We start from the raw sequence: 237930 nt of genomic DNA on the forward strand, positions 1-237930 counted from the left end.
ATTCTCTCTTTCTTTCTCTCTCTCGGAGGACCTGAGCCCTAGGACCGTGCCCCAGGACTACCTGACATGATGGCTCCTTGCTGTCCCCAGTCCACCTGACTGTGCTGCTGCTCCAGTTTCAACTGTTCTGCCTTATTATTATTCGACCATGCTGGTCATTTATGAACATTTGAACATCTTGGTCATGTTCTGTTATAATCTCTACCCGGCACAGCCAGAAGAGGACTGGCCACCCCACATAGCCCGGTTCCTCTCTAGGTTTCTTCCTAGGTTTTGGCCTTTCTAGGGAGTTTTTCCTAGCCACCGTGCTTTTACACCTGCATTGTTTGCTGTTTGGGGTTTTAGGCTGGGTTTCTGTACAGCACTTTGAGATATCAGCTGATGTACGAAGGGCTATATAAATACATTTGATTTGATTTGATTTGATTTTGATTTGACATGTAGAACTGCTCTGCCACCAACATGTCAGTCCTATATATGACATGTAGAGCTGCTCTGTCATCAGCATGAGGTCGTTGTGCAGTCCTATATGACATGTAGAGCTGCTCTGTCATCAGCATGAGGTCGTTGTGCAGTCCTATATATGACATGTAGAACTGCTCTGTCATCAGCATGAGGTCGTTGTGCAGTCCTATATATGACATGTAGAACTGCTCTGCCACCAACATGAGGTCGTTGTGCAGTCCTATATATGACATGTAGAGCTGCTCTGTCATCAGCATGAGGTCGTTGTGCAGTCCTATATATGACATGTAGAGCTGCTCTGTCATCAGCATGACGTGGTTGTGCAGTCCTATATATGACATGTAGAGCTGCTCTGTCATCAGCATGAGGTCGTTGTGCAGTCCTATATATGACATGTAGAGCTGCTCTGTCATCAGCATGAGGTCGTTGTGCAGTCCTATATATTATATGACATGTAGAGCTGCTCTGTCATCAACATGAGGTTGTTGTGCAGTCCTATATATGACATGTAGAGCTGCTCTGTCATCAGCATGAGGTCGTTGTGCAGTCCTATATATGACATGTAGAACTGCTCTGCCATCAACATGAGGTCGTTGTGCAGTCCTATATATTATATGACATGTAGAGCTGCTCTGTCATCAACATGAGGTCGTTGTGCAGTCCTATATATGACATGTAGAGCTGCTCTGTCATCAGCATGAGGTCGTTGTGCAGTCCTATATATGACATGTAGAGCTGCTCTGTCATCAGCATGAGGTCGTTGTGCAGTCCTATATATGACATGTAGAGCTGCTCTGTCATCAGCATGAGGTCGTTGTGCAGTCCTATATATGACATGTAGAACTGCCCTGCCATCAACATGAGGTCGTTGTGCAGTCCTATATATGACATGTAGAGCTGCTCTGTCATCAGCATGAGGTCGTTGTGCAGTCCTATATATTATATGACATGTAGAGCTGCTCTGTCATCAACATGAGGTCGTTGTGCAGTCCTATATATGACATGTAGAGCTGCTCTGTCATCAGCATGAGGTCGTTGTGCAGTCCTATATATGACATGTAGAGCTGCTCTGCCATCAACATGAGGTCGTTGTGCAGTCCTATATATGACATGTAGAACTGCTCTGTCATCAGCATGACGTCGTTGTGCAGTCCTATATATGACATGTAGAACTGCTCTGTCATCAGCATGACGTCGTTGTGCAGTCCTATATATGACATGTAGAACTGCTCTGTCATCAGCATGACGTCGTTGTGCAGTCCTATATATGACATGTAGAACTGCTCTGTCATCAACATGAGGTCGTTGTGCAGTCCTATATATGACATGTAGAACTGCTCTGTCATCAACATGAGGTCGTTGTGCAGTCCTATATATGACATGTAGAACTGCTCTGCCATCAACATGAGGTCGTTGTGCAGTCCTATATATGACATGTAGAACTGCTCTGCCACCAGCATGAGGTCGTTATGTAGTCCTATATATGACATGTAGAGCTGCTCTGTCATCAGCATGAGGTCGTTGTGCAGTCCTATATATGACATGTAGAGCTGCTCTGTCATCAGCATGAGGTCATTGTGCAGTCCTATATATGACATGTAGAGCTGCTCTGTCATCAGCATGAGGTCGTTGTGCAGTCCTATATATGACATGTAGAACTGCTCTGTCATCAGCATGACGTCGTTGTGCAGTCCTATATATGACATGTATAATTCACAAATAGATACAGATAGTATATTGTACTTCAATTGTGCTGTATTACTGTATTACTGTATATTCCGCATACATATCTTGTGATTTTGACATTGTGATTTTCAGACTTGCATTTACAATAGTTGCTGTATTGTTGTGAATGAAATGCCGTAACAAAAGTAAAGAACAAGTACATATAAATCGGTTTTCCCTACGGAATGTTTGCATGATTGATGACACTATGGACCTGTTTACATTAGGCTGTACTCTCTGACCAGCCTCTTCCATTGGTTCAAGACATGGTCCACAATTGTGGCTCTGATTTCACCAGGGACTCTTATTCTTTGCCTTCTACCTCTTCCTCTATTATGTCTTCCACTGACATCACCACCACGCATTCTTACTCATCTTCTTATTTCTCTTCCACCAGCATGTAGCTGCTGTTCAGGGTAGTGATGTTCCTCCATCTTCAAAAATGGTAGTGATTGTGCTGTGGGCAAGTTCCATATATAGTTGAAGTTGGAGGTTTGCATACACCTTAGCCAAATACATTTCAAATCCTTTTTTCACAATTCCTGACACTTAATTCTAGTTTAAAAAATCCCTGTTTTAAGATGCCATAGATGAAGTCTGGGTGATTCACATGGTCTATTGATGGGTCACTGCGTAGAATGAACTTCACTACATCCTTTGCTCAAGGCTTCCGATTTGAACTCCTCTCCAAGGTAAACAATCAGCAGGCATGGACATGATCGTACTGGAGCTCATGCAATCTTACATTTATTTGTATTTTTCTTGGACAGACAATTGCACACACCACAGTTTTAGTTGACTTATGGCTTCTCTCACACTATTCATTCAATCAGCAAGAAACAGCCTGTTATATTATTCTTGTTTGGATCATATAGTATTTTTTCTTTTATAATTGCATACCAGCTCCATATAAAATGATCAAATACAAATGTACAATAACAATTACATGGAACAAATACAAATGATCCATAGAAAACACATTAAGACTTATGGCTTCTTTCAAACAACTACAACATAAAATGTTTTTTTTTTAAACCTACAAAAATGTTGAACCTTTTAGGTTTGGACGGTGCGTACATGTTGAAAATAAACTAGCTAACAGTGTACATAACAGGAAGAGAGCTAGCATAGCTAACAAGTTAGCATAAACCCCTGTTAAAACAACCAAAATACAATTCGAATTATGACAAGGCACATGTCATTACATTGTACATTATTCAGACAACAGCTTTGTGACAGTTTGGATGTAATTATATGAAATGAAAGTGCCTTTAACTGGGAAAGGAGTGGAGAAGCAAGAACCATAAATTCCATCAGCATTAAAATGTAAGAGGAAAAGATGGCGTCAGAGCAGAAGGCAGACGTTTATCGTGCCCCCAACCGATTGTGTTTATTTCTCCGTTTATCTGCGTTGTTTGTAACTTATTTTTTAAAACTCTTTTTGTACATAATGTTGCCGCTACCGTCTTTTATGAACGAAAATAACTTCTAGACATCAGGACTGTGATTACTCACCATGGACAAGCAGAATCCTTTTTCTTCTTTCACGACTCTGACGAGCACGAGGTGGAGGATATACGGCTCCCTCGGGAACAGGCCCTGACCCCAGTGATCTGCGTGAAGAGGAGGAGGAGGATATACAGCTCCCTCGGGAACAGGCCCTGACCCCAGTGATCTGCGTGAAGAGGAGGAGGAGGATATACAGCTCCCTCGGGAACAGGCCCTGACCCCAGTGATCTGCTTGAAGAGGAGGAGGAGGATATACGGCTCCCTCGGGAACAGGCCCTGACCCCAGTGATCTGCGTGAAGAGGAGGAGGAGGATATACAGCTCCCTCGGGAACAGGCCCTGACCCCAGTGATCTGCTTGAAGAGGAGGAGGAGGATATACAGCTCCCTCGGGAACAGGCCCTGACCCCAGTGATCTGCTTGAAGAGGAGGAGGAGGATATACAGCTCCCTCGGGAACAGGCCCTGACCCCAGTGATCTGCGTGAAGAGGAGGAGGAGGATATACAGCTCCCTCGGGAACAGGCCCTGACCCCAGTGATCTGCGTGAAGAGGAGGAGGAGGATATACAGCTCCCTCGGGAACAGGCCCTGACCCCAGTGATCTGCGTGAAGAGGAGGAGGAGGATATACGGCTCCCTCGGGAACAGGCCCTGACCCCAGTGATCTGCGTGAAGAGGAGGAGGAGGATATACGGCTCCCTCGGGAACAGGCCCTGACCCCAGTGATCTGCGTGAAGAGGAGGAGGAGGATATACGGCTCCCTCGGGAACAGGCCCTGACCCCAGTGATCTGCGTGAAGAGGAGGAGGAGGATATACGGCTCCCTCGGGAACAGGCCCTGACCCCAGTGATCTGCGTGAAGAGGAGGAGGAGGATATACGGCTCCCTCGGGAACAGGCCCTGACCCCAGTGATCTGCTTGAAGAGGAGGAGGAGGATATACAGCTCCCTCGGGAACAGGCCCTGACCCCAGTGATCTGCGTGAAGAGGAGGAGGAGGATATACAGCTCCCTCGGGAACAGGCCCTGACCCCAGTGATCTGCTTGAAGAGGAGGAGGAGAAAGAGAGGCCGGAGAGCGGGCTGCCTTCTGAGGAGTCGGAGGCGATCAAATAAACCCCCACTTTCCTCAATTCTGCTAGCAAACATGCAATCTTTGGACAATAAAATGGACCAGTTACTGGGAAGATTAAACTACAAACGGGACATTAAAAACGAACACCTTATGCTTCACGGAGTCATGGCTGAACAACGACAATATCAACATACAGCTGGCTGGTTATACAATGTACCGGCAGGATAGAATAGCGACGTTTGGTAAGACACGGGGTGGCAGTCTATGTAGTTTTGTAAACAACTGCTGGTGCACGATATCTAAGGAAGTCTCGAGCTATTTCTCACCTGAGGTAGAGTTTATCATGATAAGCTGCAGACCACACTACCTACCTGGAGAGTTTTCATCTATATTCCTTACAGCTGTTTACATACCACCACAGTCAGAGGCTGGCACTAAGACAGCATTGAATGAGCTGTATTCCGCCATAAGCAAACAAGAAAATGCTCACCAGACTTCCTAGTAGTCGGGGACTTTAATGCAGGGAAACTTAGAAATTTGGTAATCTGATTTATCAGCATGTTAAATGTGCAACCAGAGAGAAAATAACTCTGGACCACCTATACTCCACAGAGATAAATACAAAGCTCTCCCCGCCCTACATTTGGCAAATCTAACCATAATTCCATCCTCCTGATTCCTGCTTACAAAAATTAAAGCAGGAAGCACCAGTGACTAGATCAATAAAAAAGTGGTGAGATGAAGCAGGTGCTAAGCTACAGGACTGTTTTGCTAGCACAGACTGGAAAATGTTCCGGGATTCCTCCAATAGTATTGAGGAGTACGCCACATCTGTCATTGGCTTCATCAATAAGTGCATCGATGACGTCATCCCCACAGTGACCGTACGTACATGCCCCAACCAGAAGCCATGGATTACAGGCAGTATCCGCACTGAACTAAAGGCTAGAGCCGCTAGAGCCGCCGCTTTCAAGGAGCAGGACTCTAACCCGGAAGCTTATAAGAAATCCCGCTATGCCCTCCGACGGCACAATCAAACAGGCAAAGCGTCAATAGAGGACTAAGATTGAATCATACTACACTGGCGCCGATGCTCGTCGGATGTGGCAGGGCTTACAAACCATTACAGACTATAAAGGGAAGCACAGCCGAGAGCTGCCCAGTGATACGAGGGTTACCAAACGATCTAAACTACTTCTATGCTCGCTTTGAGGCAAATAACACTGAAACATGCATGAGAGAACCAGCTATACCGGAAGACAGTGTGATCACGCTCTCCACAGCCGATGTGAGTAAGACCTTTAGACAGGTCAACATTCACAAGGCCGCAGGTCCAGATGGATTACCAGGACGTGTACTGCAAGCATGCGCTGACCAGATAGCAAGTGTCTTCACTGACATTTTTAACCTCTCCCTGTCCGAGTCTGTAATACCAACATGTTTTAAGCAGACCATCATAGTGTTCTTTGGCACAGGCACTAAGGCCACCTGCCTAAATGACTACCAACCTGTAGCACTCACATCTGTAGCCATGAAGTGCTTTGAAAGGCTGGTCATGGCTCACTTCAACACCATCATCACATAATCAAATCAAATGTATTTATATAGCCCTTCGTACATCAGCTGATATCTCAAAGTGCTGTACAGAAACCCAGCCTAAAACCCCAAACAGCAAGCAATGCAGGTGTAGAAGCACGGAAACCCTAGACCCATTCCAATTTGCATACCACCCCAAGAGATCCACAGATGATGAAGTCTCTATTGTACTCCACACTGCCCTTTCCCACCTGGACAAAAGGAACACCTATGTGAGAATGCTATTCATTGACTACAGCTCAGCGTTCTACATCACAGTGCCCCCAATGCTCATCAACAAGCTAAGGACCCTGGGACTAAACACCAACAGTGGTAAATCTGATCACTGACAACAACAAGACTCCCTTGTTCACTCATGACTGCACGGCCAGGCACGACTCCAACACCATCATTAAGTTTGCTTATGACACAACAGTGGTAGGCCTGACCATCGACGAGACCCATCAGGGGTGTGTGCTCAGTCCCCTCCTGTACTGCCTGTTCACTCATGACTGCATGGTCAGGCACGACTCCAACACCATCATTAAGTTTTCCGATGACGCAACAGTGGTAGGCCTGATCACTGAAAATGACGAGACAGCCTACAGGGAGGAGGTCAGAGACCTGGTCGTGTGGTGCCAGGACAACAACCTCTCCCTCAACGTGATCAAGACAAAGGAGATGATTGTGGACTACAGGAAAAAGAGGACCGAGCACACCCCCATTCTTCTCGACGGGGCTGCAGTGAAGCAGGTTGAGAGCTTCAAGTTCCTTGGTGTCCACATCACCAACAAACTAACATGATTCAAGCACACAATGACAGTCGTGAAGCGGGCACAACAAAACCTATTCCCCCTCAAGATTTGGCATGGGTCCTCAGATCCTCAAAAGGTTCTACAGCTGCACCATCTGGTTGCATCACTGCTTGGTATGGCAACTGCTCGGCCTCTGACCACAAGGCACTACAGAGGATAGTGCAAACGGCCCAGTACATCACTGGGGCCAAGCTTCCTGCCATCCAGGACCTCAATACCAGGCGGTGTCAGAGGAAGGCAAATTGTCTAAGACTCCAGCCATCCTAGTCATAGATTGTTCTCTCTGCTACCACACAGCAAGCGGTACCAGAGCGCAATGTCTAGGTCCAAGAGGCTACTAAAACATCTTGTACCCCCAAGCAATAAGACTCCTGAACATCTTGTCAAATGGCTACCCAGACTGTTTGCATTGACCACCCCTCCCCTCTCCACACCACTGCCACTCTGTGGTCATCTATGCATAGTCACTTTAATTAACTCTACCCACATGTACAAACTACCTTAACTAACCTGTGCCCCCACACATTGACTCTGTACCGGCACCCCCCCTGTATATATTGTTATTTTTTACTGCTGCTTTTTAATTACTTGTTACTTTTATCTCTTATTCTTAGAAACTGCACTGTTGGTTAATAATAACATTTGATTTGATTTGAAAATGGTGTGCAAAAATAAAACCGCTAGAATGCAATACCATCAACCAACCACACGATGTCAGTCAAGTACCATAAATTAAACCTGTCAATTGGCATAATTGAAACTAAGACATGTTGAAACCTGAACTCAATAACATGAATTCAATGCTGATGGAACCAATTTTGGCAAAATTCACAAATAAAACAGGATATATTTTCTTACTCTGTTACATATGCACTATTATAACCTGGGTGGTTTGAGCCCTGAATGCTGATTGGCTGACAGCCGTGATATATTAAGCAATAAGGCCCGAGGAGGTGTGATATATGGCCAATATACCATGGCTAAGGGGTGTTCTTACGCACGACGCAACGCGGAGTGCCTGGATACAGCCCTTAGCCGTGGTATATTTGCCATAAACCACACCCCCCCGGGCCTTACTGCTTAAGTATACCACAGGTATGACAAAACATGTATTTTTACTGCTCTAATTAAGTTGGTAACCAGTTTATAATAGTAACAAGGCACCGCGGGGGTTTGTGGTATATGTCCAATATACCATGGTAAGAACAGCACTTAGCGGCGGTGTATTGGCCATATACCACACCCCCTCGGGCCTTATTGCTTAAGTGTAAAACTGATGTTACAGTCAAAAAGAAGCATAACCTATGAAGGTGCTATGATGACGTTCTGTGGTCAGATCCATGGCACTTGTTGCAAGAAGGGTGTCCTGGCAACATTCCCAACTCAACCCATCATATAGGGTGCATGATACATTTTAATACATGCAAATATATATACACTACCGTTCAAAAGTTTGGAGTCACTTAGAAATGTCCTTGTTTTTGAAAGAAAAGCAAAAAAATTGTCCATTAAAATAACATCTAACTGATCAGAAATACAGTGTACAGTGTACAGACATTGTTACTTTTGTAAATGACTATTGTAGCTGGAAACGGCTGATTTTTAATGGAATATCTACATAGGCGCACAGAGGACCATTATCAGCAACCATCACTCCTGTGTTCCAATGGCAAGTTGTGTTAGATAATCCAAGTTGATCATTTTAAAAGGCTAATTGATCATTAGAAAAACCCTTTTGCAATTATGTTAGCACAACTGAAACTGTGGTTCTGATTAAATAAGCAATAAAAATTGCCTTCTTTAGACTAGTTGAGTGTCTGGAGCATCAGCATTCGTGGGTTCGATTACAGGCTCATGTAGATATTCAATTAAAAATCAGATGTTTCCAGCTACAAGTCATTTACAACATTAACAATGACTACACTGTATTTCTGATCAATTTGATGTTATTTTAATGGACACATTGTGCTTTTCTTTCAAAAACAAGGACATTTTTAAGTGACCCCAAACTTTTGAACGGTAGTGTATATACACACTGAACAAAGAAGTTTGGAACCACCAAGACTCTTCCTTGAGCTGGCCGCCTGGCCAAACTGAGCAATCGGTGGAGAAAGGCCTTGGTCAGGGAGGTGACCAAGAACCTGATGGAGAACCTTCCAGAAGGAAAACCATCTCTACACCACTCCATCAATCAGGCCTTTATGGTACAGTAAGTGGCCAGACGGAAGCCACTCCTCAGTAAAAGGCATGATAACCCGTATGGAGTTTGCCAAAAGGCAACTAAAGGACTCTCAGACCATGAGAAACAAGATTCTCTGGTTTGATGAAACCAAGATTTAACTCTTTGGCCTGAATGCCAAGTGTCACGTCTGAAGGAAACCTGGCACCATCCCTACGGTGAAACATGGTGGTGGCAGCATCATGCTGTGGGGAGGTTAATCCGCGGCATGGACTGGGAGACTAGTCGGGATCGAGGGAAAGATAAATAGAGCAAAGTACTGAGAGATCCTTGATGAAAACCTGATCCAGAGCGCTCAGGACCTCAGACTGGGGCGAAGGTTCACCTTCCAACAGGACAACAACCATAAGGACACAGCCAAGACAACACAGGAGTGGCCCAGCCAGAGCCCATAGCACTCGCTCTCTCACAGTTATTATATGTCAATCACTACTACACAACATTATAACAATTGGTAAAAGATGGGTGTCAACAGAAGTTGTGTAGTGTGGTCAGGTACTTTATTTTTCTGCAACATTAATTTGTTGAGTATATAAAAATGTTACCTGATATAAAAGACGTAGTCAGATTTTTTTAGGCCAAATAAAATGCCTTTTTTAATTTTTTTAACTGTAGTCCTGCTATTGAGATGCACCATGCCAGAACCCTTAACAGTATAACTATTTTGTCTTCAATCCAGACATTCAGATATTGTTAAGACAAATAAATCAGCCAAATTAAGAAGATGAAATTAGGTAATTGGCTGGTGGACATCCTTTACCCCCATCCTGCTTGCCTCCCCTTCTCTTGTCAGTAACCATGTCTGTCACCACTGAGCCCACCTACAGTTTCTCCATCCCCTACAAAAGCATACAAACAAGCCAGCAGTGATGTGCAGACAGCTCATAAAATCACAGGGTTTGTCGTTTTAAGATTCTAATCTCTTATGGAAGGATACACGTCACGTCCTCTCTCCTCGTCTCCCTCTCAAAACCTATTGGAGGTCAGAGGGTAGGGACCTCTGTTCTCTCATCCAATTAGTTTTGAGCAGGGGACCTGAGGAGTATACAATAGAGTCCTTCCCTAGGTCTCTGGTTTCATACAGGTAATTGGCAAAAATAAATGCAAACACTTGAGTAAATGAGGGATACAAAGCATATTGAAAGCAGGTGCTTCCACACAGGTGTGGTTCCAGAGTTAAAAAGCAATTAACATCGCATCATGTTTAGGGTCAAGTATAAAAATGCTGGGCAGGACATTAATTTGCCCATTATTTTGGCTACTATGTCTAAGCCCCAATAGGATGACAATGCCCCCACCCACAGGGCACAAGTGGTCACTAAATGGTTTGATGACAATGAAAACGATGTAAACCATATGCCATGGCCATCTCATGTACCAAATCTCAACCCAATTTAACACTTGAGAGATTCTGGAGTGTTGCGTGAGATAGCGTTTTCCTCCACCATCAACAAATAAAACAAATGATGGAATTTCATATGGCATCTCTCCAATAGGTCCAGACACGTGTAGAATATATGCCAAGGTGCATTGAAACTCTTCTGGCCCAACACCCCAAATAAGACACTTTATGTTGGCGTTTCCTTTATTTTGGCAGTTACCTGTACATACCACCTTAATGGATACGTGTGGCATACAGACACGAACTCAAAAGGTATTAGACATTGGCCCTCTCCTCAGGCTCCAGTTTGGCTAGTCAGAGCATCTAATGATAGTAATGAAGGTAGAGACTGGTCTTCTCTCATAATCAACCCGCTGCCTGTGGCTTGCCATCACAGACAGTCTATTCTCCGGCTCCATCCTCAAAAGGACAGAGAAACTCAATGGGGCGTCTTGCTCCTCTTCCAGCAACTGCCGCGTGTCAAAGGCACTGGCAAACTGGTCCGTACGCTCCTGGTAGGTGAAATCCAGCTGTAGCCTTAGGTCCCTGGTGTCATTCCCTGCTGGCAGCTTAAAGGTGGCTTGGACAAAGACCACATACCAGCCTGCCATGGTCACCTGGATGTGAGTCCTATTCTTGGTCAGGAACATACTGCCAATCTCCTTCCCCTCCTCCTCCCACTCCAGCTCACCAAAGATCTGTTTGGTCTGTTTGGTGGGGTGAGAGGCTGTTGGGAACCAAACAATAGAGACAGCAAGGTCAACAAACGGAAGTAAAACAATTACTAAAACAATCAAATGGTCTGGGTCAAACAACAACATCCAAGGTAAGTAGAAAAGGGTAAGTAAAGAACATCTGTATTTATATTTTCCTTTTTTAGTTAGTTATGAACTGACGCAGTAGGCCTATGAACAATGCAAAGTAATGGCTGGGTCACCTTTAAGGAACAAACTGGAATTGGAGGAAGGACTTCTGAGAAATTTCCCCAAGTCTGTGGGACATGGAAGACGGTTTTTGTTTACATTTTTCACAACAACAAAAGACACAAACATGCTCACTCAAAATATATTGTTCTTCTAATGCCAATGAAGCTTCATCAAGCTTGCAAAGTATGGGTCATTCCCTAAACTTGAATACTGCAAACAGGTGCATTCACAACATCTCACACAATAATCAATTGTCACACCCCCACAGTATGATGTAAATATACGCAATCACGCACACACACAAACACTTCCTGCCTTAGTGTGGGGGTGCAGTTTCCTGTAACTCCAGGCTCAGTAATAAACATGTTGAGTGTCAGAGAGGAATGCTGTAGCATTGTTTTGACAAGAAAATATCTGTGCCTTCAAACAAAAATGGTTGTCTTTTTAAATGGCTGTATATATGTCTAACTTTCATTTCCATCCACAGAATGAAGCTTACCATGAATTAGACCTCCACCAGCTCCTGACGGTGATTCAACCGGCTAAAATTAAAAATAGGAAAACCAATTTAACATCCTCTCATGTACTGTTACACCTGAAATAATATAACAATTATAACCTAAATAGGAAAACATGTTGATGGAATATATTGTAGACAATTCTTAATGTTTTCCATTATTTATTTTAAGTGTAAAGTTTGAATCAAACTAATCTTTTGATCTAGCTGTTTTGGCAAATAGGCTGTATAGAACCCTAATCATTTTAACAGATCTGTGCTCAAATACAGCTTTGTATGTCTTGAGTCTGACTCTGGGCTTTGTGATGTTAAAAATTGTTCTCACCTCAAAGCCCAGTCAGGCTTAAGACATGCAGTAACAAAGCTATTTTCTTTTCAGACTGAGCAAAAACAGTAAACTATCTCGCACGAGAGAAGTAACTACATAGAGTAGATACTGTAAGAATTATAACCCACTGTCCTCTAATTGAAAATTAATTCAAATAAATATCCGTTCCATGTTGGAAGTATATGGTCTGTACAGCATTACTCAGCATATAATTTACCTTAGCAGAATAAATCCAGATCAAACACGCTGCATTGACAATCAATGCTGCAAGGACAACCCCGGCAAGTCGAAAGCCTGTGAGACAAGTGTCTTGTGCCATCCCCTCCAGACAGGCTTTTGCAGAACTGTTGATGTGACTGGAAATGAACCAGTTGTGATCAGGTCTCTGACTTTAAGCTGCTATAGGATTTCCTATTCTGTGTTGGGGATTCCAGTAAGAGAGAGAACTGACGCATGAGGGGGGCGTGTTGCAAGTGTGATCATGTCAAATGCATTGGGGGCTGACTAGTATTTTTTTATTAATGATGTATTATTTTTTAGTCTTGCTCAATCTGGTTGGGTGGGCCTGGCAGGGTCTGTGTCCAACCAGGCCTATGCCCCTGAGTGACTCCAATGCTTCCCACATCTAAGTTGGCTGGATGTCCTTTGGGTGGTGGACCATTGTTGATACACACAGGAAACTGTTCAGCGTGAAAACCCCAGCAGTGTTGCTGTTCTTCACACAAACCAGTGTGCCTGACACCTACTACCATCCCCCGTTCAAAGACACTGAAATATTTTGTCTTGCCCATTCACCCCCTGAATGGTACACATACACAATCCATGTCTCAAGGCTTAAAAATCCTTCTTTAACCCGTCTCCTCCCCTTCATCTACACTGATTGAAGTGGATTCAACAAGTGACATCAATAAGGGATCATAGCTTTCACCTGATCAGTCTATGTCATGGAAAGAGTGATTTTAATGTTTGTATACTCTGTGCAGACCATGCCTTCAGGGTTGTTCGTGGAACATTTTTCTGGTGAACAATATTTGTTAAAGTTGCCAATGTGGTGAACCCTCCTCATCCCATCAAGAGAATAAGGTCATAACATATCAGTGTCTAAATCTATGTATGACCTGACAGGTGTGGGTGTAAGCAAACACTTGCATCGTACATGTTATTGTTGGAAGACCGTCACAATGAAGTGACTCATATTGGTCACAACAACCATGTCAACTTTCCCCTCTAGAGGGAATCTCTAAAAAGTAACCCACCATCTAAGCCCTTTCTTAAGTAACCCATCGTGGTTTTCCACTTGCTTTTTCCTTAAGTACTCTATAACAGTAGTGATGTCAATAAGCCCGTTCCTGTGATTATTTAAATAATAAACATGAATTTATAACATGCAGGAAGTTACTTAGTGGTTATGAGGCTCTAACCACACAAAACAGTAGATGGGTGGGCTTTGCCAGGAAATAAGATAATGGGGTTAAATGCATTTACACATACAGTGTATTCAGATCCCTTGACTTTTTCCACATTTTGTTACCATACAGCCTTATTCTAAAATGGATTAAGTAGTTTTTTTCCCCTCATCAATCTAAACACAATACCCCATAATGACAAGCAAAAACTGGTTGAGAAATGTTTACTAATTTATTAAAAAACTGAAATATGACATTTACATTGTCTGTAAATGTCAATGTCAATGACATGTCTGATGAAACCAAGATTGAACTATTTGGCCTGAAAAGTCAAGGGGTCTGAATACTTTCCGAAGGCACTGTGTAGCACAACCAATGACTGAAAGAATACTATAGGCTACACCAAAAGTTATAGAAAAATGTACTGTTTATTAAAGTACAACACAGGTGCACCTGAATGTCCTCAAATAAAGAGGATTGTTATTAGCACTGGGCCTTCACAGCAAGCAGTGAAAATGTTCTCATTAGCTAGGTTTCCATCCAATTGGCGACAGATTTTCATGCGAATATTGAAAAATCCACAAAAACAATATGCGCATTTTCCCACCAGAGGTGTTTTCATCAAATTGACTTGTTGCAGATGAAAGGCTGTGTGTGATGACGGATAACACACAATACCTTTTGTGAATATATTTCCATGTACCGAATAAAAAAAAAGAAGTTAAATGGGTTTCCATCACATTTTCAACTCTACTGATGGTTCTCACAAACATTTTGGCCTTATATAGAGAGTGTGTCCACCATATGCACGCTGTTGGCTAGAGCTCACATTTAGCCTACATGATCACATTATTATGAACAAAAGAGCAAAAATATATATTTGTCAAAATGGCAGCCAAGCATCGATGATCATGTCACCAGAATAAGACCCTCAATATTTATTGGAAAGAAGCATCAAGTTCATCACCTTGCACTTTCACCTCCCTGTGAAGATCATAACTTATTTCATCTGTAGCCTAATAAATGTCATGCTTTCCCAATGAGTCGTAGTGAGAGGGCCACACAACATGTAATCGTGTGACTTCAAGTTTACTTTTATATGATGGTTATTATATCAATATTTGAGCATAAAGGCGTTTTCACAGATGTTTCTCGCATAATTGATTTTACAGACACAAAAATATCCCACTTTGTCTAGCGTATTTTGTTTTGGCGACATTTGGAACATTTACAAAAACATTTTCCGTTACCATTAGGCCTGTCATTATGTTTTTTATCCAACATGTCATTTATACATAAAAGGGTTGGATGGAGACCTAGTTAATGAGTGAAAGTGATGATTCTCGGCTCCAATCAGAGTTGATTTAATAAAATAGAATGACACACCAAATGTTCCGTCCCTACAGCTCTGAATGGTTAGCCGAAACAAGACATTTTCAGGATCGTTAGCGAGTTGCAAGCCTGTGGAAGACTGTAGTATGTGGATCATGAAAAGAGTGCTGGAATCCATCCAGAAAAATGCAGTTTCACATTTCCATCTTGATATGCTGTATACACAGTTGTTTCTGCTCAACATGATTTGTTGTGGCTTTATGGTGTTTCATTTGAAAGCTTAAAAACAGAAAATGTCTATTATAAGGGGATTGAAAAAACAGGACTATAATCAAGTATGATGACGTTTGGCCAAAATGGCTGAATAGGTACAATTCTTTGCATTATCAGTATTGAACAGTATTAACAGTATTAAAAAACAGTATTAAATTAGAAAAACTATTACTCACCAATTGAAAGTCATCAACATAAGAGTATTTCTCTTCGTTATAGATGTTTTTTTTCGTCATGCATGTCAGCACAATCCAATCACAAACAACAGTCACCTTCAAAGAGTATAAACTTGCAATGAATATAAATAAACAATGGTATGCAAAGGACCATGTTCTAGGGAAACCATCTATAAACCCTGTATGAAGGGTAACATTTTACCCATTTAACATATGTATATTGTTGCCATAACGACAACACATACAGCATGTGATTGAAGTACTATATTTACCAAGCCAAGGAGGGCAAGACCAGCACCAACATTCAGCAGTGTTGGCACTATGTTAAATTTTCCAGCCTGAAGCAGAGACATTTAACCAGTTTAACTAGAATACCAGGATTTTATAACTATAACACAATTTCATTCATTATTTTATGACATTCAAATAATCATATCAAAGTTAAAAATGGCTTGGATTGTTTCTATGAAAGCTCACCTGACCAAAAACCATGACATCAAAACGTATTCCAAATCCTTTGATTAATGTCCTTGTCTCTTCATTGTTACCATTTTTGTAATATTTGGCAAATCTGTGGGAAAAGAAAGGCACAAAGAGTGTTGCCAAAAATCATCTTAAAAAAACAAATGGACATCAATATTTACACTACCTATGGTTGTAATAATTTGGGGTCAGAGATAAATCTGATAAATCTATCTATCGATGTGGTTGTAGTCAAAAAACGAAAGTTCAACCCCTATACCTGAAGTTGTATCCAGGCGCCACATTGTTCACTGGGTCCTTGTTGTCCAGGCGACGGAAGGTGTACCTAGGCACACACCAGCTGCTTGGCATGTCCAGATCACATTCCCAACGGATCTGGACACCCATAACCCCACCCTAGACAAAGACAATCAACGTAGATAAGGAGTATACAGTTGACATGGATTTTACAAATGAAAACCAGCTGAGACATAAGATGCTATGCTGCATGTTAGATAACTCGACATGCATCAAAATGCCATAAGATATATCATGACATTTTTACTAATATACACTGAGTACACCAAACAGTAGGTACACCTTCCTAATACTGATTTGCAACCCCCCCTTTTTTCCCTCAACACAGCCTGAATTCGTCGGGGCATGGACTCTACAAAAAGCATGTCGAAAGCATTCTGCAGGGATGTTGGCCCATGTTCACTCCAATGCTTCCCACAATTGTGCCAAGTTGGCTGGATGTCCTTTGGGTGTTGTACCATTCTTGACACACACGGGAAACTGTTGAGTGTGAAAAACCCAGCAGCGCTGCAGTTGTTGACAGAAACCGCCGTGCCTGGCACCTACTACCATACCCCGTTCAAAGTCACTTAAATCTTGTCTTGTCCATTCATCATATGAATGGTACACATACACAATCCATCTATCAATTATCTCAAGGCTTAAAAATCCTTCTTTAACCTTTCTCCTCTTCATCTACACTGATTGAAGTAGATTTAACAAGTGACATCAATAAGGGATCATAGCTTTCACCTGGATTCACCTGGTCAGTCTGTCATGGAAAGAGCAGGTGTTCTTAATGTTTTGTACACTCAGTGTAGACCATGCCTTTAGGGTAGTTTGCAGAAAAATATTCCTGTGAACAATATTTGTCAAAGTTGCCAATGTGGTTAACCCTCATCCCATCAAGAGAATAGGGTCATGACATATCAGGGTCTAAATCTACATATGACCTGATAGGTGTGGACGTAAGCAAACACTTGCATCGTACATGTTATGGGAAGCCGTTTTTTAGGCTGAAAGACAGTAAGTAACAATGTTCTTAATGTTTTGTCTACTCAGTGTATATCCCCATTTTACCAAATGTTAAATAACTTGGGAGTTTTTAAAAAGAAGCAGGCACTTACATGGACAGCCATGGTCTGAAAGTCCTCATTGGCCTCTGTGACCATGTCTTTGAGTCTGAAGATCGGGCAGTCTGGGTCAGTGATGCGATTGAATACACATTGTTCCAAGTAAGTCTTGTTGACATAGGGTAAGATATTCCTTCTGTATAACAGACAAAATATCATAGTTATAGTGTTACATGCAGTTGTTCTGACTGCAATTCCACATAGCTTATTACTCGATGGCCCAATGCAACAAATATTGGTATTGCTTTATTTAGATCATCTGTAGATCCTCTACAGACTATCAGCAACATTTCAACTACACTATATATACAGAAGTATGTGCACAACCCTTCAAATTAGTGGATTCGGCTATTTCAGCCACACCCGTTTATGACAGGTGTATAAAATCGAGCGCACAGCCATACAATCTCTGTTGGCATTAGAATTGCCTTACTGAAGAGCTCAGTGACTTTCAATGTGGCACAGTCATAGGATGACACCTTTCCGACAAGTCAGTTGGGCAGATTTCTACCCTGCTAGAGCTGTAAGTGCTGTTATTGTGAAGTGGAAATGCCTAGGAGCAACAAGGACCGAACAGCCGCACACAAGCGCAATGCCAAGCACCATTGGACTCTGGCGCAGTGGAAGCATGTTTTCTGGAGTGATGAATCACGCTTCACCATCTGGCAGTCTGACAGACGAATCTGGGTGTGGCGGATGCAAGGAGAACGCCATCTGCCCCAATGCATAATGGTAACTGTACAGTTGGGTGGAGGAGGAATGATGGTCTGTTTTTTTTGTGTTTTTGTTCATGGTTCGGGCTAGGCCCCTTAGTTCCAGTGAAGGGAAATCTCATCGCTACAGCATACAATGACATTCTTGACGATTCTGTGTTCCTACTTTGTGGCAACAGTTCGGGGAAGGCCCTTTCCTGTTTCAGCGTGCACATAGCAAGGTCCATACAGAAATATGTTGAGATTGGTGTGGAAGAACTTGACTGGCCTGCACAGAGCCCTGGCCTCAACCCCATTGAAAACCTTTGGGATGAATTGGAATGACTGGGGGACCAACTCATATTCATGCACAGGATTTTGGAATGAGATGTTTGACAAGCAGTGTCCACATACTTTTGGTCATGTAGTGCATCTACTTATCCTAACCCTAAACTTAACCCTTATCCTAACTTTAACCCTCACACTTATTCTAAACCTAACCATAACCGTAGCAAGCAGTTAATTATCCAGAATATGCCAATAAAGTGTGACCCAAATCTTACATGGAATTTAGCTCGTAACATATTTATCAAGTCACAGAAATGTTTAACCTTGACTTACTTATTGAAGTTGAATTTGGGGTACCGGATGCTGTTCTTTATAAGCACTGTGAAGTTCTCTGCATCTGCCAACATTGGAGGACTAAAGAAAATTATATTGTTAAATTATTAAAACATTCTAGATGGATTATGTAAAATGAAAGCAAATACAACCTTTTCCACCTTGGCACTCAATAGTTCTTACTTGGGAGGTTCCTTATCTAACTCAAGCGGGCACCAAGCCAGAACCTCACATGTCTTATCCACAGCTGAGTACTTCACACATTTCCCAGTCTGAACACCTGAGGGGAGATGGTCACTTTAAAGGAGAACGTCAGTGAAAAACAATCATGTGACTCTCATTCTACAAGTAAGTGGTAGACTGTCTTTAAATCTAATTAACACATTGAGAGCTTGGGACTATAAGGTTCTATCTGCAAAAATATGACAGATTATTGGCTTTACATTTCCAATGTTGTCAGCAATTTGTATAATGTATTATTTTGAACTTTAAATACCCCAATTTATGTTGAGTACTATATATAGTTGAATTCGGAAGTTTACATACACCTTAGCCAAATACTTTTAAACACAGTTTTTCACAATTCCTAGTAAAAAATCCCTGTCTTAGTCAGTTAGGAACACCACTTTATTTCAAGAATGTTAAATGTCAGAATAATAGTAGAGAGAATTATTTATTTCAGCTTTTGTTTCTTTCATCACATTCCCAGTGGGTCAGAAGTTTACATACACTCAATTAGTATTTGGTAGCATTGCCTTTAAATAGTTTAACTTGGGTCAAACATTTCGGGTAGCCTTCCACAAGCTTCCCAGTAAGTTGGGTGAATTTTGGCCCATTTCTCCTGACAGGTGGGTGGGATGACCGGTAATATTCTGCTTTTACAAAATTTAATGCGGTTTTCAAATGAAACACAATACCTTGCTCCAAATCAATTCTAAAAGCTTTAACAAGAGCATGGTAGTGTGTTTCATTTGAGTCAGGTTTGTATGCCTCCTTGCTCGCACATGCTTTTTCAGTTCTACCCACAAATTTTCTATGGGATTGAGGTCAGGGCTTTGTGATGGCCACTCTAATACCTTGACTTTGTTTTCCTTAGGCCATTTTGGTTGGAAAACTAGTTTTAATGACTCCAACCTAAGTGTATATAAACGTCCGACTTCAACTGTAGGTAGAGAACATTGAACAGAACAAGGCTATGTCCCCCCAGAATTGTTTAAAAAAAATGCAGATAGAACCTTACAGTGCCCCTTGACTTTTTCAACATTTTGTTGTGTTACAGACTGAATTTGAAATGGATTAAATTGAGATTTGGTGTCACTGGCCTACACACAATACCCCATAATGGCAAAGTGGAGTTATGTTTTTAGAAATGTAATTATAAATGAAAAGCTGAAGTATATTGAGTCAAAAAGTATTCAACCCCTTTGTTATGGCAAGTCTAAATAAGTTCAAGAGAAAAATGTGCTTAATAAGTCACATAATAAGTTACATGGACTCTGTGTGCAATAATAGTGTTTAATAATGATTTTTGAATGACCACCTGATCTCTGTATCCCACACATACAATTATCTGTAAGGTCCCTCAGTCGAGCAGTGAATTTCAAACCCAGATTCATCCACAAAGATCAGGGAGGTTTCCCAATGCCTAGCAAAGAAGGGCACAAGGCCAAATGTACACTGGAGTTGCTTACCAAGACATTGAATGTATGGCCTAGTTACAGTGTTGACTTAAATCAGCTTGAAAATGTATGGTAAGACTTGAAACTGTCTGTCGAGCAATGATCAACAACCAACTTGACAGAGTTTAAAGAATGTGTGCAAAGCTCTTAGAGAGACTTACCCAATAATACTTACAGTTGTAATCACTGCCAAAGGTGATTCTAACATTTATTGACTCAGTGGTGTGAATACCTATGTAAATTAGATATTTCTGTATTTCATTTTCTATAAATTAGCAAAAACGACAAACATGTTTTCACTTTGTCATTATGGGGTATTGTGTGTAGATGGGTGATTTTTTTATTTATTTAATCCATTTTGAATTCAAGCTGTAACACAACAAAATGTGAAATAAGTCAAGGGGTATGAATACTTTCTGAAGACACTGTAGTGCCAAGCTCTCAACATATGACATGGTACTGTAATGATTATTGAATGGTAATGCTCAGTTGGTAGATCATGTCACTTGCAATGCCAGGGTTGTGGGTTCGATTCCCACGGGACCAGTATGAAAAAAGTATGAACATGTATGTAGTCATTACTGTAAAGTTGCTCTGGATAAGAGCGTCTGCTAAATGACTAAAATGTCAAATGTAATGCTACCCTCTAGTGACAACACAAGGCCTTTTTCTTTTACAGAAAGCCTTATAGTCTACATCTCAAACGTAGAACAAGGATTAGATCATAATATATGATAACTCAGATATAGAAATGGATCAATGACAATTTTCCCAATGTCAAAATCTTAATATCCTTACCATTGCCTCGGGTATCACGTGAGCCAGCCTTGCAGTCCCTGTCTGAGGTGCAGTCAAAACCAGTTTTTGGGACCTGAACGCATGACAGCATGAGTGTAATTTCTTTAAGCTTGAAAATACATCTTAGACACAGTACAGAACTTCAACCTCTATGAGAACCAAAAACAGGTCCCCTAAAAATGTTGTCCAGAAATGACCTCAATGGACAGAAAGGGGTACACCTCCCTAGACCCAAGAACAAAAGCATGTTTTCCTAAAACAGGATGTGTGATTTAATGAGAGACAACATAAAGCTAATAATACATTGCTTATGTATATAAATCCTACAGCCAATTTTCTAAGAAAAATTTGACGTAAAACATTTGCAAATAGATTTTTATAGTGTATCTTTAACTTGTCTATCATGCACATGACTCGAGGGCTGGACTTCATCCAATAGAAAGCATTAGTATTGGTGTCTTTTTGTAGGCACTAATGGAGGCTTACTCGTTGGCCAAAACCTATAGATTCTGACTGGTCAGATAGCGAACAACAATGACAAGAAGCTGAGGAATCGTAGGTGGCTCGTTTCAGCTCGTGGGTATCTTATTATTAATACCATGTCTTGTTTTGATTTATGTCCAGACCCGGTGTCAGAACCAAATCAGTTGGACGGGCATTAGATTTCCAAAGGTGGGCCCGTTTCCATTTCACGGGACCTCCTATGTGTACACACACTTTTTACATGAGTGTTATCGTAAAGCCCGTAGGCAGCTCATGAGTGTTATCGTAAAGCCCGTAGGCAGCTCATGAGTGTTATAGTAAAGCCCGTAGGCAGCTCATGAGTGTTATAGTAAAGCCCGTAGGCAGCTCATGAGTGTTATCGTAAAGCCCGTAGGCAGCTCATGAGTGTTATCGTAAAGCCCGTAGGCAGCTCATGAGTGTTATCGTAAAGCCCGTAGGCAGCTCATGAGTGTTATCGTAAAGCCCGTAGGCAGCTCATGAGTGTTATCGTAAAGCCCGTAGGCAGCTCATGAGTGTTATCGTAAAGCCCGTAGGCAGCTCATGAGTGTTATCGTAAAGCCCGTAGGCAGCTCATGAGTGTTATCGTAAAGCCCGTAGGCAGCTCATGAGTGTTATCGTAAAGCCCGTAGGCAGCTCATGAGTGTTATCGTAAAGCCCGTAGGCAGCTCATGAGTGTTATCGTAAAGCCCGTAGGCAGCTCATGAGTGTTATAGTAAAGCCCGTAGGCAGCTCATGAGTGTTATAGTAAAGCCCGTAGGCAGCTCATGAGTGTTATAGTAAAGCCCGTAGGCAGCTCATGAGTGTTATAGTAAAGCCCGTAGGCAGCTCATGAGTGTTATAGTAAAGCCCGTAGGCAGCTCATGAGTGTTATAGTAAAGCCCGTAGGCAGCTCATGAGTGTTATAGTAAAGCCCGTAGGCAGCTCATGAGTGTTATCGTAAAGCCCGTAGGCAGCTCATGAGTGTTATAGTAAAGCCCGAAGGCAGCTCATTAGTGTTATAGTAAAGCCCGAAGGCAGCTCATGAGTGTTATAGTAAAGCCCGTAGGCAGCTCATGAGTGTTATAGTAAAGCCCGAAGGCAGCTCATGAGTGTTATAGTAAAGCCCGAAGGCAGCTCATGAGTGTTATAGTAAAGCCCGTAGGCAGCTCATTAGTGTTATCGTAAAGCCCGAAGGCAGCTCATGAGTGTTATAGTAAAGCCCGTAGGCAGCTCATTAGTGTTATAGTAAAGCCCGAAGGCAGCTCATGAGTGTTATAGTAAAGCCCGTAGGCAGCTCATGAGTGTTATAGTAAAGCCCGAAGGCAGCTCATGAGTGTTATCGTAAAGCCCGTAGGCAGCTCATGAGTGTTATAGTAAAGCCCGTAGGCAGCTCATGAGTGTTATCGTAAAGCCCGAAGGCAGCTCATGAGTGTTATAGTAAAGCCCGTAGGCAGCTCATGAGTGTTATAGTAAAGCCCGTAGGCAGCTCATGAGTGTTATAGTAAAGCCCGTAGGCAGCTCATGAGTGTTATAGTAAAGCCCGAAGGCAGCTCATGAGTGTTATAGTAAAGCCCGAAGGCAGCTCATGAGTGTTATAGTAAAGCCCGTAGGCAGCTCATGAGTGTTATCGTAAAGCCCGAAGGCAGCTCATGAGTGTTATAGTAAAGCCCGTAGGCAGCTCATGAGTGTTATAGTAAAGCCCGTAGGCAGCTCATGAGTGTTATAGTAAAGCCCGTAGGCAGCTCATGAGTGTTATCGTAAAGCCCGAAGGCAGCTCATGAGTGTTATAGTAAAGCCCGTAGGCAGCTCATGAGTGTTATCGTAAAGCCCGTAGGCAGCTCATGAGTGTTATAGTAAAGCCCGTAGGCAGCTCATGAGTGTTATCGTAAAGCCCGAAGGCAGCTCATGAGTGTTATAGTAAAGCCCGTAGGCAGCTCATGAGTGTTATCGTAAAGCCCGTAGGCAGCTCATGAGTGTTATCGTAAAGCCCGTAGGCAGCTCATGAGTGTTATAGTAAAGCCCGTAGGCAGCTCATGAGTGTTATCGTAAAGCCCGTAGGCAGCTCATGAGTGTTATCGTAAAGCCCGAAGGCAGCTCATGAGTGTTATAGTAAAGCCCGAAGGCAGCTCATTAGTTTTGGGTAGATGGTGGAAGAGGTTGATGAGTTCGAATTAAGCAGCGTGTTGAAAACATTTGGTAAAGACGAATGTTCTGAATGGACAACAGTAGTGTCGAAAACTGGAACAAAAAGTGAAATTGTCTAAAATGACAGTGGAGGATACATGTTGTGGAGTACAGCAGGTCAGCCACCAGGGAGAGACTTGTCGAGGCCTGGTGACAGAAGGAGTCTACATCACGAGGCGATGGCTCCCTCTGCTGGACGTGCCATGTCTCGACGGGCTCTCCGGCCAGGACTAATTGGGGCTGATTGTGGTTTGCGAGTAATCAAGGGCTGATTGCTCACCAGCTGGACGAGTCCCATAAAGCTGCCAGAAGGGCAGCACATGGGAGAAGGGACTGGGGGAAGAAAGGTTACTCCCTTAAAGTTGGGGATGGTACAAGAGATAAAAGTAGGGAGCTCAGTTTTTGTTCCCCACAGGATACAGCAAGACCCGGAGCCCAGAGAGGGTCTCATAGGGGAGACCTACTCTTTTCTTTTAATTTGTTATTCAAATAAACACCCTTGAAACCGAGCTAATCCTACTCTGTCCGTGTCTGATCTGTGTAAACGTTTTGACCAAACCCCCTGGTCTGCCACCGTGTGTAAATTATAATGAATCACTTCTTGTTGGGAAGCGGTTGTTGAGTAAGGATGCATTTGAGGAAACCCATTTGAGGTGTCATAAATGGTGAAGTATGTGCTTGGAAACATGGAGTCTGTTAGTGACCAGGAGTGGTCTTATTTTGATTCATTGTATTTCTGACGAGCAGAGGAAAATTGCAATGGGCCTCAAAAGAATCCGGACAACAGAATATTTGTGTTTTGAACTTTGGAGTAGAGCACGCGTCAAAGGACTCATCTCAGGGATGACGACGGATGTTATCGTGGAGAAATTACAAGATTATGTTAATGTTATTGCATCAAATGGTTGTTTTATGCAACCAAATAACATTTTTTAAACTCTGTGTGAACTGAGAGGAGCTTCTGAGATTTAACTCTAGCAACTGATTTATGATGGTCTTGTCCTCTCTCGGAGCCCACACTCCATAGAATGAGTTGGTGTTTATGTGCCGGGAAGTACCAGGGTGGAGATGGCTCCGGTATGGATAATGATGTTGTATTCGGCACATGTGACTAATAAGATTTGATTTGATGAGAGGAACTTTGTTTTGGGAGCCCGACCCTGGTTTCTACACAATGAGAACAGTCTTTACAGTCTGCTGTGAATTATTAGTATCTTTTATACAAATCCTATCCTTGTGACCCATTCCATACATCTGATGTTTGTCATGAACATTCAGGAAGGTGTACTTTGCTGTGAAATGCTGTGGCTCAAATCCACTCATTGGGCTCTCAACGATTCATCTAGGGGTGATTCATCTAGGGGTGATTCATCTAGGGGTGATTCATCTAGGGGTGATTCGTCTAGGGGTGATTCGTCTAGGGGTGATTCGTCGACCAGCTTCATTATTGCAATAATGAATCAATGTTATTAATACGTTTTGAATAAAGTAATATCCTGATTGGTGATCTTGTCTCTCCTCATTATTGATTAGAATGTCCACGACAGTGTTCAGGTTGAATACCTGAAGAGAATTCCTGGCGTGGTTGGTGCCCGGCGTCTGACCTGCTGGGTGAATGGAGAAAAAGGAGAAAGTCTGTCGGTCCTGTTGTTTTTTGATGAAGAGCAAATACCTACGCATGTGAAGCTTGGTTGTGTAAGATACACTGCAGTGGCTTGGGGACAAAAGCTCTTACGGCGTAAGTATCGTAAAGGAGTTGGCCATGTTTCAAGTGTGTGCAGACAAACAGAGTATACTGAAGAACGGTGTGCAGAAGGACGACAGTGTTGCAATTGTGGTGGGGATCATGATCCTGAGTTCCTGGAGTGCTTTGTAAGGGTGAAGAAAATTGAGGTGGCAAAAGTTTGACCGCTCTATCAAATCTCCTATATTTAGGTGATCAAAAGAGATGGTAGTGGATACACCTCAGCCTGTAGTAAATGTTTGCTGCCAGACAAAAGATACCCTGTGTGTTAAAAAGGTGGATTTTGTTGAGTTCATTGCCACAGTTATAAACTGTACAGCACAAGTCAAAAAAAGAAGTCGACGAAACTAGACATTATTGTGGCTGCAGAAGAAAAGTTTTTGGGACTCCGGGATTTTACATTGGAAGACTTGGAATGGGTACTGGTGCCAGAGGACCCGCCCTCCCAGGATCCCCTTGAGCCTGTGTAGGGACCAGATCTGTTTGATTTATTTTTCACAGAAAAGTTGTTTGACTATTATTTATTTTTTGGTAGTTCGAAGAAGAAGAAGCTTATTGGTTTCAAGTTTGGGGAAGCTTGCAATTTATCCTACCATTTCCACCGACCTGCGTGCCAGTTATGACTATTTATATATTTCCGTGGAATAGTTTCATTTTAATAATAAAGTTTTTGTTTCTCAAAATCATTGTCACGTGGTTAATCATAAAAATCTGAAGTAAAATTATAAAAATCTCAAATTAAACTATGGTGGGTGCACTAGACTCTGCAATATGGACACATTGATACACTGTGATCCATTGGTGGCTAAAGAAATGAGAGCATAGAACTAAAAAGATAGCCTATAGGCTAATGCAACAGTAGGCCTATAACTTCCAACATGAACTAAGTAAAATACATAGACCTAAAGCCTACAAATAAAAGAGTAGAAAATATCCTGACAAAAATTCTGGTTCTTTCAATCACATTAATCTCTCTTCTCTGCCTGTCTGCCACCTTTTCTATCTGTCTTGACTTGAACTATTGCTAGTGAAGTTCAACATTGTATCAAATTATCACAGGGTCTGGCCAGAAGCTGTCGCTAACAAACTTGCAACATATCACTAGCCTATTCCGGGCCCTCAAAGTTTCCTGTGCCAGTGAGATTTATTTTTATGACGTTTCCACTGGACATATAGGATCATCAGATCATAATATTTTGCTCTTTCACACTGAGGCTTGGTGAAAGAGCAAAATATGATGTTGGAAAAACAAATTAAATACGGAGGAACTACAGTATCATTCACAATGGATGTTAAAAAACAGACTTTGTTGACTTGTGTGAGGTGAAGAAAAAATGTGTGGTGTATGTGGTGAGTTAAGACAATCAGAAATAAGATATATGCAATGCATTCTGGAGACTCACCATGTCTTCGCCACACCCCCCTCCCCTTTTTCTTGATGCAATATTTTAAATTATACTCAAGACACGTTATCTTCACACGCTTTTCACAGACAGCCACAACTCAAATCAGCTAGACCTATTCAGCTAGACCTATTGCCCAGCGCACTCCCCAAATAGAGGCTTCCTAAACACACTTGTGATTTGAAATTATCCACAGCTATTTATTTTTTTAAAGAAGTTAATGATACTATGTGGCTAAGTCATGCTTCCTGGTGAAGTATTTTGAATGATTTTACTTAGACAAGAGTAATTATATATATATATATAATTACTCTTGTCTAAGTAAAATCATTCAAAATACTTCACCAGGAAGCATGACTTAGCCACATAGTATATATATATATATATATGTTTGGTGAAACATAACTTTACATCAGGGCAAACCAGCATCCTAACAGTGCACTGTGCACCTGCCAACTTTCTTTTCTAGAGGCTGAAACCAGAGATCTGTATATAATGATGACAAGTTCATGTCTCCGGCATTTGTTCCAAAGGAGGGAAGGCAGGCGACAAGCTTAGGTCTGCATATTATTTCCATAGAAGCCCATTGAGCTTATAAAGGACAGATTTTGGTGCGAGTGAGCCCTCTCACTTCGCCTCTTCCTCTCTGCTGAAACTATATTACTGGAGAAAGCGTCAGAGCGAGTGAAACAGCACCCCCCTATATTTAGCCCATTAATCTGATGCTGTCTGGTCAGAAATAGTATGACATGCGATACTCTTTTGTTCCAGACAGCATCAGATACATGTTCTACACATAACAAGACAGAGAGATGCTGTTTTATTCACTTGGTGCTTTAACTGAGATTGATGCGTCTTTCTGTTGGCGCACGTCTTGGCCATCATAGACTCAGTGGGTTTTGTCCAACATGTCTCCGGACCTACACTACAGGTGAAAAGTTTTAGAAACACCTACTCATTCAAGGGAATTTCTTTATTTTTACTATTTTCTACATTGTAGAATAATAGTGAAGATATAAAAACTATGAAATAACACATATGGACTCATGTAGTAACCAAAAAAAGTATTAAACAAATCAAAATATATATTTGAGATTCTTCAAATAGCCACCCTTAGATCTTATCTGTCGCGAAAAATGTCAGTTCATCACTGTGGATGGTTTGTACTCTGACAACTTGACTGTGAGTTTCAGTGTTCCTTAAGGTTCTGTTATAGGACCACTATTGTTTGTATAATATATTCTACCTCTTGGTGATGTCATTCAGAAACACAATGTCAACTTTCACTGCTATGCGGAGGACACATCTGTAAATTTCGATGAAACATGGTGAAGCCCCAAAATTGCCTACGCCGGAAGCCTGTGTTTCAGACATAAAGAAGTGGGTGCCGGCAAATATTTTACTTTTAAACTCAAAACAGAGATGCTATTTCTAGGTCCCAAGAAACAAAAATATCTGCTGTCGGATCTGAAAATTAATCTTGATGGTTTACAGTCATCTCAGATAAAAAACTGTGAAGAACCTTAGTGTTACTTTGGACCTCTCTCTTTTTATGATCATAAGCTTTACTGTCTGGTTACCCAGATAAAGCACTAAATAAACTTCAGTTAGTGCTAAACACAGCTGCTAGAATCTTGACTAGGACCCCAAAAAATTATCATATTACTCCAGTGCTAGCCTCTCTACACTGGCTTCCTGTTAAGGCTAGGGCTGATTTCAAGGTTTTACTGTTAACTTACAAAGCATTACATGGGCTTGTGCCTACAGTACCCATCTCTCCAATTTGGTGCTGCCATACATACCCAAAGGTAGACTACTGTCTCAAGATGCAGGCCTCCTTATTGTCCCTCGAATTTCTAAACAAACAGCTGGAGGCAGGGCTTTCTCCTATATAGCTACATTTTCATGGAATGGTCTGCCTATCCATGTGAGAGACGCAGACTCTGTCTTGACCTTTAAGTCTTTCCTTATATTTTGTTGTTGTGCTTTTTCTCACCAATTTCGTGATATCCAATTGGTAGTTACATTCTTGTCCCATTGCTGCAACTCCCCTACAGACTCGGGAGATGCAAAAGTCGAGAGCCATGCATCCTCCGAAACACGACCCTGCCAAGCCGCACTGCTTCTTAACACACTGCTCGCTTAACCCGGAAGCCAGCCGCATCAGGAATACATGGCCTGATGACTCCTGGTTGTGCCCAGTCCACCTGGTTGTACTGCTGCTCCAGTTTGAACAGTTCTGCCAGCGGCTATGGAACCCTGACCTGTTAACTGGACATGCTACCTTGTCCCATTAATTTCTCCCATAAGAATGGCCAACGAACCAGAGGTAGAAAATGGAAATAAAATGCAATTTTCTAGGACTAAAAGCTGTCCAGCAAAATTACAAGACAATAAAACAATATTGAGTAATGACTAGCTGCTATGAAAACCTTAGGAATGCATACTGTTAGCCAAATAGAGGCTTTCTGTTATCTAACTCACACACAAACATTTTGGCTTTAGCCATTGTCCTTGAAAATATCCATTCCGGGTGCACACAGGCATAAGCACTCAGACATTCTCACTTCCCCAAAGTCATTGGACAACTTATCCTAGATCCCCAAAGTCAATTAGAAACTACATTCTTATAGCGCATCTTTAACTTCTCTATCATGCACATGACTTGAGGGTTGGACTTCATCTAATAGAGAGCAATAGTAATGGTGTCTTCTTGTAGGCACTAAACGGAGGCTTACTCCGCTATGGCTCGTTGACCAAAGTATGTAGACGAATTGGCTGACCAACATCATGACAATGAAGGCACGAATCGATGTGGCCGGAAGGCGTGCATTGTTATGATTCTGAACGGTCACATAGCTAGCAACAATGAAAAGAAGCTGCCATGTGGGGAATAGTAGGTGGCTCGTTTCAGCTCATTGTATCTTGTTATTGATACCATGTCTTGTTTTGAGGCATTTTGACTGAAAATGCTAATATGGCTAAAATTGGCTAGCGAGCTAACCAACAACTGTAATTAAGTATTTGAGAAACAAAAAGTGCTCATTGTACAAATGTATTTAGGTTTTCAATAAACATTTGGACATGAAATATAGTTTACATGTTGTCGAAATTCTAAGCCAACCCTGTCTGTTTTGCCCCATAGTTTTGCGCGTGTCGGTTTAGTTGCTAAACAACCAACCAGTCTATTGGGAAATTAATGGGTTTTTGTAGGATTTGGGGATAGACACCGAGAATAAAGTATATGGTAAACGCAGGCTAGGAGATCTTGTATGTTTTGTTCTATGAGAGGATCTTAATCAACTAACATCGCTTTTTGTGCTTCTTTTGAAGCGTTGAATCAAAATAAGCACAAAGCACATAAAGGCTTCAAAATTCATGAAGGTCATGTTAACTGACTGACATTATCTCATAGAACAAAACATATAAGCTCTACTAAGCCTGTGTTAACCTCAGACCTTATTTTCTCTGTTTATCCCAAAACCCATTCTTTCCACATTCATTTCCCCCAAAAGAAACGGCCAACAAACCTGAGGTAGAAAATGCAAAAAAAAAGTAGAATAATTTAGGACTACAAGCTGTCGAGCTCTATTACAAGACAATAAAACAATAGTGAGTTGCAATAAAATCCTTTAGGAATGCATACTGTTAGCCAAATAGAGTCCTTCAGTTATCTAAGTCACACACACATACATTTAGGCTTCAGCCATTGTCTTTGAAAATATCCATTCTGTCTGCACACAGGCACAAGCACTCACATTCTCACTTCCCCAAAGTCATTGTACAACTTATCCTAGATGTTGTAATAAAATTGAAGTTTTAGATCAAAATGTATAAAGTAGAGCCTTTTCCATTAACGTATCTTCAGGTGGATGGGATATTCAGTATGTTAGATAGGCCGTCATTGTAAATAATAATTTGTTCTTAACTGACTTTCCTAGTTAAATAAAGGTTCAATTTTAAAAAATGTCTTACCTCTGGACAGTGCGACTGAGTTTGGTTCAGAGTGATGAGCAGGTTCGTCAACACAAAGAAAGAGTTCTCCTCCTGCCACAAATCAAAAAACTCTAATTACTTCTCTCAAACATACAATCATCATGGGTTTGGCCTATTCACATGGCTTTTGCTTGAAATAAAGTTAGTAGGACACAGTTGTTTCATCTCTGACACACATTCCATGTTTTAGTCTGAGCAGCGGTACACCACTCCCAATGGATTTTATATTTTATTTTTGTACAGGGTCACCCCAACTGACCCAAAAGCCCAAATGTGCACAAAGCTAAAGTGAAACAAGCAGGAACCATAAAACACCACTGTGCCAGTGAAGTTGAGGTCACACCCACCACGTTGGGTGGCAGTCAGCCTGGCAGCAGGTGACTGGGAGAAGTAAAGGGTCCCTGTATTTGGTGGTGGTGATTGCAATAGATCAGGCCTATACCTCATCTTCTATACGTATGGGTGATACCTGTGGTGGGATGACATAGTCTGCCACATCCCAGATTCGCAGACCCAGGTCAGAAGTGTTGGTCAGGGCGATGCCCTTCACCTTGGTCGTGACAGAGCTGAGGACTGCATCCGTGTCCTGGTAGCCTTTGTTCAGCACACAGACATACCTGCATAGGTGTGCAAGGGGGATGCAAAGAGGTGGTCAATGCATTATGGGCTTACCTTTATTCCCAGGTCCATGGGGCTTAAAAGTATAACATGGGGTGAATCACAGAGATATCATTGTATTTTTTTTATATAAAATGTATGAAAATAAGTGAAATATTGCCCAAAACATATTGTGGCTATGATGGCAGTATAGGAAGGGGTACTGACGAAACCACTTTGTTTGATTAGTAAACGTAGGTCAATGTGAAATTGTTAGAATGTCATGTGGTCTTTATGCGACACTTACCCGATCACATATGCAATCACTAAAGCCTGCGTGATTCTGTTGAGGGTTCCAACCTTGAAGCTCCGAATTACAAGAATTTTCGGTGTTGAATATTCGAAAAAACATTGACAGATGGACGCACAACATCCCCTCGTTTTCATCATGTTTGCTGCCTCCGAAAAAAGGGGATTAAAAACGCTATTTTGTATCCTCTTAAAAAACGAGATAGCCCGACCGGTTTATTAAGGATATCTTCCTTGTATGTCACGGGTTTTCGAAAAAAAAAACAGGGCAGTTTAACTTTCACGGTCGGTGCAACCAGGGATCCTTGGGACGTCCCGAACCCCAGTGAAGTTGAAATGTAAAATGGTTGAGGGTTATGCTTAGGTAGCCTAAGGGTTGTGGAAGGGTTTATGGTTAAAGTAAGGGTTTAGTCCCAAGGATCCCGGATAGCACGAACCGAACTTTAACCCCACTGTAATGTCCCTGTCTTCCGCACACGTTTAGATTGAAGCGGTTCCCTTTTTATTTCCCAATAATGAAACGAGCTACTTTGAGCTGACGCATAATTTTTCATATTTGGTACCCTTTGCCAAACTGTTGGTGGCGGTAGGCAGGGGCGCCACTTTGGTTTCAGAAGTGGGGGGCACATAACCTGGCGGGAGGTCCTCCTATCAACCTTTGGTACCCTTTGCCAAACTGTTGGTGGCGGTAGGCAGGGGCGCCACTTTGGTTTCAGAAGTGGGGGGCACATAACCTGGCGGGGGGTCCTCCTACAGAATTTTTGGGGCCACCTAAAGCTAATTTCCTGCCTTTTTACACAGGCCAATATATAGAACAAAAAGTAAGCAAAAATGCCCACAGTCATCAAGCTAGGTAGGAGATTATTAATAAATATGTTTAAGTGGTTAATAAGACTGAACTAGATCAAAGATAATTCAATAATATGTGTTGCCGTGTTGCACCTTTAACCAATAGCCTAACAAATGAACAACTCTTTTAAAAAATAATCATACTTTTGCATGTCTTTATTAAGACAACATCTATATCAAATTTGAGCCAGACCGACCAGCCAGCTCGAGCTGCCTGCACACCTGACCCCCACCAGTCTAGTCAATACCTCAACTCTCTCCCAACACAATTTCCTTCCCAGTTTACACCTTAAATGTTTTTAATTCCCAAGGGAAAGGTTTGGAAACAAAAATAAACACAAAAAAAACATACACCTAAAACATACATTATCACATTATCAAATTCTCAATATAATTCATCTCATAATAGTACTGTAGAGCCATTTTTAATTGCACACAATATTGCTGGGTCGCCCCATCCTGTCCCTAGGGGTCCACCACCCTGTAGCACCTCAACCCAACACACCTCAATCAGATTTAGGATCTTAGTGAAACATTCAATATTGGTTTTGGGTGTGTTAGGCCAAGGCCAGAGCGTCAACCCACAAGACAGCAGACCCCCAAGGCCAAGAATGAGCAGCCAAGCCTCTAGGGATTGCCTACATAGGTATCTCCCCCAATGAGGGCATGTTTTCAATACAGGTTTCTTATTCCATATAAGGCAACCAGACCCTATGAAAGTTGCCTGGTATACATTTAATATTGTAATAAATCAAATCTAGTAATAAATAGCTTGACATTGTGGGAGGAAAACCAACCTTGCAACTAATGGCAATGCATTTCTTAGCCACTATAAATAATTGGTTACACAGTTTCTTCAGATAACAGTCTCCACTATCAACAATTCCAAGTAAACTGAAACAGGGAGAAGGGATCATCTATAGACATGCTGAGATTAAAGAGCATACTCTTTGCCAGAATTCAGCCAGCCTTCACAAGAACATTAACATATGCAAATATGTCACATTTTGTGTTTTACACCTCCAGCAGAGGAATTACATTTCTGAGTGCATGTAATTCAGTTTCACTGACATATAGTACATTCTATGGATGGCCTTAAACTACATGGATTTATTTCTGAGATTATATGAACATGACTGGTGTCGTGGCTTGACTTTAAGATTAATTTGAAGACTGTTATTTATCTAATAACCTAACTATGTTTAACTGTTACCCGATTAAATTAATCATGTAACAATTAACTCATTAGGATCTAGGGCACCACGAAAGCGGTTCTAGAGTTACCATCTCCCAAATTAAATCCTGAAAGATCTTTACCTATCACATTCATAAACAGTCAACTTATTAGCAAGATAAATAAATAAATAAATACAGTATGGGAATGAGGTAGGTAGATCGATGGGCTGTTTACAGGTGCAGTGATCTGTGAGCTGCTCTGACAGCTGGCACTTAAAGCTAGTGAGGGAGATATGAGTCTCCAGCTCCAGAGATTTTTGCAATTCGCTCCAGTCATTGGCAGCAGAGAACTGGAAGGAGAGGCGGCCTAAGGAAGAATTGGTTTTGGGGGTGACCAGAGAGTTATACCTGCTGGAGTGCGTGCTACAGGTGGGTGCTGCTATGGTGATCAGCGAGCTGAGATAAGGGGGGACTTTACCTAGCAGGGTCTTGTAGATGACATGGAGCCAGTGGGTTTGGCGACGAGTATGAAGTGAGGGCCAGCCAACGAGAGCGTACAGGTCGCAATGGTGGGTAGTATATGGGGCTTTGGTGACAAAACGGATGGCACTGTGATACACTGCATCCAATTTATTGAGTAGGATATTGGAGGCTATTTTGTAAATGACATCGCCGAAGTTGAGGATCGGTAGGATGGTCAGTTTTACAACGGTATGTTTGGCAGCATGAATGAAGGAGGCTTTGTTGCGAAATAGGAAGCCAATTCTAGATTTAACTTTGGATTGGAGATGTTTGATGTGAGTCTGGAAGGAGAGTTTACAGTCTAACCAGACACCTAGGTATTTGTAGTTGTCCACATATTCTATGTCAGACCCGTCCAGAGTAAGTGATGCTGGACGGGCGGGCAGGTACAGGCAGCGAATGGTTGAAGAGCATGCATTTAGTTTTACTTGTATTTAAGAGCAGTTGGAGGCCACGGAAGGAGAGTTGTATGGCATTGAAGCTTGCCTAGAGGGTTGTTAACACAGTGTCCAAAGAAGGGACAGAAGTATACAGAATGTTGTCGTCTGTGTAGAGGTGGATCAGGAGGCTGAAGAAATTTGTCTTGTTACCAAAAACACTCACACACTTCTACAGATAAACAATCGAGAGCATCCTGTCGGGCTGTATCACCGCCTGGTACGGCAACTGCTCCGCCCACAACCGTAAGGCTCTCCAGAGGGTAGTGAGGTCTGCACAACACATCACCGGGGGCAAACTACCTGCCCTCCACCCGATGTCACAGGAAGGCCATAAAGATCATCAAGGACAACAAACACCCAAGCCACTGCCTGTTCACCCAGCTATCATCCAGAAGGTGAGGTCAGTACAGATGCACCAAAGCTGGGACCGAGAGACTGAAAAACAGCTTCTATCCCAAGGCCATCAGACTGTTAAACAGCCACCACTAACATTGAGTGGCTGATGCCAACACACGGACTCAACTCCAGCCTTCAACTATGAAAGACAAAATGAGAAAAAAAAATCCAGAAAATCACATTGTAGGACTTTTAATTAATTTATTTGCAAATTACGATGGAAAATAAGTATTTGGTCAAAAACAAAAGTTTATCTCAACACTTTGTTATATACCCTTTGTTGGCAATGACAGAGGTCAAACGTTTTCTGTAAGTCTCCACAAGGTTTTCACACACTGTTGCTGGTATTTTGGCCCATTCGCCCATGCAGATCTCCTTTTCACAGAATCGCCCACGCACCTTAACTTACAGGAAACCACATGAACTTTGATTACATTCCACACAGGGAGGGAAAGGTAGTGTTACGCAATAGCTGGATAGTGTTACGTAATAGCTAACAAAGCACTATATTGCGTGCTAGCTAGGAAAGCACTGTTGCGTTCCAGACTTCTCCAGTCATGGTATATTGTTGTGGGAGAAGAGCCAGTGCGAGGAAGTTGCAGACAGATCCATATGAATGTAGAAAGCAAAGAATGGACATACCCTATAAGGCGAGACCCAGATGCAGACACAGGAGGCAGATGGTTTGAGTCTTGATATTTATTAAACAATCCAAAAGGGGTAGGCAAGAGAATGGACGTGGCAAGGCAAAAGGTCAAAACCAGTTCAGAGTCCAGGAGGTACAGAGTGGCAGGCTTGAGGTCAGGGCAGGCAGAATGGTCAGACAGGCGGGTACGGAATCCAGAAAACAGGCAAGAGTCAAACCAGGGGGAGAAAAGAGAATAGAAGCAGGAGTACGGGAAAAACACTGGTTGACTTGAAAAGCATACAAGACAAACTGGCACAGAGAGACAGGAAACACAGAGATATATACACCAGGGATAATGTTTTATTTATTTAACTAGGAAAGTCAGTTAAGAACAAATTCTTATTTTCAATGGCAGCCTAGGAACAGTGGGTTAACTGTCTTGTTCGGGGGCAGAACAACAGATTTTTACCTTGTCAGCTTGGGGATTTGATCTTGCAACCTTTCGGTTACAAGTCCAACGCTGTAACCACTAGGCTACCTGCCACCCCATAATAAGCAACACCTGGAGGGGATGCTGGGAAACGGACCAATGAAACAAGGGGACAGTTTGCGGGACTCTAAAGAGGCAGGTCCCGTGTGGACAGACATACCCTCTATCCCCAATGCGGTAGCGGGAAGCTGGAGTCCAGCGGCAGTCCGCTGGAGTTGGTCTTGAGAAGTGCTACCCGAGCTCTTTTCCAGGTACGTTGACAGTGGGGGAGAACATCTGGGCTGAGGGTACATTGAATCCCGGTTCTTGTTCTGGGAAGAGTGGAGGTTGATACCCCGTGGAGCACTCGAAAGGTGAGAGTCCGACGCCACAATATGGGTGCAGAACACCTTCCAGAACTGAGACGAGAACTGAGGACCCCAGTCAAAAACCATAGACACCGGGAGTCCATGGATCCTGAAGACGTGCTGCACCATGAGCTGGGCCGTCTCCTTGGCAGAAGGTAGTTTGGGGAGAGGGATGAAAAGAGCGGCCTTTGAGAATCGATCCACCACTGTCAGAATGACGGTGTTGCCATCAGAAGGGGGAAGCCCGGTGACAAAATCCAGAGAGATATGAGACCAGGGACAATGAGAGACTGGTAGTGGCTGAAGGCCAGAAGGAGCTTGCCGTAGAGTCTTGTTCTGAAAACCGTGCATGCAAAGGCAGCGATGTCAGGAACCATAGTGGGCCACCAGAAAAGTTGTCAGAGGAATGCTAGGGTACGGCGGGAACCAGGATGACAGGTCAGCCTGGAGGAATGAGCCTATTCCAGAACCGGACTGAGTTAGGGACAAACAGCCAAGTTCTCAATATCCCAACCCACTGAGGCTGCAAGGCATGAGGTAGGGAGAATGGTTTCGGAGACTGAGTGTTTGTCAGAGGAACTGTATAGGTGGAAGGAGCGTCAGACTTCACATTCTTGGACCCTGGGCGGTAGGAAATGGTGTAGTTAAATATTGTAAACAGGAGAGGCCGCCAGGCCTACCTGGAGTTAATGCGCTTTGCTGAACGGAGATATTCCACATTTTTATGGTTGGTCCAGACCAGGAATGGCTGTTCTGCTCCTTCCAGCCAGTGCCTCCACTTTTCTAACGCCATCTTGACCGCCAGGAGTTCTCAGTTGCCTACATTGTAGTTCCTCTCTCCAGGATTGAGACGATGGGACAGGAAGGCAGGGTGCAGTAACCCGAATGAAACGGCGGTAGAAGTTAGCAAAACCCAAGACACGTTGCAACTGCACCCTGGACGTTGGTTGAGGCCAATCCACCACTGCTTTCACCTTTCCATGATCTATCTGGAATTTTCCCTCAGCGATGACATATCCCAGAAAGGAGATTGTAGAGTGGTGGAACTCATACTTCTCAACTTTCACAAAAATTGGTTCTCCAGGAGGAGCGGAAGGACCGGTCTGACATGAAGAACATGTTCTTGGGCAGACCGGGAAAAAAACTGGATGTCGTCAAGGTAGATGAACACAAAATGGTTTAGCATGTCCCGGAGCACATCGTTTACCAGAGCCTGGAAGACAGCTGGTTAGTCCAAACGGCATGACCTGGTACTCAATGTACGCTGGCTGTGTTGAATGCTGTCTTCCACTCATCTCCTTCACGTATCCGAACCACGTAGTCGGCATTTAGAAGGTCCAGCTTGGAAAAAATGGTGGCCCCCTGAAGAGGTTCAAAAGGAGAGGAATGGTAGGGGGTAACGATTCTTCACCGTAATGTCATTTAGACCCCGGTAGTCAATGCAATTCCCCACAAAGAAAAACCCTGCTTCGGCAGGAGATACAGACAGGCGGACAGCCCCAATTGCCAGAGACTCCTCTATGTACTCCTCCATGGCCTTGGTCTCTGGCCCAGATAGAGAATATAGCCTACCACGAGGTGGTGTAGTGCCTGGGAGGAGATCAATGGCAGAATCATTAGGACGGTGTGGGGGAAGAGAAGTAACCCATGCCTTGCTGAAGACCTCCAGGAGGTCTTGGTACTCTGTGGGGACGGCAGGGAAATCAGAGACTTGACTTAAGCCCTGAGGAGGCCGTCTCGGAGAAGGCTGCGCTGCTTTGAGGCAATGGGAATGGCAGAACGGACTCCAACCCAGGATTGAAGTTGTAGTCCAGTCAATAACGGGGTTGTGTTCTTTGAGCCAGGACAATCCCAAAACAGGAACATGGGGAGACTCAATGAGGAGAAGCTGTATAGCCTCACTGTGATTTCATGAAACCCGCAGATTAACAGGAACAGTGCTGTGGGAATGGAGCGGCCGTGCAGTGCTCTAGCGTCCATGGGATCAGAGAGGAGTTGAGTGGGGATACCTAATTCAGGAACTAGGGTAGCGTCCATAAAACTCTCATCCGCCCCAAAGTCAATGAGCACCGGAGAGATTTAGACTGGTCTCACAACAGCAGTATCACAAAAAAAGGAGTGCGGTTGATGGGATTTAGATGATTCCCAGTCTGGTATGTGTATGTGTATGTGTACCTACTACAGAAATAGGTATCAACTGGGCAGGTGGCTATATAATGTCCCGCAGCCCCACAGTACAGACAACTGTTGGAACTTAGGCTAAATTGCATAGGTTCTGGAGTATCTAACTCACCCTTCGCCGATGACTCTCGGACTTCCAGATTCCTTCGAAGGTGAGCGAGCCACTGTGGATGAACGAGTAACCTAGGCCAGACCTCTCACTCCTGCGTTCCCTTAGACGTCCATCAATTCTAAAGGTGAGGGCGATGAGGGAATCGAGGTCCACCAGTAATTCCAGAACAGTTAGCTCATCTTTTACCACCTCAGATAATCCGTGAAGAAAAGTATTGAAATGTGCAAAAGTCAACAGCGTAGTCTGCCACACTACGGGAGTCTTGACGTAATTCAAGATGTTTTCGGGACGCCTCTCTCCCAGATACCAAAGAACCGAACACCTTCGGTGTTCACCATTTCACACCATTTCCCTCATTAAAATGCAAATCAATTTATAACATTTTTGACATGCGTTTTTCTGGATTTTTTTGTTGTTATTCTGTCTCTCACTGTTCAAATAAACTGCAGCGCCAGCTGTGCCATCAGAGTCCCTGGGTTCGCGCCCAGGCTCTGTCGCACAATTGGCCTAGCGTCACCCAGGTTAGGGAGCGGTTGGTCGGTAGGGGCGTCCTTGTCTCATCGCGCACCAGCGACTCCTGTGGCGGGCTGGGCGCAGTGTGCGCTAGCCAAGGTGGCCAGGTGCACGGTGGTTCCTCCGGGGCATTGGTGCGGCTGGCTTCCGGGTTGGATGCACACTGTGTTAAGAAGCAGTGCGGCTTGGTTGGGTTGTGTATCGGAGGACGCATGATTTCAACCTTCATCTCTCCCGAGCCCGTAGGGGAGTTGTAGCGATGAGACAAGATAGTAGCTACTACAACAATTGGATACCACGAAATTGGGGAGAAAAAGGGGTAAAATTAAATAAAAAATAAATAAATTATAGACGGATAATTTCTTTGTCAGTGGGCAAACATACAAAATCAGTAGGGGATCAAATACTTTCTCCCCTCACTGTATATTTTTTGCAAACGTTAAACACAGTTTAATAAGTTATTCATTCAATCAAAAACAGTAAAAGGTTAAAACGTTTGATAAAACAGCTTTTAGAACATTAGAATAATAAGGAATGGATATAAATGTGTTGTACTAACAGGGAGTGTCTGAATTTCCATAGAGAATGTTTTATTTTGTTATTATGTTACATGGTGCACAGTGGCTGAATAACAGATCCAGCTTGATTATTTCACAGAAGACCAGCTTCACTGCACTGTCACTGGAGAATTTAGAAGAACAATCTCAAGATCTTGGGCTTGAAGACCTGCGTCTTGCTGCCGTCCATGTTCTCGACCAGCCCTCCAGGTCCTCCAGGTCCTCCAGGGCTCTATCCATCTTGTCCTTGGGGACTTCCACACCCATGATCTTTGGTATCAACAGCTGAAACACAAAGACAGCCTTTTGTCATGTACAACCCAAATGTGTTGGATTCAGAAACATGATATTATGCCATGAAAAATGAGAAGGCATGAGATCAGACAACCTCCTCTCTCAAAATTGAACATAACAAGATACTTGGACACTGAGATACAAAACAGCTCTGTATCAAACACTTATAACATTGCTTGTTGCAATGCAGAAGAAGAGTGGGATGTCAATTTCCTAACCTGTGAAAATCGAAGAGCCACATTCAATCACACTTGCTTTGGCAATGTGTACGCTGCAGTCTAACCACTGCATTTATCTGTTTAAAATAATACCATTATAATTTAACTAGGCAAGTCAGTTAAGAACAAATACTTTTTTTACAATGACCCCAGCCAAATCCGGAAGACGCAGGACCAGTTGTGCGCCGCCCTTCGGGACTCCCAAACCCAGCCGGATGTGATGCAGCCTGGATTTGAACTAGGGCCTGCAGTGACACCTCTTGCACTGAGATGCAGTGCCTTAGACCTCTGTGCCACTCGGGAGCTATTACCTGAATCAACTTGGTGCATGACTATTTGACCACAGGAAAAAGGTATGCTTAAGCTACTGAGTCAATATTGCTATCCGGGTTTACTGGATGAAGTCCAAAGTTCTTCAAAGTACAATGTGAAAACAACTCTACATTCGATCTTGTAGTAGCGTCACCTACCCTGAGCCAATACATCTTGGAGCCATGCATACGTATTCCCATGTGCTGCCAGGACAGTTCTTCATTGACATGGGTGAGCTTCTGCAGGTCGGCTGGATTCCCGTGGTCTGCGGTCTTGTGCTTCTATGCCAATTTATTGGACTGTTCTACCCATAAACCACATACCACGCCCGTCCCTGGTGCATGAGAAGAATTCCCGACCCTTCTCCCTAGAACACTCCCTGAACTCGCATGCAAACCAATGATTCATATGCCAGTCAAAGGTTTGGAGACACCTACTCATTCCCAGGTTTTTCTTTTTTTAAACTATTTTCTACATTGTAGAATAGTAGTGAAGACATCAAAACTATGAAATAACAGATATGGAATAATGTAGTAACCAAAAAAGTGTTAATCAAATCTAAATATATTTGAGATTCTTAAAAGTAGCCACCCTTTGCCTTGATGACAACTTTGTACACTCTTGGCATTCTCTCAACCAGCTTCATGAGGTAGTCACCTGGAATGCATTTCAATTAACAGGTGTGCCTTGTTAAAAGTTCATTTGTGGAATTTCTTTCCTTCTTAATGTGTTTGAGCCAATCAGTTGTGTTGTGACAAGGTAGGGGTGGTGTACAGCAAATAGCACTATTTGGTAAAAGACGAAGTCAATATTATGGCAAGAACAGCTTAAGTAAGCAAAGAAAAACAACAGACTATCATTACTTTAACACATGAAGGTCAGTCAATGCGTAAAATTTCAAAACCATCAAGCGCTATGATGAAACTGGCTCTCATGAGGACTGCCACAGGAAGGTAAGACCCAGCGTTACCTCTGCTGCAGAGGATAAATTCATTTGAGTTACCAGCCTCAGAAATTGCAGCCCAAATAAATGCTTCACAGAGTTCAAGTAACAGACACATCTCAACATCAACTGTTCAGAGGAGACTGCGTGAATCAGGCCTTCATGGTCAAATTGCTGCAAATAAACTACTACTAAAGGACACCAATAATAAGAAGAGACTTGCTTGGGCCAAGAAACACAAGCAATGCACATTAGACAGGTGGCAATCTGTCCTTTGTTCTGATGAGTTCAAATTTGAGATTTTTGGTTCCCACCACTGTGTCTTTGTGAGACGCAGAGTAGGTGAACGGATGATCTCTGCATGTGTGTTTCCCACCGTGAAGCAAGGAAGAGGAGGTGTAATGGTGTGGAGGTGCTTTGCTGGTGACACTGTCAGTGATTTATTTAGAATTCAAGGCACACTTAACCAGCATGGCTACCACAGCATTCTGCAGCGATACACCATCCCATCTGGTTTGCGCTTATTGGGACTATCATTTGTTTTTCATGACCCAACACACTTCCAGGAAGTGTAAGCGCTACTTGACCAAGAAGGAGAGTGATGGAGTGCTGCAACAAATTACCTAGCCTCCACAATCAACCGACCTCAACCCAATTGAGCCACTGGTTTGGGATGAGTTGGACCGCAGAGTGAAGGAAAAGCAGCCAACAAGTGCTCAGCATATGTGGGAGCTCCTTCAAGACTGTTGGAAAAGCATTCCAGGTGAATGCTGAGTGTGCAAAGCTGTCATCAAGGCTAAGGTTGGCAACTTTGAAAAATGCTAAATCTAAAATATATTTTGATTTGTTTAACACTTTTTTGGTTACTACATGATTCCATGTGTTATATCATAGTTTTGATGTCTTCACTATTATTCTACAATGTAGAAAATAGTAAAAAGAAAGAAAAACCTTTGTATGAGTAGGTGTGTCCAAACGTTTTACTTGTACTGTGTATACTAGATAAGTAGTTCTCAAATGGTTTTGCCTCGGGACCCAAATTGAACCAGGTTGTCTCATTTGCGATCCAATATTTGTATTGCGAAAAACAATCGGCAAAATACAATCTTGAAAATAATCTATAATGCTAATTACATGACAAAGGAACAACATTCCCACCTCTTTCATAAGAAGTTTGGAACCACCAAGACTCTTCAGTCAGGCCTTTATGGTAGAGTGGCCAGCCCGCTTGAAGTTTGCCAAAAAGGCATCTAAAGGACTCTGACCATGAGAAACAAGATTCTCTGGTCTGATGAAACCAAGATTCTCTGGCCTGAATGCCAAGTGTCATATCTGGAGGAAACCTGGCACCATCCCTACGTTGAAGCATGGTGGTGGTAGCATCATGCTGTGGGGATGTTTTTCAGCCGCAGGGACTGGGAGACTAGTTTTTATCGAGGGAAAGACGAACGGAGCAAAGTCTAGATCCTTGATGAAAACCTGATCCAGAGAGCTCAGGACCTCAGATTGGGGCAAAGGTTCACCTTCCAACAGGACAACGACCCTAAGCACACAGCCAAGAAAATGCAGGAGTGGCTTCAGGACAAGTTCTGAATGTCCTTGAGTGGCCCAGCTTGAACCCAAACAAACATCCCTGGAGAGACCTGAAAATAGCTGTGCAGCGACACTCTCCATCCAACCTGACAGAGCTTGAGAGGATCTGCAGAGAACAATAGGAGAAACTCCCCAAATACAGATGTGCCAAGCTTGTTGAGTCATACCCAAGAAGACTCGAGCCTGTAATCGCTGCCAAGAGTGCTTAAACAAAGTACTGAGTAAAGGGTCTGAATACTTATGTAAATGTGATATTTCAGTTTAATTTTTTTTATACATTTGTCAAAAATTATAAACTTTGTATCTTTTTGTTTTGTCATTATGTGGTAGTGTAGATTTATGAGGGGGAGGACGAATCAATTTTAGAATAAGACTGTAACAACAAAATGTGGAAAAAGTGAAGGGGTCTGAATACTTTTCGAATGCACTGTAGTTACAACAATGGTTAAAATAAATTACAACGATTTGGTTACCCATTTACTTGTGCTTGCCAATGTCATACAGTCTTGCTGCTTGTTGGCTACATCTGCTGGCCAAATAGGGGAGCAACAGCCTAACAGCCCACACACCTGAAGCATATTATCGTCAGGCAAGCTTTATCAAGCTGGCTCTGCTACACTACAGCAAGTGATGTGAGGATTGATACTGGAGCTCCGATTCAGATTTCAAAGCGCTATTGATCTAACACAATGTACCGATTTGAAGCTTTGTTTAACCAATCAGCTTCCAGGATTAGACCAACCCATTGTATAAATGGCAATTATAAACTGGGTGGTTCGAGCCCTGAATGCTGATTGGCTGACAGCCGTGGTATATCAGACCGTATACCATGGGTATGACAAATCAAGTATTTTTACTGCTCTAATTACGTTGGTAACTAGTTTAGAATAACAATAAGGCACATTGCGTCGTGCTTGAGAACAACCCTTAGCTGTGGTAAATTGGCCATGTAACACATCCCCTCAGGCCTTATTGCTAAATATACCAAGGCTAAGGGCTGTATCCAGGCACTCCGCATTGTGTCGTGCATAAGAACAAACCTTAGCTGTGGTATATTGGCCAGATACTGTTGTGTATTAATGTGACATACATGACGTCACCACGTCATTAAAGGAATGGAGGGTTTGATACACCGACAGTGATGAAGTAAAGACATCTTGAAGTTTACCTCTGAGTCTGGTTGATTCAATTCAGTATCACATCCAAACTTAGCACAATTCATAATTATAGGATTGAACTTATACCATGATTCAAATAATCAAAGCTTGATAAGTTGGTTATTTGAATCAGTTGTGTAGGCCTAGGGCAAAAACCAAAATGTGCACCCAGTCTCAGGACTGAGTTTAGGAAACACTGTTCTAGAGTGTGGAGTATTTAAGTGATAATGCCCTCGAAGCCGGTGTTTGGAGGAAATATTGGCACAGGTGTTGTTAGGCCCGAGATGAAGTCGAGGTCAGACAAACTGTGCCGATATATCCTCCAAACACCGGCTTCGAGGGCATTATCAGGTTTATACAACGGCTTCGAGGGCATTATCAGTTTTATACAACGGCTTCGAGGGCATTATCAGTTTTATACAACGGCTTCGAGGGCATTATCAGTTTTATACAACGGCTTCGAGGGCATTATCAGTTTTATACAACGGATTACCAACATATTCAAATAATGATTGACATATTTTCATGAAAAAATATATTTTAATGAATTCATTCATAGTATTTCATCCTTCCACAAGATAAAGTCCCAGCACAAATCTAGGGTTGCTACTCAAACTGGCTGGTCGTTCGTTCTATCGGTTCAGTTGCTAGAGACGTGACATACTGCCTGGCAATGTTCGCATCCCTTGCTTGCTAGCTACCCAACTATGGATAATTTACAGTCACGTCAAACAGTGCAACCAGAATAACAGCAAATTAGCTGCATTTGTGTTTGTTTAAGCTGTTTTCTAGTGACATTTATTTTGACACATCCATAACAATGAGCTAATGATGCACGATTTCGCACGTAGAAAATGTGCTCTCTTGTCAGGACACTGTTGTTCAGAGGAGCTAACCAACAACACAGCTAACACAATGACTTGAAGCTGAAGCTGGAAAGACAGCAAACTGGCTGCACTTTGTTTCTTTGACCTGTTTTCTATTGATAGATCTTTGTATATATCAATTGAAATGATTCTGATTTATGATTTCGACTAGCTGAGAAAAGCTGCCTGCCTGTTTGCTCATCCCGACTACCGACATGTTCATTACTATGGGACAGCTGGAGATTAGGTTTGAATATTGAAACAATTTTGCAAAAGTCAGAGAGACAGACAGCAAGGTTTATACAAATCTCCGCAGTTGAAAACGTAATGATAGTCAAAGAAATGTAAGATAATGTCTAGATGCTTTTTATCATGGAGATCAAGTTCATGGCTGGCTGGGCTGATGAGACAGTGGATTGTGCAGTCAGATGGAACAAAATCAAATCAAATCTAATTTTATTTGTCACATACACATGGTTAGCAGATGTTAGTGCGAGTGTAGCGAAATGCTTGTGCTTCTAGTTCCGACAATGCAGTAATAACCAACAAGTAATCTAACAATTCCAAAACTACTACCTTATAGACACAAGTGTAAGGGGATAAAGAATATGTACATAAAGATATATGAATGAGTGATGGTACAGAGCGGCATAGGCAAGATACAGTAGATGGTATTGAGTGCAGTATATACATATGAGATGAGTATGTAAACAAAGTGGCATAGTTAAAGTGGCTAGTGATACATGTATTACATAAGGATGCAGTAGATGATATAGAGTACAGTATATACGTATACATATGAGATGAATAATGTAGGGTATGTAAACATTATAGTAGGTAGCATTGTTTAAAGTGGCTAGTGATATATTTTACATCATTTCCCATCAATTCCCATTATTAAAGTGGCTGGAGTTGTCAGTGTGTTGGCAGCAGCCACTCAATGTTAGTGGTGGCTGTTTAACAGTCTGATGGCCTTGAGATAGAAGCTGTTTTTCAGTCTCTCGGTCCCAGCTTTGATGCACCTGTACTGACCTTGCCTTCTGGATGATAGCGGAGTGAACAGGCAGTGGCTCGGGTGGTTGCTGTCCTTGATGATCTTTATGGCCTTCCTGTGATATCGGGTGGTGTAGGTGTCCTGGAGGGCAGGTAGTTTGCCCCCGGTGATGCGTTATGCAGACCTCACTACCCTCTGGAGAGCCTTACGGTTGTGGGCGGAGCAGTTGCCGTACCAGGCGGTGATACAGCCCGACAGGATGCTCTCGATTGTGCATCTGTAGAAGTATGTGAGTGCTTTTGGTGACAAGCCAAATTTCTTCAGCCTCCTGAGGTTGAAGAGGCGCTGCTGCGCCTTCTTCACGATGCTGTCTGTGTGGGTGGACCAATTCAGTTTGTCTGTGATGTGTACGCCGAGGAACTTAAAACTTACTACCCTCTCCACTACTGTTCCATCGATGTGGATAGGGGGGGTGAGAGTAAATCGGCATTTTAACGTCATAAATTTAGCCAGTGACAACTTGCGGAATAGACACCGGGTGGAATGCATTTTTAACCAATCAGCATTCAAGATTAGACCCACTTGTTGTATAAAACCTGTTAGTTCATATGCCTTGCAACCGTGATACACAGGCATAAAGGCAGAGACAATAAGAAGAAGGCACAGAATAAATTCAACCAGACCTTTGTTTCATCACAAAACCGGAGAGCAACCTCTGCCATAATCTCCACCCGGCACAGCCAGAAGAGGACTGGCCACCCCTCATAGCCTGGTTCCTGTCTCGGTTTCTTCCTAGGTTTTGGCCTTTCTAGGGAATTTTTCCTAGCCATCGTGCTTCTACACCTGCATTGCTTGCTGTTTGGGGTTTTAGGCTGGATTTCTGTACAGCACTTTGAGATATTAGATGATATTATGCTTAGTCTAATACATTGACAACTAAAAGATACCAAAAACAATTAAGTCCAATCAACATAAGCTAAATATGATGTGGCTGTCCATGGTTCTGATTTCTGTGTGCGTGTCTGTGTGCGTTCGCGCAAGTAGAAAAAACATATTGCTATCCTCCTTTCTTTCATGTTGACGAAACGGTCTATCACACAGTCATACAGTACCTACTTTTATTTTTTGTTGTCCTCCTAGGCTACCTGGCTAAAATGCTTCCTCGCTAGCCTAACTTCCATAAATGGGCAATGTCAGCTAGTTAACATTAGCTTTCTACATCTAGCTACAGTTGAAATCAGAAGTACATATACCTTAGCCAAATACATTTAAACTCAGTTTTTCCACAATTCCTGAAATTGAATTGAAATTCCCTGTTAGGTCAGTTAGGATCACCACTTTATTTTAAGTGAAATGTGAAATGTCAGAATAATAGTAGAGAGAATGATTTATTTCAGCTTTTATTTCTTTCATCACATTCCCAGTGGGTCAGAAGTTTACATTGTTAGGTTCTTATTTTTCAGAGGAAATAACCCACGGACACTAGAGAAGCTTTAACCAAGTTGAATCATTCCCAAAGGTTCTGTACAGCTGTAATCAGACAGCAAAACATTTCAGACATCACAGTTATATACTTCCTACTTAAAAGACACTCCCTCTCTCCATCCTTAGTCTATGCCCAAGAGAAAGAAGGTAACCAGATACTAACCCTGATTACTCCCTTAAGGGGAACTGACCTCACCCCTCACCTCCTGACCTCAACCCCTCCTTCACCTAATCCACAGCTCTCCTCTCCTCCATCAAACACATTCCAAAGCCTTCTGGGTTGTTACAGACTCTTTCTATTCAAGGCTTCGTCTCTATCATTTATTTCATATTATAATGTTCAAAGTTTAGCCGATTCCAACAAGGCCAACAGTCAGTGTCCAGAATTCAGTTACTTTATAGGCCTGCAGTCAGTTTCCAGATTTCAGTTATTTTATAGGCCAGCAGTCAGTGTCCAGATTTCAGTTACTTTATAAGCCAGCAGTCAGTTTCCAGATTTCAGTTACTTTATAGGCCAGCAGTCAGTGTCCAGATTTCAGTTACTTTATAGGCCAGCAGTCAGTTTCCAGATTTCAGTTACTTTATAGGCCAGCAGTCAGTGTCCAGATTTCAGTTACTTTATAGGCCAGCAGTCAGTGTCCAGATTTCAGTTACTTTATAGGCCAGCAGTCAGTGTCCAGATTTCAGTTACTTTATAGGCCTGCAGTCAGTTTCCAGATTTCAGTTACTTTATAGGCCAGCAGTCAGTTTCCAGATTTCAGTTACTTTATAGGCCAGCAGTCAGTGTCCAGATTTCAGTTACTTTATAGGCCAGCAGTCAGTTTCCAGATTTCAGTTACTTTATAGGCCAGCAGTCAGTGTCCAGAACTGTTACTATTCAATTTAACCCATATTAATTTAAATTAGGACTATTCTGTTTATTCATGGACACAGGGATACTCTTGAATGGGATATCAAAAGTGTATGTACACAGGTTATCCCCAATAAGACCTTAAGTGGGATTTGAGCTACTATCCGGAATACTGTGCACATGTAAATGTGGTCAGTGTGAGTTGCTATGGCTGCGTTTACACAGGCAGCCCAAATCTGATTGAAAAAATCGGAATTGGGCTGTCCATAGTAATGACCATCAAGAAGAGGTATATCATTGGTAAAGATATTTTTTGTAGCTGTTAAGTTGTATGTTTTTTTTGTTTTCCAGGGGAAACTAACTTCTATTGATGTGTTTAGAGAGGCAGCCCAATTCTGATATTGTTTTCATTAATTGTTCTTTTGACCAATCAGATCAGCTCTGAAAAAGATTGATAAAATCATTTCAAATCAGGTCAAAAGACCAATTAGTGGGCAAAAATATCAGAATTGGTCTGCCTGTGTAAATGCAGCCTAACATCCCCTCCCACCATGCCAGTGATAAAGCAAAAGGGAAGGGGACTCTTGTGTGGTCTACTAAATAAAAAAAACTTGTCAGTTGGGGAAATATTTTGTGGTCCTCAAAATAAAAGTTGTGGTCTACTACATATGGAAAAACAAAGCAAATTGTTAAAAACAAAAAGATTAAGGTAATCAACACAAAATACATTGGGTTTACAATTATCGTAATGTATTTCTTTTTTATTATTTTACATTCGGCTTATTCTCCAATCTTCATGTCATTAATTACAATTGAAATGCTTTATTAGCACCCTTAAGTTTTTGACATTTGACATGAGATGGTACCAATACCAAAGGCCATGTTGGTTGCTTCAAATAAATACCTTGTTATAAAGGGCCTTGATCTAGCCAATTCTTCAATCAACTCTGTGTTGTCTGTTCACACTGCTATGCTTTATCTTGGCAAGGTCGCAGTTGCAAATGAGAACTTGTTCTCAACTAGCCTACCTGGTTAAATAAAGGTGAAATAATAATAATAATAATCCCAGTACAGTTAACCAGATAATTATGCTACAGTTTGTGTACATCTGTGATGCAACATTTTGTATCAAATGTGAATAAAATCCAGTATTGGAAGAAGGCATGATCAACATGGCAGTAGATGCTAGCCATTGCAGCACATGTGACTGCGTGGTCTTATATCCTCACCATGTAGGCACAGGTTATATTACTACAATTGAACCTAATTCCCTCCGCACTTAAGCTACAGTAGCCTACTTTAAATAGTTTTTTTCTCAATTTGTCCAGTTTTACCCATAACAGAATAGGTCCAACTATTACCCCCCAGTGCTGGCCATAATAAAAAAATTGCAGGAATAATGGCGCTTGGTTAAAGATCACAGAAGGTAGGTTGCACTATAATTGGGGAGGATGGTCTTGTGGTAATGGCTGGAGCGGAATTAGTGGAATGGTATCAAATACATCAAACACATGGTTTCCATGTGTTTGACGCCATTACATTTGCTCCGTTCCAGACATTATTATGAGCTGTCCTCCCCTCAGCAGCCTCCTGTGCAACAGATCTAGGTTCAGATTGCTCTATCCCCAATTCTAGAGGGAGTTGGCCCCTTTAACAGTGGTGAGGCGCAATTTCTACCAAGCCTTGTCCCACACTATGTGCTGAAATCAACTCTTCTATTGTTGTAATGCCACACTTTAATCCGAGATTTGACTTATACCTGAGCAACTAGTTGTGGCTAAATGTATGACACAAATATTAATTTTCACAATTTACATAAACTCCAGAATGTTATGAAGAGTGACCAGATAAATTGCAATTAATTGCAAAGTCCCTCTTTGCCATGCAAATGAACTGAATACCCAAAAAACATTTCCACTGGATTTCAGCCCTGCCACAAAATGACCAGCTGACATGTCAGTGATTCTCTCGTTAACACAGGTGTGAGTGTTGACGAGGACAAGGCTGGAGATCACTCTGTCATGCTGATTGAGTTAGAATAACAGATTGGGAGCTTCAAAAGGAGGGTGGTGCTTGGAATCATTGTTCTTCCTGTCAACCATGGTTACCTGCAAGGAAACACATGCCGTCATCCTTGCTTTGCACAAAAAGGGCTTCACAGGCAAGGATATTGCTACCAGTAAGATTGCACCTAAATCAACCATTTATCGGATCATCAAGAACTTCAAGGAGAGCGGTTCAATTGTTGTGAAGAAGGCTTCAGGGCGCCCAAGAAAGTCCAGCAAGCGCCAGGACCGTCTCCTAAAGTTGATTCAGCTGCGGGATCGGGGCACCACCAGTACAGAGATTGCTCAGGAAAGGCAACAGGTGTGAGTGCATCTGCACGCACAGTGAAGCGAAGACTTTGAGGATGGCCTGGTGTCAAGAAGGCCAGCAATGAAGCCACTTCTCTCCAGGAAAAACATCAGGGACAGACTGATATTCTGCAAAAGGTACAGGGATTGGACTGCTGAGGACTGGGGTAAAGTCATTTTCTCTGATGAATCCCCTTTCCGATTGTTTAGGGCACCCGGAAAAAAGCTTGTCCGGAGAAGACAAGGTGAGCGCTACCATCAGTCCTGTGTCATGCCAACAGTAAAGCATCCTGAGACCCTTCATGTGTGGGGTTGCTTCTCAGCCAAGGGAGTGGGCTCACTCACAATTTTGCCTAAGAACACAGCCATGAATAAAGAATGGTACCAACACATCCTCCGAGAGCAACTTCTCCCAACCATCCAGGAAGTTTGGTGACGAACAATGCCTTTTCCAGCATGATGGAGCACCTTGCCATAAGGCAAAAGTGATAACTAAGTGGCTCTGGGAACAAAACAACAATACTTTAGGTCCATGGCCAGGAAACTCCCCAGACTTTAATCCCATTTAGAACTTGTGGTCAATCCTCAAGAGGCAGGTGGACAAACAAACACCCAAATTCGGACAAACTTCAAGCATTGATTATGCAATGGGATGCCAATGGGCTGGCCCAGAAGTTAATTGACAGCATGCCAGGGCAGATTGCAGAGGTCTTGAAAAAGAAGGGTCAACACTGCAAATATTGACTCTTTGCATCAACTTCATGTAATTGTCAAAAGCCTTTCACACTTATGAAATGCTTGTAACTATACTTCAGTATTCCATAGAAACATCTGACAAAAATATCTAAACACACTAAAGCAGAAAACTTGTGGAAATTAATATTTGTGTCATTCTCAAAACTTTTGGCCACGACTGTGTGTATAAAATATCTGGCCTATGACACAGCTTGACCAACGAAGTGCCAGGGTAATTACAACACCAGCAAATAAAATGAGTGAAATTGCAGGTATGCATACTGTGGAAGGACCACCAGAGGGCAGGCTGGGCTCATGGATAGTAGCCCAACAAGGCATGGGAGACAAGGTAACTAGAGGCAATTAAGCACAGCTGACGGTACTAATGACATACTCTCCTTCCCCTATAAGAGAGAGAATGGAACCAGCAGAGAGGGGGGGAAAACTATCTCTGGAAGATGGCCACCGAGAGAGAGGAGCTATCCAGGAAGAACCACTAAGACGGTGACAATCCCGTGACTTTTTGTTGTAGTTTAAAGATAATCCTATTGTGTTCCTGTTTCATCTGGAGAAGAAGATGTATGTTTTTTTCCTTGGAAGATTTTCATTGATTATGTTGAAATGTTTTTGTTGACCAAATGCCCTCAATAGAGAACTGTGTTAAATCAAGAAAACCTATTCCTGACTCGTTTATTCCACCTTCCCGCTTTAGAGTGACACCCAATTACTTGGTCCGCTCACAATACGGATAAAATAATTAAACATGCTTAGTGGTCTACTTCGCAGATTCACAAAGAGTGAATAACAGTCTATTACTGCAATACATTAACTGTTAAATAGTCATATTTACACACATTTATTTTAATACATACATAGACTATTGAGCTACCTTTTTTCTGGGAAACTAAGACTGTATCCATAAAGATATTTGAAAGAGGCTTTGATTGTACAGAGAACATGAAACATGGTAGACTGTCCGTTCATTCACATAACACCGGCACCTGTAACATGTTATGAAAGTGTGCTGACTGGTAGAGAACCTTTGCATCCAGATGTTCTATGTGCAGTGGTAGCCTGAATCAGCAACCTAGAACTCAGTTATGCCATGATAGTTCTGCAGTGGTTTTCTTCATAGGTTCCGACCACCTTGCTCCTTCACTTGTTTCTCTGTGGCCAGATACCACTTCTTCACCTTGGTGTTTTCCATCACATCGTAAAAGGCCTCCAGGTCCTCCATGGATCGGAGGACTCCATACACCGCCTTCAGAAAGAAATAGTCATTATTTACACCGCTGATAACCTATCAAATAATTAAGTAAAGAGTTGGGTGTCTTGAAAAACTTTTAAAATAAAATGTATTTTTATTACTAAATTGAGGTCCCTTGTCAACATGTGTATTCAATTTAACATGTCAATGTAAATTGTACCCAACTGAAATGGAATTTCCTTTCAAACTGTCACAACAACCCAACAAATCTTACCAGATCAGCGAGGTTGGGTTTGTCACCACCCATGAATTTCCTCTTCCTCCCAATAGCTGTTATCCACTCATTCACAGCCATGTACAAATCTTCCCTTACATCGTCCTGTAACTTGTACCTATGTGGGGGCAGGAACAGAGGGGAAGACCAGGCACAAACTCACATTGACCAGCATACTGAAGAGAATGAAATTGAAAACATTCCATATAAAATCTAGTAATTTGCAACGATTGACAGCAATCTGAAACTCACCAGATTTTCAGGACCTTGGAGGCCCAGAACATATAGAAGGCCCCTCCATACTTGGCAAAAGGAACAGAACCAAAGTTGCCCTCACGCACTATGTGGTCATAGGTGGCCAAGGCCTCAGCGGGAGTCCTGTACACATTAGGCTTTATCCGGTTCACTAGCCAGTCATCAGCCCACTGACGCCATCGTACCTCCTCCCTGGAAAAAAGAACAGAGATTTGCCCAGTCCAAAAACTACCTCTAGCTAGCCCATACCCCCTATGAAGTTATGTAGATCTGAAAGAACTGGAATCAATTTGGAGGGTAGCTCCACCCTGTGAAATGTGACATATTTCAGCTATATTGCTTATACCCATCACTTTACAGATGTACTCTAGAACATGTAGAAAATATTGAACAAATAACAACAATCAAATTCTTAGATCAATACAACAGAGCTAACTTACTTTCTGGCATTTTTAGATGTGTACACCTCAGTGATCTTAATCTCATTCAACATCACCCAGTATTTGTTAGTGTACTCCAGAATTTCATTCCCCCAGGCATTGGTAGATGGGAGTCTCGGAAAGTACTTTACAACCTCTGACATCGTTCTTTCTCTGCAAAGTAAAAGAAAACAAGAGGTATATAAATAAGTGATATTGTAGGTTTGAAATGCAATAGGTCATTCTGCTTTTTATTTAATTACATTATTTACTTACTTGTCAATCATGCACGTCTTCATTGCACTGATAATGACAGATGAGTTGTTCAGTTGCTGTTTGACAAGCAATTAGAGAAAGATGGTTTTATTAAACAAAAGGTTTTAAAAAATTGAGTACTTGCTTGAAACACCTTTTCTTCAAGTTTGAGATCTACTCTGCTTACCACAATTTCTTTCCCCTCCACCATAAGAATGGGCACCGTTTGGTACTCCGATGACCATTTGATCTCCGTGTGCATGACAGGGTTGACTTCCACAACCTTATATGGAAAACCATAGTAGTCGAGGAATGCCCGCACTTTGCTGCAGTATGGACAGGTCTTGTACTGGTATAAGGTAAACGTTAAGTCTGTGGCAAACGTCAGGTCAGAGCCGTGGTTTGTGGGGATGCTATATTGGAGATTGGGGAGCTGTGGGTAAATATACGATTGCATACAGTGTTTATCCCAATATCATTATTTCTGATCCGTTGCAGCAAAACATGAGACATACTTTCAAAAGTACAGTGCAACTACATCAAGTTTTGTGGACATCCATGGAAAAGCTGTAGACCGTTAGAGAGAGAGTGACAGATACATCGTAATAAAGAATGCATGAGCCACAATGAATGAGGTTAAACAATACATTGCGTGACATTGAAGAGTTAAAAGTACGAAGCATAAATGGTTGAAATCCTTACATTGGGCAATTCATCCTCTGCAAAATGCTGTTGAAATGAGAATTGTATGGTTTGATACAAGCCGACTCCCCCTCCGAACAAAAAAGCAAACCCAAAGACGCGCCTGTTGGTTGCGCGCAGGGGAAGAGTGGAGATGAGTTTGGATCCAAACGTGGTGCCGCCTGTGCCATAAGCCCTGGCACTGCACCTCGACGGGAAATTAGATAGTGCAACTGCTTGGCTGATTTTGGTTATCGGAACACGCAAAACACCCCAGCCAGTCCGCCAAAAACTGTTGTAACTTGAGGCTGACATTTTTGGTTTACACAACCTGCTCCCACAATGCATCTGGTCTGACCAAAAACAGCGAAAACTTCCGTGTTCGTACACACGTGGTTAGGATGTTATATCACCGGCCACGTTCCATACCGCCTGCAATGTAGTCGTGCTGCGCAACTTATGTGTTTCCTGCCATGTTAAACTCTACTTGCGTTTGAAGAAATCTGATACACATCTGATTGGTCCTAGACCTCCACAAATGTAGGTGTAGTGTTTGACAGGGACGGCTAAATAAGATTTTACATTCTGCGCAAGGGGACTAGCCTACAATATAGGCAGTTTGGAACGCAACCACCATTATTGCGCTACAAATGACAGAAGAACATTGTTTCAGATAATGCAACAACTTAAATGTGTCATCTACAAGTAATTAAAATGTTCTGGTCTGGAGTAATGACAGCTATTTTTTAAATATTTTTACATCAGATGAATAACCTTATCAAGAGACATTAGGGCAGCAGGTAGCCTATTGGTTAGAGCGTTGTGCCAGTAACGGAAAGGTTGCGAGATCGAATCCCCGAGCTGACAAGGTAAAAATATGTCGTTCTGCCCCTGAACAAGGCAGTTAACCCACTGCTCCTAGGCCGTCACTGTAAATAATAATTTTCTTAACTGATTTGCCTAGTCAAAAACAACGTTTAAACAAGGTTAATACATCCACACACAGGGCCAGCACAAAAATGTGCATCAACCAAGGGGTACTTTTATATCATTGACATCTCAAACAGCCTGGTTTTCCTCCTCAATTGAATTGCACCCTATGGCCGGGATTCAATCCGATCAGTAAATCTGCGTTAAAGCACGCTGGTCATGTAAAGGTCATTTCAGATTTGCCAACATATGCAACGTTTACCTTGAATGCAGTCTCCCTGAATGTGGTAACATTACCTTTAAAAGTTTCATAGCCAACCATGCACAATCTGATTTAATCCAGGCCCAGTCTACTATAGACAAAGACAAAGGAGAAACACAATATAACCACTCCAACTTTATTTTTTATTAATCTGAGATGAAAGGAATAAAATCTAGAACTGATGGTGCTATTGAAAGAAAATCAAACTGTGTGAGCATTATGCACATTTTGACCGTAGGTTTCACTTGACACCTCTGTAATATATATTGTTATGGGCGTGATATAACAGATATGAAGTCATAAAATCTGACTGTAGTTTATGAAAAATAAGTTGACAGTCATGATTAGCTGGGAATTGACTACCTTACCTATAGAGGAGTTTGTGTCAGATGACATGACTGTTAATGAGATATTTAGGCCTATATTTTATAGGCCTAATATTAATATCACTATTATTATGAAGAGGCATATCTCTTCTGGAGACTTAGAACAGAGATGTCAAATAAGTGTTACCTACATTTCTTCAGATGCTCTACAATTTACAACTGAATAGTGATATTTAAAAAAAAAACTTTTGTAATATGTTCATTTAGTGCTAAAGAGCTGATGCTGCAGCCTAAAAGACCTACATAAAACAACCCATCCTCCCTTTGGTGCTATGTAACTCTGCCCATTGATTGAATATTAGAGATTCCAACATCAGTAAACTTACTACGAAGTGAGGTTTCTAACAGTATAATATATTTTCATTTTCTATAGGCCTTGCCCATTCTGGCCTCCCATTTGAAAATAAGCTCCCACCATAATTGTGAAAGAACAGTATAAATATAGTTGAACCAGGCATACAAATACAGAATCACATGAAAAAGGCTTTTAAGACAATGTACATGAAAAAGTGAATTCATTAATTTGATATCTAATGGTTCAGAAGGAAAAGTCCATGTCTGAACATGTTGGGCCTTCATGTGAAATGTAATAATTATAATACCGCTAGTCAGGGGCGCAACTTTGGTTTTCAAAGCACAATTTTTTCAAATCAAAAATCCTGAAGTTATCCAGTCGGTTAAACACTCTAAAAAGCCTACCCGACCGTTTGGAGGCGTCCGCATGGTCCTAAAGCACAGTTGCCTCGTTAGGTATCACATTCCAATGACAAAACTGGGGGTGTGAAAGTTGCGTCCCTGCCACTAGTGATCAATCAATGAACAGTCAGTCTGGTTTGGAAAGTTGTATTTTTTCTAATGACATTTAGATCGACTGACATCAAGTTTTGGACGGGGAAATGAGTGTACAGTTCTGACCAAACCAATGGATATTATCTTTTTTAAGATATATTCAAAAGGGAAGATTGTCAAAGTTGGACGTGTGAGGACAGATACTTGGTGCATGCTGTGTGTTTCCATATCATGGCATTGGTTTCTTGAATTAATGTTGCGTGAACATGCTAGTGTCTGGAGACCAAGTGTACCACTACATCACTTGACTACCGTTGTATCCAAACCATGTGCAAATGTTAGGCCAAATATGTTTTACATGGCAACTAACTCTATTGAAATAAGTAACAGGTTTTCCTAAATGTGTTAAATCAAAATATATGAAATTAGACTTTGTAGTTGAGGACATTGTATCCATATACTCCATACTGTTCAGAAATCAAATTATAATGCAAATATGACCCATGAGATTAATTACAATTTACACATGACAGACAAAATCATGTTTTTTCAAATCCACCTTCAAACGTTCCTTAAAATGTAAGAACATGGGCATATTTTTAGATTCCAAAAACCCTAACAGTAGTCCTCCCTGGTTTGTTTCTCATTTGGCTTCTTCACAGGTTATATATAGGTAACTGCCAAAATAAAGGAAACACCAACATTTGTCTTAAAGGCCCAGTGCACTCTAAAACATGATTGACCTGTATTATACACATATTTCCACACTATGAGGTTGGAATAATACTGTGAAATTGTGAAAATAATGCCCATTAAGAGCTGTTTGAAAAGAACGCCAGTTTTGGTGGGATGGAGTTTTGGCCTTCCATGGTAACATCACCATGCAGTAAATGAGTTAAATAAATTAGAAATAGTTCAAGAAATGATTTTATATTCAAATAAAAACAGCTGTATTGGAGAAATCCCCAAATCTGGTGTTTTGTTGATTGTGGTGGAAAACGCTGTCTCTGGCGCCGCTCCAGAATCTCCCATAAGTCTTCAATTGGGTTGAGATCTGGTGACCGAGACAGCTATGGCATATGGCTTACATTGTTTTCATGCCCATCAAACCATTGTGACCACTCATGTGTGTGTGTGTGTGGCTGGGGGCATTGTCATCCTGGAAGAGTCCACTCCCATCAGGATATAAATTATTCACCATAGGTTGAAGGTGATCACTCAGAATGGCTGTGTATATATTTTTGCCGTTTACCTTTCCCTCTAAAGGGTTGACAGGACCTAAGCCATGTCAGGAAAATGCACCCCACACCATAAGAGCCATCAAAACTCTAATTTACTCAAGTGCTTTCTTTATTTTGGCAGTTACCTGTATGTAAAGAATTGGGAACCAAGCCTAGATGTACAGATTAAATCATAGGAGTGTTTATAATCATATAGCATAAAAACAGACAGACCAAAACAAAGATGGGACTGACAACTCCAAATATCTACAACGAAAAACTAAATAAAGTCCTTCACCATGCCACAGGATCTAGGAAGACTTCTGCCGGGGTCATCGTCATGGTTACAGTCCACGGTTACGCTCTCAATCAGTATGGGATGTAGAGGCCTCCACAGACATAGCAACTTCACTGCGCAATAACAACTGTCCACAGATCAGTGCTGCATGGGATAAAACTAACCACCTTCCACATCTCATGGCGTCATCCATTAAGAATTTCTGTGTCAGAAATCGCTGAAAGGACCAAGGAATCTTGGAAGGATCATGATGGGCATAATGGAGCTCTCTGATGACGCTGTGTTGGAAACTCAGCTTATATAATGGAGGGCCTCTCACTAGACCCAATAGAACAGACTAAGGGGAGAGAAAGACAATAATAACCTCCGTTTTGTTTACAAAGAGGCAAACATCTCCCCAGTGTTTTGAACCTTGTTATAAACACATGCACGCACATACGTCCTTTCATACACACTCATACACACGCACTCTAGCATGCTCACACTCAGACAAGGACAAGCACGCACACAAAAAAGCAAAACAAACCAATAAGAGAACACAAATCCATTATACAAATGATGCTTATCATGTGCAACACAAATAAAACACACCAACTCCGTGCACCATATCTCAACCTCCTAATAGTGTCGCATAACAAGGTTCTGTCCAGAAAGGCTGGCCGAGAGGCAAAAAACTGTTGCTCTGCTCTACAGTAAATCGATGCACACAACTGACCCTTGTGGTGAGAAGATAGTAAACAATGGTTCCTATGAAGTTGCCTTTTTGTTTGTATAGCGGTGTTGCTCCCCTGACGTCGACCTCTGCTGATCGTTGTCTACCTCGCCGTTTCCATTGGGTCTTCTTTGAAATTCTCACACTGCTCCATCACTTTCCTGAAACAGAGGAAGGGAGGCGTCAGAATTTATTTAATTCACCCGGTTTGGGCTCCATTCTAATTCAAGTCAATAGATAAATGAAGGGGAGGGGGATTAGGGCAGTCCTCAATTTATTAACTACATTTCAATTCATTGGACTTTGGGACTGAAGAAACCTCTGGTGGCATGTCTTGTGGTGTATCCATGGGTGTCTAAGTTGTGTGCTCGTCGCTTAGACAGCTCAGTGCATTCAACATGTCAATACCTCTCACAAATGCAAGTAGTGCTGAAGTCAATCTCTCCTCTACTTTGAGCCAGGAGAGATTAACATGCATATTATTAATGTTTGCTCTCTGTGTACATCCAAGGGCCAGCCGTGCTGCCCTGTTCTGAGCCAATTTTCCTAAGTCCCTCTGTGGCACCTGACCACAAGGCTGAACAGTAGTCCAGGTGCAACAAAACTAGGGCCCGTAGGACCTGCCTTGTTGATAGTGTTGTTAAGGCAGAGCAGCGCCTCATTAGGTTTTTACCATGGCAGTTTACAATCCAAGGTTACCCCAAGCAGTTCAGTCACCTCAATTTCCACATGATTTATTGCAAGATTTAGTTGATGTTCACGGTTTAGTGAATGATTTGTCCCAAATACAATGCTTTTAGTTTTTGAAATATTTAGGACTAAATTATTCCTTGCCACGCATACTGAAATGAACTACAGCTCTTTGTTAAGTGTTGCAGTCATTTCAGTTGCTGTAGTAGCTGACGTGTATAGTTACGAGTCATCCACACACATAGACGCATGTGGTTAGTAAAGATTGAAATAAGGGGCATAGACAGCTGCCCTGGGGGATTCCTGATTCTACCTGGATTATGTTAGAGGCTTCCATTAAAGAACACCCTCTGTGTTCTGTTAGACAAGTAACTCTTTATCCACAATATAGCAGGGAGTGTAAAGTCCTAACACATACGTTTTTCCACCAGCAGACTACGATCGATAATGTCAAAAGCTGCACTTAAGTCTAACAAAACAGCCCCCAATCTTATTATCATACATTTCTCACAGCCAATCAGCAGTCATTTGTGTAAGTGCTGTACTTGTTGAATGTCCTTCCCTATAAGCATGCTAAAAAAGTCAGTCAATTTGTTTACTGTAAAATAGCATTGTATCTGGTCAAACACAATTTCCCCCAAAACTTTACTAAGGGTTGGTAACAGGCTGATTGGTCATCTATTTGAGTCAATAAAGGGGGCTTTACTATTCTTATGTAGCGGAGTGACTTTTGCTTCCCTCCAGGCCTAATAGCACATACTTTCCAGTAGGCTTAAATTGAAGCCATGCCAAATAGTGGCAATATCATCAGCTATTATCCTCAGAAATGTTCAATCCAAGTTATCAGACGACCCTTTCACCTCTTCCACACTCACTTTATGGAATTTAAAATTACAATTCTTGTCTTTCATAATTTGGTTACATATACTTGGATGTTTGTTGCTGGCATGTCATGCCTAAATTTGCTAATCTTGCCAATAAAAAAAATAATTAAAGTAGTTGGCAATATCAGTTGGTTTTGTAATGAATGAAGCATCTGAATCAATGAATGACGGAGCCGAGTTTGCCTTTTTTCTCAAAATTGAATTGAAGGTGCTCCAAAGCTTTATTTACTATCATTATTTTTCATTTATCTTTGTTTCATAGAGTAGTTTCTTCTTTTTATTCAGTTTAGTGACATGATTTCTCAATTTGCAGAACGTTTGTCAATCGGTTGTGCAGCCAGACTTAATTGCTATTCCCTTTGCCTCATCCCTCTCAACCATACATTTAAAAAGAAATCTACACCAATCCAAGGAATTTAACCGTTTTAACAGTTATCCTCTTAATGGGTGAGTGCTTATTAGTAACTGGGATAAGCAATTTCATAAATGTGTCAAGTGCAATGTATGTTTGCTCCTCATTAAACACCACAGACCAACAAATATTCTTTCCATCAACAATATAGGAATCACTACAAAAATTATTGTATGACCTCTTATGCACTATATTAGGCCCAGCCTTTGGAACTTCCTAGATATGGCCACTATATTGTGATCACTACATCCGATGGATTTGGATACTGCTTTCAAGCACATTTCTGCATCATTAGTAAAGAAGTGATCAATTACATGATGATTTCATTCCTGTGCTGTTTGTAACTACCCTGGTAGGTTGACTGATAACCTTAACCAGGTTGCAGGCACTGGTTACAGTTTGAAGCTTTTTCTTGAGTGGGCAGCTTGATGAAAGCCAGTCAATATCTAAATCACATACCGCTCTGTTGACATCACATACATTCAAGCATTTCACAAGTTATCCAGATACTGACTGTTAGCACTTGGTGGTCTATAGCAGCTTCCCACAAGAATGGGCTTTAGGTGAGGCAGATGAACCTGTAATCATATTACTTCAACAGTATTTAACATGAGATCCTCTCTAATCTTTACAGGAATGTGGTTCTGAATATAAAACAGCAACACCTCCACCACTGGCATTTCTGTATTTTCTATAAATGTTATAACCTTGTATTGCTACCACTGTATTAAAGGTATTGTCTAAGTGAGTTTCAGATAGATAGTCAGAATATGAATGTCATCTGTTACTAGCAAAGTTATTAATTTCATGAACCTTGTTCCTTAAGCTGCATAAGTTAACGTGGGCTATTTTGAGCACTTTTTTTGGATGATTGCTTATTTTCATTGCTTTACTGATCAGTTCAAAGGTTGGGTGGGTTAATAGGTCAGGTCATACCGCGCCATGTCCTTGGTCTCTTCGTGTGATGTCTGGAGCTCCAGCACCTTCTCCAAGAGAACGATCCCTCCTTCCTTGACCAGCAGAGGGCAGTACTTACTCGCTGAGGGATGAGAGGAAGAAAATAAGTGAGAATAATTTTTTACTAGAAAGCAGAGAGCTTTCCCTGATGAGCGACAAAGTGTGGGTAGTGGGCAGTATTCCCTTGAAAAACGATTACTCCAAAAGTGAATCCACAATTATGCTATTAATAATGCAACAATAAACATAAAATAAGTAACTGACCTCGGAAGTCTCTCAAATTGATACAATGTGGCAAAGACTGATCCCAACGATGACATCAATAAGCGAGTTTACCTGGCAACTTGCTGGTGTCTAAAGTGGGATTTGTCTTTGTATTGATACTCACGGTATACTGACACCAGGTTGAAGAGTGCCCACGTGGCCCAATGCTGACTGACTGGGGCGATGCTCTGGGGCAGCAGGCGCAGGATAGGCTCAAAGGATCTGAAAAGAAAAAGGGGAGGGAGTGTCAATTCAGAAAATATGAGTTCATTCAAGTGTTCATTCAGAAAACGTATACATGAAAAGTGAAATGCATTTGCATGTCTAAAAGGTTGCTTTACAAGTTCAGCTATAGTTAAATCTTTCCCTGACAATCTACTTAAATCATTTTCTGATGATATATCCAATTGTAGTTGGGATCATTTGTAACTGTCTCCAGAGACTCATCTCCATTGAGTTCTCTGTTTACCTGTAGTTGATATTCCGGCGGGAGGTGACATCCCAGCTCTGGATAGCAGCCATCATCTTGTCCATGACCGTGTCCCTCAGCGGCTCCTCCATTCCCCATGCCTCTGGCCCATCAAACACGATGTGGGACAGCACCCCACACGCATTATAGGACACCTCGATCCCATCCGCCTTGCTGTCGAGCAGGTCACTGTCACCACAGAACAGTCAGGAAAGCAGAATCCAGCTTTATTTATCCAGGTTAGTCTCAATGAAATACAATCTCTATTGCAAGACAGATCTGGGACCGTATGTATCAAGCATCTCAGAGTAGGAGTGCTGATCTAGGATCAGGTCCCCCCTGTCCATGTAATTGTATTCACTGTGATCCAAAAGGCTAAATAGATCCTAAAATCAGCACTCCTACTCTGAGACGCTTGATACGAAAGGCCCCTGGTCCAAGATGGCAGTAGGATCAGTCAATACTGCATTTAACCATTCAATACAGACAATGTACATTCTCTTGCCTGAAGACAGAGATGAACTGTGGGGTGAGGAGTTGTGGCCGCAGAGCCCTCACTTCTGCCACATTACCCAGCAGCCCCAGCATGTTACGGTGGAGCTCCTGCTTGTCTGGAAACTCCTGAGAGGCAGTGGAGGACAAAAAGGTGATACACAAGCAAGGCACTGCATGATGGGAGAAGGAATTGTATTTATTTAATTTCAGATGGAGTACATTGATTGTATGTTTTAACAAATCACTTGGTGGTTATGAAAAGGTGAGATGCCCTAGCTAACCTTCAGGCAGTCCAGGAAGAGGCTCATGCCCCTACAGTTGAGGAACATCTGACAGTTGTCTGGAGTCTCGTCAGTGATGTTCCACAGTGCGCTCCAGGAGAACTCCATTACCTGGTCACACTTTAGAAAGAGAAACAAAATTAAGTTTGCATATGTTTTTATCCAAAGTGATCTCTAGGTAGACTCATCAGTCAGTGCCATTCCAGACAGTACACTTGAATTGGCTTAACACATGCAATGTTTTCTTAAGGGTTGCATGTCAAAATACTATTAGGTCTATGCCTCATGACAATATGATTGTGATGTGGCTCAATCCAGTTCAGGTTCTGCGAGGTCATTTCAGACGAGATGTAGGAAGGAGTCTGCACTTGTGGAATGGTAGGGGTGTTAAAGAAAGAAACAAAACATGACTCACCATCCTGTCCTGTAGCTTTTTCTGTATTAGATTCAACATTGTCTGAAGAAGAAAAAAGAAATAACCCAAGAGATAACTTCACAAAACACATCAATGACCTGTGTGTGTGTGTGTGTGTGTGTGTGTGTGTGTGTGTGTGTGTGTGTGTGTGTGTGTGTGTGTGTGTGTGCGAATGCGCCAGGGTTTCCGTTAGCCGGTAATAGCCAGCTTTTGGCAGATATATATATATTTTTTAAATCAATAAAATTGCCACTGGCCAATTGTCCAGGAGAAGAAAATATCGCATTGCGAAATGCTGCTTTTTGGCCTCTTCAATTATGGAAATACCAGTCAATGTAGTGGAATTAGATTGCCGTATGTGTGCAGTATACTCATTATGCATCCTATTTGTCACACAGATACAGAGCCTTTGAGCAGAAAATCTGTCAAACAGCGCGAGAGCTGCTGCTACAGTATCTCAAACAGCAAACATAGGCAACAGAAAGTAGGCTTCATCTGCGCCTCACACACACCACTTTGCAATGAGCCAAAGGCACAAGCCTAGTCATATTAGCAACCCATGCTAGTGGTTGCATATTAGATCTCTTCTCTTTCTAAATTTCAAACTGACATTTTCATCTGTCACATGAACCCGTGTTTCACAGCTAATTGCATTATGGAACAAACATTCGCGCGTAGCCTACTGCCTTATGCACATTGCTGCGTTTAGAATGTGAAGAATTAATAGTTAATCAACATTTTAAGCTAAACATTCTGATCCGGTGCATCAGACTTTTATGTAGCCTAGGCCTACTGGTTGTATGAATTTGGGATCTATCTTCCCGTCCCAAACTTTGTTTGGAATAGGCTATTTCTTTCTCGGTAAACTAGCCAATAGAATAGGTCAACTTTTCTGCTATAGGAGATAGCAGAATGACATAGGCTAGTGATTTTTCTGTTCGTTACTCATCTTGTCGGCTGAGGAAAAGTACACGTGGACAGTTAATCTAACATACTCAAAGTGCATATCAGAATTCGGTAAGAAGGACCGCACATCGATGTATCCTCAATTTCCATGTTCTGTGAATATGAATTACCATAATATAAATGTGATTTCTGTCATTCTGAGCACTGTGGGTGGCCGACCTAATCAGGTTACACACCCAACGCATATGGGTCGGGTAAATTAAAATGCTGCCAGTCAATGTCCGGCGCCACATTTTCCTTACAGAAACCCTGGAATGTGTCTAAGTGACAAGTGTACCAATTTGTGTATACGGTTATGGCTATTAATGTGAATCTTCCCCATCTTGACAAAGCCCATCTTGTGTGCAATGTACAAGTGTGTGTTCGTTCGATTGTTTACCTATATCAAACAAAATAGCAGTCTCTCCTACCTTGACGAAGCCCATCTTGCCCACAGCTTCCTTGTGATGGTTGTCCACTTGGCAGACCAGGGCATTGCAGAGGTGCACAGCGATGCGCTGGATGGACTCGTCCTGCCGGGCCGGCTCCAGGATCTTCAGCAGCAGCAGGTTGACCCGGCCATACTGGAACTCCAGCTCCTCGGGGATGCTGAAGTTACACAGTGTCAGGCAGCAGTTCCTCTGAACCTGGGGGGAGAAAGGGGGAGGTGAGACGAGGGGGGAGAGGAAATGTGAGTGAGGAATATGGTTTAAACAAGGGAAGAGGAAAGGGGGAATGTGAGTGAGGAATATGGTTTAAACTAGGGGTGTGCCGATCTGGCCATAATCGTATTCGAAAATTGACAGTTGATAGATCAGATGATACACTTGATCTGAAAAAAGCTTTTAAAATGCCTAAATAGAGATGAGTAATGTTTTAAATGCCAAAATAGAAGTTACAAATGCAACTTACAGTCTCCCTTCACTTATTTTTATTTTATTTTATTTATTTCACCTTTATTTAACCAGGTAGGCAAGTTGAGAACAAGTTCTCATTTACAATTGCGACCTGGCCAAGATAAAGCAAAGCAGTTCGACAGATACAACGACACAGAGTTACACATGGAGTAAAACAAACATATAGTCAATAATACAGTATAAACAAGTCTATATACAATGTGAGCAAATGAGGTGAGAAGGGAGGTAAAGGCAAAAAAGGCCATGGTGGCAAAGTAAATACAATATAGCAAGTAAAACACTGGAATGGTAGTTTTGCAATGGAAGAATGTGCAAAGTAGAAATAAAAATAATGGGGTGCAAAGGAGCAAAATAAATAAATTAATTAAATACAGTTGGGAAAGTGGTAGTTGACTGGGCTAAATTATAGGTGGGCTATGTACAGGTGCAGTAATCTGTGAGCTGCTTTGACAGCTGGTGCTTAAAGCTAGAAAGGGAGATAAGTGTTTCCAGTTTCAGAGATTTTTGTAGTTCGTTCCAGTCATTGGCAGCAGAGAACTGGAAGGAGAGGCGGCCAAAGAAAGAATTGGTTTTGGGGGTGACTAGAGAGATATACCTGCTGGAGCATGTGCTACAGGTGGGAGATGCTATGGTGACCAGCGAGCTGAGATAAGGGGGGACTTTACCTAGCAGGGTCTTGTAGATGACATGGAGCCAGTGGGTTTGGCGACGAGTATGAAGCGAGGGCCAGCCAACGAGAGCGTACAGGTCGCAATGGTGGGTAGTAAATGGGGCTTTGGTGACAAAACGGATTGCACTGTGATACACTGCATCCAATTTGTTGAGTAGGGTATTGGAGGCTATTTTGTAAATGACGTCGCCAAAGTCGAGGATTGGTAGGATGGTCAGTTTTACAAGGGTATGTTTGGCAGCATGCGTGAAGGATGCTTTGTTGCGAAATAGGAAGCCAATTCTAGATTTAACTTTGGATTGGAGATGTTTGATATGGGTCTGGAAGGAGAGTTTACAGTCTAACCAGACACCTAAGTATTTGTAGTTGTCCACGTATTCTAAGTCAGAGCCGTCCAGAGTAGTGATGTTGGACAGGCGGGTAGGTGCAGGTAGCGATCGGTTGAAGAGCATGCATTTAGTTTTACTTGTATTTAAGAGCAATTGAGGCCACGGAAGGAGAGTTGTATGGCATTGAAGCTTGCCTGGAGGGTTGTTAACACAGTGTCCAAAGAAGGGCCAGAAGTATACAGAATGGTGTCGTCTGCGTAGAGGTGGATCAGAGACTCACCAGCAGCAAGAGCGACCTCATTGATGTATACAGAGAAGAGAGTCAGTCCAAGAATTTAACCCTGTGGCACCCCCATAGAGACTGCCAGAGGTCCGGACAGCAGACCCTCCGATTTGACACACTGAACTCTATCAGAGAAGTAGTTGTATAGATATATAGTAGTTATATAGCATAGACGAGTTGTCACCAAGAACGAGCATCATGTTTTTTTCCCTAAAGTCACTCTACTTGTAAGACATTATACATATTGATAGCTTGCTAGCAAAGGTCCTCGCCATTTGATTTAGTAGCAGACTAGCAGCAGGCAATACTTACCTAAATGTTGCGGATACAATAAAAAAAATTCTCCCCAATTTTGTGGTATCCAATTGTTATTTGCAGTCTTGTCCCATTGCTGCAACTACCGTACGGGACTCGGGAGAGGCGAAGGTCAAGAGCCGTGTGTCCTCTGAAACACAACCCAGCCAAGTCGCACTGCTTCTTGACACCATGCCCGACACCATAACCCGGAAGCCAGCCACACTAATGTGTCAGAGGAAACACTGTACACCTGGCTATCGTGTCAGCGTGCACTGTGCCCGGCCCGATAGAGATGGCAGCTTGGCCATCCTTAGGAAACTGTGCAGTATCTATTTTTTTATGCATTATTTCTTACATTGTTAGCCCATTGTAAACCTTAAGTGTTATTACATACAGCCGGGAAGAACTATTGGATATCAGAGAGATGTCAACTTACCAGCACAACCAGCACTACGACCAAGAATACGACTTTCCCAAACCGGATCCTTAGTCTGTACCTCCCAGGGCATTTGAACTGATTCCAGAAGCCGACCCAAAACAATGCCGTTGGAGGCGAGGGGGCCGGAGCGGTCTTCTAGTGAGGCTTCGGATGCAAGCACACCACCCACCGCTTCAGAGTATATTACTCACTAATGCCCAGTCCCTAGTTAACAAAGTTGACGAAATTAGGGCATGAGTTGCTTTCCAAAGAGTAAAATACTCAGTTTCACGGAACATGGCTAGCTGGGGACATGCTGTCAGCAAAACAAAATAGATGATCGTGGACTTCAGGAAACAGCAGAGGGAGCACCCCTTTCAACCACTCCACAAATGTCTTGTTAACCAAATGTAGTTTTGGCAAGTCAGTTAGGACATCTACTTTGTGCCTGACAAGTCATTTTTCCAAAAATTGTTTACAGACAGATTTCTGTTTTCACTTATAATTCACTAATTCATTGACATCATGGGAAATTCAAAAGAAATCAGCGAAGACCTCATAAATATATATTGTAGACCTCCACAAGTCTGGTTCATCTTTGGGAGCAAACAATAGTTTGTAGAGAGTATAAACACCATGGGACCACGCAGCCGTCATACCGTTCAGGAAGGAGACACATTCTGTCTCCTCGAGATGAATGTACTTTGGTGTGAAAAGTGCAAATCAATCCCAGAACAGCACTAAAGGACCCTGTGAAGATGCTGGAGGAAACAGATACAAAAGTATCTATATCCACAGTAAAACGAGTCCTATATTGACATAACCTGAAAGGCCGCTCAGCAAGGAAGAAGCCACTGCTCCAAAACCGCCATAAACAAACTAGACTACGGGTTGCAAGTGCACATGGGGACAAAGATCATACTTTTTGGAGAAATGTTCTCTGGTCTGATGAAACAAAAATAGAATTGTTTGGCCATAATGATCATGTTTGAAGGAAAAAAGGGGGAGGCTTGCAAGCCGAAGAACACCATCCCAACCGTGAAGCACAGAGGTGGCAGTATCATGTTGTGGGGGTGCTTTGCTGCAGGAGGGAACGGTGCACTTCACAAAATAGATGGCATCATGAAGTAGGAAAACTATGTAGATATATTGAAGCAACATCTCAAGGCATCAGTCAGGAAATTAAAGCTTGGTCGCAAATGGGTCTTCCAAATGGACAATGACCCCAAGCATACTTCCAAAGTTGTGGCAAAAGGGCTTAAGGACAACAAAGTTAAGGTATTGGAGTGACCATCACAAACCCTGACCTCAATCCTATAGAAAAATTGTGGGCAGAACTGAAAAAGCGTGTGCGAGCAAGGAGGCCTACAAACCTGACTCAGTTACAACAGCTCTGTCAGGAGGAATGGGACAAGATTCACCCAACTTTTTGTGGGAAGCATGGGGAAGGCTACCCGAAACGTTGGACCCAAGTTAAACAATTTAAAGGCAATGCTACCAAATACTAATTAAGTGTATGTAAACTTCTGACCCACTGGGAATGTGATGAAAGAAATAAAAGCTGAAATAAATAATTCTCTCTACTATTATTCTGACATTTCACATTCTTAAAATAAAGTAGTGATCCTAACTGACCTAAAACAGGGATTTTTTTACTAGGATTAAATGTCAGGAATTGTACAAAACAGTTTAAATGTATTTGGATAAGGTATATGTAAACTTCCGACTTCAACTGTATATTTGTAAATAACAGCTAGTACACGATATCTAAGGAAGTCTCAAGGTTTTGCTCGCCTGAGGTAGAGTATCTCATGATAAGCTGTAGACTACACTATCTACCTAAAGAGTTTATCTGTATTTTCTGTAGCCGTCTACATACCACCACAGACTGATGCTGGCACTAAGACCGAACTCAATGAGCTGTATTCCACCATAAGCAAACAGGAAAACACTCACCCAGAAGCGGCGCTCCTAGTGGCCAGGAACTTTAATGCAGGGAAACTTAAATCCGTCTTTCCAAATTTCTATCAGCATGTTACATGTGCAACCAGAGGGGGAAAAAAAACAACTTCTGACCACCTTTAAGCCCCACACAAAGATACATACAAAGCTCTCCATAGCCTTCCATTTGGCAAATCTGACCATAATGCTATCCTCCTGATTCCTGCTTACAAGCAAAAATTAAAGCAGGAAGCACTAGTGACTCAATCAATAAAAAAGTGGTCAGATAATAATAATAATATATGCCATTTAGCTGACGCTTTTATCCAAAGCGACTTACAGTCATGTGTGCATACATTCTACGTATGGGTGGTCCCGGGAATCGAACCCACTACCCTGGCGTTACAAGCGCCATGCTCTACCAACTGAGCCACAGAAGGACCACCACAGATGAAGCAGATGTAAGCTACAGGACTGTTTTGCTAATACAGACTGGAATATGTTTTGGGATTCCTCAGATGGTATTGAGGAGTACATCACATCAGTCATTGGCTTCATCAATAAGTGCATCGACGACGTCGTCCCCACAGTGACCGTACGTACATACCCCAACCAGAAGCCATGGATTACAGGCAACATCTGCACTGAGCTAAAGGCTAGAGCTGCCGCTTTCAATGAGTGGGACTCTAACCCGGAAGCTTATAAGAAGTCCCACTATGCCCTCAGATGAACCATCAACAGACAAACCGTCAATACAGGACTAAGATTGAATCGTACTACACCGGCTCTGATGCTCGTCGGATGTTGGAGGGCTTGCAAACCATTACCGACTACAAAGAGAAGCACAGCTGTGAGTGACGAGTCCCAGTGACACGAGTCTACCAGAATAGCTAAACTACTTCTATGCTCGATTCGAGGCAAATAACACTGAAATATGCATGATGGCAACTGCTCAGCCTCTAACCGCAAAGCAATACAGAGGGTAGTGTGTTCGACCAAGTACATCACTGGGGCCAAGCTTCCTGCCATCCAGGACCTCTATACCAGGCGGTGTCAGAGGAAGACCCTGAAAATTGTCAAAGACTCCAGCCACCCTAGTCCTAGACTATTCTCTCTGCAACCGCATGGCAAGCGGTACCGAAGCGCCAAGTCTAGGTCCAAGAGGCTTCTAAACAGCTTCTACCCCCAAGCCATAAGACTGAACATCAAATCAAATGGCCACCCAGACTATTTGCATTGCCCCCCTTTTACACCGCTGCTACTCTCTGTTATCATCTATGCATAGTCCCTTTAATAACTATACCTAGATGTACATATTACCTCAATTACCTCGACTAACCAGTGCCCCCGCTCATCGACTCTGTACCGGTACTGCTGCTCTTTAATTACTTGCTACTTTTATTTATATTTAAAATATATTTTTACTTTAAGGTCTTCCTTCACCTGTTGTATTTGGCTAATAAAATTTGTGACTAATAAATGTTGATTTGGTGGTGCAGTGCCTGAGACCACTGTGCCACGCGGGAGGCGCATGGCAGCTGAAAATAACGTATTTTCCAATCACAGATAAAAAAATACTCTGATCATAACCGTATCCAAAAAATTCCCCAAATCCTTTTTACAATACTCCTTTTGCCCGAGTATTCTGCACACCCCTGTGATTAAACTCCTTCAGACTAATTTATACCAATCCAGTCCTTTTAAATTTAGGAAGGGAATTAACTTTGCAGTTTCACTCAGGGGAGAGGCTTGACTTTACCGTGACCTCCTGGTACTGCTCCATGCCGTTGAGCACCACCTGGATGACCTGCCGGCGTAGCCTCATGCTCTGGTCGCTGCGGTACTCAGTGTTGGTCAGGTAGAAGAGGGCCGCGCTGCCCGTCACCTGGACGCTCTTTTCGTACTTATGACACTTCAGTGCAGCAATCACAAGCTGGGGGGGATCACAACAAGACAGCCAGGGGATAAACTGATAATGAACCCCTGAGAGGTAACTCGGTCAAATAGATGAAAGTACAGCTAGCTGTTTTTCAAACTTTATTGGTGTCAGAAGTGGGATCCTACAGTATTAAAATGAAAGTGACTTAACTAAAGTAACTTTCCACTTTGATGTCAATCACCCTTTCTAAAGCATTCAAGGTTACATTTTCGAACACTTTCATTTAAATCAAAAAGGTCTCTAACCTGCAGTGCCCGCAGTAGCTGGCTGCAGTGCTGTATCCTGGCGATGTCAAACAGCTGGTTGATTGCACGGTGGGCCAACTCTGGGCGGAACTCTGTGTAGGCCTCAATGGCATTCAGGACCTGGTCTTCATTCTTGGAGCCTGTGACCTAAACAGGGACACAATAGAAGTGAAGCATTAAGCACCACGACAACCAACACATACACACAGACACACACACACGAGAGACATGAAAGCTACTGGGCGTGCAGGTTTTTGGTCAACCCTATAATAACACAAGCCCAAGGCCTTAATTAGTTGATTCATTTGATGTTCGTGATGGGCTGGGGCAAAAGCCTGCATGGCCAGTAGCTCTCCAGGACGGGAGTTGGAAACCCCTGGTCTAATTTCACCTTGTACGCAGGGATGTGCGTCACATTACAAAGAGTGGTGTTATAGAGCCCCAGAAACTGCAGAGGTCTCTTCAGCTCCTGGAAAGGGTAGATGCTGCTCTTGCAGGGCTCAATGCTGAAAGACAGAGAGAGAAAGAGAACACATGAGTCTGTCATATTTACATAACATGGGATACGTACACATATTTTTAGAAAGAGAGATTACATCAACCAGTCCTACTATTTACATTGTTTAGCAAGCAAGTCAGAACGTATATCATACACAAAGGCTCACCTTGGACGTCCCATGGCCTCCTCGAGGTGTGGGACTGTGCAGTTGTCCAACATGATGTGGCCTGAGATGTCCAACGACACCAGATTGACCAGGCCCTGCACGATGGCCGTCAGGATCTTACGGGTCATTTTGAACTTGGAGGTGCGCTCTCGGGAGATATCCAGGTGCCTGGGGAACACAAAGAGAGAAGGGTACAGATCATTTTACAAGCCTACTGCACAAAGAGTGATGTTTATTTAATTTAGAGAATTCAAGTTGACAAGTTGAGTTATTAACTGAGTTATTAACAGATCAACAGTTCTTGATCAATTATTGCACAAAACAGTACATCTGTAATTATCACCTAGGCATGGTCTACTGGACTGAAAACAATTACACACACAGTATCGGGTAGCATATCTTTAACTCTCAAGTTCCTAAATAAAGCAAATTCTGATGGTTATTCCAGAAACAAGGGCCTCGAAAGAGAAACCAGTTTACTTTAACCAGTTACTGTACCAAGATTAAACCCTGCCCCTCACAGCTCACCTGAGGTGTCCCAGCTCCACCACTGTGTTGACCAGCTCCTCAGACAGGTCCACGTTGTAGAGCACCAGCGAGGCCAGCCTCTCCTTCCACTGGGCCAGGAAGGCAGCCCTGGGCAGCTGCACCCCAGACAGGTCCAGAGAGGTGAGGGCTGGCAGGGGCTTGAGCAGGGCCTCGGGGTCCACCTCCTCAGGCAGACCCCCCAGGTTGAGCAGCCGCAGCCGGTTGAAGCCCTGGAAGCTGAAGTCTGTGTCCAGCGCCTGTCTGGAGGCAGGCCGCTGCTCCTCTTCTTCCTCGTCGTCCTCATTGCACGCCAGCGGGGCGCCACCCTTGCGGTAGAAGATGTGGCTGCAGCCGAACAGGCTGAGGGAGACTAGGGTCTGGCGGAAGCTGGCCAGAGTCTTTAGGCTGCGTGCTGATAGGCTGTTGCAGTAGGTGAGGTGAAGCTCTATCAAGTCCTGGGTGAATTGTCAGTTCAAATCAAACATGTTGAATGTCAGTTTCATTGTTTAGCCTATGTGGTACTGACCTTGTATTTAGCAGATATTCTTGTGTGTTTTTTTTATCTGACCTAGTATTGAGTCTGTGCTCTTAAGTGATGCTATTCTGGACTTTCTATTTCTTAACCTTTGATACTGAACATCGCTGAGGAAGAGCTTGCTAATCAGCATTTCACTGCACTGTTTACACCTGCTGTATGCTGTGCACGTGACAAATAAACTCTGATTTGATTCCCCGAATTGGTCATGCAGAAAGGCAAGTGATCCGTTTGGTAACACTTTACCTAAAAGGTATAATACTTTAACATATAATAACAGTATATGCCACTTATTGTAAGCATTTATGTGCCTTTATAATGCCATATAATTCAGCAATAAGGCCCAATGGGGTGTGGTATATGGCCAATATACCACAGCCAAGAGCTGTTCTTACAGATGACACCACGAGAAGTGATAGGACACAGGCCTTAGAAATGGTATATTGGCCATATATTACAAACACCGGAGGTGCATTATTGCTATTATAAACTGGTTACCAACATAAAAATAAATGTTTTCTAATTACAGATGATATATGGTCAGATATACCATGGCTTTCAGCCAATCAGCATTCAGGGCTCGAACCACCCAGTTTATAATAAGGCTTATAATATTATCTATGTAGCAACATTAACTGGCTCAAAATGGCTATTTAGACAGGATCATTCATATGAGATGATAAGGCAGGTTAATACATGCTCTTGACAAGTCTTATAATAGATTATAACTACATCATAATTCATTATACCATTGGACTTGTGTGTATTCAGGAAAATACATTTGTATGGATTGTGCCTTCAATTGTTGAAGGCTCCAGTCATTTGACAGAAAAGTGTTCCAGACATTAAAAGGATACAGGCTGGTTTCGGGAGCTGTAGACATAGTCGTAGACACAGCCGTAAAATGAAAGCCTGTTTATGGGAGAGTATTAAAGGAAGAATGTAAGAGCCCTCTATCTCCTCCCCCAGGGCCAGTGTGCAGGACTAGATGGAACACATCCACAGACACACTGAACCGCTTCAATACTGGTGAAGGGCCAATTGACCTTTTATAAGTACCTGTGAGTATGTGTGTGTGCAAGTGAGACACACACACAGCATTTAGCCTAGGCAGTGTGTGTGTGCCTGCCTTCTAAAAATGTTTTAAGTGAATAGCCCATATATGGCTTGAATACATGGCCATAACCCCTACTACTATATCCCCCTCCAAGATCTGAAAGCCGCTGTTTGGTTTCATAATAATTATTATTTTTGGCGGAAATACTACTATGCCTATACAGAAGAATGGGGACAGTTTGAAATACTACTATGCCTATACAGAAGAATGGGGGCAGTTTGAAATACTACTATACATATACAGAAGACTGGGGGCAGTTTGAAATACTACTATGCCTATACAGAAGAATGGGGGCAGTTTGAAATACTACTATGCCTATACAGAAGAATGGGGACAGTTTGAAATACTACTATGCCTATACAGAAGAATGGGGACAGTTTGAAATACTACTATGCCTATACAGAAGAATGGGGACAGTTTGAAATACTACTATGCCTATACAGAAGAATGGGGACAGTTTGAAATACTACTATGCCTATACAGAAGAATGGGGACAGTTTGAAATACTACTATGCCTATACAGAAGAATGGGGACAGTTTGAAATACTACTATGCCTATACAGAAGAATGGGGGCAGTTTGAAATACTACTATGCCTATACAGAAGAATGGGGGCAGTTTGAAATACTACTATGCCTATACAGAGGAATGGGGACAGTTTGAAATACTACTATGCCTATACAGAAGAATGGGGGCAGTTTGAAATACTACTATGCCTATACAGAAGAATGGGGACAGTTTGAAATACTACTATGCCTATACAGAAGAATGGGGACAGTTTGAAATACTACTATGCCTATACAGAAGAATGGGGGCAGTTTGAAATACTACTATGCCTATACAGAAGAATGGGGGCAGTTTGAAATACTACTATGCCTATACAGAAGAATGGGGCCTATACAGAAGAATGGGGGCAGTTTGAAATACTACTATGCCTATACAGAAGAATGGGGGCAGTTTGAAATACTACTATGCCTATACAGAAGAATGGGGGCAGTTTGAAATACTACTATGCCTATACAGAAGAATGGGGGCAGTTTGAAATACTACTATGCCTATACAGAAGAATGGGGGCAGTTTGAAATACTACTATACATATACAGAAGACTGGGGGCAGTTTGAAATACTACTATACATATACAGAAGACTGGGGGCAGTTTGAAATACTACTATGCCTATACAGAAGAATGGGGGCAGTTTGAAAATGTACTAATTTACAGTGCCTTCTGAAAGTATTCAGACCCCTTGACCTTTTCCACAGTTTGTTAAGTTACATCCTTATTCTAAAATGGGTTAAATAAATTCAAATTCTCTCAGCAACCTACACACAATACCCCATAATGACAAAGCAAAAATAGGTTCAGAAATGTTGCCTAATTTATCAAAATATTATTAAAAACAGAAGTACCTTATTTACATAACTATTCAGACACTTTGCTATGAAACTCAAAATTGAGCTCAGGTGCATCCTGTTTCCATTGATCATCCTTAAGATGTTTCTACAACTTGATTGGAGTCCACCTGTGGTAAATTCAATTGATTGGAAATGATTTGGAAAGGCACACACCTGTCTATATAAGGTCCCACAGTTGATAGCGCATGTTAAAGCTTGAACCAAGCCGTGAGGTCGAAGGAATTATCCGTAGAGCTCCCAGACAGGATTGTGTCGAGGCACAGATCTGGGGAAGGGTACCAAAATATTTCTGCAGCATTGAAGGTCCCCAAGAATACAGTGGCCTCCATCATTCTTAAATGGATTAAGTTTGGAACCACCAAAACTCTTCCTAAATTGTCCGCCCGGCCAAACTGAGCAATTGGGGGAGAAGGGCCTTGGTCAGGGACCAAGAACCCGATGGTAACTCTGATATAGCTCTAGAGATCCTCTGCGGAGATGGGAGAACCTTCCAGAAGGACACTCCATCTCTGCAGCACTCCACCAATCAGACCTTTATGGTAGAGGGGCCAGACGGAAGCCACTCCTCAGTAAAAAGGCACACGACAGCTCGCTTGGAGTTTGCCAAAAGGCACCTAAAGAATCTCAGACCCAAGATTGAACTCATTGGACTGAATGCCAAGCGTCACTTCTAGAGAAACTTGGCACCATCCCTATGGTGAAGCAGGGCAGCATCATGCTGTGGGGATGTTTTTCAGCAGCAGGGACTGGGAAACTAATCAGGATTGAGAGAAAGTTGAACAGAGCAAAGTACAGAGAGATCCTTGATGAAAACCTGATCCAGAGCGCTCAGGACTTCAGACTGGGGCAAAGGTTCACCTTCCAACAGGACAATGACCCTAAGCACACAACCAAGACACTGCAGGAGTGGCTTTGGGACAAGTCTCTAAATGTCCTTGAGTGGCCCAGCCAGAGTCCGGACTTGACCCCGACCAAAAATCTCTGGAGAGACCTGAAAAGAGCTGTGCAGCGACACTCCACATCCAACCTGAGAGCTTGAGAGGATCTGCAGAGAAGAATGGGAGAAACTCCCCAAATACAGGTGTGCCAGGCTTGTACCATTATACCCACCTGCCAAAGGTGCTTCAAGTACTGAGTAAAGGGGTCTGAATACTTATGTAAAATGTGATATTTCCATTTTTTATATTTAATGAATTAGCAAAAATGTCAAAAACTGTTTTTGCTTTGTCATTATGGGGTGTGTAGATTGATGAAGAAAAAACTATTTAATACATTTTAGAATAATGCTTTAACTTAACAAAATGTGGAAAAAGTCAAGCAGTCTGAATACTTTCCTAAGGCACTGATTGGAGCTAAGATATGTGATGCATTCCTCTGGTGGGGTATACGAGGCAGACACCTGTGGTATCAATGATTAATTCTGGCCATACAGTAGCATGTGAAGTGACACGAACAAGCATGAGGCGGTTTGTGACCCAAGATCTTTCCCTTGCCTTTATTACTATGTATACTGAAGTAAAAAAAAATATTCAACATGTAAAGTGTTGGGCCCATGTTTCATGAGCTGAAATAAAAGATAGCAGAAATGATCCATACGCACAAAAAGCTTATTTCTCTCAAATTGTGCACAAATTTGTTAACATCCCTGTTAATGAGGATTTATCCGTTGCCAAGATAATCCATCCACCTGACAGGTGTGGCATATCAAGAAGCTGATTAAACCACATGGACATTACACAGGTGCACCTTGTGCTGGGGGGGAGGGCAATAAAAGGCCACTCTAAAATGTGCAGTTTTGTCACGCAACACAATGGCACAGATGTCTCATGTTGCTGGAGAGTGCAATTCACATGCTGACTGCAGGAATGTCCACCAGAGCTGTTGCCAGAGAATTTAATGTTCACTTCTCTACCATAAGCTGCCTTCAACGTTGTTGCAAAATGCATCCTACAGGTATGATTTCTGTATTTTGAAAGTTATATACCTTAAACTTGATTTCTGACAAATACAACATTTGGGGACTGTCAACAATGGACTAATGAAACAAATACCAAAAAATAGTTTTCCTTTATTTACACTTTTTTGTGTCAGTGCATCTGGATGTGGTATTGGTCCTGATTTGAAAGGAGGTATTGTCCTGAATAGAGGTATAATCATGGCTTATATCTATAGAGGTTAGCTTGGGCCTAAGGTGCTTGGAGAAACCATTCCAACGCCTTCCATGTTGTTTGTGGGACTTTATGTCCTCCAGAAAACTGCCGGCCCACCTATTTCTTGCAGGAAAAACACAAGCAAGAAGGCAGCAGGGGCACTCATGAGACTTCAAGTGATGGTGAAAACATTAATAAATCCCATCAGTGCCCCAGCTGCCTTTTCTGCCTGTGTTTTTGCTGTATGGCATTTTAGGGCACTCAGTCTACCTATAGCTTGGTCTCGGATCTGTTTGTACTGTATAGCCAACTTATATGGTCCATGTGGGCTATACCATAGATATTGTATTAAATTACTAGAGGGGCTGGGTCATAAACCCTCAAAGTTCCAGAAGGTTCAAGTCCATTTTAGTATTCTAATTCCTAATTCTATGGGCTATACAGCACAAAGAGATCTGGGATCAGACCATCTCCACTATGTCCCACCTGTTTCCCAATGGCCTCCAGGTCCCTGTCCCGCACAAGGTCCTCCCTCAGCTGCACCCTGGTGAGCCTGGTGCTGCGCGGGTCTGAGAACAGCTGGAAGAAGCCGTCCTGCGGCTCAAAGTTACTGTCCGAATGTACCAGCTCCATGTATCTGTGAAGATGGTAACATAAAAAAGCAGAGAAATCATTATTTAAGACATAAGATCAAATTGATCATTTGTCAGAACAAACAAATGGTTGGCATTTATTTCAATTTTATTTTTTTGCAAGATCCAAATCCAGGCTCACAGCTAATAAAGTGATTGATCACAAAATCACCCTTCACACCTCACAAAATAATAGCAACATTATGTGAAACATGAGGTAAACAAACAAGAAAACCATTGTGCGAAAAGTTGTGTTTAAACTACCCTGCTTACTTATTTACAAGCCACATGCTTAATTGACCATTAGAATTAAGACCTGTCCCAAATCCCAATTATACATACGTGTTGACCAGCTTGTCACAGATCTCGCTGGGCAGGAAGACATCTGAGCGCAGGCAGAGCTTGTTCCCGTCTCCCAGGTAGCACATGGTCCTCCTCAGGTTCCTCAGGCAGAAGGCCGTGGACAGCGCCATGAGGCTGTCGGGGTTGTCCCCTGCTTTGGCCGCCATGTCGGATGCTGCTTCTCCCTTCCCCTCTGTTTGACAACAGGGCAAATCGGGTGGCCTCAGGAAGTGGGTGCTGGGATGCTCTCAAAGGGTAGGCATCGGGATACACGAGGTGGTCGCAGAAGAGGCAGAGTGCTCAAAACCTCCCTAATTTAGGGTTTAGGCATACAAGAAGCTGCTGGAGACAAAGTTATTATCATGAGTCATTAGTCTACTTGACATTGCTTTGATACACATCTACAATTATACTTCATATTTAGGGAAATGGCAATAGTATAATATGTCATAGCAGTTTGTCAGCTACGTGGCCAAACTAACTGTATTTAGGACTATAAGTCAAAATGGCAAAACATGTAATGACAGGCTTCACCTCCATGACATGAATTTGATGTCAATCAATTAGCAAAGAATGTTTGCGGAAGCAAGCTTAAATATTTATGTAACTAGTTTAGCGGCTTCTGAAACATTAGTTAGCTATTTGATTTAATGAATTAGTTAGCTAACTTGCTACTAACGTTAAACACAACGACACATTGATAAAGTACAAATGATTGTCAACTAGCCGCTAACTAACTGTTGTTTTTGAGATAGCTAATTAGCTAGCCACGTTAGGTAGCTAGCTGAGTTATTACGAATTACAGATGCACCTTTTAGTGGTTAACTAGAGGTTGCTAGATCAAAAGTGTGAAGTAGTAATGTATATTTACATGGGAACTGTATGTATCATAAATGTTAAGTGTAACCTGCAACCATGACAAATAGTTATTGTGCTAACTAACTACTGTAGCTACATCAAATCCATTGCTAGCTAGCTAAGCTAACGCTAGCACGTAGTTACTGTAGCTAGCCTGCTGGCGAATATATGTTTGGTGATCTAGCTAGCTATATACACGATTTGTCAACACTGCTCATTTGCACGGTTTATCGAACACTATCATACCTTAGCTTTGCACACGGATAGTTCATTGGTTGATTGAATTAATTTATATTTTTTGAATCATTTACGTTCTCTTCTGTTTTTCGTGTTGGCCCGTGTCAACAAAACAACCTCCCTTTCCGGTTCATGTGTTGCAATTAATTGCTTCATGGGAACGGGAAGGTAATGAGAAACACAATTCTCCTTGCATTTTATGAAAGTAGCTAGCTATATGTTGTTGCATGGTCATTGTTCGTAAAATCCTCTCAACATTTGGGATAGGGAGAGTATCTATCTAACTGGTGAGTATAATGAACTTGTAACCATATCTGGCATTGAACACAAAATAAGTGCACGCACTGCACATAGGTAGTGCAAAAAGCAATTCTAATTATTATTTACATAAAATAATGCAAAGTAGTAAAATGACATGAAAATTATTATGCATACATTTGTTGACGGGGCATAACTAAAAAAATATATAGCAGAGATCATCCAACACTGGAAAGGTGATATGCTCGTGAAGTTTACAGTGTGAGTACAATCAGAAATAGCATTTCAGTCCAACTATGATTTTTTTTTACATATGTAATTGGAGCATATGAATAAGCCACATAGTCATTTGAGTAGTTTTTACTAAATGTTGTATGTTTCCCCATCGGACTATTTTTCTTGTGGCACACAGGTCTAGCTTTTGGATTCTTCCAACATGTCGAGCTCGTACCGAAGCAGGTGAGGTGTACATTTGATTTATGAATGGACAGTGGGCCATAATAACAAATTCGAGGAAATGTCATGTACGTTTTGTGTTTTTTGGCATCTCTTGTGGTGCGTTCTCTGTAGCTAATTGTTCGTGTATTATGTGGTAGACTCCAAAAGCTCTGTAGGCTCACTTTAGCCAACTGGTTAGCTAACGTTAGCTAGCTACATAGCTAACGTTAGCCCGTTGTCTCGACGAAATTGGAAGACATCTGGTATCAATATCGATGAAAGTGCTCGCTTCTGTATTGTACTACATTGCAGACAATATTACCCCCCCCCCCAATACCCTGCTTGAATGAAATAATTGTTTCGTATCTAGCTAACTATCTACTCTATGGGGATAATATTATTTTTTTGCTCAAGTGTAGACACCACTATCATGTTTGTCTATTTCAGTGACTGTAACTATTAATAGTTAGAATTCAATTTAAACTGAAGGAACCCAAAAGGGCCATTTATTTCGAGGTTTTCAATGAATTAGGTAGTGGCTCACGTTAAACTGTTGAGGAAGGACTGGGTTAAGAGAATGCAGAACTTGTACTACCTAATTCCCCAAATGCAATTATGCAACTTAGGTTACGAACATACCCACATTCTCCACTGATCAAGTTATCACGACAAAACTGAGACCACTTTAGACTAGAGACAGTCAAACCTGTGTGTTGTATTCAACTTAATGTCAGCTATTGATATTCCACAAGACAAGGAGAAATACAGAATAGCCTAATCAAGGTACAATGTTGGTATGTTGCATTACATTTGAACTATACAATGCAAATGCTGACAGGACATCCCTTTCAACCCTTGTAAGACAGGGGCAGTTCAAGCAGGACACACTAATTTACTTTATTTAAATCTATTTAGGGGCCTGCTATTTGTGGCTAAATAAAACTGTTCATATGCCTACTATGGTAACCTATTTTCTGTGATGGCTGAAATGTTGTCAAACTTTGGCTATTAATTATTAAAGCTTTCCTTGTTTTTAGGCTACTATTCACTTTTGCTTTTGGACTTTCTTGTTCCAGGAAAATAATGGATCCAATGTTATGATAATAGATCCAATGTTATGAAGGGTAGCCCACTTTAGGGTTTAATTGTAACAGCAAAGCAATTTTACCTAGTATTGAAGTTAGTGATCTGAGGTCAGGACTGGTGTCTTGTGAGGGCTGTTGCTTGATAATAAACAAATGAACTGTATTCCCGTTGAATAGCGCCCAGCAACTTTGCTGATTGTCTGCAGTTTTGGAGGGAGCCATGACAAACAGGATGTAGCTGTCCAGGAAAAAGATAAATAGCTATTACAGGAGAAAGGCATACTAGATTGATATCATAACTCTTGCTTTGGTTCTCTTCAGTAGGTTAGAACAAAATCAGAACATCACAGATATAGCTAACTATCTGATGTTGTATAGCCAACTCTGTCAGTTCTGCATGCACCTCTTTCTAAAAGCTAACACTGAGTGTTCAGCTTTAGCCAAAGCCCTGCTGTATAGCCTAAGTGTACTTCCAGCGCCGACAGAGATGGCCGCCTCGCTTCGCGTTCCTAGGAAACTATGCAGTTTTTTGTTTTTTTACGTGTTATTTCTTACATTAGTACCCCAGGTCATCTTAGGCTTCATTACATACAGTCGAGAAGAACTACTGATCATCGTCAATTCACCATCAGTACGACCAAGAATATGTTTTCCGCGACGCGGATCCTGTGTTCTGCCTTACAAACAGGTCAACGGAATTGATTCCATGCAGCGACCCCAAAAAACGACTTCGTAAAAGAGGGAAACGTAGCGGTCTTCTGGTCAGACTCCGGACACGGGCACATCGTGCACCACTTCCTAGCATTCTTCTTGCCAATGTCCAGTCTCTTGACAACAAGGTTGATGAAGTCCGAGCAAGGGTAGCATTCCAGAGGGACATCAGAGACTGTAACGTTCTCTGCTTCACGGAAACATGGCTCACTGGAGAGACGCTATCCGGGCGGTGCAGCCAACGGGTTTCTCCACGCATCGCGCCGACAGAAACAAACATCTTTCTGGTAAGAAGAGTGGCGGGGGTGTATGCCTCATGACTAACGAGACATGGTGTGATGAAAGAAACATACAGGAACTCAAATCCTTCTGTTCACCTGATTTAGAATTCCTCACAATCAAATGTAGACCGCATTATCTACCAAGAGAATTCTCTTCGATTATAATCACAGCCGTATATATCCCCCCAAGCAGACACATCGATGGCTCTGAACAAACTTTTTATTTAACTCTTTGCAAACTGGAAACCATTTATCCGGAGGCTGCATTCATTGTAGCTGGGGATTTTAACAAAGCTAATCTGAAAACAAGACTCCCTAAATTTTATCAGCATATCGATTGCGTAACCAGGGGTGGTAAAACCTTGGATCATTGTTACTCTAACTTCCGCGACGCATATAAGGCCCTGCCCCGCCCCCTTTCGGAAAAGCTGACCACGACTCCATTTTGTTGATCCCTGCCTACAGACAGAAACTTAAACAAGAGGCTCCCACGCTGAGGTCTGTCCAACGCTGGTCCGACCAAGCTGACTCCACACTCCAAGACTGCTTCCATCACGTGGACTGGGACATGTTTCGTATTGCGTCAGATAACAATATTGACGAATACGCTGATTCGGTGTGCGAGTTCATTAGAACGTGCGTTGAAGATGTCGTTCCCATAGCAACGATAAAAACATTCCCTAACCAGAAACCGTGGATTGATGGCAGCATTCTCGTGAAACTGAAAGCGCGAACCACTGCTTTTAATCAGGGCAAGGTGTCTGGTAACATGACCGAATACAAACAGTGCAGCTATTCCCTCCGCAAGGCTATCAAACAAGCTAAGCGTCAGTACAGAGACAAAGTAGAATCTCAATTCAACGGCTCAGACACAAGAGGCATGTGGCAGGGTCTACAGTCAATCACGGACTACAAGAAGAAACCCAGCCCAGTCACGGACCAAGATGTCTTGCTCCCAGGCAGACTAAATAACTTTTTTGCCCGCTTTGAGGACAATACAGTGCCACTGACACGGCCTGCAACGAAAACATGCGGTCTCTCCTTCACTGCAGCCGAGGTGAGTAAGACATTTAAACGTGTTAACCCTCGCAAGGCTGCAGGCCCAGACGGCATCCCCAGCCGCGCCCTCAGAGCATGCGCAGACCAGCTGGCCGGTGTGTTTACGGACATATTCAATCAATCCCCATACCAGTCTGCTGTTCCCACATGCTTCAAGAGGGCCACCGTTGTTCCTGTTCCCAAGAAAGCTAAGGTAACTGAGCTAAACGACTACTAGTAGCACTCACTCCCATCATCATGAAGTGCTTTGAGGGACTAGTCAAGGACCATATCACCTCCACCCTACCTGACACCCTAGACCCACTCCAATTTGCTTACCGCCCAAATAGGTCCACAGACGATGCAATCTCAACCACACTGCACACTGCCCTAACCCATCTGGACAAGAGGAATACCTACGTGAGAATGCTGTTCATCGACTACAGCTCGGCATTCAACACCATAGTACCCTCCAAGCTCGTCATCAAGCTCGAGACCCTGGGTCTCGACCCCGCCCTGTGCAACTGGGTACTGGACTTCCTGACAGGCCGCCCCCAGGTGGTGAGGGTAGGCAACAACATCTCCTCCCCGCTGATCCTCAACACGGGGGCCCCACAAGGGTGCGTTCTGAGCCCTCTCCTGTACTCCCTGTTCACCCACGACTGCATGGCCACGCACGCCTCCAACTCAATCATCAAGTTTGCGGACGACACAACAGTGGTAGGCTTGATTACCAACAACGACGAGACGGCCTACAGGGAAGAGGTGAGGGCCCTCGGAGTGTGGTGTCAGGAAAATAACCTCACACTCAACGTCAACAAAACTAAGGAGATGATTGTGGACTTCAGGAAACAGCAGAGGGAACACCCCCTATCCACATCGATGGAACAGTAGTGGAGAGGGTAGCAAGTTTTAAGTTCCTCGGCATACACATCACAGACAAACTGAATTGGTCCACTCACACAGACAGCGTCGTGAAGAAGGCGCAGCAGCGCCTCTTCAACCTCAGGAGGCTGAAGAAATTCTGCTTGTCACCAAAAGCACTCAAACTTCTACAGATGCACAATCGAGAGCATCCTGGCGGGCTGTATCACCGCCTGGTACGGCAACTGCTCCGCCCTCAACCGTAAGGCTCTCCAGAGGGTAGTGAGGTCTGCACAACGCATCACCGGGGGCAAACTACCTGCCCTCCAGGACACCTACACCACCCGATGTTACAGGAAGGCCATAAAGATCATCAAGGACATCAACCACCCGAGCCACTGCCTGTTCACCCCGCTATCATCCAGAAGGCGAGGTCAGTACAGGTGCATCAAAGCTGGGACTGAGAGACTGAAAAACAGCTTCTATATCAAGGCCATCAGACTGTTAAACAGCCACCACTAACATTGAGTGGCTGCTGCCAACACACTGACATTGACACTGACCCAACTCCAGCCACTTGAATAATGGGAATTGATGGGAAATTATGTAAATATATCACTAGCCACTTTAAACAATGCTACCGTATATAATGTTACTTACCCTACATTATTCATCTCATATGCATACGTATATACTGTACTCTATATCATCGACTGCATCCTTATGTAATACATGTATCACTAGCCACTTTGTTTACTTTGTCTACATACTCATCTCATATGTATATACTGTACTCGATACCATCTACTGTATGCTGCCCCGTACCATCACTCATTCATATATCCTTATGTACATATTCTTTATCCCCTTACACTGTGTATAAGACAGTAGTTTTGGAATTGTTAGTTAGATTACTTGTTGGTTATTACTGCATTGTCGGAACTAGAAGCACAAGCATTTCGCTACACTCGCATTAACATCTGCTAACCATGTGTATGTGACAAATAAAATTTGATTTGATTTGAGCCCTGCTGTATAGCCTAAGCACTGCTGTATAGCCTAAGCACTGCTGTATAGCCTGAGCACTGCTGTATAGCCTGAGCACTGCTGTATAGCCTGAGCACTGCTGTATAGCCTGAGCACTGCTGTATAGCCTAAGCACTGCTGTATAGCCTAAGCACTGCTGTATAGCCTAAGCACTGCTGTATAGCCTGAGCACTGCTGTATAGCCTGAGCACTGCTGTATAGCCTGAGCACTGCTGTATAGCCTAAGCACTGCTGTATAGCCTAAGCACTGCTGTATAGCCTAAGCCTTTAATACTTTTGGGATAAATCACAACAATCAATCAACCCCAATCTATTTTGATTTCCTCTGGGAGAATCAATGCTTATTTTCCTTTTAGTGATAATGTAGCCTAACCACCACACCAATGGGTACTGTGATTTGGCTCGATTGTCAACTGATCATGACAGGAGGACAGACAGGAGGACACACGTATAAACTAGTGGTGGTACTGTATATTTAATGAGTACTTCAAGTGTTACAAACCATTAAAGGGGCATTCTGCCAAAGTCCCACCATTTAATATGCTTTTTTGTACCATAAGAACAGTTGGGGCAGGTTGTGTTGGTAAATCTGCATTTCAAAGACTGTTACCTGAGCAGCTGTCTGAGGTGGAAGTTGGACAAATCAATTATGTTGTACTGGGGGTTTATGGCTATTGGTACCAAGTTAGTGGGAAGGGGCAATTGGTCAGAATCTCCTCCTTTTCTGACCACATTAATGGCCACATGAACGACTCCCCAGGGAATGTATAAGGTAAACACATGAAACTGTGCAGCCCTATGTAGATTGCATCTATCCTTCTTCTCATAGATAAATAATCATTAGTCTACCCACCTACAACACCCTCTCCTGTTTTCGGTCTGCTACATGTGCATAATCTGAACAAGGCATTATGGGACTGTGTCCCTCCTTATTCTTCATGGGAGGCATTAAGCCATGTCTGTATATTTTAAGATTTACATGAATGCAGTACACAGTATGCTTCTTACACCACAGCCTATATTTATGTTATTTTTCCCTTTCTTGTACAATTAAAGGATACAGGAATTCAAGGTGGCCTTGAGTGAAGAGAAGCTAGACTTGAATGCACTCCGGGAACTTTGCTTCAGCGGTGAGAAAAAACTTTGCTTTCATTTCTAGAATGTAATTTTTTCATGTGTTTTTACTTAGTATGTTATTATGCTCCTTATTTCACTTTATCTTGTCCTGTATTCATCTTTTTTTGTCATTCCCCCTTCTCTCCTTCACCCTCCTATCTCTCTCTCTCTCAGGTATCCCATTTGAAGGAGGCATCCGTGCACTTTGCTGGAAAGTGAGTTGCTCCACCCCTTTTAATAGACATCTGCAGTATGTAGTATTAGTTTCAGCCTGTTTTTCTAATCTTATCTGTGAGTGATTGGGATTCTTATTTCGGGTGACTTGCTTCCATGTTTCCAGGTCCTTCTAAACTACCTGCCTCTGGACCAGACGATGTGGGATTCCTTTCTCAAAAAGCAGAGGTAAAATGTCTCCAGATAGACATCAATTATTTATCAACAAGAGGAGATGTATTGAAATGGTCAGAGTAAGAAATAAGTGCACTTGCAAGACCGGTTTGAAATAGGGCTGTGCGATATGGCCCAAAACTCATATTTCCATTTTTTTTTTTTTTTTTTCAAACTTATGGAGGATTCACTAAATACAGTGTTCAGGCCCCTTCCCTTTTTCCACATTTTGTTACGTTACAGCCTTATTCTTAAATTGATTAAATAAATACAAATCCTCACCAGTCTATACAATATACCCCATAATGACAAAGCGAAAACCCTTTTTTTAAATAAAAAATAAACTTTTTTGCCAATTTATAAAAAATTGAACAGAAATACCTTATTTACATAAGTGTTCATACTCTTTGCTATGAGACTTGAAATTGAACTCAGGTGCATCCTGTTTCCATTGATCATCCTTGAGATGTTTTTACAACTTGATTGGAGTCAACCTGTGGTAAATTCAATTGATTGGACATTTTGGAAAGGCACACACCTGTCTATATAAGGTCCCACAGTTGACCGTGCATGTCAGAGCAAAATCCAAGCCATGAGGTTGAAGGAAATGTCCGGAGATCTCTGAGACGGGATTGTATCCAGGCACAGATCTGGGTAAGGGTACCAAGAAGGTCCCTAAGAACACAGTATTAAAGCGAACTGAGTAATCGGGGGAGAAGGGCCTTGGTCAGGGAGATGACCAAGAACCCGATGGTCACTCTGACAGAGCATCAGAGTTCCTCTGTGAAGATGGGAGAACCTTCCAGAAAGACAACCATCTCTGCAGCACTACACCAATTAGGCCTTTATGGTAGAGTGGCCAGACGGAAGCCACTCCTCAGTTAAAGGTAAACCAAGATTGAACTCTTTGGCCTGAATGCAAAGTGTCACGTCTGGAGGAAACTTGGCACCATCGCTACGGTGAAGCATGGGGGTGGCAGCATCATGCTGTCTGGATGTTTTTCAGCGGCAGGGACTGGGAGACTAGTCGGGATCGAGGGAAAGATAAATAGAGCAAAGTACAGAGAGATCCTTGATGAAAACCTGCTCCAGAGCACTCAGGACCTCAAACTGGGGTCAAAGGTTCACCTTCCAACAGGACAACAACCCTAAGCACACTGCCAAGACAATTTAGGAGTGGCTTTGGGACACGTCTCTGAATGTCCTTGAGTAGCCCAGAGCCCGGACTTGAACCCGATCGAACATCTCTGGAGAGACCGGAAAATACTTGTGCACCAACACTCCCCATCCAACCTGACAGAGCTTGAGAGGATCTGCAGAGAAGAATGGGACAAACTCCCCAAATACAGGTGTGCCAAGCTTTTGGTGTCGTACAAATCAAATCAAATTTTATTGGTCACATACACATGGTTAGCTGATGTTAATGCAAGTGTAGCGAAATGCTTGTGCTTCTAGTTCCGACCGTGCAGTAATATCTAACAAGTAATCTAACAATTTCATAACTACCTCATACACACAAGTGTAAAGGAATGAATAAGAATATCTACATATACATATATGGATGAGAGATTGCCGTGCGGCATAGGCAAGGTGCAATACATTATAGCATTTGGACTAGTCAGTTCTGATTGGAATGTATACATAATTAGTAATTTCAACCATAATTTCCTCTAACACTGGTGTAAATGCGTAGGTGCACAGCACAGAAGGAGCGAACGAGACGGGACCAAAAAGACTAAATCAAATTTATTTATATAGCCCTTCGTACATCGGCTGATATCTCAAAGTGCTGTACAGAAACCCAGCCTAAAACCCCAAACAGCAAGCAATGCAGGTGTAGAAGCACGGTGGCTAGGTAAAACTCCCTAGAAAGGCCAAAACCTAGGAAGAAACCTAGAGAGGAACCAGGCTATGTGGGGTGGCCAGTCCTCTTCTGGCTGTGCCGGGTGGAGATTATAACAGAACATGGCCAAGATGTTCAAATGTTCATAAATGACCAGCATGGTCGAATAATAGTAAGGCAGAACAGTTGAAACTGGAGCAGCAGCACAGTCAGGTGGACTGGGGACAGCAAGGAGTCATCATGTCAGGTCGTCCTGGGGCACAGTCCTTGGGCTCAGGTCCTCCGAGAGAGAGAAAGAAAGAGAGAATTAGAGAGAGCATATGTGGGGTGGCCAGTCCTCTTCTGGCTGTGCCGGGTGGAGATTATAACAGAACATGGCCAAGATGTTCAAATGTTCATAAATGACCAGCATGGTCAAATAATAGTAAGGCAGAACAGTTGAAACTGGAGCAGCAGCATGGCCAGGTGGACTGGGGACAGCAAGGAGTCATCATGTCAGGTACTCCTGGGGCATGGTCCTAGGGCTCAGGTCCTCCGAAAGAGCGAAAGAAAGAAGGAGAGAATTGGAGAAAACAAGCAGTCATAAACGCTCATAAAACGAAAAATACTAAACTTGATTCAGGCATTTGGAAAATCTAATTAGTTTGATATATATCGCCCAGCCCTAGTTTGAATGGTTAAAGGGAAAATGAAACCATCTCTAGATGTAGTGACTTTTGACTCAGTCCTTTGAGGCCTTTCTTATATAGAGCATGAAAACATGAACTGATCAAGACTGAGCCACTTTGTATATCCTTCCATCTCAGCATTTTAATCAATGACAGAATTATACCTTGGTAAATAACCAATTCTTGGTCAAATATATCCCCCCCTGTCTCGCTGGAGTTTACTTTGGGAATCTTTTTTTTTTTAGATTTTACCAAGCATCCCTAGACACCAGCTGATTCATAATGGAACATGGCCTATTAATATATCACACTAGAACACAACACACCCGGCTCAGGACAGCTATATCGGGTCGGCTCGACAGGAGATACGTTGGTGGCGATTCTGCTCTTCCTATTGGCTCCCTCCTTACTCAATTATTGAAATCCTTTGACTGTTTGATTCAGCCTGCCTGGAATGCTTTGAATGGCCCCATCCCGAAAGAACCCCTAGCCCCTAGTCAATTCAGAATTCGATTGGTATAAGAAATATGGCAGCATGTCCATGATGATGTCATTTTGCTGAGTCTAGTAAATTTCACTAAGTCCAATTATCGGTCAAATTGAACTCCTGAAATTAAACAATTAGGATTAGCTGACCTCCGATAGTCCCTGACTCTTGCGTTAATCCACGGGCGTCGAGATACAGTATTCTATTGTATTTAATTTTGTGCCCACAGGGAGGGTTATTCCCAGTTCCTGAAGGAGATGATTATCCAGCCCGGCATCGCTAAGGCCAACCTGGGCCTCTCCAGAGAGGACGTGACCATGGAGGACCACGTGAGTTCCTCCTCTCCCTCCTTCTTCACCCCCCAAAATAGACCAATTTCCTACTCTGATACACACCGCTGGGTTGTCTCGACGAATACGCAGGAACTTTCACCGAATTTTCCCATACATTAATTTTAATTCCGTCTTTCTAACTTTCTTTCAATCTCTCAGCCTCTCAACCCCAGCCCAGAGAGCAAGTGGAACAACTACTTCAGAGACAACGAGGTGCTGCTGCAGATTGATAAAGATGTCAGGTAGGTAGCTTGGCAACAAGCTAGGCACTTCTTTAGCTGACTGTGAAGTGAATATCTTCTTGTATTATAAGTAACTTGTCCTCCAGAGCCGGGGCGAGCATTAATGAATAGTCTATTAATGTATTCCAGTAGCCTGTCATGGAATACCATCTCTAAATAGGCAGAAGGTCAGCAGCAGTGGCTTTCTCTCATGGAAGGATGTCTTCTATTCCACAAAGGAACAAAGAGGATTATAACTATTAAGTGCTAACTAACTAATGTATTTCTGTAATGGCAGGCGTCTGTACCCAGACATGGCCTTCTTCCAGTGGCCCACAGACTACCCATGCCAGCTGATCCTGGACCCCCAGAATGACTATGAGACCCTCAGGTGCCGTGTGGAACAGACCACCCTCAAGGCCCAGACTGTGGACCGCAACCGCAGCGGGGTCACCAACGTGAGTCTGACCAACAGAGAGGGAGAGAGTGTGTATGTGTCCGTTTCATTTGGCAGGTAGCCTAGCAGTTGAGCGTTGGGCCACTAACCGAAAGGTTACTGGTTCTAATCACCGAACCGACTAGTTGAAATATCTGTCGACGTGCCCTTGAGCAAGGCACTTTACCCTAGTCGCTCTGTAGCTCAGTTGGTAGAGCATGGCGCTTGTAACGCCAGGGTAGTGGGTTCGATTCCCGGGACCACCCATACGTAGAATGTATGCACACATGACTGTAAGTCGCTTTGGATAAAAGCGTCTGCTAAATGGCATATATTATTATTATTATTAAAAGAGCGTCAGCTAAATGACTCGAATGCAAAATGTCACTTTAATAATGTTTACATACTATTTATACAGTATATCTACTGCTATTCAAAATATTTGATCATTTAAAAAAAATATTATTGTGCTTGTTTGCATTGATTAATAGGAACTAGGAACATACGCATTACACTGCAACTGACATAACACCTGCTAAACTGTATATGCATCCAAGAATATTTGATTTGTCAATGTTTCACTCCCATACGCAGCAGGGTGACCTTGTTTAGGTAACAATAGGGAAAACACTATTCAGTTGGCAGTAGTGCTGACTCTACTACCCTGTGTTATGTTCATTCCCCCACCCTACTCTTCTGCTTTAAGCAATGCGGTCACAATGCACAAGCTGTGGTGAGTATGCAAGGTCTCGGCAAGTTTGGCAAGGGGGATACTACCAAGCAGGATCAATGAGTTGTCCAGCTAACTTGCCAAAATATTCTGAAATGTTCTAATTTAAAAAAAAAAAACATTTTTAGAAAGTTGAGTTTGAAATGGGCATGGTGTAATTAACTCAAATGACACAAAACACATCTAAGTTTAGCTTTCTTAATGAATTAGAAAATCAATAGTTATTTCTGGATGTTTATTGAAGTTGATTCTGCTTTGTAGTATACCTCACCGATATTGGCTTGGTAACCCTATTAGACTTATGGGTGGATTCGGCTTGTGTCCATTTCCATTCTATAACAATTAACTAGAATTTGAATTCCAATCTTTGTGGATTCCCCTTGCCAATGCGTTTCTTCCATGGTGAGAGCTGTCATGCTGCTTTGATAACTGTTGCTTGTGGATAAGCAATATGGTAGAAATGTTGTCCATATTGCTCATACCCATCTAATCTGTTCAGATCTACACAAGTGCCTGCCTCAGGGGGTAGTGGTGGTTTTTGGACTGGGCCTAACCCCCCCCCCTCTCTCTCCTACCCATTCTTTCCTCTCTACACACCCTTTACCTCCCCCCTCTTCAGGTGAGCTCCCCGGGCAAGGCCCTCAACCTGTACCCTTCCAACGAGTATGAGGTGCTTCCCAATGGCTGTGAGGCCCACTGGGAGGTGGTGGAGCGCATCCTGTTCATTTACGCTAAGCTCAACCCGGGCATCGCCTACGTGCAGGGCATGAACGAGGTGGTGGGACCCCTCTACTACACCTTCGCTACCGACCCCAACGACAAGTGGAGAGGTGGGTGGAGGTTTCTTGGGAGCAGAGCAGAAGACGCCTGTAGTGTAGATGGACTAATAAAGTACTATTCTGTTGTATTAATGGCAAATATCAGCTCTATTTGCTGCTACTTCTCTCTGATAGTCCCATTGCAAATCAAATGTATTTATATAGCCCTTCGTAAATCAGCTGATATCTCAAAGTGCTGTACAGAAACTTTGCTGTCCCCAGTCAAGTGGACTGCGGACAGCAAGGAGTCATCATGTCAGGTAGTCCTGAGGCATGGTCCTAGGGCTCAGGTCCTCCGAGAGAGAAAGAGAGAATTAGAGAGAGCATACTTAAATTCACACAGGACACCGGATAGGACAGGAGAAGTACTCCATATATAACAAACTGACCCTAGCCCCCTGACACATAAACTACTGCAGCATAAATACTGGAGGCTGAGACAGGAGGGGTCAGGAGACACTGTGGCCCCATCCGATGACACCCCCAGACAGGGCCAAACAGGAAGGATATAACCCCACCCACTTTGCCAAAGCACAGCCCCCACACCACTAGAGGGATATCTTCAACCACCAACTTACCATCCTGAGACAAGGCCGAGTATAGCCCACAAAGATCTCCGCCACGGCACAACCCAAGGGGGGGCGCCAACCCAGACAGGAAGATCACATCAGTGACTCAACCCACTCAAGTGACGCACCCCTCCTAGGGACGGTATGAAAGAGCCCTACCTAGTAAGCCAGTGACTCAGCCCCTGTAATAGGGTTAGAGGCAGAGAATCCCAGTGGAAAGAGGGGAACCGGCCAGGCAGAGACAGCAAGGGCGGTTCCTTGCTCCAGAGCCTTTCTGTTCACCTTTACACTCCTGGGCCAGACTACACTCAATCATATGACCCACTGTGAATTTATAGCACAACTTTTGATGTTCCTTGGTTGGGGTCTGAGCAGATTATTTGTTGCAATTGCAAACGTAATAAAATGGTGGTCCTATAGTCTAGGATTATGAGGAAAAACATTAAGATCCACAACATTTATTCAATGGGACAAAACTAGGTCCAGAGTATGACTGTGACAGTGAGTAGGCCCAGAGACATGTTGGACAAAACCCACTGAGTCGATGATGGCTCCGAAAGCCTTTTGGAGTGGGTCTGTGGACTTTTCCATGTGAATATTAGTCACCAAAGATTAGAATAGTATCTGCTATGACTACAAGGAATATAGGAATTCAGGGAACTCAATGAGGAATGCTGTATATGGCCCAGGAGGTCTGTAAACAGTAGCTATAAAAAGTGATTTGAGTCGGTTGCATAGATTTCATGACTAGAAGCTCAAAAGACGAAAACTTCATTTTTTATTTTGTAAATTTAAATTTGCTATCGTAAATGTTAGCAACACCTCCGCCTTTGCGTGATGCGTGGGGGATATGGTCACTAGTGTAGCCAGGAGGTGAGGCCTCATTTAACACAGTAAATTCATCAGGCATAAGCCATGTTTCAGTCAGGCCAATCACATCAAGATTATGATCAGTGATTAGTTAATTGACTATAATTGCCTTTGGTATCATGATCTCTTTCAATTATGACAGGAATGGAGGAGGTCTTTATCCTAGTGAGATTGCTAAGGCAAACACCGCCATGTTTAGTTTTGCCCAACCTAGGTCGAGGCACAGACACGGTCTCAATGGGGATTGCACTAGTCTGCATCAGAGTGCTAATGTTCTGTGATGGAATGGGTGTTCTCTGATGGAATGGGTGTTCTGTGATGGAATGGATCAAGCTAACTGATTCAGGACTTGCCAGCTAGAGGTCAAATGAGGGACCCCCCCCCCTTCTTCCTGATCACTTCTAATTCTCAGATATTTATTTCTTGACCTCTATTTAGAAGTATTTTATCGTCTGTCATATATAGACAGACAGACACAATTGAAACTAGTTAGGGTACGATGGACTGATTGATTGACTGGTTTACTATTATTGACCGTCCAACCAATCAGAGCACGCTGAGGCGGACACCTTCTTTTGTTTCACCAACCTGATGTCGGAGAACCGGGACATGTTCATCAAGAGTCTGGACGACTCGCAGTGCGGCATCACCTACAAGATGGAGAGCGTCTACTCCATGCTCAAGGAGAAGGACATGGAGCTCTACATTAAACTGGTGAGCGAGGGACTCCTGGGCCCAGTCCCAAAGCCATCCCTATGCCCTTTTCCTGGGCCCTTGTTGACTCGTCTTCACGGCTCTGAAAGGATACAAGTTCATAGTGGTATAGGGGGGGGTTACACATTTGATCTGTTTACCTATTAATTTTCCCCATGCACCTCCTAATCAAAACCAACACTTGATTTGATGAATTCATTTAGTGGGATAATGTTATGATGTTTGTAGTTATTATGGAGGCTTGTTCAATATTTCACCCCCCTAACTCCCTTCTCTTTAACAGCAGGAGCAGAACATCAAGCCTCAGTACTTCACCTTCCGCTGGCTGACCCTGCTGCTGTCTCAGGAGTTCCTCCTGCCCGACGTCATCCGCATCTGGGACACGCTCTTTTCCGACCAGGACCGCTTCAACTTCCTCATCCTGGTCTGCTGCGCCATGCTCGTGTGAGTTCCCGTCTGTCCTCCCTAGCCACGAACCACAGCCCTCTGGGCTGGAACACCCCTACCCACAGAATGACCCCAGCCCCAATTCCCCAAGTCTGTTGAATTGAACATGGAGAAGAATGCAATGCAATTCTGGTATTCACTTGAATTTGGATGGAATTGGATAGGATTTGGGTTGACTTGGATACTAGTAAGATACGTGTCTGCATCTTACAATATGATATGCATTGTTTGTTATTTCTGTTCTGATTAGCATGCCTGTCCTGTGTGGTTTCAGACTGATTCGAGATCAGTTGCTGGCAGGCGACTTCACGATCAACATGAGACTGCTGCAGGTAAGACCATCTGAAAGGATCTTTTCAAATACAGTGTGGCCAATATAGGTAATGTCTTAGGCGACTACGGTGGTTTTACTTGATGTTTTAGCTGATTGTCTCTGGTCTTCTTCAGGACTACCCCATCTCAGATGTCCACACCATCCTGGCCAAGGCCAAGGAGCTTCAGGACGGGTCATAGCCACCCCTACCTCCCTTCTCCCTTCCTTGGTTGGGGAGGGGAGGATGCAACATGAAACTGATAACCCTGGGCACAACAAAGGAGGGAGAGGAAGACACCTGGCGCAAGGTTTGGTACAAGGTTGGTCGGAGAAACCAAACTCTGTACTTAGGCTTGTCATCTCACTCTCACGGCCTGACAGTTTTTCCACTGGGAGGGTGTGTGGCCTCAAGCTATTTATTTTTGCACTGAACACTTGAAAAACAGTGTACAAATCTGCATATATGAAGCAGAGAAACCACAGTAACGATTACAACAGAAGCATCATTATAAAGTCCGCCAGGGCTAATATCACACTCCCAGGTTTTTTTTTAGGGTGTTTCTTTTTAGTGGGTTGGGAATAACTTTTTTTTTTAACTTTCAAAGTGAAGTTTTTTTTTATCATTAAGATGAGATATAATACTACCATGTAAAGACTAACCACAACAACAGCAAAAAAAATGTTGCCACAGGGTTTGCTTTAAAGTATAGATTGTTATGACATTGGGCCTCAACGCAAGCATCCTCTCTCTCTGTTTTCATGACCGTGCTCAGATATTTACTCTACGCACATGAGCTACACGTCTGGACAGTTTATAGCTGGATGTAACCTGATTCCGTGTCTATGGAGTCGCCAATATTAATGTATGTTTGCTGTCAAACCAATGGGATGTGAAAATTGTTTTATAAATGTTTTGGTGTGTCATGTAGCAGAAGCTCTTATCCAGAGCGACTTACAGGTGCAATTAGGGTTAAGTGCCTTGCACATCGGCAGATTTATCACCTAGTCGGCTTCTGAATTCGAACCAGCGACCTTTCAGTTACTGTCCTAAAGCTCTTGACCACTAGGCTACTTGCTGTCCGACCCACTAACCTGAAATTGATACATTGATGACGATGAGAAGGTTGCTTTTGATGTGAGGGCATTACTAAGCAAACAAATCAATCCAATTAAATTGGGCATTCATTTTTTTATAATATATTTTGACCTATCTCTGGTCGCATTGAGTGGCCAGAATAAACCAGAATACATTAAACATGAATGATGTCTTGTAAATTAAGCATAACACATTTTGCTCTCCATACTGTAAGATTATTACAGAGAACAAATGATTGATAATAGTAGCTGAATATTTATCATGGATAAATGACTGACATTGAAAGGCTATGATGATAACATTTATGTATTCACATAATGGAGTTGACAGATAAGAGTTGAAAAATTACGGAGTTGATTACTTAAAATCACTATGATTGAATGTTATAGATTATTTTTGATTTTTTTTAAACGCTAACACTTACCACAAAGCTAAGACACCCTTGAAATGTATTTACCTTTTCAAACAGTAGGACCTTCATAATAATGTGATACTTTAAATTACACAGATAATGACTTGCTTTGTTTTCATCAATATTGTGAGAATGATACAACAGTTACCTTTTTACTGTTTGCATTTCAGTTTTATTAGCATTCCCTAGAAATTCCAAGTATCACCATCCCTTTCAGTGGCAAGATTGTATCAGTTTACATTCTAACACTATTTCAGTGGCAAGATGGTATCAGTCTATATTCTTTTCTTTTTACATCTTTTTCTCCCCAATTCCGTGGTCTCCAATTGTCTCATAGCTGCAACTCCCGTACAGTCTCGGGAGAGGCGAAGGTCGAGAGCCGTGCGTCCTCCGAAACACAACCCAACCAACTGCTTCTTGACACAATGCCCACTTAACCCAGAAGCCATCCACACCAATGTGTTGGAGGAAACACTGTACACCTGGCGACCGTGCACTGCGCCCGGACCGCCAAAGGAGGCGCTAGTGCGCGATGGGACAAGGGCATCCCTGGCGGCCAAACCTTCCCCTAACCTGGACGACGCTGGGCCAATTGTGCGCCACCCCATGGGTCTCCCAGGCTGCGGCCGGCTGCGACAGAGCCTGGACTCAAACCCAGAATCTCTAGTGGCATAGCTACTGTTGCACTGCGATGCAGTGTCTTAGACCACTGCGCCAGGAGGCTTCAGTCTACATTCTAACACTATTTCAGTAACAATATGGTATTAGTCTACATTCTAACACTATTTCAGTAACAAGATGGTATCTTCCTACTGAAAAATTGCCTAGACAGGAATTGGTACAAATTGACAGTCTGTGACTAGCGATGGTTCAATGTGGCTTTATTGTACTAAAGTGAGGTAGTAAGAGATACTGTGCTGAGTGTTTTGACACTGAATGAAATGGGAACACTCCTAGTTCAAACAGCTTGGCTTGGTCGATCAGTGTGTCTATAATCATGTCTTGATCTTAAAGGCCCAGTGCAGTCAAAAACTTGATTTCCCTGCGTTTTATATATATTTCCACACCAAGGTTGGATTCATATTGACATTGTGAAAATTATGATAATGCCCTTTTAGTGTAAGAGCTGTTTGAAAATACTTCCTGAAATGTCAGCTTGTTTTGGTGGGAGGGAGTTTTGGCCTTCCATGGTGACATCACCATGTGGTGAATTGGTTAATAAAGATTTCCAAACCTCTCTGCCAATAACAGCTAGTTTTCAGTTCCCCCTCCCTAGTCAGAACACTCCCTGACAGTCTTAGCCAAGTTCTTGCTTGAGAAATTGCTCTTTGCTAAGAAGCTTTTTTTTTTTTTTTTTTTTTTTTTACCATTTTCATTTAAAACAATCACAGTAAGGTTCTTAATTGTTACCTAGAAATTATTTGATACTGGTGTGGGGGGAAAAACCCAGCTGCATTGAACCTTTTAATGAATGTATATAAACAGTGACAAATACCCCATTGAAGGTTCAGTAATGACAAAGAAGGAAAGTCTTGTCTTCCTGTGATTCACAAACGTTTGTTGTCAATGATGAATGGTTTATGGTTCTAATTTTCTCGTTCTTGCTCTATCACAATTTTTTTCCTTTACTTTTTTTCCATTTTTCCATGGCTCTTGCCTTTCTCTCACCTCTTCCTCCCCTCCTTGCCCTGTGATTTTGAGGGCTTGTCCAGGATAGGGCTAGCAGCAAGACAGTAGGCCCCGTGCCACAGTCCGCCTGCCAACCGCCATGCACTGCCATTCTCCCTCTTATCATATCGCTCTGTTTCTCATCCAGCAGACATTCAATTTGTGGACCACAAACTATCTGTTTTACAGCTATATTGAGACTGTTTTAGAAAGCAGCTCACTGCCTCTGGTCTAATCTCTGCCAACCGTTTGACGGTAGACAGCAAATCCTATGTGGCAAAAAGCTACTCTAATTGTGGACTTGAGAATAGCAGGGCGAGATAGGGAGAATGCATACTCATCATGAAATATAAGAATATATTTTGTAATCCTGCATGTCGATGGCTTTTTCTGTAACATTTTTCCTTTATCCTGGCTGAACAGTCTTTTGTCGTTGTCTGTTTGTTATTCACACCACATTGTCCTTGGTGTCAGATGAATGTTTGTCATGCCACTGCTACACAGGGCAACAATGTAAATTGTCCAGTATATTGTGCTCTGATTTGACATATCCTCCATTGTCTTAAAAAATCCTTAACGTCTTTGACTATGTGGAAGGACAACATTGCATTGTTGCCAGTGGCGATTATATAAATGTGTATAGTGATTACATCAGGAATTTGACAATGCTATGTGTAGCCATATTATTCTCTAAGGGTTCTTCTTTGTGTATTTTCAGGCCCTTTTATAATAAATGCCAAGTGTGCAACAAGTACAGTTTTTACTTTACACCCTTTCCCTGTGTTGCTTTCCCTCATTTCTCCCATTCTTCTCTCTCCCTCTTTCTGTCCATCTCTCTCCCTTCCTCCCTTCTGTACAACTCTCTCTTTTCACTCTCACATTCTCCACCCCCTCAGTGCTGTGGTTTAATGTAGACCACAGAGCCCCAGCATTGTGGGGTTATTAGTAACACATGGGGGTGTTTCCTCCATCCATATTGGTTTTGTAAGGTGAGGTCACCAATGGCTCTGCATCTGAAAAGGGAGCGGAGCAAGCTGACAGAAGAAACATGTGGGGGCGTGAAGCAGTGTAAGAGAATGGGACACAGGCTCTTCGCTGCAGAGCTCTGAAGTCTGTAGACAAGGCCAGGAAGAAACGTGGGGGTGTGAAGCAGTGTAAGAGGGGAGAGAATGGGACACAGGCTCTTCGCTGCAGAGCTCTGAAGTCTGTAGACTAGGCCAGGAAGAAAAACAATATTTCGAAAAGTATTAAAATATTTATGAGGTTTATATTGGCTACACCCACCACAAAGATGGTGTCGTTGTTTAGCAGACAAGTGGGTTAAGTAAAGCAGAACAATAGTAGTCCCACCATTTTCAAAGTTGATTTTGATTTCCTTTCGCAAAATAAAATAAAGGCGTGAACTTGGTCCATCTGGTTCTTGGTAATGGGCGTCATAGTGAATTTGTAGATGACTGACAGGTCAGAGAAAGTTCAGCTTCTCTCTAAAATCCTTTACATGAGAGACGTGACTGGTAGTCAAACGGTTTCCGGTGGATAACTGTAGAAACAGTATTTTTGTTTACAGTCATTGCTTGACTGACTGGGGACAATATGGTTGCTCCTCTCATCCAACAACCATATTTATCACAGTGCATTGTGGGTAGTTGGTGACCGTGGTGAGTACAGCATGGGGTTGTAGCATGTGTCCACTTGCATGGCACAGCAATGTTTCTGATACAAAACTGCTTCCTCTCACCCCTTCTGTTTAATAGCTTGTGAAATAGGAGGGAAAAGAGAGGTGTCATGTTTAGATCGATTGTCTGTGCTTTAAGGGCTCTTAACCAAGGGAGACTTAATCCCAACTGCATCTTCCCTGGTGAACTTGAGTGATTGGCTGAGTTCCAAAGCTTCTAAATCACTTCCTTTCAATGTAATGTCTCCTCCCTCTCCTTAAAGGAAAATTCCACCCCAAAACTATCTTTTGGTATTTGTTTCATTAGTCCATTTTTGAGAATGTTCCAAAAATGTTTTGCATGTCAGCAATCAAGTTTTCAAGATGTATAACTTTCAATATACAGAAATACAGCTGGTATGATAAAAAAAATGCATCACACCGCTTTTGCAGAGGCAGCAGCTATTCATCCTGGGTCCACAAACAAACATGACAAGTAACAAAACACTGATAGACAAGGACAGTCACACAAGGGTGGGATGGTGAGAAAGCGGGTCAGAATGAATGTCTAGCAGATAAATAACATTTCTCCTAATTAATATATTTGTGTGGCGGAAAACACCAGTCTTTGGTTATTAACATCAATCTTTACTCTCTCTTTCTAATAGTTATCTTATTGCTACTATGTAACATTTGTATTGCTACCATGTTAAATATTAACCATGGGCAGCATTGGTCTAAGGGATGTTGTAAACTGAAGTAGCTTTTTCGAGCTGGGATATGAAGCGTCCACATCTGATAAGTTATTTTTCATGTGTACTCTGCTCTATGTATTTTCATCCTGAAACAGTTTAACTCTTTATGAACTGTGTGTGTTTGTTCGTATGCATAAGTGTATGCTGCGTGTGTATGCGTGTCTGTCTGTATGACACTCTTCTCTTGTTTTTTTTGCATGACTACATTTTTGTATGGGTATATACAGTATCTTAGTATTGGAGTTCTATACTGGTGTTTACAGTGTTTGCAACTGAACAATAAATATTTCAATGATGGTTTAAATTAAATAATTGTGAGATTCTGTCAATTGTATCGGACATTTTCACTATTGATGTTCTGCTTTTGACCTGTCTTGAAAAAGTATTACTTTAATTTAATTCAATCACGGCTATTTGATTCAAATACTTAGGCTATTTTGTATACATATCTGAACCTTGATGATGGGACTATGGTTGAATGATTGGTAAAAATATACAATGACTTCCAGAATTTAGAAATCCTGCCACATGGTTATGGTACATGGTTATTAAACTTGGTTTGGGACTGAGCTTTCAGCAGCTTGTTTCCATGGAAACCCCTCCCTTACTTGCACCATAGACCACTTGGTGCCCATGATTATTTTTCCTCTGTTAGCGATGATAGGTTGTTGTCAACGTTTTATAGTAGGCCCATGTTGAATGTGTCAATCTTACAAAATATCAGTGTTGTGTTTGACTTGGGAAATCCGAAATCGTAGCGGGTTACGAGGAGTCTTGTCGCATCTGCCAGACCAGGCATCACGGGAATATTCTGTATATTCTACCAGTCTCTCACACGAGCTAAACACCAAGGGCTTTAAAGAGAGGAATATAACTTTATAATTTCCGTAAAATAAATGTTAGTTATTTGACAAACATAGGGCCAGTGTGTGGCACAGTATTGTATTTGACTAAATAGCCTACATTTAATCTACGATACATTTGCACACCAGTCTAGCCTATCATATGACGTTACGAAGGCCCCATACTAGGCATTAGTTTTTAATGCCGGCTTTGAGTTTTTGGTGACAGCTACACTAGACTACAGCAGCCACCCAATATAGATTATATTCATGTTCGTAATGTAGCTATTTCAGATTGAGGTCAAATGCCCTGGCTGGCTGCGCACGCAGAATTCAGCGCGAGTGGGTCGTGAGGTTTGTCCGTATTCCCTCTGTTCTTCATCTCATCGACAACCGGCTGGCGGGGAGCGCGACTGATTATTCTGCCCGACAGGGACTACACCAAGGAACAACACTGGGACAATTTTGAGAATTAATGATTTTATGCTTGCTTCGGGGCTCAGAAATGACAATCCGCTCCGGGGCAGGGTATGCTGCGAAATTGAGGTAAAGCCCAAGACACAGGCATCCCAGCCTCGTCAATAACAGCTCGTGGGTACCGAAGCATTCCAATTTCATTTGCTAACATCGTGCGTTGTGGATGCCAGTGATTTTTCGTTTACTTGTACATGTCGTTTATTTGTACATGTCCACCTTTCTCGTTCTGTATTTAAATGCGTCTGCTTGGCTAAGACAGGACTCGCTTCTCACCATGCTATTTATGGGGTTAGTATTTTTTTCTCAACGGAACAGCCAACACCTCAGAGGCATATGAAGGAGGGATATGACAACGATTCCACACATCCCGAAGGAGTCTGCTCAGAGAAGAATATGAAAAAGCAAGACATTGGAGAGACCATCCATTTTGTGTCAGGAGAATATTTTGATGAAGGAGACACTGGGATAATTATAGAAACGGGAGCCTCTGGATATACATATATCGACATGTGCACCCAGCTCTGAAAATACATGTTGGGCTTATTAATTGTATGATTATAATGACTATAAGCTAATGGTTGGATCATATCCAAAACAAAATCATAAAATGTGATGGCATCTTGTCGGGAAAAATGCAATAGGAAAAGATGACCCAGAAATCGGAATCGCCCTGTCATCCATCTGTGCCTTCAGCATCATGTTATGAGGTGGAGTGGCTGAGAGAGAATATCAATTGAATTGTACATGGATATCGCTGATTTATAGCCCTATGCCGTTTTTTAAATTCATATTTCATAATGTAACTGACTTTTACATATTTCTTTCAAGGCCAACATTGAATTATTGTGTCTATCGGGATCGTATCCATTCCACTCGGTCTCCAAGTGTCAAATGAAATGAATCGAATTGAGAATTTAAAGGGCGCAACCTCGATATAATCAAGAGTTAATTTTCGAACCAAGCAAACATCCCGTTTCACACAGATAGTGGGGCAGGTACCAGTAACAGAAAAGTCGCTGGTTCGAATCCCCGAGGCGACTAGGTGAAACATCTGTCGATGTGCCCTTGAGCAAGGCACGTAACCTTAATTGGTCCTTTAAGTGGCTCTAAATAATAGCGTCAGATACATTACTAAAATGTAAATATAGATACAGCATATAACTGTCATTGAATATATGGCCTATCCATGCATGAAGTGAAGGCCGTTTGTTTTTTATTCTAATATTGTCCCACTGTGATCTATTTTTCTATTTTTCTCAATGTTATTTGTCCAAGCTCCGCCACACATTTCTGGATAAAAAAACGGACTGCGGGTTTATCACCCTGAATAGAAACCATATGTGGCCCACTTGATTTGAAACAAGTGTCTTTTCCATTACTGAGGATATTTTTCTTACTCGGCTATTAGTCTAACTTTCAAGTGCGATAAGCTTTTTTAATGCTTACAGTCTGATTTTTAGTGAGTGTCATCAACAGAGGTGGAATTGATGACACATCTGTACACGACTGTTGTATTCCGAGGATATTGCACTGTACAAGCCACGAGCACTAGGCTACTACAGTCACGGGGAATTCGACACGTTTCAAGTGCGCTGTCAGTGGGTTTTTGGCTGTTTCGCTCGAAATGTGGAGAGTTTTATTGTAGGAGTGCCTCACGACGCGTCGAGATTTGCCAGGAAAAGAAAAGGAAGGGGATATGAATCCAAGAAGAAGATGATGATGATGATGCTGGATACACAGGTAACAAAATACTTATAGTTTGCTTTAAATTATTTTTGGCAAAGGTGAAGTAATTCGTTTTTTTTCATCTGTTGCTCTAGTTGAAGTTATAGGGTACCCGGACAGACATTTAAAGAGACAAAGCTTGATCGCTATATATAAGCCCTATTTATTTACTTTCTCACGGTAAATGCAAAAACAGCATTCAGAATAAAAACTAAGATAAACAACCTGCTAGGACGCAGTTGCTAGAATGGTTTGGAATGAATTACCATAATAATGCACTATTCAAATAACTTCCCCAGGCAGGGGATCATCATTGTATGGTCTTTACAAAAGAGATTAGGGCCTGGCACAAGGCCATGTCTTTTGTACATCTGTCATGGCATGCAGAACGAGGGCAGTGCGGGGGACATGGGATGGTGTAGTGTACAGCACTGCCCTCCCTCCTTCCTCAACATGATGGGTCAGAAAAGCTTGTTATAAAATAGCCTAGAGTACTGTGTATGTGTGAGAGAGAGAATGTGTGTTCCCCATACTAAATCCTGAAAAACATTTCATCCTGAGATGCTCTAAAATGTTGATATGGCGTTTTTCTGTGCTTTAGCAGAAATCATCCTGTAAATGTCAGTCACACTATGTTAACAAAGCCAATGAGGGAGGTTATGGGGGTATTAAGGAAGTTATCCTCCACCACATTTCCTCTACACTAAAAAATACAAATAAAATTAAATGTTTTGTCACATACACAGGATATATGCAGTTTTACAGCCATAGTAGTATGACGCCCCTGGAACAAATTAGGGTCAAGTGCCTTTCTCAAGGTCACATTGACAGACTTTTCACCTTGTATTTGAACAAGCCAACTTTCGGTTAATGTCCCAATGCTCTAACCGCTATTTAACTTGGCAAGTCAGTTAAGAACAAATTCTTATTTACAATGATGGCCTACACCGGCCAAACCCGGACAATACTGGGCCAATTGTGTCCAGCCTTATGGGACTCCAAATCACGTCCGGTTGTGATACAGCCTGGAATCGAACCAGGGTCTGTAGTGACACCTCTAGCACTGAGATACAGTGCCTTAGACCGGTGTACCACTCGGGAGCACGTGATATGATGGAATGTCACAAAACATTTTACAAGAAGGAATCAATCCAAAGGCAACACGTGTAGGAGACGAGGAGAGGAAGTCACATAAGCGCATTAGACCCAACCTCATCATCCTCTCACACTCCATCCATGTCATATGACCTGTTGGCCACAGAGTAATACTGTTCCATTTCACCTCCTAAGGCATTCAAAATCCATTGAGATTCCGGCCCAGGAGGCTCCATTTGTTGCACGTGTTTTGGGAAGGTCCGAAGGGGTGAGCACTGGGGGGCCGTGGGGGGCCGTCGTTGGTTTGTTTGTTGGTCCGACTCTGGGGGTCGCAGAAGGAGTAGGTGGTTGTGCTGTTCCCTTACTGCAGAGTTCTCCAACTCCAGGCCTGGAGCGGCACTACCACACCAGTTCCACAAGTTTGGTGATATGAAACAATTTACAACATGTACCTACGATGTAGTTGCACTACCAACCTATGTAATTACTTTATTATCAAGTAAATACAAGGTGTTGGTCCATAATATAAAGTTGAATCCATCTTTTCATAAAATATTTTGTTACTGTGATTTTTGTCAGTATATCTGTTTTTTGTTTGTTACTGCTTACTGTTTGAACTCTCCCGGGTGTCTGTCTGTCTCTCTCTCTCTCTCTGTTTCACCTAGTTACAGTGTATTCCTCTATGACTTATTTATTCATCTTAATGCATTGTACATTGGTCCGATTACCTTGGAGCTCCTCAAATGCATTTGACCCAGATCTTCCTTTCACTATTACCTGGAGGACTTGTATTTAATGGCCACAAGACATTAGCGGGTGCAGCACTGCAACATTGGATAACCAGCCTGGTCTCATAGACTAGATCTAAATGTAAATCCTGTATGTTACGTTTGGTATGGTTACTAAGACAGATGGTTAATTAAGTAGGGTGGTTGGATGGGTGGGCGTATAACGCAAACTTCTAGCGATCATAAGGTTGCAAGTTTGAATGTCATCACGGACAACTTTAGTATTTTAGAAACTTTTCAACTACTTAGTGCTTTTTAGCTACTTTGAAACTACTTAACAAGTTAGCTAACCCTTCCCCCAACCCTTTAATCTAACTCCTAAACTTAACACTAAGCTTAACCCTGACCCCTAACCCTTAGTCTAGCTAACGTTAGAATTCATACTATATCGGACGTTTTGCATCAGAATAATACGTAATGCTCTGAGACCAGGCTGGATATTCCCACATATTGAGGCCTCAGTATGGTAAAGTACACCTTTAACTTGTGGTGCTAATGTTAGGCAAACTCAGTGTGGGAACTGGGAAGCCGTTTCAGTTTAGATCTCATTCTCTGGCAGTCTGAATGGGAACAAATGGGCTGGAGAGAGTTGTAGGTGTGAGATTGTGAAGTCTCGCTGGGCTTGAGCTAGAGCCAGGTCAATAAATAACAGATAAGAGGGTAGAGTGACAGATGCTGCGTTGGAATGTATCCGGGAGGGATCGATAGATAGACACTTTGTACATTTTCAGAAACTTCGTGTCCTCGATTAGCTACACTTCCAATCTCGGTTTCTCTCTGTTCCTTTAGTCTTTAAAGCTACACTCTGCAAGCCTCCTATGACAACAAAAACATGAATGCAGTAGTAGGTCTTCATTTTTAAGCATGACTCAATAAGACAGCTGTACTAATCTGATTATGAAGCTATTTTGAAGTCATATTTTTCCAAATCAAGGGGTGTAGGCTATTTCATTAGTTAAAATTAGTAGAAATCTTACAGACTGTGGCTCTTTCTGCTTTCCTTCTCTTTCATGCGATTTGTCAGCCAGATCAGTCTCATTGTGCGGCCAAGCACACCCATTCACCCCAGCCAGATCAGTCTCATTGTGCGGCCAAGCACACCTATTCACCCCAGCCAGATAAGTCTCATTGTGCGGCCAAGCACACCCATTCACCCCAGCCAGATCAGTCTCATTGTGCGGCCAAGCACACCCATTCACCCCAGCCAGATCAGTCTCATTGTGCGGCCAAGCACACCCATTCACCCCAGCCAGATCAGTCTCATTGTGCGGCCAAGCACACCCATTCACCCCAGCCAGATCAGTCTCATTGTGCGGCCAAGCACACCCATTCACCCCAGCCAGATCAGTCTCATTGTGCGGCCAAGCACACCCATTCACCCCAGCCAGATCAGTCTCATTGTGCGGCCAAGCACACCCATTCACCCCAGCCAGATCAGTCTCATTGTGCGGCCAAGCACACCCATTCACCCCAGCCAGATCAGTCTCATTGTGCGGCCAAGCACACCCATTCACCCCAGCCAGATCAGTCTCATTGTGCGGCCAAGCACACCCATTCACCCCAGCCAGATCCGTCTCATTGTGCGGCCAAGCACACCCATTCACCCCAGCCAGATCAGTCTCATTGTGCGGCCAAGCACACCCATTCACCCCAGCCAGATCAGTCTCATTGTGCGGCCAAGCACACCCATTCACCCCAGCCAGATCTGTCTCATTGTGCGGCCATGCACACCCATTCACTCCAGCCAGATCAGTCTTATTGTGCGGCCAAGCACACCCATTCACCCCAGCCAGATCAGTCTTATTGTGCGGCCAAGCACACCCATTCACCCCAGCCAGATCAGTCTCTCTCTGTGCAACCAAAGTATTGCTGTGTGTGTGCGTGCATGTGTGGATGCATGCTTGTGTGTGCACGCGTGCGTCTGTGATACAGGAAGCACTGTAGGACCCCCCACTTATAATGTGTTTGTAATTTGACACAGGAACCGGAGATTGACACTGCTGTCTGTGACCCTTAGTAAACTTTTGGTTATGAGAATGAGTGTTCTCGAAAACAGATATATGTGTTTGTATTTGTGAGTGTGTGTGTGTGTGTGTGTGCACGCATGTTGCCTAGTACTAGTATGTCTGACTTCAGGAATGGCAGCCTATGTACAGTATAGTGTGAACATAAATTTTAGAGTAGCCCCTATAAAACAGATCACACACTCTGTGTCCTCTGCTGCCCCCTTTGCGAGAGCGTTGCTATGCTAACAGGTTAGACAGCCAAGCCTGTGGACCTAAGCCCCCGTTGGCAGACAGCCCAGCTCGGACCACTGGGGGAAAATGGGGAGTCCTCCAATTCACTGAGACAGAACTGTACTCACTGCCGTTGCACTGCCTTCAAAAATGAGGGCATTGTAGGAGACGACTTGAAAAGGATGGCTGTATGAAATTATTATGCATTCGTGGGGTTTCACAAATATAGTTTTTAGTTTGTAGGATATGTGACCATCACAACTTAAATAGCTCCTAAGCATAATTTACACACGTTAACTATCTACATATCTTCTATTGCTTGGGTTAACATGAGGAAGTAGGTGCTTCAGGTTTTGGTGTGAGTTGGACGATACATTGGAACCAGCTGAGATAGAGTTGTGTGACCTGGTATGTCCAGTAGGTGTCTCTGTCACTCCGGTGAATTGTTGCCCGACCCAACTGTTTACAGCTGTGGTTCTCAAACCTCTCCTCTGTGACCCCCAGATGTTTCATATCTTTGTTGTAGCCTTGAACTAGCTCACCGATTCACATTCAGGGTTGATGATTAGTTGGTAAGTTGACTCAGGTGTGCTAACTCTGGAATAGATTAAATACATGGAACGACTGGGGGTCCCCGAGGAGAGGTTTGGGAACCACTGGTTTACAGTGTGAGCTGGTCTTTTCCAGAGGTTTCTGCTCGCTGTGCTGGTACTTGTATACAGGGACTTCTTTTGAAAGCTCAGGAGAAGAACGTTATAAAAAGGCTGAAAAAAGTTGCACGTGTTCACAGGACATGAAACCTCTGCTTTGTGAAACGAAAGAGCAATGGGAAAATAATCATCATGAATACGGTTAATGAACTTCACAGCTTTTCACAGTATCATGCTGATTTGGTGAACGTGATATTACGAATTGTCAGTGAGTTCATTCTATTTGTACATTGTGTACATTTATACATTCCTTGCAATGGCCAAAGAGAACACATATCCAAACTAATTTCCGAATAAGGATAACTATCAATTAACCAAACAGTCCAAATAGTACACCCAATATGGCCACCAAACCACACATCACGGAACATGGATTTGAATTGTAATGTATTTTATACCCATTGTAATTCTATGGCGTCAGCTCCTCTAGGAATAGGGCCTGACAGTCATCCGTGCTTTATGGGAAGTCACATGACACACTGCCCTCATCAATCATCATCAACAACTCCCCCAACCAACCACTACAGGGGATGATGTCACAAAGGGCCAGCCAGCCACCTTCCCATAATCCCCCTCCCCTCTCTCTCATTATAATGAACTCAAGGTCGACGATATGAATATGATCTAATTACGAGCAGTGTAGCTAATGAGCAACCACGAACCATGAGCGACACTTGCGGTTCATTGGCCAATGGCCGCACAAAAATGTTCTGTCCGTTACAATCAACCGTTAACATGGTTTCTCGTAGCTGCGCGTGGTCTACTTGTCGAGACCTTTGTTCATGTTTGAGTTTTTTTGCCTCCATTACGCTCATAGGCAGACAAAGGAGTGCAATCATGAAGAACGTGAGGGCGGGTAAATGCCACTTCCTTTGGCAAGGAGACAATACGAGGAGTTGAATGGAGTCTGACCTCTGGTCACCAGCCTAAGGTCACGCTGTCACAATGTTAGGGAACACTAGTTGTTGTTTCTGCCTGGGTGTTAGTGTGTATGACCGCGAGAGGCCGAAGGTGTTGTGCCATCCTCATGTAGGCTAGTAGTGAGAGCTGCTTGAAGCTTAAATGTGTTGTCGTTTTGTAGCCGTCCGTGGAGTTATCGTTGAGAAGCCTGAAACTGCGGAAAGGAAATAATGTTAAAAGTCTAGTTTTAGCCTAGTCAATGTGTTTGATTGGTTTGGTGTGTTTTGATTGGGTGCGTTTGATTGGTTTGGTTTGGCTTGAATGTGTTATACAGAGTAGTTATGTCACTGGTGACATCTATTCACTCACAAATACATATTATTATGCACACACCCCTCACTCTCACTGATTAACCTTCAATATCAATCACAGAACAAGCAAACATACACACTCTCTCTCTGTTTCTCTCTATCTCTGTCTCTCTATTTCGTCCTTTTTCCATCTCTCTCTCTCTCTCTCTCTCTCTCTCTCTCTCTCTCTCTCTCACTTGCTTTCTCTCACTCACTGACGAATAGCCCAGAGACACCGGAAGGATTGTAAAACGTTTGACTGCAGACAGTACTTAGTATAATCTCTTTTGTGTTCACACAGCAAAGAACTTGAAGTCGTCAGCCACTCAGCCTTGTTAAAATACTCCAAACCAGAAGGTGGCAGTAGTGTTGTTTGGCAATGCATGTCCTTCTGTGTTGCTTAGTTAATGGTCTAGAACCCAATGTTAGCTTGCTAGCTGCTCTAATGTTGCTATTTTGTGGAAAGCCCTTGTTGATACTAGCCAGATGGCCACAGCTAACTACCTAGCAAGATGACGAAGAAACAATTTAATTCACTCTCCATAATCCCATACTGCCAGTGCAAGTCCATAGCCAAATGTTTAGCTAGCTGTTCCCATAGGAGAACACTTTTGGGTTCCAGGTAGAGCCCTTTTGGGTTCTATGTAGAACCTTCTGTAGAAAGGTGTTTTTTCTCTAGCTAGAACAAAAATGGTACCCGCTGTGTGCCGACCCGCTAGCGACGAACCTGGCATTTGCAATTGTAGAAACGCAATGCTCGTCAGTGGCCAATAACTTGACTTTGAGCCAATCAGAGAGCAGAAACTCCCACGTGGGGAGGCCAACAGACAACAAAAATAAATGGGGCATTTTCTCTGTAAATACATGATTAAATGTCATGAGCCAGTCATATTTCAAATGAAATGTAGGCTATGGGATTGTAGCTAGCTAAGTGCACAGACACAATGCACACAACACTAAATACTACCTCCAAGCTAGCTAACCACTTTAGCTAGTATTGACATTATAATTCAATCACAATGAATTCCTTTGCTGTGCTAGCTAGCGAATATGCTAAAGTTAGCTGGCCGAAGAACCATTTTTTCTAAGTGTGTAGTCAGTTCTTCACTTGTTGTGACTATACCTGCAGTGCTCGATCCCACTGCTGACACCAACTGTTGTGTTATTAGCTGTATGGATGAGGCAAAGAGATGTGAGTTAAGATAACATGTTTACTGACAAGATAATGTAGCAACAACTATTTGCATTACTATCCAGGATAGTCTATTTTTTTTAGTATTGGGATGCATCTCTCTGCACCTCATTCCATTTTCTCACTTCCTTCCTTCTGAAAAGGCCTTATGTAGTGCTGGGTGAGGCTTCTCCCCGCCTCTGTCCCTTGGTTGCTAATTGAATGATAGGCTGCACCTGGTTTACACCCCCCCTCCTCACAGACGGTAGGCAATGCCCAACAGAACACAGGTCATTTGCCACTAACAATAGTGTCACGACTGAGGCTCTGTTTGTGTGCCTGTCTGCAGTGCTGTCGCCTTGATTGGCTGTGCATGGTGTTCCCGGACGCCCCAGATGTACAGTGGGACAAAAAAGTATTTAGTCAGCCACCAATTGTGCAAGTTCTCCCACTTAAAAAGATGAGAGAGGCCTGTAATTTTCATCATGGGTACACAAACAGATGGATGACAGACAAAATGAGAACAAAAATCCAGAAGATCACATTGTAGGATTTTTTATTAATTTATTTGCAAATTATGGTGGAAAATAAGTATTTGGTCAATAACAAAGGTTTATCTCAATACTTTGTTATATACCCTTTGTTGGCAACGACAGAGGTCAAACGTTTTCTGTAAGTCTTCACAAGGTTTTCACACACTGTTGCTGGTATTTTCCTCCATGCAGACCTCTAGAGCAGTGATGTTTTGGGGCTGAGATCTGGAGACTGGCTAGGCCACTCCAGGACCTTGAAATGCTCCTTACGAAGCCACTCCTTCGTTGCCTGGGCGGTGTGTTTGGGATCATTGTCATGCTGAAAGACCCAGCCACATTTCATCTTCAATGCCCTTGCTGATGGAAGGAGGTTTTCACTCAAAATCTCACGATACATGGCCCCATTCATTCTTTCCTTTACACGGATCAGTCGTCCTGGTCCCTTTGCAGAAAAACAGCCCCAAAGCATGATGTTTCCACCCCCATGCTTCACAGTAGGTATGGTGTTCTTTGGATGCAACTCAGCATTCTTTTTGACCCCACAGGGTGAGATCTTGCGTGGAGCCCCAGATCGAGGGAGATTATCAGTGGTCTTGTATGTCTTCCATTTCCTAATACTTGCTCCCACAGTTGATTTATTCAAACCAAGCTGCTTACCTATTGCAGATTCAGTCTTCCCAGCCTGGTGCAGGTCTACAATTTTGTTTCTGGTGTCCTTTGACAGCTCTTTGGTCTTGGCCATAGTGGAGTTTGGAGTGTAACTGTTTGAGGTTGTGGACAGGTGTCTTTTATACTGATAACAAGTTCAAACAGGTGCCATTAATACAGGTAACGAGTGGAGGACAGAGGAGCCTCTTAATGAAGAAGTTACAGGCCTGTGAGAGCCAGGAATCTTGCTTGTTTGTAGGTGACCAAATACCTATTTTCCACCATAATTTGCAAATAAATTCATTAAAAATCCTACAATGTGTTTTCTGGATTTTTTTTTTTCATTTTGTCTGTCATAGTTGAAGTGTACCTATGATGAAAATTACAGGCCTCTCATCTTTTTAAGTGGGAGAACTTGCACAATTGGTGGCTGACTAAATACTTTTTTGCCCCACTGTACCTTGTCTTTATTAGAAAAAAACACAATTAATTCTCTGCTACATCAACAGCATCAGCTGCTGATGCTTTATTCTGGTCTGGTAGAAAGCAGATACTATTAATGCCTTGGAGTATTTATATCTGTGCCTTTCTTCAGTAACTTATAGCGGTGACATAATCTATTTTTCCCTCGTTGCTATAGAAGCGGTAGGCATGTTTTGCTTCAGTGTGATAATGGTGGTAGATCAGACTCTGGGGCCCCTCTGGTCATGGGGTTGATTGGTTATGCCTGGCTGCACCAATCAAACTGTACAATGCTATAATTGTATATAAAGTTTGTGTGTGTTTTTGTGTGTTTTCGACATTGATACATATTTTATGTGCAAATTATAGCATTGTACATATGCTTGGATTTAAGGTTGGAGTAGTGAGTGAGTGTAACTGGACAAATAAAGATGGATGGAAAGTTAACATGCATTGTTCCCCTCAATTATATCTGGCAGGGTAAACACTGGTTTATAACTTACTCCTGTTTTCTGTGCTAACCCCATAAATGACATCAACCACTATCGCCATGTTTCCCCTCTACCATGCTTCCCTTGCTGAGGGCTCAAGGAAGCACATCCTTTATGTCTGTGCAGCATGGACGGTGTGTGCTGTACAGTACAGGGATAGGGTGTGGAAGCATCCGTCCTGAATTAAGGGTGATGAGAGCCAAATGGAGGAACATTCATGGAGGGGTTGACCAGGTGGGATGACTTGCAGACTATGAAAGGCCAAGGGAGGATGATCATGATATCATACGCCATAAAGGACGTAAAGCACCAACCTCCAACCTCCCACTCAACCTTTTTTTAGAGCTAACATTTCAGCTTCTGGCGCCAGACCCTGTGACTTCTCCTCAATGCTCTTGTAATGAAACCCGACAATGGATTTGTCAGCGGTTAGGTGAGAAAAGGTAAACAGATGCGAGTAAAGGTTGATGGAACAGGGAGGATATATGCTGTTGATGTCCAAAGCCCACCCTGTTTCACTATGGTACACGAAGTCTCAGAGACAAAGAGCATGTACATTGAGTTATGACACAATAATAGCCACAATTCATCGAAACACGTGTTGCTATAAAGAGAGAGTTTGTTCCTGATAGATGTATCATCGTGCACTGCAAATCAGTGAGACTGTGCCAGACCTGTCCAGAAGTCACTTAGGGCAAGTTCGAGTCAAGTCTTTGAGCACAAACCAGAGTCACAAACCATAGTCAACCAGAGTTGAACCGAGTGGCACAGTCGTCTAAGGCACTGCATCTCAGTGGTAGAGGCATTACTACAGACACTGGTTTGATTCCAGGCTGTATTACAACTGGCCGTGATTGGGTGTCCCATAGGGCGGCATCACAATTGGCCCAGCTTCCTCCGGGTTAGTGTTTGGCTGGGGAAGGCCGTCATTGTAAATAAGAATTTGTTCTTAACTGACTTGCCTAGTTAAATAAAGGTTAAATAAATAAAGTCTCAAGTCTTTGAGCATGATTCAGAGTAAAGTCTCAAGCATTTGAGGATGAGTCAGACTCAAGTCTCTCAAGGCATCCTATGTCTCTCAAGTCATTGACCATGACTCTGGGACAAGTCTCAAGTCATTGAGCACGACTCTGAGTTGAGTCTCAAGTCATTGAGCCAGAAGTCAAGTCTCAAGTCTTTGAATAAGTCAGTCAAGTCTTGAATCTTAAAGGACGATCATAGTCTCATAATCTGTTGTTGCTGCAAGACACGTCTGTGGGTTGTTGCAGTTTTATGTGTGTCTGTTCTGCCTCTATAACGACCCCCGACCTGACTCCTGACCTTTGGCCTCCCCTGTGCTGGGGTGGCTTGTTAGACTGTTCTGGAGACAGTGGGGATCAGGACATCAGATGGCTGAGAAGCTTCTTGGCTGTGAGCCCATCTCCATCCCTCTGACAGACAGTTGTTTTCTACTCTGTCAGTCAGATGCGCTGCTCGTTAATTGTTGAAAGCCTCTCAACGGGGATAAGCTTTTGTGATTCGGCAGCTGGGAGGACCCCCGAGGGGTCTTCCCTGAGACAAAACACATGAATGCGTGTCATATATGCCTAGTCAGACATGGTAGTATTTATTACATGATGAAGAGTTGACATGAGACATGAAAATGCCAGTAGCTAGAAAGTCAATGTCCCCTTTCTAACAAAACAACTATGTGAATAGCAAAGCTGTAATTACGGGGGCTGCCAATGAGGCCTCAATAAATATCTCTCTGCCTATTGTGTCTTAAGGAGGGGGGGCAGGGAATGGTCACTTTGTTGCCATGGCAGCTGGCCAGTCGCTGCACCTGGCCAGTCAGGGACAGTATGTGAACAAAGGAGGTGGTGTGTGTAGCCTAGCGCTTGTTTTGCCACATCGTCAAATCCCGGTTTAGCTGCTCTTTGACACAGCAACCATTTTCTCCTTCCAGTTGAGGTCAAACACACACACCTCTCTGTCTCCTGTCGTCTGTCAGAGAGAGGAAGGAGGCTGCTCCATCCCTACATCTGGGCATCCCTGGAGGAAGCTGCTATCTCACTGTGATGATGTACTTTTGGATTAAGTTGTGAAGCATATAGCATGCACTTAAATGTGATCCTCTGTGGAGTGTTGACATGATACATGTCTGTATGGATGGGGGAAGATGTGGCCAGCACACTCAGGAAGTGAAATGCAGATAGAAAGATATGATGATGGAGATGTGCCTGACCACCATCATCACACCTCCGTAGGTGTAGGTGGAGCCATGTTCTTATTTTCTACCGAAGGGGTATCAGGCAAAGAGCTGGAGATAAATATGGGACCGAGCATATGACCCACAGGAAGTGGAGTTGACTTATCATCCAGTGAACAGACCCCAGATCCTTCACACTTCCTGTCACATGACATGGGATCCCAAAGACTTTGGTCTTCCTAGCCCTTGGTACTTATTTTTACTGTAGATTTATGTAATATGCCATAATCTTACTTGGGCTTTAGGTTATAGAGGTTTAAAGAACATTCCCTAAACATTTGTTCCGGGTTCTCCTTGATGCTCCGGGAACATTTGCTTTTTGTCCAGTGAGCACTCCCTCCTTGTCAGGCTAAACATGTTCAAGACATGAGAGGTGGCTACCTGCCTGAAAGGTTTTGGAGAATTACCAACATCTTGTAAAGCAGGATGAGACATCTTGGAGGAGTGCCTTGGTGTCTTGGCCGGCAGTCAGAACTCACACGGGCAAGGCTGGTAGTGTGCATGAGTGCTCGGCTGTCTCCATAACGACGGAAGCTCCGCGGCGTCAGCTGAGTTTGGCTTCTGCATCTTAATATGGGTTCTGCTGCTGCTTCCTAACATACCTGGTGCACAGATTCAGTCTTCCCCCCAAGCTCTTGGTTTGTAATTAGTTTGTCTGCGTTCTCATCCATCCCTTGTTTGAGTGCACTTTATTTACTGTCAGTTTATGCATTTCCCCTCCATCTTCTCTCTTTAATCCACCCATTACTGTTTCTGTCCATAAACTCTCTATATATCCAATTAATTCTTTGACCTTTTCACCTCAGCTATCCGTTTAGTTTGCCCTCATCATCATAATTGCTATCTATCCCTTGATCCCCATGCTCCTTGGCACTGACTCTCTGAAGTCAAGCCTTGTTTACCTTCATACTGCCACCTCACGCTCTGATGAAAGGTGAAATAACACAATCCTGACAACCGGCTTTGCGTCAGACTTGATAGCTATCATCCAGCGAGGGAATTTGACATTTGTTATGTGATAAGAAAGCGCGTCTGGTCTCTGTGTGTTACCGCATTCATCTTAATGTCCACATTTCCCCCGAGGTGGGATATCACACTGATAATCATTAGAAGTGTCTGGCAGAGGCACATTTTCAAAAGAGCAAAGCATTTAGATGGAGTAAGCCTCCTTTATTACAGTCATGTATCACGTTCCGGTCAGTGGTAAATCTGAGTCATAGCTGGAATAGCACTGTGGAGCAAGTTCCCATCCCGTACATATTCCACTCTGGACGTCCTGGATGCACATCCCAGATCAACCCCCATATTTTGTTCTACCCCGGATGATCCCCCCATATTTCGTTCTACCCCGGATGATCCCCCCATATTTCATTCTACCCGGTCTGTTGTTGTGTCCCAGTTATGCTTTTGTGTAGACTTAACATTCATCACAAACTTACAGAACATTTTTAAGAGCAGGTGAAGTGTACTTAGTGGTGAATTTGCGAGGCACCTTGTCCTGTGTAATTATACTTTAACAGTGACTTCCGAATTCGGTGGCTGATGTGGTGTTTTATGGTTCAGGCATGCCATCAGGTAACCTTACACATGAGAGAGACGCATAGAACAGGAAAAACAGCCGTGTTAGAGTGCTCTTTTTGTGCTATGTGCAGTGGAAAGAGACTGCTGACTGTATATTCCATGCTCATGCATACATTTCCCAATGCAGTGCTCTTAAACTGGTCAGCCATGGCCCTCAGCACTGTAGGCACACACACACACCAACACACATACATGATTTGTCCATTGTGTTGTAGATGTTTATGTTAGATGATCACACACACACAAAGCATCATCACTGACCTTGGCAACAGAGGTCCCTTGGAAGAGAAAGCATGTAGAAGCTTGTTTTCTTCCCTCTCTGGTACTCAATCATTAATAGTCCTCTCTCTCTCTCTCGCCCCTAGCTCATACACCCCCCCCCAAACACACACACACACACACACACACACACACACACACACACACACACACACACACACACACACACACACACACACACACACACACACACACACACACACACACTCCAGTAACACTCCATAGCCTTCTATCAGCAGCTGTTCAGAGAGGAGAGCGAGGGAGTGGTGAGTACCTGCTCGCTGATTCGCCTCCTACACCCCAGCACTCCTTTAAGGTTTACAATGTGTGAGTGTCTCAACATAGTGGACAGGCGTGCTCTAACGTGTAGCAGCATGTCATAAGGATCTTACAGCAACTTTAAGACCAAGGAAAAGACAAGGAGAGAGAGTGGCGGAGGAGAAGGAGACAAGGAGAGAGGGAGACGGAGAAGGAGACCAGGAGAGAGAGAGACGGGAAAGAGAAAGAGACAAGGGGAGAGAGAGAGACAGAGGAGACAAGGAGAGAGAGACGGAGAAGGAGACCAGGAGAGAGGGAGACGGGAAAGAGAAAGAGACAAGGAGAGAGAGAGACAGAGGAGACAAGGAGAGATAGAGACGGGAAGGAGAAAGAGACAAGGAGAGAGACGAAGAACGAGAAAAAGACAAGAAGAGGGAGAAAGACGAAGAAGGAGAAAAGGAGAGAGAGACGGAGAAGGAGACCAGGAGAGAAGGAGACGGGAAAGAGAAAGAGACAAGGAGAGAGAGAGAGAGAGAGACAGAGGAGACAAGGAGAGAGAGACGGGAAGGAGAAAGAGACAAGGAGAGAGAGAGAAGGGAAGGAGAAAGAGACAAGGAGAGAGAGAGAAGGGAAGGAGAAAGAAACAAGGAGAGAGAGACAGGAAAGATGAAGTCTGAGTAGAAAGAAGAGGCGTCTACTTGGTCTACTTTTGACATTTTTCCCCTTCGTTCATTTTGGAAAACAACAAGTGAGAAAAATAGATAAAGGAAAGTGCAGCAGAAGACTCATAAGGAGAGATCTCTTTGGTTCAGCTTCAGCCTTTGGTTCAGCTTCGCTCTGAGAGCTGGAGGACCACAGCCCCAGCCAGGGGCGCCCTGCCACCCAAGCCCAAGCCAAGACTCTGTCCCGGGGGCCGCATGGGGTCCAAGTCCCCCTTCAGCCTCCACCAAGCCCTGGTCCAGCCCATGATGATGTGCATGCTGGATGTTCCTCTCATACTGGACCACCTGGTAGGTGTCTGGTGTGGAGACTGATAGGGGATCACTGACTGCAGATGTCTGGTGTGGAGACTGAGAGGGGATCACTGACTGTGGGTGTCTGATGTGGAGACTGAGAGGGGATCACTGACTGCAGATGTCTGGTGTGGAGACTGAGAGGGGATCACTGACTGTAGATGTCTGGTGTGGAGACTGAGAGGGGATCACTGACTGTGGGTGTCAGGTATGGAGACTGAGAGGGGATCACTGACTGTGGGTGTCTGGTGTGGAGACTGAGAGGGGATCACTGACTGTAGGTGTCTGGTGTGGAGACTGAGAGGGGATCACTGACTGTATGTGTCTGGTGTGGAGATTGAGAGGGGATCACTGACTGTGGGTGTCTGGTGTGGAGACTGAGAGGGGATCACTGACTGTAGGTGTCTGGTTTGGAGACTGAGAGGGGATCACTGACTGCAGGTGTCTGGTGTGGAGACTGAGGAGGGATCACTGACTGCAGGTGTCTGGTGTGGAGACTGAGAGGGGATCACTGACTGTAGGTGTCTGGTGTGGAGACTGAGAGGGGATCACTGACTGTAGGTGTCTGGTGTGGAGACTGAGAGGGGATCACTGACTGTAGGTGTCTGGTGTGGAGACTGAGAGGGGATCACTGACTGCAGGTGTCTGGTGTGGAGACTGAGAGGGGATCACTGACTGTGGGTGTCTGATGTGGAGACTGAGAGGGGATCACTGACTGCAGATGTCTGGTGTGGAGACTGAGAGGGGATCACTGACTGTAGGTGTCTGGTGTGGAGACTGAGAGGGGATCACTGACTGTAGGTGTCTGGTGTGCAGACTGAGAGGGGATCACTGACTGTAGGTGTCTGGTGTGGAGACTGAGAGGGGATCACTGACTGCAGGTGTCTGGTGTGGAGACTGAGAGGGGATCACTGACTGTGGGTGTCTGGTGTGGAGACTGAGAGGGGATCACTGACTGCAGGTGTCTGGTGTGGAGACTGAGAGGGGATCACTGACTGCAGATGTCTGGTGTGGAGACTGAGAGGGGATCACTGACTGCAGGTGTCTGGTGTGGAGACTGAGAGGGGATCACTGACTGCAGATGTCTGGTGTGGAGACTGAGAGCTAGGACAGTGGTAGTGTGGGAATCTGTTGTGACTGCTTACAATATGCTTGTGTAATATGCTACAGTTCACCTTTGAATTGAACGCATATGCAAACTGATATGCACTCTATAGTGTGCACATTATCTGGACAGTGGCGTGAGGATTTTTTACTTATGTACTATTTCTCTGATCCTAGGTCAGTTTCCTTTTATGTGGTAGAATCTGTAAGTTCACACCGGTTGGTGGGTAGGAGGTGGGGAGGAGACAGCCTATCAGGTCAGGTCGCTCTTTTAGGCTTTGGTCAGCATGGTTTCGCCATGGGAACAGGTCACTCAGGCAGGTCCTAAGTGAAGTACTTTATTCTTATTGGCCAGGAGAAAGAATGTAGCTGTACAGTTGAAGTCGGAAGTTTACATACACTTAGGTTGGAATCATTAAAACTATTTTTTCAACCACTCCACAAATTTCTTGTTAACAAACTATAGTTTTGGAAAGTCGGTTTTGGACATCTACTTTAAGTAATTGTTCCAACAATTGTTTACAGACAAGTTATTTCACTTATAATTCACGGTATCACAATTCCAGTGGGTCATAAGTTTACATACACCAAGTTGACTGTGCCTTTAAACAGCTTGGAAAATTCCAGAAAGTGATGTCATGGCTTTAGAAGCTTCTGATAGGCTAATTGACATCATTTGAGTCAATTGGAGGTGTACCTGTGGATGTATTTCAAGGCCTACCTTCAAACTCAGTGCCTCTTTGCTTGACATCATGGGAAAATCAAAAGAAATCAGCCAAGACCTCAGAAGAAAAATTGTAGACCTCCACAAGTCTGGTTCATCCTTGGGAGCAATTTCCAAACACCTGAAGGTACCACGTTCATCTGTACAATCAATAGTAGGCAAGTATATACACCATGGGACCACACAGCCGTCATACCGCTCAGCAAGGAGACGCGTTCCATCTCCTAGAGATGAACGTACTTTGGTACGAAAAGTGCAAATCAATCCCAGAACAACAGCAAAGGACCTTGTGAAGATGCTGGAGGAAACGGGTACAAAAGTATCTATATCCACAGTAAAACGAGTCCTATATTGACATAACCTGAAAGGCTGTTCAGCAAGGAAGAAACCACTGCTCCAAAACTGCCAAAAAAAAGCCAGACTACGGTTTGCAACTGCACATGGGGACAAAGATCGTACTTTTTAGAGAAATGTCCTCTGGTCTGATGAAACAGAAATAGAACTGTTTGGCCATAATGAACATCATTATGTTTGGAGGAAAAAGGGGGAGGCTTGCAAGCCAAAGAACACCATCCAAACTGTGATGTACAGGGGTGCAGCATCATAATATAATAATATATAATAATATAATAATAATAATATAATAATATATGCCATTTAGCAGACGCTTTTATCCAAAGCGACTTACAGTCATGTGTGCATACATTCTACGTATGGGTGGTCCCGGGGATTGAACCCACTACCCTGGCGTTACAAGCGCCATGCTCTACCAACTGAGCTACAGAAGGACCACATGATGTTGTGGGGGTGCTTTGCTGCAGGAGGGACTGGTGCACTTCACAAAATAGATTGCATCATGAGGAGGGAAAATGATGTGGATATATTGAAGGAACATATCAAGACATCAGTGAGGAAGATAAAGCTTGGTCACAAATGGGTCTTCCAAATGGATAATGACCCCATGCATACTTCCAAGTTGTGGCAAAATGGCTTAAGGACAACAAGGTCAAGGTACAAAGCCTTGACCTCAACCCATAGAAAATTTGTGGGCAGAACTGATAAAGCTTGTGTGAGCAAGGAGGCCTTACAAACCTGACTCAGTTACACCAGCTCTGTCAGGAGGAATGGGCCACAATTCACCCAACTTATTGTGGGAAGCTTGGGGGAGGCTACCTGAAACGTTTGACCCAGGTCAAACAATTTAAAGGCAATGCTACCAAATACTAATTGAGTGTATGTAAAATTCTGACCCACTGGGACTGTGATGAAATAAATAAAAGCTGAAGTAAATCATTCTCTCTACTATTATTCGGACATTTCACATTCTTAAAATAAAGGGGTGATCATAACTGACCTAAGACAGGGAATTGTTACTAGGATAAAATGTCAGGAATTGTGAAATACTGAGTTTAATTGTATTTTGCTAAAGTGTATGTAAACTTCCGACTTCAACTGTATTTATGTGTGCACTGACGCTATTATTAACATGGCACAGGGCAACAGCCTTTCATGGATGCTCATTGAATCAGGTTTGAGTAGCATTGTAGCAAGCAAGCAACACAATACAAAACATGATCTAGTGTCACTTTGATATAATGATCTACAACCGAATGTGGCCATTTTACTGTGTAAAACGTGTCACAATGACAAGTTATTGTCGGAACGTTTGAAGTAGGTTCAGAGGTATCTGGCGTGCGTGTGAATCCATTGCGGTCAACTTCAGACACGTTCTGTGTGTGCTGGTTTGTGTGATGTGTGTTTGTTTTTATAGGTCAGGTCATGTATGATTGATGTAAGGTAGTTCTAGAAAGAGAAGGCACTATTAGTGAGTGACAAAACTAAGTAGCAAAATTAGGAGGATAATTTCCCATCTTTCCACAGACACCAGCCAACCAGCTTTGACTGAATTAGTTTCTCCTTGCCCTGTAAGTGGACCCATCACATTAGAAGTCTATGGATCGTGCCATGTCATGCATGACATGCTTGGACCACCTAATGAGATGTGCCTTTTGTTAAGTCAATCAGTTGTTAAATAAGGTGCTAGCTTGTTTAGCCCCGGTCCGCTAACTGATACCTTGTTTAGCCCCGGCCTACTAACTGTTAGCTTGTTAGCACAGGCCTGCTAACCGTCTGAATCGCCGCGTCCCAAACTCTCACTGGACCCATATTTACTTTCTATCTCTTTTCGATTTTTAATTTGTTTATACCTTCCGGTAACCTGCCTCACCCAATGTGATACGTAATCGCTATTATTTTTTATTTTTAGAACACACTCAAGAACCTCCAGAAGCTAACCAGCTAACTAGCTACAAGCTATTTAGTCATTGTTACTTTTTTTAAACCTGGATAACACTCGCCAGTCCAGCTTCCCTGCCCGATCCACCGCTGCCCCCTGGACACTGATCACTTGGCTACATAGCTGACGCATGCTGGACTGTCCATTAATCACGGTACTCCATTCTGCTTGTTTATGTTTTATCCGTCGGCCCCGTTGCCTAGTCAACGCCATTTTACCTGCTGTTGTTGTGCTAGCTGATTAGCTGTTGTTGTCTCACCTACTGTTTTAGCTAGCTTTCCCAATTCAACACCTGTGATTACTGTATGCCTCGCTGTATGTCTCTCTCAAATGTCAATATGCCTTGTATACTGTTGTTCAGGTTAGTTATCATTGTTTTAGTTCACAATGGAGCCCCTAGTTCCACTCTTCATACCCCTGATACCTCCTTTGTCCCACCTCCCACACATGCGGTGACCTCACCCATTACAACCAGCATGTCCAGAGATACAACCTCTCTCATCATCACCCAGTGCCTGGGCTTACCTCCGCTGTACCCGCACCCCACCATACCCCTGTCTGCACATTATGCCCTGAATATATTCTACCATGCCCAGAAACCTGCTCCTCTTATTCTCTGTCCCCAACGCTCTAGGCGACCAGTTTTGATAGCCTTTAGCCGCACCCTCATACTACTCCTTCTCTGTTCCGCGGGTGATGTGGAGGTAAACCCAGGCCCTGCATGTCCCCAGGCACCCTCATTTGTTGACTTCTGTGATCGAAAAAGCCTTGGTTTCATTCATGTCAACATCAGAAGCCTCCTCCCTAAGTTTGTTTTACTCACTGCTTTAGCACACTCTGCTAACCCTGATGTCCTTGCCGTGTCTGAATCCTGGCTTAGGAAGGCCACCAAAAATTCAGAGATTTCCATACCCAACTATAACATCTTCCGTCAAGATAGAACTGCCAAAGGGGGAGGAGTTGCAGTCTACTGCAGAGATAGCCTGCAAAGTAATGTCATACTTTCCAGGTCCATACCCAAACAGTTCGAACTACCAATTTTGAAAATTACTCTCTCCAGAAATAAGTCTCTCACTGTTGCCGCCTGCTACCGACCCCCCTCAGCTCCCAGCTGTGCACTGGACACCATTTGTGAATTGATCGCCCCCATCTAGCTTCAGAGTTTGTTCTGTTAGGTGACCTAAACTGGGATATGCTTAACACCCCGGCAGTCCTACAATCTAAGCTAGATGCCCTCAATCTCACACAAATCATCAAGGAACCCACCAGGTACAACCCTAACTCTGTAAACAAGGGCACCCTCATAGACGTCATCCTGACCAACTGGCCCTCCAAATATAACTCCGCTGTCTTCAACCAGGATCTCAGCGATCACTGCCTCATTGCCTGTATCCGCTTTGGAGCCGCAGTCAAACGACCACCCCTCATCACTGTCAAACACTCCCTAAAACACTTCTGTGAGCAGGCCTTTCTAATCGACCTGGCCCGGGTATCCTGGAAGGACATTGACCTCATCCCGTCAGTTGAGGATGCCTGGTCATTCTTTAAAAGTAACTTCCTCACCATTTTAGATAAGCATGCTCCGTTCAAAAAATGCAGAACTAAGAACAGATACAGCCCTTGGTTCACTCCAGACCTGACTGCCCTCGACCAGCACAAAAACATCCTGTGGCGGACTGCAATAGCATCGAATAGTCCCCGCGATATGCAACTGTTCAGGGAAGTCAGGAACCAATACACGCAGTCAGTCAGGAAAGCTAAGGCCAGCTTCTTCAGGCAGAAGTTTGCATCCTGTAGCTCCAACTCCAAAAAGTTCTGGGACACTGTGAAGTCCATGGAGAACAAGAGCACCTCCTCCCAGCTGCCCACTGCACTGAGGCTAGGTAACACGGTCACCACCGATAAATCCATGATTATCGAAAACTTCAACAAGCATTTCTCAACGGCTGGCCATGCCTTCCGCCTGGCTACTCCAACCTCGGCCAACAGCTCCGCCCCCCCCCCGCAGCTCCTCGCCCAAGCCTCTCCAGGTTCTCCTTTACCCAAATCCAGATAGCAGATGTTCTGAAAGAGCTGCAAAACCTGGACCCGTACAAATCAGCTGGGCTTGACAATCTGGACCCTCTATTTCTGAAACTATCCGCCGCCATTGTCGCAACCCCTATTACCAGCCTGTTCAACCTCTCTTTCATATCGTCTGAGATCCCCAAGGATTGGAAAGCTGCCGCAGTCATCCCCCTCTTCAAAGGGGGAGACACCCTGGACCCAAACTGTTACAGACCTATATCCATCCTGCCCTGCCTATCTAAGGTCTTCGAAAGCCAAGTCAACAAACAGGTCACTGACCATCTCGAATCCCACCGTACCTTCTCCGCTCTGCAATCTGGTTCCCGAGCCAGTCACGGGTGCACCTCAGCCACACTCAAGGTACTAAACGATATCATAACCGCCATCGATAAAAGACAGTACTGTGCAGCCGTCTTCATCGACCTTGCCAAGGCTTTCGACTCTGTCAATCACCATATTCTTATCGGCAGACTCAGTAGCCTCGGTTTTTCGGATGACTGCCTTGCCTGGTTCACCAATTACTTTGCAGACAGAGTTCAGTGTGTCAAATCGGAGGGCATGCTGTCCGGTCCTCTGGCAGTCTCTATGGGGGTGCCACAGGGTTCAATTCTCGGGCCGACTCTTTTCTCTGTATATATCAATGATGTTGCTCTTGCTGCGGGCGATTCCCTGATCCACCTCTACGCAGACGACACCATTCTATATACTTCCGGCCCGTCCTTGGACACTGTGCTATCTAACCTCCAAACAAGCTTCAATGCCATACAACACTCCTTCCGTGGCCTCCAACTGCTCTTAAACGGTAGTAAAACCAAATGCATGCTTTTCAACCGATCGCTGCCTGCACCCGCATGCCCGACTAGCATCACCACCCTGGATGGTTCCGACCTTGAATATGTGGACATCTATAAGTACCTAGGTGTCTGACTAGACTGTAAACTCTCCTTGCAGACTCATATCAAACATCTCCAATCGAAAATCAAATCAAGAGTCGGCTTTCTATTCCGCAACAAAGCCTCCTTCACTCACGCCGCCAAACTTACCCTAGTAAAACTGACTATCCTACCGATCCTCGACTTCGGCGATGTCATCTACAAAATTGCTTCCAACACTCTACTCAGCAAACTGGATGCAGTTTATCACAGTGCCACCCGTTTTGTCACTAAAGCACCTTATACCACCCACCACTGCGACTTGTATGCTCTAGTCGGCTGGCCCTCGCTACATATTCGTCGCCAGACCCACTGGCTCCAGGTCATCTACAAGTCCATGCTAGGTAAAGCTCCGCCTTATCTCAGTTCACTGGTCACGATGGCAACACCCATCCGTAGCACGCGCTCCAGCAGGTGTATCTCACTGATCATCCCTAAAGCCAACACCTCATTTGGCCGGCTTTCGTTCCAGTACTCTGCTGCCTGTGACTGGAACGAATTGCAAAAATCGCTGAAGTTGGAGACTTTTATTTCCCTCACCGACTTCAAACATCTGCTATCTGAGCAGCTAACCGATCGCTGCAGCTGTACATAGTCTATTGGTAAATAGCCCACCCATTTTCACCTACCTCATCCCCATACTGTTTTTATTTATTTACTTTTCTGCTCTTTTGCAAACCAATATCTCTACCTGTACATGACCATCTGATCATTTATCACTCCAGTGTTAATCTGCAAAATTGTAATTATTCGCCTACCTCCTCATGCCTTTTGCACACAATGTATATAGACTCTCCTTTTTTTTCTACTGTGTTATTGACTTGTTAATTGTTTACTCCATGTGTAACTCTGTGTTGTCTGTTCACACTGCTCTGCTTTATCTTGGCCAGGTCGCAGTTGCAAATGAGAACTTGTTCTCAACTAGCCTACCTGGTTAAATAAAGGTGAAATAAAAATTTTAAAAAATAAAAAGAGACTGGAGTGCCACTTTAATGGATTCATGCCATTGTTATTTCTGTATTTTGAAAGTTGCATATCTTGAAAACTTGAGTGCTGTCAAAGTAAGCATTTTGGGACTGGTTATTTCTATTTTGACACAAGTTTGGAAAGTGACCAGATCATTTCCCATCTTACTTGGCAAATTTTCCAGTGGTTACTTTTATTTCCTCAGACAACCAGGCTTTTTCCAAAACTCCTCTTCATTTCCCAATTCACAAGCCCACCCGGCCCGGCTATAGTATCAGCTAGGCTCTGTTCCTGGATGTGGTGTCCCAGAGATAAGAGGTGGAAATTGGGAGTCTGTATTGTTGTCAGCCCCCTTGGAGTTCTTATCAGCTCAAGTGTCATTACTCTGTAGTCTCTGTAATTTCCAGTATCTTCTCTGCGCCACCTTTCTAATGACAACTTATTTACACTTCTCAACCAGGAGGGGGAGAAGGAGAGGGGGAGAAGGAGGGGGAGAGGGAGAGGGGGCGAGGGGGAGAAGGAGGGGGAGGGGGAGAGGGGCGAGGGGGAGAAGGAGAGGGGGAGAGAGGGAGAAGGAGAGGGAGAGAGGGAGAAGGAGAGGGGGAGAAGGAGAGGGGAGGAGGAGGGGAGAGGGGGAGAAGGAGGGAGGGTGAAGGAGAGGGGGCGAAGGAGAGGGGAGGAGGAGGGGAGGGGGGGGGAAGGAGGGAGGGCGAAGGAGAGGGGGAGAAGGAGAGGGGAGGAGGGGAGAGGGGAGAGGGGGAGAAGGAGAGGGGAGGAGGAGGGGAGAGGGGGAGAAGGAGGGAGGGCGAAGGAGAGGGGGAGAAGGAGGGAGGGTGAAGGAGGGAGGGTGAAGGAGAGGGGGCGAAGGAGAGGGGGAGAGAGGGAGAAGGAGAAGGAGAGGGGGAGAGGGGGAGAAGGGAGAAGGGAGGGGGAGGAGGAGGGGAGGTCGACCACATCTGTAATGATGACCTCTGCTCTGCTGTACAGTAGGTTGGGGGAGAGAGAATAAGAGAGAGAGAAAAAGAGAGTTCCATGTTTTATCCCCAAGCATTACTTTGTGAGCGTCTTTAAAAGTGTTGAACTTATTCATACTATTTTTATGACACTGAATATCCACAGTATCTCATTTTTAAGATGTGAAAGATATTGATGACCTCTGCTGTGTGAGAGAGAGTGAGAGAGAGGGTGGGTGGTTCGGTCACCTACAATAGTGGGTAAGGGAACGGTTTATTCCAGTGCATCCTGAATGCTTTGCAGTTCAGGGCTGGTGAACTATGGCTGGTTTCAAATATATTTACCAGTGTAGTAATTATAAAGACGAGGTGAGGTGACACTGGGAGAAATGCTCTTCCATTTCCATCTCCATTACACTCTTAAAAAGAAACGGTGCTATCTAGAACCTAAAAGGTTTCTTTGGCTGTCCTCATAGGAGAACCCTTTGAATAACCCTTTTTGGTTCCATGTAGAACTCTTTCCACAGATGGCTCTACGTGGAACCCCAACGGGTCCCACCTAGAACCAAAAAGAGTTCTCCTGTGGGGATATCGAAGAACCCTTTCAGAACCCTTTTTTTAAAGAGTTTATACAAGTGTGCCTGTACTCTTTGGGACGTTTCCCGGATGAAAATTAAGAATATTTCTAGTCCAGGAATTGGCTTATTCTATGTAAGCATGCTATTTTCAAATCCATTTATCTCATCTAGACAGCAAAACATGTTTGATGAGCAAAAAATAAGAGGAAATCTCTGCAGTGCTTCACCCATTGGTGATGACAGAGGTTGATAGCTCCCACACCATTATATAAAGTGCTTGAGAATCATAAAAACTACAGAACAAATGCACCGCAGTAGCACACAAGCTATTTCCGCTACAATAAAAATGTAATAATCTCGGATCACAAAAAAGCCAGTCCAACTAATAAAATGGCGTCCTATAATTATTTTCTGAACCTCACCTGCAGGTTACCGTGGATACTGACAAATTATAGCCCATAGTAAGCCTCCACAAAGCAACAGGGAAGAGCCTCTATGCCCTGTCATTGGTGTTACATAACGACAGGAGCCAGGACTGAGTACCACACCAGTGTTACACCATAATCATGACTACTATATCACCCCCCGTTGTTGTGCTACAGGGACTGTTCGCTAACAGTGTGTGAACGACCTTGGGGTCCCATCTCTTTCCCACCCAGTAAATGACAACCATGTCTTCTTTGGTTAGTAGTAGACTCTGTGACCTGCATCTGGGTTTATCTTCCCTTTGCATGTTTTCACTTTTTTTTTTTTGCCCAGTAATTCCTGTTGTGTTTGAGTGAAACTCTGCATATGTGGGAAAGGGGCTAGCCAATTGGAGTGCATGTTGTTTTAATTTGACCAGCCTTGTTTGACACACGGCCCGCTAAGGGATGGATGGGAAGTTAGTGATCAAATCACATTTTATTTGTCACATGCTTCGTAAAATATACAGTGGGGAGAACAAGTATTTGATACACTGCCGATTTTGCAGGTTTTCCTACTTACAAAGCATGTAGAGGTCTGTCATTTTTATCATAGGGACACTTCAACTGTGAGAGATGGAATCTAAAACAAACATTCAGAAAATCACATTGTATGATTTTTATGTAATTAATTTGCATTTTATTGCATGACATAAGTATTCATTGTCATGCAATAAAATGCTAATTAATTACTTTAAAATCATACAATGTGATTTTCTGGATTTTTGTTTTAGATTCTGTCTCTCACAGTTGAAGTGTGAGTGTTTTTTATAGGGCAGGGCAGCTCTAACCAACATCTCCAATCTCATCTCAAGGATTATACTCCAGGTTAGCTGACTCCTGCCCATTAGCCTAGGGGTTGACATACTTTTTCCAACCTACACTGTGAATATTTAAATGATGTATTCAATTTAGACAAGAAAAATACAATTTGTGTTTTATTAGGTTGAGCACAGTATGTTTGTCTATTGTTGTGAGTTAGATGAAGATCAGATCTAATTTTATGGCCAATTTATGAAGAAATCCAGATAATTCTAAAGGGTTCATTTTCTTTTTTTTCTTGCCATTGTTTAACTAGGAATAGAGTGACTAGGCAACAGGATAGATAATAAACAATAGCAGCCGCGTTTGTGATGAGTAAAAAAAAAGTTTGTTCAAGGAGGTTCAATGCAGATAGTTAAATAGTTAACCAAATAGCTACCTGGACTAACTACATATTTATCATCCTTATGGCTTGGGGGTAGAAGCTGTTCAGGGTCCTGCTGGTTCCAGACTTAGTGCATTGGTACTGCTTACCGTGCTTAACAGAGAGAACAGTTGACTATGACTTGGGTAGCTGGAGTCTTTGACAATTTGTAGGGCCTTCCTCTGACGTGCCTGGTATAGAGGTCCTGGATGGCAAGGAGCTCGGCCCCAGTAAACTACTGGCCGTACGCTTTACCCTCTGTAGTGCCTTGTGGTCGGATGCCAAGCAGTTGCCATACCAAGCAGTGATGCAGCCAGTCAAGATGCTCTCAATGGTGCAGCTGTAGACATTTTTGAGGATCTGAGGGCCTGTAGTCGACAATCCGCTCCTTTGTCTGGCTGACGTTGAGGGAGAGGTTGTCCTTGCACCACACTGCCAGGTCTTTGACCTCCTCCCTATAGGCTGATTTACCATTGTCGGTGATCAGGCCTACCACGTCATATCGTAAATGAACTTAATGATGGTGTTGGAATCGTGCGAGGCCATGCAGTCGTGAGTGAACAGGGAGTACAGGAGGGGACTAAGCACGCACCCTTGAGGGGCCCCCGTGTTGAGGGTAAGCATGGCGGATGTGTTGTAGCCTACCTTCACCACCTGGGGGAAGCCCCTCAGGAAGTCCAGGAAGTGTTCAGTCCCAGGGTCCTTAGCTTAGTGATGAGTTTGGATGGCACAATGGTGTTGAATGCTGAGCTGTAGCCGATAAACAGCATTCTCACATAGGTTTTCCTCTTGTCCTGTTGGGAGAGGGCAGTGTGGAGTGCAATTGCGATTGCACAATACTGTACATTTATTGGGGCAGTATGATTAATTGGAGTGGGTTCAGGGTGTCTGGGATGATAGTGGTGATGTGAGTAATGACCCGCCTTTCAAAGTATTCCATGGCTACAGACATGAGTGCTACAGGGCGATAGTAATTTAGACAAGTTACCTTTGCGTTCTTGGGCACAGGGACTATGGTAGTCTGCTTGAAACATGTAGGTATTACAGACTGGGTCAGAGAGAGGTTAAAAATGTCAGTGAAGACACTTTCCAGCTGGTTAGCGCATGCTCAGAGTATTTGTCCTGGTAATCCATGGGCGAATATTTACCTGTTTAAAGGTCTTACCCACATCGGCTACAGAGCGTGATCACATAGTCGTCAAGAACAGCTAGTGCTCTTGCATGGTTCAGTGTTGCTTGTCTCGAAGCGAGAGAAGGTATTTAGTGCATCTGGTAGGCTTGCGTCATTTACATCTGTCATTTAGCAGACACTCTTATCCTGAGTGACTTACAGTCATGAGTGCATACATGTTTTGTATGGGCCCCTGTGGGGATTGAACCCACAACCTTAGCATTGCAAGCGCCATGCTCTACCAACTAAACTACATGGGACGTTGTCACTGGGCAGCTTGCGGGTGGGTTTCCCTTTGTAATCCGTGATAGTTTGCAAGCATTTCCACATCCGACAAGCGTCAGAGTCGGCATGCTAGGATTCGATCTTAGTCATTTATTGATATGTTGGCTGTTTGATGGCTCGTCAGAGGTCGTAGCGGGATTTATTAGAGTCCTGCTACTTGAAAGCGCCAGCTCTAGCCTTTAGCTCGGATGTTGCCAGTAATCCATGGCCTCTGGTTGGGATATGTACGTATGGTCATGGTGGGGACAACGTCGATGCACTTATTAATGAAGCCAGTGACTGATGTGGTAAACACCTCAATGCCATTGGATGAATCCTGGAACATATTCCAGTCTGTGCTAGTGAAACAGTCCTGTAGCTTAGCATCCTCTTCATCAGACCACTTCCATATTGGGCACGTTACCGGTACTTCCTATTTGAGTTTTTGCGTGTAAGCAGAAGGATATGGTTTTATAAATACATTTGATATGGTCAGATTTGCAAAATGGAGGGAGATGGTTTGTATGCATTTTTAACAAAGACGCCGAGAGTCGAGAAGCAGGTGATACGTTTAATAAACCAATGAACATGGAACGAGACAACATCGTAGTGGCGTCTTAAAATAGATACAGAAACAATACTAACTTGGGAAAAAAAACCTAAGGGAGTGCCAGATATAGGGTAATGGAGTCCAGGTGTGCCTCATGAAGTGCAGGTGTGCGTAATGATGGATGCCAGGACCGGTGGTTAGTATACCGGTGACGTTGAACGCCGGAGGGGAGGAGTGGGAGTAGATGTGACATTAACACCCCCGACGCGCGGCTCTAGCCACAGCGGCAAAAGTGAAAATCAAGGATGATGTTGGGATCCAGAATGTCCTCCACGACCCCCACAACGTTGGGAGTCCAGTAGGGATCTGACGGCATAGGCTGGACCCCCCTTGATGTCCGGGGGGGGCAGCATCAGCTATGGGACCAGGAACCACTGGCCTGAGAAGGGAGACATGAAAAGAAGGTGAGATACGGTAGTCACTTCCATATTGGGCGCTTCACCGGTACTTCCTGTTTGAGTTTTTGTAAGCAGGAATCAGGAGGATAGAGTTATGGTTAGATTTGCAAAATAGAGGGCAATGGACAGCTTTGTGTGCATTTGTAACGAAGACGCTGAGAGTCGAGAAGCAGGTGCAGGTGATACGTTTAATAAACCAACAAACATGGAACGAGACACATCGTAGTGGCGTCTTAACATAGACACAGAAGCAAGATTGTCTGGGACAAGAACCTAAGGGAGTGCCAGTGACCGGTGGCGGTATGCCTGCTCCTTCTGACGGTGAACGGAACACTGGAGTCTCACGTGAGCGTTGCTCCACACTTCTGAGCGCCTGAACCACTCATCAACCACAGGAGCTTCGGTCTGGTCCGGGGTCCACGGAGCCAGGGCCGGCTGAAAACCCAGAACACACTGGAAGGGGTCAGCCCAGTGGAGGAGTGACGTAGCGAATTCTGGGCGTACTCCGCCCATGGAAGGAATCGGGCACACTCTCCCTGCCGGTCCTGACAGTGACTCCTCAGGAGCCTCCCCAGCCTCTGGTTCATCCTCTCCACCTGACCGTGACCCCGAGTTTCTCCATAAAGGTTCTCCATACCCGTGATGTGAATTGGGGGCCACGGTCGGAGACGATGTCCTCCGGAAGGCCATAATGCCGGGACACCTGCTGGAGTAGTACCGCAGTGACCTGGAGAGCAGTAGGGAGACCAGAGAGATGGATAAAACGACAGGATTTGGAAAATCGATCCACAACCACCAAAATGGCAGTGAAACCGGCAGAGGGGAGCTCAGTAAGAGCGTACGAAGTGCCGGCTCATTCCATCTGCTGGATGCTACTGTCTGGAAGGTGAGTGCATACTCGGCAGCCTGCAGGTCCTCCTGCCCTCCGATTGCTGATCGAAGATACATTTGAACAGAGCCATGAACCCCTCATATGAATATAGGTCCTCCTCTCCTCTCTCCAAGACAGCAGTGGCACATTCCAATACCCGCCCTGTCAGCAGAGAAATAACCGTGGCAACCTTGGACCTCTTGGTGGTGGGGGCTCCCATCTGGTGGGCAAAGTAGAGGGAGCACTGAAGTAGGAAGCCACGGCATTTAGATGGGGTGCCTTCATATTTATCCAGGAGGATAAACGGGCATCACTGACCTGAGCTTGTTGCTGAATGGGCTGTTGTGCTGGGTCGACTGGTTGTAGAGTATCCTCTGCTAATTTACTGAAACACTTCCCGGGTATGCTCAAGATGTTGCACACTGCGAAGAACCTCTTCCATAGCGGTCTCCAGTTGTGCTAGCTGGTCGTGGTGTTGACGAAGAAGGTATCCCTGCTCGTCGACTGTCTGGGAGATATTCTGTTTTCCTGCTGCTTCCATTGTTTGAGTCAGTATTCTGTAACAAATATGCTGAGAGTTGAGAAGCAGGTGATATGTTTAATAAACCAACATACATGGAACGAGACACATTCATAGTGGTGTCTTGACACAGAAACAATACTGACTGGGGAAAGAACCTAAGGGAGTGCCACATATAGGGTAATAAGTGAGGTAATGGAGTCCAGGTGTGCCTCATGATGAAGTGCAGGTGCACGTTATGATTGGTGCCAGGTGTGCGTATTGAAGGATGCCAGGAACAGTGGTTAGTATACTGGCGACGTCGGAGGGGAGGAGCGGGAGTAGACGTCACAGCATTTCTGTGTGTGTAAGTGATCTAGAGTTTTTTGCACAGGTGACATGCTGGAAGAAATTAGGTGAAACGGATTTAAGTTTTCCTGCATAACAAAATCACTGGCAACTAGGAGCGCCGCCTATAAATGAGCGAGCATCTTCTTGTTTGAGTGTGGCACTATACAGCTCGTTGAGGTCAGTCTTAGTGCCAGCATCGGTTTATGGGGATAAATAGACAACTATGAAAAATATAGATGAAAACTCTCTTGGTAAATAATATGGTCTACAGTTTATTCTAACTCAGGGAAGCAAAACCTCGAGACTTCCTTAATATTAGAGGTCACGGACCAGCTATTGTTAACAAAGCTTACCTGAAGTTGTCATTCTGTCCTGCCGATGTTTAGGAAAACCAGATATGTACATTATATTGTCCTTGTTCAACCACAACTCAGAGGAACATAAGATATTATAGTTCTTCAGTCTCAAATGGAGCTCGTCCATTTTTTTTTCAACCAGCTGTTTGAGGAACTGCCTCTCACTACGTAACAGGTGATACCCGGTTCCTGGGGAGCTACCCTTCTGAATGTTTTCACTTCAACCTCAGATGTTACTAACCTGATTCAGTTTATCAACCAGCTAATTATTAGCCTCACATCAAATATGTGTCTCAGATAGCTGCTGTTGTGTTTGGCTTTGAGTTTGAAATAAGATCCACGGAGACCATGGAATGTTTTAAAATGTATTTTTCCATATCGGGTCTGGGTGGGGAATCCCCGGGTCCATTTCGGAACAGGACCTCTAACTTCAATCATTTATTCTCATCGTTCAGATTATTCCAATTTAATCATAAAGTGTTTGATTTTAAATCAAGTTGATTGAATTATTGATTGAGTACTAGGCCATTTGTGACTTGAGGGCTGTTAGCACCATTCATTTACAGAGCGCAGTTTTGTAGTGGTTACCGTGACTCAACAGTCACGTGGAATTTGACCCATGACCGCTGGTGCGGCGTTAATAGGGTTACCATTACATCCTTACAAACACGCGGGCACTCACACACTCACACACGCTCAAACACAAAATAAATACATACTATTACATGTTTTATTACAATAACACATTCACATTTCTGCAAAGATACACTTACATTTATATTTGAGTCATTTTAGTTATCCAGTCAGCTTAAGATAGCTAGGTGAAGCAACCTCATCTCACTTAAATATTATACTCACTTCAAAACCCACTAATGACCTTAGTTTTTCACTGAAAACAGCAGCACCCCAACATTGTCCCTAGCTAGTCAGCCCCAACCTCTAAACCCCCACCCCTCTCTGCTCTCCATTCTCCCTCTTCGCATTCCTCAGCCTCCCTGACTTTGTTTTCAGCCTGCGTTTACTGGCAGTGACTCGGGCGGCTCAGCCCACACATAACGCAAAACAGATGTAGAAAGTGGAGCAACCAAAAGGTTGCTGAGGATATGTGTGGGGGCAGCTCAGACTGCCCTGTTCTATACTCAACAAAATAAATTAGTTAGTTTCTGTCTCCTTCAAGTATTTCACATTCACAGCTTAATCTTTAAACTGTGAAAGACGTATGGTTTTTCAAACATTGCCTTTAATAATAATAATAATAACAATAACTTTATTTGAATGGCGCTTTCCAATACAGGTAACAAAGTACTTATCATCGTAAAATAATCAAATACAAGTACTAACAAAGACTGGAGGAAGGAGAATGAAAAAATGTGAAATATGCATCAATGCTTTAATGTAATATAATATATGTCAGTGTTTCTATCATGGAAGACAGTAAGGAGGCAGGTTATAATGTAGGTAGGCTTAATAGATTTAATAGAACTGATAATGAACAGAAGGTTAGACAACACATACATACAGGATAGCTATAGCCAGGCCTATATTCAAAATGTCAAAAAGGGTAACATAGCCTAATATTGCTCTCATGGTATAGATACAGATCATAGAAATACTTTGGACTCCTGAGTGGTGTAGCGGTCTTAGGGTACTGCATTGCAGTACTTCACTACAGACCCTGGTTCGTTCCCAGGCTGTGTCACAAACGGCCGTGATCGGGAGTCCCATAGGGCGGTGCACAATTGTCCCAGCGTCGTCCGGGTTAAATAAAAATACAAAAACGCAAGTGCTATTTTTCACCGTTTTACATTACATTTCTGTTGGTGGCCCTCTCAAACGTATATTTTTGAAGTGCAAGAATACAGCATAGGATGGATAACATAAGGGTGTGAATCGTTTTAAGAGCTGTACAGTTTACGTACGACCTATGTCCTACAGAAAGTCTTTCTGCCTACATCACGTTGCTGCGAAAATGACATCACCTTCCCACGAGGGGGCAGGCGTTCCTGCGTCGGGGGAGGAGCTATGGACCCGGCTGAATGGGCCAGTTCGTTTTGCATGGCCCGGTGACCCGGTTAACGGAGTTTCAATTTTTTTTAGATCATTCCATTGGTCCTTAAGTTAAATCGCCACTATCCCCGGACACCGGGCCATGCAAAATGAGCTGGCCCATTCTTTCCAAGCCAACCCAGCCAACCTCTGTGCCCGCTTCCCGGAGCAGAGCAGACATAAAAACAACAAACACAGAGAGCAGTCAGTAGTAGCCTACATACTCCTGGGTGTTCGGTTTGTCAAGGGCTTTTGTGAGAGAAAAAACAGGACGCCGTTTTACCCGCAAGACATGGGGGAAGACTACCACGGTGTAGGCTTCATATGACATTGTTGCTGTTGTAGCGATACCGACGGACGACACCAATGGTTTATCTAACGGGAGCTCAGTGCGAGGGACGCAGTATCAAGCTGGGTTCCCCTGATGTGATGTTCGATGCCAGCACCTGGAGGATACGCAACATCTGGGACGGGGTGAAACTCGAGGTCGCCGGGGATGCGAGCCCTGTTGTCTTGCATAGCTTCACCCAACTGGACCCTGACCTTCCGCAGTTGGAGGTAACGAAATAACTTATTTACTGCGCACTGTAGCCTTGTGTGCGGTTTTCAATGCGTTTGTTAACAGGTCTGTTATCCAAGCTACCACAGATGATCGATGAAGGTTTAAAGCCTAGGGGTTTGAGAGGATACGATCTGTGTTCTGTTGTGTTTTGTTGTTTACTTCTGCCTTAGTGTCAATGACACAGTTATTGAAGTCCAATACGTTTAAGTGCGCATCAACATTAATTAGTAGGCTATAGTTGTAATCCTTTTGAAATGCGTCAACATAGTTTGAGTAGCCCGTTTCTTTCCAGAAAAGTTCAACCCACGTTTTGAAATCAATACGTTTTATTGATGAAGAACAAACATGTAACTGTTTATTTCATAATATAGCCTGTTTTTATTTTATTTTGTATTTATCCTTTATTTGTACAGGGATTGAACATTGAGACACATGTCTGTTTAGCAAGTGAGCCCTTCAAACAACATAAGTACCCTGATTTTAGTTTTTAGTACAACTAATTAGTTAACAATATATTGGTCCACAATGCATAGACAATGAACAAGAAAATCGTTATAGTCACTGTTATAATTTTACAAAAGAAATTGCTCAACAAGTCTATGCTGTTTATTAAATTAAATGAATACCAGTCATAAATAATCATCCATGAACCCCCCTTTAAAAAAAATGTTTTTTTTTTACCTTTATTTTACTAGGCAAGTCAGTTAAGAACAAATTCTTATTTTCAATGACGGCCTAGGAACAGTGGGTTAACTGCCTGTTCAGGGGCAGAACGACAGATTTGTGCCTTGTCAGCTCGGGGGTTTGAACTTGCAACGTCCTCCGAAACACGACCTTGCCAGACAGGTTGTGTCCCACATCTAAAATCCGTCCCTGATTCCAAGGGGGAAAATGAAGAAATGCAGTGGAACTGGCTTTGAAGTCCAGAGTTGTGTTTGAGGGACATAGTCTATTACTGACATCACCAGCGAGGCTGTGTGTTATTTGGAAAGTAGAAAACATACTGCTTGGACAGCAGTCAACACTGTGATGTATTGAAATCAAATTGAATTGATTATTGTGGCTGGTTCACTGGCTTCGTTTTAAAAGCTGTCTTGTACCATTTGGGGGGAAAACAACTAGTGACGGGTGTTGTGTCTGTTCCATACAATAATAGTGTTTTTAAAACATTAAAATCAAATTGATGATGGCTCCAACTCATATAACCTTGTCCTCCTCGGGGCGGCAGGGTAGCCTAGTGGTTAGAGCGTTGGACTAGTAGCCGCCCCGAGGAGGACAAGGTTATATGAGTTGGAGCCATCATCAATTTGATTTCAATACATCACAGTGTTGACTGCTGTCCAAGCAGTATGTTTTCTACTTTCCAAATAACACACGGCCTCGCTGGTGATGTCAGTAATAGACTATGTCCCTCAAACACAACTCTGGACTTCAAAGCCAGTTCCACTGCATTTCTTCATTTTCCCCCTTGGAATCAGGGACGGATTTTAGATGTGGGACACAACCTGTCTGGCAAGGTCGTGTTTCGGAGGACGTATGGCTCTCGACCTTCGCCTTTCCTGTGTCCATACGGGAGTTTCAGCGACGGGACAAGACTACCAATGGGACAAGACTACCAATGGGATATCACGAAATTGGGGAGAAAAAGTAAAAAATATATTAATATTATATTTACAGTACTAGTCCAAAGTTTGGACACACTTACTCAATACAGGGTTTTTCTTTCTGTTTACTATTTTTTTGCATTGTAGACAGTGAAGACATCAAAACTATGAAATAAACACATATGGAATCATGTAGTAACCAGAAAAGTGTTAAACAAATAAAAAAAATATGTTTTATATTTGAGATTCTTCCGGGTAGCCACCCTTTGCCTTGATGACATTTTTTGCACACCTTGGAATTCTCTCAACAAGCTTCATGAGGTAGTCTTGTTATTAAAAGGTCATTTGTGGAGTTTCTTTCCTTCTTAATGCGTTTGAGACGATCAGTTGTGTTGTCACAAGGTAGGGGGGTATACAGAATATAGCCCTATTTGGTAAAATCCCAAGTCCATATGTAACAATATAACTTTAGACCGTCCCCCCGCCCATACTCGGGCGCAAACCAGGGACCCTCTGCACACATCAACAACAGTCACCCACGAAGCATCGTTACCCATCGCTCCACAAAAGCCGCGGCCCTTACAGAGCAAGGGGAACTACTACTTCAAGGTCTCAGAGCAAGTGACGTCACCGATTGAAACGCTATTTATCGTGCACCACTGCTAACTAGCTAGCCGCTTCACATCCGTTACACATATTATGGCAAGAACAGCTCAAATAAGTCAAGAGTAACGACATTCCATCATTACTTTAAGTTATGAAGGTCAGTCAATCCGGATCATTTCAAGAACTTTGAACGTTTCTTCAAGTGCAGTCGCAAAAACCATCAAGCGCTATGATGAAACTGGCTCTCATGAGGACCGCCACAGGAAAGGAAGACCCAGAGTTCCCTCTGCGGTAGAGGATAAATTCATTCGAGTTACCAGACTCAAAAATAAATAAAAACCCAAATGAGTTCAAGTAACAGACATCTTAACATTAACCGTTCAGAGGAGACTGTGTGAATCAGGCCTTCATGGTCAAATTGCTGCAAAGAAACCACTACTAAAGGACACCAATAATAATAAGAGACTTGCTTGGGCCAAGAAACACGAGCAATGAACATTAGACCGGTGGAAATCAGTCCTTTGGTCTGATGAGTCCAAATGTGAGATTTTTGGTTCCAACCGCTGTGCATTTGTGAGACGCAGAGTAGGTGAACAGATGATATCCGCATGTGTAGTTCCCACCGTGAAGCATGGAGGAGGAGGAGTGATGGTGTGGGGGTGTTTTGCTGGTGAGACTGTCTGTGATTTATTTAGAAGTCTAGGCACACTTAACCAGCATGGCAACCACCGCATTCTGCAGCGTTTTGCCATCCCATCTGGTTTGCACTGTTTTTCAACAGGGCAATGACCCAACACACCTCCAGGCTGTGTATGGGCTATTTGACCAAGAAGGAGAGTGACAGAGTGCTGAATCAGATGACCTGGCCTCCACAATCACCTGACCGCAACCCAACTGAGATGGTTTGGGATGAGTTGGACTGCAGAGTGATGGAAAAGCAGCCAACATGTACTCGGCATATTTAGTAAATCCTTCAAGACTGTTGTAATAGCCTTCCAGAGTGTGCAAAGCTGTCATCAAGGCAAACGGTGGCTACTTTGAAGAATCTTGAATATAAAATATATTTTGATTTATTTAACATCATTCCATATGTTTGATTTCATAGTTTTGATGTCTTCACTATTATTTTACAATGTACAAATAAAGAACCCTTGAATGAGGGTGTGTGTGCACTCTGCCGACAGCTGTGTGTGTGAGTCACTACAGCTTTCTAATTCTCTCTCCTGGCTCCAAGGCGGCAATAAGATCAGGGGTTTTCTAAAGCTCAGACAGGTCAGACTGCCTCCAAACCACAGCCTCTCTGGTGTCCAATCTCAGTGTACGGGGTTGAAATCCTTCAACTCCACACTCTTCCCCTATTATAACCAATTAACTAAAATAACCAGAGAAAAAACTGGATGGGTTTGGGAGAAGCAACATGTATTGAAGTAGTCTCATACTGAAATATATTTTATGTCTGTGGGGAAAATAATGCCTCTTAAATGACTGAAACGTTCCTGTACAGTAATGGACTTTTGTGAGTAGTGTGTGACTGAAGCGTGTCGTCCATCCATGGATCTTCAAAATCTTTGTTAGAATAATTTTCTTTGTTCAAGTCTTCTCCCTCGTGTAGTTCTGGAGGGGGGTCGGGGAGAGTTGGCTAACTGAATAACTCCACTGCTGCTTGTCCTTTGGGAAAATAATGGCCTCAGCTGAATGTTACATCTGCTGTTTCATTGAGCAACAACTATACTTCCTCCACCCATACTGTACTGTACAAAATCAGAGGAAGCTTGAGCGTGAGCAAATGGCAAATTTCGTGCCAGGCTCTTAGTTCTAGTGTGCTGGCAGAAGGAAACGGGTGTATCGTGTTCACTGACACACTCTGTAGCCATATCTTATGGCCCTAAATCACCAGCAAAACTGGAGAATAGAAAGTGACCACACTGATTACTCTCTGCTTGAAGTCGTCTGCGCATTAGGAATGGAGGTGTAGTAGTTTGGACTGAATATTGCCTGAACGATAGGGAATTCAATTGAACCTTGAATACAGTATTTAGTCAGTAGTAGAGATGTAGGATCTTACCTGGACCTGTATTGGTACAGCAAAATAATTCTGCAGCGTTAGGATTTGAACGTTTTGTCTATAATGTTGCTTGATCGGTGGTTAGGCTATTAGCAGGTCAAAATGAGGCTACCATAAAAAGTGGAATACATAACATTGTGTTAGTGCAGGTTTTCAGTGAATTTATGTAAATCCTAAAGCTTGTGTATTTCCTGTGACCCAGGAAAATTCTCAGCAACAAAAGAGTGATCAAATTAGGACCCTACATCTGTAGATATGCAGCAGTTTGCAGTAAAAATGAGATGAAATAAAATTTTATTGGTCACATATACATGGTTAGCAGATGTTAATGTGAGTATAGCGAAATGCTTGTGCTTCTAGTTCCGACAGTGCAGTAATATCTAACAATTCCACAACAACTACCTAATACACACACATCTAAAGGGATGGAATAAGAATATGTACCTAAAAATATATGGATGAGTGATGACCGAGCAGCATATGCAAGATGCAATAGATGGTATAAAATACAGTATATGAGTAATGTAAGATATGTAAACATTATTAAAGTGACTAGTGATCCATTTATTAAAGTGGCCAATGATTTTGAGTCTGTATGTAGGCAGCAGCCTCTCTGTTAGTGATGGCTGTTTAACAGTCTGATAGCCTTGAGATAGAAGCCATTTTTCAGTCTCGGTCCCAGCTTTGATGCACCTGTACTGATCTCGCCTTCTGGATGGTAGCGGGGTAAACTCTGGTGGTTGTTGCCCTGGTTGTTGTCCTTGTCCTGGAGGGCAGGTAGTTTGCCCCCGGTGATGCATTGTGCAGACTGCACCACCCTCTGGAGAGCCTTGTGGTTGTGGGCGGTGCAGTTGCTGTACCAGGCGGCGATACAGCCCAACAGGGTGCTATCAATTGTGCATCTGAAAAAGGTTTGGGAGGGTTTTGGGTGACAATCTCAATTTCTTCAGCCTCCTGAGGTTGAAGAGGCACTGTTGCTGTTGCTCCTTCTTCACCACACTGTCTGTGTGGGTGGACCATTTTAGTTTGTCCTTGATGTGTATGCCGAGGAACATAGTTTATTGGAAAACAACTAACAGAATGGTTTTGAGTAGGCTACTCTAGATTCCATATGGACTCCGCTCGCACGCATTTCAGAACTGTTCAAGAATAAGACAGGTGTGTGTGCCCTGTGGGTAGTCAAGAATAAGACAGGTGTGTGTGCCCTGCGGGTAGTCAAGAATAAGACAGGTGTGTGTGCCCTGCGGGTAGTCAAGAATAAGACAGGTGTGTGTGTGCCCTGCGGGTAGTCAAGAATAAGACAGGTGTGTGTGTGCCCTGCGGGTAGTCAAGAATAAGACAGGTGTGTGTGCCCTGCGGGTAGTCAAGAATAAGACAGGTGTGTGTGCCCTGCGGGTAGTCAAGAATAAGACAGGTGTGTGTGCCCTGCGGGTAGTCAAGAATAAGACAGGTGCGTGTGCCCTGCGGGCAGTCAAGAGTAAGACGGGTGTGTGCTCTGTAAACAAATATACTGAATACACATTGCTTGAACAGATTAGATTTGATTGTAGTTTCCATTATACTATAATGATAATATTACAGATCATAGAGATCTTCACGGTAAAAACATTTTGTTCATCCAGCATTTCCCCCCGTAGACACAGTGGGGTGTAGGTCTCAGCCGGCTGACACATTCTTTCCACGGCCAACTTTCCCTCCAATAAACATAAATAGACCAAATCGAGAAGGAAAAAGAAGTGACCAGCCAGTCACTCTATTTGAGCAATTTATGTGTTCAACCTACTTTTCAGTACTTCTCAGTCTGCAAGAGATATAGTCCTAGACCATAGTGTGTTGAAATGGTTTGCCTTGGCCTGTCAAGTACATTTTAGTAGTTCATGGAAAGGGAACTATTAACACACATGCAACAACATCCATGTCTCTCAGGTGCTTACTGTATACCATTATTTCGTAAACAGAAACAAACACTAAACTGTGTCAAACATAGCAGAGGTCTGTTTAGGCGTCTGCATGCTTCCGATCCGGAACAGTTAATGCATATATTATGACGACATTTTATGATGTTTTGGTTTCTGGCAATGTTTCTTTCGACTGTACGTGCACACACAAACATTTCTCGAGGCATGGCAAGTTCGGAGCCGAAGTCTACGCCCCTACGTCGGTCATTGGTCAACAGTAGGGATTCTTCAGTGAAGTGTTTGTTTTTTATTCAGCGATAGACAACTCATTTTCATTCACACTTTTTCACTTGAGAAATACTGCACCAAACATCTTAGTTAGATGTAAAATTACACAACTAAGATATCCTCTGCAAATTTAAAAAAAATTATTGACAGATTTCTTGAGTTATCTTAGATTCATTCTGACTATTTTGAGGAAGTGTATACTGGCTACGGCGTCTCAAGATGGACAAACAGCACTTTTGCCGCTTTTTCATATTTTTCAGGCGAAGGTCTTTTAAGGGAGTATACGAGTACTCTGAAGCATGCAGAAGCCTTTAGCCCTCTGTCTCGATAACCATCCGTAGTCAATAGGTCTACATTATGTTTTGAAGAAATGAAATGATTTTAGCCTTGGCTGAGTCCCTGTTTCTGAAATCCCAAACTGACAATATATAAATCTACTCTATATCTTCCTCTAAATGCAGAGGATGACACGAGGCTATCGAACAAACATGGTGTTTGTCTCATGATTTCTGTTGATGAAGGTGGGGATCAATCCCCGAGCTGACAAGGTAAAAATCTGTCGTTCTGCCCCTGAACAAGGCAGTTAACCCACTGTTCCTAGGTCGTCATTGTAAATAAGAATTTGTTCTTAACTGACTTGCCTAGTTAAACAAAGGTAAAATATATATTTTTTTAAAGGCACGGAGTGGCACATTTTGGGAATCTGCATGCGTGTATCGCCAATGCTGGTCAGGTGCCTGGAGAGTGGCGGTACTGTGCCTTCATCTAAATCCCTCCAACTCTTAATCCTGTTAGTTGATTAAGGCTAATCAGTCTTCTCACTCCAGGGCACTCGCCGCATACACACAAGCTCCTCTTTGGCCTTCAAGAACCATCGAGAGAGCCAGCTTCTGCTGCTGGGTGGCTTTTTCATGTTAGTATTATATTTTGTTTTTTGTCTGCAAATTGAGTTTGAGGCAAGAATTTCAGTCCGTTTATCTCATTTCTGTAAAATAGAACAGACATTTTCAAAGAATGGTTTGTTTGACACATGCCTGTTTTATGTTTTCTTTGGTCGTCTAAAAAGCGGAGAATGTTACATTATGGCATTTCTGTCAAATTGAATGTCTCCCAACACTCACTTTATAGACCCTATTCTGTCTTTTCACTAGACATATAAATCCTCTCTGTGACCCTCAGTGAAAGCCCTCCCTTCCTACCACCCTCATTGTGATTAGCTAACTTCTATGTCTGGTCCCCTCTTCTCTTTGATTTTAAAAGACAGGCCTCTCATACCCAATTCGTCTTACACCACTTTCTCATTGGGTTTAGCTCAAGACATTCTGGAGATACATTTGAGCATTTTATCAGATGCTCTTAACTGCTCCTGTTAGTCGCTCTGGATAAGTGCCTTGCTCAAGGGCACATTGATGAGATTTTTCACCTAGTTGGCTTGAGGATTTGAACCAACAACCTTTTGGTTACTGGCCCATTGCTCTTAACCACTAAGCTACCTGCACACTCACTCTCCACGCCTGTCTTGAGGCCATAAAAGCAGATGGTGTTCAACTTCAGGCCCAGTTGTAGCTTTGATACCTCTGGAGTTGTATTGATCCTCGACCGTCTGTATTCAGTGTTTTCCTGGAAACCCAATACCTGCCTTCTCCCATCTGATAGTGTGTGAGTGGTTGTGTAATTGTAGGATATTGAGCCAGTCTGGGTTTGAGAGAGGCTTCCCCAGAATCCTGTAAACACTCTGTCTCCACGTGTCAGTTTCCTTCTACTTACATTCTCCATCAGTCCCTCTCCAATCTCTCCTCCCTCTCTTTTCATCCATTTTCCTCCCTCATTCTCCATCAGTCCCTCTCCAATCTCTCCTCCCTCTCTTTTCATCCATTTTCCTCCCTCATTCTCCATCAGTCCCTCTCCAATCTCTCCTCCCTCTCTTTTCATCCATTTTCCTCCCTCATTCTCCATCAGTCCCTCTCTTAATCTCTCCTCCCTCTCTTTTCATCCATTTTCCTCCCTCATTCTCCATCAGTCCCTCTCCAATCTCTCCTCCCTCTCTTTTCATCCATTTTCCTCCCTCATTCTCCATCAGTCCCTCTCCAATCTCTCCTCCCTCTCTTTTCATCCATTTTCCTCCCTCATTCTCCATCAGTCCCTCTCTTAATCTCTCCTCCCTCTCTTTTCATCCATTTTCCTCCCTCATTCTCCATGTCCCTCCCTCTTTCTGCCCTTCCTTTTAACCTTCCACTAGGAAATTCAATTAAGATGCTCCCAGCGAAGGCTATCAGATCGATTCCACTCATCTACAGTTGATGATGTCATACATCCAGCACTACTATTTAATTCCTTGTTATCCTCTGGTCATAAACAATAACATGATGTTCTTCTAGGTCAAAGCACTAAAGCTAAACGTATTTACGTGATTAGACGCCAAAGAGTCCCGGTCGTTAAAACGGCTCAGGGAATGCAGGCCGAGCCGAACTTAACTGTTCACAACAAGACAATGGATGAGATTACTCTGCCCTCGGGATTAGAACTGTTGAAAAAGGTATTGAATACCTCAAAAGTAATTCAGGATAAGGCTTTAGTTTCAGAAAGATTCAAAGCGTTTTTGAATGGCTTTCAAGGTTCTGCTTTCATTATAAATGCTATGTCATTCTTCTTATGGTCAGGTCAGCTTTTTGTCATTTCTGTATTGCTTTGATATTTTCAGTTTGAAACTCCTGTGTTAGCTCTTGCAGATTAGAAAAACAACACTGTTGTTAAGCTTGTTCTAGTATGTTCTATAGGTCATGCCTATAGATAAGGTCCCAAACAGCTGAATGTAGTTGTTATCTTATCCTTAGGTCATAGGATCAGGGAGTTAATGGATTGCATATCACAACACATTGACAGCATTACATATTTTTCTAGGTCATATAAATAAAAGGGAACATCTCTGGTTTTGGCTGGTAGTTTTGGTTTTGTGCCGTGGTGGAAAAAGTACCCAATTGTCATACTTGAGTAAAAGTATAGATACCTTTTTAATAGAAAGCTCCTCAAGTAAAAGTGAAAGTCAACTGGTAAAATACTATTTGAGTAAATGTCTAAAAGTATTTGGTTTTAAATATACTTTAGTATCAAAAGTAAATGTAATTGCTAAAGTATACCTAAATATCAGAAGTAAATGTATAAATAATTTAAAATTCCTTATATTAAGCAAAGCACAGTACTTTACACCACTGGTTTTGTGTGTATTCATTGTCGAGTTCTCTCCGATCAGAGGCCTATAGTTCAGACATGACAAACCAAAGCAGAGTCTGCCCGGCACGGAGTCTGATAGAAACAGAGCTCCTTGTGTTGTCGTCACGTCATTGTTGTATTATCAATTGAGGAACACTGAACAGCATTGAATGACAAAAAGGGCTGGACAATAGAAGGGACAGTGATTTAGAGTTGAAAGCGAGAGAGAGAGGGGGGTTGATTTAGGGCAGTGAAAAGGAGTGAACGCGAGTGCTGCTATAGAGGATAGTAGATGTGAGAGCAGGGTTTGAAGAGGGCAGAATTGCAGAGGGATGTGAATGGAGGCCATATTGTGGTGACAGGGCTCTTTAACGGGAGACTGAGGCTCAAGCAGTACAGTACTACAGCTGCACATCTGGACCCCATCAGGCCTAGTTCTTTATCTCCCTGTTTTCCCTTTAAACGTCCACCCCCGCAGAGCTCTGGCAGCCAGAGCTAGGTGTTGATTTACGGCCATTGAGAGAACATAATCATTTCAAAAACAAGTTTACGTTACGCTCGATCTGATTATCAGATAGAAAAAGATGACACTTAAGTCTGGGGGAATTTACGGAACAGGGACAAAATATTTGCTAGCAATGTGAAAATGTAAAATAAAGATTGGTCTTGAAATTCAACCCTGTGGTACCCCTTTTCCCCCTTAGTTGCTTCCAGTCCTCATTCCTCTCCTCCATATTGTCATAGTAAAGTGTGACAGTGTTATTCTTACAGATTCCTGCACAGAGGAATGTGTGTGTGTGACCCAAAACAGAAGAGGCAGGCGAGCAGCACACAGTGTTGTCTCCAATATTATCCTATTATCTTACACCTTCCCAGTCATAGCCACAGCAATGAAAGAACTTGACCTTCTTCACCGACACCAAACAAAGGAGGGTGAAACACAAAGATCCAACCTTGGGCTTGCTCCGGTTAGATATCCAATGGCCAGTCTGTGCTGTTTTAAAGGGAGTTCACTTCTGGTGATAGCATTACTCCTCCATGCTAACACTGGTCTAATAAATTGTTTTTGCGTGGGTGTCTTGCAGACAGACTCGCTCCTTTGGTCAGCTACAGATTGACAGTATCAATCCTTTCAAACCTAACTCCCACCGTTAAGAAGACTGATGGTGCCTTTTGGGTGAAATAAATACAGAGAGGCTTTTCAGAGAGCCCAACTTTTCAGGTCTCTGAAAACACCCTCTTTTATTTATTCTACATTGCTGAAGTATTGATTTTGAATATTGCGTGCCAAATCATTTTAACTAGCTCAAAATACATAAATGAGGACAAAACAAGAGTTGTCATAACAGACTGAATTAGATCAGTTTCTGCTTTGCTCAGTCCTCCCCCGGTTTGCGTAGGTGTCCACCTGATATTTCATGTGCTGACTCTCACTGCTCTGTTAAAACCAGCAGCAACGTGCCAGAACATACCAGGCCAGATATCCTGCTCCAACTTCGGACCAAAGCACACATTTATTTAATTGTAGGGTAATAATTTCCTTAGGAGATGAAGGGCTAGTGTGTGAGATGGAAAATGAAAAGAAAGTTCAACCCTGTGACCCTTTGTTACTGTAGTACAGGATACATGCGTTCAGTATGTTCCCTCACAAAATAACAGTTTATAATATATATATATATATATATATATATATGCATCCAGCACTACTTCTTATATATATATTCGAGTTGAGAAGTCATTGAGGACATGATCAAAAGCTTCATATTATTGAAGGACCAAAGGATATGAGATTCAATATTCTTTAGTTTCAAAAGGATACACAAGGATGTGTGTGTGCATGCATTAGAAAGCTAAATCAACCCCTAACACTGCACGGTGAAAGTGATCCAGCTGAGGAAGGACAGGAGAGGGGGAGGGGAGGGGAGGGGGGGGGGTGTTAAAGCAATGCGCCTAGGGTCCTCACGGGACTTTAGAGATGTCACAGCAGACGCCACCGGCATTAGCCACCAGCATTAGCCACTTCCCCTCTCTATCACTCTCCTTACTCTCTCTCTGGCCCTCTCCTCCACATATCCTCTGTAGCATTCTCTAAAACCAGGAATTGATTCCATTAATGATACTTTGACCACCCATACTGTACATTCTACACGTACCTGGATGGATAGTAGGAGGAGTGTCCTTATTATAACCACATTAATACATTATAAACTGAGGGAGTTCGAGCCCTGAATGCGGATTGGCTGACAGCCGTGGTATATCAGACCGAATACCATGGGTATGACAAATATGTATTTTTACTGCTCTAATTATGTTGGTAACCAGTTTTTAATAGCAATAAGTTGTTTGTGTTATATTGGCAATATACCACAGCCTAGGGGCGTTGCGACGTACCTAAGAATAGCCCTTAGCCGTGGTATATTGGACATATACCACACCCCCTTGGACCGTAGCTTAATTATAGCAACCATCAAGTCATCCTGAGAGACGTGGCTGAATGAGAAAAGGAGAGAGGAGGGATTGAATGTGGCAGCCGTGGAGGGACTGAAGGCAAGATATAAACAACCGCCCGGGCCGATCAGAGATCTAAGTGGCACATGATATCATCGCTTCACTTCAAGGGCCATCAGGGTTCGTGAGAAGGGGGGTAGAGAGTGACTGTTGGCCACTGAGACATCAGTCTCTGGCAGGGGGGGCTGTTCTGTCCCTGACACACACCCCCTTGTTTGGTTTTTGGTTCAGTCCATTCGTAGGTTGGTGGTAAGTGTAGTAATGTTAGGGTGATGTTGGCAAGAGGCATCCCAAAATGCAATCCCTAACCTTAAGTTAGGATGACGTTAGCCAGCTAACTCAGATATAGCTCTTGATAGTTTTCTGGTTCATTAATAAAAGCACAACTTTCATATTGTTTTTTGTTGGGAGTGTTGAGTCCGTTATAGCATTCCAAAATATGAAGTTATTTCACAATAGGAAAGTTAGGGCCAATGACTTGATTCTGTGTTGTGACACCCCAAAGGACAGAGTATGTGGCTCTAAAATAAATACATACAGTGCCTTCGGAAAGTATTCAGACCTCTTGACTTTTTCCACATTTTGTTAGGTTAGGTCAGAGCAAAAACCAAGTCATGAGGTCGAAGGAATTGTCTGTAGAGCTCAGAGACAGGATTGTGTCGAGGCACAGATCTGGTTAAGGCTACCAAAATATTTCTGGGGCATTTGAAGGTCCCCAAGAGCACAGTGACCTCCATCATTCTTAAATGGTAGAAGTTTGGAACCGCCAAGACTCTTCCTTGAGCTGGCCGCCCGGCCAAACTGAGCAATTGGGGGAGAAGGACTTTGGTCAGGGAGGTGACCAAGAAACCATTGGTCACTCTGACAGAGCTCAAGAGTTCCTCTGTGGAGATGGAAGAACCTTTCAGAAGGACAATCATCTCTGCAGCACTCCACCAATCAGGCCTTTATGGTAGTGGCCAGATGAATGCCACTCCTCAGTACAAGGCACATGACAGCCTGGAGTTTGCCAAAAGGCACCTATAGACTCTCAGACCATGAGAAACAAGATTCTCTGATGAAACCAAGATTGAATACTTTGACCTGAATGCCAAACATCACTACTGGAGGAAACCTTAAAATCCAATAACATTTTATTGGTCACATACACATGGTTAGCAGATGCGAGTGTAGCGAAATACTTGTAGACCTGGCACCATCCCTACGGTGAAGCATGGTGGTGGCAGCATCATGCTGTGGGGATGTTTTTCTGCGGCCGGGACTGGGAGACTAGCCAGGATCGAGGCAAAGAAGAACAGAGCAATGTACTCGATTAAAAACCTGCTCCAGAGCGCTTAGGACCTCAGACTGAGGCAATGGTTCACCTTCCAACAGGACAATGACCCTAAGCACACAGCCAAGACAACGCAACAGTGGCTTAGGGACAAGTCTCTGAATGTCCTTGACTGGCACAGCCCGGACTTGAACCAGATCGAACATCTCTGTAGAGACCTGAAAATAGCTGTGCAGTGACACTCCCAATCCAATCTGACAGAGCTTGAGAGGATCTGCAGAGAAGAATGGGAGAAACTCCTCAAATACAGGTGTGCCAAGCTTGTAGCATCACACCCAAGAAGACTATGCTGTAATCGCTGCCAAAAGTACTTCAAACAAGGAACTGAGTAAAGGGTCTGAATCCTTATGTAAATGTGATATTTTATCATTTTGCAATCATTTCTTAATGTGTTTTTGCTTCATCGTTATGGGTTATTGTGTGTAGATTGATGAGGGAAAAAAACGTTTTAGAATAAGGCTGTAACGTAACAAAATAGGGAAAAAGTCAAGGGGTCTGAATACTTTCTGAAGGCTCCATATATAAACAAAATGTTTCTCAATAAACTAACTCTTTTGACAATGTTATGATAACATTCATATGGTCTTTTCCACCACCAGTGCAGTCACATTTGTTGCAAGCTGTTTTCTGTATAGTTTGGGAAGGTTTTGTCCTGTTTTCTTTCCAGTGCTATTTGGTCTGCAAGTGCAGGAATTTGTGTGCCTGTGTGTAGGAAACTGGGTACTTGAGCTGATGAACACTCTTAAGAAACACACACACACACACACACACACACACACACACACACACACACACAAACAATTTTAGACTAATGGAGATTACACTCAGTGTGTGTGTGCATACTTGTGTGTTCTATGAGTGTTCGTGTTACGTGCACGAGCCCCATTGTGGTTTTGCTTCCAGATTACATTGAGGGAAAGGAACCAGGTGAAGCTTGGAGTGAATAGGAACTTTAGAGGGAAGAGAAAGAAAGAGAGAGGTGGACAGAGAAGAGAGACTATTTCCAGATGTGTCTTACAGAGGGAGAGAGGAGATAATTAGGGAGTGGAAGAGAAGGAGAGGAGAAAAGAGGGAGTGAGGGAGTGAGTGGTCAAAACACAGCTGTCTGGCTTTCTAGACTTACAGGAACATTGCAACAACAAGGGAAATCCATATAGCGTCCTTATCGAAACACTTCCTCACAGGAAGTTAATACTCTAACAGCATTTTGTTATTTACATTTGGTGGATTGCATCATGGGCTAAAACTCAACAAAACATACACTAGTGGTTTGTATTGGCACATAAAGAAAGTTTGCTCAGTGTCAACATGGATCCTTTCATGTGTCCATTACACCACCCTGTTGCATGTTGCTACCCATCCATTCACCGTCCGTCCCTTCGTGTTTTTTCCTTTAAGTCCAGAGGAAGGATGTCATCCCTCTCTCTTGCCCTAGTACAGGACACACACACACCACTTGTCAGTGCTGATGAAGTAGACAAATGCAGACAGGCATAAGAGATTCTCATTACTAGAGCCATGAGTGTGTGTGCAGTGTGTATGTGTGTGTGTGAGGTCCCGTCTTCCCATCTCACCCCCCTCTTTTAAGTCCCTGCAGAGCAGAGCGAAGTGCCTAAACTTCAAGCCTCCACTTGTAACCCCCTGGGAAGTCTGTGTGTGTGTGAGAGAGAAAGAGAAACCTTCCTGGAATAGGCCACAATAACCCCCAGAATGGTCTCACATCAGCACAACTTTGTCTTAGTACCACACACACACACTGATTATACAGTACACATTCACAAAGGTCCTTATTCCCTTTAGTTAATGTCCTGTCCCCCTTACTTCTCCCTCTCACTTTCTTTCTCTCTCCCTTTGTCCCCCCCACCATCTCTCTCCCTCTCTCGATGGCGGCAGGCTGAGATGGCCTGTGGAGCGCCAGTGGAATGTCTATCTGTAAATAATAATAATGAGAGGAACCACACAAAAGAGACGGAGAGATTGAGAGATGGAGAGGTAATCCAAACGCTTTCAGGGTTGTCAGTTTGTTGTAGTTACTAAGGAAAGTCAGTTGGTCATTGTGAAAAATGTTCTGTGTGTTTCTGTGGTGCTGTGTGTGAGTAAGCCAATTCCAAGCTAACTGTGGGGTCCTAGCGATCTGGTGTCTCACCCACTGGAGCCTGTTGATTGACAACCGTTTCTTCATGTGCCTTTTCTTTAACTGCAGTGGGTGTGTTTGTTTGTATGCAGGATCTCCCTTGTGTTGTCATAGTGACGTCCTAAACAGACCATACATGTATGTGTAGGTAAGTGTAACCAGCTGTGGGTGTATCCTCACTGCATACATCCTATTCTGAAAGCAGTTGAAGCTCTTGACATACTCTCATATCCGGTACTCACACACAGTCAGGGGAAGATCTGACTGTAGGCAAATAAGGTACTTCACACACACATACAGACAGACCCCTGTCTCCCGAACTAGGAAAGTCCCCTGACGGTTACTGCTATGTGTGTTAGACAGGAGGTTGGGATTGAGGGGATAATAATACCATCCAATACGGAGCACTGGGCAATAACTTCTAACAGCTAACCGACATGGTTATGGAGACGAGGGGTGTTTTATGACCCTACTGTCACACCAAGGGTAGACACACTGACATTTGGAACTTAGGAACCGCCTTAAACATGCCAAAATGGAACGATCCATCTACTGTGGAGTGTGGACAGCCAGCAACAGATTAGAGAAAATAAATTTAATAACAGGCAGATAGCTGCTTTTCAGAACAACGTTCTCTCAGACACACACACGCGTTTTGTTCTTCTGTCCTCATGGGGACCTAAAATTGATTTCCATTCAAAATCCTATTTTCCCTAACATTAACCATAACCCTAAACCCAACCCCAATTCCTAAGCTTAAAATAGCCCTTGTCCTCATGGGGACATGGGGAAATGTGCCCACGAGGGGGAATTTTCCTTGTTTTACTATCCTTGTGGGGACTTTGTGGGATTTTAGGTCACCACAGGGCTAGATGAACAAGACCACACACTGGAGTTGACAACTCTAACTCTCTGTGGAGTCAAAGTTATCTGGTGTGTGTTAGGTGACAAGCCAGAACAGCCAGACAGGCCGGGGCCGGGACCAGACTACAGGGCAGACAGCCAGACAGGCCGGGACTAGACTACAGGGCTGATAGACAGACAGACAGACAGACAGACAGACAGACAGACAGACAGACAGACAGACAGACAGACAGGCCGGGACTAGACTACAGGGCTGATAGACAGGCATCTGTGTCCGCTCTCCTTGAGCGATTTACATTCCCTCACCCTGGCATACACTTTTGTGTTTTTTCTTATCCCCCTCATGTGGAAGAGTCTCTCTCTCTCTCTCTCTCTCTCGCTCTCGCGCGCTCTCTCGCTCTCTCGCTCTCTCGCTCTCTCTCTGTGTGTGTGTGTATGTGTTCTTGAAGTAATTTTACAATGGTACTGTGTATCATTATTTGAGTACAGTTTGTTTATCGACATGTCTGTAGACATTTGTCGTATGGACATCATGAAGATTCTATTGTCATCTGACATCAAAGTTGACGTTGTCGTTAGGAAGAAGTATAAACACAAAAGACAGCGTCTGCATGACATCAGCAACCCGATGCTCCAAACAGCAGACTTTATATATTTTAACACCAATAAACCCATCTGTTTAAAAATGAATTCGGTAATTGTCAACCAAGCAGCAAGCCAGGCAACTAAAAGCAATTTTCTAAACAATGTTTTTGTTCGTTAACTGGCTAACCAGTTTAAATAATGACCAGCGTCTTCACTCTCTCTCTCCCTCTAGCTGACAGCGTCTTCACTCTCTTTCCCTCTAGCTGACAGCGTCTTCACTTTCTTTCCCTCTAGCTGACAGCGTCTTCACTTTCTCTCCCTCTAGCTGACAGCGTCTTCACTCTCTCTCCCTCTAGCTGACAGCGTCTTCACTCTCTCTCTCCCTCTAGCAGACAGCGTCTTCACTCTCTCTCCCCTCTAGCAGACAGCGTCTTCACTCTCTCTCTCCCTCTAGCAGACAGCGTCTTCACTCTCTCTCTCCCTCTAGCAGACAGCGTCTTCACTCTCTCTCTCCCTCTAGCAGACAGCGTCTTCACTCTCTCTCTCCCTCTAGCTGACGGCGTCTTCACTCTCTCTCTCCCTCTAGCTGACGGCGTCTTCACTCTCTCTCTCCCTCTAGCTGACAACATCTCACTTTAGCTACTTTTTTATTTATTATCACAGGAAAATAAACCCACAACCACATTATAGTTCGCAAGGTAATGGTGAGCTTACAGAAAATAACATTACTCCCACAGTGTGACCAAATAAAAGTAGGTCATTCTATCAGAGAATTTTAGAACTCCTGCATCATCTTGTCACAGAAAGATTTGGTCTGGTTGCTGTGGCAGTCCAGTAACCGCAACAACAGACGTTGAGACAGTCTCATAGACTTCAACTTTTTTCATGTCTGTGCATCAAGAAAACTGACAGTCGCAGCGACTTTTTACAGACATTCCACCGGAGTATAAATGAAATGTCGTTGTCACATTGTCATTGTCTACAGACATGTCTTTATACCAAGTATAAACTGGTCTTAACATATCAAATTCTCCCAATCAAAGTCTTGAATAAAGACTATGGTTAGTTTATTAGTCAAATTGTTACTGCTTGGCTAGAATAAAAGGATAAGATTGCCCATCTTCGCTTTAGCATGTGAGATAAGTTCTGACCCATATAATAGCTCAAGGAGCGTATCAGTCATGAGACTGACTGTTTATATAGTCATAGACACCACAGCAGGATAACATCTGTTCTAAGATCAGCCCCTTGGCTGACACTGATACTGCATGTGCAACACAGCACAAGCTCACGTTTGGGTAAATATTTATACAACATGTTTTATGATATCTAATATTTTCCAGACGAGTTTCAGTCCGGCTCAAAACTTCCTCAACACGACCCAGAAAGGGAACGCAGGCTGTTTGCCTTCAACTTCAGACTGTTGACCCATCCGATTGCGTGGGTGTCCCCTATCCGTGGTTTAATGAAATTGCATAGTTGAATAGAGTGTCTTGGCAGTGGCTTTTGACATTGTGATCAAAACTTTCCACTGTGAAAAGGGACAACGGCACAGTCAATCAGTGCAGCCTCAGATAAATGCAATCATCAATTTATTTAAACCATTTTTGAAGTGCCGTGAAACAAGTGCTGTGCTGGAAAGCCTAAAGCACTAGCAGCTACTTTAACAACTGGACTATTTTTAAAATATCACCCAGTGTGTCAGCAGGCAGTCATAATGTCCATCCTCTACAGCACAGCTGTTCGGTCCTCACTCTGTTTACGTCTGTCCGTTTCTGCTATCAGGCCTTATCCACATCCTGTTTGCCATCTGATAAGAAGGCCGTGCTCTGTGCTGTGCCCTGTGTTGTGCTGTGCTGGCGAGGCGAGCAGCTGGCCGAGGAACCAAAAACTACTGGGAACATGTCGTGGCATAACGCTGCGTGCCAGAATAGTTTTTGGCCTGAGACTAAGGGGCTAGTTCAATTTGGAGTGTTATTGCGTTGGACTCCGATCTAAAAATAACCCATATTGAACAAGTGGGTCACAGGATGATGGAGTGAGTATTGTTTGGCCAGACTGGTATGGGTGTTAGTGCAACAAATCAACAGAAGGAGAGGGACCAAAGGCGTTGTGATGGTGTGTCACTGGGAAATGGAGTTGTTATAGCCTAGACCAGGGGCAAATAAAATAAATTCCTTCTAAAACTGTCACGCAATAATACCAATAACATGTGGCGGGGAATACTCCAATACTGTATTACACAGCAAAAGTCTATTAATCAATGGTTATGTATTGTATTACACAGCAAAAGTCTATTAATCAATGGTTATGTATTGTATTACACAGCAAAAGTCTATTAATCAATGGTTATGTATTGTATTACACAGCAAAAGTCTATTAATCAACGGTTATGTATTGTATTACACAGCAAAAGTGTAATCAATGGTTATGTACTGTATTACACAGCAAAAGTCTATTAATCAATGGTTATGTATTGTATTACACAGCAAAAGTCTATTAATCAACGGTTATGTATTGTATTACACAGCAAAAGTCTATTAATCAACGGTTATGTACTGTATTACATAGCAATAGTCTATTAATCAACGGTTATGTATTGTATTACACAGCAAAAGTCTAATCAATGGTTATGTATTGTATTACACAGCAAAAGTCTATTAATCAACGGTTATGTATTGTATTACACAGCAAAAGTCTATTAATCAATGGTTATGTATTGTATTACACAGCAAAAGTCTATTAATCAACGGTTATGTACTGTATTACACAGCAAAAGTCTATTAATCAATGGTTATGTATTGTATTACACAGCAAAAGTCTATTAATCAACGGTTATGTACTGTATTACACAGCAAAAGTCTATTAATCAACGGTTATGTACTGTATTACACAGCAAAAGTCTATTAATCAACGGTTATGTACTGTATTACACAGCAAAAGTCTAATCAATGGTTATGTACTGTATTACATAGCAATAGTCTATTAATCAACGGTTATGTATTGTATTACACAGCAAAAGTCTAATCAATGGTTATGTATTGTATTACACAGCAAAAGTCTATTAATCAATGGTTATGTATTGTATTACACAGCAATAGTCTATTAATCAACGGTTATGTATTGTATTACACAGCAAAAGTCTATTAATCAATGGTTATGTATTGTATTACACAGCAAAAGTCTATTAATCAACGGTTATGTATTGTATTACACAGCAAAAGTCTATTAATCAACAGTTATGTATTGTATTACACAGCAAAAGTCTAATCAATGGTTATGTATTGTATTACACAGCAAAAGTCTATTAATCAACGGTTATGTACTGTATTACACAGCAAAAGTCTATTAATCAATGGTTATGTATTGTATTACACAGCAATAGTCTATTAATCAACGGTTATGTATTGTATTACACAGCAAAAGTCTATTAATCAATGGTTATGTATTGTATTACACAGCAAAAGTCTATTAATCAACGGTTATGTATTGTATTACACAGCAAAAGTCTAATCAATGGTTATGTACTGTATTACACAGCAAAAGTCTATTAATCAACGGTTATGTATTGTATTACACAGCAAAAGTCTATTAATCAATGGTTATGTATTGTATTACACAGCAAAAGTCTATTAATCAACGGTTATGTACTGTATGACACAGCAAAAGTCTATTAATCAACGGTTATGTACTGTATTACACAGCAAAAGTCTATTAATCAACGGTTATGTACTGTATTACACAGCAAAAGTCTATTAATCAATGGTTATGTACTGTATTACACAGCAAAAGTCTAATCAATGGTTATGTACTGTATTACATAGCAATAGTCTATTAATCAACGGTTATGTATTGTATTACACAGCAAAAGTCTAATCAATGGTTATGTATTGTATTACACAGCAAAAGTCTATTAATCAACGGTTATGTATTGTATTACACAGCAAAAGTCTATTAATCAACGGTTATGTATTGTATTACACAGCAAAAGTCTATTAATCAATGGTTATGTATTGTATTACACAGCAAAAGTCTATTAATCAACGGTTATGTACTGTATTACACAGCAAAAGTCTATTAATCAATGGTTATGTATTGTATTACACAGCAATAGTCTATTAATCAACGGTTATGTATTGTATTACACAGCAAAAGTCTATTAATCAATGGTTATGTATTGTATTACACAGCAAAAGTCTATTAATCAACGGTTATGTATTGTATTACACAGCAAAAGTCTATTAATCAACAGTTATGTATTGTATTACACAGCAGAAGTCTATTAATCAATGGTTATGTATTGTATTACACAGCAAAAGTCTATTAATCAACGGTTATGTACTGTATTACACAGCAAAAGTCTATTAATCAATGGTTATGTATTGTATTACACAGCAATAGTCTATTAATCAACGGTTATGTATTGTATTACACAGCAAAAGTCTATTAATCAATGGTTATGTATTGTATTACACAGCAAAAGTCTATTAATCAACGGTTATGTATTGTATTACACAGCAAAAGTCTAATCAATGGTTATGTACTGTATTACACAGCAAAAGTCTATTAATCAACGGTTATGTATTGTATTACACAGCAAAAGTCTATTAATCAATGGTTATGTATTGTATTACACAGCAAAAGTCTATTAATCAATGGTTATGTATTGTATTACACAGCAAAAGTCTATTAATCAACGGTTATGTACTGTATGACACAGCAAAAGTCTATTAATCAACGGTTATGTACTGTATTACACAGCAAAAGTCTATTAATCAACGGTTATGTACTGTATTACACAGCAAAAGTCTAATCAATGGTTATGTACTGTATTACATAGCAATAGTCTATTAATCAACGGTTATGTATTGTATTACACAGCAAAAGTCTAATCAATGGTTATGTATTGTATTACACAGCAAAAGTCTATTAATCAACGGTTATGTATTGTATTACACAGCAAAAGTCTATTAATCAACGGTTATGTATTGTATTACACAGCAAAAGTCTATTAATCAATGGTTATGTATTGTATTACACAGCAAAAGTCTATTAATCAACGGTTATGTACTGTATTACACAGCAAAAGTCTATTAATCAATGGTTATGTATTGTATTACACAGCAATAGTCTATTAATCAACGGTTATGTATTGTATTACACAGCAAAAGTCTATTAATCAATGGTTATGTATTGTATTACACAGCAAAAGTCTATTAATCAACGGTTATGTATTGTATTACACAGCAAAAGTCTAATCAATGGTTATGTACTGTATTACATAGCAAAAGTCTATTAATCAACGGTTATGTATTGTATTACACAGCAAAAGTCTATTAATCAATGGTTATGTATTGTATTACACAGCAAAAGTCTATTAATCAACGGTTATGTACTGTATTACACAGCAAAAGTCTATTAATCAATGGTTATGTATTGTATTACACAGCAAAAGTCTATTAATCAATGGTTATGTATTGTATTACACAGCAAAAGTCTATTAATCAACGGTTATGTATTGTATTACACAGCAAAAGTCTATTAATCAACGGTTATGTACTGTATTACACAGCAAAAGTCTATTAATCAACGGTTATGTATTGTATTACACAGCAAAAGTCTATTAATCAACGGTTATGTACTGTATTACACAGCAAAAGTCTATTAATCAACGGTTATGTATTGTATTACACAGCAAAAGTCTATTAATCAACGGTTATGTATTGTATTACACAGCAATAGTCTATTAATCAACGGTTATGTATTGTATTACACAGCAAAAGTCTAATCAATGGTTATGTACTGTATTACACAGCAAAAGTCTATTAATCAACGGTTATGTATTGTATTACACAGCAAAAGTCTATTAATCAACGGTTATGTACTGTATTACACAGCAAAAGTCTATTAATCAACGGTTATGTACTGTATTACACAGCAAAAGTCTATTAATCAACGGTTATGTACTGTATTACACAGCAAAAGTCTATTAATCAACGGTTATGTACTGTATTACACAGCAAAAGTCTATTAATCAACGGTTATGTACTGTATTACACAGCAAAAGTCTATTAATCAACGGTTATGTATTGTATTACACAGCAAAAGTCTATTAATCAACGGTTATGTATTGTATTACACAGCAAAAGTCTATTAATCAACGGTTATGTATTGTATTACACAGCAAAAGTCTATTAATCAACGGTTATGTATTGTATTACACAGCAAAAGTCTATTAATCAACGGTTATGTACTGTATTACACAGCAAGTCTATTAATCAACGGTTATGTACTGTATTACACAGCAAAAGTCTATTAATCAACGGTTATGTATTGTATTACACAGCAAAAGTCTATTAATCAATGGTTATGTATTGTATTACACAGCAAAAGTCTATTAATCAACGGTTATGTACTGTATTACACAGCAAAAGTCTATTAATCAACGGTTATGTACTGTATTACACAGCAAAAGTCTATTAATCAACGGTTATGTACTGTATTACACAGCAAGTCTATTAATCAACGGTTATGTACTGTATTACACAGCAAAAGTCTATTAATCAACGGTTATGTATTGTATTACACAGCAAAAGTCTATTAATCAATGGTTATGTATTGTATTACACAGCAAAAGTCTATTAATCAACGGTTATGTATTGTATTACACAGCAAAAGTCTATTAATCAACGGTTATGTATTGTATTACACAGCAAAAAGTCTATTAATCAACGGTTATGTACTGTATTACACAGCAAAAGTCTATTAATCAACGGTTATGTACTGTATTACACAGCAAAAGTCTATTAATCAATGGTTATGTATTGTATTACACAGCAAAAGTCTATTAATCAATGGTTATGTATTGTATTACACAGCAAAAGTCTATTAATCAATGGTTATGTATTGTATTACACAGCAAAAGTCTATTAATCAACGGTTATGTATTGTATTACACAGCAAAAGTGTAATCAATGGTTATGTACTGTATTACACAGCAATAGTCTATTAATCAATGGTTCTATGTATTGCATCGTTCAATGTGTAACTAACGTAAAAGCCAGCTCCAATCTTTTAGAGAAAAAGCTAAATTAGTATGGACCAAGCTTCATTTGGTTTTCACCTGTGTCATAGCCCCTGGAAGTAAAAAAGATTGAGTATCTAACCCTCTCTCTCTCTCTCTCTCTCTCGTGCCCTCTGTCTTTCAGAATACGACCCAGGAGATCGGTGAGGAGGTGGAGGACGGGGCGGTGTACACCATCACCCTGCGGAAGGTTCAGATGCTCCACCACCACCACCATCCTGGCCATTACAGTGGCGGCAGCGGGGCTAGTAAGGGCCAGCGCTGGCTGGGTGTAGAGACGGACGCGGCCCTCAGCCTGTACGAGACGTGCAAGGTGCGCACCATCAAGGCAGGCACGCTGGAGAAGCTGGTGGAGTACATGGTTCGGGGCAACGATTCCACCTACGTCACCATCTTCCTCTGCACCTACCGCTCCTTCACCTCCACTAAGCAGGTCCTGGACCTACTGCTCAACAGGTGAGTAGAGGGAGGGTGGAGAGACAGAGGGCGGGATAGATGGATGAATTGACAGATGGATGGATAGATCCATCGGTTGATTGGTGGAAGAATTATAGATGGATAGAAAAGCTGGATGGATGGAAATACACATAAATGACAGGATGGGTGGGTGGGTGGGTGGAGGATAGGATGGATGGTGGGTGGAGGAGAGGATGGATGGATGGATGGGTGATTGGAGGAGAGAATGGATGGGTGGGTGGAGGAGAGGATGGGTGGGTGGATGATGGATGGGTGGATGGATGGAGGAATGGGTGGGTGGGTGGGTGGGTGGGGGTGGAGCAGAGGATGGGTGGGTGGGTGGGTGGATGAGAGGATGGATGGGAGGGTGGATGGATGGGTGGATGAGAGGATGGATGGGTGGGTGGATGAGAGGATGGATGGAAGGGTGGATGGGTGGAGGAGGGAATGGATGGATGGGAGGGTGGATGGATGGGTGGATGAGAGGATGGGTGGGTCGTTGGAGATACACATAAATGACTGGATGGGTGTTTGGAGGAGAGGATTAGTGGGTGGATGAGAGGATGGATGGGTGGATGGATGGATGGATGGATAGATGAGAGGATGGGTGGGTGGGTGGAGGAGAGATTGGTGGGTGGGTGGATGAGAGGATGAAAAATATGGGTGGATGGAGATACACAAATGACTTGATGAATTGATGGGTGGATGAGAGAATGGGTGGGTGGATGAGAGGATGAATGGGTGGATGAGAGGATGGATGGATGGGTGGGTGGGTGGAGGAGAGGATTGGTGGGTGGGTGGATGAGAGGATGAAAAATATGGGTGGATGGAGATACACAAATGACTTGATGAATTGATGGGTGGATGAGAGAATGGGTGGGTGGATGAGAGGATGAATGGGTGGATGAGAGGATGGATGGATGGGTGGGTGGGTGGATGAGAGGATTGGTGGGTGGAGGAGAGGATGGGTGGGTGGATGAGAGGATGAATGGGTGGATGAGAGGATGGATGGATGGATGGGTGGGTGCATGGATGGGTGGGTGGATGAGAGGATGGATGGGTGGGTGGGTGGGGGCGTGGATGGGTGGAGGAGAGAATGGGTGGATGAGAGGATGGATGGGAGGGTGGATGAATGGATGGGTGTATGAATAGATGGGTGGATGAGAGGAAGGAAATCTGGGTGGATGGACATACACATAAATGACTGGATGGGTAGATGAGAGGATGGGTGGGTGGATGAGAGGATGGATGGGTGGATGGGTGGATGGATGGATGGATGGATGGATGGATAGATTGGTGGGTGGGTGGATGAGAGGATGAAAAATATGGGTGGATGGAGATACACAAATGACTTGATGAATGGATGGGTGTATGAATAGATGGGTGGATGAGAGGAAGGAAATCTGGGTGGATGGACATACACATAAATGACTGGATGGGTAGATGAGAGGATGGATGAGAGGATGGGTGGTTGGAGGAGAGGATGGATGGATGGGTGGGTGGATGGATGGAGGAGAGAATGGGTGGATGGATGGATAGGTTGGTGGGTGGGTGGATGAGAGGATGAAAAATATGGGTGGATGGAGATACACATAAATTACTTGATGAATCGATAGGTGGATGAGAGAATGGATGGATGGGTGGGTGGAGGAGAGGATGGGTGGGTGGGTGAGAGGATGGATGGATGAGAGGGTGGATGGATGGGTGGGTGGATGGATGACTAACAAACTGATTACCGTGTTCAGGTATGCCAAACTCCAGCTTGGATCAGAGGGCCACAGACTGACTCACGACGATCGTACAGAACTGAGGAAGTAAGTCTATCTGACTCTGACACACATTGTGGACAATACATCTTACCCAAATAGCCTATTTTCAACACATGCTGTACAGAAGACCTTGTTAGACTGTTTGCTTAATTTTCACATTTTGTTGCCTGGAATTTGAATTGCTTGCCTTATACCTATGACATTCTTCTGAGACAGGAGGACACTTCACAAGTCGTGACATCCGCCCTACTAACGTGTAGCTCTTTATCTCTCCATACCACCAGTACTATCCTGCTGGCATATGTAGCTCTTTATCTCTCCATACCACCAGTACTATCCTGCTGCCATATGTAGCTCTTTATCTCTCCATACCACCAGTACTATCCTGCTGCCATATGTAGCTCTTTATCTCTCCATACCACCAGTACTATCCTGCTGGCATATGTAGCTCTTTATCTCTCCATACCACCAGTACTATCCTGCTGGCATATGTAGCTCTTTATCTCTCCATACCACCAGTACTATCCTGCTGGCATATGTAGCTCTTTATCTCTCCATACCACCAGTACTATCCTGCTGGCATATGTAGCTCTTTATCTCTCCATACCACCAGTACTATCCTGCTGGCATATGTAGCTCTTTATCTCTCCATACCACCAGTACTATCCTGCTGGCATATGTAGCTCTTTATCTCTCCATACCACCAGTACTATCCTGCTGGCATATGTATCTCTTTATCTCTCCATACTACCAGTACTATCCTGCTGCCATATGTAGCTCTTTATCTCTCCATACCACCAGTACTATCCTGCTGCCATATGTAGCTCTTTATCTCTCCATACCACCAGTACTATCCTGCTGCCATATGTAGCTCTTTATCTCTCCATACCACCAGTACTATCCTGCTGCCATATGTAGCTCTTTATCTCTCCATACCACCAGTACTATCCTGCTGGCATATGTAGCTCTTTATCTCTCCATACCACCAGTACTATCCTGCTGCCATATGTAGCTCTTTATCTCTCCATACCACCAGTACTATCCTGCTGCCATATGTAGCTCTTTATCTCTCCATACCACCAGTACTATCCTGCTGGCATATGTAGCTCTTTATCTCTCCATACCACCAGTACTATCCTGCTGCCATATGTAGCTCTTTATCTCTCCATACCACCAGTACTATCCTGCTGCCATATGTAGCTCTTTATCTCTCCATACCACCAGTACTATCCTGCTGGCATATGTAGCTCTTTATCTCTCCATACCACCAGTACTATCCTGCTGGCATATGTAGCTCTTTATCTCTCCATACCACCAGTACTATCCTGCTGGCATATGTAGCTCTTTATCTCTCCATACCACCAGTACTATCCTGCTGGCATATGTAGCTCTTTATCTCTCCATACCACCAGTACTATCCTGCTGCCATATGTAGCTCTTTATCTCTCCATACCACCAGTACTATCCTGCTGTCATATGTAGCTCTTTATCTCTCCATACCACCAGTACTATCCTGCTGCCATATGTAGCTCTTTATCTCTCCATACCACCAGTACTATCCTGCTGCCATATGTAGCTCTTTATCTCTCCATACCACCAGTACTATCCTGCTGGCATATGTAGCTCTTTATCTCTCCATACCACCAGTACTATCCTGCTGGCATATGTAGCTCTTTATCTCTCCATACCACCAGTACTATCCTGCTGCCATATGTAGCTCTTTATCTCTCCATACCACCAGTACTATCCTGCTGCCATATGTAGCTCTTTATCTCTCCATACCACCAGTACTATCCTGCTGGCATATGTAGCTCTTTATCTCTCCATACCACCAGTACTATCCTGCTGGCATATGTAGCTCTTTATCTCTCCATACCACCAGTACTATCCTGCTGCCATATGTAGCTCTTTATCTCTCCATACCACCAGTACTATCCTGCTGGCATATGTAGCTCTTTATCTCTCCATACTACCAGTACTATCCTGCTGGCATATGTAGCTCTTTATCTCTCCATACCACCAGTACTATCCTGCTGCCATATGTAGCTCTTTATCTCTCCATACCACCAGTACTATCCTGCTGGCATATGTAGCTCTTTATCTCTCCATACCACCAGTACTATCCTGCTGTCATATGTAGCTCTTTATCTCTCCATACCACCAGTACTATCCTGCTGCCATATGTAGCTCTTTATCTCTCCATACCACCAGTACTATCCTGCTGGCATATGTAGCTCTTTATCTCTCCATACCACCAGTACTATCCTGCTGGCATATGTAGCTCTTTATCTCTCCATACCACCAGTACTATCCTGCTGCCATATGTAGCTCTTTATCTCTCCATACCACCAGTACTATCCTGCTGGCATATGTAGCTCTTTATCTCTCCATACCACCAGTACTATCCTGCTGCCATATGTAGCTCTTTATCTCTCCATACCACCAGTACTATCCTGCTGCCATATGTAGCTCTTTATCTCTCCATACCACCAGTACTATCCTGCTGCCATATGTAGCTCTTTATCTCTCCATACCACCAGTACTATCCTGCTGCCATATGTAGCTCTTTATCTCTCCATACCACCAGTACTATCCTGCTGGCATATGTAGCTCTTTATCTCTCCATACCACCAGTACTATCCTGCTGGCATATGTAGCTCTTTATCTCTCCATACCACCAGTACTATCCTGCTGCCATATGTAGCTCTTTATCTCTCCATACCACCAGTACTATCCTGCTGGCATATGTAGCTCTTTATCTCTCCATACTACCAGTACTATCCTGCTGGCATATGTAGCTCTTTATCTCTCCATACCAGCAGTACTATCCTGCTGCCATATGTAGCTCTTTATCTCTCCATACCACCAGTACTATCCTGCTGGCATATGTAGCTCTTTATCTCTCCATACCACCAGTACTATCCTGCTGCCATATGTAGCTCTTTATCTCTCCATACCACCAGTACTATCCTGCTGCCATATGTAGCTCTTTATCTCTCCATACCACCAGTACTATCCTGCTGCCATATGTAGCTCTTTATCTCTCCATACCACCAGTACTATCCTGCTGCCATATGTAGCTCTATCTCTCCATACCACCAGTACTATCCTGCTGCCATATGTAGCTCTTTATCTCTCCATACCACCAGTACTATCCTGCTGCCATATGTAGCTCTTTATCTCTCCATACCACCAGTACTATCCTGCTGCCATATGTAGCTCTTTATCTCTCCATACCACCAGTACTATCCTGCTGGCATATGTAGCTCTTTATCTCTCCATACCACCAGTACTATCCTGCTGTCATATGTAGCTCTTTATCTCTCCATACCACCAGTACTATCCTGCTGCCATATGTAGCTCTTTATCTCTCCATACCACCAGTACTATCCTGCTGGCATATGTAGCTCTTTATCTCTCCATACCACCAGTACTATCCTGCTGGCATATGTAGCTCTTTATCTCTCCATACCACCAGTACTATCCTGCTGCCATATGTAGCTTTATCTCTCCATACCACCAGTACCATACCACCAGTACTATCCTGCTGGCATATGTAGCTCTTTATCTCTCCATACCACCAGTACTATCCTGCTGCCATATGTAGCTCTTTATCTCTCCATACCACCAGTACTATCCTGCTGCCATATGTAGCTCTTTATCTCTCCATACCACCAGTACTATCCTGCTGCCATATGTAGCTCTTTATCTCTCCATACCACCAGTACTATCCTGCTGCCATATGTAGCTCTTTATCTCTCCATACCACCAGTACTATCCTGCTGGCATATGTAGCTCTTTATCTCTCCATACCACCAGTACTATCCTGCTGGCATATGTAGCTCTTTATCTCTCCATACCACCAGTACTATCCTGCTGCCATATGTAGCTCTTTATCTCTCCATACCACCAGTACTATCCTGCTGGCATATGTAGCTCTTTATCTCTCCATACCACCAGTACTATCCTGCTGCCATATGTAGCTCTTTATCTCTCCATACCACCAGTACTATCCTGCTGCCATTGGGAACATTGGATATGTTTCTATTGTGTTCATATGGGTGTTGTATCGCGTTACAAAGTTCGTCATTGTCCTATATTTTGTGACCCATATCCTCAGGGAAAACATTTTTTATGTATCTCTTTCCTATCCTTCTCCGGTTTCATGGTAGTTAGTCCCTTTATCTACTGTATCTTTCCTACCTCTCCACTCTCTTTTTTTCTCATTTCCACCCTCTTTTTTAACATTATAAAAGGTCATATGTTTAACTCTCTCTTTCACTCTCCTTTTTTGTCTCTCTCTCTCTTCCTCAGCACAATATCCTCCATCTTGGGGGCGTGGCTGGACCAGTATTCTGAGGACTTCTGGAAGCCTCCGGAGTACAGCTGCCTGCGACGGCTAATCTCCTACCTGCACCTCAACTTCCCAGGATCGGACCTGGAACGCCGCGCCTGCAACCTCCTGACACACTTCCACCGCCGACAGCTCCAGGAGCCCGAGCACGAGTGTAAGATGACCGGCCGACTCCCAGCTGAACTTTTGACCCTGACCCTCAACTTGAGCATGGAGAGTCAAAGTATTAGTGGAAGTCCACAGATGTTTCCGGTGGTACTCCAAATCAGATAACACTCAATCCCACTGTTAGTCAATCCCTTAGGGAAAGTGTTACAGACAACCAAGAGCTTGTGTATGTGTGTGTTTTTATTTTTTACCTTTATTTAACTAGGCAAGTCAGTTAAGAACAAATTCTTATTTTCAATGACGGCCTGGGAACAGTGGGTTAACTGCCTGTTCAGGGGCAGAACGACAGATTTGTACCTTGTCAACTCGGGGGTTTGAACTTGCAACCTTCCAGTTACTAGTCCAACATTCTAACCACTAGGCTAACCTGGTGTGTGTGTGTGTGTGTGTGTGTGTAAAGTCGAACCAACTCAGTCAGATGCTCTAGTTTAGTCCAACACATACCTGTATTGTCTTACAATACTTTGATCCACATCTTCCACGAAAGGTATATCTGAGTCTGTGGGCCCTCACTTCCCTACATTAAGTAGTTTACTAAACCCAGCCGTGTGTTTCATGTTCTTTTGCTAATGAATGGTGATGTTATCCCTCAGTACTGGACCATGGTGGCTATCCGTTCACCCTACTGGAGGAGAATGGCTACGAGGATGAGCAGCTGGACTTTTTGAACTTTGACCCGGCGGTGGTGGCCGAGCAGTTCACCCTCATGGACGCGGTAGGATGCCAAAACATCTCGAAACTCAGAAAACTTTAGTCCCAAATGCGCATATTTGTGTACTAACAACATATAACAACATATCCTAAATAATATTTAACTCTGTCTTTGTTTGAGTTTTCTATGAAATTGTTGTCTATTATTTTCCATCATTTTCCATAGTGGTACTTCATAGTTTGAGTTGCTCTCTCGTGGTTTTCACAAATTTCATGTGTATTTTTCCATGCCAGCAAGTCTCCTTGGATTTAATCGAAAATTTAAAATTAAACACTGTAACTGTGTCCTGTTGGAGCCAAGGAGCTTCCTTGACCGGTCTTCAGGGGCTGTTAGATAAGACAGGAAGTGAGGACAGAAGACAGATGGCTTTAGGCCCACACTGCTGTTGAGTTTCCGCTCATAAACAAAAGTCACTCCAAAAGCTTTCTTATCCGGCATTTATTAGGAGACTTGTGTACAACAGGCAATTTTATCACATGTCCTCAAAGCCTTCTGAAGTATCTGCCTGTTTCTGATTTCTCCATAGTTTCTGCATAGGAGTGAAAACAGGTTAATCTCATCCAAAATACATCTCTGGTTGCAGCAAGAAACCAGGCCTCCATTTTGTTTGTCTTCCTCCAAACCCCCTCTTCTTTACTCCCCCTTTTCCTCATAGGAGCTCTTTAAGAAGGTGGTTCCCTACCACTGTCTGGGGAGTATTTGGTCGCAGCGGGACAAGAAGGGCAAGGAACACCTGGCCCCCACCATCCGTGCCACCGTCACCCAGTTCAACTGCGTCACCAACTGTGTCATCGCCACATGCCTGAGCGAGCGCTCGCTCAAACCCACGCAGCGCGCCAAGCTGGTGGAGCGCTGGATCGAAGTGGCCAGGGTGAGACACTCTTGTTAGCAGGAGTTGGTGTGGGATTACATTTGAATTAATAGTCATTTAGCAGACACTCTTAGCCAGAGCAATTTAGTAGTGAGCTCGTACATTTTCATACTTCTTTTTCATACTGATCCCCCATGGGAATCAAACCCACAACCCTGGCGTTGCAAGTGCCATGCTTTACCAACTGAGTCACACGGGTAGAGCATGGTGTCCTTCCCCTTCAGTCCTGCAGAGGTGCAGTTTGTGCTGTGTAGCATGATGATTACAGTACCCATAATGCTCTGTTCCAAAGAGTTGGTCTTATTTGAGTAAAACAATTCTGAAGTGTATCTAGTGGTGTTCTGTCACCTTACCAATACATTGGATTTATTTGCCCCTGGTGCTGAAATGAGTCCATTGATATTCATCTGAATATTTACTGTGTTTTTTTCTCTTCAGGAGTGTCGAATTCTGAAGAACTTTTCTTCACTGCGGGCTATCCTGTCTGCTCTGCAGTGCAACCCGGTCCACCGGCTGAAGAGGACATGGGACGAGGTGTCCAGGGAGAACTTCCGCATCTTCCATGAGTTGTCAGAAATCTTCTCTGATGAGAATAATCATTCGCTCAGCAGAGAGCTGCTCATTAAGGTAGGCAGAGAGCTCCTCATTAAGGTAGGTTTGTGTGTGTGTGTGTGTGTGTGTGTGTGTGTGTGTGTGTGTGTGTGTGTGTGTGTGTGTGTGTGTGTGTGTGTGTGTGAAGGAGTACTGCTAGAGGGGTGTGACCCCACACAAGGGAACCTATATCACTCCACTGCCTGAAATCAGAGGACTACTGTAGTCAGAGCAGTGTGTGTGTATATGTTTTGTTTGCTAATGCTTTATTGATTCTGCGCCCCAAACACAAATGCGCTCTCACACACACACTCTGATTATAGTAGTGCTCTGATTTCAGGCAGTTAGAGTGATGGGGTTTCCCCTGTGTGAGGTCAAACAACTCTAGTGGTACTCCTGCTCTCACACAGACGGTGTCATCACCCAAGATGAGATGACAGTGTTACACTGCAGTAGATTCATGGTGTAACAGGGTGTGGTCACACACTACCCTGCAGTAAGTAGCATCATGGGGTGACGGGGCATGTGCATGCGAGTGTGACGCACTTGGAGACGGAATAAAAGGACACCCTGAAAGCCATTTCCAGCACATAAAAACACAAAGTGAAAAACAAAATATGGGATTTTGTCATCTGGAGTTTCCTATCTTAGTTGAATATCTTGGTGAGATATTAGGTCATCCTCCCAATGAGAAGAGTTCTTAGCTAACAATGTATTGCACTTTGGACACTTGGCAACATGATTCATATAGCCAATCCATTATCAACTGTTATGGAACAGCATAGAACACTATAGAACAGAACAGTATAGCAGTATAGAACAGAACAGTATAGCAGTATAGAACAGAACAGTATAGCAGTATAGAACAGAACAGTATAGCAGTATAGAACAGAATAGTACAGCAGTATAGAACAGAATAGTACAGCAGTATAGAACAGAATAGTACAGCAGTATAGAACAGAATAGTACAGCAGTATAGAACAGAATGGTACAGCAGTATAGAACAGAATAGTACAGCAGTATAGAACAGAATAGTATAGCAGTATAGAACAGAATGGTACAGCAGTATAGAACAGAATAGTACAGCAGTATAGAACAGAATGGTACAGCAGTATAGAACAGAATAGTATAGCAGTATAGAACAGAATAGTATAGCAGTATAGAACAGAATGGTACAGCAGTATAGAACAGAATAGTATAGCAGTATAGAACAGAATAGTATAGCAGTATAGAACAGAATGGTACAGCAGTATAGAACAGAATGGTACAGCAGTATAGAACAGAATGGTACAGCAGTATAGAACAGAATAGTACAGCAGTATAGAACAGAATAGTATAGCAGTATAGAACAGAATAGTATAGCAGTATAGAACAGAATGGTACAGCAGTATAGAACAGAATAGTATAGCAGTATAGAACAGAATAGTATAGCAGTATAGAACAGAATAGTATAGCAGTATAGAACAGAATAGTATAGCAGTATAGAACAGAATAGTATAGCAGTATAGAACAGTACAGAACAGTATAGCAGTATAGAACAGTACAGAACAGTATAGCAGTATAGAACAGAACAGTATAGCAGTATAGAACAGTACAGAACAGTATAGCAGTATAGAACAGAACAGTTTAGAACAGAACAGTATAGAACAGAACAGTATAGCAGTATAGAACAGAACAGTATAGCAGTATAGAACAGAGCAGTATAGAACAGTACAGTATAGCAGTATAGAACAGTACAGAACAGTATAGAACAGTACAGAACAGTATAGCAGTATAGAACAGAACATTATAGCAGTATAGAACAGAACTGTATAGCAGTATAGCAGTATAGAACAGAACAGTTTAGAACAGAACAGTATAGCAGTATAGAACAGTGTAGCAGTATAGAACAGAACAGTATAGCAGTATAGAACAGTGTAGCAGTATAGAACAGAACAGTGCAGTATAGAACAGTGCAGTATAGAACAGTACAGTATAGCAGTATAGAACAGAACAGTATAGCAGTATAGAACAGAACAGTATAGCAGTATAGAACAGAACAGTATAGAACAGAACAGTATAGCAGTATAGAACAGAACAGTATAGCAGTATAGAACAGAACAGTTTAGAACAGAACAGTATAGCAGTATAGAACAGAACAGTATAGCAGTATAGAACAGAACAGTATAGCAGTATAGAACAGAGCAGTATAGAACAGAACAGTATAGCAGTATAGAACAGAACAGTATAGCAGTATAGAACAGAACAGTATAGCAGTATAGAACAGAACAGTATAGCAGTATAGAACAGTATAGCAGTATAGAACAGAACAGTATAGCAGTATAGAACAGAACAGTATAGCAGTATAGCAGTATAGAACAGAACAGTTTAGAACAGAACAGTATAGCAGTATAGAACAGTACAGTATAGTAGTATAGAACAGTGTAGCAGTATAGAACAGAACAGTATAGCAGTATAGAACAGAACAGTATAGCAGTATAGAAGTATAGATCAGAACAGTATAGCAGTATAGAACAGTGTAGCAGTATAGAACAGAACATTATAGCAGTATAGAACAGGACAGTATAGCAGTATAGAACAGAACAGTTTAGAACAGAACAGTATAGCAGTATAGAACAGAACAGTGTAGCAGTATAGAACAGAACAGTATAGCAGTATAGAACAGAACAGAACAGTTTAGAACAGAACAGTATAGCAGTATAGAACAGTGTAGCAGTATATATCAGTGTAGCAGTATAGAACAGAACAGTATAGCAGTATAGAACAGAACAGTGTAGCAGTATAGAACAGAACAGTATAGCAGTATAGAACAGAACAGAACAGTTTAGAACAGAACAGTATAGAACAGTGTAGCAGTATAGAACAGAACAGTGCAGTATAGAACAGTATAGAACAGTGCAGTATAGAACAGTACAGAACAGTATAGCAGTATAGAACAGAACAGTATAGCAGTATAGAACAGTACAGAACAGTATAGCAGTATAGAACAGAACAGTATAGCAGTATAGAACAGAACAGTATAGCAGTATAGAACAGAACAGTTTAGAACAGAACAGTATAGCAGTATAGAACAGTACAGAACAGTATAGCAGTATAGAACAGAACAGTATAGCAGTATAGAACAGTGCAGTATAGAACAGAACAGTATAGCAGTATAGAACAGAACAGTATAGCAGTATAGAACAGAACAGTGTAGCAGTATAGAACAGAACAGTATAGCAGTATAGAACAGAACAGTATAGCAGTATAGAACAGAACAGTTTAGAACAGAACAGTATAGAACAGTGTAGCAGTATAGAACAGAACATTATAGCAGTATAGAACAGTATAGAACAGAACAGTTTAGAACAGAACAGTATAGCAGTATAGAACATTATAGCAGTATAGAACAGAACAGTATAGAACAGAACAGTTTAGAACAGAACAGTATAGCAGTATAGAACAGTGTAGCAGTATAGAACAGAACATTATAGCAGTATAGAACAGAACAGTATAGCAGTATAGAACAGTACAGAATAGTACAGCAGTATAGAACAGTACAGAACAGTACAGCAGTGTAGAACAGAAGGTGGTTGTTCTGGTGGGTGGTCTTGACTTGGATGTGGGGGTGTGAGACTGTGCAGGTGTTATGTAGGGGAGATAGCGACTAAGCCACTTACACACACATAGACATCAAACCCTGACATTCCCCAAATTCCAGAACAAACACACATACGTCAGGGTATCTAGATGGGGGGGGGGGTGCAACTTGGGAATATATCTCCCCTGCCTGATACTCTGCAGTAGAATGGGGGAGAGTGTATGTTCACCATTTGATAGCTTGATAAATGATAAGCTCGGTGCGCATTCCAGGTAAAGGTGGGTATTCTTTCATTTAATTGAACAGAAACTAGTGTTATCTGATTGCTGAAATAGGGGCTTAGGCTTTCGATCTCACTGTGAATGTTGTCCGTTATTTTTTTCTGTTTAGGAAGGCACGTCCAAATTCGCCACCCTGGAAATAAACCCCAAACGAGCCCAGAAGAGACAGCAGCAACCCCGAGACCTGGTAAGGACATTGAGAGGCAATGTAAGAAAGGAGGGAGGGGAGGGTAAGATGGAGTGGACTTAGAGAGAGACAAAATACTAGAAGGATTGAAGAGGAAGAAAAAAGTAGCTTTTACAAAAATGGAGGATGGCATGAAAAGCAGAGAGAGATGACATGAAAAGCAGAGAGAAAGCTGAGAGAGATGACATGAAAATCCGAGAGAAAGCAGAGAGAGAGATGACATGGAGGATGGCATGAAAAGCAGAGAGGGATGACATGAAAATCCGAGAGAGAGAGATGACATGGAGGATGGCATGAAAAGCAGAGAGAGAGATGACATGAAAAGCAGGGAGAAAGCAGAGAGAGATGACATGAAAATCCGAGAGAGAGATAAAATGGAGGATGGCATGAAAAGCAGAGAGAGAGATGACATGAAAAGCAGGGAGAAAGCAGAGAGAGATGACATGAAAAGCAGAGAGAAAGCAGAGAGCGATGACATGAAAATCCGAGAGAAAGCAGAGAGAGAGATGACATGGAGGATGGCATGAAAAGCAGAGAGAGATGACATGGAGGATGGCATGAAAAGCAGAGAGAGATGACATGGAGGATGGCATGAAAAGCAGAGAGAGATGACATGAAAAGCAGAGAGAAAGCAGAGAGAGAGATGACATGGAGGATGGCATGAAAAGCAGAGAGAGATGACATGGAGGATGGCATGAAAAGCAGAGAGAGATGACATGGAGGATGGCATGAAAAGCAGAGAGAGATGACATGGAGGATGGCATGAAAAGCAGAGGGAGATGACATGAAAAGCAGAGAGAAAGCAGAGAGATGACCTGAAAATCCGAGAGAAAGCAGAGAGAGAGATGACATGGAGGATGGCATGAAAAGCAGAGAGGGATGACATGAAAATCCGAGAGAGAGATGACATGGAGGATGGCATGAAAAGCAGAGAGAGAGATGACATGAAAAGCAGGGAGAAAGCAGAGAGAGATGACATGAAAATCCGAGAGAGAGAAAAATGGAGGATGGCATGAAAAGCAGAGAGAGAGATGACATGAAAAGCAGGGAGAAAGCAGAGAGAGATGACATGAAAAGCAGAGAGAAAGCAGAGAGAGATGACATGAAAATCCGAGAGAAAGCAGAGAGAGAGATGACATGGAGGATGGCATGAAAAGCAGAGAGAGATGACATGGAGGATGGCATGAAAAGCAGAGGGAGATGACATGGAGGATGGCATGAAAAGCAGAGAGAGAGATGACATGAAAAGCAGAGAGAGATGACATGGATGGCATGAAAAGCAGAGAGAGAGATGACATGGAGGATGGCATGAAAAGCAGAGAGAGATGACATGGAGGATGGCATGAAAAGCAGAGAGAGAGATGACATGGAGGATGGCATGAAAAGCAGAGAGAGATGACATGGAGGATGGCATGAAAAGCAGAGGGAGATGACATGAAGGATGGCAGAGAGAAAGACAGAGAGAGATGAAAATGGAGGAAAGCATGAAAATGACATGAGAGAGATGAAAAGCATGAGAGGATGACATGAAAAGCAGAGAGAGAGATGACATGGAGGATGGCATGAAAAGCAGAGAGAGATGACATGACATGAAAAGCAGAGAGAGATGAGATGACATGAAAAGCAGAGAGAAAGAGGGAGGATGGCATGAAAAGCAAGCAGAGAGAGATGACATGGAGGATGGCATGAAAAGCAGAGAGAGAGATGACATGGAGGATGGCATGAAAAGCAGAGAGAGATGACATGGAGGATGGCATGAGAAAAGCAGAGAGAGATGACATGGAGGATGGCATGAAAAGCAGAGAGAGAGATGACATGGAGGATGGCATGAAAAGCAGAGAGATGACATGGAGGATGGCATGAAAAGCAGAGAGAGATGACATGAGGATGGCATGAAAAGCAGATGACATGGAGGATGGCATGAAAAGCAGAGGATGAGATGACATGGTGGATGGCATGAAAAGCAGAGAGAGATGACATGGTGGATGGCATGAAAAGCAGAGAGAGATGACATGGAGGATGGCATGAAAAGCAGAGGGAGATGACATGGAGGATGGCATGAAAAGCAGAGAGAGAGATGACATGAAAAGCAGAGAGATGACATGGATGGCATGAAAAGCAGAGAGAGAGATGACATGGAGGATGGCATGAAAAGCAGAGAGAGATGACATGGTGGATGGCATGAAAAGCAGAGAGAGATGACATGGAGGATGGTATGAAAAGCAGAGAGAGATGACATGGAGGATGGCATGAAAAGCAGAGGGAGATGACATGGAGGATGGCATGAAAAGAAAAGCAGAGAGAGATGACATGAAAAGCAGAGAGATGACATGGAGGATGGCATGAAAAGCAGAGAGAGATGACATGGAGGATGGCATGAAAAGCAGAGAGAGAGATGACATGAAAATCAGGGAGAAAGCAGAGAGAGATGGCATGAAAAGCAGGGAGAAAGCAGAGAGAGATGACATGAAAAGCAGAGAGAGATGACATGGAGGATGGCAGGAAAAGCAGAGAGAGATGACATGGAGGATGGCATGAAAAGCAGAGGGAGATGACATGGAGGATGGCATGAAAAGCAGAGAGAGATGACATGAAAAGCAGAGAGAGATGACATGGAGGATGGCATGAAAAGCAGAGAGAGATGACATGGAGGATGGCATGAAAAGCAGAGAGAGAGATGACATGAAAAGCAGGGAGAAAGCAGAGAGATGACATGAAAAGCAGAGAGAAAGCAGAGCGAGATGACATGAAAATCCGAGAAAGCAGAGAGAGAGATGACATGGAGGATGGCATGAAAAGCAGAGAGAGATGACATGGTGGATGGCATGAAAAGCAGAGAGAGATGACATGGAGGATGGCATGAAAAGCAGAGAGAGATGACATGGAGGATGGCATGACAAGCAGAGAGAGATGACATGAAAATCAGAGAGAAAGGAGAGAGAGATGACATGAAAAGCAGAGAGAGAGATGACATGAAAAGCAGGGAGAAAGCAGAGAGAGATGACATGAAAAGCAGAGAGAAAGCAGAGAGAGATGACATGAAAATCCGAGAGAAAGCAGAGAGAGAGATGACATGGAGGATGGCATGAAAAGCAGAGAGAGATGACATGGAGGATGGCATGAAAAGCAGAGAGAGATGACATGAAAATCCGAGAGAAAGCAGAGAGAGAGATGACATGGAGGATGGCATGAAAAGCAGAGAGAGATGACATGGAGGATGGCATGAAAAGCAGAGAGATGACATGGAGGATGGCATGAAAAGCAGAGAGAGATGACATGGAGGATGGCATGAAAAGCAGAGAGAGATGACATGGAGGATGGCATGAAAAGCAGAGAGAGAGATGACATGGAGGATGGCATGAAAAGCAGAGAGAGATGACATGGAGGATGGCATGAAAAGCAGAGGGAGATGACATGGAGGATGGCATGAAAAGCAGAGAGAGAGATGACATGAAAAGCAGAGAGAGATGACATGGAGGATGGCAGGAAAAGCAGAGAGAGATGACATGGAGGATGGCATGAAAAGCAGAGGGAGATGACATGGAGGATGGCATGAAAAGCAGAGAGAGAGATGACATGGAGGATGGCATGAAAAGCAGAGAGAGATGACATGGAGGATGGCATGAAAAGCAGAGAGAGAGATGACATGGAGGATGGCATGAAAAGCAGAGAGAGATGACATGGAGGATGGCATGAAAAGCAGAGGGAGATGACATGGAGGATGGCATGAAAAGCAGAGAGAGATGACATGGAGGATGGCATGAAAAGCAGAGAGAGAGATGACATGGAGGATGGCATGAAAAGCAGAGAGAGAGATGACATGGAGGATGGCATGAAAAGCAGAGAGAGATGACATGGTGGATGGCATGAAAAGCAGAGAGAGATGACATGGTGGATGGCATGAAAAGCAGAGAGAGATGACATGGAGGATGGCATGAAAAGCAGAGGAGATGACATGGAGGATGGCATGAAAAGCAGAGAGAGATGACATGAAAAGCAGAGAGAGATGACATGGATGGCATGAAAAGCAGAGAGAGAGATGACATGGAGGATGGCATGAAAAGCAGAGAGAGATGACATGGTGGATGGCATGAAAAGCAGAGAGAGATGACATGGAGGATGGTATGAAAAGCAGAGAGAGATGACATGGAGGATGGCATGAAAAGCAGAGGGAGATGACATGGAGGATGGCATGAAAAGCAGAGAGAGAGATGACATGAAAAGCAGAGAGGGCTGGCATGAAAAGCAGAGAGAGATGACATGGAGGATGGCATGAAAAGCAGAGAGAGAGATGACATGAAAATCAGGGAGAAAGCAGAGAGAGATGACATGAAAAGCAGAGAGAGATGACATGAAAAGCAGAGAGAGATGACATGGAGGATGGCATGAAAAGCAGAGGGAGATGACATGGAGGATGGCATGAAAAGCAGAGAGAGAGATGACATGAAAAGCAGAGAGAGATGACATGGAGGATGGCATGAAAAGCAGAGAGAGATGACATGGAGGATGGCATGAAAAGCAGAGAGAGAGATGACATGAAACGCAGGGAGAAAGCAGAGAGAGATGACATGAAAAGCAGAGAGAAAGCAGAGCGAGATGACATGAAAATCCGAGAGAAAGCAGAGAGAGAGATGACATGGAGGATGGCATGAAAAGCAGAGAGAGATGACATGGTGGATGGCATGAAAAGCAGAGAGAGATGACATGGAGGATGGCATGAAAAGCAGAGAGAGATGACATGGAGGATGGCATGACAAGCAGAGAGAGATGACATGAAAATCAGAGAGAAAGGAAAGAGAGATGACATGAAAAGCAGAGAGAGAGATGACATGAAAAGCAGAGAGAGAGATGACATGAAAAGCAGAGAGAGAGATGACATGGAGGATGGCATGAAAAGCAGAGAGATAGATGACATGAAAACCAGGGAGAACGCAGAGAGAGATGACATGAAAAGCAGAGAGATAGATGACATGAAAAGCAGAGAGAGATGACATGGAGGATGGCATGAAAAGCAGAGAGAGATGACATGGAGGATGGCATGAAAAGCAGAGAGAGAGATGACATGAAAAGCAGGGAGAAAGCAGAGAGAGATGACATGAAAAGCAGAGAGAAAGCAGAGAGAGATGACATGAAAATCCGAGAGAAAGCAGAGCGAGAGATGACATGGAGGATGGCATGAAAAGCAGAGAGAGATGACATGGAGGATGGCATGAAAAGCAGAGAGATGACATGGAGGATGGCATGAAAAGCAGAGAGAGATGACATGGTGGATGACATGAAAAGCAGAGAGAGATGACATGGAGGATGGCATGAAAAGCAGAGAGAGATGACATGGTGGATGGCATGAAAAGCAGAGAGAGAGATGACATGGAGGATGGCATGAAAAGCAGAGAGAGATGACATGGAGGATGGCATGAAAAGCAGAGAGAGATGACATGGAGGATGGCATGAAAAGCAGAGAGAGATGACATGGAGGATGGCATGAAAAGCAGAGAGAGAGATGACATGGAGGATGGCATGAAAAGCAGAGAGAGATGACATGGAGGATGGCATGAAAAGCAGAGAGAGATGACATGGTGGATGGCATGAAAAGCAGAGAGAGATGACATGGTGGATGGCATGAAAAGCAGAGAGAGATGACATGGTGGATGGCATGAAAAGCAGAGAGAGATGACATGGAGGATGGCATGAAAAGCAGAGGAGATGACATGGAGGATGGCATGAAAAGCAGAGAGAGATGACATGGAGGATGGCATGAAAAGCAGAGAGAGATGACATGGTGGATGGCATGAAAAGCAGAGAGAGATGACATGGAGGATGGCATGAAAAGCAGAGAGAGATGACATGGAGGATGGCATGAAAAGCAGAGAGAGATGACATGGAGGATGGCATGAAAAGCAGAGAGAGATGACATGGAGGATGGCATGAAAAGCAGAGAGAGATGACATGGAGGATGGCATGAAAAGCAGAGAGAGAGATGACATGGAGGATGGCATGAAAAGCAGAGAGAGATGACATGGAGGATGGCATGAAAAGCAGAGAGAGATGACATGGAGGATGGCATGAAAAGCAGAGAGAGATGACATGGAGGATGGCATGAAAAGCAGAGGGAGATGACATGGAGGATGGCATGAAAAGCAGAGAGAGAGATGACATGAAAAGCAGAGAGAGATGACATGGAGGATGGCATGAAAAGCAGAGAGAGAGATGACATGGAGGATGGCATGAAAAGCAGAGAGAGATGACATGAAAATCAGAGAGAAAGGAGAGAGAGATGACATGAAAAGCAGAGAGAGAGATGACATGAAAAGCAGAGAGAGAGATGACATGAAAAGCAGAGAGAGAGATGACATGGAGGATGGCATGAAAAGCAGAGAGATAGATGACATGAAAACCAGGGAGAACGCAGAGAGAGATGACATGAAAAGCAGAGAGATAGATGACATGAAAAGCAGAGAGAGATGACATGGAGGATGGCATGAAAAGCAGAGAGAGATGACATGGAGGATGGCATGAAAAGCAGAGAGAGAGATGACATGAAAAGCAGGGAGAAAGCAGAGAGAGATGACATGAAAAGCAGAGAGAAAGCAGAGAGCGATGACATGAAAATCCGAGAGAAAGCAGAGAGAGAGATGACATGAGGGTGGCATGAAAAGCAGAAAGAGATGACATGGAGGATGGCATGAAAAGCAGAGAGAGAGATGACATGGAGGATGGCATGAAAAGCAGAGAGAGATGACATGGAGGATGGCATGAAAAGCAGAGGGAGAGATGACATGGAGGATGGCATGAAAAGCAGAGAGAGAGATGACATGGAGGATGGCATGAAAAGCAGAGAGAGATGACATGGAGGATGGCATGAAAAGCAGAGAGAGAGATGACATGGAGGAAGGCATGAAAAGCAGAGAGAGATGACATGGAGGATGGCATGAAAAGCAGAGAGAGATGACATGGAGGATGGCATGAAAAGCAGAGAGAGAGATGACATGGAGGATGGCATGAAAAGCAGAGAGAGATGACATGGTGGATGGCATGAAAAGCAGAGAGAGATGACATGGAGGATGGCATGAAAAGCAGAGAGAGATGACATGGTGGATGGCATGAAAAGCAGAGAGAGATGACATGGTGGATGGCATGAAAAGCAGAGAGAGATGACATGGAGGATGGCATGAAAAGCAGAGGGAGATGACATGGAGGATGGCATGAAAAGCAGAGAGAGATGACATGGAGGATGGCATGAAAAGCAGAGAGAGATGACATGGAGGATGGCATGAAAAGCAGAGAGAGATGACATGGAGGATGGCATGAAAAGCAGAGAGAGATGACATGGAGGATGGCATGAAAAGCAGAGGGAGATGACATGGAGGATGGCATGAAAAGCAGAGAGAGATGACATGGAGGATGGCATGAAAAGCAGAGAGAGAGATGACATGGAGGATGGCATGAAAAGCAGAGAGAGAGATGACATGGAGGATGGCATGAAAAGCAGAGGGAGATGACATGGAGGATGGCATGAAAAGCAGAGAGAGATGACATGGAGGATGGCATGAAAAGCAGAGAGAGATGACATGGAGGATGGCATGAAAAGCAGAGGGAGATGACATGGAGGATGGCATGAAAAGCAGAGAGAGAGATGACATGAAAAGCAGAGAGAGATGACATGGAGGATGGCATGAAAAGCAGAGAGAGAGATGACATGGAGGATGGCATGAAAAGCAGAGAGAGATGACATGGTGGATGGCATGAAAAGCAGAGAGAGATGACATGGAGGATGGCATGAAAAGCAGAGAGAGATGACATGGAGGATGGCATGAAAAGCAGAGGGAGATGACATGGAGGATGGCATGAAAAGCAGAGAGAGAGATGACATGAAAAGCAGAGAGAGATGACATGGAGGATGGCATGATAAGCAGAGGGAGATGACATGGAGGATGGCCTGAACAGCAGAGAGAGAGAGATGACATGAAAAGCAGAGAGATGACATGAAAAGCAGAGAGAGATTACATGAAAATCGGAGAGAAAGCAGAGAGAGATGACATGAAAAGCAGAGAGATGACATGGAGGATGGCCTGAACAGCAGAGAGATAGATGACATGGAGGATGGCATGAAAAGCAGAGGGAGATGACATGGAGGATGGCATGAAAAGCAGAGAGAGAGATGACATGAAAAGCAGAGAGAGATGACATGGAGGATGGCATGAAAAGCAGAGAGAGATGACATGGAGGATGGCATGAAAAGCAGATAGAGAGATGACATGAAAAGCAGGGAGAAAGCAGAGAGAGATGACATGAAAAGCAGAGAGAAAGCAGAGCGAGATGACATGAAAATCCGAGAGAAAGCAGAGAGAGAGATGACATGGAGGATGGCATGAAAAGCAGAGAGAGATGACATGGTGGATGGCATGAAAAGCAGAGAGAGATGACATGGAGGATGGCATGAAAAGCAGAGAGAGATGACATGGAGGATGGCATGAAAAGCAGAGAGATAGATGACATGAAAACCAGGGAGAAAGCAGAGAGAGATGACATGAAAAGCAGGAGAAAGCAGAGAGATAGATGACATGAAAAGCAGGGAGGAAGCAGAGAGAGATGACATGAAAAGCAGAGAGAGAGATGACATGAAAAGCAGAGAGAGAGATGACATGAAAAGCAGAGAGAGAGATGACATGAAAAGCAGAGAGAGAGATGACATGGAGGATGGCATGAAAAGCAGAGAGATAGATGACATGAAAACCAGGGAGAAAGCAGAGAGAGATGACATGAAAAGCAGAGAGATAGATGACATGAAAACCAGGGAGAAAGCAGAGAGAGATGACATGAAAAACAGAGAGATAGATGACATGAAGAGCAGGGAGAAAGCAGAGAGATAGATGACATGAAAAGCAGGGAGAAAGCAGAGAGAGATGACATGAAAAGCAGAGAGAAAGCAGAGAGATAGATGACATGAAAAGCAGGGAGAAAGCAGAGAGAGAGATGACATGTAAAGCAGGGAGATAGATTACATGAAAAGCAGGGAGAAAGCAGAGAGAGAGATGACATGAAAAGCAGAGAGATAGATGACATGAAAAGCAGAGAGATAGATGACATGAAAAGCAGGGAGAAAGCAGAGATAGATGACATGAAAAGCAGAGAGAGAGATGACATGAAAAGCAGGGAGAAAGCAGAGAGATAGATGACATGAAAAGCAGAGACATAGATGACATGAAAAGCAGAGATAGATGACATGAAAAGCAGAGAGAGAGATGACATGAAAAGCAGGGAGAAAGCAGAGAGATAGATGACATGAAAAGCAGGGAGAAAGCAGAGAGAGATGACATGAAAAGCAGAGAGAGAGATGACATGAAAAGCAGAGAGATAGATGACATGAAAAGCAGAGAGATAGATGACATGAAAAGCAGGGAGAAAGCAGAGAGAGAGATGACATGAAAAGCAGGGAGAAAGCAGAGAGAGAGATGACATGAAAAGCAGAGAGATAGATGACATGAAAAGCAGAGAGAGATGACATGAAAAGCAGAGAGAGAGATGACATGAAAAGCAGAGAGAGATGACATGAAAAGCAGAGAGAAAGCAGAGAGAGAGATGACATGAAAAGCAGGGAGAAAGCAGAGAGAGAGATGACATGAAAAGCAGGGAGAAAGCAGAGAGAGAGATGACATGAAAAGCAGAGAGAAAGCAGGGAGATCGGTGACATGAAAAGCAGAGAGAAAGCAGAGAGAGAGATGACATGTAAAGCAGGGAGAAAGCAGAGAGAGAGATGAAATGTTCTGACAGACAGAGGATGAGTATAGGGGAGGTCAAAAAATGAAGACTGAGTGAGAGCCAGAGAGCCTTACAAGAGCGAGAGATGACAGTGCATTCATCTTAAGATAGTTTTTTGGTGAGTGATAGCTAGAGGGACAGAAGGAGGGACAGAGAGACAAAGAGGGAAATATATATAAATGAAAGAGAGAGAGAGAGGTGACAGATGTAGTCCAAGCACCCCCATCTTGGCCCTGTAGATTAGACAGGCTGGAGTCATTGTTTTTTTAAAGCCGTGTCAGGAAGTGTTCCAGCAGGCAAGACGCCATAGAATAGAAAACAAGCGTCCCTCTGTCCTCACTGAACTCTGCTGAGACGCTCACTCAGACACACACAGTCACACATGCTCCTATTGCCATGTTTTCTGGTTCGAATCCCTGAGCCGACCAGGCGAACAATCTGTCTGTGCCCTTCAGCAAGGCTCTTAACCCAAATTGCTCCTGTAAGTCGCTCTGGATAAGAGCGTCTGCTAAATGACTCAAATGTACATTTTATGGATCAATGCTCTCTCACCCTTTCACTCTCACTCATCTGCTCCACTTTAAAATCACTCCCTTTGAAATTGACCCACTTTGTAGTAAATGGCTGTCATGGATGCCTCTAAAGAAAATAGCTTAGAGGTGCAGTATTTTGCTGTTCACAATAAGGGGATTCATGTCATTGTTCTCTCTGTGGTGTATAGAATTAGAATGAATAAGAAGGGACACATCGCCCTCTAGTGGTTGTTTGGGGAATCAATCTGACTCGCAAAATGCTCACAGCTCACTCTAGTGGTGATATGCAACTTTACAGCTTAATTTGACTGTAATTACAATGCAATTATATGACAATTGTGCATTTATTAAACTGGGAACAGCAGCCAGCTGTAGATAGCTCATTTATATAAGCAGTGTCCACAGAGGGAGATGCAGATATTCAATTATTGATTTCCATATACTTTTTTCCCCCTGATGAAAAATGTATGTTACTCATTATTTAACCACTAGCAAAGTCATGCATGCACACGTACACACACACACACACACACACACACACACACACACACACACACACACACACACACACACACACACACACGTACACACACGTACACACACACACACACGTACACACACGTACACACACACACGTACACACACACACACACACACACACACACACACGCACACACGTACACACGTACACACGTACACACACACACACGTACACACACACACACACACACACATAACATCGACGAGCTAACCACCTCCGTCATCGGCTTAATTAGAAAATGCATCAGTGACGTTGTACCCACCCACGGTGAGGGTTCGCTGCTTCCCCAACCAAAAGTCCTGGATTAAAACCAAGGTTGGCACTAAACTAAAGGACAAGGCTACCCCATACAGAGCTATCGTAGACAACCGTGGGGCTATGGCCCGAGGACAGGAATAAGTACAAGAAGTACCGCTATGACCTCCACAGAGTCCTCAAACGAGCAAAAAGACAATATAGGAATAAGGTGGATTCATACTACACAGGCTCCGACGCCACCCGCATGTGTCAGGGGCTACAGTCCATTACGGATTACAAAGGAAGACCCAACCGTGATCTACCCAACGATGTCTCTCTACCAGACCAACTCCATGCATTTTATGTACGCTTTGACATCGATCCGGGTGCGAGTGCTGTCACTGACCCGGGTGTGAGTGCTGTCACCGACCCAGAGGACTAATCTCGCTCTCCAAGGCCGACGTGAGAAGAGTCTTTAATCAGGTCAACAGCTGCAAGGCCGCGGGCCCGTCGGTATTCCAGGGCAACGTTCTCTGCATGTGCAGAACAGCTGGCAGGCATGTTCACGGTCATTTTCAACCTCTCCTTGTCCCAGTATATAATCCCCACGTTTTAAGATGACCACAATGATCCCTGTTACTGAGATCTCTTAAGGATTCATGCCACAATGATTACCACCCTGTTGCACTCACTTCTGTGAAGTGCTAATGAAGTGCTTTGAGAGGCTGGTTACACACATTAACTCCACCATTCCAGCTACCCTAGACCCACTCCATTTTGCATACTGCCCCAACAGACCCATAGACCCAATCTCAATTGCTCCCCACACTGCCCTCACCCACATAGGTAAGAGGAATAACTACAGTGCATTCGGAAAGTATTCAGAACCTTGATTTTTTTCCACGTATCATCCTTATTCTAAAATTGATTTAAATAGTTTTTTTTACCACTCATCAATCTACACACAATACCACATAATGACAAAGCAACATTTTTTTTTTTAGAAATTACAAACAAAAAACGGAAATATCACATTTATTCAAGTATTCAGACCCTTTACTCAGTACTTTGTTGAAGCACCTTTGGCAGCGATTACAGCCTCAAGTCTTCTTGGGTATGACACTACAAGCTTGGCACACCTGTATTTGGGAAGTTTCTCCTACTCTTCTCTGCAGATTCTCTCAAGCTCTGTCAAGTTGGATGGGGAGTATTGCTGCACAGCTATTTTCCAGTCTCTCCAGAGATGTTCGATCGTGTTCTAGTCAGGGCTCTGGCTGGGCCACTCAAGGATGTTCAGAGACTTGTCCCGAAGCCACACCTGCGTTGTCGTGGCTGTGTGCTTAGGGTTTGTTGTCCTGTTGGAAAGTGAACCTTCGCCCCAGTCTGAGGTCCTGAGTGCTCTGGAGCAGGTTTTCATCAAGCATCTCTCTGTACTTTTGCTCCATTCATATTTCCCTCGATTCTGACTAGTCTCCCAGTCCCTGCTGCTGAAAAATATCCCCACAGCATGATGCTGCCACCACCATGATTTACTGTAGGGATGGTGCCAGGTTTCCTCCAGATGTGATGCTTGGCATTCAGGGCAAAGAGTTCAATCTTTCATCAGACCAGAGAATCTTGTTTCTCATGGTCTGAGATTCCTTTAGGTGCCTTTTGGTAAACTCCAAGCGGGCTGTCATGTGCCTTTTACTCAGGAGAGGCTTCTGTCTGGCCACTCTACCATAAAGGCCTGATTGTTGGAGTGCTGCAGAGATGGTTGTCCTTCTGGAAGTTTCTCCCATCTCCACAGAGGAGCTCTGTCAGAGTAACCATCGGGTTCTTTGTCACCTCCCTGACCATGGCCCTTCACCCCCGATTGCTCAGTTTGGCCGGGCGGCCAGCTCTAGGAAGAGTCTTAGTGGTTCCAAACTTTTTCCATTTAAGAATGTTCTTGGGGACCGTCAATGCTGCAGACATTTTTTGATACCCTTCCCCAGATCTGTGCCTCAACACAATCCTGTCTCGGAGATCTACAGACAATTCCCTCGACATCATGGCTTGGTTTTTGCTCTGACATGCACTGTCAACTGTGGACCTTATATAGATGTGTGTGTGCCTTTTCCAAATCATGTCCAATATATTGTATTTACCACAGGTGGACTCCAATCTAGTTGTAGAAACATCTCAAGGTTGATCAATGGAAACAGGATGCAGCATAGCTCAATTTCGAGTCTCATAGCAAAGGGTCTGAATACTTATGTAAGTAAGGTATTTCTAAAAACCTGTTTTCACTTTGTCATTATGGGGTATTGTGTGTAGATTGATGAGGGGGGGGAATTATTTAATACATTTCAGAATAAAGCTGTAACGTAACAAAATGTGGAAAAAGTCAAGGTGTCTGAATACTTTCCGAATGCACTGTATGTGAGAATGTTGTTCATTGACTACAGCTCAGTGTTTAACACCATTATCCCCTCCAAGCCCGTCACCAAGCTTAGGACTCTGGGTCTGAACACATACCTCTGCAACTGGATCCTGGACTTGACGTGCCGACTCCAGGTGGTAAGGGTAGGCAACATCACCTCCACCACACTGACCCTTAACACAGGAGCCCCACAGGGGTGTGTGCTTAGTCCCCTCCTGTACTCCCTGTTCACCTACGACTTCAACGGATGACTTCAACGCCATTATCAAGTTCACTGATGACATGACGGTGGTAGGCCTGAGCACCGGCGACAATGAGTCAGCCTACAGGGAGGAGATCAGTGTGGTGCCAGAGCAACAACCTCTCCCTCAACGTCAGCAGGACCAAGGAGCTGATCGTGGACTATAGGAAATGGGGGGGGTGAGCACACCCCAATCCACATCGACGGGGCGGCAGTGGAGCAGGTCGACAGCTTCAAGTTCCTCGGTGTCCAAATCACTAAAGACTTAAAATGTCCAAACACACACGTAAAGTCATGTAGAAGGAGCTACTGCGCCCCTTCCACTCAGGAGGATGAAAAGGTTTGGCACGGACCCTCAAATCCTGAATGTTCTACAGCTGTACCATTGAGAGCATATTGACTGACTGCATCACTGCTTGGTATGGCAATAGCACCGCCCTCGATCGCATGGCGCTACGTACATCACTGAGAATGAGCTTCCTGCCATTCAGGACCTCTATATCAGGCGGTGTGAAAAGAAGGCCCGGAAAATCGCCAAAGACCCCAACCACCCAGGCCGTAAACTATTTTCTCTGCTGCCTCACGGCATAAGGTGTGTCAGGTCTGACCCCAACAGGCTCCTGAACAGCTTCTATCCCCAAGCAATACAACTGATAAATAACAAACAAAATAACTACACAGACCGAGTTTACCTCGTATCTTTATTGACCTTTTTATTTCAGTCTCTCTGGACACACACAGGGCCCTACACACACACACACACACACACACACACACACACACACACACACACACACACACACACACACACACACACACACACACACACACACACACACACACACACACACACACACACACACACACACACACACACACACACACACACACACACTTTTCACTCCAACACACACAAACACTCACTCCATCATCTGCTCTCACACATAATATGCACATACATTTATACTGACTCTACACACCCGCACACCCGCTCACCTGTAAGCTGCTGCTACTCTGTTTATCTTCTATCCAGTTGCCTAGTCACCCCTGTACATATCTACCTCCATCACCCCAGTATCCCTGTCCCCTTACCCCAATACATAACTACCTCCATCACCCCAGTATCCCTGTCCCCTTACCCCTATACATATCTACCTCCATCACCCCAGTGTCCCTTTCCCCTTACCCCTATACATATCTACCTCCATCACTCCAGTATCCCTGTCACCTTACCCCTATACATATCTACCGCCATCACCCCAGTATCCCTGTCACCTTACCCCTATACATATCTACCCCCATCACCCCAGTATCCCTGTCACCTTACCCCTATACATATCTACCCCCATACTCCAGTATCCCTGTCCCCTTACCCCTATACATATCTACCCCCATCACCCCAGTATCCCTGTCACCTTAACCCTATACATAACTACCTCCATCACCCCAGTATCCCTGTCACCTTACCCCTATACATATCTACCCCCATCACCCCAGTATCCCTGTCACCTTACCCCTATACATATCTACCCCCATCACCCCAGTATCCCTGTCACCTTACCCCTATACATATCTACCCCCATACTCCAGTATCCCTGTCATCTTACCCCTATACATATCTACCCCCATACTCCAGTATCCCTGTCCCCTTACCCCTATACATATCTACCTCCATCACGCCAGTATCCCTGTCACCTTAACCCTATACATATATATCTCCATCACCCCAGTATCCCTGTCCCCTTACCCCTATACATATCTACCTCCATCACCCCAGTATCCCTGTCCCCTTAACCCTATACATATCTACCTCCATCACCCCAGTGTCCCTGTCCCCTTACCCCTATACATATCTACCTCCATCACCCCAGTATCCCTGTCACCTTACCCCTATACATATCTACCTCCATCACCCCAGTATCCCTGTCCCCTTAACCCTATACATATCTACCTCCATCACCCCAGTGTCCCTGTCCCCTTACCCCTATACATATATATCTCCATCACCCCAGTATCCCTGTCCCCTTAACCCTATACATATCTACCTCCATCACCCCAGTGTCCCTGTCCCCTTACCCCTATACATATCTACCCCCATACTCCAGTATCCCTGTCACCTTACCCCTATACATATCTACCCCCATACTCCAGTATCCCTGTCATCTTACCCCTATACATATCTACCCCCATACTCCAGTATCCCTGTCCCCTTACCCCTATACATATCTACCTCCATCACCCCAGTATCCCTGTCATCTTACCCCTATACATATCTACCCCCATACTCCAGTATCCCTGTCCCCTTACCCCTATACATATCTACCTCCATCACTCCAGTATCCCTGCACATGTAAATATGGTATTAGAACTGACTTTTTAAAATATTACCGATATATAGTATGTTTACTTACTTACCGGTACTTTATTGTGTATTTCAAATGTCTTATTCTTATTTCTCGTGTGATTTTTTTTTTTCTCCTAGTAATATATTGTTCTTGATTATTGCATTGTTGGGTTTTGATTTCACAGTACTTGTGCACGTGACATTAAAACTTGAAACACATGCTAACACCAGTCTCTGCCTGCCTGTTTGTTTATTTCAGAGTGTGATGCAGGGGACCATTCCCTACCTGGGCACTTTCCTTACAGACCTAGTCATGATGGACACAGCCATGAAGGACTACCTGGATGTGAGTGGCACACACACACACTCACACAAACATACACTCACACATCCCCTCTTTCCTCAAAATTACACACAACCCAATTTCTGTTCTGAATAACATATTTTCTTGTTTACAGGGAGGGCTGATCAATTTTGAGAAGAGGAGGAAGGTGAGAAAAGCAATATGAATTTCAAGTGTGATGATGATTATGGTGATTACAATGATGATGAAGATGTGAGTGCATATTGATCATTTTCTTTCCTCTGGTTGTATAGGAGTTTGAGGTGATTGCCCAGATCAAGCTTCTGCAGCTGGCCTGCAACAACTATAACTTCACCCGAAACAAGCGTTTCCGAGAGTGGTTCTCCGGTGTGGACAAACTCACAGAGGCTGAGAGGTAAGAGAGAGAACAGATAGTATTCTGTTACAAATACATGAAAGAGTATTTTCACACTGCACCAGAAATAGATTGCTGTGGGTGTGAGGAACAGTAGGGGGGGAAGAGAGGGAGACTTTGAAAAAAAGGAGGAGTAATGAAAGACCGGAACACACAAACACATGCTCTTCTTTGTGTGTTTTTTTCCACAGCTACAGCCAGTCATGTGAGATCGAGCCATTGTCAGAGTCAGCCTCCAACACTCTCAAGAAGAAGAACACAGGAATCATCAAACGCTGGAGCGAGTAAGTCAATAAATATTATTGCAGGAAGTTATTTCTGTTCAATAGGTGCTATATATGATTTACAGTCTATTTGTGTCAATGTGTTTTAACTCATTATTCACGCTCTTCTTTTCTCCCACTCTTGCTCTCAACCTGCATTTTCTCTTCCATCTCTCCCCTCTCTCTGTCTCTCTCCGTCCCTCTTCCTCCCATCTCTCCCCTCTCTCTGTCTCTCTCCGTCCCTCTCTCCCTCCCATCTCTCCCCTCTCTCTGTCTCTCTCCGTCCCTCTCTGTCTCTCTCTGTCTCTCTCTGTCTCTCTCTCCCTCCCATCTCTCCCCTCTCTCTGTCTCTCTCTGTCTCTCTCTCCCTCCCATCTCTCCCCTCTCTCTGTCTCTCTCCGTCCCTCTCTCCCTCCCATCTCTCCCTTCTCTCTGTGTCTCTCCGTCCCTCTCTCCCTCCCATCTCTCCCCTCTCTCTGTCTCTCTCCGTCCCTCTCTCCCTCCCATCTCTCCCCTCTCTCTGTCTCTCTCCGTCCCTCTCTCCCTCCGATCTCTCCCCTCTCTCTCTCTCTCCGTCCCTCTCTCCCTCCCATCTCTCCCCTCTCTCTGTCTCTCTCTGTCTCTCTCTCCCTCCCATCTCTCCCCTCTCTCTGTCTCTCTCCGTCCCTCTCTCCCTTCTCTCTGTCTCTCTCCGTCCCTCTCTCCCCCCATCTCTCCCCTCTCTCTGTCTCTCTCTGTCCCTCTCTCCCTCCCATCTCTCCCCTCTCTCTGTCTCTCTCCCCTCTCTCTGTCTCTCTCTGTCTCTCTCCTTCCCTCTCTCCCTCCCATCTCTCCCCTCTCTCTGTCTCTCTCCGTCCCTCTCTCTCCCCTCTCTCTGTCTCTCTCCCTCCCATTTCTTCACTCCCTCTCTCAGTCGCCAGCCTGCCAGCTCGGAGCCAGGCTGCAGCAGTGCGGGCAGCTCCCACTCCAAGTCCTTTGACCAGCTGCGTTACGCCCCCTGCCTGGGGGGCTCGGGTGGAGGTGGAGGGGGTGATGGAGCGGACTCCCTGAGCGTCACCTCCGCTGGCTCCAGCAGCTCCGATGTGGAGGAGATCAATATCAGCTTCATCTCCGACTCACCCGATGTCCACGAGCGAAAGGTGTGAGAGAGAGGAGATCTTCTATATATCTATTTATTTCATTTATACAGGAAAGTCGATTAAGAATATATTCTTATTTACAATGATGACCTGTCAGTGGACAGGGACGTATTACTACGAGTGTGTGTTGACATCTGTAAGCTGGAAGTTGCCCCACCATGTGTGATGGGGATGTCATATCTCTGAGTCTTGCTTTAAAGACCATGATACCTGTATGATCACTATAGCCATACTACTGTCTTAGCATAGTATAACTCTTCCATCCCACAAGAAACAGCTCATGTGAGGCCCACTGGTGACTGTAGCTCTTAATTCCTTTTCTGTAGACCTCCACGCCTTCCGTAAAACATTCCAATTCCACGTTAGGGAAGTGCGGCCCCTTGCCTGACCTGGCACCCACGGTACTATTTAATACTTCCTGTACCATCTCTCTGTTTCCCCTGTGCTAGCTTGTGGTGCAGCCATTTCACACTGCCATCAGAGGAGTGTGCTGCTTGCACTGTGTCTATCTGAGTGACGTCACCATCACATCACCCCTGTAGCCATTTTGTGAATGGGCGAGAACTGTGTGTGTGTGTGTGTGTGTGTGTGTGTGTGTGTGTGTGTGTGTGTGTGTGTGTGTGTGTGTGTGTGTGTGTGTGTGTGTGTGTGTGTGTGTGTGTGTGTGTGTGTGTGTGTGTGTGTGTGTGTGTGTGTGTGTGTGTGTGTGTTGAGTAGTTTCCGAATGTGTGCAGGTGTCGATTTATTCATGTGTCTGCTCCTTTTGATCACCGCTGCACCTTGACCTTTTTTGTTTTGACTGGTTTTATTTGTTGTGTCTTTGGTGAAGAGATCATCTTGTATCCATAGTAACAGTTCATCTTGTATCCATACTACTCAGTAGAAGTAACAGTTCACCTTGTATCCATACTACTCAGTAGAAGTAACAGTTCACCTTGTATCCATACTACTCAGTAGAAGTAACAGTTCATCTTGTATCCATAGTAACAGTTCATCTTGTATCCATACTACTCAGTAGAAGTAACGATTCATCTTGTATCCATACTACTCAGTAGAAGTAACAGTTCACCTTGTATCCATACTACTCAGTAGAAGTAACAGTTCATCTTGTATCCATACTACTCAGTAGAAGTAACAGTTCATCTTGTATCCATACTACTCAGTAGATGTAACAGTTCACCTTGTATCCATACTACTCAGTAGAAGTAACAGTTAATCTTGTATCCATACTACTCAGTAGAAGTAACAGTTCATCTTGTATCCATACTACTCAGTAGAAGTAACAGTTCACCTTGTATCCATACTACTCAGTAGAAGTAACAGTTAATCTTGTATCCATACTACTCAGTAGAAGTAACAGTTCATCTTGTATCCATACCACTCAGTAGAAGTAACAGTTCACCTTGTATCCATACTACTCAGTAGAAGTAACAGTTCACCTTGTATCCATACTACTCAGTAGAAGTAACAGTTAATATTGTATCCATACTACTCAGTAGAAGTAACAGTTCATCTTGTATCCATAGTAACAGTTCACCTTGTATCCATACTACTCAGTAGAAGTAACAGTTCATCTTGTATCCATACTACTCAGTAGAAGTAACAGTTCATCTTGTATCCATACTACTCAGTAGAAGTAACAGTTCACCTTGTATCCATACTACTCAGTAGAAGTAACAGTTCATCTTGTATCCATACTACTCAGTAGAAGTAACAGTTCATCTTGTATCCATACTACTCAGTAGATGTAACAGTTCACCTTGTATCCATACTACTCAGTAGAAGTAACAGTTAATCTTGTATCCATACTACTCAGTAGAAGTAACAGTTCATCTTGTATCCATACTACTCAGTAGAAGTAACAGTTCACCTTGTATCCATACTACTCAGTAGAAGTAACAGTTAATCTTGTATCCATACTACTCAGTAGAAGTAACAGTTCATCTTGTATCCATACCACTCAGTAGAAGTAACAGTTCACCTTGTATCCATACTACTCAGTAGAAGTAACAGTTCACCTTGTATCCATACTACTCAGTAGAAGTAACAGTTAATATTGTATCCATACTACTCAGTAGAAGTAACAGTTCATCTTGTATCCATAGTAACAGTTCACCTTGTATCCATACTACTCAGTAGAAGTAACAGTTCATCTTGTATCCATACTACTCAGTAGAAGTAACAGTTCACCTTGTATCCATACTACTCAGTAGAAGTAACAGTTCATCTTGTATCCATACTACTCAGTAGAAGTAACAGTTCATCTTGTATCCATACTACTCAGTAGAAGTAACAGTTCACCTTGTATCCATACTACTCAGTAGAAGTAACAGTTCACCTTGTATCCATACTACTCAGTAGAAGTAACAGTTCATCTTGTATCCATAGTAACAGTTCATCTTGTATCCATACTACTCAGTAGAAGTAACAGTTCACCTTGTATCCATACTACTCAGTAGAAGTAACAGTTCATCTTGTATCCATACTACTCAGTAGAAGTAACAGTTAATCTTGTATCCATACTACTCAGTAGAAGTAACAGTTCACCTTGTATCCATACTACTCAGTAGAAGTAACAGTTCACCTTGTATCCATACTACTCAGTAGAAGTAACAGTTCATCTTGTATCCATAGTAACAGTTCATCTTGTATCCATACTACTCAGTAGAAGTAACAGTTCATCTTGTATCCATACTACTCAGTAGAAGTAACAGTTCACCTTGTATCCATACTACTCAGTAGAAGTAACAGTTCATCTTGTATCCATACTACTCAGTAGAAGTAACAGTTCACCTTGTATCCATACTACTCAGTAGAAGTAACAGTTCATCTTGTATCCATACTACTCAGTAGAAGTAACAGTTCACCTTGTATCCATACTACTCAGTAGAAGTAACAGTTCATCTTGTATCCATACTACTCAGTAGAAGTAACAGTTCACCTTGTATCCATACTACTCAGTAGAAGTAACAGTTCACCTTGTATCCATACTACTCAGTAGAAGTAACAGTTCACCTTGTATCCATACTACTCAGTAGAAGTAACAGTTCATCTTGTATCCATAGTAACAGTTCATCTTGTATCCATACTACACAGTAGAAGTAACAGTTCATCTTGTATCCATACTACTCAGTAGAAGTAACAGTTCACCTTGTATCCATACTACTCAGTAGAAGTAACAGTTCATTTGTATCCATACTACTCAGTAGAAGTAACAGTTCACCTTGTATCCATACTACTCAGTAGAAGTAACAGTTCATCTTGTATCCATACTACTCAGTAGAAGTAACAGTTCACCTTGTATCCATAGTAACAGTTCATCTTGTATCCATAGTAACAGTTCATCTTGTATCCATAGTAACAGTTCATCTTGTATCCATAGTAACAGTTCACCTTGTATCCATACTACTCAGTAGAAGTAACAGTTCACCTTGTATCCATACTACTCAGTAGAAGTAACAGTTCTTCTTGTATCCATACTACTCAGTAGAAGTAACAGTTCATCTTGTATCCATAGTAACAGTTCATCTTGTATCCATACTACTCAGTAGAAGTAACAGTTCATCTTGTATCCATAGTAACAGTTCATCTTGTATCCATACTACTCAGTAGAAGTAACAGTTCACCTTGTATCCATACTACTCAGTAGAAGTAACAGTTCATCTTGTATCCATAGTAACAGTTCATCTTGTATCCATACTACTCAGTAGAAGTAACAGTTCACCTTGTATCCATACTACTCAGTAGAAGTAACAGTTCACCTTGTATCCATACTACTCAGTAGAAGTAACAGTTCATCTTGTATCAATAGTAACAGTTCATCTTGTATCCATACTACACAGTAGAAGTAACAGTTCATCTTGTATCCATACTACTCAGTAGAAGTAACAGTTCACCTTGTATCCATACTACTCAGTAGAAGTAACAGTTCATTTGTATCCATACTACTCAGTAGAAGTAACAGTTCACCTTGTATCCATACTACTCAGTAGAAGTAACAGTTCATCTTGTATCCATACTACTCAGTAGAAGTAACAGTTCACCTTGTATCCATAGTAACAGTTCATCTTGTATCCATAGTAACAGTTCATCTTGTATCCATAGTAACAGTTCATCTTGTATCCATAGTAACAGTTCACCTTGTATCCATACTACTCAGTAGAAGTAACAGTTCACCTTGTATCCATACTACTCAGTAGAAGTAACAGTTCTTCTTGTATCCATACTACTCAGTAGAAGTAACAGTTCATCTTGTATCCATAGTAACAGTTCATCTTGTATCCATACTACTCAGTAGAAGTAACAGTTCATCTTGTATCCATAGTAACAGTTCATCTTGTATCCATACTACTCAGTAGAAGTAACAGTTCACCTTGTATCCATACTACTCAGTAGAAGTAACAGTTCACCTTGTATCCATAGTAACAGTTCACCTTGTATCCATACTACTCAGTAGAAGTAACAGTTCACCTTGTATCCATACTACTCAGTAGAAGTAACAGTTCATCTTGTATCCATACTACTCAGTAGAAGTAACAGTTCATCTTGTATCCATACTACTCAGTAGAAGTAACAGTTCATCTTGTATCCATACTACTCAGTAGAAGTAACAGTTCATCTTGTATCCATACTACTCAGTAGAAGTAACAGTTCACCTTGTATCCATACTACTCAGTAGAAGTAACAGTTCATCTTGTATCCATACTACTCAGTAGAAGTAACAGTTCATCTTGTATCCATACTACTCAGTAGAAGTAACAGTTCATCTTGTATCCATACTACTCAGTAGAAGTAACAGTTCACCTTGTATCCATACTACTCAGTAGAAGTAACAGTTCACTTTGTATCCATACTACTCAGTAGAAGTAACAGTTCATCTTGTATCCATACTACTCAGTAGAAGTAACAGTTCACCTTGTATCCATACTACTCAGTAGAAGTAACAGTTCATCTTGTATCCATAGTAACAGTTCATCTTGTATCCATACTACTCAGTAGAAGTAACAGTTCACCTTGTATCCATACTACTCAGTAGAAGTAACAGTTCATCTTGTATCCATACTACTCAGTAGAAGTAACAGTTCATCTTGTATCCATAGTAACAGTTCATCTTGTATCCATACTACTCAGTAGAAGTAACAGTTCACCTTGTATCCATACTACTCAGTAGAAGTAACAGTTCACCTTGTATCCATAGTAACAGTTCACCTTGTATCCATACTACTCAGTAGAAGTAACAGTTCACCTTGTATCCATACTACTCAGTAGAAGTAACAGTTCATCTTGTATCCATAGTAACAGTTCACCTTGTATCCATACTACTCAGTAGAAGTAACAGTTCACCTTCTATCCATAGTAACAGTTCACCTGGTTGCACATTCTTCTGTCCACATATTTCATTGTGTTTTCTACATTTTATGTGCATGTCATATTAGTAGCAAGCACTCTTGGGGATCCCATTAGAGAAAAAAACACCAGCCTCAATTTCAGTGTTCCCAAATATTTGTCTTAATTCACTGGAATTCATTCAATAGATCCCAGTCATGTTAAATGATCATGTTTAATATGCATTGCTTAACTTGATTGCATCTCAATATTCTTAAATGGCACTGTGATCTAACCTGTGCTACCCCCTTCTCTCTCTGTCTCTCTCCAGTTCTGGGAGTCTACCTCTCTGTCCTCCTTGGATGCCTCTGGTCTGGGCTCTGGCTCGGGCTCCAGCAGCGCCTCCTCCTCCTCCATGTCCTCCACGCCCGTGGTAGGGGCCGGCTCCCGCTCACACAAGCGCTCCGTGTCGGGCGTGTCCAGCTACTCGTCGCTGTCACTGCCCCTCTACAACCAGCAGGTGGATGACTGCTGCATCATCCGCGTCAGCCTGGACGTGGACAACGGCAACATGTACAAGAGCATCCTGGTGAGCTGCTGCGTCCGTTTTGATTATGATAGATTAGACAAGAGAATTTCCTTGCCAGTGTGTTTTAGTGGTTGTGAGGTCTGGTTGAGTCAAATTTCTTGTGGTCATCACATGATCTCCAGGTGACCAGTCAGGACAAGACGCCGGCGGTGGTCAGGAAGGCCATGGTGAAACACAACCTGGACCGGGAGAGAGCGGAGGATTACGAACTGCTGCAGAAGATCTCTGAGGAGAAAGGTCAGTCAGCTGTTTGTCACGTTCACTCAGGACTTACAGTAGAACCTGGAAGATACAAACCTCAAGGTTCATGCATTTTGAACTATATTTCACACAAACATTTCAGTTTTCCCCACACCCTCCATTCTGTACCTGTTCGTATCTCTGGTCACTGTCATTTTTAGAAATACCTGCACACGCCTTGTCTAACAATCTCTCCTTCCAACTTTTCTAACAGATTTTGACATTCTCTCTTGCCTGTTGTTTCAACATGTCTTTTAACCATACCAATGTTTCTTTTGCACCCCCCCCCCCCTCCACAGAGCTGAAGATTCCAGACAATGCCAACGTTTTCTATGCCATGAACTCTTCGGCCAACTACGACTTTGTCCTGAAGAAACGCGGCTTCCCCAAGGTGGGCCGGACCAAGCACGTGGCCAGCTCCACCCTGCCGCGAATGAAGCAGAAAGGCCTGAAAATCGCAAAGGGCATCTTCTGAGGGGCAATGCCATGTCACCAGAAACCCTCACCCACCTCCCTGCTTCCTGCTGGGCTTTCTGGGTGCCATCTTTGAGTGCCACCCCTGCTGTGCCATGGTAGAGGGGCCTGTTGCCAGCTTGGCCGTGTTCAGCATCTGAGCGTGAAAGCCTCAGAGGACTAATAAAGCTGAATGTAATGGAAATCCCTATTGGCCAATGAACTTGCACTCAACTCCATTTTGCGAGGCAGGTGACTGTCCTTGTGGAAGTAGTGACTCTGTGTGGTTGCTATGTATGCTTACCCACATCTGACCCCTCTCCCAGGTGTTTCCTAACCAGGCTACAACCCATGTTCAGGTCACTTCCTGTGAGTCCACATCACTTCCGGTTAGCTTCACAGCTCTCTGTGGATGCCCTAATCGAGAGGGGAAAACCTGAGTAAAAATATAACTATGTCATCTAGGTGCGTAGGAAAATGAATTCCTCCCCTCTAAAGGAGTTACACTCCCTCTAGTTTCTACAGGCCTCTTCCTCAGCAAAGGTTCAGGTACTATTTTTTTACACTCCTTTCTAGACTACCATCAACTGCATCTGTTTCTTCGATGTTCCGCGACACGCGGACTGAGACAGATGGACAGATGCTCAGTACTGCCAGCTAGCGGAGGGAAACGCGTTCCAACGAACCACTAAAAGGATTTTGGGAGAGAAAGGCCCCTACTGGATAGATACATCGGGTTGTTAACCAATCATCAGAAACTTTACTCCTTTTAACTACTCACTGCTAATGGGAACATGTTCCGTTTGTTAAACTAACACTATTCACACAAATAGGGCATTATTATTACAACAAACATTCAATAATAGCTCATTTTGTCACTGCTTTGATGCGGCGGCACTCTGCATTTGTGCATTGCGTCTTATTTCTCCAAGTGGTGCTAACAGACAATGAAATGCTACAGCCAGCTCCCTCCCTCCCTCCCCTTTTATTTCATGCCTGATGTCTTTCAGTTTCACGCAAGAGTTTGAGAGAGAGGCTCTCTCCTGACATGAAGGAGTAGGCAGCCACGAGGGCTCAATGATGATGGTTCATGGAAATATAGTATTTGTTTTAATGGGTGCATTTCTGGGAAGCCCAAAAAAGCGATGTGGCCAGTTAGAGTACATTATGGTGACCTGAAATGCACAAAGTCGGGTGGCCATTGCGGCTCAAACACAATGGCACTAAATGGCTTCTCCTCGATTGGCAATGCCTTAGAGAGTAGAACTGCCTACATGTGAGCCGAATGGCACAAAATGGCTGTTGTTGGCATGGTGACCACTCCCTCAGATCATCAAGAAAGTTAGCTCCGAGCCATTTGATGGACCCCAATGTGTGCTAGACCCTCTTGTCAATGACTTGCAGGAGGAGGGACATGTATGTAAAAGGACACTGCTCCCTTTTAACTAGAAGTGCGTTTGTGGAAAGTACTCAAGCACTCGGAGAGAGATGTATGTTGTATTGTGAAATGAAGCGTGGTTTTTAAATGTCCAGTCTTTTTGTTCCCTATAGTGTAAAGAAGAAGAAACGAGAATGAAAGGACTGTCCCTTTTGTTTGCTCCCTTCCTTTCATCACAAGGCCTTTCATCCTTGTGTACCAGGGTTGGAGGTCAACTTCATTTCAATTCAGTTAAATCAGCAAGATAAATGAAAAAGAGGAAGAGAAAGTACAACTCAACTAAAACATTGTCAACTCCACGTGTGCCAAAGACCGGTGGACTATGATGAAGTATGAGGTGGTTTTGGGAGCATTGAGATTTGAAGTGGAGGGAGTGAGTTTGCCTGCTGTTGAAAGGCAGAAGTCGTGTGATTCTTTGTGTTTGAGATGAGTCCTTGGTTTGTAGTACCCCATGTCTATCCATTTCCTAAAGTATGCAGCACTTTGGATCAAACCTAATATCCCTATTTAACAGCAGCCATGACAGTAGTGTTGTGGATTACAGTGTTAAAACTCAAGCCTTTGCTCAAAGAGTTTTCTGCAACTAGTGACTTTTGGACTGTGACCGTGTCACACTGAGTACGGTTACATGCACACAATAATACAATTATTGTGAATAGTCAAATTAATATAATAGTTTGATTAAAACGTTTACATGCTTTGCAATAATAAAGGATTTCCCTCATAATTGTGTTTACGTGGAGCCATCTGAAATCAGACAACCTAGTGGGACTTTGATGAATGCAGAATATCAGCAATCAAAATAAACGTTCTACCACAGCGACCATGTTATCTTTGTAAAGCACATAGTTGATTCTGAGTTTGGACATACAACGTTTATGTGAAAAGGACTTCTAAGATGTGTACTTTAAGTTTTTCCTAACTCACTTCACTCGTGCAAAAGAAGGAAGCTCGCCCTGCTTGCGCTAACACACACACACACACAGATGAAACCCATCGCTATAACTGATTAAAGTGTTTACATGTCCTAAAATCTTTAAAGATGGCTCAGAAAACCAGGTGTTTTAATTGGCTTATGCTTACTTCGAATATGACCGTATGCCGATTAAGATAAGCAGAGTAAGGTGTTTACATGACTAATGCCGTACATACTCAGCCTTCTGCCATAATCAGTTTAACATCAAATTATTAATGTGCATGTAACCGTACTCAATGTGTCATGTGCAAGACAGTAAATGTTCTAATAGGGACATGGGATTGCATCTCTATCAGAGGGCACATATAAACTGGCTATACTTTTATAGCCTTTTTACACTATTGTGCTAACCTGAACCGTAGTGTGCTGGCTCGATCTGATATTTTCTTTTGACATGGTACGTAACCAGGCCAACGCAGTACAGCTCGGCTCAGCTCAGTACAGTAAAAAGGGGTATGTCAAATGCCACATAAATCCTATAACACGCCACAGCAGTCGTCAGACTACATTTCACAACAAAAGCTTGATGTGCCTAACAGTAAAGCCATGGAAATGGTTTCATGTGCTATGATGATCGTGTTTCACATGTCAGTTATCAGAAACATGGGTGGTCATATTTATCGCATGTTAGTACTGCATTATGAATGCATTACGGCAGTATAATATAAGTGATTTTCATGCTTTCAAGTGTGCTGGTTGGTGGTGGTGTTGAAAAGGATGCTGTATGTTTGTGGATGTTGGGGTCCGGTAGTCTACTGTGATTACATGTGATTTGCTGGACTTCATATTAGTGGTGTTGATGGAAGTTGCCCCTAAGCCCTGATTCAAGGTCCGCGTCTATTTCTACATCCTATTAACAAGATTAGGATTTGTGTTGGGAAAGCTGAATCTGGATCTGCAGTTAAATACTTTTTGTGGTTGATCAATGAGTGAGAGATGGATTCTTTAACTGGAGATCCTTAAAATCATGCATTTGTGTCAGTGTGTTTCCAGTTAATGTCAGTAAGCGTTCATCCCGGAATGTGTGCTTATCTTTATATTTTGCTAATGTCTTTGTGCCCTCCCCAGCTACCCAGCCTATCTACACTGAGTGTACACAACAGTAGGAACACTTTCCTAATACTGAGTTGCACCCCGCCCCTTTTGCCCTCAGAACAGCCTCAATCCGTTGGGGCCTGGACTCTACGAGGTGTTGAAAGCGTTCCACAGGGATGCTGGCCCATGTTGACTCTACGAGGTGTTGAAAGCGTTCCACAGGGATGCTGGCCCATGTTGACTCTACGAGGTGTTGAAAGCGTTCCACAGGGATGCTGGCCCATGTGGACTCTACGAGGTGTTGAAAGCGTTCCACAGGGATGCTGGCCCATGTTGACTCTACGAGGTGTTGAAAGCGTTCCACAGGGATGCTGGCCCATGTTGACTACAATGTTTGTCACAGTTTCAAGTTGGCTGGATGTCCTTTTGGTGGTGGACCATTCTTTATACACACAGAAGACTGTGGAGCTTGAAAAACCCAACAGCGTTGCAGTTTTTTGACACACTCAAACCGATGCACCTGGCACATACTACCATTACCCCATTCAAAGGCACTTAAATATTTTGTCTTGCCCATTCACCCTCTGACTGGCACACATAAACAATAAATGTCTCAATTGTGTCAATGCTTAAAAATGCTTCTTTAACCTGTCTCCTCCCCTTCATCTACACTGATTTGAAGTTGAACTTTCAACTGGATTCACAAGGTCAGTCTGTCATGGAAAGAGCAGGTGTTCTTAATATGTTGTACACTCAGTGTATATATCAAAGGTTGGAGAGGGGGATCTGACAAAAAGATGTCAGCATTTCAGGTTTCACAAATACTAGTCTGTGTGTGTACGTGACACACACACACACTCTTCTGTGTCTATTGTAAATGAAGGGCCAAAGACTGCACCCCTCCACCTATCCCTCTAAGTTAGTCCCTCTCAGAAACACAGACTGATCAGGAATATGTCACCTTGCCTCAACCTCTCACAATGATCATCCTTAAAACCTTTGTGCCATCGCTCTCCGTCACTGTCAAAGGCTCTGAACTTTCTAACGATTACCTGTTCAATGTTTTTTCTATGTTCTTTTTGTATTTTTTGTATATTAAAAGACTCAATGTCCTTTGTACTTTAGATTATTTTCTTCATTTTCCTGTTTTGTGTTTGCTGGCTTTATTTATTAACGTGTAAATACTTTTTTGTAGCATTGTACATTGTTTCTTTTCCCATGCAATTACAAATTAATATATATGTAAATATAAATATATATGCGAAGTTTATACCACAGTATTTGTGGATCAACTTGTCTCCATATCCCCGTTGACTTTGGTTGCTTTACGTCAATCCTCTGTCGTTTTTGTATAATGGTCAGTTTTGATATTGCTTTCCCCCTTATTGTGTTTAATGTTGGAGAAAAACCACCTAATAAAAACTTACTGTGTGTCAAAACATTTGCATATGTCTTCGCTGGCGGAGTAGAGGACCTTGTGCATTTCGGGTAAAATATCAACTCAATGTTTATATCCCAGGACAAATTAGCTAGCAACTCCAGTACAGCTCGCATTCCTCCAGTACAGTGCCAGACACTTGTAGAATCTATGCAAAAGCACATTGAAGCTGTTCTGGCGGCTCTTGGTGGCCCAACGCCCTATTAAGACACTATGTTGGTGTTTCCTTTATTTTGTCAGTTACCTGTATCAATAAACAATACATTTGACAACAAATCAAAAGCAGGCTGTGTACAGATAGAAGACATCAGTACAAATGTCCTGTGTGTCTAGTACAGCTAATGAGCAGTGACTCCTGTTGCCAGAAACCCAGTAACTCTTCTCTGTTAGACATGTGGGCTTCTTGCTAGTTCAAAGACTAATTCAGTCAAATCCTATTCAACCAAGAGCAGTGTACTGAGGGGTATCTCCTCTCACAAGTTGTTGTTGCTCTGTCTTCTGTCTGATGCCCATTAGCCACACAAGTCATTGACACTAAAGGGCGGGGTTCAATCCGATCACGCATTTGGAAAATGCCTTCAAATTATGCATTGCTGACACAAAATATTGCCTTTAAAAAATATGCATTGCTGATCTGATTGAATCCTGGCCTGACACGGAACCCAAACCGTCTGCGTGCGTGCGCCATCGTGCATAAATGTATTTTGTCCCCCTACACCAAACGCGATCACGACACGCAGGTTAAAATATCAAAACAAACTCTGAACCAATTATATTAATTTGGGGACAGGACGAAAAGCATTAAACATTTATGGCAATTTAGCTTGCACTTGCTAGCTAATTTGTCCCATTTAGCTAGCTTGCTGTTGCAAGCTAATTTGTCCTGGGATATAAACATTGAGTTGATATTTTACCCGAAATGCACAAGGTCCTCTACTCCGCCAATTAATCCACACACAAAACGGTCAACCGAATAGTTTCTACTCATCTCTCCTCCTTCCAGGCTTTTTCTTCTCTTGACTTTATATTGCGATTGGCAACTTTCATAAATGGGTATAACCAATGAGGAGATGGCTGCTTCTATAAACAAATGAGGAGATGGGAGAGGCAGGACTTGCAGCGTGATCAGCGTCAGAAATAGAACCGACTTCTATTTTAGCCCTTGGCAACGCAGACGCTCGCTGGCATGGGCGAGCAGTGTGGGTGCAATAATTGAATAACATGTATGTCTAAATGTATTTTCCAACGCTCGCAGTGTAGTCAGCCTGTTAGACTATTCCCCCTGATTTGCTCCTTATAAATATAGTAGCACCTGTCGACAATTGTGTCTCTATCTTCGCTATTCCTTGTTTCATAGGATGACCTTGGTTATCCTACGGTGGTAATATGTTCAAAATTACAGTGTCAACACAATGTTACAATGTAATGAGTGCTTGAGTAGTTCTTTGACCAAATACTATTTTACACTCAAGTAGTTTTTAGAAAGGCTACATTTACTTCTTCTTGGGTGACGGTGCCTTTGTAAGGACTCCTTCGTATTGAAGCATTTGCCCCAACCATGGCGCCTATAGAAATGTTCACTCGGTTATCAGTGTGACTTTTTTTATGTTTACCTAATGCACTTGATGAAATATAGCATTTTCTACATACAGGGCACACATAGGATTTATCCCCTGTGTGAGTCCTCATGTGAACTGTCAGAGAAGCACAAGCTGCAAAATGTATTTCACAAAAACTGCAATTAAGAGGTTTCTCCCCTGTGTGCCTCATGTGCACTTTCATATCTGAACCATGGCGGAAACATTTACCACAAACACTTCAACTACATGGTTTCTCACCTGTGTGAATCCTCACATGCAACTCCATGTTTGCTTTCTGAATGAATCCTTTGTCACAGAAGCAACAGGGATAAGATTTCTCCCCTGTGTGGCTCTTGATGTGAACTTTTAAATTAGAGATACTGCTGAAACCTTTGCCACAATGAGGACATTGATAGGGCTTCTCCCCTGTGTGGCTCCTGATGTGTTTGCTCATATTAGAGCAGTTGCTGAAACATTTACCACAATTTGAGCATTTGAATGATTTGTCCCCTTCGTGAATCGCCATATGCATGATTAGTTCAGTACTCACAGTAAAATGTTTACTACAAACATATCAAGAAAACCTAGTATCAATATGAGTTTGGAGATGTTGTTGCATACTCTCTGTGGAATCAAAGTGTTTTCTACACACACCACAAAGATGGTCTTCATCCGTCATATGCATTGTCATGTGAGTAAAGAAATCATGGAGATAAGACTTCCCACACACTTTACAATAACAAAGAGGCAGAGCAGGACTTTGACTTACACTACTAGGTGATTTCAGATGGGACAACTCCATGGATATCCTACCCTCATTAGTACTGATGCAGGACCATTGTCCTTTTAGTCTGTATTCCCATTAATTCAAGTGACTCCTCTCTCCCTCTGATAAGCATAATTATTTTCAATCTGAGCTGCAGAACACTGTGGGTTCGCAGCAGAGAGGGGCCGGGAGTCAATGGGTGGGTCTGACACTGTAGTTCTCTTCATCAATTTCTGTGTTAATCTGTTCAGTTGAGGTGCAGGGAAGAGGGTCTCTCTGTCTGTTTTTCTACACTTTGGGTTTGGTGAAGATCTGAGGACTGACTTGGGTCCTGATCATTTCAATTTTCACAAAGGCTGAAGAGAATATGAAGTCTTCCTCTAGCCGTTGAAGCTGCTCTTCCCCCTGATTGGCCCGGAGTTCCTCCTGTTCCTCTTTAACCCCCTGCCCCAGATTGGGGCTCCATTCCTTCTCACAGTGTTGCTGCTCAGGGGGAACCTCCTCTTCAGAGACAGGGAGCTGCTGGAGGTCTGGAGAAGGAAATCAAAACGCTGACATGAGACAACTTGCTCCTGGTCACCAAACTGCTGTTATAAAGTCTTCATGTTCCCTCCCGTCTGTTCTATTATAAAGCCTTCGTGTTCCCGTCAGTTCTATTATAAAGCCTTCGTGTTCCCGTCTGTTCTATTATAAAGCCTTCGTGTTCCAGTCTGTTCTATTATAAAGCCTTCGTGTTCCCGAGAGTTCTATTATAAAGCCTTCGTGTTCCCGAGAGAGAGAGAGAGAGAGAGAGAGAGAGAGAGAGAGAGAGAGAGAGAGAGAGAATGTTGTGTTTTATTTTTTCTTGTTAGCTACCCATCTCTGCTTTTCTGCTTCATAAAAAGCTGAGGCCAGGAACTTCCTCCAGGTCATCTTTCTTTCCATTCCTTGCCTTTGGTACATCGAAAATACTTTTGCAGGACAATAAACATATTTGCCTGTCACTCCTGGGAACGCTGTGTGTATGTGAGGGCTGTTGGGGCCCTGTCATCTGCAGATGACAAAACCTGCACATATACCTAGAGGGTTGCAGGTCTGTTGACTTTGTTTTGGTCTTCTTTTGTGCCACATGTTCTTTTGTGGCTTTAAGTTCACGCTGACAGAATTTGTGAGGCTCTCTGCACCATAAGTCTGGAAGACCTTGGTGGAACAGTAAAAATACCTCTCCTGTCCACGCCGATAGAACAAGTGGACAGACGAATCATTCTTGCGGTATTGGGACTTGGCCTGACAACAGGAAATACATGTTTGCCCTGCTAGCTGCTGTTGCTGCTTCTCCAAGATGCCCAGGACCATCCTCTCATCTTTAGTCAGAGGGATGTCTTGGGTTGACAGGGATGGTGGATTGACAACAGCAAAATAAATACCACAGAGGACTGCAACTGGTAAATTAAATACCACAGAGGACTGCTGTGACTGCAACTGGTAAATTAAATACCACAGAGGACTGCTGTGACTGCAGCTGGTAAATTAAATACCACAGAGGACTGCTGTGACTGCAGCTGGTAAGTTAAATACCACAGAGGACTGCTGTGACTGCAGCTGGTAAATTAAATACCACAGAGGACTGCTGTGACTGCAGCTGGTAAATTAAATACCACAGAGGACTGCTGTGACTGCAGCTGGTAAATTAAATACCACAGAGGACTGCTGTGACTGCAGCTGGTAAATTAAATACCACAGAGGACTGCTGTGACTGCAGCTGGTAAATTAAATACCACAGAGGACTGCTGTGACTGCAGCTGGTAAATTAAATACCACAGAGGACTGCTGTGACTGCAGCTGGTAAATTAAAATATACAGATCAACAACGTGTGAGTGAGTGAGTGAGTGAGTGAGTGAGTGAGTGAGTGAGTGAGTGCACTTACAGTTGACCAGGGAAACTCTCGCAGGGCAGAAATTTTACGAACTGACTTGTTGGAAAGGTGGTATATTATGACGGTGTAACGCTGAAAGGCACTGAGCTCTTCAGTATGGGCCATTCTGCTGCCAATGTTTTCCTATGGAGATTGCATGACTGTGTGCTCAATTGTATACACCTGTCAGCTACATGTGTGGCTGAAATAGCCAAATCCACTAATTTCAAGGGGCGTCTACATACTGCTGTAGTGTAGTTCCAAAGGTGCTCAAAACCGTATTCGCAAGAGAGGATTATTAAGTATTTATGCTGCAGTAGTGTATGTGTCGGGGGGCTAGGGTCAGTTTGTTATATCTGGAGTACTTCTCCTGTCCTATCCGGTGTCCTGTGTGAATTTAAGTATGCTCTCTCTAATTCTCTCTTTCTCTCTTTCTTTCTCTCTCAGAGGACCTGAGCCCTAGGACCATGCCTCAGGACTACCTGACATGATGACTCCTTGCTGTCCCCAGTCCACCTGGCCGTGCTGCTGCTCCAGTTTCAACTGTTCTGCCTGTGATTATTATTATTTGACCATGCTGGTCATTTATGAACATTTGAACATCTTGGCCATGTTCTGTTATAATCTCCACCCGGCACAGCCAGAAGAGGACTGGCCACCCCACATAGCCTGGTTCCTCTCTAGGTTTCTTCCTAGGTTTTGGCCTTTCTATGGAGTTTTTCCTAGCCACTGTGCTTCTACACCTGCATTGCTTGCTGTTTTTGGTTGTAGGCTGGGTTTCTGTCCAGCACTTTGAGATATCAGCTGATGTACGAAGGGCTATATAAATACATTTGATTTGATTTGATGTAACGTTTTTAGACAGCGTGTTGGGTCTGTTTACATATCAAATCAAACTTTATTTGTCACATGCACAGAATACAAGTGTATACTTTACTGTGAAATGCTTACTTACAAGCCCTTAACCAACAGTGCAGTTCAAGAAGAAGAAAGTATTTACCAAGTAGGCTAAAATAAAAAGTAATAATAAAAAGTAACACAATAAGAATAACGAGGCTATATACAGGGGGCACCGGCACCAAGTTAGTGTGCAGGGGTACAGGCTAGTTGAGGTAATCTGTACATTGTTATCTATGCATAGATAACAAACAAACAGCGAGTAGCAGCAGTGTACAAAAGGAAGGGGGGGGGGGTCAATGTAAAATGTCCGCTGGCAATTTTATGAATTGTCTAATGGCTTATAATAATAATAATATATGCCATTTAGCGGACGCTTTTATCCAAAGCGACTTACAGTCATGTGTGCATACATTCTACGTATGGGTGGTCCCGGGGATCGAACCCACTACCCTGGCGTTACAAGCGCCATGCTCTACCAACTGAGCTACAGAAGGACCAGGCTTGAGGGTAGAAGCTGTTGAAGAGCCTTCTTGAGGGTAGAAGCTGTTGAAGAGCCTTTTGGTCCTAGACATGGTACTCCGGTACTGCTCGCCGTGCTGTAGCAGAGAAAACAGTCTATAACTTGGGTGACTGGAGTCAATTTTATTGGCCGGCCGCTTTAAGGTGCATAATTGTACTGATGGGAACTCAAAGGACGTGGGCCGTTTTAGGATACAACTCAAGGTGTCATAAAAAAAATGCACCCCCCTCCCCAATGTTACAAATATTTTCAAATTACCCTCTCCTTGTACTGTAACAAAACAATGTGCACACCTTCCCCACTCTAATAATAACTGTAGGGACCCTGTGTTTAGAACCGTGGATATCGACTTTGCCACTTCAGCATGCTTTTATGTCACAGCTGATGCCACGTAGGGCTACAGGCCTAAAGGTTGAGGTTTCCCTGACCACCACGCACAAGCTCACTCTCCCTGCCAGTTTCATTTACACTGCAATCAGAGCAGGCTACAGACAATGATTAGCTAGGGGAAAATCAGATTTTCAACATTTTGATGCCATATTTATAATTATATAAAATATAGCAACACATTTTCCACCATCAGGTTCTGTACCAACACACCACACAACCAATAAACAAAGCATACCAACTTCGGGCCCTTAAATATAATGGTTTGTGTTTTCAACACCACAATAAATAGACTCGACAAACAGAAAATACATCCCTCCCTACCTTGTAGGCCTACCCAGTATCTAAGGCTTGACTATCTCAGAATGTCATTCAACTTTGTTGTTCTGTAACAGATGTCTCTTTCCATTCATCAAATGGCCGCTGTTGCAATTATGTTAGCACAGCTGAAAAGTGTTGTGCTCATTAAAGAAGCAATAAAACAGGTCTTCTTTAGAAAAGTTGAGTATCTGGAGCATCAGCATTTGTGGGTTCGATTACAGGCTCAAAATGGCCAGAAACAAAGAACTTTCTTCTGAAACTCGTCAATCTATTTTTGTTCTGAGAAATGAAGACTATTCCATGCAAGAAATTGGCAAGAAACTGAAGATCTGGCACAACGCTGTGTACTACTCCCTTCACAGAACAGCGTAAACTGGCTCTAACCAGAATAGAAAGAGGAGTGGGAGGCTCAGGTGCACAACTGAGCAAGAGGACAAGTACACGAGTGTGTCTAGTTTGAGAAACAGACGCCTCACAAGTCCTCAATTGGCAGCTTCGTTAAATAGTACCGACAAAACACCAGTCTCAACGTCAACAGTGAAGAGCCGACTCCGGGATGCTGGCCTTCTAGGCAGAGTTCCTCTGTCCAGTGACTGTGTTCTTTAGCCCATCTTAATCTTTTTATTGGCCAATATGAGCTATGGCTTTTTCTTTGCAACTCTGCCTAGAACGTCGAGACTGGTGTTTTGCGGGTACTATTTAATGAAGCTGCCAGTTGAGGACTTGTGAGGCGTCTGTTTCTCAAACAAGGTAGGGGGGGTGGATCGGAAAACCAGTCAGTATCTGTTGTGATCACTATTTGCATCATGCAGTGACATCTCCTTTGCATAGAGTTGATCAGGCTGTTGATTGTGGCCTGTGGAATGTTGTTCCACGGTATCTCTGTGCACTCAAATTCCTTATGCCTGCCTATACCATAACCCCACCGCCACCATGGGGCACACTGTTCACAACATTGACATCATCAAACCACTCGCCCACAAGACGCCATAAACGCTGTCTGCCATCTTCCCGATCCAGGTGAAACCGGGAGTCATCTGTGAAGAGCACACTTCTCCAGCGTGCCAGTGGCCATCAAAGGTGAGCATTCTCCCACTGGAGTCAGTTACGATCCCGAACTGCAATTAGGTCATTGTGGAGGACAACCTTGGGGAGGACAACAAGCTCGCAGATGAACTTCCCTGAGACGGTTTCCTGTGCAAACCCAGTTTCATCAGCTGTACGGGTGTCTGATCTCAGACAATCCCGCTGATAAAAAGCTGGATGTGGAAGTCCTGGGCTGGCGTGGTTACACATGGTCTGCGGTTGTAAGGCCAGTTGGACGTACTTCGAAATTCTCTAAAACGATGTTGGATGCAGCTTATGGTAAAGAAATTAACATTCAATTCTCTGGCATCAGCTCTGGTGGACATTCCTGCATGCCAATTACACGCTCCCTCCAAACTTGAGATATCTGTGGCATTGTGTGACAGAACTGCACATTTTAGAATGGCCTTTTATTTACCCCAACACAAGGTGCACCTGTGTACTGATCATGCTGTTTAATCAGCTTCTTGACATGCCACATCTGTCCGGTGGTTGCATTATCTTGGCAAAGTAGAAATTCTCACTAACATTGATGTAAACAAATTTGTGCACAAAATGAGAAAAATAACCTGTATGGAACATTTCTGGGATCTTTTATTTCAGCTCATGAAATATGGGACAAACACTTTACATGTTGCGTTCACATTTTTGTTCAGTGGAGATACAGACACATTACAGAAAAGAATCGGACCCTTTTTTCCAATTTTCGCCTAAAATGACATACTGTACCCAAATCTAACTGCCTGTAGCTCAGGACCTGAAGCAAGGATATGCACATTTTTGATACAATTTGAAAGGAAACACTTTGAAGTTTGTGGAAATTTTAAATTAATGTAGGAGCATAACACATTAGATCTGGTAAAAGATAACGCCAATAAAAAAACATGCGTTTTCTATTTCTTTTTCTTTCTCATCATCTTTGAAATGCAAGAGAAAGGCCAAACATTGATAGGATCCAAGGTGTAATTTAGATTTTATCCACAAGATGGCAGCAGGGTGTGTGCAACGTTTCAGACTGATCCAGTGAACAATTACCTCACTACACAATATTTTCTACCAGGTCTGCCAGGAGTTTGTCCAAAAGTGCCGAATTGGTCAATTCATACATTTTCAAGTACATAACTATATTTTTGGCCGATACCGATATCCGATAATAAACATTTTAGCGGCCTTTTAAGCATTCTAGTACAGTTAAGTAGTTAACACACCAGGACGCAGCGGTCTAAGGCACTGCATCTCAGAGGCGTCACTACAGTCCCTGGTTCAAATCCAGGCTGTATCACATCCGGCCGTGATTGGGAGTCCCATTGGGAGGCTCACAACTGGCCCAGCATCGTCCGTCATTGTAAATAAGAATTTGTTCTTAACTGACTTGCCTCGTTAAATAATGGTTACACACACACACACCAAAATGTTATTTTGTTGGCATTTACGTACAGTAGGGCAAAAAAGTATTTAGTCAGCCACCAATTGTGCAACTTCTCCCACTTAAAAATATGAGAGGCCTGTAATTTTCATCATAGGTACACTTCAACTATGACAGACAAAATGAGAAAAAAAATTCCAGAAAATCACATTGTAGGATTTTTTATGAATTTATTTGCAAATTATGGTGGAAACGATACAGAACTGCAGTCAGGTCAAGACTCTGGTAAGGATGACCAGCATGCAGATGAGCTTCCCTGAGACGGTTTGTGACAGTTTGTGTAGAACCTTTACAGGAAGCCAGTGTAGAGGCCAGCACTGGAGTAATATGATCAAATTTTTTGGTTCTAGTCAAGATTCTAGCAGCCGTGTTTAGCACTAACTGAAGTTTATTTAGTGCTTTATCCGGGTCCCCAGAAAGTAGAGCATTGCAGTAGTCTAATCTATAATTGACAAAAGCATGGATGAACTTTTCTGCATCATTTTTGGACAAAAAAGTTAGATTTTTGCAATGTTACAAAGATGGAAAAAATGCTGTCCTTGAAATAGTCTTGATATGTTCATCAAAAGAGAGATCAGGGTCCAGACTAACATCGAGATCCTTCACAGTTTTATTTGAGACGACTGTACAACCATCAAGATTAATTGTCAGATCCAACAGAAGATCTCTTTGTTTCTTGGGACGAGCATCTCTGTTTTGTCCGAGTTTAAAAGTAAAACATTTGCCGCCATCCACTTATGTGTGAAACACAGGCTTCCAGGGAGGGCAATTTTGAGGCTTCACCATGTTTCATTGAAATGTACAGCTGTGTATTGTCTGAATAGCAGTGTACCCTAGAGTCAGGTGTGTTAGCTGAGGCTGGAGCAAAAGTATGTCAGCAATCAGGCCGAGGACTGGAGTTTCCCATCCGTGAACCAGTGCATGGTGCTGTGGTTCTCAAACCTCTCATCTGTGACCTCCAGATATTTCACAACTTTGTTGTAGCCCTGAACTAGCTCATGTAAGGCTTGATGATTATACTGCGTTCATAACCAAGTGTGAATTTACCACACAACTGGGAAAAATCCAACTTGTAATTACTAGAAGGAAACTTGTCTATCGTCCTGAGCTCACACTTCTCCCACATCTAACGTCACCTACTAACAAAATGACATCGACAACAGCATATTCAGCAGTTAAATTTAACAAAACATTGTTTTTATAAATAATCTATACATTTATTGTTTGAACACTATAATTTGTTAACAAGCATGTTGGCTGTACTTTTAGTTTATGGTTTATACTGCTTGTTGGCCATTTAGCCAATCTGCATTTCTCAACGAGGTCAAAGCACGTGAATGCATCAACTGATATTTACGACTTCACAACTGGTAAATTCCCACCTCCCACTTGGTTACGAACACAGCTAACTCAAATACATGGATCGGCTGGGGGAGGTTTGAGAAGCGCTGGACAGAGGATGATCTTTATCAAGTTGTCATAGCCCCCCATCAGTCTGCAAACTCAGTCAAGTGCCTATTTCCAAATTGATCTCCCTTTTCACTTGTGGATATTGGATAATAACCAAGATAGTAAATATCCAGTCCACCTTTCCCATGCTGGCTTCTTGGAATTGTAAGTATATTGCTCTTCAGTGCAGGGGTCTAATTTAGACGGGCAAAATTCTCTTCATGAGCCATTACAATATGTTAGATATGGGCCTCCCGAGTGGCGCAGCAGTTTCAGGCATTGCATCGCAGAGCTAGAGGCATTACTACAGACCCGGGTTCATTCCCGGGCTGTGCCACAACCGGCCGTGGCTGGGAGTCCCATAGGGCGGCACACAATTGGTCCAGCATCGTCCGGGTTAGGGGAGGGTTTGGCCCATGGGGCTTTACTTGGCTGTTCGTGCCATAGCGACTCATTGTGACTCATAGCGACTCATTGCCAGGTGCCTGCTGGCTGACCCCCGTCGCCAGTTGAACGGTGTTTCCTCCGACACATTGGTGTGGGTGGCTGGCGGAGGATGTCGTTCAACTGACGACCAGGGTCAGCAATGAGTTGCAGTGATGAGACAAGATTGAAATTGGGAGGGATAATAAAAATGATGTTAGACTTTTCCCACATTTTGTTATGTACAGTTAGCAATCTACACACAATAGCCCATTATGGCAAAGCGAAAACAGGTTCAGACATTTTTGCTAATGTTTTAAAAATAAATAACAGAACCTTATTTACATAAGTATTCAGACCCTTTGCTATGAGACTGAATTGAGCTCAGGTGCATCCTGTTTCCATTGATCATCCGTGAGATATTTCTACAACTTGATTGTAGTCCACCCGTTGGAAATACAATATATTGGACATGATTTGGAAAGGCATACAACTGTCTATAAGGTCCCACAGTTGACAGTGCATGTCAGTGCATGCCATGAGGTCAATGGAATTGTCCATAGAGCTCCGAGACAGGATTGTGTTGAGGCACAGCTCTGGGGAAGGGTACCAAAAAATGTCTGCAGCATTGAAGGTCCCCAAGAACACTGTGGCCTCCATCATTCTTAAATGGAAGAAGTTTGGAACCACCAAGACTCTTCCTCGAGTTGGCTGCCCGGCCAAACTGATCAATCAGGGGAGAAGGGTCTTGGTCAAGGAGGTGACCAAGAACCTGATGGCCACTCTGACAGAGCTCTAGAGTTCCTTTGTGGAGATGGGAGAACCTTCCAGAAGGACAACAATCTCTGCAGAACTCCATCAATCAGGCTTTTATGGTAGAGTGACCAGACAGAAGCCCGTCAGTAAAAGGCACCTAGACTCTCAGACCATGAGAAACAAGTTTCTCCGGTCTGATGAAACCAAGATTGAACTCTTTGGCCTGAATGCCAAGAGTCTGGATGAAACCTGGCACCATCCCTACAGTGAAGCATGGTGGTGACAGCATCATGCTGTGGGGATGTTCTTCAGAGGCAGGGATTGAGAGACTAGTCAGGATCGAGGGAAAGATGAATGGAGCAAAGTACAGAGAGATCCTTGATGAAAACCTGCTCCAGAGCACCTTCCAACAGGACAATGACACAGCCAAGACATTTCAGGAGTGGCTTCGGGACAAGTCTCTGAATGTCCTTGAGTGGTCCAGCCAGAGCCCGGACTTGAACCCGATCGAGCATCTCTGGAGAGACCTGAAAATAGCTATGCAGCAACGCTCCCCATCCAACCTGACAGAGCTTGAGAGGATCTGCAGAGAAGAATGGGAGAAACTACCCAAATACAGGTGTGCCAAGCTTGTCACCTCATACCCAAGAATACTTGAGGCTGTAATCACTGCCAAAGGTGCTTCAACAAAGTACTGAGTAAAGGTCCTGAATATTTATGTAAATGTGACATTTCAATTTTTTTATCATTAAATTAGCAAACATTTCTAAAAACCTGTTTTGTTTTTTCATTATGGGGTATTGTGTGTAGATTGAGGGAATAAAACAATTTAATCAATTTTAGAATAAGACTGTAACCTAACAAAATGTGGAAAAGGTCAAGGTCTCAATTCTTTCCAAAGGCATTGTAGATAGCTTATGCCAAGAGCAGCATACCACCCTGCATACCACTGCTGTCTTGCTTCTGAAGCTAAGCAGGGTTGGTCCTGGTCCGGTCCTGGATGGGAGACCAGATGCTGCTGGAAGTGGTGTTGGAGGGCCAGTAGGAGGCACTCTTTCCTCTGGTCTAAGAAAAATGTCCAAATGACCCATGGTAGTGATTGGGAACACTGCCCTGTGTAGGGTGCCGTCTTTCGGATTGGACGTTAAACGGGTGTCCTGACTCTCTGAGGTCATTAAAGATCCCATGGCACTTATCGTAAGAGTAGGGATGTTAACCCCGGGGTCCTGGCTAAATTCCCAATCTGGCCCTCAAACCATCACGGTCACCTAATAATCCCCAGTTTACAATTGGCTCATTCATCCCCTGTAACTATTCCCCAGGTTGTTGCTGCAAATGAGAACGTGTTCTCAGTCAACTTACCTGGTAAAATAACAGATAAATAAAATAAATTAAGTGTGCATGAAACATTACAAATATGACTGTTTGTTTTCATTGAATCAGATTATAGTTTAGTTGTTCAAGTTATCATTCACAGCATAGATAAAATGGTATGCTCATGATAGATAGACCAGGTAGAAACTCTTCTGAATGTAAACAAGACATTTATTCTGTGATACCTTCTGGACAATTACAACCTCTAGGTGCTAAGTACAAAAATGTATAACATACAGTGGGTACATTTTTAGACCACAAGAACAATACGTGTAGAACTATACATGAGAAAGTAATGTGCAGATTTTAACACCAACACACAGCACCCAGAATCAGATGGGTCCATCCACGCAGGATTTGTTCTGGGCTTTCAGATTATGCCTAATGATGGGTACTGGGCAGTGACTCCTGTTGCCTTCATTAGGACTCCTTTGTAGTGAAGCATTTGCCACAACCATAACACCTACACGGTTTTTACTTTTAGCATGGCGCTTTTTGTGGGCATTTAAATTACTTGCTGATGTAAAGCCTTTTTTGCATGAAGGACATATATAAGATTTCTCCCCTGTGTGAGTCCTTGTGTGAACTGTCAGACCAGAATGATTACTAAAACATTTATCACAAAGACTGCAATTATATGGTTTTTCACCTGTATGGGTCCTCATGTGCACTTTAAGATGAGAGCCATTGCTAAAAGACCTGCCACATACACTACAGCTATGTGGTTTCTACCCTGTGTGAATCCTCATATGCATACCCATATGGGCACTCTGAGTAAATCCTTTGCCACAGTCGGGACAGTGACACGGTTTCTCCCCTGTGTGACATCTGATGTGTTTTTTCAGATTAGATTTACAGCTGAAACATTTCTCACAATCACGGCACTGATAAGGTTTCTCACCTGTGTGGGTCCTGATGTGTACTTTCAGATTAGCTACACTGTTGAGAGAATATGAACTCTTCCTCCAGCCCTTGAAGCTGCTTTTCCACTTGACTGGTCCGGAGTTCTTCCTGTTCCTCTTTTACCTCCTGCCCCAGATTGGGGCTCCATTCCTTCTCACAGTGTTGCTGCTCAGTGGGAACCGCTTCCTTAGAGACAATGAGCTGCTGGAGGTCTGGAGAGAAAAAAAAGAGGATGAAACCACAAACGCTGGATTTAGGCCTAGGCCTGTACTAGCCCAATAATGGACTACCCTACCCTTACTCCTTATAGTCGTATAATTATTTGGATCCCCATTAGCTTTTGCAGATACATCAGCAGGTCTTCCTGGGGTCCACAAAACATCCCTTCATATTACATCAAAATCAATTTTACAAGGCCTCCTGAGTGGCGCAGCGGTCTAAGGCATTGCATCGCTGTGCTAGAGGCATCACGACAGATCCGGGTTCGATCCTGGGCTGTGTTGCAGCCGGCCGCGACCGTGAGACACAATTGGCCCAGCGGTGTCTGGGTTAGAAGAGGGTTTAGCCGGCTGAGATGTCCTTGTCCCATCTCTCTCTAGCGACTCTGTGTGGCGGCCGGGCGCATGCACACTGACTTTGGTCGACACATTAGTGCTATTGGATTCCGGGTTAAGCAGGCAGGGTGTCAAGAAGCAGTGCGGCTTTGCGGGGTTGTGTTTGGGAGGAAGCATGACTCTTGACCTTCGCTTCTCCCGAGTCCGTACGGGAGTTGTAGCGATGGGACAAGACTGTAACTACCGATTGGATATCACGAAAAAGATAACATTACACAAAAAGAAAATGCACTTACTGTACACTGTTCAACAACATTTGTGGCGTCCTTCTTCCGTTTACACACAGATGATCAGACACAGATAACAGGTTCTGCTAATTAGCTTTCCCTAAACAAGCATTGTCATTTGGGAATCATTTAATTGTTTTTTAAAATTTTAATTCAAGCTGAAATTAAATATACTGTACATTCCTTAGGTTTTCAAAACTGTACCGCAAGCAATGTGTGTTAATGTTTAAATCAAATCAAATTTTATTCGTCACATACACATGGTTAGCAAATGTTAATGCGAGTGTAGCGAAATGCTTGTGCTTCTAGTTCCGACAATGCAGTAATAACCAACAAGTAATCTAACTAACAATACCAAAACTACTGTCTTATACACAGTGTAAGGGGATAAAGAATATGTACATAAAGATATATGAATGAGTGATGGTACAGAGCAGCATAGGCAAGATACAGTAGATGGTATCGAGTACAGTATATACATATGAGATGAGTATGTAAACAAAGTGGCATAGTTAAAGTGGCTAGTGATACATGTATTACATAAGGATGCAGTAGATGATATAGAGTACAGTATATACGTATGCATATGAGATGAATAATGTAGGGTATGTAACATTATATAAGGTAGCATTGTTTAAAGTGGCTAGTGATATATTTTACATCATTTCCCATCAATTCCCATTATTAAAGTGGCTGGAGTTGAGTCAGTGTCAGTGTCAGTGTGTTGGCAGCAGCCACTCAATGTTAGTGGTGGCTGTTTAACAGTCTGATGGCCTTGAGATAGAAGCTGTTTTTCAGTCTCTCCGTCCTAGCTTTGATGCACCTGTACTGACCTCGCCTTCTGGATGATAGCGGGGTGAACAGGCAGTTGTTGTCCTTGATGATCTTTATGGCCTTCCTGTAACATTGGGTGGTGTAGGTGTCCTGGAGGGCAGGTAGTTTGCCCCCGGTGATGCGTTGTGCAGACCTCACTACCCTCTGGAGAGCCTTACGGTTGTGGGCAGAGCAGTTGCCGTACCAGGCGGTGATACAGCCCGCCAGGATGCTCTCGATTGTGCATCTGTAGAAGTTTGTGAGTGCTTTTGGTGACAAGCCGAATTTCTTCAGCCTCCTGAGGTTGAAGAGGCGCTGCTGCGCCTTCTTCACGATGCTGTCTGTGTGAGTGGACCAATTCAGTTTGTCTATGATGTGTATGCCGAGGAACTTAAAACTTGCTACCCTCTCCACTACTGTTCCATCGATGTGGATAGGGGGGTGTTCCCTCTGCTGTTTCCTGAAGTCCACAATCATCTCTTTAGTTTTGTTGACGTTGAGTGTGAGGTTATTTTCCTGACACCACACTCCGAGGGCCGTCACCTCCTCCCTATAGGCCGTCTGGTCGTTGTTGGCAATCAAGCCTACCACTGTTGCGTCGTCCGCAAACTTGATGATTGAGTTGGAGGCGTGCGTGGCCACGCAGTCGTGGGTGAACAGGGAGTACAGGAGAGGGCTCAGAACACACCCTTGTGGGCCCCAGTGTTGAGGATCAGCGGGGTGGAGATGTTGTTGCCTACCCTCACCACCTGGGGGCGGCCCGTCAGGAAGTCCAGTACCCAGTTGCACAGGGCGGGGTCGAGACCCAGGGTCTCGAGCTTGATGACGAGCTTGGAGGGTACTATGGTGTTGAATGCCGAGCTGTAGTCGATGAACAGCATTCTCACATAGGTATTCCTCTTGTCCAGATGGGTTAGGGCAGTGTGCAGTGTGGTTGAGATTGCATCGTCTGTGGACCAATTTGGGCGGTAAGCAAATTGGAGTGGGTCTAGGGTGTCAGGTAGGGTGGAGGTGATATGGTCCTTGACTAGTCTCTCAAAGCACTTCATGATGACGGAAGTGAGTGCTACGGGGCGGTAGTCGTTTGGCTCAGTTACCTTTGCTTTCTTGGGAACAGGAACAATGGTGGCCCTCTTGAAGCATGTGGGAACAGCAGACTGGTGTAGGGATTGATTGAATATGTCCGTAAACACACCGGCCAGCTGGTCTGCGCATGCTCTGAGGGCGCGGCTGGGGATGCCGTCTGGGCCTGCAGACTTGCGAGGGTTAACACGTTTAAATGTCTTACTCACCTCGGCTGCAGTGAAGGAGAGTCCGCATGTTTCCGTTGCAGGCCGGGTCAGTGGCACTGTATTGTCCTCAAAGCGGGCAAAAAAGTTATTTAGTCTGCCTGGGAGCAAGACATCCTGGTCGGTGACTGGGCTGGTTTTCTTCTTGTAGTCCGTGATTGACTGTAGACCCTGCCACATGCCTCTTGTGTCTGAGCCGTTGAATTGAGATTCTACTTTGTCTCTGTACTGACGCGTAGCTTGATAGCCTTGCGGAGGGAATAGCTGCACTGTTTGTATTCGGTCATGTTATCAGTCACCTTGCCCTGATTAAAAGCAGTGGTTCGCACTTTCAGTTTCACGAGAATGCTGCCATCAAACCACGGTTTCTGGTTAGGGAATGTTTTTAATCGTTGCTATGGGAACGGCATCTTCAACGCACGTTCTAATGAACTCGCACACCGAATCAGCGTATTCGTCAATGTTGTTATCTGCCGCAATACGAAACATATCCCAGTCCATGTGATGGAAGCAGTCTTGGAGTGTGGAGTCAGCTTGGTCGGACCAGCGTTGGACAGACCTCAGTGTGGGAGCTTCTTTTTTTATTTTCTGTCTGTAGGCAGGGATCAACAAAATGGAGTCGTGGTCAGCTTTTCCGAAAGGAGGGCGGGGCAGTGCCTTATATGCGTCGTGGAAGTTAGAGTAACAATGATCCAAGGTTTTTCCACCCCTGGTTGCGCAATCGATATGCTGATAAAATTTAGGGAGTCTTGTTTTCAGATTAGCCTTGTTAAAATCCAATGAATGCAGCCTCTGGATAAATGGATTCCAGTTTGCAAAGAGTCAAATAAAGTTTGTTCAGAGCCATCGATGTGTCTGCTTGGGGGGGGATATATACGGCTGTGATTATAATCGAAGAGAATTCTCTTGGTAGATAATGTGGTCGACATTTGATTGTGAGGAATTCTAAATCAGGTGAACAGAAGGATTTGAGTTCCTGTATGTTTCTTTCATCACACCATGTCTCGTTAGCCATAAGGCATACGCCCCCGCCCCTCTTCTTACCAGAAAGATGTTTGTTTCTGTCGGCGCGATGCATGGAAAAACCCGCTGGCTGCACCGCCTCCGATAGCGTCTCTCCAGTGAGCCATGTTTCCGTGAAGCAAAGAACGTTACAGTCTCTGATGTCATCAACCTTGTTGTCAAGAGACTGGACATTGGCGAGAAGAATGCTAGGGAGTGGTGCACGATGTGCCCGTCTCCGGAGTCTGACCAGAAGACCGCCTCGTTTCCTTCTTTTTCGGAGTCGGTTTTTTGGGTGGCCGCATGGGATCCATTCCGTTGTCCTGTTGGAAAGGCAGAACACAGGATCCGCGTCGCGAAAGTCATATTCTTGGTCGTACTGATGGTGAGTTGACGCTGATCTTATATTCAGTAGTTCTTCTCAGCTGTATGTAATGAAACCTAAGATGACCTGGGGTACCAATGTAAGAAATAACACGGAAAAAAACAAAAAACTGCATAGTTTCCTAGGAACGCGAAGCGAGGCGGCCATCTCTGTCGGCGCCGGAAGTTGTTGAGCAAGTGTAAATCTCCCCCGACCATAAGATACTATCACAGAGTTTCTAAACATACAGTGGTGCTTAAAGGATGTCACGCTGCTTGCTTAGCGGGTACCACTTCCTCCCTATTCGGCGCATACCTGGCTTGACCACTGGACCTCTGCTTTACAGAGTAACATTTACGCCCTCAAACGTCTCTACCGGTCGTGCCACTCAAAAGCTAGCCATTGAGTACATTTCACACAGCGTCATTTCACTCTGGCGATGTAAAGGTTAACGCAGGCGCTGTATCCCCCAGTTCCACTCCTATTCCCCAGGCGCTATCATTTGTTGACTTATGTCGCCGTAAAAGCCTTGGTTTCATACACGTTAACATCAGAAGCCTCCTCCCTAAGTTTGTTTCATTCACTGCTTTAGCACACTCCGCCAACCCTGATGTCCTAACCATGTATGCATCCTTTCTTAGGAAGGCCACCAACAACTCTGAAATTTCCATCCCCAACAACAACATTTTCCACCAAGATCGAACTGCCAAAGGGGGCAGAGTTGCAATCTACTGTAGAGATTGTCTGCAGAGTTCTGCCATGCTATCCAGGTCTGTGCCCAAACAGTTCAAGCTTCTACTTTTAAAAATCTACCTTCCAGAAATGTCTCTCACTGTTGCCACCTGTTATAGACCCCTCTCAGCCCCCAGTTGTTCCCTGGACACCATATGTGAATTGATTGCCCCCCATTTATCTTCAGAGTTCGTACTGTTAGGTGACCTAAACTGGGGTATGCTTAACACCCTAGCCGTCCTACAATCTAAGATAGATGCCCTCAATCTCACACAAATGATCAAGGAACCTCCCAGGTACAATCCTAAATCCGTAAACACTGTCACCCTCACAGATATCATCCTGACCAACCTGCCCTCTAAATCCACATTTGCTGTCTTCAACCAGGATCTCAGCGATCACTGCCTCATTGCATGCGTCCGTAATTGGTCCACGGTCAAAAAATGTTGAACTAAGAACAGATATAGCCCTTGGTTCACTCCAGACTTGACTGCCCTTGACCAGCACAAAAACATCCTGTGGTGTACTGCATAAGCATCGAATAGCCCCCGCGATATGCAACTTTTCAGGGAAGTTAGGAACCAATCAGTTAGGAAAGCAAAGGCTAGCTTTTTCAAACAGAAATGTGCATCCTGTAGCACAAACTCCAAAACGTTCTGGGACACTGTAAAGTCCATGGAGAATAAGAGCACCTCCTCCTAGCTGCCCACTGCACTGAGGCTAGGAAACACCGTCACCACAGATAAATCTATGATAATTGAGAATTTCAATAAGCATTTTTCTATGGCTGGCGATGCTTTCCACCTGGCAACCCCTATCCCGGCCAACAGCTATGCACCCCCCACAGCAACTTGCCCAAGCCCGCCCGCTTCTCCTTCACCCAAATCCAGTATCGTCTGAGATCCCTAAAGATTGGAAAGCTGCCGCGGTCATCCCCCTCTTCAAAGGGGGAGACACTCTAGACCCAAACTGTTACAGACCTATATCTATCCTGCACTGTCTTTCTAAAGTCTTCAAAAGCCAAGCTAACAAACAGATCACCGACCATTTCGAACCCCGCTGTGTGTGGACAACTACAAATACCTAGGTGTCTGGTTAGACTAAACTCTCCTTCCAGACTCACATTAAGCATCTCCAATCCAAAATTAAATCTAGAATCGGCTTCCTAAGCCTCCTTCACTTATGCTACTAAACATACCCTCGCAAAACTGACTATCCTACCGATCCTTGACTTCGCCAATGTCATTTACAAAATAGCCTACAACACTCTACTCAGCTAATTGGATGTAGTCTATCACAGTGCCATCCATTTCATCACCAAAGCCCCATACACTACCCACCACTGCGACCTGTATGCTCTCGTTGGCTGGCCCTTGTTTCATATTCGTCACCAAACCCACTGGCTCCAAGTCATCTATAAGTCTTTGCTAGGTAAAGTCCCGCCTTATCTCAGCTCATTGGTCAGCATAGCAACACCCACCCGTAGCACGCAATCCAGCAGGTATATTTCACTGGTCATCCCCCAAAGCCAACTCCTCTTTTGGCCACCTTTCCTTCCAGTTCTCTGCTGTCAATGACTGGAACGAATTGCAATTTTTTTTTTTTTAATAAAATAAAAATCACTGAGGCTGGAGACGTATATCTCCCTCACTAACTTTAAGCATCAGCTGTCAGAGCAGCTTACCGATCATTGCACCTGTACACAGCCCATCTGTAAATAGCCCACCGAACTACTTCCTCCCCATATTGTTATTTTTTTTTTCTCTTTCTCATATTGTTATTTATTTTTTCACCCCACTATCTCTACTTGCACATCATCCATCATCTGCACATCTATCACTCCAGTGTTTTTAACACATTACATTTGGACATAGAAAAATGCATTATGTTAATTATCTTTCATCTATACACCCACTTGGATACCATCACCTACTGTACCTGCCCAGTGTCCTCATCTGAAGCACTTAATTCCCAGGGTCATTTTAAGAGATGGATAACCACAGTATCTGACCATCCTTACTTTAAGTAAGTGAAAGACTAAACAGGCCTCCAGCAGAAAGTAAACCAGCAGCTATTTTTCACAATATCATATACATTACTAAAATAATCAAACAGCACACATTTCCTTACATGTCAACAAACATAATTTATTTATTGTAATAGTGGAGAGTTAGTTGAATAGAGTTTATTTCATGACCGAGTGGCTCATCTGTCTACAGTAGGTATTTATCCGAACATGGTGTTTTGTTTTGACTCACAACATCCTTGCTCAAACCAGTGATGTCACACCTGAAGGAAAAACAACAAAAGACAAGGTCAATTCATTTGTAAAATAACAATCTGCAAATCAATCATATTCCAAAACAGTTAGGGCTCAGAAAAGGATAAATACTAAGTTGACTTAAAAATTAAATAAAACAAGCACATTCAAGACACTGAACAAATCAAGCACATCCATGTCTTGTGTTGAAATACACAAAGACACGTCTTAACTTCTGATCTTCTAGATCTGACAAATACTGTATCTTAATGTTATAACCCCAGAATTATAGATCACTCCTTTGAGCAGAAATTGAGTAGACTTGCATGTTCTATTTATTAAGTCATTGGTTTAACCAAGTGTTCTGTGATACAATTGGGTGTTCATAATTCCTAGCTACCAATCATTAAGGAGAGCCTTACCGTGTGAGCCCTTGCACTGTTTGAGGGCCTGGTTGAAGCCCTCACACAAGCTGAGGTCAGCCTGAGTGGTGGCGCAGTCCAGGAACTGTCGCACCTCAAACATGCATGGGCCCGGCTGGGATGAGGCAGGTCGAGGGGCCTCCTGTAATGGCACAGACACACACACTTAATAAGTCACCTGTCAAAGGTCCTGTATACATCTGCATTACCATTAACAAGCACAGTGTGACAGACATGATCTAAATCTCCATGCCATCTCAGGTACATTACGCAAGATTTCCACCTGCCCTTTATATCTATGATACAGTAGTGATGAAGTGCAATTGTTTGATCGAATAATTAAAATATTACACTGTTGAAGCTATAAAAGTGCTTGTTTACTGAAGTGTGCCTGGTTCCAAGCTATATTCTTTCATGTAAAATAATTTCTGCATAGATTTCATAGGACAGTATTGACAATCTTAAAAATGTTGCTTGTGTATCTAGAGCCTTCCTATGGCTAGTCCTACATGATAGTCAGCATCCAAAACCGCAAGGGCAGGTTGACATGATTTAATACTTAACGCAGTCAAATTCATAAACTATAACATAGAATCAATACAACAACCACTTTTTGAAGTCATGTCACTTTTCAAGACATCCCATGCTTCCTTTAAACAATAGATCCTTCATTGTTTGCAACTATTAGGCATAGGTATTGTAACACTGTCAGCGCCAGATGACACTCTGTTTTCGTCTAGACTCAACGTCTGACATCAAGGAGTCTAATGTGACTATTCTTGGGTGGCAGGCAGCCTGGAAGCTAAGAGCGTTAGGCCAGTAACTGAAAGGGTGCTGCTTCGAATCCTTGAACCGAATAGGTGAATCTGTCTGGGCCCTTGAGCAAGGCACTTAACCCCAATTGGTCCTGTAAGTCGCTCTGGACAAGAGCGTCTGCTAAATTACTGAAATGTAAATGTAGCTAGCATGAGCTCACTTAGCTCAAACTCCTTTCTTCAGCTTTCTAGGACAGGTCTCGTTCTATTTTCAGAAATGCTATCAATAAATCAAACTGCAACATATCAAACTGCGACGTCACATTTTTAAATACCCAAGACCCCCCCCATCTGTTTTTTGCACTCTTAGAGTTCTTTTGGTTCTTCAACCACACAATACTGAATGTCCAACAACGTTGTTAGGTTAAATTTTAAAATGCAATTTGAAAGCTGAAGGGTCAAATCCCTTAGGGCAGTAGCTTATCTTCACCATGGCTGCCAAAGTCAGTAATGCCTCTTAAGAGACATCCTCTGCTGTCCAACAGCCACACCAAATTTAGTACTGTCAGAACAGACAGAAACAGTACATCTTATTTTGGGCTGTTGTTCTTTCCAGACAACATACTTACATTCAATTTGTTTGACAAAAATGTAGGAATTTGGGAAGACCTCACCAGTACAATATCCCAACCTGAATAGACGAAAACTTCCTTCTAGTCCATTGCTTTGGTGAAAGCAATAGCCTACGGTGAAAACTAATCTAGTTCTATCCCCGTCAATGTTTCTGAAGAATAGACAGCCATTTAGGAGTATTGTAACACTGCCTATTTCCGTTCACAGTTTCTCAACATCCCCTGACCTGCTCACCTGGTATGTGCTGGCGGTGGGTCTGGCTGTCTCAGGGCTGCCACCACTGAAGGCGCCGGTGAGGGCACTGCCCATGACATGGCCCATGGCAGAGCCCACTGCCACCCCGGCCGCGGTGGTGGCCATCTGGGCCATTAGGCCGGGTCCTTGGGGTGCGGCAGGAACAGCCAGGGCTGATGGGGCTGGAGCGACTGGGGACGGGGAATTTTGGGACGGGGGATGATAGGTCGGAGCTGAGCTGAAAATAAATTTAAAAAACACAATAAAGCCAACATAGCCTCTAAAACGGAACAGCTACATAACTATAGGGGAGGGGGGTCAGACTGATGCAACATCATCCCTCTGACATCACTTGCATGAATTACAATTATTATTTTGTTGCATCAGGCATCCCTGCACATCACCTGATACATTAGTAAGCAGCTGAGCTATAATCATATAAACCCAAATAGATTACCATAATCTAGGATGAATACAGGCAAAACATCTTCTGAATGACAATAAGAAACATTTATTGAAGTTGAATGGCATAACTTGGTATTTGGCTTGTGCAAACTTCACTAGGAAATGTTGACCTACCCAGTGCCCTTGGGGTCAATGACTGAAAAATGACAGAACCTCTGCTATTAGGAGAAGTGTAAAAGTGATTTGGCAGTAGTTTTAGGCTATATTTCTAAAACAGTTGTGGGTCATCCAATTACAATACAATACTACGATAACCAGTAAAATGCTACGCAAACAAGGATATAACTTTGTCATTAAACCGTCATCTGAATCGGTTGCATAATCGTTGGAAACACATTACCTGGCTGGTGCCGAAGAATGACTAGCACTGCGACTTCCTCTTGCCATGTTTGATGCAGATTTTCTTTACCACTTCAAGCTGTTTCTGCCAGGGTAAACTTGTCGTCGTTTATATAAAGAGCCGTCTTCCAAAGGCTGTTGTAACGTGGTTGGGTCTTGATGACAGCATGCACACGTGCCAGTGACCTTGTGTGGATTGTCTGGAGCGCATGCGCATGTATACGAGTATGTAAAAGTAAAAATAACATTAAAATGTGTTTACCGATTTCCTGGAGTTCAGTACCACGATGCATTTTTTTTTTACAATCACGTTACAAACAAAATAGGTACTTTGTTCATTCTTAATTCTAAAACTCTGACAACAGTTGTAGAGAACAGGTAAACAGATTATGAAAACTTTCTAGACGTTTCTCTGACTGAATGCATAATAAGATTAGGCAAGCATGAGAAGCTTTCAGTGACGTTCCAGTGTCCCCAAATCTCTGTTGAACTAGCCAATCCCTTACAAAAAATGCAGTTTTGAAACTGCCGTAAAAGTGCAGTAACTGCAGTCGACTGTAGTATTTTGTACACAGTAACTGCAGAATAACTGCAGTTGAACTGCATTCTAATTGCAGTACACTGCAAAATTACTGCAGTAACAAAAATGGTGTTCTTTTGGACGCAGTATACTGCAGTTATACTGCACAATGACTGGTCAACAAAGTATCCAGTTACACATACATTTTCATCAGAACCACATGCACACTAATAATTTGATATTAAACTGATTATGGCAGTAGGCAAATTATACAATAGTCATGAAACCAATTTACTCTGCTCATTTTAATCGGTGTACAAGCAACATCAAAGTAAGCATACACCGATTAAACACATGGTTTTCTGAGCAATCTTTGTAATTATTAGGACATATAAACACCTTAATTGTCGTTCCAGCAGTGTATTTGATCTGCGCATGTGCGAGCACCAGCCGAGCGAGCCTCCCTCTTTAACAGGATCAGTGGGTCCCCCGCGGTACAGTTGAGCTAACATATGCTAATCGCATTAGCCTAAGGTTGTAAGCAACAAGACGATTTCCTAGGACATAGACATATCTGATATTGGCAGAAAGCTTAAATTATTTTTAATCTAACTGCACTGTCCAATTTGCAGTAGCTATTACAGTGAAATAATACCATGCTATTGTTTGAGGAGAGTGCACAGTTATGAATTTAAAAAGATATTCATAAACCAATTAGGCACATTTGGGCAGTCTTGATACAAAAATTATAACAGAAATGCAATGGTTCATTGGATCAGTCTAAAACGTTGCACATACACTGCTGCCATCTAGTGGCTAGAATCTAAATTGCGCCTGGGCTGGAATAATACATTATGGCCTTTCTGGTACAACAAAAAATAATGTGTGCTTTTTTCTTTGTAATATCTTTTACCAGCTCTAATGTGTCATATTCTCCTACATTCATGTCACATTTCCACAAACTTCGAAATGTTTCCTTTCAAATGGTATCAAGAATATGCATCTCCTTGCTTCGGGTCTTGAGCTACAGGCGGTTAAAATTTGGGTATGTAATTTGGCGAAAATGTTAAAAAGGGGCGGATCCTTATTAACGCGAGTTCGGAACATTTGAGCTATAATAAGCTTCCTAACAAGTGGTTGTATGCGTTTTCGAAGTAGCTTTCACATATAAACGTTGTATGTCCGAAATCAGAATAAAATATGCTTCACAAAAATAACATGGTCGCTGTGGTAGAACGTCTATTTTGATTGGCGATTTTCTGCATTTATCCGCGTGGCATCAGGTTGCCTAATTTCAGATGTGTCCATGTAAACATGATTATTAGGGAAATCGTTATTCTTGCAAAGCATGTACACGTTTTAATCGAGCTATTATATTAATCTGACTATCCACAGTAATCGCATTATTTTGTGCGCATGTAACCGTACCCACTTTACTGTAGTCAAATAGGAAAATCTTCAATCGGTCATTCGCTGATGTATTTATTGCCTTTGATGGCCACTTGATGACGCTAAAAGTCTAGAGGAAAATAAGTCAACCCTCAGCAATGTATCAAACTGTGATTCAACGAAAGAATATGCCAATTCAAGGTTCTGTAATATAATAACAACTCCCAAGTTGTTAATTAGCACTTATTTGTAATATGTGTATTCTGTAAAAACCCTTATTGAAGCATATCAAATTGTATTTGTCACATGACTCGTAAACAACAAGTGTAGACGGACAATGAAACGCTTACTTACGGCCCTTCCAAACAATGCAGAGAGAAAAAAAAAGGAAAAATAATAACACGAGGAATAAATGTACAAAGAGCAACGATACATTCGCTATGTAGACAGGGTACCAGTACCGATTAGATGTGCAAGGGTAAGAAGTAATTGAGGTAGATATGTGCATATAGGTAGGGGTTAAGTGACTAGGCAGCAGGATATATTGTATAATACACAGTAGCAGCAGCATATGTGATGAGTCAAAAGAGTTTAATCCATCTCAATTAAGCACTTGTTTTGTTTATAGAAACCCATAATGAATGTGATGTTTATAGTGTGCTGTACTGCAATCTTGGCCAGACAGAAAAATAACTACAGTAAGCACATATTGTATTTGGAGGAGGTAGAAAGTATGGTTCAGTATAAACACAAAGAGTGATGAAAACAAAGCGTTCCATTAAGGCTTAATCTTAAGCATGGATAGCTTGTAAATATTTTTCCATACATTCTTGCAATTTAAGCCTCTGAGGTGGTGGTGAATGCCTGGAGAGAGTCGTCGCCATAGGAGACACATTAATTAAACATCAGTCGGGTATCGTAAGCAAATTGAACCTGTGGGCTGTCTGAAAAACGCAGACAGAACCATTGTTTGATGTGTTTTTGGTACAGAGCAAACCAGCTTGTCTGCCTCTCATCTATAATGATGGTGGGTAATTGGTGTCTCTGTGTATGTGTCTCTGTTTATTTTCTTTGCGCTGTGGTTGATGTATTTACAGGGGCCCAATTCCATTGGGATTGCACTTGTCTGTAACCTTTGACCTCTTTATCCTTTTGCCCTATTAATTTGCCACTTGTGTCCTGTTTGTGATTTTGATGAGGAGCACCACTACAGTTATACACAATACCCCCAAGGCTCTTAGAGATGTAATATTGATACTGATAGTAAACAAGGCACTTTTCTTAAATTACAAGTCAATACACAGCACAAGGTCTGTGAAAACAAGGGCTGAAGACATGGCCTGTCTATTTATGCATTAATTTAGAACTAGCAGCACAGATATATCCGTGCAGCATTTAATGTAAGCTCACGGGATCAGTCGGCTTTGCAATGCTAATGGGATTGGTGATTCAGGGAATTTATTTGAGGCTGTTACATCTCTTATCAGGTAGACATGCTTACTCATCTCAATGACCTGCAGCTGGGCTACAGCATTAAAGCTACAGTCTGTGAATCGAAAAACAACTAAATGGGGTCCCCACCATGCACTTGTTTTGGTACGCATCCTAAATCTCATACTGTACAGATATAGGATCTTCATTTGTGCCAATTTGCTACAGCAAGAAAATAATGCATCAGGATCAGAACATTTGAATTATTATGTGGATTATTTGTAGGGGTTGATACCTTTTCTCGTAAGGGAAAATTAAGTCTGAAATGTCAAAGTAGAAATTAGAAACTTCAGAGGCCTTTTTAAACCTCAAATATACCAGACATTCTACATTTCCTGCATTACAAGAATGTTCTCCTGCAATAGGGTGATCAAATTAAGATCCTACATCTGTACACAGCACAAGGTCTTTATTTAGAATGAGTGTCCAAAGTTACTCTGTGGTTATGTAGCCTATAAATGGACTAGTGTATTTCTTCTCAGTGTGTGGCATTGCTTGGGGTGTTTAATCGAGGAGGAAATTAGTATGATTCACCCACATTTAGTTTTCTGAGGTTTGGGATGGGATTGGTGATCCAGAGCATTTATGTGAGACTGTTACATCTCTTATCAGGTAGATGTGCTTACTCATCTCAATGACTTGCAGCTGGGCTATTAGAAAAACAACAAACTGGAGTCCCCACATCGCACTTGTTTTGGTATACATCGCAAATCCCAGACTGTAGCTTTAACCAAACGCAAAGATCACAAGTGTGTTGAACCAAGACCCAGTGGTGCTATATGGAGTGTGACCAAAAACATCCCCTTGTGTGCGATATCAAATGCTGATGTTGATAAGTTTGCTTAAACCAGCAACTATATCACAGGTGCTGAGTTTCACAAGTGATATGTTATCATTAGAGAATAATCCCATTCCCTTCACATGACCAGTGCCTCCCCACAGAGAATGACTCACAAAGGCTTACAGGCTAATAAAATAGTCAAAAGGCCCATAAGCCATCTCTTTCAGTTAGACCAGCCGGTGGTGACCAACTCCTGGCCATGAGACCACCTGGTACAAAAGAGAGAGAGCAATTCTGGTTATAAATAACTGAGGGACTTTTGATGTGTTGACTCTCCATATGAGTAAACCTCAAAGATTCCCTCCTGAAGGGCAAATGGGGAAATACCAAAACATTGAGAGATGAAGACAACAGTTAGCCTACTACAGCACGTGATTGAAGAGCTTCAGTGGACCATAAAAGACTTCACTAAGCATATTGTATTCCTCACTCCCTCCTTGGTGGACAGGAACGGCATTGTACTCACTGAAGCACTAAACAACAAGAAGGTGCTTAAGGCCATACTGTGACATCCCTCCTGGAAAAGTATGTGTACTGTACTATATGTGCCACTGGGGCTGCTTGCCTGGGTAACATCTTTTCATGATCACAGTGCAATAAAATAATCATGCCAAATTCACAATCCTATTTTTTGCCATGGACCGCTACCTCTCCAGCTGAGCGAGCCAGCTGCACCCCCAATCTGTACCCAGGCCCCACATCCCCTCCCCTCGTCTCAGCCCCCAGGTCCTTTCTTGTGGTCAGCGGCACACAGGCTGACTGGGGAAGGGGAGTGGGGCCAGGGGGGTGATTAGATCCTCAGGGGCGAACTTTCATGTTGGAGCCCATTCCCTGTTTTACTGAGCCTCTGGGGGCTGGTTGGAGCGGCGTCTGTGGCGGGACCACTCTCTTATGGTCTGGCTTGAATTTGAGAGAGCATGGAGACCCCATGTCATTAAAAAGGGCTGACATTGACACAAAGAAAAAAGACACTGGCTCTGTGCAAGGCAGCGAGAACAAACTCACTCTCAAAGCAACACCTCAATGAAAGGTGTCCTGATTTGGCTTAATGGTAGTGGAAAACCTCTCCCTACTCATCTCAAAGCGACAGTGGAGGCTGCTGAGGGGAGGACGGCTCATAATAATATCTGGAACGGAGTAAATGGAAACCATGTGTTTTTTTAATGTATTTGATACCATTCCACTGATTCCGCTCCAGCCATTACCATGAGCCCATCCTCCCCAATTAAGGTGCCACCAACCTCCTGTGCAAAGTACAACACTTATGGGTGGATACCTGGTGGACACACACACACACTTACTGCAAAACAGAAACACCAACAAAAGAATGGGAAGAATGCATGGGTCCTTTGTTGACGTTTTATAAGCAGCATCACATTAACACAATAACCTAGAGGTTCTTGCTCCCGGTTGGATGTGGAAGTTACAGCCTTGTTATTTCTTCACAGGCTCCTGATGGATTAAAAAGCTTTATGTGAAATGACGGCATCGGGTAGCTGTTTTGGTAGCATTTTGCCCAATGTCCTCCAGCAGTTTTCATTGTAAAACTCCACCTTTTCTCTTGACCTGTTTACCTCCATTTATAATGACTTCAGAACAGGAACAATTTATAGGTCTGAAGTTATTTCTTTGCAAAGTCTTATGTTTGTGTTTTCTGCTCATTTCTTTGGCAGACAGTTACAGGCTCAATCTTCAGATAAAATAATAGAATTCCACCAACCTAGGCTAATCCCCATGTCAAGCAACAGGCTCCGAGGCCCGTATGACCCACCAAACCCCTTCAGATAAACAGTCTCTTCTGTAACTGAATCCCGTATTGCTGCACCAAAGTTGATATGACACATAGGCTTCCCTTGGATAAAGGTTGAATCAAGGTTGATAAATAGTTTAAAGGTGCTACTCTGAATTAAGACAGTATAAGGGAAAAGGACCAGAAAGTGTTGAATAAGGGAAATTCATGTCTTTGAAGACTGTCTGAAACATAATTACTTTATCATACCCTTGCCTCCATTATCTCAGTTTTTTATGACTTAATTTGAGAATATTGACCCCAATGAAATACATAAAGCTTCAAATGAATCAAATGTAGATGGCAAGCTGTGGCATTAGACCCGAGACCCATTACAAACAGAGATTTGCAGGTTAGTTGTAAAGTGTCTGAAATACCATATTTGACTCATAGCCACTAAAGTCAGTTCATGAAAGGTCTCATTTGATGACAGTTAACACTGAATAGATAAACTTGAGGGTAACGTCTAAGATCACAGGTGCAATTTACAAGTGTACCACATGAATCCATAGTAATCAATAGGTCTCTTGAAAAATTTATTTTATTCCAGAGACTAATAAATGTTGAATAAACAGTGCAACATAATAACAAATTTAAAACAAAGTTGTTTCTAAGATAGGGTATGGGAATTATACCATACTTGTCTCACTTCAACTGTGTAAAACAAAATGGATTCCACAGCGCCATGAGACCGATTTATAAGCTTTTATGTGTCTGTAGGATATGACATTTGTGAATCACTTGAACTGCTATTACATGCATTGGCACTTTTTCTGAACATTCCCTCTGGGATAGCCCAACAGAAATATGTCCAAAAGAGACCGGATGGAAAAGACTCTCAAATCCTCATCTTTGGGTATCAGATCAATAATTTTAAAAGCAAAAGCCTCATGTCTTATTGGATTTGGTGCAATTGGTCCCACTATCGTTCTAACAGTTGTTTCCCCTCCTCTCTTCCTTTCTCTGTCTCTCTGTAATTGTGTAGGTAGAATTACAACTATGTTTACCTGCACAAAGGGAATTCACACAGGTGTCCTGTGTGAATTTAAGTATGCTCCCTCTAATTCTTTGTCTCTCCCTCAGGACTACCTGGCATAATGACTCCTGGCTATCCCCAGTCCACCTGGTTGTGTTGCTGCTCTAGGGAACCCTGACCTGTTAGCCGGACGTGCTACCTTGTCCCAGGCCTGCTGTTTTCTACCTTCTCCTCCTCTCTACCGCAACTGCTGTCTCGACCTCTGAATGCTCGGCTATGAAAAGCCAACTGACATTTACTCCTGAGGTACTGACCTGTTGCACCCCCTACAACCACTCTGTGATTATTATTTGACCCTGCTGGTGATCTATGAACGTTTGAACATCTTGACTAACAATCTGGCCTTAAATGGCCATGTACTCTTATAATCTCCACCCAGCACAGCCAGAAGAGGACTGGCCACCCCTCAGAGCCTGGTTCCTCTCTACCCAGCACAACCAGAAGAGGACTGGCCACCCCTCAAAGCCTGGTTCCTCTCTAGGTTTCTTCCTACGTTCCTGCCTTTCTAGGGAGTTTTTCCTAGCCCCTGTGCTTCTACATCTGCATTGCTTGCTATTTGGGGTTTTAGGCTGGGTTTCTGTATAGCACTTTGTGGCATCTGCTGATGTAAAAATGGCTTCATAAATACATTTGATTGATTGATTTTATTACTTGCATGATCTGAATGAAAATAACTCTCAGATAACTGAAAACTGAAAAGTCAGTTGGTTTACATTTCAGAAAACCACTCATCAAGTATACTCTCATCCAAAGGATTATTACTGTAATAATAACCACATATTTAAATTATAACAATATGTGCTCTGTTTGAAACCATTTTTCAACCAACACCATCACCCGTATTCATGAAGCTGGGCTGAAGAAACCCTTCAGAAGGCAACCTTTGGTTTTATGACCTTGTAACTTAACCCAGGCATTAGGAAACGTCATCCACAGCCTGTCTGTGGGGGACCATTATCGCAGTAAACTGTGGCTTTGGAACTGGATGGCAGCTATTAATAGTTTTTCACTGTTTGTCACGATTGAGACGTTCAGGGGAAACCCGTCCCTACAGACTCTTTACCTACCTACCTATGTGATCTGGTGTGTGTGTGTGTCTGTGTGTGGTGCAACAAGATAGCTACAGCAGGAGGAAGACAATAGGAACATCTGTATCAGCGATAATACAGGTCTATTTTGCAATATCACGCCAAATGAGATTCAATGATATGACATGAATAGGAAACCTTTACATCTTTTGGGAACCTTTTGGTGCTGTCTTTGTTTTGCCAATCCTCTTTGGGAAACACAAACACAGTTAATTGGCAGTAAAATGACATCCAGGTGTGAAGGTGGATGTCCAATCCACTGTTGATGATCAATGAACACTGAAGTGGACATAGGGCTGGCTTGGAGAGGTGTGATTAACATGTGGTCAGCTTTAAGATCCTCTGATGAACAACACCAAGCCCGCTGGAGGAAGTTTATGGATGTCTGACGACT

At 43.1% G+C, this 237930-nt stretch overlaps 7 protein-coding genes and 1 long non-coding RNA gene across 22 annotated transcripts; 3 read left to right on the forward strand and 5 right to left on the reverse strand.

Annotated features, from left to right (window-relative positions):
- Positions 1-9964: 9964 nt before the first annotated feature.
- On the reverse strand, positions 9965-12992 carry si:dkey-220k22.3 (uncharacterized protein LOC796870 homolog). Its single transcript, XM_035776831.2, has 4 exons — positions 12766-12992; positions 12203-12245; positions 11715-11768; positions 9965-11504 (listed from the first exon to the last, which is right to left on the reverse strand). Exons 1-4 carry the CDS (start codon positions 12865-12867, stop codon positions 11089-11091), a joined length of 615 nt encoding a protein of 204 aa, XP_035632724.1. The 5' UTR covers positions 12868-12992; the 3' UTR covers positions 9965-11088.
- Positions 12993-14363: 1371 nt separating this feature from the next.
- p2rx4a (purinergic receptor P2X, ligand-gated ion channel, 4a) lies at positions 14364-32696 on the reverse strand. The gene is made up of 12 exons (XM_035775551.2): positions 32132-32696; positions 31697-31844; positions 31207-31278; positions 21418-21490; positions 19124-19220; positions 18941-19021; positions 17622-17763; positions 16478-16614; positions 16213-16306; positions 16008-16073; positions 15736-15831; positions 14364-15565 (listed from the first exon to the last, which is right to left on the reverse strand). The coding sequence occupies exons 1-12, from the start codon at positions 32272-32274 to the stop codon at positions 15545-15547; spliced, it is 1170 nt and encodes a 389-aa protein (XP_035631444.1). The 5' UTR covers positions 32275-32696; the 3' UTR covers positions 14364-15544.
- Positions 32697-52800: 20104 nt separating this feature from the next.
- Positions 52801-55614, reverse strand: LOC118387324 (prostaglandin E synthase 2-like). Of its 2 annotated transcripts, none has more exons than XM_035775552.2 (7): positions 55258-55614; positions 54743-54988; positions 54577-54632; positions 54322-54474; positions 53879-54073; positions 53627-53744; positions 52801-53406 (listed from the first exon to the last, which is right to left on the reverse strand). In XM_035775552.2, the coding sequence occupies exons 1-7, from the start codon at positions 55582-55584 to the stop codon at positions 53275-53277; spliced, it is 1227 nt and encodes a 408-aa protein (XP_035631445.1). In that variant the 5' UTR covers positions 55585-55614; the 3' UTR covers positions 52801-53274. The 2 variants fall into 2 exon arrangements, with proteins under 2 accessions (XP_035631445.1, XP_035631446.1); XM_035775553.2 differs by having other exon boundaries at positions 54743-54904; positions 55258-55611.
- A 936-nt stretch (positions 55615-56550) lies between these two features.
- On the reverse strand, positions 56551-81318 carry zer1 (zyg-11 related, cell cycle regulator). Of its 3 annotated transcripts, none has more exons than XM_035775554.2 (16): positions 81171-81318; positions 80067-80405; positions 79579-79729; positions 73878-74332; positions 73350-73517; positions 73076-73190; positions 72685-72831; positions 72260-72433; positions 66077-66292; positions 64701-64742; positions 64286-64405; positions 64015-64130; positions 63510-63698; positions 63165-63262; positions 62756-62858; positions 56551-59994 (listed from the first exon to the last, which is right to left on the reverse strand). In XM_035775554.2, the coding sequence occupies exons 2-16, from the start codon at positions 80231-80233 to the stop codon at positions 59937-59939; spliced, it is 2319 nt and encodes a 772-aa protein (XP_035631447.1). In that variant the 5' UTR covers positions 80234-80405; positions 81171-81318; the 3' UTR covers positions 56551-59936. The 3 variants fall into 3 exon arrangements, with proteins under 3 accessions (XP_035631447.1, XP_035631448.1, XP_035631450.1); XM_035775555.2 differs by having other exon boundaries at positions 80067-80408; positions 81171-81315; XM_035775557.2 differs by lacking the exon at positions 81171-81318 and adding an exon at positions 80938-81107.
- Positions 81303-100785, forward strand: LOC118387327 (TBC1 domain family member 13-like). Of its 5 annotated transcripts, XM_052525287.1 has the most exons (14): positions 81323-81448; positions 81632-81680; positions 81832-81878; positions 87940-88013; positions 88174-88214; positions 88340-88401; positions 91614-91713; positions 91876-91958; positions 92236-92395; positions 93723-93933; positions 95911-96074; positions 96358-96518; positions 96772-96853; positions 96969-100785. In XM_052525287.1, the coding sequence occupies exons 3-14, from the start codon at positions 81856-81858 to the stop codon at positions 97032-97034; spliced, it is 1227 nt and encodes a 408-aa protein (XP_052381247.1). In that variant the 5' UTR covers positions 81323-81448; positions 81632-81680; positions 81832-81855; the 3' UTR covers positions 97035-100785. The 5 variants fall into 5 exon arrangements, 4 of the variants coding, with proteins under 4 accessions (XP_052381248.1, XP_052381247.1, XP_052381249.1 ...); XM_052525288.1 differs by lacking the exon at positions 81632-81680 and having other exon boundaries at positions 81303-81448; XR_008142801.1 differs by lacking the exons at positions 81323-81448; positions 81632-81680 and having other exon boundaries at positions 81722-81878; positions 96969-97154; positions 98680-100785.
- Positions 100786-103633: 2848 nt separating this feature from the next.
- On the forward strand, positions 103634-205448 carry LOC118388058 (ral guanine nucleotide dissociation stimulator-like). Of its 7 annotated transcripts, none has more exons than XR_008142802.1 (18): positions 138062-138621; positions 162929-163260; positions 165006-165074; positions 169344-169537; positions 170145-170266; positions 170919-171134; positions 171573-171761; positions 175696-175773; positions 192092-192178; positions 192291-192323; positions 192430-192551; positions 192743-192835; positions 193728-193953; positions 194280-194354; positions 199610-199867; positions 199990-200104; positions 200407-204259; positions 204308-205448. XR_008142802.1 is itself a non-coding variant. In XM_052525295.1 (17 exons), exons 1-17 carry the CDS (start codon positions 105452-105454, stop codon positions 200580-200582), a joined length of 2412 nt encoding a protein of 803 aa, XP_052381255.1. In that variant the 5' UTR covers positions 103634-105451; the 3' UTR covers positions 200583-205448. The 7 variants fall into 7 exon arrangements, 4 of the variants coding, with proteins under 4 accessions (XP_052381255.1, XP_052381254.1, XP_052381252.1 ...); XR_008142804.1 differs by having other exon boundaries at positions 200407-204211; XR_008142803.1 differs by having other exon boundaries at positions 200407-204163; positions 204212-205448.
- Positions 120240-122852, forward strand: LOC127931747 (uncharacterized). Of its 2 annotated transcripts, none has more exons than XR_008142806.1 (3): positions 120240-120628; positions 120709-121268; positions 121309-122852. It is a non-coding gene; the product is annotated as an uncharacterized LOC127931747 (long non-coding RNA). The 2 variants fall into 2 exon arrangements; XR_008142805.1 differs by having other exon boundaries at positions 120709-121028; positions 121109-122852.
- A 20947-nt stretch (positions 205449-226395) lies between the features above and the next one.
- chchd10 (coiled-coil-helix-coiled-coil-helix domain containing 10) lies at positions 226396-229576 on the reverse strand. The gene is made up of 4 exons (XM_035775559.2): positions 229384-229576; positions 228579-228816; positions 226957-227098; positions 226396-226563 (listed from the first exon to the last, which is right to left on the reverse strand). Exons 1-4 carry the CDS (start codon positions 229428-229430, stop codon positions 226544-226546), a joined length of 447 nt encoding a protein of 148 aa, XP_035631452.1. The 5' UTR covers positions 229431-229576; the 3' UTR covers positions 226396-226543.
- Between the last annotated feature and the right edge of the window lie 8354 nt (positions 229577-237930).

Source organism: Oncorhynchus keta, chromosome 9 (assembly GCF_023373465.1).
Source record: "Oncorhynchus keta strain PuntledgeMale-10-30-2019 chromosome 9, Oket_V2, whole genome shotgun sequence".
NCBI lineage: Eukaryota > Metazoa > Chordata > Actinopteri > Salmoniformes > Salmonidae > Oncorhynchus > Oncorhynchus keta.

Bases quoted from the DNA above. Each gene is read 5' to 3' on its own strand.
- zer1 (XM_035775554.2), bottom strand. From the start codon at position 80,233: ATGGCGGCCAAAGCAGGGGACAACCCCGACAGCCTCATGGCGCTGTCC. The intron at 73,518-73,877 runs GTGAGCTGTGAG...TGTGTTCCCCAG, and splicing joins GTGGAGCTGGGACACCTCAG to GCACCTGGATATCTCCCGAG. The intron at 59,995-62,755 runs GTATGACCTGAC...CCTCTGTTTCAG, and splicing joins GAGACCAAGGACATGGCGCG to GAAAGTGATGGAGCAGTGTG.
- LOC118387324 (XM_035775552.2), bottom strand. From the start codon at position 55,584: ATGCATTGTGGGAGCAGGTTGTGTAAACCAAAAATGTCAGCCTCAAGT. The intron at 54,633-54,742 runs GTAAGCAGAGTA...CTTGTCAAACAG, and splicing joins TGGAGGGGAAAGAAATTGTG to CAACTGAACAACTCATCTGT. The intron at 54,074-54,321 runs GTAAGTTAGCTC...TCTTTTTTCCAG, and splicing joins ACATCTAAAAATGCCAGAAA to GGAGGAGGTACGATGGCGTC.
- p2rx4a (XM_035775551.2), bottom strand. From the start codon at position 32,274: ATGATGAAAACGAGGGGATGTTGTGCGTCCATCTGTCAATGTTTTTTC. The intron at 21,491-31,206 runs GTAAGACATTTT...TCATGCGTTCAG, and splicing joins CTCAGTCGCACTGTCCAGAG to GTCCCAAAAACTGGTTTTGA. The intron at 16,615-17,621 runs GTAAGTGCCTGC...GTCTTTGTCTAG, and splicing joins TTCAGACCATGGCTGTCCAT to GGTGGGGTTATGGGTGTCCA.
- LOC118388058 (XM_052525292.1), top strand. From the start codon at position 138,430: ATGGTTTATCTAACGGGAGCTCAGTGCGAGGGACGCAGTATCAAGCTG. The intron at 192,552-192,742 runs GTAAGAGAGAGA...TTTTTTCCACAG, and splicing joins AAACTCACAGAGGCTGAGAG to CTACAGCCAGTCATGTGAGA. The intron at 200,105-200,406 runs GTCAGTCAGCTG...CCCCCTCCACAG, and splicing joins GAAGATCTCTGAGGAGAAAG to AGCTGAAGATTCCAGACAAT.
- chchd10 (XM_035775559.2), bottom strand. From the start codon at position 229,430: ATGGCAAGAGGAAGTCGCAGTGCTAGTCATTCTTCGGCACCAGCCAG. The intron at 228,817-229,383 runs GTAATGTGTTTC...ATTTATTTTCAG, and splicing joins CATTCTTCGGCACCAGCCAG to CTCAGCTCCGACCTATCATC. The intron at 226,564-226,956 runs GTAAGGCTCTCC...TTTTTCCTTCAG, and splicing joins ACAGTGCAAGGGCTCACACG to GTGTGACATCACTGGTTTGA.
- LOC118387327 (XM_052525288.1), top strand. From the start codon at position 81,856: ATGTCGAGCTCGTACCGAAGCAG. The intron at 88,402-91,613 runs GTAAAATGTCTC...TTGTGCCCACAG, and splicing joins TCCTTTCTCAAAAAGCAGAG to GGAGGGTTATTCCCAGTTCC. The intron at 96,075-96,357 runs GTGAGCGAGGGA...TCTCTTTAACAG, and splicing joins TGGAGCTCTACATTAAACTG to CAGGAGCAGAACATCAAGCC.
- si:dkey-220k22.3 (XM_035776831.2), bottom strand. From the start codon at position 12,867: ATGGCACAAGACACTTGTCTCACAGGCTTTCGACTTGCCGGGGTTGTC. The intron at 11,769-12,202 runs GTAAGCTTCATT...CATGTCCCACAG, and splicing joins TGGTGGAGGTCTAATTCATG to ACTTGGGGAAATTTCTCAGA. The intron at 11,505-11,714 runs GTGACCCAGCCA...GGTTCCCAACAG, and splicing joins TTCCAGTTTGTTCCTTAAAG to CCTCTCACCCCACCAAACAG.